Raw genomic sequence first — 288,358 nt, 5'->3', positions numbered from 1 at the left:
AAATGTGTGTTTCAAATGACATGCTAGAGTCAAATATAACACCTAAATTGTGTGCTGATTCAGTAACACTAATGGTGATTCCAAATGAGTTCAAGAGTGACAGAAGGTTGCTGTTGCAGTCAGCATCATTCCTTCGAATAACTAAAATTTCTACTTTTTCTGTATTCAGAGACAAGTAGTTATCATCCATCCTCTCCGTTAACTCACTGACACGATTAATTAGAGACACCATCTGAGAAACTCCATTTCGTCTAAAAGAATGGTATAATTGGGTGTCATTTGTGTATGAGTGAAAATTAATGTTATGTTTTAATGATTAGTTCCCAATGGACACATGTAAAGTGAAAACAGTAAAGGTCCCAGCGCCCTACGGGACACCATATTTAACTTCTGAGTATAATGATGGAGTACAGCTAAAACATTTCTGTACATGCTAGTAATGATTTGATAAATATGAACCAAACTAGGTAAGCAAAGTGCCTGTGAGCCCAATGTAATTTTCCAGCCTGCGTAGTAAAATAGAATGGTCAATGGTGTCAAAAGCTGTGCTTAAATCTAACAAGTCTTCAGACTGATGTAATTAGTGCAGAATTTCCTTCATCAGTGGATATCAGAATCATTTTCCAAGGTGAGCAGGGCAGCCATGTTATGTAAATTACAGCTCACCATGGTGAACAGGTAATTTTTTTTACTCTTCTCAAGCACTGCTGCATCCATCAAACCATTTGTTCAGGTAACAATGATGTAAAACAAGAGAATCCTGCAGAGTGGCCATGTAGACACTTGTCGTTCAGGTCTTTTGTTAAATTTGCCTCACTCAGGGATGAGGTTTTCTCTCTATTGTGATTCCATTTGCTTCTCCACAGGGAAGCTGAAAATTGAGGCGAAAGAGTTGGGGTAATTCAGTGTATCTAAACAGAATGGCCTCATGAGATAATATGTAAAAATGACAATAAATTCTGTCTAATTGGTGCCTGTGCTTGCTCAGGTGTTCAAGCTTATTGCCTACATCGTCACGTTTACTATGCCATGACTCTTCTTTATTTAATCACAGCTCAGGTCCTTCAATGAACTTGATTTTTTTTATCCTATCTATATAAAAACAAGTTAAATGTTGTATATTTCAGAGATGAAAAAGTGTCTATTTACCACAGTTTTTTTAATATACAAGTGGTTTGATTCAAACCATTTTTTTGTCATTGTGCTGTTAATATAGGAAATTTCTTTCACTTTATGAAATGCATCTCAGATTTTGTTAATGATATGTTTTTATATATTTATGACTTCAGAATTTATTAAGAAAGCAATTAGAGGGTACATTTTATATATGCTAATTAGCCAAACAGCCGTTTTGTATTCAAATTAGCACATCTTGCTCTGACAGGCTCATAAATTGCACTTTCTGAGTCTTTGCTCTGTATTTATTTCATTTGCATTACAAATAATTTCCTCCTAGTATCGAGCACAATACATCTTACATATGGAAGTGCAGGAAAATGCTTTACTGCATTTCTAGTGGTGGTACAAAAGCTCTGCGTCCATTGAATAGGGTAAGTGAAACTAATCACGATGGACACTTATAGAAAGTTACTATTATTATAGTTATAAAGAGAAAAGATTAAGCTGATAATTACTGGGCTTAATTGTATGGAGTTAATGAGGCATGCTCGTTACAATTCATCATTGACCGTGTATATGCAATTTACATGACATATAAAAATACAAATGCCAGCACTAACATTCGCTAACCTTTTTTTCTCTTTAATTATGAGTTAATTAACATTAGTCAGTGTATTAAAAGAAATGGTTATAAGCAAACTTCATTATTCCCTGCTATTGTGTGCACTTAGGAATTTTTGTATTTATCAAACAGGAGGAATAAAAAAAACTCTATTTGAAATACTTTTTAAAGAAATATGTTAAATTTAAAATATTGTATCAAGAATAGAAGTGAAATTGAAGTGTCAGCGCAGTGGTGCAGGATTGATAACTGCCTTTGCCAAAGCATTTGGGCGTTATGAGCTGCATTATCCATGTTAAACTGCGAACAATAACTCTCCCTCTGTATGTAAAGTGCCATTTTTTAAAAATCCCGAGCATAATAAATAAATAAAAAAAAAAAGCTAAGGGGGTGTTTTAAAAGCAAGCGCTGGCAAAGAAGCAAAAAATGATGAATGTATTGAAGAAGCCAAGAAGAAACCGCAGCAGAATTAACGTTAACAACACAGATACATGCTCTCTATTCAAAGATACAGTTTTTCTAAGATGTATCAGTTAAAGCCGTATTAAGAACATTAAAAATAAAATGAGAGTGGGGATTAAATTGGGACTAGTGATGTTTAATCTTTGACTATTCTATTTTCTAACATTAGAGCAAAAAAAAAAAAGTCTAAACCGAAATTCTCCATTAAGTGACAGGAGGAGACAGATAATGTCAGCGCTGTCATATTTCTTAAGTTCAGGGGCTCCAGGATGTTACAGGTAATGCTTAAGATGCAAGGGAGCCAAGAAATCCATTAATAGCACATGATGAAGGATAATTTGCAGTGTCAATCCAGGTGGCTTTGTGCTAGCTATTTTTTAGCCCTCTAATTAAGTATATTTTCCCCTTTGATGTCATTAGCTTAACTAATGGAATATGGGATTACATCTTCATTGTGGCCAGTGACAGTTTAAATTAAGTATATTAGATTCCCGGTATGCAAATCTTACGATGACTATAATTGATTTAGGTGTGATTGCAGAGAGTTTCTAATTTCACTGATTACACTGGAAAGAATATTTAAATACTCACAAATCCAGCTCTGTCTGGGCTCATAGGCCAGTCAGGCTTGCTGCAAATTTTATGAAGTATTTTTAAGAATCACTGTTATCTATCTATCTATCTATTATCAGATGTACATAGCTCATAAAGATTTGGGGAGATCTGAGGCAGATGAAATTTAACTTAAGTAAAAGTAAAGTACTACATGTAGGAAGTAATAATGTTACATTTGAATGCACAATAGGAGATCCCATACTTGAAAGTACACCTTAAGAGAAGGAGCTGGGAGTCATAGGGACTTGTCAATATCTACAACCAGTGAGTGTACAGAAGCCATTAAGAAAGTCTAACAGAACGTTAGGTTATATAGCCCAATGTATAGTACAAGTCGATGGAGGTTATGTTTAAGTTATGTAAAAATAAGACATTGCATCACTAGAGAAAGCTAAGATTTGGGTGTGACAAGGATGGATAGGATTATAAATGAGTACATTAGAGGGTCAGCTCAAGCTGGACAGTTGGGAGACAAAGCCAGAGAGGTGAGATTGTGTTGGTTTGGACATGTGCAGAGGAGAGATGCTGAGTATATTGGGAGATGGGTGCTAAGGATAGAGCTGCCAGTTAAGAGGAGAAGAGGAAGGACTAAGAGAAGGTTTATGGATGTGGTGAGAAAGGACATGCAGGTGATGGGTGTAACAGAACAAGATGCAGAGGACAGAAAGATATGGAAGAAGATGATCTGCTGTGGTGACCCATAACGGGAGCAGCCAAAAGAAGTAGAAGAATCACTAGAGAAAGCCCAGAGAAGAGTGACTAGGCTGATTCTGGGACTTTTTGCTCTTTCACATTTGACTGTTGGAAATCTTCAGCTATTTGTTTGACATTTTTCAAGCTTTTAAATGGTGTTTTGTCAGTGTTTTAAAAGCATTCTTCAGATGTTTTTTTTTTTTTCAAACATTTCTCAAGAACTTTCAAAGAAGCATTCTCAGGGAAAATATGATTGACAAACTGAAATCTTAGTGATTGGCAATAATGGATACAATGAGGCTATTAGAAATAAACTGGATATATTAGGATTAAAAGTCAAGGTGGAGGTAAAAAGCTTAGGGGTAATTGTTGACTGTAATCTGAATTTTAAATCACATATTAATCAGATCAGTAGGACAGCATTTTTTAAAGTTAGACCTCTTATATCACTGAAAGATGCTGAGAAATTAGTTCACGCGTTTGTTTTCAGTCGACTACAGTAACGCACTCCTCTCAGGACTACCCAAAAAAGACATAAATCGTTTGCAACTAGTGCAGAATGCAGCTGCTAGAATCCTAACTAGGAAAAGAAAATCAGAACACATTTCTCCAGTTTTAATGTCACTACACTGGTTACCTGTGTCATTCAGGATTGACTTTAAAATTCTGCTTATGGTTTATAAAGCCTTAAATAATCTCGCCCCATCTTATATATCGGAATGTCTGACACGTTATATTCCAAATCGTAACCTCAGATCCTCAAATGAGTGTCTCCTTAGAATTCCAAGAACAAAACTCAAAAGAAGTGGTGAGGCGGCCTTCTGCTGCTATGCACCGAAAATCTGGAATAGCCTGCCAATAGAAATTCACCAGGCTGATACGGTGGAGCACTTTAAAAAACTGCTGAAAACACATTACTTTAACATTGCTTTCTCATAATTTCACTGTAATCAAAATCCTGATACTCTATATCTCCAACTCATTATAATAACTATTCATGGTGGCTCTAAAATCTGCACTAACCCCTACTCTCTCTTCTGTTTCCTTTTCCGATATCCTTTTGGTGGTGGCTTGCGCCACCACCATCTACTCAAAGCACCGTGATGTTCCAACAATGATGGATGGATTAAAAGCCAGAAGTCTGTATGACCATCAACATCAAGTGACTCCGTGAGAACCCTAACTACAAAGAGGACTATTTCATTTATGTTAGGTAGAATGCCCAGAGGGGACTGGGCTGCCTCGTGGCCTTGAACTCCTGCAGATTTCATTTTTTTTCTTCAGCTGTCTGGAGTTTTTTTTCTGTTTTTTCTGTCCAACCTGGTCATCGGACCTTACTCCTTTTCTATGTTAACTAATGTTGTCTTATTTTTATTTCTTATTTTGTCTTTTATTTTCTTTTCTTCATTATGTAAAACACTTTGTGATTTTTTGTATGAAAATATGCCTTATAAATAAATGTTGTTGTTGTTGTTGTTGTTGACATCATTTCCAGTCCCCATTTTGTGGTGTTGGGAGGTGCTCCAGTATTGTGAAGTGATTGTTGTGTTTCCAGAATGTCTTCTGTGACTAAAGTGCTTTAATTCCTGGCCATCACAGTCCTGAATGTTAGGTGTCCTCAGCGACGTAAGCGGAGATGTCAGGTTCACCCTGTTCTCCAGCAAAGGGAGTCCAAAGGACAACTTTGGACTCTCTATGAAGAACTCGTGGAGCATCCTGAATTACAAGCAGATATATGGAAACAGAGCTACACAAATATTCACAAACTGGATAATTAGAATACTGTATGTTATACTGACTGGATATTTTTATATATCAAATCACACATTAGATAATAAAGTATGCCCAGAAATTAGAGATTATGACATAATTAAGGAATTATTTTTAATTAAGTGCTAATTTTACCATATTATTATGCTCCTTTTATTTTTTTTAAAAAGTACATTGTAATCTAATCACCAATACAGTTTAAGCACTTTTAAGCACTCAATTGCATTGTGTTTTATGTAATCAAAACACAGGAATGCCCTGAGATGCATGTAACATGTAATCCGCCAATTAAAAAAGACACCCTGCAAACCAACACCAAAGATGGGCAGGGAAAAAAGGGCAATACCAAATGGAAAACTGACATGATTGAAAGGTGAAGTAGGCTTGACTTAAAAGGTTAAGAGACAATAGTGGTGAAGTGCTAATGTGCATGCTGACAAACTACATGTGCAATGCCACTCATTATTCATGAAAAGATCCCAGTCTAAGACTAAGATCCCAGACTAAGGTCATAAAGCTTATGAAACCGTATCAACAGTTGCATAAAGTGTGACAGGAGCTTCCACCTGCAGCTAAAGTCATTTGCGTACTGAAGCAGAATTGCACATGTAGTTTGTCAACATGCCCATGTCGATCAAACACAGGAAACTCTGCAGTTTACCTGTGACTTTACGCAGTAGGGAGATAAATAAATAAATCAAGGTAAATAGGTAAATAACATTCAATGTGGCTTTTATATAAGTAACATATAAAAGTTTTTCATATAAAGACCATCAGAAAACATAATCACAAACAGGACTTTGCACGATACCTTGGCAAGCTCAGAATGCCGTTCTGTTTCGTTGAAGGACATGTGTGGGACCAATGATATCCACTGGCAGGACAACACCCGACCTGTTGCTGCATCCAAACGGTGCCATCTTTCACTTTTACGCCTGGTGCTGCTGTGTTGTTCTTATGTGTAAGTGGACGTTTCTTGTGGGGAGGGCTTCTGTTCTCTTTCTCAGATGTAGAATCCTCATCCTCATATGAGTTCACCTCTGTTATAGTGCGTCTTTATTTGAAAACAGCAGTGTCATATCGGGGGCAACATAAATGTGACTGAGAGAATAAAACTGAATAAAAAAAACTGCTATCCTTTACAAGTACCATACATTTACACCAGCTGTTACAGACTCAAGTCAAATGTATGCTTTTATTGTGCAATGTTAACAATAAGAGTAGCTCACTACCTAATTTTGGGAAGCGTCCAGACTCAAACCCATGACCTCTTGATTATGAGTCAATAAACAGTTCTTACCGCTGCACCACCCAAGTGTCAGCATCATACCCTAACCCGATTTCTTTTTTTGTTTGGTTATATTCTTGAAGAAAAGTACACTTGTTCTGTTATATTTGTACCTTTTGTGAAATTGTTTGTTTGATATTTGGACTTCAGTCTTCATACATTATACAATTCATCAAAACATTTTGTCATTAATAATATAACATGAAAAAAGGTTTCTATTTTAGATATGTGTTCAACATTTCTTGCATTTCTCACATTTCCTGTCATCCCACATTTACATAAATCATTGTAGATATGGAACACACATGAAATGCAAATCCAAATGATGATATATTATTTGCCCTTTAGAACTCCAGGCACCTCACACGCAGATAAACAAAACTTGAGCTGGCAGAACGTTTTCCTCGAGTTGAGCTGGGGGATGGGATAGCAGGCTGCTTGCTGTTTGTGCTGATCGACAAATTTACAAAACAAAAGACTGATTGAGAGCAATGTTCCCTCTAAGCTGAGCGCGTGAGCAATCACTCAGACAAATTCAGAGTGTCTCTCATACTTCCTGCACAATCGCTCATTCCGACAACGTCGCTCGTACTTATCGTGAAAATTGGTGCTCATATATTTTTGGCTTAAACAATGTTATTTGCTCACTATATGCTACTCCTTAGAGGGAACATTGATTGAGAGGTGCGAAGGAATTTAATGTGGCCCAGGATTACACGTTTTTTTCATAGGCTTCATGGATTCTGGTGTTAAATTAACTGAAACAAAATGGCAGGATTGTCTAGGCAGACTGACATGGAAGTGATGTCAGAGATGGAATGGCTGCCAATCTTCCATTCTGCAGGAGGAGGAGAAGGCATTGTACACAGTGCCAACCCCTGGTCTGGAGGGTATTTACCATTACCAAAGCCCTTAGGCTGTTTCCTGTGTGCACATGCATGACACCTCATATATCAAAATGCCCTTTCTTAGTAGATACTTACTGCCCTAGATGTTCCATTCTGCCAAATTTCAGCGTTTTAACTAAATTGAAAATATTGTGAGTGAGTCAGCCAGTTTTTTAAGCAGTCAACTTTTCAGTATATATATTTATAAATTCATCTTTCTCTTTCTTCAAAGGCTTCAATGAACATATATTTTTACCGACATGAATGAAGGGAGTTTTCTGTATGTTTTGATGAGTTTTGACTACTTTTAAAGGAACCTGTCAGGAAAGAGATATTAGAGCTGCCATTACTGATTAAGATGGAAGTTCTAGGGCTGTCATCCTTCCTTGCTTCACTCTTTAGTGAGCCATTGGCTTGGAACAGGCATGCAGTAAGTGCAAAGGTTATGCTTACTCCAGGTCAATGTCTCTCCTCCCTGTTAAAATCCTTAAATATGAATAGTGCCATTGAAAATAATGACACTAATGGGCACTAAGATGTGTGCTCTATGAGGGAAAGATTAAAGCAGTTCAATGTCTTCAGTCTAAACAAGCAGTGTATTAGGAAGTGACATGATTGAAAAAGTTTAAAATTATATAAGGAATTAGTCCAGTGGATCGAGACTCTTACTTTAAAAAGAGTTCAACAAGAACACAGATGGAAATGTAAATACTGTACAAAGATTATGAAGTTTTTATTCATACAGAGAATCTTAGACATGTGGAATAAATTGCCAAGTTGTGTGGTAGACAGAAGGATTTTAGGGAAATTTAAAACTTGACTTGATGTTACTTTGGAGAAATTGAGTGTTTAGGATTGGCAAACGTGTTGGACTCAATAACCTGTTCTTGTCAAAATCTTTCTAATGTTCAAATAAGGATAAAAAGAGTCAATGAAAATCATGGTTTAATTGAAAATCTTTGAAGAATTTAGTAGACCACTGCAAGAGTTTTTGATGAACCTTGTATTATCTATGAGGTGAAATGTAGTAGCTAAGTATATTAAATGTTATGCAACCGTTTAATGTGAATCATGGAGCTTACAGCTGGATTTGTGTGATGCAATAGATGTTACACAATTTGTAAGTGAGAGTCACAAACTCACAATTTTGGTTAGGCCTGCTATCAGTAATGTTTAAATACAATAAATGATGCATACATTTTCTTTTAAGTGCTTGACCTGCCATATTTAGTGTGGTTATTCAAAGTCATAGTGTCACTGGCTAGTTTTGTCCTTAGCATTTAATGGTTAAATACAAAAGATAATAGCTGACTTTTTACTGAGCGTCTTCCTTAGCTTGCATTAACTTTAATACAACTGATACAGCATGACAACTCATTGGATGTCATTATATTACTTCTGGGTTTTGGCTTGCTGCAAATAATGCTCTGGTCAAATACTACAGAAAAGGTTTGACCACTTAAGTTCCTTTTCCCAGAGAGTCATCCTTCTTGGTGATTTCAACATCCATATTGACATCCCCACATCTAAACTGAGAAATGAATTCCTATCCTTACTGGACTGTTTTGACTTGACACAACATGTTGATTTTCCCACCCACTCTGGTGGTCATATATTGGATCTGATCTGCACTTCTGGACTATCTGTTGCCAACATTTACAGCACTGATTTGGGACTCTCTGACCATAAAGCAGTATTTTCACTGTCTCATTTCTCTCCTCCTCTTACCTGTAAATGACAAATTTCTTACAGAAACCTTAAAAATATCTGTCCCTCTATCCTTTCTGGATCCATTTCTGATCTTTTACTGTCTGCACCTATTCCATCAACACTAGATAGTCTTGTTGACCACTATAACTCAGCCCTTCATTCAGCATTAGATAAAACAGCTCCTTTAAAACATAAGGAGGTTTCCTTTAAACGTTCAGCTCCTTGGTATAACTCAGAATTGCAATCTATGAAAGCAGCTGGCCAACGCCTTGAGAGAATGTCACGTAAGACTGGCCTCACCGTGCACATCCAGGCTTTCTCTGACCACCAAAGAGCTTACAGAGAAGCACTAACTGCTGCTAAGAACACCCATTATGGCAGAATAATAGAAAGTGGCCATGACAACCCAAGGGTTTTGTTCTCTGTAGTTAATAAACTGCTTGAACCCGCATCTGGCACCTCTTCTACTTAAGTCTGTGAGGAATTCCTCCACTTTTTCCGTAACAAAATTAAAGATCTAAATAATTCAACTAACATGAATACATCGTCTGTTTACATCTTTCCCTGTTTTCCCCCATCCAGCTCCTTCTCTAAGTTCTCACTAGTCACATCTGCCTCTGTTAATGACGTGCCTTGTAAGATGAGGCCGACTACTTGTGTACTGGACCCCATCCCCAGCACACTACTTAAATCCTGCCTTCATGCCATAATCCCGACTGTTACAACAATAATAAACTCATCCCTTGACACTGGCTCTGTGCTGCTCACTTTTAAAATCGCTTCTGTAACCCCAATGTTAAAAAAGTCTGGTCTTGATGCTGACAATCTTAACAATTTCCGGCCTATTTCCCACTTACCTTTTCAGTCAAAAGTTCTTGAGCATGTTTTAGCTTCCCAACTCACCAACTACTTAACCTCTAATAACTTGATGGAACTCTTTCAGTCTGGTTTCAGGGCGGCACAGCTGTGAAACTGCTCTGCTATGGGTAACCAATGATTTGCTTATGGCAGCAGACTCTGGACAAACCAGCATATTAATTCTATTAGACCTCAGTGCAGCATTTGACACTGTCAGACATGACATTCTACTGTCCAGAATGGAGAACATGCTGGGTATCTCTGGCACTGCCCTCCAGTGGTTCAAGTCCTATCTGACTGATAGGCAAGAGTTTGTTAGTCTTGGCAACAGCAGATCCAGCTCGGCGCCAGTCACACAAGGAGTTCCTCAGGGCTCTGTCCTCGGCCCTCTGCTTTTCTGTATTTATATGCTTCCCCTTGGCTATATTATTCGTAGCTTTGGACTTTATGCAGATGATACTCAACTCTATTTCAATGTTAAAAGTAGAACTTCATCAGAGCTTTCTCAGCTCACAACCTGCCTTAGTGAAATTAAAACCTGGATGGAGCAGAACTCTTTAAAATTAAATTGCAACAAAACTGAACTCCTGCAAATTGGGACTAAAATGCAACTTAATAAAATGAGCTCCTTCCCAGTCCATCTTGGTGATCTCATCAGACCTGCCTCTACTGCAAAGAATCTTGGTGTCATTTTTGATTCCTCCCTTTCTTATTCCACCCACATAAATCACATTAAGAAACTTTCTTACTTTCACCTCCGTAACATATCCCGTGTTCACTCCTTCCTCTCCTTTTCTAATGCTGAGAAACTTGTCCCTGCTTTTATCACATCCTGTATTGATTATTGTAATTCCCTACTGGCGGGGTCCCCTTCTAATCTCATATCACAGCTCCAGCTTATTCAAAACTCAGCTGCAAGAGTCCTTACTCGAACCAGCAGCAGCGAGCACATCACACCCATCCTACTCTGCCTTCACTGGCTCCCCGTGTCTTACAGAATCAATATAAAATTCTACTAATAACCTAAAAAGCCTTAAATGACTTTGCGCCAAACTACATCAGTGACCTTCTCCATCACTATGTGCCTGTCTGCCCACTGAGGTCCTCTGAATTTGGTAATCTTGTTGTGCCTAACACTAATCTACACTCCATGGGTGACAGGGCCTTCAGCTGTATAGATAGATAGATAGATAGATAGAGCGCCCAGACTCTGGAATGACCTACCGAAAATAATCAGATCAGCTGACTCCATGAATTCTTTAAAAAAACAACTCAAAACTCATCTGTTCAGGAAGGCTTTTAGCTCTGCTTGACTAAATTACCCTTCTCTCAGTTTACCTCTATGTCAAGATGCTCATGTAACCTGTAAGTGTGTGTGTTATAAAATCAATTATGTTGTCTTTTAGGCTTTTCTCTGAATTTACTATTTATCTGGTTTAGTACAATGCTATACACTGTATACCCTGCTGTTCTTTCTTAAACTCTGTGAAGTGCCTTGAGCATGGGAAAGGTGCTATATAAATAAAATGTATTATTATTATTATTTGGACTTCAGATCATGTGGTTGTGGGTTCAGCCTCTGACACTGTGAACCTGAGCAAGTCAGCCTGTGCTTCAATTGGAAGAACAAAAAATAACTTTATCGAATTGTATCTTAAATGTTGTTGGATAAAAGCATTGGCCAAATAAATGTACAGGGATCCCTCGCTATATTGCTCTTCGACTTTCGCGGCTTCACTCCATCGTGGATTTTAAATGTATGCATATCTAAATATATGGATTTCTGCGGACAATGGGTCTTTTAATTTATGGTACAGGCTTCTTCAGTTGGTTTGCCCAGTTGATTTCATACAAGGGACGCTATTGGCGGATGGCTGAGAAGCTACCCAATCAGAGCACGTATTACGTATTAAATAAAACTCCTCAATGATATACAATATGCTTCCCACGCGGTGCTTCGTATACTTAAAAGCTCTAACAGCACCTATTGATTTTTGATTGTTTGCTTTTCTCTGCCTCTCTCACTCTCTCTGACATTCTCTGCTCCTGACGGAGGGGAAGTGAGCAGAGGGGCTGTTTGCACAGTGCCTGTTTGCCAAGAGGATATGGACACTCCTCTCAAAAATACTGAAAGACTACCTTCACATTGCTCCCTTTCTTGCGACCGCTTTAACGCAGTGCTTCGCATACTTAAAAGCCCAACAGCACGTATTGATTTTTGATTGTTTGCTTTTCTCTCTCTCTCTGACATTCTCTGCTCCTGACACGCACTCCTTTGAAGAGGAAGATATGTTTGCATTCTTTTAATTGTGAGAAAGAACTGTCATCTCTGTCTTGCCATGGAGCACAGTTTAAACTTTTGACTAAAGGGTGTTATTTCATGTCTAGAGGGCTCTAATAATGTTAAAAAATGTATTTAGAAGGTCGTAAACTGTTTTCTATGCTCTAACTGCGAAAATATGAGATTTATAAATAAAGAATCCTACTTCGCGGAAATTTATTTATCGCGGTAGAGTCTGGAACAGATTAACCGCGATAAATGAGGGTTTACTGTAAATGTACAATATTTAGTCAAAGTCAAACCAACAGTATCCATGTTTAGCCGGCTGCATTTAATAGTTTAATATAACAGAGGCTGAGTGTGTTATGTGTCAGCCTGGGTTGATGTGTATTTTCTCTTTTACTGTTATTTGTGAATTATTTTTCATATTTGTGTGAGATTTCTGTTATATCTGTTCAACTTTTATGCCCTGTCCCTTCAAATGTTCTGATGCTTCCTTGTATTTTGTGGGTGGAACCCTGACATCACTGCTGCTGGGATCTCCACGTAGCTGTACATTGAGCCAGAGAAAGAACCTCCATTATGGATCATTGAGTGTTGTAAAGAGTTTTAAGCAGTTTAGTTTCAATTTACTGGTTTTATGATTTATATTGCTTCTATTCTTGGATTAGGCTCTTCTGATTGTACATTGGGACTTTTTCACCATGACTGCCGCTTTATGGTTTCTCTCACTTGTGAGGCATTTTTGTAAGGTTTTGGATATTCTTTATATTTCTGAAATTTTTAGGCAAAGCCTATTGCTTGTTTTTCTATTTTGTTTTTGTTAATAAATCCTTCTTCATACATATTCTGTGTTGGGGATTGTTTCTACACACCAGAGTTTCTCCCCCCTTTATTAAAGTTTAGGAAGTTTCATTATTTTGTGAATGTTAGGTGAATATAGGTGCCTGGTACCAGTTTGAGGACTTACAGCCTTGAGGTGAGCCTCTTTTGGGAAAGCCAACAAAGGTTCTGTCCAGCTTAGTGGGTCTTTTGGAGGCTTTACACTGCTTTGTGCTTCATCTAAGACTCTGTGTCACAGTAGAATGACTGTTCAATGAAAGTCATTGCATTACTGAAAGATTCTGGAGTGCTTCAAATACTGCAGGTGCTATATACTACTGACTCCACCTGACAGTTTAAGAGATTGATAGTTTCATTATCCACATTTTGTATCCTGCATTTAGTTGCTTAATGTAAAAGATGTCACATTATTGTTTAATTATAGTCATGAGGCCACCGACTGGTTTCGACCTGCTAAATATACACTTCAAGTAAATACTTTTAACATTTTTTGACTAGTGAGATACCATTAGTATGAGGTTCTGGACTTAGCATTTACTTGTAAAATGTTATATATTTTTATGACACTTTAATAAGTGTCATAATGTCACTAACCGGTTTGGATCTGTTGTATATGCACTACTGCTTAACCTACAGACATCACTTGACACCAGTTTACTTTAAAGGGTCATAAAGCTATTGTTCACATTTGGCTTAACTATAATAGATGCAGTCTAACTGTTTAATGAAAGCCATAAACACACATAATGCCAAAGATGTCACTTTACTATTAAGTGAGGGTTATATGTCACTATCTGTGTTTATGCTGCTGCATTTATTTATAAGTTAAATACAACAGATGTTTTAGATCTCTTTAATGAGAGTTTCAGTGCCTCTGCTGAATTTAGCATTTAAATACAGCAGACGTTACTTGATTGTTGTTATGGACTAGAAATCCCAAAGCCCATAAGTTCTAATAAGCACCAAAAGACCTTTCAAAAAATGCTTATTAGAGGGGGACATCACTGTCAAACCCTGGCTAATAAAGGCAAGCACCAAATCCTTTTAAAACAAAAGGTTTATTCTCAAATTTCTCTTCAATAACAATTAAGCTCTTTGGAGCAAAATAAGCAAAGAAATTGCTCAAAAACACTAAAGCAATCCAATGCAAACAAGTCCCAATACAGTACTTCAGACATGTAGTCAAACACAGAGGATGATGGTCAGAATTCCAAAAGAATTAATACAGCACAAAACACAATTTAACTCACCACTCAAAGGGGCATTTAAAATGAACCATCAAGCACAGTGGAAGATCCTACAGATTTATAGGGCAGAGGGCAGTTCCTGGCAGTTATGAGCCGGTGGCCCCACCTCTTAGGGCACCACCAATAAAACACACGGAGCACAGCAGAGGCAAATGATACATAGACAAATCAAAAATAAAGAATAGGTAGATAGATAGATACTTTATTAACCCTCAAGGGGAAATTCACATACTCCAGCAGCAGCATACTGATATAAACAATATTAATTAAATAGTGATAAAAATGAAGTGCAAGTTAAAATTGCAGGTAAAAACAGACAATATCATTGTATAAAGTTAATGTTTACCTCCCCGGGTGGAATTGAAGAGTCGCATAGTGTGGGGAGGAACAATCTCCTCAGTCTGTCAGTGGAGCAGGACGGTGACAGCAGTCTGTCACTGAAGCTGCTCCTCTGTCTGGAGATGATCCTGTTCAGTGGATACAGTGGATTCTCCATGACTGACAGGAGCCTGCTCAGCGCCCGTCACTATGCCACGGATGTCAAACTGTCCACCTCCGTGCCTACAATAGAGCCTGCCTTCCTCATAAGTTTGTCCAGGTGTGAGGCATCCCTCTTCTTTATGCTGCCTCCCCAGCACACCGCCGCATAGAAGAGGGTGCTTGCCACAACCGTCTGATAGAACATCTGCAGCATCTTATTGCAGATGTTGAAGGATGCCAGCCTTCTAAGGAAGTATAGTCAGCTCTGTCCTCTCTTACACAGAGCATCAGTATTGGCAGTCCAGTACAATTTATCATCCAGCTGCACTCCCAGGTATTTATAGGTCTGAACCCTCTGCACACAGACACCTCTGATGACCATGCGGTCCATGAGGGGCCTGGGACTCCTAAAATTTACCACCAGCTCTTTGGTTTTGCTGGTGTTCAGTTGTAGGTGGTTTGAGTTATACTCCTCCTCCTGCCCACTCCTGATGCAGCCCACGATAGCAGTGTCATCAGCGAACTTTTGCACGTGGCAGGACTCCGAGTTGTATTGGAGGTCTGATATATATATAGGCTGAACAGGACCAGAGAAAGTACAGTCCCCTGCGGCGCTCCTGTGCTGCTGACCACAATGTCAGACCTGCAGTTCCTGAGACGCACATACTGAGGTCTGCCTGTAAGATAGTCCACGATCCATGCCACAAGGTATGAAAATCTACTCCCATCTCTGTCAGCTTGTCACTAAGGAGCAGAGGTTGGATGGTGTTGAAGGCGCTAGAGAAGTCTAGAAACATAATTCTTACTGCACCATAATGTACATAATCAGCATAAAAAGGATCAGGAATGAACAAAAGAGACATAAAACATAAATTTGAACCACAGGTGAAGGAGGAACCCTGGCTGTTTATTCAATGTTACAATGCCACTATCTGTATTTCCCCTCTAACTAACTAATGCCATATCACTGTTCAGTAACAGTCATTTTGCCACTAATGTGTTGTAACCTCCACAGAAACAGTTCTAGTTAAATGTTGCAGACACTATATCAACCATTAATGAAGCTCACATTTCATCACATCTATTCGGGATGCCCTGCATTGGCCTCAAATCGTTATTTTCACAGCACAGCCCAAGTGGACTACAATTCCTCTGGGCCCGTGCAGCAGTCTGATATGGTGTTGTATCATGCTGCTACTACCATCTGTCATCCTGGAGAACTGCCTGTTACAATCCAAGACCAGCATTCTTTCAAATCCATTGTCCTCCTCTCCATGAAGTATTCGTGATAGCTTCCTACTTAGGATACCAAAAACCTACCAGTTTTTATCTACTGTCCATTTGTCCTTTACAGTGCCCAAGACACTTGGGATAGAGTGATTGGTATCTCTAAAAAAGGACCATAATAGTTAGTGTGGCTTGGATGGCATGGAACCTTATATTGGGTTGATTCCTCTCTTACTGCCAGCTCTTTTGACCTGAATCTTGATTAAGCTGTCTTTATGATGAATGGATGGATGGGTTTCACGTTAAACTTAACATGCCACTATGGTATGTTAACAGACTAGCAAACCAAAATAATAATAAAAAGGATTCAATGACAACACCTGTAATATCTGCAGCAGTGAAATAAGAAGTCCTGAAATGAAGAGAGGAGCAAACACATGTAGCTATTCACTGGGATCGTTTCCATTAATTCAAAAACAAATTACTAACAACAAATGTAAGCGTTTAACTCAGCATGAATTTAGGTAAATGTTATGTTAACCCATCCAATTTCACTACACCCTCATGTCTCCTACCCAACAAGATATGAGCGTGGACTTCTAATTTGACTCTAAATTAATGCTTTTAGTCTAAAAGACTAATTTTGCCTTTATAAGATGATTTAGTTATAAATTACTGTAATATCTAAGTTTGCATGACTGACTATCAATTATCATAAGGTTTTAGACTCCTAAAAATCAATCCATATGTGGTTTGTAGTTGGTTTTTAATATGTTACCTCACATGTTAAGGGCTGTTTAACTAGCGTGTGCTTTATAATAAACCCTCAGAGGTTAATTCGTTTTTGATTTTCAAATCCAGCCTCAGAGACTAAGCATCTTTTCCTAGTGTGTGTTTCAGAATCAAACCTCAGAGGCTAGGCAGCTTAACTTAATGTATTTAATGTAATTTGTATTGAATTCAAAGCCAAGCTATGAAAGAATACTTACAAAATATGAATACTCAGACTGAGTTCCAGGGCTATAACTTTTCAGCATTATTTACATTGCATTTAAATTTAAAATGTCTCCCGTCATTAAATTTACTTTATATTCCCATCCACAACTGGGATATCTCAGGATTACTTTGTGGCAATCTTTGAAACTACATGGGTGAACTGACCTTCTGCTTGTTGAAGCATCTCAGATATGCACAAGTTCAAGGAATACATTTTTTCCTGGTATAAAGTTTTAATTTGCTTTTCTTTAACTTTAATCTTTAAATACAAGTTATTTAGGGGCAACTAACATCAATATAATGTGAAGCACAATGTTAGCCAAAGAATAAGCTGTTACTGGGTTAGACTTGTGATTGATGAATCGGGGGTTCTTTGATTCAGCTGCTCAGGAACATTTGAACATCTTCTGTTTTAGTTCACAAAAAGTTTTTTTTCAGAAGTGATTTATATAACAATATTTTAGTAAAAATACATGTGTTTGGGATGTTGTGAGCATACGACTGGATGACATGATGTGAAATTATATGACACAAGTAATTTGAGATCTTTCCATGGACAATTTTATATTGTGTGTTGTTTTCCAACATTGATCACCATAGACTTATATTGTATCAGAAGTCTTTATTAGTCTTTTGTGCATGAAAACCATACCATACTATTTTCTAAGCCTGCTTACCCCTGAGCAGAGTTGTAGGGGAGTGGAGCCTTTATTGGTCAACATGTCCATCACCATTGCAAATAAGGAAGGGCTCAGAGCCGATCCCTGATGTAATCCCACCTCCACCTTAATCTCATCTGTCACTCCTACCACAGTCCTCACCACTGTCACACTCCCCTCGTACATATCCTGTACAACTCTTACGTACTTCTTTGCCACTCCCGACTTCTTCATACAATACCACAACTCTTCTCAAGGCACCCTGTCAAATGCTTTCTCCAGGTCCACAATGATGCAATGCAACTCCTCCTGGCCTTCTCTGTACTTCTCCATCAACATCCTCAAAGCAAACATTGCATCTGTGATGCTCTTTCTTGGCATGAAACCACACTGCTGCTCACTAATCATCACCTCACTTATTAACTGAGCTTCCACTAGTCTTTCCCATAACTTCATGCTGTGGCTCATCAGTTTTATCCCCCTGTAGTTACTACAGTCCTGCACATCCCCTTTATTTTTACGCCAGGAAGCGCATCTGGTGTAAAATTTTGCTAGATCAATATGCAGACAACTGGATATTTATGATAATGATACAGATATACATAATAGTGTTTGAATATAGCGTTACACTTCTCCATTATGGTTATGGCTTGCTTTTGAATAAGTGTATATATTTTGATTTTCTTGACAGCATAGTTTAAGGTATGAAGATATTACACATCATAAAAATTCTTAAATTGATTTCAATAACCTATGAAGATATAAAGATGTGTAACTGTCAATTTAGCTGAATAGTTAAGATTTTCAATATTTGTTAAAAGATCCCATCTTTGCTGGAGTCTTTTCAGCTGGGGTTGCTATCTCACTTTGAATTGTGTTCTTTATAGAAATGCAGGACTATACCTGAACTAGTTTATATATCTCTTCAGTAACCATGGCATAAATTCTCAAACAAGAGAAATTTGGTACAAAAAAGAAATATATATATATATATTGTGGACTTGAACCCGGACACAGACAGACGGACATCTTAATTTCACCACACACTGTTTATTTACACTAACATTTACAATACTGATGTTAGTCACGTGCACTCCCCAGTGCCTCTTGCACCGTTTCCCCACACATCCGGGCCTCACAGTCTCAATGCCTCTCTCTCCTGGCCACCTCCAGTCCTCTCTCCAGCTCCGTCTCTCTTCCACCCGACTTCCGCTATCGACTGAAGGGAGGCGGCCCCTTAAATAAGAACCCAGATGGGCTCCAGCTGTTTCCCGGCACTCCTCCATAGCCACGCCCCAGTGTGGCGGAAGTGCCGGCTGCACACCCGGAAGCCGTCCGGGTGTCCCCTGTCGTCTTCCCCACAGCACTTCCTGGTGTGGCGGAAGTGCTGGGCTCCAGGGATATTCAGGCACCGGGGCGCCACCTGGCGGTGGCCACGGGTCCCTACAGGGCTGGGCTTCCAAGCCCTTTACCCGAGGCCCCCAACATAACCAGGCCGGATGCCCCCTCGCAGTCTGGAGGAGGCACAAGCCCTCCTCCGGTCCTCCTGGGTGTCCACAATATATATATATATATATATATATATATATATATATATATATATATATATATATATATATATATATATATATATATATACTTGCCTTAAAATGCAGCTTTCACTTCCAATTTACATTGTAGCATAATCATTTATGCATATCAGGGCCGAAGTGAAGCCATTGGAGCAGTACAATCATCGTCCAGTTCTTCAGAAGGGAATGCTGATGATTGTATGTGTGGTTCTGCACAGAGCAGGAGGCATAATTGTTGCAGACAGCTTCTGGCTTCTTGAAGGTTCCACACTATTATACATACTCACGCATTTTGCATATTTTTATTAAATTTGCCAGCTATAGGTAAATACCTGCTCTTCTAAGACCCAAATATCATTTTTTTCCTATCTATGCACAGTACTGCTCAAATCACTCATGGTATCTGTCTAAAAGTGATAGGTCAGGCTTGAGGTGTTGGGGTCAGGCCTGCTTTAATCTTCCAAATTCCCTGATTGACCCCACATCAGCTGCATTAGGATTCCAAATCATAATTATCAAATAGTTATATTTCAATTCTGGTTAAACAGAGTAAAACAGTTCTCTTAAGATAAAAAGAATTCTTTCTTTGCTGGTCTAAAACAGGATTTTATTGCTGAAGCAAATGCAATATCCTTATGCCATATACTCCAGTTCCCTATAATAAATGAAAATAACCTAACATTTATATATTCCCACCACTTTACCACCACTCCTCCTCAAGCTTCATCTCCTTCAGTAGCGTAGCTTGAGTTCATGCCGCTCGGGGCGGGGAGGGGCTTCAATTTGCCGCCCTCCAACATATCTGAATATGTTAAACTATTTAAATAGAAAATTAAAATGACGTATAGAGAAAAATTAAGATACATTTTGCATAGATTTATTCATATATAAAGAAACAGCAATAATTTTTTATATACATTTATAAGCATCAACTAGACAAGAATATAGTATAGACGCACTGATAAGCCGTGTTCTAATTATTAGTTTAATATAATTACGCTACGAAAACCTGAACCAAAGTGATAGGTGGTGATGTTTTCTGCACAGAGCAAGAATGCATTCGAATTAATAAAGAAAGGAAATTGTAAATTGTAAATTGTAAATTAATTGTTTATCTTCCTAGAAATTATTATCGGTGTAACGTTTATGTTTATTTTTGTCATTGCCTCATACATTTCAGCTGCTGTGTCTGATGCAGAAGGACAGTCTGAACATTATTTTTCAAGCATTTGTGGTTAAAAATCAGAGAATTTGACTTTTTTCATACATGAGTGATATTTTTCCGAACCCTGCTGCTTACACACGAATTGTACTGAGCCTTGTGGCCAATAATGCCGCCCCCAAAAATGTGCTGCCCAGAGCGGACTGCCCCCTTCTGCCCCCCCTTAGCTACGCCACTGATCTCCTTCCTCCCAACTCTGGCTCCTCAAGTGGTGGTGGCTGGGCCCTTTTATAGCCCACCCGGAAGTGTTCCAGGTGATTGACCACCTGGTCCTAATTGCACTTCCGGGTGGTGCTGAAGACTCGTCCAGCCAGGCTGTTGGAAGCAGACAGCCCCCTCTAGCGGCCACCCCGGGCCCCAACCAAGCTGTGGAGGACTCCATCTCCCATGGAGCCCTGCGGGTGGTTGGGGAATCACCGTCAGCCAGGGAGGCTGCCAGCAAGCGTCCCGGGGGAGATATTGGACTGCCCATGGTGGCTCCCCCAGAACATAAGCAGCAGGGGCGTCCCTGCCGGGCATGGGACCCGGCTGTCCTTCACAATATATATATATATACAGTATCAAGTCAAGTCAAGTTTGGGAGCATGTACTGGTACAGAGCTTTGCCGCACCCACCACTCGACAAAACAACTTGGGATCCCAGTTGGTAATCCCCCAAGAAGATACACGGTCCAGTCCCACCCTCCGGAAATGACCCTCTATCTGCCGCAGCCAGGTGTTATGTGGGCGACCCCTTGGCCTGGTCCAGCCACTTGGGTCTCCAACAATGAGGATCTTACGAGCCGGATCACCCTCGGGAAACGCGCCACATGGCCGTAGTGCCGTAACTGATGCTCCCTCAAAATGCAGGTCATGTGCCCCATTTGGGACTCCATGAGCAACACAAAGTCAAACCAGCAGTACCCAAGGATTTTCCAGAGAGACACAGTACTACAACGTTTATTTATATAGTACATTTTCATACAAAAAGTAGCTCAAAGTACTTTACATACTGAAGAAAAGAAAAATAAAAGACAAAATAAGAAATTAAAATAAGCCAATATTAGTTAACATAGAAAAGGTGTAAGGTCCGATGGCCAGAAAAAACAGAAAAAAACTCCAGACGGCTGGAGAAAAAAAATAAAATCTGCAGGGTTTCCAGGCCACCGGGCCACCCAATTCCCTCTGGGCATTCTACCTAACATAAATGAAATAGTCCTCTTTGTAGTTAGGAGTTAGTTGTACTAAAGGAGTCCAGTCTTCGTCTCAGGCCACTGGATAGCATCCTTGTCTCACAACCATATAGCAAGACAGGAAGCACCAGGACTCTAAAGACTTGGACCTTCGTCCTTTTGCATAGATATCAGGAGCGCCTCACACACCTTTCCAGCGACGTCATGACCTCCCATGCTCTCCCAATCCGTCTACTGACTTCATAGGAAGAGTCACCAGGGACATGAATGTCACTGCCAAGGTAAGTAAACCTCTCGACAAGGGTGACATTCTCTCCGCAGAAAGACACACTGCTGATGGCTGTGCCCAAGAGGTCATTAAAGGCCTGGATCTTTGTTTTTTATCAGGACACTTGCAAGCCCAGACACTCAGACTACTCACTCAGTCTCTCGAGCGCCCCGATCAGAGCCTTAATTGACTCCGTAAAGATCACAGCTTTGTCAGCATAGTCAAGATCTGTGAACCTTTTTTACCAACTGATGCCCCACAGCCGCTGGACTCCACATCTTTACCCAACACCCACTTCATACAAACATTGAACAGAGTAGGAGCAAAAACACAGCCCTGACAAACCCCAGAATCAAGTGGAAAAAACACAGAGGTCTCTCTCCACTCTGAACGGCACCCGCAGTACCAATGTACAGGCCAGTATAAACGTATTACTAATTTAAATCTAAATCCTCTATATATTGTAACTATGCTGTTTTTTAAAGGACTTTGAACCACAGAGGCTACCCCTGCTTTTCTCACTACTGGCAACAATTAAATGTCTTGTGAATGGCAGTAAATTATGAAAAACTCCTTCTCCTCTGTTTTTACTGACATATTCCTAACATGAATCTCCAGGCACATCCAGAGTTCACTGCTAGTTCTTGAGCTTAGTGCAATCTAACATAGATGCAATTTCAAAGTTGTCTCAGCCAGGTTACTGAAATATTAATTTGCAGAAACATCTTTTTTAAATTACTGTATAGCTTCATCTTTGTCTTCAACGACAATGAAACCTTCCAGAAATGGAACAAAGTAAGACGAAAGAAAACCGGGAATTATTGGCCTAGTAGGGTATTTGTAGCAAACCCAGATGTGATTTTTTTCAGTAAATAAAGAATTACACCATATCCATTTAAAAGTGAGTTCTCCCTTTTTAATATCTTATTTAAAATGAATGAACGCTTATCCACCCATTTACTGAATCCACTTAATTCAGTTTTGGTGTCTGCATGGGTTTTCTCCAGGTGCTTCAGTTTTCTCTCACAGTCCGATGATGTGCACATTAGAAGAATTGCTGTTCCTTAATTGGCTGCTGATATGCTTGTGTGTGTGTGTGTGTGTGTCTGTGTTCACGCTGTGACACTTGGCACCCTATCCAGGTATTGTTTCTACATTGTGCCCAGTGCTTGCTGGAATAGGCTCCGGCTGCCCTGCAACCCTGCTCTGGACAAGCAGGTTTAGAAATGGATGGATGGCCAAAGTAGGATTGCCTTTTTTTAAAAAAGTAGAAAAATGTTGTTACATTCCATATAGAATAAGGTATATATCACTTCAAGACAGATAGATGATTAAATAATTGATAGTAATAAGGAAAGAATATATGTAATTTGTTAAGACCTCTGTCTAAGAAAGTTTAAGTTGAAGTACAAGCTGGTACTCCATATTATCTGATTGATTCCAGTCATCAGCTGTTATGCTACAGGTTGGACTTGTGTATATTTTATTTTATTGCTGTTTTTGTGTATTTTTGAATTATGTTTGTATGTTTTTGTATACATTTGTTAGGTTGGTTTATTATTTAGTATAGTTGTTTCCATCATTCTGTGTGTTCTGTGGGTGGAACATTAAGACGCAGAGCCACACATGGTAGTTAGTTAGTTAGTTAGTTTTTTTCTATAGCGCCCCTCACAGACAAAAGGTCACAGAGCACTGATCAGCAAATACAGTACAAATACAACAGTATAAACAAAACCAATAAAAATAATAAATAAACAAACAGGAACTATTCAGACTGATTAAAAGCCTGTTTAAAAATAAATATTTTCAGTTGTTTTTTAAAAGAATCAACAAACTCAGCTCCACTCTCTCAACTCTAGTCTTGGTGCCACAGACTGAAAGGAACGATCCCCACGGGTTTTTAGCCGAGTCCATGGGACAACAAGAAGGCCCTGTTGCCCATATCTTAGAATCCGACAAGCTGTATAGTGTTGGAGCAGACTGGTTAGGTACTTAGAAGCTTGTCCATGCAAAGCTCTGAAAGTAAGTACCAAAACTTTAAAATGAATTCTATAAAACACTGGGAGCCAGTGCAGTGTGTGCAGAATGGGAGTGATATGATCACTCCAGCTGGCGTGAGTTAGGAGCCTGGCAACTGCATTTTGGACTAAGTGAAGACGTGAGAGAGAGGACTTGCTCAAACCCGTATTGAGAGCATGACAGTAATCAAGTTGTGGGGAAATAAAAGAATGAACAGGCATCTCCAATTCTGACTTTGAAAAAGCATTCCTTAGTTTAGAAAGATTTCTTAAATCCACAAAACACGAACGGCTGACTGATCTTACATATTCATCAAGCGTCAGGGACTGGTCAAAAATAACCCCAAGGTTATGTAAACTCGACTTAATAACAGGGGAGACAGAAGATAATTTTAAGAAAATGAAGAACAGGAGGAGCAACAATTAGTACCTGAGTCTTTCCTGAATTCAACTGCAGGTAATTACTACTGAGCCAGTCGTTAACCTGAGACAGACAATCAACCAATGTGACCAAAGTATTGACATGGAGCAGAGTCACACCTGAAGCCCTGGCATCCACCTTTATATCCTGGTGGATGAGGCACCTTCACTCAGCTTAGCACTGAATGTTTTTTGGAATGTATTGTAAGTATTACTTTTGCTCTGTTTTCTCTGGTTACTGGATATTTTAGTTCGTGTATTGGGTCTTGTTTTAGGCAAATCCTTTTTTGACTCTTTTGAGCAGTTTCCTATATTTTTCTATATTTTTTAAAATAAAATTTCATTTTTATTAAGATTCACTCTTGCCAATAAGCTTAAGGTTTCAGGTTGCTTTCATCTTTGCAGAACACTTTTGTATATTTTGGGACTTTCTTGGAATTGTTAAAGTCAGCTTCCCATTTTAGCCTGCAGGTTGCAGTTGGATGGCTGACTGGCATTACGTGAGTTTCTTCTGGGTAGGCTGGAGTATTAGGTTTCTTGGAATTTGTATTTACTACATATATAGAGAGTGTATAATGGTGTGGTGCTAGGGATAGAACGGTCAAGAGACCGAGGTAGGTAGTATACAGATCCTTTATGGGGGGCCATACCTTGTCAATTAAGTCTGCAATTAAAATGAGGTGCATAATCAGCCACTAGTGGGCTGCATACCTGTCAAGTATGTAATGCGGCAAACCACACTAAGGCTATATCCACCCTATATTCTCATTTAAAAAACAATCTCCATCCACATTGGAGTCTTTGGCATCATTTACAAAAGTTTCTCTGTCTATCCTAAAATGCATAAAAACACATATGATGTAGACCTTCACCAGCGCTGGGCATGCGTGCATCCAGTGGAAAATCCTAGAAGAGATTGTGTAGTGAAAAATTCAAAGCCATGTGAAAACCTGATTCCTATGGAAGCCGAGAGAGGACGTGCAATATCGTTATTTTTTAAAATTGTTTCCTCAAGATAAACGGACTAATTTCATCGAGATCTCGAGAAAACGAACTTTGTCTTCTCGAGATAACAGAAACATTTTATCGAGATCTCAATAAAACAAAAGATCTTGTTTTCTGGAAATTATGAATTAATTGTATCTGACATTTAAAGTTGAGCTTATTAAATCCACGTCGTGTTTGAAATGGCAGAAGAGCAGAACTATATTGATCAGCGTGTCACATTTTTATTCAATCAAGTGCTGACGCAGGCTGAAATATGTTTATGCCTTAGTTTAGAAAATAATAACGTTAGTGTCCGTCATTTAAGAAGACGGTTAGCAAGGATTCAGCTGTATAGGCATAACAATCTAAGTGAGCCTGATGCCAGGAGCAAAGGTTAAGTTTCGTTCGATAAAATAATTCCGTTATCTCAAGAAAACAAATTTTTGTTTTCTCAACATCTCAATAAAGTTAGTCTGTTATCTCGAGTAGACAATTTAAAAAAGTAACGATATTGCATGTCCTCTCTCGGCTTCCATAGATTTCCTTATGTTTTATGCTCTTGCAATGTTATCAGCACGCACAGGACTCTGGTAGCGTGTTCACAGCATATAGAAAGTCAGAAATTATTAAGGGCGCCATTGTGAACTGCTGCCGTGTCATATTAATGTGCTGATTACAATTAAAAGTAACAGTATTCAGAAATGACAATGTTCGTCTTGTTGTTAAACACTTCAAGTGTTTAGCTCAATGTTCATTCGCGAGAGGAATGATTACAAGTAGACCAAAGCAATCTGAGCATATCTTGTACCAAACAACATTTGTAAAAATAAGAAAATGAATAAACGTATGTATACCTGCACATGTCTGTATCTTTGCTTTACTGCATTGTGCTTTTGTGCCTCTCTCTGTCTTGCAAATATTGATAGCTCCGCTGCATTCTACACCCATCCACTTTGTTAAGCGCCTTGTTATTAATAGTGCTGCGGAATGTGCTCCTGCTTACTGAAGTTTAAATAATAAATATTAATAAGAGGCTGTCAACTGAGTTATTTGCAATATTATTTTTTTACGAGGGTCTGAATTTTTCTCTACAACAGGAATCCTGCAGGCCACAGGATTTATCACAAAACTTTAATGACCGGTAAATTGTTTGTCTTTCGTGCATGTATGCAGCATTAAACTGTACAAAAAATATACATGCATAGAGATAAGCAGCACAACAAGTGCCATGGAAAGCAAGTCTTCAATTCCAACCATATTGGAATAATTGTTTCTTTTGTAAAGGGTGATAAATCAGTGAGTGAGACATTATAATAAGCAGAATGCAATGAGGGAAGGGCCACAAAATAAGCACAAACCAATCAGAGTACAATTTGAATTATGTCTTCAGAAAACTCAATTTTCGTTCATCCACATTACAATTCTGACACTGTTTACAACAATATCTGGCTCTGGAGAGCATTTTTAAAAAGTCTTCATTTTCCAGGGGTTAAAAACACTGGGTTAGTGTGGACAAAAGGCAAAATCAGAGACAAATCTCTGCATTTTTAAACAGAAACATTTGAGCATGTGTGGACAGAGCATAAGAATAATATGGTCTAGTGGTAGCCAAATTGCTGTGCTCTGTATGTTTTTCAGAGTTACCTAGAAGTAATTAGGCCTTGGGTAAAATATTGACTGAAGGGTCTGCAGGGAGGTTAAAAAGCCTAGAATTTCACCCAAAACACTGAATGTCACCCGGAGACCCACACATTAGGTCTGAATGAATTTAGGGAAACAATTTTAGCCAATATTGCAGTAGGAATTTAAATTATTATTACTTTCTGTGTCTTTCTTTACTTGTTCCTACATGAAAAAAATCAAATTACAGGATGCAGTTGCTGCATCCTAGTTACCTAAACAGTACTTTTATGGAATTTTTCTAGCTATTGTCACAATAGAAGAATAAAACTCTGAGAATAATAAAAATCTTACATTGAAGGAGCAGTTACCAGGACACAAACCCATAAGATGTCTTACTTTCCATTTGGATCAGAAAGATTTTTCAAAAGAAAAAAAAAGTATATATATACAGGGTGTCCCAAAAGTCACTATACACTTCCTTTTTTCTATTATGAGCACCGTTACAGGGGGAAATTACCTGGAGATGCTGCAGGAGTTTGCTGTGCCACAACTTCAGGCGAGCAGTGACCTTGCTAATGTCTTTTTTCAACAAGATGGAGCCCCTCCCCACTTTAGTCAGGTTAGTCAGAGATTTGCTGAACATCAAGCTTCCTGACTGATGGATCGGTCGAAGGGTCCCCTCGAATGGGCTCTGCAAGCCTAGCAAGTAAAATTGCAATGACTCCATTGTTGATACTAGAAATATTAATAAACTCAGTTTCTTGTGTCATTTTTAGGATTGTATTAAAAGTGCATAGCGACTTTTGGGACACCCTGTATATAGTAGGTGCCATTGTGGGTGGAGTGCCCAGGTTGGTTCCTGGTGACATGACACATGCACTACAACGACTTGTTGAGTTACACTGAATTGATCCATATGACTCACTGAACAGTTGAGTTGTTCTGGCTATCAGCAGAAACCATCAAAGTATGTGTTAAACAAAGGGTAGCCAACGCAGACAGAAACAGAGACACAGCTAGAAAGCTAAATGCAGTACAGTGGAACCTCAGTTTATGAGTAACTTGGTTTACGAGTGTTTTGCAAGACGAGCAAAAATTTTTAATAAATTTTGACTTGATAAACGAGCGATGTCTTGCAATACGAGTAGTATGGATACACTTTGTTTGCTGAGCGTCATGTGATCACAACTGAGCTGATGGTTCTTCTATCTCTTTCCTTATCTCGCTTGCTCGCCCAGCACATCTCTCTCTCTCTCCTTATCTCGCTCGCTCGCCCAGCGCGTCTCTCCCTCTCTCCCCCTCTCTCTGGCAGTCGTCTCCTATTCTCCGTCTGAGTCTGTGTGCCTCACTCATATAGTCAACATCCATACGAGCGTATACTGTTTACTACAGCATTGTGACTGTGTGTGTGTGCGCTGTGAAGTGCGAGTCCCCATCTTGCTCCCCAAAACACGAAGCTGAGTCTCTAACACCAGCTTTATTCAGCTTGAAACAGCAACAGCGCTGTTATTTATTGTAGCGGGATCTTTATAATGTTCCTTGTATGACCCATTGACGACAGGCACTTATAGCATGTCTGCGATCTTTTTGGATTCGTTTATACAGCGAACTGCTACAGCGCTGGGAGACTGCGATTGCTTTGAGACGCTCTTCCGAGAGTTGTCCCGTTGGGTGGAATCCCACATGAGTTTAGAAACTCACACCAGCCATGATTCTTTTTAAAGGTAAAGACCAGGTTAATTTGTATTATGTATTTTACTTTATATTTTGTATTAATCATTTTTATATGAATAGTTTTGGGTTGTGGAACGAATCATCTGAGTTTCCATTATTTCTTATGGGGAAATTCGCTTTGATATACGAGTGCTTTGGATTGCGAGCACGTTTCGCAAACCGAGGTTCCACTGTATTTCAAAGGGCAGCACAAAAAGACAAAGAAGCATATTGGAATGCATGGTGCAAAGGTCTAGAAGAAAACACCAATAAGGGACATACAAGAGATTTCTTTGCCCAAGTAAGGAAGGTTTGAACTCCCTTTTCTGCACTCAAAGGAACCATGGAAAATACGAACAGCAAAAAAAGTCTGCATAGGACTTACAGATAGAAATTTGCCAGAACTTTATTTTTACGCCAAGCTCTTGTTTTATATTTCCTGACATTTGAAAAAGAAATGGCTTATGTGTGTTTTTGAGCATAAGTACATTTTTACATGTTTGGAAACAGGCTTTTAAAATTCAAAATGGCCTTAATGTTCCAAATTCTCTGGTTTGTAAGACAATCTGTGCCACAATTCTTTAAAATAAAAATATTTATTAAAAAAAAAATGAATATTACAAATGTTTCCTAAATGGCAATTTAAAGGTGAACAAGTTGTAGGCCAAAGTTTCCATTACCTGTTCTGCTAGGCTATAGTGGCACTCCAGGCTTCTTAAGAAAGCAGATTAAATATGGATGCAGGCATTCCCTCAACACTTGCATTCCAAACTAAGTGACTGAACTCCAGATTGCAACAGGATCTGCTTGGACTTCATCTGATAAGAAAGGTATAATTCAGAGATGAATTGACATCTCTTCAGAGGCACCGCTGCAGACATCTTGAGCCAGAAGGTTTGAAATGGACTCATGGAAGCAGAGACGAAGACCTGTAATTCAAAGGATAACAACTCTGATGGACAGAATAACTCACCTATTAGAACACCCTGATTCTGTAACTGGAAGTGACTTTAAGCCTATCAGGAGAAGATTCAAACTTTCTTTGAAACCACATTCACCCCATTCATAAAATGGAGACGCAAAGTGTGGCAGAGAATGGCAAGTTAAGAGAAGTTTAGGAATTCTATTGGGGCAACATCACTAAGATTCTCTCAGAGCTCTCCAAAATGACTGAAAACCTCTGAAACATGCTCTCTGAACCTAAAAGCTAAGGCACACTCTTCCTTAGAGAGCAAAAGCAATAAACTCTTCTCTTTGTGAACCTGAGAGCTGAGCTCCAGCCTGCCATGCCAAGGCTGTAGGCCAGTAGTCTGGAAAGGCCTGAGGAGATGTTTTGCGGATGACAAAGCAGAGGGCCTATCTATGGAAAGCACTGCAAACTACAGACAAGGGATCATGAAGCAAAAACAAAGAGTGCACTCCAACGAATCCACCACTTGAGCCTGGATCAGTAACTAAGCAATGACTCCACACAACATTGGACATCATCCATTAAGACTTGGCATCATAAAACTAATCATCTGTGCCGAGATAAATTAGATAGATAGATAGATAGATAGATAGATAGATAGATAGATAGATAGATAGATAGATAGATAGATAGATAGATAGATACTTTATTAATCCCAAGGGGAAATTCACAAATTAGAACTCTAAATAGCAAGCAAACAGTCAGCCTATACTTCAATATAAACTGCTCAGAGGCGTTCTATTGGATCTAGGTCAGGAGAGCATGGGGGCCTCAAAGGTACCAATTCCTTCATCCTCCAGGAACTGCCTGCATACTCTCGCCACATGAGGCCGGGCATTGTTGTACACCAGAAGAAATCCAGGACCCACTGCACCAGCAAAGGGTCTAACAATGGGTCCAAGGATTTCATCCCAATACCTAATGGCAGTCAAGGTGCCATTGTCTAGCCTTTAGAGGTCTGTGCGTCCCTCCATGGATATGTCTTCCCAGACCATCACTGAACCACCACCAAACCGGTCACACTGAACAATGTTACAGGCAGCATAACATTCTCCACGACTTATCCAGACCCTTTCACATCTGTCACATGTGCTCATGGTGAACCTGATCTCATCTATGAAAAGCACAGGGCGCCAGTGGTGGACTTGCCAATTCTGATATTCTATGGCAAATGCCAATCAAGCTCCACAGTGCTGGGCGAGCAGTGAGCACAGGGCCCACTGGAGGACGTTGGGCCCTCAGGCCACCCTCATGAAGTCTGTTTCTGATTGTTTGGTCGGAGACATTCACACCAGTGGCCTGCCGGCTGGAGGTTATTTTGTAAGGCTCTGGCAGTGTTCATCCTGTTTCTCCTTGCCCAAAGGAGCAGATAGTGGTCCTGCTGATGGGTTAAGGACCTTCTACGGCCCTGTCCAGCTCTCCTAGAGTAACTGCCTGTCTCCTGAAATCTCCTCCATGCCCTTGTGACTGTGCTGAGAGACACAGCAAACCTTCTGGAAATGGCACGTATTAATGTGCCATCCTGGAAAAGTTGGATTACCAGTGCAACCTCTGTAGAGTCCAGGAATCGCCTCATGCTACCAGTAGTGACACTGACCGCAGCCAAATGCAAACCTAGTGAAAAAACAGAATGAAGAGGGAAAAATGTCAGTGGACTCTACCTGTTAAACCATTCCTGTTTTGGGGGTCATCTCATTGTTACCCCTCTAGTGCACCAAAGCAGCTGAACCAGATTAACAACCCCCTCTGCTACAACTGACCACATCAAGCCCAGAAGTTTCACTAACTTAATGCTATACTCTGATTAAAAAGTATTCCTTTATTTGTTTTGGCAGTTTATATACAGTCATATCAAAAAGTTTAGGAACCCCTCTCAGCCTGCATAATAATTAACTCTACTTTCAACAAAAAAGATAACAGTGATATGTCTTTCATTTCCTTGGAACATCTGAGTACTGGAATGTTTTCCGAAAAAGATTTTTATTGAAGCCGTATTTAGTTGTAAGAAATGAAATCAAATGTGAAAAACTTGCTGAGAAAAAATATGGGTCCCCTTGTAATGTTGCTGATTTGAATACGTGTAACTGCTCAATACGGATTACTTGCAACACCAAATTGGTTAGATTAGCTCGTCAAGCCTTGAACTTCATAGACAGGTGTGTCCAATCATGAGAAAAGGTATTTAAGGTGGTCAATTGCAAGTTGTGCTTCCCTTTGACTCTCCTCTGAAGAGTGACAGCATGGGATCCTCAAAGCAACTCTCAAAAGATCTGAAAACAAAGATTGTTGAGTCTCATGGTTTAGGGGAAGGCTACAAAAAGCCATCTCAGAGGTTTAAACTGTCAGTTTCAACTGTAAGGAATGTAATCAGGAAATGGAAGGCCACAGGCACAGTTGCTGTTAAACCCAGCAGGTCTGGCAGGCCAAGAAAAATACAGAAGCGGTATATGCGCAGGATTGTGAGAATGGTTACAGACAACCCACAGATCACCTCCAAAGACCTGCAAGAACATCTCACTGCAGATGATGTATCTGTACATCGTTCTACAATTCAGCGCAATTTACACAAAGAACATCTGTATGGCAGGGTGATGAGAAAGAAGTCCTTTCTGCACTCACGCAACAAACATGTTGCTAGTTGTATGCAAATGCTCATTTAGACAAGCCAGATTCATTTTAGAACAAAGCACTTTGGGCTGATGAGACAAATTGAGTTATTTGGTCATAACAAAAAGCACTTTGCATGGCAGAAGAAGAACACCGCATTCCAAGAAAAACACCTGCTACCTACTTTTAAATTTGGTGGAGGTCCCATCATGCTGTGGGGCTGTGTGGCTAGTTCAGGGACTGGGGCCCTTATTAAAGTCGAGGGTTGGATGATTTCAACCCAATATTAACAAATTCCTCAGGATAATGCTCAAGCATCAGTCACAAAGTTGAAGTTATGCAGGGGTTGGATATTCCAACAAGACAATGACCCAAAACACAGTTCAAAATCTACAAAGGCATTCATGCAGAGGGAGAAGTACAATTTTCTGGGATGGCCGTCACAGTACCCTGTCTTGAATATCATTGAAAATCTATGGGATGATTTGAAGCAGGCTCTCCATGCTCGGCAGCCATCACATTTAACTGAACTGGAGAGATTTTATATGGAAGAATGGTCAAAAATATCTCCATCCAAAATCCAGACATTCATCAAAGGCTCTGTTGGGGTGCCCAAATTTATGCACCTGTCTAATTTTGTCATGATGCATATTGCATATTTTCTGTTAATCCAATAAACTTAATGTGACTGCTGAAATACTACTGTTTCCATAAGGCAGGTCATATATTAAAAGGAAGTTGCTACTTTGAAAGCTCAGCCAATGATAATAATCCAAAGAATTAAGAAGGGTGCCCAAACTTTTTCATATGACTGAATATATGCATTTATCATACTTCAGTGATCCTTGTGTTTATTAAGTATTTTAGGGCTAATTATTTTGCTTTCTTTTGTCCCTGAATATTTTTCCAAAAATTTTTCTATAAAAAAAGCACACAAAGCAGTGATTTCACACAAAAATCAACATAAAATGCTAATAAATAACATATGTCACTGTGTTTTATGGTCCATGAGCCTCTACAGTATATAAATTCACAAACGTTTACATACTTACTACATATCTCTTTGTCTCATCATGTATAAACTGAAAGGCACTTTCTGGAAAGAAACAGATTGAAGTAGTCGAGTGGCTGGTAATCCGCAGTGTTGACTAGCCAGCGGACCAGCTTGCCTCCCATAGATCTATGTCTGTGTAGTCCTCCCAGGGCGAAGGTTGCCGTAGGCCCATCAGCTACACAAGTGTGTTCAGCACTGTGATCAGCTGGGGACTGATCAGCTGATGCAGGTACCTGATTTTCATTTTTGATCTCCAGATCACTTGCATCAAAATCGGAGTTTGACAAGTCAGAGTCTGATTCAGGAATAATATGCAAAAAAAAAAGAATAAATACATAATGTAGTATTTTGCTTTGCACATCCACTTTGCTCTCTCGCCCAATGTCGTTGCCATTCTAGATTTTGTTTATTCTATACTACTCACTCACACGCAGGGATTTGACATCAGGTCAAGAAGTCTAACAGTCCTCCTAGCAAAGAGGGTCTACCTATAACATAACAGTGACTTTTATCAACGTTTACAGCTTTTATCACCCTCTGCCCCTGGATGTCAGCTTTAGTCAACATCTGCCCTCAACTCTTTGTGTCATCTTCCCTAAAACTGTTAATAAATTGTATGACTCTGTTGTTTTAAATGAGTGTGCTTCAGTTACCTTGATATACAACAACAGATAAAGGTAAGGTAAATATAGCAGGTGCCTTTCTGAAGTATTTGGTTAATTACTGGTATTTCCGAAGGTAAGACTGAAGATTAATTAACCAACTTCAAATTCACTCAGCTCCTCCATTTAAATTGACTGTCCTTGAGTGGGCAAGTTAAAATTTCCTTTTCAAATCCTACATATTCCCAAAGTACAAACTGTAAGAGAAACCCAAGAACTGGAGCATTAATAAACAATAAACCAGAAAATCAAATTAGAAAACAATACTCACAAATCCACTACAATGCGCCACAACATAAGACTCTCTAGTATGGTCCTTAAATACCAGAGGTCGGTCTCAGGAGTGTGGATGTCATTGTGGACCTGCCACTTGGGGTTCCATTCATACAGCACACATTAAAGGGACATGCTACAAATATTTTTTATTTGTCTGATGCCTTTATTCAACATATAACATTTTCAATACAATTGGTTACATGTTTTTGTTTTTATCAATTGGAGCATAGGCAGGTGAATTGACTTGGTCATAATCACACAGTGTCAGTAAGCGAGATTTGAACCCACAGCCTTAGGGTTTGAAGTTCAAAGTCCAAATCCTGCCTGCTACGCCACACTTCTTCTCCTTTTGTCTGCTCCCTTTAGGAGTTGCCACAGCAGATCATCTTCTTCCATATCTTCCAGTCCTCTCCATCTTGTTCTGTTACACCCATCACCTGCATGTCCTCTCTCACCACATCCATAAACCTTCTCTTAGGCCTTCCTCTTCTCCTCTTACTTGGCAGCTCTAGCCTTAACATCCTCTTACCAATATGCCCCGCATCTCTCCTCTGCACATGTCCAAACCAACGCAATCTCACTTCTCTGACTTTGTCTCCAAACGGTCCAACCTGAGCTGACCCTCTATTGTCCTAATTTCTAATCCTGTCCATCCTTGTCACAACCAGTGCAAATCTTAACATCTTTTACTCTGCCACCTCCTCCTCTTTCTCCTGCTTTCTGGTCAGTGCCACTGTCTCCAGCCCATATACCATAGCTGGCCTCACTACCGTCCTGTAGACCTTCACTTTCACTCTTGCTGACAAATAATAAATTGTAAATAAGTCTGATGGAAATGACATTCAAATATAAATAATAACTCAAAAATTATTATAAAACAGAAAATAAACATAAGCCAATGGATAAACCTTGGCTGTAGCATGACATTATTTCAGCTTGCAAACAGACAGGCCACTGCTGCTGTCTCCCATCTCCTATCTCTGGAAGACAAAGGAGCCCTTTCTGTCAGACGCATTCTCAGGGTTTTTGTCCTGCAGCTTTGTAACTCATGAAGACAAAAATAAACTTGGCAAGAGAAAGGCTTTCTGACATGTTCACCTTTTCCAAAGGCACCTGGCAGGAGCACTTTGACAGTATTTAGGTTAGCTCTATGACATTGACTAATATTTAGCTTACGAGTTTAAAGCTTATAGGCATTTCATATGAGTGTGAGTATTTTATGATATAACACAGTAAAAGCCTTACTTAATTTCTTTTTAATATTCATGTATCCCCATTAATTATTCTTTTGCATTACTCTTTACCCCAATATATACTTTTAATATTAAATTACTGCAATGCCACTTTGGCTTTTTATTTATGAGTTCCACCATGTTATTTACAGTTGATATAGCCATTCTTTGGGTCGTGACACATAGTTTTTTTTTTATATAACACTATACCACAAGACCACTTTAAAAAAATAAACAACAAATAAGTACAGAGAGAACAAAAAGATGCAATATTTGAAGTGGTATAATACAAATAAAATACAGTAAAAAATTACTTTAAATGTACAGGTAAAATATAAAGCTGAAAGACTGCAAAACAGCAAAATAACAGTGTGCAGATTATAAAACATTTAGGTCTTTCTAAATGTATTGTAACATTGGGAAAACAGATATTTGTTGAGATTGGACATAAAATAGGAAAGGCTTGTGCAATTGTGGAGTGTCTTGCAGTTTTTGGATCAGCCATACTAAATGAGCAGGGTCCTACGTAGACAGTTTTATTAGGGGAACAGAAAGAAGACTCGAGACATTAGATGTGATAGAACAATCTGGTATGGAAAGTTGGAGAAGAACAGAAAGATAAGAAATTAAAGGTCATGAAGTGCTTTGCACATATGTAAGAGGGGTTTAAATTGAATATGAATGATTACAGTAAGCCAGTGTTACTGAAAAAATACTAGGGTGATATGTGGACTGGTGCTGTCTATGGGAGGGGAAACTGCATCCCCAATCTAAAAGATAACTTAGATTATAATGTCATTATAGATTACAGTGATGGTGACAACATCATAATCGTAATCCTACCACGCAGCACCATGAACATACACATTGCAGTGTGGAAGGTAACATCCTCTAGGAATACACCAAATCAACCAGCCTGCTAGATAGTGAAGTTGTTTTTCATCATTCCAGAGAACTTGTTTCCAATGGTGGTATACTTTACACCATTCCAGACAACGTTTAGCACTGCACATAGTGATCTGAGGCTTGTATGCAGTTGTTTAGCTATGTAAGTTCATTTCATGAAGCTCCCAATGCACAGTTTTTGTGCTGATGTTGCTTCCAGGGGCAGTTTGGATCTATGTTGTTGTGAGTGATGTAACAGAGGACAGTTGACTTTTATGCTCTATGTTCCTTAGCACTTGGTGGCCCCAGTCTATGTGTTTTCTTGGTCTACCACTTCATAGTTGAGCTATTGCTGCTCCTCAGTGCTTCCACTTCATAATAACAGCACTTACTCTTGACTGGAGCAGACCAAGCAGAGCAGAAATGTCACATACTAACTTGTGGAAAAGGTGGCATCCATCCTATTACATTGCCACGTTTAAAGTCACTGAGCTCTTCAATATGGCCCATTCTACTGCCAATGTTGATCGATGGAGATTACATGGCCATGTGCTCAACTTTATGCACCTGTAAACAAGGAAATATCTGAAATCAATCTAGAGGGATGTCCATATACTTTTTGCCTTACTGTGAAAAGAAAACTTAGCTCCCTGAAATGACTACCCGAATATAATCACAACATTCAATGAAAGCTAAGTATAATGATTATATGGTAACACTTTAGTTTAGGCACTGCAAAAATGCATCTATTAATGATGGACTGAGTGGTCTCCGCTCATTTGTAAAATTTCTTAAGCTCTTTCTTATGTTCACTGAAAATACTGCTAAACAACAGTTTTGGAGCTTTCTGCTTTAGCATAGAAATGTTTGTAAAATGTTTTAGTGTGAATGGGACTTTACAGATTAAAGTAAAAGAGATCTTCATGAGAGTGTTTTTTGATTCTGAAGCAGCAGGAAATTTGTATAATATAGATTTGCTCAAACAACTTAATGCTTCTATAAACAGAAATGGGACTATACCGTATATACTCACGTATAAGTTGGGTCTTAAAACCTGAAAAATAGATCATAAAATCAGACCCCGACTTATATGCCTGTTCAAAAATGCGACACTTCATTTTATTTTTTTTACATCTTCTTGCTTCTTTCAATCTTGCATCAGTTTCTCAGACACTTCGAATTTTGTTGTAGTAGCGCAGTTACCAATTTCTTTCGTCACTTCAAAGAAACCAGCTTCATATTTTCTTCTGATCGAATGCTCTATTGTAGATAAGGGATACTCTTACAATAAAGGTGTATGAGGGTGTGAGACACAAAAAACACAAATCAGTGCAAATGTCGCTTCAGAATGGTTCGGGTATTACTGTGTGGTCACATAGGCACAATAGAGAGAGAGAGAGAGAGCACACCCACATGCTCATTGGTTACTCTCTCAGGTAGGCGTTAGCATATCATAATCTCTTGGGCCAATAGCGTGAGTTTTCCGCATTTGACTTATACAACCAACATTATAAAATACTAGAAATTATACTGTAAAATCAAGTCCCAACTTATCCGCAAGAGAAGTTATCCGTGAGTATATACGGTATTAGGAATTGGTGGTACTCTAATAGATTATGGGATGTAGAAGTGGAACAGTAAACCATCCATCCATCCATCTTTTTATAATGTTATTTATTCTGGATTTATTTAATTCATGCTTAAGAGTTCAGTGCAGCAAAAAAATTCAGAATATCCATTTCTGATTAAATGTAATCCTCAAATTGGACACTTGTTAAAAAAAATTCTAATTGGCTTTTTACTTTAACTGTGAAGTGTTACCTCAGTTTCTAGATTGATGTGTATTTATGAGGATGTCCTCAGGAAAACCCCAGCACTTCCCTCTGTATGCTTTTTATATTAAACCTTTACCAGAACACCTTTATCTAATGGTGGATTAAATACTTTTTTTAACACATGAATTAGGAGCTATTGATGACAATATTAGGCCAGTCAATTTCATATGTCAAAAATGGGTTCTTTTTATCTTTAGAATGATGGGGGTCTTTACATTAATTTATTGATTAAATGAAATAGAATAACCCCATTTTAAAAAGCCAAGAACCTATTACTTCTCATTTTCATCTATTAAATCAGGCAATCAAGTATATTAACTAAGAGAGAAATTAATGGAGAAAGGCTTTTAATACAAGCACTCTTCCTTATGAATACTTATTTGTGCTATTAGTACTTGCAAACACTCTAATTTTTGGAAATTACATTTTAGATATATACAGTGGTGTGAAAAACTATTTGCCCCCTTCCTGATTTCTTATTCTTTTGCATGTTTGTCACACAAAATGTTTCTGATCATCAAACACATTTAACCATTAGTCAAATATAACACAAATAAACACAAAATGCAGTTTTTAAATGATGGTTTTTATTATTTAGGGAGAAAAAAAATCCAAACCTACATGGCCCTGTGTGAAAAGTAATTGCCCCTTGTTAAAAATCACCTAACTGTGGTGTATCACACCTGAGTTCAATTTCCGTAGCCACCCCAGGCCTGATTACTGCCACACCTGTTTCAATCAAGAAATCACTTCAATAGGAGCTGCCTGACACAGAGAAGTAGACCAAAAGCACCTCAGAAGCTAGACATCATGCCAAGATCCAAAGAAATTCAGGAACAAATGAGAACAGAAGTAACTGAGATCTATCAGTCTGGTAAAGGTTATAAAGCCATTTCTAAAGCTTTGGGACTCCAGCGAACCACAGTGAGAGCCATTATCCACAAATGGCAAAAACATGGAACAGTGGTGAACCTTCCCGGGAGTGGCCGGCCGACCAAAATGACCCCAAGAGCGCAGAGACGACTCATCCGAGAGATCACAAAAGACCCCAGGACAACGTCTAAAGAACTGCAGGCCTCACTTGCCTCAATTAAGGTCAGTGTTCACGACTCCACCATAAGAAAGAGACTGGGCAAAAACGGCCTGCATGGCAGATTTCCAAGACGCAAACAACTGTTAAGCAAAAAGAACATTAGGGCTCGTCTCAATTTTGCTAAGAAACATCTCAATGATTGCCAAGACCTTTGGGAAAATACCTTGTGTACTGATGAGACAAAAGTTGAACTTTTTGGAAGGCAAATGTCTCGTTACATCTGGCGTAAAAGGAACACAGCATTTCAGAAAAAGAACATCATACCAACAGTAAAATATGGTGGTGGTAGTGTGATGGTCTGGGGTTGTTTTGCTGCTTCAGGACCTGGAAGGCTTGCTGTGATAGATGGAACCATGAATTCTACTGTCTACCAAAAATCCTGAAGGAGAATGTCCGGCCATCTGTTCGTCAACTCAAGCTGAAGCGATCTTGGGTGCTGCAACAGGACAATGACCCAAAACACACCAGCAAATCCACCTCAGAATGGCTGAAGAAAAACAAAATGAAGACTTTGGAGTCACCTAGTCAAAGTCCTGACCTGAATCCAATTGAGATGCTATGGCATGACCTTAAAAAGGCGCTTCATGCTAGAAAACCCTCAAATAAAGCTGAATTACAACAATTCTGCAAAGATAAGTGGGCCAAAATTCCTCCAGAGCGCTGTAAAAGACTCATTGCAAGTTATCGCAAACGCTTGATTGCAGTTATTGCTGCTAAGGGTGGCCCAACCAGTTATTAGGTTCAGGGGCAATTACTTTTTCACACAGGGCCATGTAGGTTTGGATTTTTTTTCTCCCTAAATAATAAAAACCATCATTTAAAAAATGCATTTTGTGTTTACTTCTGTTATATTTGACTAATGGTTAAATGTGTTTGATGATCAGAAACATTTTGTGTGACAAACATGCAAAAGAATAAGAAATCAGGAAGGGGGCAAATAGTTTTTCACACCACTGTACATATTAACATTACTCAATATTTTTTATGTGAATGTGCACATAAAATGAATGGCACTTTTTATCTTGTCTTGAAACATGCACGGTCCATATGTCATCATTTACTAAAACGATAGTGAAGCGAGTCCCTAATTGGCCGTGTGTGAAGTTTACTGGATCATTAGAAGTGTTTCAGGCCCTTCTCTGGTAACTTCTTTTACACAGTAATTGAATTAAAAGCATGAGTGGATTACAGAGGCACAAAAATGGTATTTATCTGGAAGATTATTTCACAAAAGCCTACTTTTTTAGAACATTCTGCTCAATCTTCTTCAATTCAACAAGAAGAGAATCCTTCAGACATTGAAAGAAATCTTATAACTGCGATCCCCAAGAATGATAAATCCATCCATCCAAAGTTGTTTCCAAAAATATTGATCCCTGAAATTTAATGTGAATAACTGAGAATTCCTTTCTTAAAAATCCCATCTTAAAACAATGGAGACACTGATGGACGGGATTCCGTCATCCTTTTGTGAACCTTTCCTACCTCAAAACAACAAAAGTTCAAACCTAATGTGAGATTGAGCCTTATTCTTTAGTAGATTTAGTGCCTTCATTTCCCATAGACCTGGTAAAATGCATGCCAAAGCTGGTTCACCTTTTAAAAAAATAGCATGATAAAAAATACAATAATGATACAGTGTCTTTATTATCGGAAGATTTTTACCTCTAGTAATTTAGTCTATACCGGAGATCGTTGAGCAGGTATCAACTAATGAGCCCAATCCTTCTGGGTTTCATGAAGGAATTACTTTTGTCTATATGTTTAATTGGGGTCATAATCCTCTAATATCTAGGCATTCAAAAGCAGCAAAAAACTCTGCAACTAATTAATCATCATTTTTATTGATCAGATATTGCAAAAAAATACGTTGAAATGCATGTGAAATCTGTCCCCAACATAACCACTTCAAAATAATTAATCTCCGTCTGGTAGTTCTTATATGCTCTTTATCTTTACCACAATTTCCATCTGATTTGGGTATGAATGCTTTATCTGATTTACACTCAATAATTGTCCGTATTATTACAGTATTTTACCAGTGGTAAACAAATACAATACTGTGCCTTTTGCATAAGGAGAAGGGAGATACCTAGGTGTTAGGGAAATTATAGGTGTATAAAGTGGATACAATGAAAATATGGGAAAGAATAATTGATAAAAGGCAGACAAGAGAGATAAAGATTATGGAAGGCCAGTTTGAATTTATTTAGAGGAAAAGGTACAACAGATGCAATTTTTGCCTTGAGATAGTTAATGGAAAATATAGAGAACAGAAAGGATCATACATGCCGCTGATAGATTTGTGGTAGGCAAATGATAGAGTTCCCTGGTAACGTGGAGCGTTAAGAGAGACAAGCAAGTACCGAAGAAGTATGTAAGAATATTTAAGAACATGAATGAGGTGGCCTACACACAAGTGAAAAGTTCTGTAGGAATAACAGATGGATTTGCAAAAAAGACTTGTTGTGGGCATCTCTCCTTGTCGGGTCCTTGGGGAGTTGTGTAGGCAACCACTCATTCCTTTCTTCCAGAGGCGCTTACTTGTTGTTGCGGGTTTGAGGCAGCAAGATTGGTGAGTGCGGTGAGAATTCGGAAACTGAATTTTGTTTTTGCAGCTTCTGTTGCCGGCTGAAAAGGTGCATTTGATAGGGCATGGGGGTTGGGAGGTGTGTGTGAGCAAGATCCAGCGCCATCTGGTGGTGTAGTTAACACACTTGTTGATTTGGGTATGAATGTTTTTAATTTATTTACACTCACTAATTGTTCATACTATTATTTTACAGTGGTGGACAAAATCTATTACTTTGCCTTTGGCATAAGATGGGGGATACCTAGGAAAGTGGAAATTATAGGAGTATAAAGTGGATACAATGAAAATATGGAAAGGCGCTTACTTTCTGCCGTGGGTTGGAAGCAGCAAGATGAGGAGGTGTGGTGGGGTTTTGGAAACCCCACCTTGCTGCTGTAAAGGGGCACGGGATATGTGACAGGGGAATGGGTGACCAGGTCCCTTATCAGCTGATAACTTATAAAAGTCTGTTGCGAGAGGGGAAGAAAAAGATATGTTGAGCATAAGACATGCAGGATTATATATGGCTGGTTTTGGGTGTGGCATATGAGCTGGAATTCTGTTATGACAGATATTTCTACTAATCTCTGAGTTTAAGTTAGAGGGATAGCAAAACGCAACCAAGAGCAAAATTAAAAGAGAGTGAGTTTGTTAGAGACCGAATGTTCTAGGAGTGAAGTGCCCAGATGGAATGAAAATTGGGTGAGTGCAGTTTTCAAGATAATCTGTTTTTGGTTTTTTTAGATATTTATTGTGCATTTTAGTACATTTTTTTTTTATTTCACCTAAGGGTGTGCGGTATGACCAAAATTCTATATCACAGCATTTTTCTAAATTATCCCGGTTTCACGGTATTCGACGGTATTTTTTTCCCCATGCATGAGTGGATGTTAACCACATTTTCCACTACAATTACTGGCTAAGAATAACCTATTCCACTGTCAAGAGTATTGTACATTGTACAAAAAAAAAAATTGAATGCGCACATATGTATTAATACAGTTTTGCATTGCCCCATAAAGTGATAGTTTTCAAGGGGGTGGCACTAATGGAGAAGGAATCACATTGCATGACAGATGCAGTAAAAATATAGAGCCTTTTTACTGAACAATATTTGCAAAACAAACTATTATTTTCACAGCATATTTTCAACCATCCAAAGAGGCATTTAGACTTCGTAAAATATCCAGAAGTGCTTGTCAAAAATTGTATTGCACCGAATATGTCTTAGAAAATGAATAAATAGTAAATATTTTTTTTAAACCAACTACATTTTCTGTTAATGTTAACAATCTCTGTCCACTGACACGTTAAAGTGACTTTTTAAACAACTTTATCATCATTAAACTGCATAATATTTAAACTAATAAATAATAACAACAAAATAAATAATAGTATTATTACTGATAGTTGCACTATTACTTCAAGACTTCAAGTCCAGGTGCATTACACAGTATTCACCAAATCAAAATAAAATAAAACAAGTGCAACTTGGTGATGACATCTTTACCAACTGAACCATCATTTAGGCAAACTGCATTAATATGGACCTTGCTTCAAGCTAAGCTATACTGGGAAGAAAAAAACAAACTATATGTCGAGAACAAAGTCAACATTTCTACTTTATTCTCACCGTTTATGTTGAGATTAAAGTCGACATTTATTCTCATAGTTTACTTCATAATTAAAGTAGAATGTTGTAAACTTCTTCCTAAAATCAATGTTTAATCAATTACTTTACCCCGTCATAAATTAATGCAGCACGTTAAATGCTTTGTGTTACGTTCCCCGACCCAGTGGTTAATCACTATGCTTCTTAAACTGACTTCCTCCGCACTAAGAGAAGATAGCAATCACCATACAGAATCCATTCACTTCATGATATTCCTGCTGTCTGAAAATTTAGAATGCTAAGATAAATACTTGATATCATTTTCATGATGAAATGCATTAAAGCAGGTATTACACATGCACGGTAGTGAGGCGGTAGTGCTGCTCCCTCGCAGTAAGGGGTCCCCAGGTGTATGTTCAGTGTAGAGAACTTTATGGCAGGTGTGACGAGGCTCCAAAAAACTAGATGTATGAATAGATCTCGCACAGGTTTAACTTAAATATTGTGCAAATGTTGGGTTTCTGAACTGCTGGTCGGAGACCAAACACAGAATTCAATGCATGTTCTTCTGAGCGGGCTATCTTTATTGCATGCATGCTGTCTCTATCTGACGTACCAAAACCCCAGTTCCTTTTTCCTTCCTTCCTTTTTCTTTCAACACATAACCAATCACCACACGATAAACGTCTTTGTGAAATTAAAACTAGTTATAAACTTAGCCCACGGAGTGTTCAGAACTTTAAAAATATCTTCGTTATACATGTTTAATTATGCCATCCATTCAGAGTTGCGCCCATCTCTGAACGAGTCGCCAGCACATCGCAGGATGAATACAAGCAAAACATACACTAGCAGGGTCAATATAGCACAACAAAACCCTACATCCTACATGACTTTGAAAGGAAACTGAAGCATTAAACCCACCAGAAAAACATGCAAATGCAAGGCAGGCACGCCGCTGTGCCCCCATATAATTAATGCATGCTTTAATGCATTTCACCATGAAAATTATATTAAGTATTTATCTTAGCATTCGAAATGTTCAGAGAGCAGGAAGATCATGAAGTGAATGTATTCTGTGCGGCGATCGCTGCCGGCACCTCCTCTTAGTGCAAGAAGAAGTCAGTTTAAGAATCACTTAACACAAAGCATTTAATGTGCTATATAACTTATGACGGGATTTGAGAAAATCTAGTAAATTAAATAATCATTTTACGATGAAGTTTAGTTTACGATGGTCTACTTTAATGACAAATTACGAGAATAAAGTCAACATGTCGTCACATTATTACACAGTACCCAGGTACATTACACTGTATTGAAAACAAATAAAACAAGTACAACTTGGCTTGCAGCATTATCCAGTAGTATAGAAATAGTATTTACACATCTGACCTTTTAAAACTAAAGTTATCTCCAGGCGATGGACGTGACTCCTTTTTTTCGGCAAAAGTTCTTCTGTTCATCAACTTTACTTTTAGTTCAGTTTCGGAATGCTCTCTGTCCATTTTCACCGCGCGGCATACCTATGCTACCGCCCACTATTTGGTGGTGTAGCAGTGAAAAAGAGCCCTAGTGCAACAAATCTGTGTTTAGCGGTGTAGCAGTGAAAAAGGTCCCCACTTGAACAGTTTCCCGCTGTGCCACGTTCCGAACTTCGTTTAGGCAATTTAAACCGGTGTTACGGTATAAGAAAAATCCATTTCATAAAAAAAATAAAAAACGGTTTTCGGTATGAACCGGTATATCACCCAGCACTAATTTCACCTCTTTGGAACATGCACTTCTTGAAAGTATTTTAGCTGTTTATTGAACAATAAATTGCACCTCTGTGTCCACCTCTCTTACTGTTCCACTAGCGTCGTCACCTCAATCAAGAACCTGGGGTCTGCTAGATTTATCTGTTTAGGACCCAAGGGCCTGACAAAAGGGTAAGGTCTATAAAACTGGTCAGACCAGCACTGCTGTATGGATCAGAAAAGAGGCATGAAAAGAAACTGAATGCTACAGAAATAAGGATGCAGAGATGGAGGTGTGAACTATCAAAGCTTGATTAGATCAGGAATGAAGGATGGTTGAAGTTGGGGAAACCTCTAAGATAATACATGAAAGAAGGTTACATGGGCATGTGATGAGAAAAGAGGTAAACAATGTGACGAGCAGAATCACAGATATGGAAATGTGGGGACAGAGGAGAAGAGGACCACCATCAGAAAGTTGATAGACTGAGTGTAGGGAGATCTAAGGGAAAAGGGCAGCCATTAAGATTTATCTTATCACCCATATAGATGTTTTTAGGAATAATTTAGCTGTGTGGCTCAACTGTTTTACTTAGTTTATTGAATCATTAAATGAAAACTGGGCGGTGCCAAAGATTTATTAATTTTTTAGAATAACATATTGTTAATGGTGGACCTCATTTGAAAAACATTATTTTTGAAAAATGTTTAAGACAAATAAATGAAATGCATTGATTAACTATTTTTACTACTTATTTCTTATCTGGAGCCATGAGTCAAGTGGCTTAAGTGACCATTTATACTATACTTTAAAAAAATGATCATATCCTCATGTCACTGGTATAAAGGGTTAGGTTTAGGGTAGGGGATGCTCGCCCGAAGGCACACCTGGGCACACTCATTTCATAAATAAGTCTTATTTAAAAATATATACCCCTCTACCATCAAATGTATAAAATACCTTAAAAGCGTATAAAAAACCTTTTAAAACACCATCAAATACTGTATGTCCTGAGATTGTCTAAAGCATATCCCCTATTGATGCTTAAAAATTCCAATCATTTTTTCACTAAAAAGGAACCTAAACAATATTCTGGGGAAGGAACCCTGGCCAAAACATAAAACCGCCTTCACGCAGAAGTCTTATTTGATAAACTGGCTTAAATGCAAAATTTAAGTATAAAGATCATTTTACAAATAAGGACAATCTACAAAATATGTATCATGCTAGATATTAACATTTTTTTTCTCTCCATATCTCTTATGCCGAGTATGGTACCAATTTTCTTATTTGGGTTCTCTAGTTTAAAAGTTTAAGAACCACTGCTGTAATATAGGTCACACCATTTTAAACTTCATTTTAACAATTTGCAATATACCTGTTATATGTGGAGTAGGCAAGAATTTTTGGAAGTGATGGTGAAAACACAAGACAGGCAAAGAGTACTTGTGGCACTAAATAAGATGTCAGACATGCAGTACCACGGCTTTACAAGATTTCAGTATTTTTGTCTGATGTATATTAATTTATTTTTTGAACATTTTATTGAATTTACTAAAAGCAAATAAGATTCCATACAAGTAAGACAAATTTTACAAAACTAAATATAAATATGAACTTGAATATTTTTTTTTCTATGTGAGCACATGAATATGGATAAAATAGCTGAACAGTATTGGATTACATTTTTAATTTTATACTATTTGTTACAAAACCATTGCTGAACAAACTGCCCAACTATAGACATCAACCATAGTTATGTGAATATGAAAAAGGAGTAAACAGAAACGACTTAGTAAAGCATGGGTGGTAAAAAATAATTCTTAAAAAAAAAAATAACTTCATACATGAGTTGACTAGAAAGCTGAGCATCAAACACCGGCCGGGGTCAGCAAAGCGAGAGCCTACGGTGAACTGGAACGGTTTATGACAGCAGAAGTCCATGAGCCAGCAGGAAGCAGTTTTCAGTTTAATCAGAGCTTAAACAAATGAACTCTGCTAACAGCTGTGATCAAAGAGATACAGACTGGCAGATTTTCATGTACAAGGTAGGAAAAATATTTGATTTCTCCCATGTTAATCTTGAGGTTTCAGTTACATGTTAACAAGTTTTAATTCTCGATGCAAGGCACACTTTTTTTTTTTCAAATCCAATGTTAGTGGTATATTTGGTGAAATATATTTTCTTTTATCTTTTCACCTTCATTATTGATTATGGAACACACCTGTTTGCCTTTGAGTGCACAAAATAGATGGTATGCCAGCTAGTCACTTCACCAATTCAGATGTAAAATGTGCACCTGAATGTTGCCTCACAATGCTATGACCCAGTGAATGTGATTTGTTTAGTTATCCACTTCATTATCATTTATTTAGCCAGTTTTTCTACCTTTATACATAATACACTACCATGGGTGTTCGTTTGTCTGTCCGGGATTTTAAATTACCTGTAGCTCTCAAACCGTTTGAACTATTGACCTGAAATTTGGCACACATATACTACGTGACATCTACTGTTCGCTTTTGGGGGTGATGATTTGTATTACTGTTTTTATTTTTATTTCATTTTATTGTAGAATCAACTTTCAGCAGCGGGCAGCCGTACGGACGCCGTTCTCATCCCTACCACCTTCGCCTTACTTCCCCTACCTCTTATCTTACCTTACCTTACCTTACCTTACATTACGTCCCCTACCTCTTCATATCCTAAATCATTCTTGAGGCAGATTGAACAATTAAGCGCCAGCTTAAGTAAAAAATTAAAGAAAACATACTAAGTAATTGCAACACAAACACTGACTTAATAAGTTTTAACATGAAAAGGTGCCAAAGAAAGAAGAGAAGAAGCGGGCCGGTAGGGTGGAGAAAACCAGAGCTGCTCAGGACGCAGCAAGCACCTCAACCGCTGAGCAAACAAATGATAAACATACAGAGAAAGCTAGGAATGCTCAAGTCAAGTGTATTCACTGCATGTTACCGTGCAATGCGGCGTTACTAGTAAAGAATGATGGGAGTACGACTTTTTGGTCCAAATTACATTTGGCCATTTGGCTACAGGAAGCAAAATTGGATCTGAATTGGAACCTCAGAAAGTTGGATTCAACTCAATAACATTCCTTCTGCTTTTTCCTTACCATATAAATTACCGGTCAAAAGTTTTAGAACACCTTAATGTCTTAATGTTTCATGAAATCAATGCATAAAACTGAAGTAAGCCCATTGACACCAGACCACACCCAGAGGGAATTCAGTTACTGACAGCCTCTACTCTTTCACCCACAAACAGGAGGAAAAGCTTCTTCATGACTGTTGATGTCAGTCCTGGTTTGGCCCCAGAGGTCCCACCTCTTTAATTTTTTTTTTAGAACGATATTTGAAAAGTTAACATTCATTTCTCGAACCAGTTTAAAAGAGTATGGGGCTCAGCTGTTGAAAGCATTTTTGAACTCATTATCCTGAGAAAGATTCTGAAGGATGAAAATGTTTGCAATCATTTTCACCTGAATTTCTTCCTTACTATTGTTTATTTGCCCAACGTTAAACGGGGTCCTGGCTGTTTGACACCCTTTTATTATATCCCTATTGTCCTTTTTATATATATAGTAGCTGTGTAAGCCCATGCTGTAAAAAGCCCGGGGTCCTAGAAACTATTGAAATCGTCAGAAGAAAAATTGAAATGTAGAGATACCAGGTAATTGAAAGGAACTACTCTGGGCATCTGTCTCCTAGGAGGTATCGTTTTGCCGATGTGTTCGCATTGCTTGTGCATTAGCGGCGGAACGCAAAGTAAAAGGGATACTGTTTTGCTGATGTTAGCGGCTAAGTGACTTTGTCCTTCTTCAGAGGTTTCGTTTTCTTGACATTCCAGCCTCGCTTGTATTATTAGCAGCTAAGCAAATTTTCTGTTTCCTTGGAGGTGAAGCCCTTACCTTAACTCCAACTCTTACTTCTGGGCCAGACAGACAGACAGACACACACTTCCACACGTAGACATTTATATACTAATAAAAGGCAAAGCCGTCATTGACTGACTGACTGACTGACTGACTGCCTCACTCACTCACTCACTCACTCACTCATCACTAATTCTCCAACTTCCTGTGTAGGTAGAAGGCTGAAATTTGGCAGGCTCATTCCTTACAGCTTACTTACAAAAGTTAGGCAGGTTTCATTTCGAAATTCTATGTGTAACGGTCATAACTGGAACCTACTTACATACATATATACGGCTATAGCCTGCAGCTCGGTGGCCGTGTGAGGCGGAGTTGCGTCCCTCATCGCCATGCCTCCCACGTAATTGACTGCCTGCCCATATAAGGCCGTCCATCAGCAGCAATCCAATAGACACGCTGCCGCTAAATATTCGTGGGTGAAGGACTGTGCTTATGCAAATGAAGATGAGATGGTCAGGAATAGAACAGTGTTTGGCACAAACTCAGCGAAAGTGCGAGAGAAACTTTTAAGTTCTGGGTCTTAGCTAACATTAAATAAAGCTGTGGACATTGCAAGATCGCACGAGATAGCACAAGCAAAGCTGAGAACCTTCGATGCATGTACTCCGAGCGGCTCACATGAACTGACTTTGCAGGACTGGGAACGGTAAACCCGTGCATGCAGTGTGTGATGTCTCAGATAACGAGGAAGATGAGCTGCTTATTGATGCAATAGGAAACGAACAACCCTCTGACGCTGAACAAGCCTTTGTACACATATCAATAAGAAAGCAAGGTGTAAAGCTTAAGTTTAAATTACGTTCATGTAACAGAGTTAAAATTGCTGTAACGGAGTTAAAATTGCTGGTGAAGGACTGTACTTATGCAAACAAATAGGAAAGCAAGGTGTAAAGCTTAACTTTAAATTAGGTTCATAGACACGCTACCCGCTGGCATTTGTCACGCCTAAGACGAATACGATATTCGTGAGATACAAGTTTAATGAGAGGATGCAGGATATAAACGAGGCTTTTCATCACTTTGTAATGGAGTTAAAATTGCTGCTGAAGGGCTGTGCTTATGCAAACGAAAATGAGATGGTCAGGGATAGAATAGTGTTTGGCACAAACTCAGCGAAAGTGCGAGAGAAACCTTTAAGCACCGGGTCTTAGCTAACATTAAATAAAGCTGTGGACATCGCATGAGATAGCACAAACATAGCTCAGAACCTTTGAATGCATGTAGTCCGAGCGGCTCACGTGAACCGACTGTGAATGCAGTACGCAGAAAAAAAGCAAGAGCTCCAAAGAGCGCTGAACTAAAAAGCATTACACAATTGAGAAGGCAGCAAAAGAATATGAAGCGAGTGACGCATACAAGCATATTCATAAGTGTAGCTACTGCGGAAATAAAGCACACGGTGGAAAAAGTCAATGTCAGGCTAAAGTAAGACAGTGTAAAAGAACCCTGTGCATGCTGTGTGTGATGTCTCAAATAAAGAGGAAGACAAGCTGTTTATTGATGCAGTAAGAAAGGAATCGATGAATGAAACCTAATATCTTTACAACGGTTGACAAAGACGGAATGTAACTTGAACACAACACATCCTCCAAATACAAACCTGATTGAAAGAAATAATGATAATCAAATCCTTGATGACACCAACACTCATAACAGTGACAAAACTATTACATTGGTATATATATATATATATATATATATGTAGATATGTATATATATATAGTATATATATATATATATGTGTTGTGAACTGGGACCCGGACACAGGCAGACGGACAACATAGTTCCACCACACACCGTTTATTATACAAAATATTTACAAATTTGTGCTCACGTGCACCCCCAGTGCCTCCAGCACCGTTCCCCCAAATGTCCAGGCCACACAAGTCTAATGCCTCTCTCCTGGCCGCCTCCCATCCTCTCTCCAGTTCTGTCCTCTTCCACCCGACATCCACTGCTGACTGGAGGGAGACGGCCCCTTATATGGGAACCCGGATGGGCTCCAGCAGCTTCCCGGCAATCAGTCGTAGCCACACCCCAGTGTGGCGGAAGTGCCGGCTGCGCACCCGAAAGCCGTCCGGTGTCCTTGTCGTTTCCCAGCACTTCCTGGTGTGGCGGAAGTGCTGGGCTCCAGGGATATGCAGGCATTGGGGCGGCCACGGGTCCCTACAGGGCTGGGCTTCCAAGCTCTTTACCTAAGGCCCCCTACGTAACCAGGACGGACTCCCCCTCATGGTCTGGAGCCCGGCCGGGGACCACAGTGTATATATATATATGTAGATATGTATATATATATATTTAGATATGTATATGTATATATATATGTGTGTGTGTGTGTACTTTGATGATTATTCTTCTCCAAAAGAATGTTACACAACACAAAACAAAGTTTTGGGGACCGTCCCAATATATTGTCGTCCAGACAATTAAAGAAAGAATGATTCAAAGTCTCAAAAACAAATGAACAGTTTTCTCCAGTCAAAATGGCGACTTTATACAGGAAAGGATTATGGGACAGGAAATGGTTGGCAAGAAGTGACGTTGAAAACAGGAACCGGAAACAACGTCATCATGATGGGACGGAAGTGAGGTGGATTGATGGAGCCGGAAGTGACGTCATCATGGTGGGACGGAAGTGAGGTGGGTTGATGGGGCCGGAAGTGACGTCATCATGGTGGGCCGGAAGTGACGTTGTCACGGCCATTTTGGAATCCGGAAGTGGAGGAATTATTTTTCTTCAAGTTTTCTGTTGACCAAAAGAGATTCAGGTAAGTACCACGTGACAACCCTCTATCTCGCGATGTTTCACTCACCTTTAGGCTCTTTGACTGCCTCCTAATCGCACATGTGTGACAGTACATATATATATATATATATATATGTGTATGTATGTGTGTTTATATTTATGTATGTATGTGTGTGTATATACAGTATATGTATGTATGTGTGTATGTATGTATATATATATGAATGTATGTGTATATATATGTGTGTATATGTATATATGTAGATATATATGTGTATATGTATATACTGTATATGTATGTGTGTGTGTGTATATATATATATATATGACAGCAACACTCATAACAGTGACAAAACAATTACATTGTCAATCATGTTACATTATTTTTAAAATGTTTCCTTTTCTTTTTCATTACTTCTTTAACACACTACTTCTCTGCTGCGAACTGCGGGTATTTTGCTAGTATACTAATAAAAGGCAAAGCCCTCACTGAGTCACTCATCACTAATTCTCCAAATTCCCGTGTAGGTAGAAGGCTGAAATAATTTGGCAGACTCATTCCTTACAGCTTACTTACAAAAGTTAGGCAGGTTTCATTTAGAAATTCTACGCATAACGGTCATAACGGTCGACAACGTCCGCCATGTTAAACTTTCTCATTTATGGCCCCATCTTCACGGAATTTGGTAGGCGGCTTCCCTTCTCTAACCGAAACCGATGTACGTACTTATTTCAGTGGTATGATGCCACTGTCGGCCTCCATATTGAACTTTCCAACGGTCTTTGTTACCTATGGGCCCATCTTCAAGAAATTTGGTACGCGGGTTCCCAACGCTAACTGAATCCAACTTACGTACATATATACATCCATTGCCTGCAGCTTGGTCGCCGTGTGAGGCAGCGTTGGGTCACCATCTCCATGCCTCCCACGCTGTTGGCTGCCTGCCTATATAAGGCCATTCGTCGCACCAGTCTCTTCATTCCCTTCCTTGCTTTGCCACGGGATTCACGTCTCCCTGCTGATAACTGCAGCCTTTTAATTTAATGCACGGCTTCTCCGCTGTTTTATTGTTCGTTAATTACGATTATAGTTATTGTATAGGTATTTTAGACTTAGTTTAGATTGTTCAGGTACCCATTTCCTTTATTGTTCCAACCGTACCCCCATTAACATGTCTATCGAGGTGATTACCATCGATCAAAGAACTGTCACTTACTGAGTGGTTTCCATGCCCGGAGATGGCACCTGCCTTTTCCATTTTCTGTGTTACATATTGCACGGCCATATCAGGCTCACTCTTGATATCCAGAGGAACATTGTGTCTTATGTATTGAATGACTGGGACAGGTTCAAGGTGTGGACTGATGACGGTACAGGAGATAATTATACTACACAGGAGCACTAGAAGAGTGAAATGCTTAAGCTCTTTACCTATGTTTCTGCATGTGAGTTGATAGCTGCCGCTGAATTGTTCGGTTGTTGCTTTCAAGTGTACCGAAATGGCCAAATATTTTACACCTTTGGAGAACCGCCAATGCCTCTTAAACATCTTAGATTCACAGGTGATGATTTCAATAGTGGACACTTTGATGTTTATGAATGTTTAAACTCTCAAAAGCTGAATGCGAAGTTATTGATGAAACCGGTTGTATGCTTACAACGCTTGACAGATGCCGAATGTCACTTCAACACAACAAGTCCTGCAAATACCTACGTAATTGAGACAAACCATGAAACTCAAACCGATTATGACAGCAGCAATCCAAGCTGTGAGATTTAAGGCAAGATTGCTTTTCACATGGCCAACTGTACGTTGCATGCTGAAGAGTAAGCTCAGCGCACAGTTTGGTCATATTACAACCAGAGGGCCGAACTGACAACGTGGCATACACAGAGATCCTTAACAAATAATTGTTGGTATATTTTCCCTCAGTTTAAAGAGGTTTACTTTTCTTCTTAATAAAAATTTTAAGGCAGTACTTCGCCACTGCGAAGCGCGGGCATTTTTCTAGTATATATATATATATATATAATATATATATATATATTGTCAGGGATGCCAGGGGCCATGACCCGGCCGGGACGACATGAAGGACCGGATGTGGGTCTGCACCCACCCTGGATCACGTGGGGTTGCCTTCCGGGTTGCTCTGGGGGCCACGGGTACAGGGCATGGAAGCCCTACCCTGTAGGGGCCCGTGGTCACCGCCAGGAGGCGCCCCAATGCCTTGGGGACCTGTTAAGAATTAGGATGGCGCCCGGAGAGCTGCCGGGAGGACAGCCGGCACTTCCGCCACGCTGGGGCGTGGCTAGAGGTGGAATGCCAGGAACAGCTGGGGCTCATTCGGGTCCTGTATAAAAGGGGCCATCTTCCTTCATTCGAGGCTAGAGTCGGGTGGAAGAAGGACGAGGCAGAAGAAAGTGGAGGCGGCCCGAAGACAAGGCATTGTAGCCAGGACTGTGGTTGGGGTTTGTGTGCACTGTTTGGACTGGGTCTTAGTGACCATTATTTGAGTCTGTGTGACCAAATAATCTGTAAATATCGTAAATAAACGTGTTTGTGGGTGACATGAACATGTCTGCCTGTCTGTGTCCGGTCAACTACACAATATATATATATATATATATATATATATATATATATATATATATATATATATATATATATATATATATATATATATATATATATATATATATATATATATATATATATATAGAGGCGGCACAGTGGTGCAGTGGTAGCGCTACTGCCTCTCAATTAGAAGACCCGGGTTCGCTTCCCAGGTCCTCCCTGCTTGAAGTTAGCATGTTCTCCCCGTGTCTGCGTGGGTTTCCTCCGGGTACTCCGGTTTCCTCCCACAGTCCAAAGACATGCAGGTTAGGTGCATTGGCGATTCTAAATTGTCCCTAATTTGTGCTTGGTGTGGGTGTGTGTGTCCTGCGGTGGGTTGGCGCCCTGCCTGGCATTGGTTCCTGCCTTGCACCCTGTGTTGGCTGGGATTGGCTCCAGCAGACCCCCGTGACCCTGTGTTCAGATTCAACAGGTTGGAAAATGGATGGATGGATATATATATATATATATATATATATATACATATATATATATATATATATATATATACACACAGTCCATGTAAGTCTATATACAGTACATTCAGACACACACACACACATATGTTTCTTAGACAGTGAAGGCAGTTTTTTATCCTTCTTAAAAGAGTGAGAAATGTTTTGTGCTTATAGCCTTCAGAATAATGGACACACACTGCATGCCAGAGTTTTGATATTTATTATAACATAATCCTTTATTTGCAGCTGTAATTTTCTTGGAGATCATTCTTGTCATCAAAGTCATCTTTGAGCACTTCACATCGGAATTCATAGGAAATGAATGTGAATGGAATGCTTGTAAATCAACTCTCCTTCCATTGTTATCAGTACACGCAGAGACATTTTTGTAGCAATTGGAAAAAATATTATTAGTTGCCATCTGCACAAATAATACAAAATGTCCAGTGCTGCAACTGATCTGATTAAAGATGTGCCTTGCTTTTCATACTTTTTATATGATTCAGACCTTTACAGTTGCTTTTGCAATATTTTTAGACAAACACCCCAATAAAACTGCATGGAATTCAGTATACTGTTGATTGGCATTAAACAGTATATGCAGGCATAACTGTTGTATTATAGTAAATTATTTTAATGTGTTTAATTGTGATTTTGCTTGCTTTTAATTAATACAAAAAATTCATAATGCCAAAAATTAAAGAAAAATTCTATAGAGTGTACTAAAATAAATATAAAAATAACAAACCGCTAACAAATAGATCTTTAATTCAGGCTGCTTATAGGTATTTATTAATTTTTCAATCCTTCTTATTGTGCTAGAGCAACATGAGGCACAGAGCCATTTTGAAATGTGATGTCCATCCATCAAGGGCACAGTCACTCACAATCCTCCAAGACAGGGCAGCTTACATTCACGAGTCTAACCTACATATTGGTAGAAACAGGAGTACTTGGGATGGAGCATGAGAACATGGGGAGAAGGTGCAAAATGTACACAGACAGTAAACAGGTCCAGAGCTAACCAAAGAGCCCACAAAAAATATACATTTCAATGGGATATCCTAACAGATATGAAAAGAATGATTTTAGGATTCCAACTTTAAAATTAGTTCATCAACAGTAACACAGTGGCACAGATGGAAGCGGATTAAGGGTAAATTTGACACAAATGTTAGGAGGTTAGTATTTCGTCACACTGGGAGATTATATAAACAAGTAGGGTTGCAGACTGGATGATAACTTACAAAAATTAGATAAAAAGAGATTGACAAGCAGTGCTGGGCTGAATGGCCCATTCTTGTGAAAATATTTTTTACATCTGTGTTCTTTTAAATGTTGGCGAAAAAGTAAACTGTATACTGTGCTACCGTGTTGCTTATCATTTATTCATTATACTGTACTTTCTCTGAACAAATTACTAGAAACACAAATACTGGGTGGGGCCTCCTTTTGGTGTCAAAACAGCCTCAGTTCTTTATGCCATGGATTCCACAAGACGTTGGAAACATCCCTTTGAGATTCTGCTTCACGTTGGGATCATTGAATTGCACAGTTTCCATTTGTCAGCTTTTGTCAGCTCCAGTTCTACCACATCCCAAAGTTGTTTGATTGGATTCAGATACAGTGATTGGGAAGGCAACTGAAGAACATTGAACTCATTTTTGTGTTTATGAAACCAGATTGAGACGACTTTTGTTTTGTGATTATGAATTGTGTATTTTCATCCTAGAATAAGCCATTGGAATAGGAGTAAATTGTGGCTCTGAAGGGATGCACACAGTCAACAACAATACTCACATGGGCCATGGCATTCAAGCGACGATTGATCGATATTAATGGACCCAAAGTGTTCAGAGAAAACATTCCCCACATCATTACACCACTACCATGCGCCTGGACTCTAGACACACCAAGTCAACCAGGTTAGACGAGTCTGGTTGATGTTGGTGTCAAATTCTGATTCTGCCATCTCTGTGCTCTCACCAGAATTTGAGATTCATCACAAGAAGAAGTCTTCAAGTGTCCAGTTTCAGGGAGCCTGTGCCGACTGCAGCCTCAGATTTCTGTTCTTGGCTGACATGAGTAGAACGTGATGTGGTCTTCTGCTTTAGCCTGTCTGCCTCAAAGTTCAAAGTGTTGTACATACTGAGATTTTTGGCTCACCACAGTGGTATAGAGTGGTTATATGAGTTACTGTAGCCTTTCTGTCAGCTCAGACAAGTCTGTCCATCCTCCTCTGACCTGTCTCATCAACAAGGCCTTTCTATCTGCAGTACACCATTCAGAATAAACTCTTGAGACCGCTGAGTGTAAAAATCCCAAGAGATTAGCAATTACAGAAATTCTCAAAATATAATTTTAGACATTGCACTGCTGCCACATGATTAGCTGAACAGATAATTGCATGGGTAAGCAGGTGTACAGGTGTTCCTAATATTTTGGCAAGTAAGTGCATATAAAAATGAACAATAAAAAAGTTAGTTACAAGCAACAAGATACATGCAGTCTCAGAAAAACATGAATAGTTGATTACCATCTTAATAAAAATTTGTTAAAATACATGATGTGCATGATGTACAATTCATATTACTTTCTAGGCAGGTAGACAGACAGACTTTATTATCCCAAGGAGAAATTTGTTTGCAGCAGGACACTCAAGATTAGTAGAAAGATAATCAATTACCTTTAACAGTATTTAAAATAATAATTCAGAATTTAGCAGCAGGCAGCACGGTGGCAAAGTGGGTAGCGCTGTTGCCTCACAGTTTACATGTTCTCCCCGTGTCTGCGTGGGTTTCCTCCCACAGTCCAAAGACGTGCAGGTTAGGTGCATTGGCGGTTCTAAATTGGCCAAGTGTGGGCTGTGTACGTGTGCGCCCTGCAGTGGGTTGGCACCCTGCCTGGGGTTTGTTTCCTACCTTGCGCCCTGTGTTGGCTGGGATTGGCTCCAGCAGGCCCCCGTGACCCTGTAGTTAGGATATAGCGGGTTGGATAATGGATGAATGGATGGAATTTAGCAGCATCCCTACAAGTAACAGAATTCAAAATGCACATACAGTACCTCTAGAAATAAAGGATTTCTTAAATATGTTGCTCTTTATCCTTGGAAGCCTAAATCTTCAGCCTAACGGCAACAGCTGAAATTCAGGAAAAAGATGATGGCATCTGTCAGAATTGAGTCGGCCTTTTTTCTAACTTGTTTGTAATACAGTTCAGTGACAGAGGGCTACTGCAAACCAATAATTTTACTGCTAGTTTTTACGATGTTGCTAAGATAGTCTAAATTCTTAACGCGGATATTGCAAACCAACAACTAAAAGCAAATGCGCCAACAGATTCAAGGAAGGACTTATAAATTAGTGTCATTAAGGTTTTGTCCATTTTGAAACCATTGTGTCTAAGAAAGAAAAGCCATGTCTTCCTCTTCTTACAAATTAGTTCTGTATTAAGGTCAAACTTCACCCTTTTATCAGTGATTGTCCTCACATATTTGTTGAGCTCTACCATCTCCACTGTCTCCCTTGTACCCTCTTTTGCATTATGTTTACACCAGAAAAAACAAGCCAAAAGCATTACAATTTTTTCAAACAGGAAGAAATGTTGTTACGTGTAACAAAAACACGTAAATACCAAAATGTCAACATAAACACAGCAGAAAAGGCATGTCTAATAATAATAATAATAATACATTTTATTTATATAGCACCTTTCCCATGTCTAGTGTCTACTTCTGTACTGATGCAGATTTAGTACATGTCCTTTTTGAAACAGTCACTGATGCACAGACCGACGTCAAAATCAGTAGAGAAGTGTGTTTCCTTGTGTTCTTTTATTTTATTCATTCTGTTGCTTGCAAACAAAAGGGTAGGGAGTCAGTGCCTGATCTGTACAATCAACACGCACCTTATGTTATTTCAGGCTACCACAGCACAAGGCTTTGTTACGTCCACATTTACCCTGGCACGAACATTGACAGTTGCTGCATTGAGAGTACTTCTTAGGGGGCTTATATCTTGCTTGTCCTTACACTTAATGGCAATTATTTTGGCCTTTTTGCCATGTAGTTATTGTCAAACCATGGCAAAACTTCACGCAACGAAATTCACCAGGCAAATCAAGGCAGTTTGGTTGTACAGTGCCATAACATTCAGCAGTTTCACTTTTCATGCCAACATTGGATGACCAATACACATCATCATCGCTATCGCTCGATTCAAGCAATTGTTTAGTTATCATTCTTTCAAAAATTGCAATTTTTTATTTACCATTGTACCATTCTATTTTACTACTGAAAAATGACATTGGACTCACAGGTACTGTCCTTGTCAGGTTTAGTTCTTATTTATCAAATGGAATCTAGTACAAACAGAAATGTGTTGATAGTACCCTACTGTTATACACAAAACCTGAATATGGTGTCCTGCAGCGCTCAGTACAGGGACCTTTACTGTTTTCACTTTACATGCTTCCATTTGGGAACTATCATTAGAAAACATAATGTTAGTTTTCACTCATACACAGATGACATCTAGTTATACCTTTCTTTTAGATGTTTCTCCAATATTGTCCTTAATTATATTTGTTAATTATTGGAGGGAATGATGCAGATTGCAACTTTGTCGTGATTTTACTCAGCTAGAATCACCTTTAGGTGTACTGAATCAGCCCACAATCTTAGCATTTTCTTTGACACTAGCATGTCATTTAAAACACACATTACAAAACTTTCCAATCAATATTTTTACATCTTGAAAATTAAGGCACTTGCTAAATATTCAGGACACTGAGTAATTTTTTCAAGTTTTTCTTGTCTTCTTATAGAGTCAAGGCACATGAGCATTCAAAAAACAGGTACTCTTTAAGCCCATTGAGGAATTCCTTGTGTGATTTTGGGCTATACAAGAAATAAATAGTTGTTATCGTTGCTTAACTGTAAAAAGTAATTATCAAATAATTTAACAAAGTCGTTAGCGGCATTTCCAACGCTGTCCTCCTTATTTTTTAGAAGACTCACAGTGACTGCCAATTTCAGGATATGTCTTCCTTTTCTGAACATCTGGTGATTCATAGTTTAAGAGTCTTGGATTATAGAGACAGACTTCTCCATCAAGTTTGTATATTCTCCTAATGAATGCTTAAGTTTACTCCAGCTTCCTTTCACATTTTGAACAAGTGCCGGTAAGGTTGATTAATAATTCTAAATTAGCCCTGTTTGAGTGAGCATAGGTGAATGCACTCTGCAATCGACTTATTTCCCTTACAAGTGTGATTTGTGATTCTGCTGCCCATTGTTCATAAGATGGATGGAAATTGTTTTAAAAAGCAACAGCTACTCCATATTAATGGGTTATGGCACACTTGTTTGGTGTATTGTAGCCAGGTTATACAATATTCCATGCAACAATTGAAGGAGATTTCTCTATCCATCAGTGTTGTAACCATGGCCAGGAACAGGGAATTTCATTTCAAATCTACACCGTCATCATCTGGGGAAATGGACTGTGTCGACGAACCACATTAACCCCTAACCTTAACAACCCTTACCAATAACCTTAAGTTACCCTTAATCTTAATCATGTACACTACACTCTAACAACACTAACACCTAAACTTAACAATAAAACTAATCCCTAACCTTAACTTATCCTAATTTTAATAATGTAGACTACATGTAAACCACATTACCTTAACTTCCAAGCTGAAAAAAATGTTCTTTATGTTTCTACCCTAGACCTGCAGCAACATCTGCTATATTTTCTACCCTAGACCTGTGATCGAAAACTGCAGTGGTGTATGCACTTCTAGCCCTGTGGCTCTGCAGTTGGATATTTCTGGTCCCTGGAGGCAAAAGATGAGACAGCGTTACAGACAGCGCCCTCTCTTGCTTTGTGGTGGTATAACCACTTTTGTTGTAGCCTTGTAGTTGCCCCCTACTCACATGTGCTTGACACCTTATACTGTCATTCAGGTTTTATTAAAAGAAAAATCTGAATAGATATTTGATTTTTTTTTTTTTTTTGGAGAATAGATAGGACACCTCGGTGAAATCAACATATGTTGATTATATTTATTTTGAACCATTAACACCCAGTAATAATGTGGAATTAGTGTGAGAAAAAGCACCTGTAGCTATGTGCCAGATATTCTGCTCTTCAACATGACTTCTTCTGGTACGTGGCTGAGCACCTTATCATTGACAGCTATAGCAGAGATGAGCCATTATAACTCTTCAGGAAAAATGTCAAGGCATTAAATTAAAATATTGAGAAAATGGTGACATCTTAGACATAGGTACTGTATATATACTGTACATTTATAAAAAACGAGCACAGTATTTCTGCAACAAATTAGAAAATCCTCTTGTGAGATTATTAAGCACTGAACATATTTTCTGTCTATGTAGTATAAGGGCAGTAGCAACTGCTAGTGTGAGTTAAATGAGGGAATATTAGGAAGGCAGCTTTATAAAACAGAAAGCCTAAATAATCTTTTAAAAGAACTAGGGCCGTGACACTGTTTTCAGTGCAATGTCTGTGCATATCATAGTTTACACTTGTGATAAAAATAGGCTGTCTAGCGATCCTGTCGCATGTGTGCACAGATGGATACACACATACACATGCGTATACAGACAGATGGAGACACACATGCTGCTTTCTTATTTGCACTTATCTTTATCCAAATTGTATTCTGAAAGCATTGTTTAATTCAAATATTTTTTTAATAATTTTCTTTGTTTCTTTGTAAAATACAGAAGAGTGTGCCTGGTATGAAAGACAACATAAAATAAACAAACATTGAATCACAGTGGAGTTAATTTGGCTTTTGTGACATGGATCAACAGAAAAAGACTCTAATGCCAAAATGAAAACAGATCTAAAAAATTCAAAATTACAAAACATAATATAAATTATAAATAAAAAATAATTGTAAATGAATCACAAATATGTCGTGTTGTGTTATTACTCACCCACTTAATCCAGACCAGGGTTGTGTGGAGTACTAGAGCCTAGCATTGGGCACAAGGCAGGAACAAACCCTGGATATGGTGCCAGTCCATCACAGTAATTACAAATATCCAATAGTAGTAGGGTGTTGTACTGTGTTAGCCATTATGAGTGTATTGAGAAGTCAAGCAAAATGACACCTTTTATTGGCTAACTAGAAAGATTACAATATGCAAGCATTCGAGGCAACTCAGGCCCCTTCTTCAGGCAAGATGTAATACAGAAACTGGAGTTCTCTGTGTTTATATAGACACTAGGACAAATAACAACATTGGAAAACCTTTAAGTGAGACATCTTAAATGTAAAAAATTAATAGACCTCTTCAGGCTAAGATTCATTTAGAATGAGAGGAGAACAATGTATAGCCAAGATCTTCTGATAAGATAACTGTCCAACAAAGTCTTTTGAAGTTTCTGATGGGTTTTTCAAAACAGCAGCCGGGAAAAACAATATATGGGTGGCTGCCCCAAATCTTTATGATGTCTTTGACTCTTTCTTATGACAGTGGTCTGGCATATAATTACTATTTTGGAGGCCTTTTAGCTGTTTCCCATGCACACGTTCATATTCACACGCTCATTTTTTTTTTTAATTTACTAGGGGGCTTTGCCCCCTGCTTGCTTCACTCGCCAACACCCCTGCCTGCGCTATGCACCAGCAACTTCTCGTCTCTGCCGCTTGCAAACAACAAAATGTTTAATTCTCGTGGATAGGCTTCTTCATTGGGAAGAAACAGTACTTTTCCCTGATGGCAAGATGAATTAGACGATCTACATGTCTCTGGCTTTAAGTTTAAAGCCAAACAATATCTACATACATGTCATACCTATGTCCATATATTCAATCTCTTTTAGCTTTTACATCTTCGTCAATATCGCATTGAATTTTGATTCAGTGTTTGGGATCACATCATGACAATGCAACGTATAACTGCCCATGAGTGAATATCGTTTCTTTCACTCTACACGAACTGTTTCTGACAATAGTATTCACACAAATGAGAAATCATTGAACCGTATGCATGGCTGTAAATGTTTTAGATGTGGGCATGACTTCTGCATAAAGTCTCGTAGCGCGGGACTTGAAATTTTCTCTCTCGGGATTTCACTTTCACCAAACAACCAATCTTTTATTTCTCCCGGATACTCCTCTTCTTTGAAAAGAAACACTGCTTTTCCCTGATTAAACGATCTACAAGTCTCCGACTTAAAGTTGAAATTCGAACAATATATTCAATCTCTTTTCGCTATTCCGTTATTTCACAGAGTAATAATTTCCATTTGTTTGCACTAATGCGATCTTTACTATCATTTTTTTGAGACTTTCGAATTTTCGTACTTCCATTATCTCTGACCTCCTCTGCATGTGTATCGCACTGACATTTTGAATTCTTTACAACATTCTACTTTTGTCATTTACTCTTTGCCTTTTATTTCCAGCCCCGGGCGTGGTTAAATCTCTTGAGGGACGTGAAACTGTCTCCTTCAAAAGATCACATCTCGTCATTGAATAAAAAATTTCATCTCCCAAGATTTTTTTTATTATAATAAAAATATATGTAATATAATATATTATTTACTCAAAAAGAGTTCTCTCAGTTTAGTCGCAACTTGTTGCATAAATTGACCTCAATTTAGTTGCCATTTTTCAGACACTTTTGTAAAAAAAAAAACTCAGATCAGTTGGAAAAATGGACACTTGCAAGAAGTCTTTCTCTCTGACATAGTTATGGAGCTTTATATCTGCTTAGCTTTTGGACACTTTCCAAGGCATTCTGTCTCCAGCACAAAATATCATTCTTTTCTTTTTTCAATTCAAGATATATAATCTGTAATCTGACTCAGCCTAGTTGAGTAATTGAGTAATTGTTGACCTGAAGTTGGGAAATTGTTGAGGTTAAATTGAATTGAGTGAATTGTTGAGGTTGAGTAATTGTTTGTTTTGCCTATATTTGATGCTCTCGGCATTGATGCACATAAATATTTTTAAGCGAAAACTTAAACTCAGTGTTACTGTCTGAATTGTGACTAGTGTGCCCGAGAATTCGATTGATCACTCCATGCCCAACTGTGGCCTCTTAGGGTCTTTGAGAAGTCTTCTCTTAGTGGTTGAAGTAAAGGAATGAAAATAAAGACAGTCCCTGTCAGTAAGCAGCCTGCCATTTGAGGTTCCAAGGGTTGAATATGCCGGGAACAGCATAAACAGTCAGACAAGTAAGAGGTTACAGATACCAGTATTATTTCTGATTTTAAAACTTCTTCCCATCCCTCATTAAGAAAAAAACCTTAAGAGGTTATAAAAGTATTTTTTGTGTTAGTTGCATGTCGTAGGTGATCTGGCAACACGATAAAATACCCTGGGATTTAAATTATTTTTATAACCTTCACATGTAAAGGGAGCAGATAATGAGGTGGTGACAATAATAATGTTTGATCACTAATATGTTCCAAATCTAGAACTCGGAAAAAGTCAATTTAGAAAGTATTCTGAACCCTTGACTTACTGAACATTTTATTGTGTTGTAGATTTAATTTTAAATGAAGTTATTTGCCAGTTTTGCCTATCAATCTACACTCAATAACCCATAATGACAAAGTAGAAATACTGTATGTTTTCAAAAAGGTTTGCAAATTATTAAAAAATTGAAATGTCCCATTGACAGAAGTATTCGAACCCTTTGTGGTCACATTCCAGATTGTTATTAGGTGCATACAGTTTGCTTTATTTTACTTTGAGATGTGTCTAAAACTTGACTGGAAACATTATGTGGCAAATTGAACTGAATAGAAATCACTTAATATGGCACACATCTGTGTATTGAAGGCCCCGCAGTTCATATGGCATGTCAGGACTAAAACAAAGCCATAAAGTCCAAGGAACTCTCTGTAGACCTCCATGACCAAACTGTGGTGAGGTGTACATCAGAGCAAGGGTATAAAAACATTTCTAAAGCTTTGAGTGTTCCCAAGAGTGCAGTGGCCTTAATAACTGTGAAATGGAAGAAGTTTGGAACAATTCAGTACAACACAATTTATTTTTTGTATAGAACTGTAAACAATTTAAAATACAAGTATAGATTATACTAGTTACTGAATGCAGAACTGGTCCACATATAAATAAAGATTTGTTAAAACACACAAAGAACAAGGTAGGAACCACCTGGAACCACTCATCCTATTGCTTGTCGTCCAGCCAAACTGAGTAATCAGGCCAAAATGGACTTGGGCAGGGAAGGCAACCAGAACCCACTGCTCATTCTAACTGAACTTCACAAGTCCACATGCTGAGATCGGACAACTTCTTTGAAGGACGACTTTCTCAGCAGCACTCCATCCGTTTAGAGTTTATGATACACTGTACATGAGAGTCCACCTCTGATCTGATGAGAGATAAATGGAAATATTTGTGTAGAAGTCCAAGCACTGTGTCTGGTCAATACCAGGTACTGTTCATCACCTTCTTACTACCATCCTTTTGGATGGTATTTTGACAGAGGGGATCTAATAATAATAATAATAATAATACATTGTATTTATATGGAACCATTTCTATGTTCAAGTCTTCCAAGAAGAATAGGATAAACTACCTATATCCAGGTGTGCAAAGGTAGAAACTTACCCAAGAAGACTCAATGCTGTAATTGCTGCTAAAGGGTCTGAATACTTATAAAAATGAAAAGTTTCAGCTTTTGATTTTTTAAATAAATTTCACTTTGTTATTCAGGGTTTTTGACTGTAGACTGATGGGTAAAAATGATACATGTATCCATTTGAAATTAAATCTACAACACAACAAAGTGTGCAGAAAGTGAATGGGTGTGAATGCTTTTTGAATCAACTGTATTGTATGTGTTGTCTTTTTTAAAGTTTTATTAAAAAATAAAAATAGGGAAAGTTAATTGCACTTCATGCTCAGTCAGTTAAGCCTACATGATGTGTGCCTGAAATGGTATTAGTATTTAAATTATACGGTTTGCTCTTAAGATTTGTTTTTCTATCATAAAACAATGTCACATTAAAGGGCTCTCTCTTTGGAAGGCAATTTCAGTTTAGGATTTGTTATTCAGTAAAATGACAGAATTGGCCCCGGGTGTGGATACTTTTGCAAAACACTGCAGGTGCATTTCACCCACATCTGAATGATGAGCACCATAATATTTAATTTTGTTGACTAACACAGAACAAATTTCCATTGATTGACAATAAAGGTGAGCCAATCTAATCTAGAAAATTCAGGTTAATCAATTAAAGAATCATTTTTGTAGTTTCTATGTAACACTTCCTACAGCTCAGACAACTAATCAACTAACATATCCACTTTTAAAATTTCTGCTGGCATTATCCTGATGAGGTTTTAATCTTCATTAAATGTAGGTGTCACTAGCACTGCTTAAATGTTTGATTTTGATTAAAAAGTTCAGTACACGGCCAGAGGAAATGTGCTTCAACATGGATTCAAGCCAAAGAAAGGTCTGAAGGGCACCTTTCATAGCTGGGCAGAAATCATTACCACACTGCTTAATTAGCTCATCTATGTTCCAGAGCTGCTGGCGCAAGAATACGTTCATCTTAGTTTTGTACAGTATGTGGTCTTTTATTTTACCAAAGCTACAAAAAAGAAAAAAAAAATACAAAATGACATTGTATTAAAGGACACCGCTTTCTCTAGTACTTAATATCAAAGAAATATACGATACAGTTTCTGCAACCACTGCTGGAATAAATATCTTTCTGATTTGTTACAGTTTGGAAAAGCTCTGCTGAAGGCTGTTCTTCACTTGTCATTTTCAACATTTTAATTAATTGTTAATTACATTTATATAGCGCTTTTCTGGCTATTCAAAGTGCTTTACAAAGGGGAAGCCACTTCAACCATCACAAATGTGCAGCATCGATCTGCATGATGTGACGGCAGCCATTTTTATGCCAGTAAGCTCACTACACATGAGCTATTAGTTAGCCAATAAGGGACAGGAGATAATTAGTGGGCAAGAATGGCCAGGCTGAGGTGGGCAATTTAACCAGGGCACTCTTTTCCACCCCTTTTACTCTTTTATGACCACAGGGAGTAGGACCTCAGTTTTATATTCTTTTTAACAGCATAGTGTTGCACTGGGGCATTGGGATCCACATAAAGACCACAGAAGACCATAGGATATTTGGGATATTTTGAATGTCGTTTAACACTAGAATTACTAAAGCTTACGAAAAACTCATAAACTCGGGAGACCTTAAACACCTCTCCATTCAGTATCTTTTGTCTTGTTAATGTGTCGATAAGCCCAATCAGCGAGCACCCTACTATCCCATCCTCCGACCGCCGCAGAAAGTGCAACAACCTCTCCCAGCTCAAGCCTTGTTTATCAGGGAGTCAGGTACCTAGAACTGTATAGGCTAAAAAAATATAGCGTTATTTAGAACACATGCATTTCATGTGTGTTCCAAGTCTAGAAAGGTCTACTGTCTATGTAAATGTAGGATGACAGGAAATGCAAGAAACGTTGAACACATACCTAAAAGACAAACTTTTTCCATGTTTTAGTAGTAACGACAAAATTTTGACATGAAGTGTATAATGTGTGAAGACTGAAGTTCAAATATCAAATAAGCACTTTCACAAAAGGTACAATTATAACAGAACAAGTGCGCTTTTATTCAAGAATGTAACCGAAGAAAAAGAAATTGGGTTAGTGAGGCTTGTTGTCGTGTTTTCTTTGACGGAGAGGTGTGAGCGGATTTAAGGTGGGCCAGATTTACGAGTTTTTTCGTAAGCTTTGGTAATTCTAGTGTTAAGGTTGCATGTGTTTTCTGTCATTTTGGACACACACATAGTTGTCATGGGCATTTCCTTGAAGGTCCTGACCCGGATTACTTCTTGATGGAATAAAATGTCTTCTGGTGTAACCCTTACCTGTTCAAGTTGTGGATAATACCCTTTTTGAATCGTATCTCAGAATATCTTTGTTCATCTAATCTTTTGTGTATCGACCTTTGAGTTAGTCTTTTGTTTTGGCCTGTCACACAACTTTCTTTGATTATTTTTGGTTTTTATATGTTCTTTACCTGATCTCTCTTAAATACTGTCTACTTTGCAGTCATTACAGAGAGACACAGACACAAATGATCTGTAAAAATGTTAAAACTTTTTAATCCAATACATGTCCCGTATATTAGTTAGTATAGGGTGGTCCAGATCTAATTATGCAATTTTCATTATGCTATAACTTATTAAATTTATTACATAGAGAATTCACAAAAAATTATTTTTGTTGCCGATAGATTGCAGCACCTGCCCTGCATTCCAAAATGGCGGTGAGACGGTTGTCAATCGAACAGCGGGTGCGATGTGTTCACCTTTTCTCAATAATGGCCAATGTTTCCGATGTGCATTGCATTAAAAGTTGCATAATTAGATCTGGACGACCCTGTAGTATGATCGTAATGAAGACCTGGTGGCCAGGGTCTATTCTTGTAGCACCAGGTGCATGGCTGGAAACCACAGTGAGCAGCAAGCCATATGCACGTTTCTATGTAATGTACACTTTAAAAATCACAATCATCTTATAAATGTGCGTTCATGATTCATGAAGTGAGCATTGTCTAAAACCGCTGAGTTATATACACTCTAAAAACCGTTAACTGGACTTATGTACGTGCAAGCTAGCAGAAGTGTATTTCCTAAAACTGTGAAAATGCTGACAACTCTTTATCTGTAAAAAACATGTACAAATTTAGGACGTGAACAGGGGCTCTAGCAATCCATGTAATGACCTCAAGATGAACTGCTACATTTCCTCTTTTTCTTTCTTGTCAACGAAGTTGAGTATTAAAGGAAGTCTCCGCAGGCTGCTGGCTAGGCTGACTGTCTGTAGTGAACGTGACAGTTCCTGTGACCTCTCTGCTCACCAAGAATAAAGAAATTGTTTTTTTACTTTTTTATTGGTGTCTGCCTGCTGTTATTCTCGACTTACATCGACAGGTATCAACAACAAGCATAATTACGATGAATGGCAGCATGTTACTGCTCATATAAATAGTGTGAGCTTTAGCCAGCACCATGCCTGAAATAAAATAAAAAAAAAAAAGTCTGATCACTGGTGACAAAGTGGCTCACTAGTCACTGGCAGAATGTGTGCATAACGAGAGGAGGAGAAAACACATCTGTGCTCTCTGATATCAATCTGCAAATGCCATTTGTAATTAGAGATGCCTTTTTATGTGGCATTTTGCCAGAGTAGTCCAGGGGTCTCATGTATAACGCATGTGTAGAACTCACACTATAACATGGCATAAGCACAAAAGCGGGAATGTGCATGCGTACAGAAAAATCCAGGGGCCTCATGCATAACGGCGTGTGTAGAATTCGCAGTATAACATGACGTAAGCACAAAAGCCAAAATGTGCTTACGCACAGAAATATCCAGATGCAGGAATCTGTGCGCACTCCAACGTCCGGAATTCTTCTGCTCCATAAATCCTGGTCAGCGTGAAAAGTAACGCACGTGCACTCGCCTTCTGTCCCGCCCCGTCTCCTCCCAGAATTACACCTCTTTGAATATGCAAATCAATATAAATATCCCTTAAGCTCAGCGTTCTGTGAAAAGGCAACGGCAAAAGCATGGGGGAAAATATAAGAATTTCAGCAAATACCAAATGGAGGCAAGGAAAAACGTACTATTTGTTGATTTAAACAGTGGTATAATCAACAAATGGAAGTTGATTGAGTGACATAGTGTGTTGGAGAAACTTGAAAGCTCAAGTTCACAAAGTCACACTGTGCCCAACATAAAAAAGAAGTCACATATCAAAGTCGCTGTGAAAAAGCGAGTTGTAGCCCACCGTCTGAGCTTATTAGGGTACAGACAAAAAAAATAGGCACATAGTGGGAAGAAAGCACAAAATGTCAACTTTAATCTTGAAATTTCCACTTTAATCACGTAGTTTATTTTGTCATTAAAGTAAAACATCATAAATTTCATCTTAAATTCATTTAATTTACTAGTTTCTCTAATCCCATCATAACTAAAGTAGCATGTTAAACGCTTTGTTTTGTATTTGATCTTCTACGTGCTCTATGTGTGTGAATCACTACATGCTTCCGTTCTTTCTCTTTTTCCGACAGGACACAGAATCCATTGCATTCGTGATATTACAGATCTCTGAATAATTAAAATACTGAGATGTATACATGATATCATTTTCATGATGATTGGAATGAAAGCATGTTATTAAACATGGGAACATGATGGTGCAGTGATTGGTCATGTCTTACACAAGATGCTGCTGCGACCTTTGATGAAATAATTATTGTAGCAGTACTTTCTCTTTCCAACGTACTAGCCTGCAATTCCTGTCCTTACTTTTCTTTCCCCAAATACCCAATCGCCACACAATCAGCTCTGTAATAGACGTTAACCCATCTGTAAGCTTACAACGACAATTCTTCAAAACTTTTAAGGAACATTGAAATATCTTCATAGTACGTATTTAATTATTCTATCCATCTATCCTTCCAGTGTCGCGCAAGCCTCAGCAAATATAGAGCATGCAAGGCAGGAACAATACCTGAACTTGCTAGCGCTGTGGCACCGTGTCCTCACATGTTTAATTATTAACAACACAGATTTATTTAAATGAAGTTAAAGTTTTATCTGTATAATATAATCAAAATATTTTGCTGCATTTCATCTTAAAAATGATATCGTCATCATATGTAAATATGCGCTTTATAAAGTGTCGCAGGTTGTGCAATATTATAACTGTAGTGCAAATTTACAGTGGGGTAATTGTAAGTACAAACATTTCTACAAGGAGCACTTGATTTAGTGCGTTTATAGTTCTTGGGATGAAACTCTTTCTGAAACGCAAAGTCCGTACAGGAAAGGCTTTGAAATGTTTTGCTGTGGCTTTGGCAGCGTGTGCCTGATGCTGTATACTGATAATTCTCTTTCCAATCACCTGCTGCTGTGATTCCCCACTCAGATACATTGATATAAATACTCAGAGTGCTGCATTGAGAGTAATTATGGAAAAAGATGATCCGCTGTGGCAACCCTTAAAGGGAGCAGCTGAAAGAAGAAAAAGAAGAAGAAGATGGTGCAGTGAGAGTAACAACGCTAAAGCAGTTATGGTATTTGGAATACTATGGCTATTCCCTGGGCCATTATATTGTTACAGGTAATCTACAATCAGATGCATTACACTAATAAATAATATGTGGTTAGTTTCAGTGTATTTATAAAGCCGCATCAGAAATGTGGTTCTAAGAAATAAAGGGTAACCACACAGGAACAGTAGCACTGCTTTGATGCTGGGTGCCACCAGTCTGCAAAACCGAGCGGATAACTTTTGTACGACAGGGTATGAAGTACCGTGGAAAAGTGCGTGGCTTTACGCCAAGTGTAGATTTTATACATCACGATTTGAACGTGGCAACGTTCTTACACAACATTTCTGCGTGTACGTACCGTTTATGCATGAGGCCCCAGGTGCATATATTTGTGCGTATGCAAACTTCCACGTTCTTCCTCTACATAAATCCCGGTCAGTGTGAAAAGTAACACACGTGCAAGCACCGTCTCCCAGAATTACGCCTCTTTGAATATGCAAATCAATATAAATAGCCCTTAAGCTCAGCCTTCTGTGAAAAGACAATGGGAAAAGAAAGAGGGAAAATAGAAGAATTTCAGCGAATACCAAGTGGAGGCAAAGAAAAACATACTATTTTTTGGTTTAAACAGTAATATAATCAACAAAAGAAAGTTGATCAAGTGACAGAGTGTTGGAGAAACTCGAAAGCTCAAGTTCACAAAGTCACACAGTGCCCGAAATAAAAAAGAAGTTGTCAGATATCAAAGTAGCCGTGAAAAGACGAGTCATAGCCCACCGTGTGAGTGTCATATGAACGCTTATTAAGGTACAGAGAAAAAAAAAAGGAACACAGTAGGGAAAAAAGCACGAAATGTCAACTTTAATCTCGAAATTTCCACTTTAATCACATAGTTTATTTTGTCATTAAAGTAGAACATCATAAACTTCATCTTAAAATCGTTTAATTTACTATTTTCTCAAATCCCATCGTAACTAAAGTAGCACTTTAAATGCTTTGTTTTGTATTTGATCTTCTATGTGCTCCAAATTATTTGTGTAAATCACTATGTGCTTCTTAAACTGGCTTTCTCTTCCTCTGACAGGACACAGAATCCATTACATTTGTGATATTACAGCTCTCTGAATAATTAAAATACTGAGATGTATACTTGATATCATTTTCATGATGATAAATCATGATATTAAACATGGGAACACGGTGGTGCAGTGATTGTTCATGTCTCACGCAAGATGCTTGCTGCGCCATGCGCGACCTTCGATGAAATACTTTATTGTAGCAGTATTTTCTCTTTCAAATGTACTAACTTCCAATTCCTGTCCTTACTTTTCTTTCTCCAAATATCCAATCGCCACACAATCAGCTCTGTAATAGACGTTAAACCATCTGTAAGCTTAGAACGCAGATTCTTCAAAACTTTTAAGGAACATTGAAATATCTTCATAGTAGTTTAATTACTCTATCCATCTATACTTCCAGTGTTGCATCAGCACAAGCAAGAATACAGCGCAAGGCAGGAACAATCCGTGAACGGAGCGCAAGCTCCTAGCTAACACTGCGGCACCGTGTCCACGCATGTTTATTTATTAACAATATAGATTATTTAAATGAAGTAAAAGTTTTATCTTTATAATATAATAAACATATTTTGCTGCATTTCATCTTAAAATGATATCGTCTTCATATGTAAATACGTGCTTGATAAGGTGGCTCAGGTTGTGCAATATTATTACTGTATCACAAGTTTACAGTGAGGTAATTGGACTTATAAGTACAAATAGTTCTACAAGGAGCAATTGATGACTGATTGAGTGTGTTTAGAGTTCTTGGGATGAAACTGTTTCTGATCCACGAGGTCCGTACAGGAAAGGCTTTAAAACGTTTGCCGTATGAGTGCAGTTCAATAGACAGCATGGCTAAGGCAGCATGTGCTTGATGCTGTATACCTATAATTCTCTTTCTCAGCTGTTGTAAATCTTTGATTCCCCACTCAGATACAGTGATATAAACACTCTAAGTGGTGCAGTGAGAGTAATATGGAAAAAGATGATCAGGGTCTGTGGCAACCCCTAACGGGAGCAGCTGAAAGAGGAAGAAAAAGAAGAAAGTGCAATGAGAGTAACAATGCTGAAGCAGCTATTGTATTTAAAATAGTTGGACCATTCTGTGGACCATTATATGCATTAAACTAATAAACAATATGCGGTTAATTTCAGTGTATTTATAAAGCCGCGTCAGGGATGTGGATCTGATAAAGAAAGGGTAACCAAACAGGAACAGTAGCACTGCTTTGACGCTGGGTGCCGCCAGTCTGCAAAACCGAGCGGAGAACTTGCGTACGTCAGGGTATGAGGTACTGTGGAAATGTGTGTAGCTTTACACCAAGTTTAGGTTTTATACATCACGATTTGAATGCGGAAACATTCTTACGCAACATTTTTGTGCATACGCACCGTTTATACATGAGTCCCCCGATGATTGTCATCCTCATCTTGGCATCACAGAAGACTTGCATGATAATAGAATGTCATTGCTTAAAGTTAACAAAACAAGCTGTATTCTCACTCTGTGCCCTTATTGCAGTATGAATTTGTTAAAGTTGGGAGAACTGGACACTGCTTTAAATTGCCTTTTTATGTTATGTAACAAAATGTTTTGTTTTAGGTATGTGCGACCAAACCATACAAAAACTGGATGCGGCACCTCCTTAGTCAGCTAATTGATTCTGGGCTTGACGGAGTGAAGCTTACCTTAGATATTCCTGACCTGTTCCTGACCTAAACTAAGGAAAACAAAACAAAAAAAGTTCTTCAGTGCAAGTATGCAGCATTGGTCCTCTTAAAAGGGAACTAAAATTCATATTCATCACATTTGAACTTTAAAATGTTTGTCACATCAGTGCACATTATAATAACAGCTCGGCGTTATGAGATTTTATGCATGCGAGACCTCATTTAGCTTGTTTGGCCGCATTTCCCTATTTTATGAAAGCTGTTATCATTTCCCAGTTTCTCCAAAATGTTGCATATGCAATAGGTCAGAGATGCTGGAAATATATACCTGTTCTCCCATTTAGTTTTCTTTTATATATCCTGACGTCTGCGTGGGAAGTTGTTTATGCACATTTCAACCTTTTTTTTTGTGTAAGCTAGCTTAATAAATGAGGCTTCTGGTCATCACCAGGCCCCACTCAAGCACAGGGGGTCCAACGTGGAATCACTAATTAATCTAACCTGCTTGTCTATGTGGGTAGAGACGGAAATGGGAATATCCAGACACAGGCAGAATATGCAGATTTTGAATGCAAGTCATTGGATCTGCGAGACAAAAGCACTATCTATACAATTAAACTAATTGCATTATTACTGATAGTTTTAAATTATATTCATTATACTATAGTAACAAAGAGAAAAATTAAAAAAGACAATAAACACAAAGAATTACACATATTGTCATCTAATACATATTTTTTTTTGACTGTTCAACATAAAAACTAATTAACTTAATTGTTCACACCAAATAATACCATTGCTACTTGTAAATTAGCAACCTGCAATAAATGTACTAAAAGTAAATGAAGAAGAATGCAACACAAAAAAGAAGTAAAATGCCACTTAAAATGACCCAAGAAGCTTATGAGAAGAACTCAAAATTTAAACAAGAGGACAAATCCCCAGAAACTAAAGATGTACACAGTAAATACAATGAAGCTTTACTAAGCTAGATCAGAACAACAGCAAAGGCTTGAAGGTTATTCTGTCTGGGTACCATCTCTGCTAAACTCATTTTAGCATCTAGAAATCCACTTTCTTTATTCTAACACTACTTCAACAACAACAACAACAACATTTATTTATATAGCAAATTTTCATACAAACAGTAGCTCAAAGTGCTTTACATATTAAAGAATAGAAAAATGAAAGACACAATTATAAAACAAAATAAATCAACATTAATTAACATCGAATAAGAGTAAGGTTCAATGGCCAGGGGGGACAGAAAAAAAAAACTCCAGACGGCTGGAGAAAAAATAAAATCTGTAGGGATGCCAGACCATGAGACCGCCCAGTCCCCTCTGGGGACTTGAACCTTGAACCTTCAGCAGCATTGATCAATGGATCATCTGGCTCCAATATAAAATGTGGCAAACTGTTGTGCACTTGGCTGGTGAAGGGTCCGCATCATGTCACTAATGTTATTCCCCGATTTTCCCCTTTTCTTATTCTATTCCTCTGCTAGGGCTCGTTGTGTCTGTCTGTCTGGCCTCTTTCGCCGGTCTGTGTTGCCATGTGTAGTTTTTAATCTGATATGGAGCCCTTTTTTGTAGGGCAATTTGGAAAGGATGGGTTCGGGTTTGGACTTTGTGTTTGGTGGGGGCTTGTTGCTGACAACCAGAAAGAAGAAAATCCAGAATTTTCATTCAATCTATGCAGTCTTAGTACAAACATTACTTTAAAACCAAACTTCCCAGCTACAGAAATAAACTCATAGAAAGGCATCTGCACACAGACTGAAACTTTAAACCAAACAAAGTCAGAGCCAAAACATCGAGAAATCAGGCGCCAAAACCAAAAAAAAAAGGCAAAGTTATAGTCAAATTGCTTGCTATAATTCTTAAACTTTGAAACACAAGAGAAGAGTTAAATGCTCTGAAAATGAGACCCGAGCAATCGCAGATGTTAATGAGCACTTCCATGGGGTATGGCATGGCAACCAGGACCTGGATCCTAGAAATGGCTACTCAAAACCCCAGAGCCCCTGCATAAAGAAAAAGCCATGGCAGTAAAATGCATAACTCTAAAAATTATTGACAAATACCTAGACATGATTAAGTACTCTGCAACTTGAAGCAAACCTTATGCAGAGCACAAAAAAAATATATATATATATTTAAAATATTGTCACTCAAGCGCACATGGGAGGCAGCAGGCCTTTTCTCCCATTCTTACAGGAGCAGTAAAACATAGTTGTCATCCTCTTCCGGCTTCAAACCACACCTCCTGACGACCTCACTTCTTCTTTCCCTCCAGTTGACCCGCTTCTTCATTTCCCTCAGTTATAAAAAGCCACCAGCTTTGCTCTGAAAGTAGTCCTTGTTGATGACTCAGTCTCGGAGTATCATGCAGCTCTTTTTTGTTGACCTGAAACCTACAATATACAGGGTGGAACCCCCAAACCTTTTTTTTGTGTTTGTCTCTCATTACTATATATATATATATATATATATATATATATATATATATATATATATATATATATATATATATATACAGTAATCCCTCCTCGATCGCGTTCCAGAACCCCCCGCGATAGGTGAAAATCCGTGAAGTAGAAACCATATATTTTAATATATTTTAAGCCCTTATAAACTCTCCCACACTGTTAACATTATTAGAGCCCTCTAGACATGAAATAACTCCCTTTAGTCAAAAGTTTAAACTGTGCTCCATGACAAGACAGAGATGACAGTTCTTTCTCACAATTAAAAGAATGCAAACATATCATCCTCTTCAAAGGACTGCGTGTCAGGAGCAGAGAATGTCAGCGAGAGAGCGAGAGAAAAGCAAACAATCAAAAAATCAATACGTGCTGTTGGACTTTTAAGTATGCCAAAGCTCCGTGATAAAGCAGCCGCAAAGAAGGGATCAATGTAAAGGTAGCCATTCAGCATTTTTGAGAGGAGCGTCCGTATCCCTTTAGGCAAACAGCTTCTGTGCAAACAGCCCCTCTGCTCACACCCCCTCCGTCAGGCGCAGAGAATGTCAGAAAGAGTGAGAGAAACAGAGAAAAGCACCGCATGGGAAGCATATTGTATATCATTGAGGAGTTTTAGTTAATATATAATACATGCTCTGATTGGGTAGCTTCTCAGCCATCTGCCAATAGTGTCCCTTGTATGAAATCAGCTGGGCAAACAAACTGAGGAAGCGTGTACTTTAAATTAAAAGACCCATTGTCCGCAGAAATCATTGAACCAGCGAAAAATCTGTGATATATATTTAGATATGCTTACATTTAAAATCCGTGATAGAGTGAAGCCGCGAAAGTCGAAGCGCGATATAGCAAGGGATCACTGTATATATATATATATATATATATATATGATTGCTTAAATTCTAACATCAACTAGGGGGAAATGCTTGAACCAAGTCTTGGCCATTGCTCCTCCTTATATTTAGAAGACTTTACCCCTTACATAATTGCCCCCCGTCATAATTGCTATTGGTGCCAAGGTGAAAGCTGGATGAAAATTCTGGACCAGGAGAAAAGGCGTTTGAAGCACAGTATATTGTTGTTTTCCTTTTTATACTGTTTATTACGTAGCCCTGACCAAAATGCCCCCAAATCCCTGCCATAGAACACATATGTTACACTATTTTTCTATCTATGAACTCAAGAAACAAGATAGAATACCAAAACAGGCAGGAGAAAAAGTTACACAATTATTCATGTATTATACGAGGGAGGACCCAAAAATTCCTGGAATCAGTCAATAGCCATGGAGCAGGGTGTAGTTATTGAATATGCTGCTAGGTATTGTGTGCCAACAAGTGTGGTTAATCAGTATGCTGAGTGGCATTGTGGCAAGTTGATCAAGTATATGTTTCTGGTATTTATTCTACAATTGAGCAACCCAGCAGGGCAGATTTTCAAGAGACAATGATAATTGCATTTTTCAACAGTGTGGAATTTGTTGATAATGACTTTGTTCCTTGTGAAAAGACTGTTAGTCAGTTACTATACTCTGAAATACTGGGGTATCTACAGGAAATAATCAGGAATGATCAAAAAGGAATGCAAAAAGGCAATTCAAGACAAACGGGTCCAATCCAACAATCTGCAAAGAGCAACCAAAAATGAGTGTCCACTGGGGATCTATTGTGAACCTCGCCCTGGACACAGACAGGCAGACACGTTCATGTCACCCACAATCACTGGTTTATTCTCCATTCTTTTTTACAACTCTGCTCACCAACCCCCAATATCCCTCAGTCCAGGCCACTCCAATGCCTTCTCTTTTCTTCTCTCTCTCTCTCTCTCTTTCTCTTTCTCTCTCTTTTCTTCTTACCGCCTCCTTCCTCCTCCAGACGTTGCCACACTTCCACCCGACTCTTGTCAATGACTGGAGGGAGGTGGCCCCTTTTATAGGAACCCGGATGGGCTCCAGCTGCCCGTCAATCTCCCGCGGAAACACCCCCATGTGGCGGAAGTGCCGGCTGCGCACCCGGAAGCCGTCCGGGTGTCCCCGGTCGTCTTCCTCCCGGCACTTCCTGGTGTGGCGGAAGTGCCAGGCCCCCGGGATAATGAGGCACTGGCCACGGGTCCCTACAGGGCTGGGCTTCCAAGCCCTGTACCCGAGGCCTCCAGTATAACCAGGACGGACGCCCCCTCGCGGTCTGGAGGAGGCACAAGCCCTCCTCACGTCCTCCTGGGCGTCTCGCCCGGCCGGGGACCACAATATCTATCTATCTATCTATCTATCTATCTATCTATCTATCTATCTATCTATCTATCTATCTATCTATCTATCTATCTATCGTATATACTCGTGGATAAGTTGTCCCACGGATAAAACTGGACTTGATTTTACGACATAATTTCTGGTATTTTATAATGTCGGTTGTATAAGTCGAATGCTGAAAACTCAGGCTATTGGTACAAGAGATTATGATATGCTAACGCCCACGCGTAATCATGGAGCACGCAGCATTTTTTTTCTATGTATTGTGCCTACGTGACCACACGGTAATACCAGAACTATTCCAAAGAAACGTTTGCACAGATTTGTGTTTTTTGTATCTCACACCCTCATGCACCTTTATTGTAAGAACATTCCTTATCTACCATGGAGTGTTCAGTCAGAAGAAAATAAGAAGCTGGTTTTAAATTAAAAGCCGTTGAAGTGGCGAAAGAAATTGGTAACTGCACTGCTGCAGCAAAATTTGATTCGTCTGAGAAACTGATGCGAGAGTGGAGGAGGCAAGAAGATGTAAAAAAAGAAAAAAATTAACTGGCCAATTTTTGAACGGGTGTATAAGTCGGTGTCTGATTTTATGATAGATTTTTCGTGTTTCAAGACCTGACATACACAAATATATACGGTATCTATCTATCCATTGTATTTTAATGTTGTTTTGTTAATTCTGAATGATTGTTTCTCACATCTTTATGTCATTTCTGTTGGTTTTCCATGTGATGTTATAATTATGTTCTTTCTATGTAAATGTACTAATGTTCCATGTTCTTAGTTGGTGGATCCCCAGGAGGCAGGACAATCATTACTCCTCCCTCAGGCTGTTTAAACTAAGTGCAGAAACCTGAGAGTGGGAGCCATTCTCATATGAAAGGAGTTTATAGTGAGTATTGTACTGTATTTTGTATTTGAGATTTTCTTTTTTTTTTTTTTTTTTTTTAGTAAATCATATCTCTACTGTATATTATATAGGATGTGACCTTCTCGGAGACACTTTAATGTCCCTCAAGACAAGGCAGCGAAGCTAGCAGGGGGCAATGCCCCCTAGTTTTTATCAAGATTCTTTGCTTGCTCTATTTATACAAACCTAATGTTGACAGTCTCCCTTCTTCTCTGTGGGGCCTTCATTACAGATTTTAAGATTTTTGCATTAGTTGTTTTAGCTCAAGGCAGCAGGTTGCCCTAAGGGGGTGGCTTAGATCAAGGTTACCTTTACTGGGTACACCAGGCAGAATTCTAGCCTGCTTCTTAGGTTCTTTTTAGAGGTCTTATATTATTTTATTCTGGAGGAAACTGCTTATCATAGCAATGAAAAGTAAAAGAACTAATAGCCATAAAAGCAGTCAGAAATAGTACTCACTATGAAACACTCTCCACCATAATCAAAGGACCTTTAAAGGATTAATCTCTTTAACCTCAATATAAAGGCCAAGGGCAGCCCATGTGACCGGCAGTGTCATGGGTCTTAGATGTAGCCTAGGAAAAAAACTATTTTTATCTTTATCTTTTTTTTGTAAATAGTTTTAGGTACTTACCTCAATGAAATGGGGTGGTACCGTGCAAAGTGCCTGTAAGAAACAATTGTAGGATGTGGCATTGGTGACATGTGCGTGGACAGCCGTGTGGGCCTGAGAGGACTGTCAAGCTCTGGTCATGTCTGAGGGTGAAACACTGACATCCTGGAATTACTTAATCACTTCATCAAAGAGTGTCAGGTTAGGTGCCAGTAAGGCCAGGGAAAGAGCCATGAGACAGAGTGACTGAAGAGAGAAGATGCAGTATAACATTCTGCTTCTTTTATGTAAGTGTGTCACTGTCAATGCACTCAACACATCTCTTGGACTTATTCACTTCATCTACTTCTTTCAGGTCTCTCTGGTGTGACGATGTGGGTTGGTTCCATGCTCCCATCTGCTGTCCGGGAGCCCTTCAACCCGTCACCGTCGGTAATGTCACCGATGAGCTTAGCAGTGAGGCAACAACAAAGCAAGGGGATGGTGCAAAAGTGTCAAGTGCTTTTATTTAAAAACAAAGTGTTCAAAATAAACAGTGCAGTGTCCAAAGTTCCAATAAATAAATAATCAATAAAATCAATTATAACACGAGGAGATTAAAATCCATTAGAAAAAAACATCCTTTAAAACAACGAGGTTAAAACACAATGCAGGAAAACAGTCTTTTAAAAACAACACAAGCCCGGTGTCTTTTTACTTGCGGCTCCCCTGCTTCTACCGTGTGGGCTTCTCAACAGGGGAGTCGCCCTACATGCAGCAGTCCTTCACCCTGCCTACTTCGGCTGTTCAGTTCGTCTCTCCGATCCCTGGTTCCAGTAGGTTCCTCCTGACAGCAACTTGGGATCCACAGTGACAAGGGCGCCGTCGCTGAGCAATACCCGTCCCAAGTCCTGACTCCCGCTGCCTCCCGCGGCCTTATGCGGAGAGTCATCCGCCTTCTGGTCAATCCCGCTCCAAGCTCACTCAGTGGAAGTGACCACTACTACTATTCCCTGGATGTCGGCCCAACACACAGGCTTCCAGCACAGCTGCATGCGAGCCTTCACTCGCTCGCTCTCCCGCACCGACTTTCTCTCTCTCCCCACTGCTTCCTGCTTTCTCCTGCAACCTCTGTTCGTTCCTCCTTTTTCCGTCCTTCTTTCTTCTCTTTCTGTAGCTGAGATTTCCCAAAATTACCAAAGTTCAGCAGCTTCAACTCAAAAAAATGGGATTCAACAAAAGCCTGATGCGCAGAAATGATTCCACAGACAAAATATCTTCATTTTTAAAAGTTTAGTTAAATTTCAAAGTAAATCAATTCACACAAAAAAGAAAATTAAAATAGCAAACGAAAGAAAAATTAATATTAAGAAAAGTTCAGTTCAAAGATTAATCTTGTTACATCTCAAATCGTTACTATTTACTTAACATTTCTGAACCATTTCAAAACGTTTCTGAACCATTTCAAAATGGTCAGAAAACTGTATGCTTATCCCATCTCTGAGTAGAAAATGGGTCTTTCAAGTCCCTCTTTACTGTTCTCACCACAACTAAGTTTATTATCACACTGTTTCTCAGTTATAGTAAGAAGGTTCTATCTCTTACTAACTTATAGGGGGAAAACACTATACCATAAGTTATGACTATGAAAGAAATTTATATTGTATTTAAATTAAGCAAACATTAATATGAGAACTCAAAACTTTAACTTTCTAAGATTGGCTCTTACACTTTCCTTTCTTTTCTCTTCCCCCTTTAGCCGACTCGCGCTTCTATATATCAAGAGGGCATGGCAGCTGTGGCAAATCAGCGGCCCCAGGAACAATCACGGATGTGGACAGTCTCTCTCACCTGTGCACTTAGGTGAGAAACGCCCACATCACGAATCGTCCTGAGAACCGCTTCAGCCACACAACCACCACGCCGCAAGCGCGGTGATTATTTATTTAAAAGTGGCCCTTTGACGGGAGCTGTGGACCCGCTATACCACATCTGGCTTCTGGAAAGTATTTTAATCATCCCATGGTCAAACCTCTCCACCATTAGTGATTAAGCCTTTTCTTTCCCATTTTTCCATGACTAAGGAACAAACTTGCACAGTTTGTCTAGGCTTCTTTATTACCAGCATCACTTGGTGATCGATTCGTTTCACTTTAGTAACTCATGATAATTAGATTGTTACATTGTAGAATGAAATTCTTAGCTGCATGTTTTCCACAGAGTAGTAACAGTACAATCAACAGACCTTAAGTACAACACCTAGCATTAAATACAATATCAGATGAAACAGGCAGTAAGATGGTAGAGTGCTTAGTTCTGATGCTTCTCAGACCAAGTGTTTTGGGCTTTAATTCCATGCCTGTCCATTTGTATGATCTCCCCATGTCCATCTGGGTTTCCTCCTATATTCCCAAACGTATGCAGGACAGACCCTGATGTGAGTGTGTGCTAGAATGAGCCTTTAAATGATTTGCACTATGGCCTGAGTATACTCTAGAGGTGCATGTGATAATGGACCTGAACGGAGGAGACAGAAATGTGACAGTACAGGATGGGTGAGCTCTTTAATATTACTGTTTTCTTTTGTAAGTCAATTTTTAATATTTGTAGAGAAGAGAAAGTAGCTGTGCACCAGTAATATATTTTCCCACCATCTGTAGCTCTTTCAAGCCCTGTACTGAGCTGGCATACCAGGATGACATTCAGCCAGTCAGGTGGGCATACATATTCAGCAGGAGCAGTTTAGAAGTCAACAATTATGGAACACATCCCAGTTAACATGGGCCAGCATCCCAGTTCCTCACATTTACCTTTGTGCGGCCCAGACTTCATTGTGTTAGTAAGAGCTACCAAAGAAGGCTTTGAAATCACTTCTGACTCAGCAGTACAAGAAAATCCCCACGTATGATGTAACCTTGGACTCATCTTAATGGCTATTGTTGGCCCTGTTGACCCAAAAAATACAAATTTTATGCCATTTTGGACCACATTGTAGGTAGGAAATGACACCTTTATGATCAAGTGCAAACCAATAGGTATCTCAACAAAACTGATTAGAAGGACTTGGCATAGTACAGTATGTGCCACATCACCCAACCCCAGGGGTTCATCCACTAATAAGGTACAAGGGGTCAAATTTAATCCATTTCACAAAACTTTGAAAAAATGGGGATCAGTAATACTGACATGTGTAGTGTCATTTTATGCTATTTCAAGGTTGTTGATTGCAAATCTCTCTATTATAAAAGAAAATCTTGAGAGGAGACGAGACTATTACGAGAGGTTTGTTCAAGTTCCGCCCTCCTCTCAACCATTTACGGTTAACAGCCCACGCCCACGGTGCTCTCACCTCTCATTCATGTGAATGCTTTTGTCAGACACAGTTCATGTGATCTCAGCTCTTATAAATTTTTACGTTTTCCTCACTTTCAGTACCCAATAAAAGAAGACTTATTATTTCCAAATTTTATTGAAGAATTTCATCCCGAAGGGTTATCAACAAAAGAAATGAGGACATGGGCAATCCTAGCACGGAGAAATGATGAAGTCAAATGAATTAACGTGAAAATTGTCGATTGGTTACATGGCAAATTGGTTAAATGCGTATCAATAAACTATGCTGAAACAGTTGGTGGCACTGGTGCGCAAGATGAAAACATCAACTTACAATATCTACAACTGGTTAACACCATCCGGTCTTCCACCAGCCGAATAACTGTTGAAAAAAGGATGTAATGTTATTGCGATGAAAAGTTAATTCTAAATACTGTTTTTACTGAAGTTTTACAGTAAAAGTGTAAGTTTAAAAAGTATTTGTGTGTTAATTTTAATTTCCATGAAAATAACAATCTGCTTAAATTGTACATCCGCTTCCCCATACGCGAGACGCAGAGCCGTGAAGTGGCTAGTGTGTAGTGCCCACCCAAGGGTTGGCAAGCAAAGCAAGCAGGGGGCAGAGCCCCCTAGTATAGTAATATTTTTGATAATTGATTCCTTACTGGTGGTCCTAGCCCTCTAAGAGCCGCTCCCAGAAAGGTAAAAATGTTCAAGCATAAGCATGTGAGGTATTGTTTTACTGTAGAGATTACAAATATGATGTGAAAAACTGTCACAACACTCTGAAGAGCAGTAGGTGAAGGGCTCAATTGAAAAATAGTCTGACGTCTTTAATCCTTTACATGTTTTATAACTTTTTGATAGCCAGTGCATATTTCTACACTGTGGTGTGCTGGGCTCATGTCAGAACTAGACCCACATACACTAAATAATTATAGACCCTTTCTCTCTAGTGAGGCACATTACCTGCATTGTGAGGGAGCGCCCATTACGGCACTATGGCTATGTGGCGCGATTCCCCAAGAGTGATCTGGCTTACAGGATCCTCATTGTTGAGGACCCGAGTGGCTGGACCAGGCCAAGGGGACGCCTACGTAACACCTGGCTGTGGCAGATAGAGGGTCACTTCCAGAGGGTGGGACTGGACCACGCATCTGCATGGGGGGTTGCTACATGGGATCCTGAGGTGTTTCGTCATGTGGTGGAATGCGGCAACGTGCTGTACCAGTGCTTGCTACCCAACCTGACATGACCATTCTCTAAAATGCTTGAAAAAGTAGTTGTTAATCAGATTCAATCTCACCTTACACACCACAATTTCTTTGGGAAATTCCAGTCTGGTTTCCTCACTAATTATACTCCAAAAATGGCACTAAAACATGTTGTTAACAACATTCTGATATCCTCCAATGAAGGAAATTTCACCGTAAGTATGCTGTTGGATTTAAGCATGGTGTTTGACACCATAATATTTATAAACTATTTCTAACACTCGCCTGTTTTGTTTCTTTTCTTGGTATCCTCATGTGGCACTTGATGCTGCTGCTCTACTGACAAGTTGTTTACTTGCCTATGGAAAAGTTATCACAGAGCACTGAAATCATTAGGAAGAAAGGTCTTTTCATCTGATTAGCTGGCCCAGCAATGACTCAGCTACAGAATGGCCAGTAGGGGGCAGACGACTTATTTGCCGGGATCTCCAGGACTCTGTCTGTGTCTGCCTTATCTCTGACTCCTTTGCCACAGATGTTTCTGTTGTCCATTTATGTTCATTAGTTTCCACTTTGTTTTTGATGCATTTGAACATATCTGTATGCTCATATGTGATAGTTCTGTATTTAGCAAGTGGTATCATCTATTCCTGCATTTTGCCTTTAGAGTTATTATGTCGCTGTATGCCTCCACTTGGTGAGGAGTGCTGTGCAAGAACAAAGTAGTTCCTACTGTTGTATTGTATATCTGAGGAAGCCATTATAGATTGGCCATCTAGCTCTGTGAAGAAGATTACTTGTATTCTGTTTTGTGTGTGTTCTATTTACACACATCCACTGAATGCCTAACCTTCCTGGAGTGTGAATTGCCTTTCCCAAGATTTCTTCCATTTATTTTCTTATATTCTTATACAAAAAACAGACCCTGTTAAAGCCCATTCAGGAATTCCTTGTGTAATTTTGGGGCTGCACAAGAAATGCATTGCTGTTGTGGTAACATCACTTTGAAGAGAGGCCCATTGAATCAACAAGCTGATCGAGAAGGCAGGCTCAGTTATGTTCAGTTATTTGACGTAATCTGGACTCCCTGGAAGTATTAGTGGAGGAGAAGATGAAAACAACACTGAGTGCCATTATGTGCAATGTTGCACATCCTCTCTGTGACACTCTGAAACTGAAGACATTCAGCCAATGAATCGTTCAGGAGAAGTGTGTCAAGAAAAGCTTACTGGGGCTCCTTCATACTTAAAGAAACATGCCTTCAGAATAGCTAAGCCTGAAGTGTTGGTGCTTTTTACTAATTGTTGGTATGTATAGTTTGTTATATTGTTCATTTATGTTTTATTCAGTTTATCTGCGTTTTTCCGGATTTAAACCGGAAGATGCCGATTCAAATCCTGTAAAACGCCAGAAGTGACTCTACTCTTCTGGGCCCTTGAACAAGGCCCTTAACCTGGAATTGCTTAATCTGCATCCAGCCCTGCAAGCTGGTCCTCCAACTTGCAGGGAAAACCTGGGGGTTGGTGGCAGGATTGGCACTCCAAATACTGTGAAAAACCTCACACTATTCAACTATGGTGCTGAGGTGTCACCCGTTGCATGGCTGCACTCAGATCTCAATCCGGGTGGTTTGTCGTGTGGTGGCTATGGCAACGCACTGTAATCAGTATATGCTCCCAACCTCTCTGTCTCTCTTCTGTCTCTCTCTCTCTAAGATTATCTATCTATCTATCTATCTATCTATCTATCTATCTATCTATCTATCTATCTATCAGTGCCTTTCACATCTATTTGTTATACAGATTTATTACTCACATCTACTACACCTTAGTTCTATCCTACAGATGTTGTTTATTTCTAAAATAACGACTGATGTTATTCAATAAAAGAAACTGGATAAAAAAAAACCCTAAATGCCTTTTGTCATAAATATAAACAGAAGTAATGACTTTTCCACAATGTCTTCTTAAATGCCAGCAGATCTGTTTTGCGTTTTTTCTGATCAAAAAACAACTTATGGATGATCTACAAGTGCAAGCACATTCAAAACAGAAATAAAATAAAATAGAAAATCTATTTAATAACCGTAGATCTCAGAATTAACTTTTGCAGTGCACTATTGGAATGTATTTTGTAATACATGTAGTAATAAAATGCATTGTATTGGTCATTCCAACAGATAGCACATCACAAATATTTGTAGTAATAAAATTCCATTTGATATGGTATTTGTAAAAGCAGTGGTGATGTTTGTGATGCGCCATCCATAGGAATGATAATTGCTATGCATATTTCTCCGTTATATGCTGGTTGATATGGGATTCGTAAAAGAAATGTTAATGTTAATAAAGTGCCATCAGCAGGAATGACAAATGTAACACATTTTATTACTGCAGATGTTTGTAAGGTGCCATCTGTTGGAATGACATAGACATAGCAAGTGGATGGACACTGAGATATACTGTACAGATACACGGACATACAGATGTTTATCTTTTACTAAGGTGGCTAGATCTAATAAAATCAGCATAAGTCCAGGAGAACTGAGCCTCTCGGTTCCCTTTTGCCAAATATGGTACACTATTAACAAAGTAATTTTGTGAAAAATTCATTTGCAAAAAATAACACATTTGCATGATCCTTACTCATATCTTTCTTTAAATTAGTAGTTCTCATAGGTGTTAGGGCTAAATTATGCCTAATTTTGACTCTTTTGTTCAGCTAAGTGAAAATAGAAGCTGAAGTCTAATTAAATGCAGAATGCCTGTGCCTGATGTTGAGAGGTGAGTGTGGCTTACAACTGATGATTTTTAAATTAAATAATAGGACAAGTGTAAACATGTATGCGCCTTGTAAGAAGGAGCGTGACTTAGTGCCCCAATGAACGCAGCCGGCAATCATTAATCTTTCATTCAGCCTATAGGCACTGCACGAAAAAAACAATGTTTTTTTAAGTAGTTAAAAAGCACAATAATTTACATTTCTATTACTTTCAGACTTCATGAACTTTCTGTCTTGTCATTGTGACAAAGTATTGGCAATGACTATAACTCAGTATTCACAGCAAAAAAAAGAGAAACAAAATTGAAAAAACAGAACATCCAGATTTGCATTTGCATAATAACAACCAAATTATCTGCCAATAGGGAAAGAAAATGATCTTAATAAGATTTTAAAAAGATAAAATATATATTGTACATTTTCTTCTTGTGCCTTAGGATTCAGTTATTTAAAATTTTAAAAACAATCTTGCTATTTTTTTTTTAATAGACAATAGGCAAAATATATTATTTACTTTTAATTGTGTGGTGTATTGGGGGGGTAGCAGTGCATCAAGTTGGTGCAGGGAGAGAATTATTAACCCACACTTACAGAAAGAGTGGGCCCCTCTTAGACCCCGTGATCATCAAAGGGATCAGACCTATAAATACCTGGGAGTGCAGCTGGATGATAAATTGGACTGGACTGCCAATACTGATGCTCTGTGCAAGACAGGACAGAGCCGACTAGACTTCCTTAGAAGGCTGGCGTCCTTCAGCATCTGCAATAAGATGCTGCAGATGTTCTGTCAGACGGTTGTGGCGAGCGCCCTCTTCTATGCAGTGGTGTGCTGGGGAGGCAGCATAAAGAAGAGGGACACCTCACGCCTGGACAAACTGGTGAGGAAGGCAGGCTCTATTGTAGGCACAGAGCTGGACAGTTTGACATTTGTGACAGAGCAATGGGCACTGAATCTATCTATTCCAGAATGTGCCCCTAATTTCCCTGAGAACATCCCACAGAGAATAAATAAATACATACATACATATGTACATACATATACACCAACATACATACATACATAAAACAGAAAATATGCACCTCTAGAAGGAAACTAGCAATCTATTATATAGTGCCTTTCATGTATATCTATCTATCTGTCTGTCTATCTATCTACTACACCTTAGTTCTTTCCTATAGATGTTGTTTATTTCTAAAATAATCCATCCATTATCTAACCCGCTATATCCTAACTACAGGGTCATGGGGGTCTGCTGGAGCCAGTCCCAGTATTTCTAAAATAATGATTGATGTTATTCAATAAAAGAAACTGGATAAAAAAAAAACTAAATGTCTTTTGTCATAAATATAACAGAAATAATGAATTTCCCACAATGTCTTCCTAAATGTCAACAGACCTGTTTGTGTTTTGTCTGATCAAAAAATAATTCCATCAATTTATGGATGATCTATGAATGCAAGCACATTCAAAACAGAAATAGAATAGAAAATACAATTCCATTAACCCTTAATCATTTTTGTACAGATTAGCTAACACATGCAGCTCTTTGTCTTCAGTAACAATTATTATTATTTTTTTTTTTACAATTGAAGCAAAAACCAATTAGGGTCACATGGTGATTTGGAGGAGAACTTTAGGCAACAATCTTCTGACCGTCCAACTTTAGCCTTCTGTCCATCACATTGTGTGCCTTGTTTCCTTGAGTTTGTGCCAGTCTGCTTTTTTTTTTAAGAAATACTTTGTTAATCTTATCCAACATGCATTCTGATGACTTGTATTTGATTATGGAGATATTGCTTGTCTCCGCTGTTTGCTGTGATGTCCTCTTCTCCCCTTGTTTTCCTCTCTTTCTAGATTTTAGATTTCATTAACTTTCATGGCCATCAACCAAACTTTTCTCTGAGACTCTGTTATGATAACAGATGGAATTCTGTACTGAAGGGTAAATATCTGAGGTTTTATAACCTGAACATTAACAGCTAAATATATTGTGAGTGCAAAGAATTGTTAATACCAGGTTTAGGCCAAACTACAGAGAGAATACGCAATTGGCAATGTACAAAAACACAGCTAAAATAACAAGCATGAATTGCTATACCTGTCTTTTGTTCTTTCCTTAACTAAATCTTACACATAATGCAAAGATGTGATAGCCCTCTGTAACAATTCATCTGATTCTACTTTATCTGCCAGTCCCTCTGGCCTGGTATCATCTGCAAACATATTAAGTTATTTGAATGGCACAGTCATTATTATAGCCATTACCTCACCCCTAAAGGCACCTGAGTTTGAATGCCAGTCTGGTGTAGATTTTCTCTGTGTCTGTCAGTTTGCTGCCACCTCCCATTTATTTTTCATGTTAGTCAGCCTAAATGAGTTCAAGATGAGTGACTGTGGATAAATGCTTGAATCTATATTCTGACATATCGATTTGTGATCATTTATTACATATTGCAGCTGTAAACTTGGGTAAGCATTCATAGAAAAGTGCTGCACAAACATGAATTGAATTGAATTAATGGGTTGGCATGCCATCCAAGTTGGCTTCCTGTGACAGGTTATCACAGCATTTGATTTTGTTAAATATGAGCACACAACAGACACCACTATTATACAGAGGACTTTCACTTGGTGAGGGGATTGCAACATCTTCTCAGAATGTTTATGCCGGGTAGTCATCTAACGAGAATAGCCAGGTAACCGCGTCTGACAAATAAAACTGAAGTGAGACCAACAGGGGTCTTGACCATTTGGCATTTGGTGGAGTAGTACTGTAGAATGAGTGCACTGCAGTATATGCTATAGTAAGCACATTTGTAAAAAAAAGTATCAGTGTTTCTTATATCTGTTGAGTTTGTGTTACTTGAATTACTTTTCTTTTTGTCCTCGTTAACAGCCTGTTTTTAGGAGGAGGAAGAAGAGTCTTTTGGTTCTTCATTTTTCATCATCATGAAAAAGTGCATCATGAGCACTTATTTTTGTTTATATAGACGAGGAGACGATATGTGATCTTCCTGGAAGAAAATTTGACATCCTGCAAGATTTAACATCCTGTGAGACAAGGCAGTGAGACAAAAGGGCAGCTGCTGTACAGGCTTTTAAACGATCGACGTGCAGTGCAACAAGCAGAGCACTTAGCTTGGCAGCAGCAGCAGAAAGACAGCAGCTGATCAGACCACATCTCCTTAGCGTGTGTTCAGCCCCCCCACTTCACAACAAGAGCAGCAGGGATGCGAAGTGGCTGGAGCATAGCGACCCCTTTGGGGTCAGTCGGTCAGGTCACTTTTTTTCCCCAAATAAAGAGTGGAAATGTCTGTGCGCCTTATGAAGCGAATATTGTGTCACAGACCGTGATGTGTATTACCTGACAAAAGTCGACATCCAGGGGTAGAGGGCAACAATCAGCTGTTAATGGCGAGAAACCTCACCTTTACATTACAGTCATTCCCTCTTAGAGAAATGTTAGACTCATTGACTCTGCATCTAATCCTTGCTTGTGCGTGAGTTATGAAATGTAAACAAACGTAAACAAAGGCAAGATGGCATCGACATCTCATGAGGGAGCAAAGCGAGTGCAGAAAACAAAATACTCAGCAGACAATATTTTGCACATTATCGCTGAGTCAGACTCTGATTTTTCAGAATCTGATTTTGTTGAGAGTGATCAGGAGATCGAGCAAGAGAGTGAGGAACTGGCATCAGCTGATCGGACACCAGCCATTGCCGCCCCAGCAGTCTTTTTATATGACCTTTGGGAGGGGTCAGAGTGCAGGGTCAGCCATTGTGCAGCGCCCCTTGAAAAAATGTTTAGGTTAAGAGCCTTGCTCAGTATCTGTGTCATTACAGAGCAAACATTGAAATATTCATTAGGCACTTGTAAAGTAACAAAGGTCCGTTTTTTTACAAACATTTGGTCTGTATCTCAGTTTCCTCCACCAGTGATCCACCCAGGTAAAATTCAAGATGCCCAGAGTCTGAATGTTTGTAAGGGTGCCAGTACAGAGGGTATCACAGTTCCTGCCTTCCAGCCAACACTGCTGAGACTGGCACTGTTTCTTGAGTCACTAGAAATGGTAAAAGGAAATGTGTAGAATGGAGTGATCAATAATTGAATTTTAATATAGTCCCATATTTATTCTCCCTTACATCTTAATCATCTATTATATTTTTTTCAGAATAATGCATTGAGCATTAATTATTAAGCAGCTAAATTCAGGATTGCTTCTTTAGTGATATTCCAGTCCACTGCACAACACGCACAGTCATTTGTGCTTATGATAACAATTTAGCGTCCATCATTAGCCAATCTGTTTTTTTATCAGTGAAAAAAGACAACTTCACCATCTTCAAATGACACATGCAATGGCAAATAAAGAAGAGACAGAGAAAGCCGTTGTTGGAATACAAATGAGCAGCTCTTGGATCATTTTGGGCACACCTGCTCTGGATACACATTTGCAGCTGGGTTTTTGTTTGACCATTTGTCTTGAGACTTGTACGATTTTGGCTGGTCCCAATATTTGTCTATCCAAAGTTAAAACCAGCGTTATTTTAATCCCTGCAGTATGCTTTTCCAGCTGTTTAAAAAGTATTCACCCTGTTGGAAGTTTTCACATTTTATGTTATAAAACAGTAAATCATGGAGAATTTAATTTGGCTTTTTTGACAGTGATCAATAGAAGAAGACTCTTTGATGTCAAAGGTGAAAAACGATCTCTGCAAAGAGGTCTATATTAATTACAGATATAAAACATGAAATAATTGATCACTTAACTATTCAGTCTCTTCAAGTCAGTATTTAGTAGACGCAGCCATGACAGACTTGAGTCTGTGTATGCAGATCCCTCTCTCTCTATCAATTAGATTTGTACTTCTGGACGTCTTCTTTGCAAAACTCCCCGAGCTCTGTCAGGCTAAATGGGGATTGTGAGTGAACAGCGTTTGTCCGGATCAGCCAGTTCTCAATTGGATTCAACCACTCCATATTGGTCGATATTAACATTGTTGTTGTTTTTAAGCCATACCTGTGTAGCTTTGGCTTTATACTTGGGGCATGTGCCTTCCTGGGAAACAAATCTTCTCACAATGTGCAGGTTTCTTGCAGACTATATCAGGTTTACCTTCAGGATTTCCTGACACTTTGCTGCAATTACTTGACCTTCGAACCTCACAAGCCTTCCAGGGCCTGCTGCAGAGATGCATCCCCATAGCCTGATGCTGCCCCCAGCATGTATCATGGTGAGGATAGTGTAATTTGATAACATGCAGTGTTAGGCTTTCACCAAATACGGTTTTGAACCTGATGGGCACAAAGCTCAATTTTGGCCTGATTAGACCACAGAAACTTCTACTAGTTGACTTCAGTGTCTCCCATGCCCCATCTGTAATTCTCTAGCTGAGATGCCCTGTGCATTTTGTTTCATCTATTATGCTCCCCCATGTTGTCTGCATAGTCTCTCCAATCTAAGACGTTATACTTTGTAACTCCAATTTTCTCATCGTTTCTTAGTGGACTTCCTCGCTGGTCTAGTACATCCACTGAGTTTGTGTGGATAACCTGCTCTAGCAGATTTACAGCTTTGCCATACTCTCTCCATTTCTTAATTATTGATTTAACCGCACTCCAAGGGGCATTCAGTGACTTGACTATTTTATTGTCTCAATCCTTTGACTTGTGCCTTTTAATCACTTTTATATGGATTTGCTTGGAGTGTTCTCTTCTTTTATCCTGTTATATAAAAAGGGTGATCAGGAAGATCTAAGCAACTGTAGGACAGTAAGCTTAATGTGCATAATTAAGGGAAAGAATTATTAAGGAAAAGATTGAGCAACACATGGCAAGAACAGGAGTTTAACAGAACAGTCAGCACGGGTTCAGACAAGGAAAGTCATGTTTTACAAACATGCTGGAGTTCTATGAGGAAGCCAAAACAACAATTATGACTAGATTAGTGCATAAGATACTATTTATCTGGACTTTCAGAAATCATTTGATAAGGTCCACGTGAGAGGGTGGGCATCAAATTGAAGTAGGAGTTCAGGGTGATTTTTTTAGATGGGCACAAAATTGGCTCAGACCAAGGAAGCAGAGGGTGATGGTGCGAGAAAACTAATCAGAATTGGCTGATGTTAAGAGTGGTGTCCAACAGAGGTCTCTGCTGGGGCTGTTGCTATTTTTGATATATATTGTGGCGGGTGGATGGAATCCTTATCCAGCCAGGACACCCAAGTTGTGGAAGAAACTATCCTGATAATAAACTCTCCCCCGGGCCGATAGAGAGTAGCACCCTTGGTTTCCAGTAGGACCACGGGTTATGAGCATGAGAGCTCTACCCTGTTGGAACACATGGCCACCGCCAGGGGATGCAGGGCCTTATTTGGTCACGCTTATTTGGTCACGCTTCCACCACACCCAGAAGTGTGGCCGGAAGAAGCTCCTTATAAAAAGGAGCCGCCTCACTCCATAAGTTGGCCAGAGCTGGGAGGAGAGGACAATGCCTGAGGAGGAGTGGAGGGAGAAGGACTGACTGCAAGAAGGGACCATTGTGTTGGTGACTGGAGCACCACCTGTTTGCTGTAAATAAACCGGGTGTTCTGTTGAATCTGTGTCCTGCCTGTGTGTGTCTGGGTTAGGGTTGCGGTATGCTCCTTGGTAGCTTACATTATAAATGATTTTCATAGGAATAAAAATAACAAGCGAGTGAAGTTTGCGGATTATACTAAAATATGTGGATTTGCAGATAATTTAGAATCAGTTAAATCATTACAGAGGAACTTGGACAGCACACCGGCTTGAGGAGATTTGTGACAGATGAAGCTTAATATCAGTAAATGTAAAGTACTGCATGGTGGAAGTAAAAATGTTAGGTTTGAGTACACAATGGGTGGTCTGAAAATTGAGATTACACCTTATGAGAAGGATTTAGGAATCAAGGCGCCTGTTAGTGTTAAGAAACCATTAAGAAGGCTAACAGAATGTCAGGTTATATAGCACCTTGATGTGTGGAGTAAAAGTCCAGGGAGATTCTGCTGAAGTTTTATAACACCCTGGTGAGGCCTCATCTTGAGTTACTGTGTGCAGTTTTGGTCTTCAAGCTACAAAAAGGATATAACAACGTTAGGAAAGGTCCAGAGAAGAGCAACTAGGCTGATTCCAGGGCTACAGGGGTTAAATTATGAGGAAAGATTAAAGCAGCTGAGCCTTTACAGTTTAATCAAAAGGAAATTAAGAGGTGACATGAGTGAAGTGTTTAAAATTATGAAGGGAATTAGTCCAGTGGATCAAGGCTGTCACTTCAAAATGAGTTCATCAAGAACACGGGGACACAGTTGGAAACTTGTTAAGGGTAAATTTCGCACAAACAATAGGAGGTTTTTCTTTACACAGAGAACCACAAACACTTGGAATAAGTGACCAAGTGCTGCAGTAAGCAGTAGGAGTTTAGGGACTTTCAAAACGTTTGGAAGAATTAGGTGGATTGGACTGGCGAGCTTTATTGGGCTGAATGACCAATTCTCATCTAGATTGTTCTAATGTTCTAGTTTTAAAACATACATAAAATAATAGATTAATGATATTGTGCAAAACTAGATAAAGACAACACACATTTGTGTAAAAAGACAGCATAAATCACAACTGGAATCATACTGTGATAGACTGGGATGGGGTAAGAACTGGTTTGGTTTGGTGCTGCTTTACATTGTTGATCCCATTGCAAATCAAGTTGTTCTGACTTTATTGGTTGTCAGAAAGATGTTCTTCATCATTTAACTATACTCATCACTAAGGATACCTCTGTCCTCTATAATCTATTCAGCTTTCCTTCATCTCCCAGCTATTGCAGCTGAAAAACAACCTCACAACATGAAGCTGCCACCACCAAACTTCACTGTTGGAATGGCATTGCACAGGTGATGGGTGCTGCTTGGTTTCCTCCAGATATGATGCATAGTACTGATGACAGACAGACAATCTTGGCTTCATCAAATCAGAGAATGTTGTTTCCCTCAGTTTGGGAGTTTTTAGATGCCTTTTTGCAAACTTGAGGCAGGCTTTCACATGCTGTCTGCAGTAAAGTCCAGATTAGTGGAGTGTTGCAGTGGTGGTTGTCCTTTTGGAAGATTCTACCTTCATACAGATTCTGTGTAGCTTAGCCTTCCGTTTCTTGGTTACCTCTTTCCCAAGGCCCTTTTCCACTGATTACTCAGTTTGGCCAGGGTGCCAGTGCTAGTAAGAGTCAAGGTTGTTTCAAACATATTCCATTTCAGAATCGTAAAGACCACTGTGCCCTTAAGAACCTTAAATGCTAAAGAAAATGTTTGTCGCATTCCCCAGATCTGTGCTTTGACACAATCCTCTGTCTAATCTCTGCAGGCAGTTCTCTGAACCTCATGGCTTGGTTTTTGCTCTTATAAATATTGTCAACTGTGAGCCCTAATAGTGCCAGTGTGTGCTTGTCCTAATCATATGCAATCAAGAAGTGAATCTGATCACAGGTGCACTCACAAGGAGTAGAAACATCACAATGATAATCAAGAGAATGGGATGCACTTGTGACAAACTTCAAGTGTAATAGCCAATGGTCTTAATCAGGGGTCTCCAACCTTTTTTCCCCTGAGAGCTACTTTTACAAAATGAAAATGGCCGAGAGCTACTCCTGTTTTCTAATGTTTATTCTCACAGCTTATTTCAACCCAAACAAACTGAATTAGCTTGTTTTGCCTGAACATTTACAAAATATTGGTATTTAGTTCTCCTGCAAGTGCATTTTGTATGTCTGTATGCACTTTCTAGTGTATCTCGCACTATTGAATTAAAACATGAATGCTGTCAAAACAAAGCAATGCAATTCCAAATCCACAGATATTCCTTATTCATTTGTCATTTTGTTCCATGTCACTGTTTCACTTTATTCACAGGTTCAGTTGCATGTGTGATGTGTTTTTGAGTTAGTCAGATTACTGGCACTGCATGTAGTCAACAAGAGAGGCAGGTTTATGGTGGAGTGAAGTCACTTAGGGTCACTCTTATGGAGTCATGTAAATGTTCGTATGTCAGTCTTGTTCTAACCTTTGATTTCATGACATTTATGTCAGACTCACAGAGGTATGGTGACCCAAACAAAGCAGACATTTTAAGAGCTGCTTGGTGAAGATTCTTATAGATATCTGGCTCTACTAAGCTCCAGAAATGCTGAGAATGCTGTTGAGACTTTAACTGCACATTATTTTGAAGGTTTACTAATATATAATATATAAAATCCAATATCTGTTTGTCTGTATGTCTGTCTGCTTTTCATGAGAGAACTACTTAACAGATTTAGTTCGGGTTTTTTTCTATAATTTGCTTGAACATTCCGGTAGATTTTTCGACTTTTCTCATTTCGCTATGTATCGTATTTCGCTGATTTATTTGTGCAAATCCGAGATGTATGCAACAGGCCCTTGGGTGCCTTCCTCACTCACTCGTCAGCTTCTGGACTTAACCTTATCTCTGCTTAGCTAGCGAATGAGAGAACAATTGAATTCAACTTTGTTTGATATTTAAAATAAAGTGTTATTTAGGTCTTGATGAGTTTGAGTCCGGATATTCTATTAAGTGTATGCCACATTGAAAAAATAGATTGCAATTCAGATTGTGGATCGCAATATGATGTTTTGGAAGTTTTCAAATTTACGTAGGATCCATTAACCCTTTGGTGAGCTACTTGGAAAGGGGTTGCAAGCTACCGGTAGTTCGCAGGCGATGTGTTAGAGACCCCTTGTCTAAATACTCGTATCAATATGATATTTTGGGGGTTTGTGAATAAATTTGTAAAAATTTCTAAAATCCTGTTTTCTCGTTGTCATTCTGGGGTAACAAGTGTTGTTTGATCAGGGAAAAAACAAATTAAAATGACTAGCCGACTCGCAGCGTAGCATACGCTGCATAATTATTCATTGATGCGTGAACACTTCCTGAAAGACACAGTTGTCCAAATGGGGTGGGTTTGAGGATACAACTGTGAGTGAATGAAAAGATGGAACTCTGGAGAGAGCAACATACAATTGTCCGTGACTGAAAATTGGTTTTGGCTGATACAGGCATATCTTTTTGAAAGTTTGGCCCTGTGCCTTATTAATTGTCATTGCATAGGCTAATCTAACAGGAAATTGTCTTCGTGTAAAAGTAAAAGGCAAATTTGAATCTGATGGGGTCAGGGAAATCCAGGGAATAAGGACAGTTTGTGAGGTAGGAGCTGTGATAGTTTTACACTCCAGTACATTACGGTGAATGCTGGTAACAGTCAGTCTAGTGCCATTACAGAGACCTCTTGCTGGCATGAGGTTTCTGAGAAGCACGACGACTGAACCAATTTTAATTTTGAGTTTATGTGGAGGCATGCCAGTGGGAGTAAGACTGTTAAGAAATTCTTAGAGGAATGAAAGTTAATCTGCGTGATCGTCTGTGGGGATAAGTTTCAGTACTTGTTCATTAAGGTGTAGCGAGTCTTCGTTGGTGACGCTTAATATAGCTTGCATACTGAGTTGTTCTGGAGTGACAGTTGAGAAGTCGATGTCGCCATATAGTTATTGAACGGGATCAGAATTTAAAGGAAAACAATGTGAAGGTAATGTTACAGCTGTTCTGTTTTTCCCGTCTCCAACATCGAGGAGCCATTTTGCAAAATGTTGTTCTTGAGGAAGAGATCTCATATTTGTCGTCAGTGTAAGTACATGCATGTGACGCCATAAAGGTTGCTTGTTAATGCAACTGGTGACAGTAAGTGCTCGGGAGCCACACATAATGACGGGGATTATTTGTCAGAAATCTCCACCCAATAGTATTGTTTTCCCTCCAAATAGCTGTGTGTCACAAGTGAGGTCACATAAAAACCTGTCAATTGCCTGGACTGCGTATGCATGTGTCATTGGAGCCTCGTCCCATATTATCAATTTGGATTGCAGAAGATGTTGAGCATGTGGTGAGGTAGGTTTGATGTTGCATGAGGAAGTAGTAGTCAGCTTCAACGATATTTTAAAAACGGAATGTGCAGTACATCCACCCGGTAACAATGTTGCAGCTATTCTTGTAGATGCTACGGTTGTAGGAATGTCTCCCTTAGCTCTGATGGTATGAATCAGGGTTTTGTAGACAAAGGTTTTCCCTGTTCCTGCAGGACCATCTAAGAAGAATGTTTGTCGCGAATGGGAATCGCTGTATGCAGCGTGTAAATATATGTTTGGTGAGGTGTTGGGGGCCGGCACATGAGCAGGCAGTGCGCGAGCAAGGGTGAGCGCGGGAGGAGGGTTAGAGTTGGAGGACGGGGCTCTGTCATGTGTACCCCATGGTCGTGCTTCCCATGGTTGGACGACTTGGTCGATTATATATATATAGATTCTAGCATAAGACTGCAAAATAACAAGAGGTGGAAAAAGTGAAGTGGTCTGAAAACTATCTGAAGGGACTGAAGGTGTAGCTGGCTGCAGGTCACTGGAGTTCATTCCATTGCTGACAGGGAAGCAGACAGACAACAACAACAATAGGTGTGGCAGAAAAGTAATGAGACTGATTTTTTATTTACCAAAGTTTTTATTTTTTCAAACATCAATGTTATCCCCTTCAAAGTAGTTCCCTTGGGCAGCTACACACCGATGGAGACGTTGTTCTCACTGTTGGTAGCAGCGCTGGAAGTCTTTAACCGGTTTGGTCTTCAGCATGTCCATTACACTCTTTTGGATGTTTTCTAAAGTCCCGAAATGACGTCCTTTGAGGACATTTTTCAGTTTAGGAAAAAGGAAAAAGTCACACGGACTGAGGTCAGGTGAATAAGGGGGCTGGGGAACCACAGGAATGCCCTTTGAGGTCAAAAATTCTGTTATGGAGAGGGCAGTTTTTCGGCACCATTTTGTCACAGACCTTTCGCATGTGCAAATGTTCAGTCAAAATTTGATGAACGGTAAATCTGTTCAAATTTAATTGTTCACTCAACATTCTTAATGTTAAACGACGGTCTGATCTCACAAGAGTGTTCACACGTTCGATGTTTTCATTGGTTTTCGAAGTTGAAGGCCTCCCTGAACGGTGTTCATCTTCAACGTGTTTTCTGCCTTCCAAAAATAATTTGTGCCAGCGAAAAACTTGAGCTCGGGATAAAGAATGTTCCCCATAGGCCTGTTTTAACTTTTCAAATGTCACACTTGCCGTTTAATGGCACAACGTTGCTCCAAATTCCGCTGTTCCATTTTGTGTGACACACAACCAAAAACACAACTTCGCTAATAGCAGTCACAAAAATCACGTAGCTTAACGGAAGGAGTTGAAACTCGCACTGAGCAATGGGGAGGGTACTGATACACGTGCTCTATCAAGGACAACAGCGCAGCATTGCCAGATCGCTTGCAGTGTTGCCAGTCTCATTACTTTTCTGCCACACTCATACAAATTATGTAGCTCAAAGTGCTTTACAAGTTGAAGAAAGAAAAATATAAAAAATAAAATTAGGCAATAATATTTAACAAAGAATAAAGTAAGGTCCGATGACCAGGAGGTCACAAAAAACAAAAAAAACTACAGAGGGCTGGAGAAAAAAAAAACTCTGCCGGAGTTCTGGGGCTACGAGATCACCCAGCCCCCACTGGGAATTCTTCTTCTTCTTATTCTTTCGGCTGCTCCCATTAGGAGTTGCCACATTGGATCATCTTCTTCCATATCTTTCTGTCCTCTGCATCTTGTTCTGTTACACCCACCACCTGCATGTCCTCTCTTACCACATCCATAAACCTCCTCTTAGGCCTTCCTCTTCTCCTCTTGCCTGGCAGCTCTATCATTAGCATCCTTCTCCCAATACCTAACATAATTGATCTCAATCAGTCCTTATGGTTTTGTGGCTATTAGATGATGATAATGATGGTCATATGGATCTCTGGTCTTCAATCCATCAATGTAGGGACAGCATGGTGCCTTGATGAGGTGGTGGTGGAGATCACCCCCACAGAAAAATGGACAAAGAACAGCAGAGAAAGTAGGGGTTAGTATGGATCGCACAGCCATGAAAATAATGATAATTCAATGCATATACAGAAGATCAGAGTTACACTTTAAGGAAGCTATGAGAAAATCATGTTAAAACAATGGGTTTTTAGCAGTTTTTTAAAAACATTTTAAAGACATTGTGACCTCTCTGATGACTTATGCACCCATTATCTTTGGTCCTATTTGGTGGTCAGACCCATTGGACCCAGTTGGATTGTCACACTCAGTACACTCCATTATAAGGAGTGCTCAGTCACACATACAAAGTGAGCCACTTTAGAGTTGACAGTTCATTTTTGGTCTGCAGGAGGAACACCAAAGATTCATTACGAAAATCTACAAAGACTGGGAGCAGGCTTTACACAAGCTGCCACCAGGCTACGGTTTGAACAAATCACTCTAGAGCTGTGAGGCAGCAGTACACTATATAAAAATAAATTACATTGGACTGCTTTAAAAATTGAAGAAAATGTTATCTGATTAAGAAACAAACAAACTGTTGTGGGAGATCATTATAAAAGTGGAGGAAGTAGATGCTTTAAGAATTGCCTTGACTTGGCAGGAAATGTAAAAAGAGGATTTGTTTAAAGTAAACACCGGCTGACTGCTGTGGAAATAAGTCCAGGACTACAAACACAATTGTTGGCTCTACATAAATTGTGAGCCCAGCCAGTTAAATCTGGAGTTATTCAATCATGGGCTATAAAATCCTTAGTTTTAGATATGTGCTTTGAATCACAGCCAGACAATTCTGCCATGGTACATCATTCCTATACTTTTATTAAGGCATAAAATGACAAAAATGAAGTCGTATACACAACTTTAATCTTCTTATCTCCCTGTTAAAATAACTAGACTTTTATGACTGAATCCAAAAAATTATGGACATTTCTGTGAAGTTATACACTGTATTAATGTTCCTACAAACGAAACACTGTGTATGCACATCATGATGGGCCTGCAAGATGAGAGTTATGAGGCAGATTTGAAACATTTTAAGCAAATTGAGTTGAAGAGGTGACATGGCTGAATTTTTCAAAATTATGATGGGAATCAGTACAGTAGATCTCAGCTGTTATTTTACATTTACATTTATTGGTTTAGCCAATGCTTTTCCCAAGGTGATTTACACATGAGGTCTGCATAATCAAGTAATTCTGGAGGATTATTTTGGAACAAGTGTTACAGGATATTGTTAGAACATTGATCAACACAAGCCAAGAGCACAGAACAAAATACAAGATAGTTAAAATTCCTTGGATGCAAAAACATACCAAACACTTCATCAATCAGACAGAAATACTCAGAGTGCATCTTAAATACTTTGAGGGAGTCAGAAGTTCTAATGGAGGTTGGCAGCTTGTTCCACCATGAAAGCTCCATGCAAGTTGTCTGGATTATAACTTGATGTTATACAGAGGTGGCAGCACCAGAGACTGTTCATAATTAGACCTGGATGGGTGAAAAGAAGCATAGGACCTCACAAGTGTCTCCATGTACATACTGTATACTGGGATCTATCATTAGGAAACATCATGTTAATTTTCACTCGTATGCAGATGACACCCAGTTATACTGTACCTTTCATTTAGATCAAATGAAGTTTCTCCGATGTTGTCTTTAGTAAGTTGTGTTAATGAATTAAAGGAGTGGATGGAGGAGAACTACTTGTCTTTAAACACAGATAAAACAGAGATCTTAATAGTTGGAGGGAATGATGCTGATCACAACAATATTCTGTCATAATTTAACTCGGTTTGAATCACCATTAATTTTACTGAATCAACCCAAAATCTCTGAGATATCTTTGACTCTAGCATGTAATTTAAAGCGCATATTACAAAGTTGTCCAAATCATGTTTCTTCCATCTTAAAAATGTTGGGAAATTAAGGTGCTTTCTAAATAAACAAGATTCTGAGAAATTAATTCATGAATTTATTTCTAGTAGGATTGACTACTGCAATGTGGTGTTCACTGGATGTTCAAACTGTTCTTTATACAGCCTCCAGTTAATCCAAAATTACTAAATGCTCTCAACTGCTGGCTGCTAGAATGTGATCCATCAATTTATTTAATCTCAGACCAGTTTAAATAATTAACTAATTGTCAGCGACATTAGGAACCGGCCCAGGATAAGAGAACAACAACAACAACAACATTTATTTATATAGCACATATTCATACAAAAAGTAGCTCAAAGTGCTTTACATACTGAAGAAAAGAAAAATAAAAGACAAAATAAGAAATTAAAATAAGACAACATTTGTTAACATACAAAAGGAGTAAGGTCCGATGGCCAGGGTGGACAGAAAAAACAAAAAAAAAAACTCCAGATGGCTGGAGAAAAAAATTAAATCTGCAGGGGTTCCAGTCCACGGGACCGCCCAGTCCCCTCTGGGCATTCTACCTAACATAAATGAAATAGTCCTCTTTGTAGTTAGGGTTCTCATGGAGTCACTTGATGTTGATGGTCATACAGACTTCTGGCTTTTAATCCATCCATCATTTTTGGAACATCACGGTGCTTTGAGTAGATGGTGGTGGCGCAAGCCACCATCAAAAGGACACCGGAAAAGGAAACAGAAGAGAGAGTAGGGGTTAGTACAGTTTTTAGAGCCACCATGAATAGTTATTATAATGAGTTGGAGATATAGAGTATCAGGATTTTGATTACAGTGAAGTTATGAGAAGGTCATGTTAAAGTAATATGTTTTCAGCAGTGTTTTAAAGTGCTCTACTGTATTAGCCTGGCGAATTCCTATTGGCAGGCTATTCTAGATTTTAGGTGCATAACAGCAGAAGGCCGCCTCACCGCTTCTTTTAAGTTTTGTTCTTGGAATTCTAAGGAGACACTCATTTGAGGTTTTGAGGTTACGATTTGGAATATAAGGTGTCAGACATTCTGATATATAAAATGGGGGCGAGATTATTTAAGACTTTATAAACCATAAGCAGTATTTTAAAGTAAATCCTGAGTGACACAGGTAACCAGTGTAGTGAAATCAAAACTGGAGAAATGTGCTCAGATTTTCTTTTCCTAGTTAGGATTCAAGCAGCTGCAATCTGCACTCGTTGCAAACGATTTATGTCTTTTTTGGGTAGTCCTGAGAGGATTGCGTTACAGTAATCTAGTCGACTGAAAAAAAACGTGTGAACTAATTTCTCAGCATCTTTCAATGATATAAGAGGTCTAACTTTTTAACTAAAATTCTGCTGCAAAAATTATTACAAGAACAAGAAAATACAAACACATAACTCCATTTCTTAAATCCTTACACTGGCTCCTGGTTACGTTTAGGGCAGATTTCAAAATCCTCCTTTTAACACATAAAGCATTAAATGACCAAGGTCTGGCTTACTTGTCTGAACTTATCATGACTTACAAACCTGAGTGCACATTAAGATCTCAAGATGCCGGTCTGCTTATGATTCCAAGGATTAATAAAATAACAGTGGGAGGTCAAGCTTTTAGTTACAGGGCCCCTAAACTGTGGAATGGTCTGCCTGCTTCTATAAGAGATGCCCCTTCGGTTTCAGCTTTTAAATCCTGGCTGAAGACTCACTACTTCAGTTTAGCATATCCTGACTAGAGCTGCTGATTAACTGTACAGACTGCATCTCTGTTGTTAGTCATTAGTACTAAAACAAAAAAATATATATTTTTATACTGTATTGAGGATTTGTTCTGTTCTGTATATTGTATTGTATTGACCCCCCTTCTTTTTGACACCCACTGCACACCCAACCTACCTGGAAAGGGGTCTCTCTTTGAATTGCCTTTCCTGAGGTTTCTTATATTTTTTTCCCTACAAGGGTTTTTTGGGAGGTTTTTCTTGTCTTGTTAGAGAGTCAAGGCTGGGGTGCTGTCAAGAGGCAGGGCCTGTTAAAGCACTTCTTGTGTGATTTTGGGCTATACAAAAATAAATTGTATTGTATTGTATTGTATTGTACTGTAGGGATGCTGAAACATTGACTAATCTGTAGTTGAGCATTAGAGATTTGAACTTAAATTGTGCTGCTACTTTTAGAAAATGTAGTAATTCGAAAAGAGGAATAGCATGTGCCCATCTTGGATGTTTGAACACCTGGTGTGCAATGGCATTTTGAATCAATTGCAGCAGCTTGGTGACACATTCTGGGTGCCCTGCCAGTAGAGAGTTGCAGTCATGCAGATGTGACAAGATCAAAGCCTCAACCAGTTGACTACGTACTCACTTAGATATGGTTGATCTTGTTGATATCATACAGAGTGCATCTGCATGAACAAGAAGCAAATGCTTCACAGTCAGCGAAGGATAGCTGGTCATCGGTCACCACCCAAAGGATGTGTACTGACTTGGCAATAGTGAGCAGAGCCGAAAAGAGATGGAGTGCTGAATAGACAGATAAGTTGGGAAACAAGAAGGTCTTTCTTTGTTAAGATGAGCTGGAGATGCAGAGCTCCTAGCTGATACCATATAGTCCAGTGGTGGCTGGCGAAAAAAATTTGGGCCAGGACACGGTCTTTTGTGTGACCAACTGAAGCAGCACTTAACTTTTATATAGTGCCTTTCACATCTATCTATCTATCTATCTATCTATCTATCTATCTATCTATTTATGATATAGTGCCTTTCGATGGCCAAGAAGAGAGAAAAAAAAAAAACAAAAAAAACTCCAGGGGCTGGAGAAAAAAAAAACAAAATCTGCAGGGGTTCCAATGCCATGAGACCACCCAGCCACCACTAGGCCTTCTACCTAACATAAATGATCTCAATCAGTCCTCATGGTTTTTAGGCTTCATGTGGAAGAATTAGACGATGATTGTCATGTGGACCTCTGGCCTTCGATACATCAATGTAAGGAGTGCATGGTGCTTTGGTCAGGTGGTGGTGGCATAGATCACCACCACAAAAAATGGAAAAAGAACAGCTATCTTATATATCCTATCTACTTATATACTGTATATATATCTATCTATCTATCTATGTGGTCATTACACATGCTCACGTGGTCTTCATTGTAGTATCAATGTACATCTTGGCCTGTCCAGTACCGGATCCATAGCACAAATCCAGGCTAAAATGTATTACACCATTTCCTCCATACTGCCTTATCTGATGATAGCTTTCTAAAACATCTGTCTGTGACATCCACAGTCCCCTTATTCTTCTCATAACTTGTCCTACACATGTGGAAAGGAAAATGTGTGCCTGCCACATATATTTTATCCTAAACCTGTCTCTAAATTGTCAAATCCTCTACCAACTTGTCCAGCTCGTTGTTCTGCCAAAACACACAACATAATGTCCGCACCCTTACCTCCGTAATCTTCCAATAACATAGACTTCTGTCTGTCCTATAACTTATCCATAGCATAAGCCCATTCCAAATCTTATTCTGCCCCTGCTAACAGAGTGCCCAATCCTTGGTCAATTCCACTGTATTCCATTAATCCACAACATACAATCACTAGTCCTCTGATTTTTCTCAAGTTTTGCATCCTAGTTTATCATTTACCACAGCCTCAGAGTCATTCTCACCCTAATTTTATTCTAAACTTACTGCCAGTCTGCCCAGTCCTATACAAGTTTGCCAACATTACCTCATCTGGGCACAAATTCACATTGTAAGATTCACAGACCCCGATCTTTAAACATAGTTCGCCCCCCAACCTATCTTATACTACACCCACAGGACAAGTCCAACCAAAATCTTATTCTGATCTTATGATTAGGATGCCTATATTTCCTTGAACATAAATTTTGCCCTTATTTCCTTCAGGCCTGAAAATTTCTCTGTTACTTTCTAATTAAATTGAGTCATTTTACTAAGTGTGCCAAAAAAATAATTAGCTGCATACTATTGTCTAGACACTGTGTCCAGACCTTTTTTTTCTGTAGTGGCATACTTTTTGTAAACAAAATCATTCCAAGGCATACAACTATTCTACTAACCACAAACACATATATATCTCATCTATTATTCTGGACAGGACGTGACAATTTTTGGTCACCTCTTCGTTGTGTGTTCTAATGCCAGTCCTGTAGAAATTCATCTAGCTGTTCAGCAATACTAATCCTGCCAAAACAATCTAGCCTTATGTTATTGTCTAGATGACTGCAGCTACTTTCATGCTGCTTGAATTTTTCAGAAAGATGTTTTAGATCTCATACACTTATCTTGTCCACAATGCTTTGGTACCAATACTTTGAAACAGTAAACAGGGAAAGCAATATAAAGGGCATTACTTACACCACGTTCAGTTAGCCAACTCTGTTTGTCATAAAAAGAGCTGGAAAAAGTCAGTGTGTAAGCTCATCCTCAAATTATTAAGTCAGGTTGGTCCAGTCCAAGCTACAAAGTACTTTATGTTCTTTTTTCCTCTAGTGAATGATTTATGAAGAGGTGTTTTGCTAAAGAAATAACCAAATTTTCTTTAATTTCTGACGTTTTGATTAAAGCTGCCATTAAAGTCGCCCTCGCTCATCTGTAGTTATATAACATTAACAGCAGGTGTGAAACATCAACATTACATAGTGCTTTGACGATTGTCCAATCATATTAGATTAAAAAACCTAAAACAATGCTAATTCACTGGGGGAGTGCCTGGGACTCAGAAAGCTGCATTCCCGGAAAAATCAGAAAGCAACCAATTAAAGGGCAGCCTCAGGTCACCTGCTTGCCAAAAGATCAACTTACATAGATTCTCATTTGACTGATGCCTTCACTCAGGAAATATTGGTATTCACACAGAACTTTTTTTTTATTCACACAGAAATTAAACGAATGCAAGTCAAAAAAAAATGTAATGAATGTTAACATGTGCTGACACCAGGAATATTTTGTAAATAAACAAATTTATTTCAGGATTATTTCACAGTACCTAATTAATTTAAGCAGAATTTTTTAAATAATTAGGTGGGGTCAGTGCTCCAGCACCTGCATTACAAACTGGCAGGTACAGCTGTATATCATTGGCATAACACCGATAAGAGAAACCGTGGGGCAGGATGATAGGTCCTAGTGAGGAGGTATATACCAAAAAGAGGAGAGGACCCAACACCAGTCCTTGGGTCACCCTCTTGTGTTTGAGTTGTGCACTTATAATATCTCTCCTCACCAGGATACAGAGTAGGATCTGCCCAAGAGGTAGGACTGAAACCACCTGAGCAGTGATGGAAAGGTCAGAGTAGCAAGGATGCCCTGATGGTTGCCTGTGTCAAAGGCAGTGGAGAGATCTAGAAGGATGGGGACAGATTACATGTTGGTAGCTGAAGCTAGCCATAATGTGCCAATAACAGTGAGCAGAGCTTTCTTTGTGAAGTGCCCCCTTATGAAGCCTGACTGATTAGGATCAAGCAGTCTGTTCTGTTGAAGGAAGGATGATTAGAGATAGCACAAGTGTGAATATATATATATATATATATATATATATATATATATATATATATATATATATATATATATATATATATATATATATATATATATACACACACAAATATATACACATACCTGTATATACACACACACACACATATATATATAAATTATATACACACTCACACACACATATATATATATCATATATATATATATATATATATATATATATATATATATATATATATACATACACACACACTAGCTGTTCCGCACGGCTTGGCTCCACCCACATAACAGCGAAACAGGACAGTGAGAAGTGGCTCCCAACTCCTGACGTCATGCTTCCCTCTCCTCTCGCCCTGTAGTCTCTGTCTCGGATTAGCATGAATATATTGTTCCTGCAAATGAACTATGATTCTTACCGGGGTGAGAGAAGTCGCAAAATTAACTGGAATGTTCTAGCAAATTATAGAAAAAAACACGATCTAAATCCGTTAAGTAGTTCTCTCGTGAAAAGCGAGCAGACAGACAGACACTCGATTTTATATATATATATACTGCATATATAAATATTGTGGAATATGGCCGGCCATTCATCCTGGCCAATACCCCCAGGCCACCAGATGGAGCTCTCCCTGCAGCATGGAGGTGCCCCGAAGACCAGCAGGGAATTCTGGACAATGGAGTTTTTATCCACAGCCCTGCTCAATACCTGTGGGAGCCACTAGATGACGCTGCAGGGTGGAACAATGTTTATTTGCCTTACGGCCCGGAAGTACGTCCGAGTCACATGGACAAGGGGAATGACATGCTTCCAGGATGAAGAAAAGGACTTTTGATCTGACTCGGAAGTGATAGGAGATCACATGGACTGGGGATTGGAACACTTCCAGGTCAGGAAGTATAAAAGGATTGTGGGAGCTCCCAAACAGTGAGCTGAGCTGGGTGGAAGTGTGGCAATGCGTCTGGGAGTGGAGGAATTATTGTTAGTGATTTGTTATTATATTTATGAGTATTGTGGAGAGTATGGTGCTTGGTACAGTGTGCAGTTTAAATAAAGTCATCTATTGGACTTTTATATCGTGTGTGATGTCTTGGACAAGGGTTCAAGGTAGCAATAGCGCCCCCTATCTGTCACAATATATATATATATTTAGTCAAACAATGTGTGCATGGGAGGCAGTCAATGGGCTTAACTAAATGTGTTATGCTGGACAAGGGGTTAATAGAGTGCACTAACACCATTTCTCGTTCCTCTCCAGATCCTCAGAAGGGAAGCCGTCTTAATTGTAATCCCAGTCTTCAAACAGAATCCACTTCCAGTTCCAGTTCCAGTTTCCACCCTGCCCCTGACCTCACTTCCACCTATAGCTCAGTAGACACACCTGTTCCTCCTCTCTGACTATAAAGCCAGCCACTTTGTTTGTTAAGGCAGTCCCGATTTGGACTCAATCTCAGGTGACTCCTCAGCCATATATATTAATTTTCTTTTTTGCGATTGTTGAGAATATATGCTCTTTTCTTACTATATATTTTGGCTAGCAAAACTCAATTTTGGAAATCTGTGAGTGTGATGTTTTCTGTTTGCAATGCTGGTCACCACCCAAGAAGAAAGACACAACATCCCTTGAAGCCATACAGAGGAGAACAACCAGGAGCATCTCAGGACTGACAGATTCAGGGAATTCAAGTTGTGTAGCCTCAAGCAGAGAGACTGCATGGGGACATAAACCAGGCCTTTAAAATTCTCAAAGGCATTGATAAAGTAGATCCAGCTGAATTCTTTCAAGTAAATGGTAAGTTACATAACCAAGGAAATCAATGGAAATTGAGGAGAAGGACATTTAGGTCAGGCGGCACCGTGGTGCAGTGGTAGTGTTGCTGCCTCGCCGTAAGGAGACCTGGATTCACTTCCCAGGTCCTCCCTGCGGGGAGTTTGCATGTTCTCCCCTTGTCTGCATGGGTTTCCTCTGGGTGCTCCGGTTTCTTCCCACAGTCCAAAGATATGCAGGTTAGGTGCATTGGTGATCCTAAATTGTCCCTAGTGGGTGTGGGCTGCCCTGCTTGGGATTTGTTCCTGCCTTGCAACTGTGACCCTGTGTTAGGATATAGTGGGTTGGAGAATGACTGACTGATATTTAGGTCTGAACCCAGGAGACTTCTTTTTTACACAAATAGTTGTGGGAATCTGAAACAAACTATTGAGATAAATACTTGAAGCAGAAACCTTGTCAAGCTTTAAGAAATATCTGAATGAGACACTGAGACAGCATAGCTATTAGCTAAATGAATAAGCTTGATGGACCGAATGGTTTTCTCTCATTTGTCAAATTACTTATATTCTTATTTTTTTTGTTAGTATCCTTTATTAGAGTTACAGACCCATTTTGTGGCTTTAAATTAGATTTTTGGGTAAATGATTTGGTTAACATGGAAAATGGAACAGATTCTCAATATTGACTCTTTTTTTCATTTTCTGATGGGTCTCCTCCAGATCACCTCCATTATTTCTAGTTGGACCTTCTTTCTTTTGGCAGATTTAACGCAGGGACCTTCAAAACTCAACTTGATGTTAGTTTAAAGAAATCGGGTGAATAGGATTCATAAGCTTTATTACGTGTTTGCGTCAAAATTGTTCTAACTCTGTAAATTCCGGCCAGGTTGTACTATTCACACTGACCCAGTGACTTTGTAGATTTGTTCCAAAGATGTGTAATCACTGTACAAAATACTCTGTGATAAATGGGGGTCTTGTCAGTGCTGTAGAGTTGACTGAACGCTGACATCTTCCTTTGGTACTATGGAATATACAATAAGATAGCTATTAGTTAGAATGTATATATCTGAGGAGACAAATTACAAACTCAATGGATAAGCAATGTGTAAACAAAGGTCATGCTGCCTTATACCTCTGAAAGCATCATGCAGAACACCAACTCTTCATGAGACAAATGCACTAACACATTGTGTATGCAACTCTAAAATTCCTGTTTCATCATGCTATGAACCAATTTGCCATCATGCCAAAGACCAGCGTTGCAGCTTTGGTTAGTTAAGAGCACAGCAGGCAGAAGAACACAAATTTAAGTGTAAAGCAGCATTCCCCTGCAATGTGAAAAATTCTGGTATCATAAAAACAGTAATCTTTGTCACTTTCTTCTATTCATCATTATATACTTCAGCAAACACTAATGGCTGCAGGGGCTTTTTATTTATACATTTCCTCTAGATGTCTCTGCTCTCTTTTATGGACCTTATTAAGGCTTGCAAAAGGATGTCCTTCTCTGCTGGATAAGCTGCAACAACCCAAACATCTGGTCCTGCCTTGACTGTGACACACAGCTACGTCCCACAGCATTCATGACAGGCTACCTGCCAGCTGCTACAATACTTTCTTGCAAAGCCAGTAATGAGCACTGAGTGATCTAAAACACCATAGCAGTTTTTTCAGGGACCAATCTCCCCCTTTCATTCCTAGGTTTTCCAGGGAGTCCAAAGGCTTAATTAGGAGAAGTGGATGGGGTTTATATTTCACTCCTTTAGGTTAACTACAAATTAAGTCAGTATGGATGTGTAATGCACAGGGTTGAGTTCTGTGTTGAATGGGTTTAGACTCCCAGGAACCCACTAATAAACAAGTAAGAAAATGCAGCATTCTGGTGTGTTTAGAGATGGTTAGCTGGTTTGAAGGTTTGAGCATTTGTAGATTTTCTTCAAAGACTATCAAAGAGTTTGTCATGACAATTATCCTAATTACATCTTTACCAACATGTAAAGCTAAAGAAATGTAAGGCTAAAGAAAAGGCATATGAGAGGTTGGACACTAACGAGGGAGAAAAGGACCTGTAATGATTTGCTAGGCAGAGGGACTGAACTGGGAAAGATGTGTAACAGGTTAGGGTGATATAGGATAAAGATGGAAAGAAATATAATCACAAGCGAGGAGAGTGTTTTGAGCAGATGGAAAGAGTACTTTGAGAGGCTGATGAATGAAGAGAACGAGAGAGAGAGATGGTTGGATGATGTGGAGATAGTGAATCAGGAAGTGCAATGGATTAGCAAGGAGGAAGTAAGGACAGCTATGAAGATAAAGAATGGAAAAGCTGTTGATCCTGAAGACATACCTGTGGAAGCATGGAGGTATTTAGGAGAGATGGCAGTGGAGTCTGTAACCAGATTGTTTAATGGAATCTTGGAAAGTGAGAGGATGCCTGAGGAGTGGAGAAGAAGTGTACTGGTACTGATTTTTAAGAATATGTTGGATGTACAAAACTGTAGTAACTACAGAGGGATAAAAATGAGACACAGCATAAAGTTATGGGAAAGGGTAGTGGGACTTAGAAAGGAGGTGATGATTAGTGTGCAACAGTATGGTTTCATGCTGGGAAATAAAAATACAGTATAGACAAGGCCAAAAGGAGTTGCATTGTGTCTTTGTGGACTTAGAGAAAGCATACGACAGTGGGCCTAGAGGGAAGAAATAGTACAGTATGAGGAAGTCAGGTATAAAAAGAAGTATGCAAGAGTGGTACAGGATATGTACGAGGGAAGTGAGACAGTACTGAAGTCTGTGATAGGAGTGACAGATGTGTTTAAGGTAAAGGTGGGATTACATCAGGGATCAGCTCTGAGCTCTTTATTATTTTCAATGGTGATGGACAAGTTAACAGACGAGATTAGACAGGAGTCTCTGTGGACTATGATATTTGCTGATGACATTGTGATCTTTAGTAAGAGTGGGGAGCAGGTTGAGGAGACCCTGGAGAGGTGGAGATATGCTCTAGAGAGGAGCAGTAGAAACAAGACAGAATACATGTGTGTGAATGAGAGGGAGGTCAGTGGAGTGATGAGGATGCAGGCAGAAGAGCTTGTGAAGGTGGATGAGTTTAAATACTTGGAATCAACTGTACAGAGTAGCAGGGGGTGTGGAAGAGAGGTGAAGAAGAGAGTGCAGGCAGAGTGGAAAGGGTGCAGAAGAGTGTCAGGAGTAATTTGTGACAGACGGTTATCAGCAAGAGTGAAAGGGACGGTAGTGAGACAAGCTATGTTATATGGGTTGAAGGTGGTGGCACTGATCAGAATGCAGGAGACAGAGCTGGAGATGGCAGAGTTAAATATGTGAAGATTAGCATTGGGTGTGACCAGGATGAACAGGATTAGAAACGAGTACATTAGAGGGTCAGCTCAGGTTGGAAGGCTGGAACACAAAGTAAGAGAAGCGAGATTGTGTTGATTTGGACATGTGCAGAGGACAGATGCTGGGTATATTGGGAAAAGGATATTAACGATAGAGCTGCCAGGCAAGAAGAAGGTCTAAGAGAAGCTTTATGGATGTGGTGAGAGAAGATCTGCAGGTGATGGGTGTGACAGAGTAAGATGAGAGTACAGGAAGATATGTATCAAGATGATCCACTGTGGCAATCCCTAACGTGAGCAGCCGAAACAAGAAGAAGAAGATATATTTACATACATGCTATAAATAACAGTGAGTCACATTCAAAAATAACAGTGATGACAGAATGTAATTACATGTACTAGTATTGCACATAAAATGTTTTTTTAATAACTTTTACAGTGCCATATGGTTGAAATTACTTTCATGTACAGCTACTTCCAACTCAAGTGATGTAAAGATTCCTATGCTATTGTTACTTGTTGGATGTGGAGAGTCTGTGGCTAATTGCAGTTCAATTTTCTTATACATAACATTTTTCAAGGAAGTACCCAATGGAGATTTAAAGCCTCGACCAAAAATTGTTGGCAGTATCGTAAAATGATAGATAGAGGATCATTATGGTGCTTTGCTGATACATTAAAGTGTTTATGAAGTACTGAATCATCTTAATCTTTAGATAATGTGTCCATTATGTTGTTTATACTATAATTCAAATATTGAGCACTTATTTTGTCACTGTCACTAAACCATCTTTCTTTTTTTTTCTAAAAAAGTTAAATTGCTTGCATTTATTGTATACTATTTATTCCTTTTATGGGCTTGAAAATCATGTCATTTATTCACTTTGATTTCAAGAAATTGAGAAGTAAAATGGAGTGTGTAGGTAATTTTTATAATAGTCTTTTACAAGTACTCATATGCTTCTATATAAAAGCGGTCGGGATTGTCCTTCCGTCCCATGAGTGCTACGCAGGCGTGGAGTTTCACACACACCCCATCCATTTTGCAATGCACGATGGGATTTGTAGTTTCGTTTTTCCAGGTAAAAGATGATTTTCTACTCCAGACTGTGTGATATCTTCTTCTTTCTTACTATATAAAAGCGGTCGGGATTGTCCTTCCGTCCCGTGAGTAGAAAGCGTATCGGTATTCCGCTTATCACAGACTTACTACTTGCAGCTTGCGGTACGAAGTGACATGATGTGAGAAGAGTTCTGGTGCTCCCATCATTCCCTTGCTTTTGTGCGCCATGCGCTGGAAAAATAGACAAAATTATGTCTCTGGAAATAATTAATGTTGATGGAGTACAAATGCCTCACCGCGTAGTAAATATCAGGGGGGTTCAAAAGGGCGACCTCAATATAGAAAAAAAGTTTAAATTTCATCACAAAAATAACAGAAACTATGAGTATTAAAGTAATACCGCTCAAATGCAATATAACCAAATTAATGAGTTTGTATAAAATATCAAATTGATCTACATATTGAATTGCCTTAAGAAGTGGTCAACTTAAAAGTCAGTCGCCTTAAAAGGCGGGTCAGCCTAGTGTATATATATGTATATATTGCATAGTTTATTGTCAAATTATGCAAAGATTATGGGACACGTGTTTCGCCATCGTTTGGGCTCATCAGGCGTACACACTCTACTGCTCCCCTCTCGGGGATCAAACCTCAGACATCAGCGTCAGAGACGAAGCCCCTTTACACTGCGCCACAGCGTGTGGATCATTTATTTGACAGCCTGTAGGTCCGTAGCAGTAGAGTGTGTACGCCTGATGAGCTCAAACGAGGGCGAAACACGTGTCGTGTACTCTTTGCATTATTTGACAGTAAATTATGCAACATTCCCTGATCTGCTTCTCACAACTGAAGATGGCACCGTGGCGGAAGTTTGCCGAATGGCAAACCAACCACAAGCGTCACCTGGTAGGTAACCACCTACACAATTCAGGTCAGAACTATATATATTATATATATATATAATATATATATTACACGGCACGGTGGCGCAGTGGTAGTGCTGCTGCCTCGCAGTTAGGAGACCTGGGTTCGCTTCCTGGGTTCTCCCTGCGTGGAGTTTGCATGTTCTCCCCGTGTCTGCGTGGGTTTCCTCCCACAGTCCAAAGACATGCTGGTTAGGTGGATTGGCGATTCTAAATTGTGTGACGATGTGGGTTCTGACTCCACACTCCCATTGCCATTTGGAAGCCTTAAACCCAACACCGTCGATAACGTAACCGAGTGAGCTAGTCAGTGAAGGCAATAAACATCTGAGCAAGGGGATGGTTAAAAGTGAAACAGTGCTTTTATTTAAAAGAAACAATCAAAAACAAAAGTTTTCCAAATAGTGCAGTTCTCAAAGTTCTTCATTAAATAAATAATCCATAAAAACCAATGTGGAAGTTAAAACAATAGAAAAACACAATCCTTAAAAACCAGAGGTTAAAATCTTCTTTAGGAAGCAGTTCTTAAAACAACAAGTTCGGTGCTTTTCTGGTAGCGTCTCACCTGCTTATCCTGTTAGGGCTTGGCAGCAGGCAACACATTCTCTGCAGCTGCCCTCCTCTTACACACACGCGAGACTGGAGACCTCCCGATCCCTGGCTTCGGTCTGGCACTCATCCCAGTCCCCGAGACTTAGTTTCCACTAATGGCCAGGACGCACACATTTGGGACTCCACCACCAAGCCTCCCGACTTCCGCTGCCTTTCCGTGGCTCGTCGCTTTCCTCTGGGCACTCCCGCTACATGGTCGCTCAGCGGGAGCAACATCAACTCAAACACCTGGGTGTCGGCCTAACACCCAGCTTCCTCGCAGCTGCCCACGAGCGCTCGATCGCGCGCTCACCACACGTTCCGCGTGTCTGTTTCTCCTGCACCACCTGCTTCCTCACTCGCTCCCTACAACCTCCGTCTTTTTTCTCTTCCTTTCTTTTTTCCTCATCTCGTTCTTTTTTCCCCCCCTCTGCTCCTGATCTCAGCCGCCTCGCGCTTTTTAAAATGACGCGGGCCACAGCAGCTGCAGCTGCAGCATTAGGCATGGGACAATCACGAATGTGGGCAGTTCCTCACCTGTGCACTCGGTGAGAAACGCCCACACCCTACGGATCGCCCCACGGCTCGCTATGGCCCAACGTCCCCTCACTAAGCCGCGAGCGCGGTGATCATTTATTTAAAATGAATGGCCTTTGCACAGTGAGCTGTGGACCCGCTATACCACACCTTGGTGTGTGGGTGTGTTTGTGTGTGTCCTGCGGTGGGTTGGCACCCTGCCCAGGATTGGTTCCTGCCTTGTGCCCTGTGTTGGCTGGGATTGGCTCCAGCAGACCCCCGTGACTCTGTATTCGGATTCAGCGGGTTAGAAAATGGATGGATGGATGGAGATATAGATATATATATATATATATATATATATATATATATATATATATGCATGCTATATATGAAGCTATAACAGAGTTCATTATTACAGTCAAGGAATAGGATTGAGTGTAACTCAAGGGTTAATTAAATGTAACTTAAAGCTGAAAGTGCAAGAGATCTCTGCCTCATCTTAGAGAAACTAACAATGTAATTTTCCAAAGTTAAAATCAGGTAAATGAGTAACAAACAGCTCTCCTGAAAAAGGGGATAAAATGATGGGAAAGCCCAAACATCCCTCCTCTGAATCAGTGCTAAGATCAATAGGACAATCCACACAACACCCCTCTTAATGAAGCAGTGTTCAGAATAATGGAATAATCAACATGAGTCAGAAATTACTGCTGGAGTTAGTTGATTGTAGGAGATTATAAAGTTCTGCATATTAAGAGTCAGATGACATGATGTAATTAGAAAAGAGTATAAAAGCAGATAATTTGTTTTACTGATTGCTCACTCCATGTACTTAGATACTGTATTTGTGCATAACTCTGTGCAAATAAAGACATGTTCTGGATTCTCATCTGGACTCTGTGACTACCATCATTGAAGATGTAAGAAAGTTTTTTCCATAACATGAACTACTGTGATTGAGGCTTGTGCAAGACATCAGTGAGCACAAAGACATGGGTGGGATGGGGAAGGCAAAAGCCAGACTGTTAGCATATAACGAGACCTACTGCAGTATTCTGGTACAGAAAAGATGGATAAATAAACAATATTATTACTATCATATTGAATAAATAAAGAATGTCATTATTAGGGAATCAAACAAATACACATTTAAAGTTATACCCTTCTTATATGCTAATACTCAGTCATCCAACCGCACCTACAATACTTGGTCATCTGACCCCACCTACAATCTTACATCATTCCCCAAACCACCCAGTGTCTAGTTTTGAGGAGTACTAACATATATGACTGAAAGTGTTTTGGTGTTTTGGCATCAGGCTCAGCTGTTGATTGATTAAAAGAAAAACATGTTAAACATATACAATTTAAAATAACTACTCTTAAAAGTCAAACTAATTCAAACTAATGTGTTGTTGAAGTCATGACGAAAATGTCTCTGTTCAAGATAGACTAGTTTAAAAATTGGTTTTCAATGGGAGATTTTGAAATTTCCAAAATAAGGTACAGTACACTGTATTTGAGATATCTCAACAAATACTTAACTCTCTACACAAATTTATTTAAAGAATTAAGTGTGACAAATTTCAACTATCAGTTCCCCGGGGAGTGAGTTGTTTCATTCAGACAGACAGACAGACACAACTGTAACAGTAGGTGTTTTTTGCATGCAAATCAGTCAGAGGATCACTTTCAGGCCTTGTCTGATTTACAATATTTACTACCCCTCAGGGATGAGAAAGCGCGCTGGTGCTAATGATGTCCTCTCCTTTTCCCTCCACATCTCGGAGAAGACGCCGATTGAAAGCAACTGACTCTGCCCTTTTCTGGTCCCCGGGCCACAAATTCTGAGATGCCCGGAAGGAGGCGTCATTAGGTGACTGAGCATCCCATGGGATGGAGAACCCTAACCAAACCCAGAGAGGCAGAGAGAGAGAGAGAGAGACAAGCCTTATCACTACCAGCCCCAGAGAGGCTACTTTGTCATTTCTTTTTATGGTTACTCGTGCCATCAAGAGACGTTAAAGAGAAGTAAAAGGGGACAGCCCGGTTGGCTTCCTAACATTTATTCGGTAGAGTTGTCATTCCTCATACAATCACATTGTGAATACTCCTAAAAAAGGACAGTTCAGAAATTGGTCGAGGAACTGATGAACTGATGAAAAACTCAAATGGCATATACAGTAAACATTTTACATTTTTTTTATTACAATGGCATTGTGGTGCAGGGCTAGTGCTGCTGCCTCACATCAAGAAGAAGACCATGAAGAGTTTTCTCTAGGTGCTCCAGTTTCCTCCTACAGTCCAAAGACAGGCAGGTTAGGTGAGTTAACATTGTTTGTGTCAACCCAGTGATAAACTGGTGTGCTGTCCGGAGATTGTTCCTGTCCCAAAACTGGAATAGGATACAGTTCCCCCTAACTGTGCTCAGTATAAGTGGGTTTGAAAGTGAATGGAAGGATGGATGTCAACAACGGCAATACTACCTTTAATTGGCCCTCTGTGTGTGTGTGTGTGTGTGTGTGTTTGAGAGAGCCTTAAGAGTGACTGGTTCCCTGTTTATGATCGTTTCCTGCCTTGAGCCCAGTTCAGCCAGGATACACCCTGGAACTGGATTAAGCAGGTGTGAGAACATTATCCAAATACTTAAACAGTTATTGCTTACCTGGAGCAGAAACAGGAGATGCTGTTTAAATTGCATTTCTTGGCCACATTTAATTTAAGCTATTCTAGTGACCAATCATACTTACTGTATTATTGGAAATGATATATTTTTCCATTAGTATCCTTAAATGTCATGTTCATTTCTCTTTTACCATTTTTTTTCTTCTTTTCTAAGTTGCCAACATGTGTGACTGAAGTATGAAAAGAAAACGCTTTCCTCATTTTGTTCAAACTTCATTTAAATTAGCATGACAGTGAAAGTTTTTACTTTCATTTTAAAATGCAGAAATGACTGATGCCTTCCTGCGTTCCCATTTCTGAGCCTGTCAAAGTATTGTACTGAAGCTTATCCCACAAGCATTCTGTGTAATTAATGAATTTGGACAAAATGAGAATGCTTTCTTTTGACTTTGATTTCTCAGACTAACAGAGGAGAACAAATGATTCAGCCCTTCATTTTCTAAACTGTTTCCCCCAGTCAGTGTTGTGGCAGTACAAAGCAGGCTCTCTGCATGAATGGAACAGGAGCCATGTCACACTTAGGATGGGGGGGAGTTTGTGTTGAATGCGGGTTACTAACCATCTTACATGTTCTAGCAATGGCTCAGAGTGTGCAGCTTTCATGCACTGATCCTGACTACTGAAGATAAAGAAAAAGATTAGAGGCATCTGTTGTTTTGGACTGCAGAAGAGAAACATCCCCTTTGGGTCGAAGTCCATACTGTGCTCTTCATGTACATAGTGTCAGACATGAGCACTTAGGGAACACCTTCAAGGCTCTAATAAGGTAATTGGTACCACTCCACACCAAAAGGGGGCAGAGTTGCTAATTTCTTCTCCTTTGTCCTCTGTAGTTCTGAACAAAGCTTAGAAGTTGACTGAGGTCACTTCTCTTCTTTCCTTGGAAGGGTGGATCAGACGTGCACAGGTGTGCCCCTAAGGATCAGTGCTGGGTCCTCATCATCCAATCCCATGGTTTCTCATATCAGTGATATGCTGATTATACACGGTTGTACATACATGTTTTACTGATAGTTCTACCTGGATGAAGGACAACCATCTGTAGCTCAACCTGGTAAAGATGGAGCTTCTTGTTATGGCCATCCAGTCTGTTAAACTCCTAATCTTTGTACAGCTTGGCTCATTGTCACAAACACCTGCCAAGTCAACACACCTTGTGGAGGTAGCTGATGAACAGCTGTCTTCCTCTGACCACATTTCACCCGTCTCCCATTCACATAGATTCGGACCTTCTCTGACTGTGTATGCAGCACAACTTCTGGTCCAGGCTTTGGTCTTGTCATGTCCAGATTACTGCAACTCACTACTAGAAGGAATAACCTGCATGTGCCATCAAGCCACTGCAGGTGGTCCATAGTGATCAAACCTGTCTTGTGTTCAATCAGCCAAGACATGCATGTGTCACTCTTCTTTTCAAATTACTGAACTGGGACCTGGTAACGGTATGTATCAAGATCAAATCCTTGATGTTTGCCTACAGAGTAGTCTGTGGGTCAATGACAGTATATGGTGACACTGGTGAGGTCCTGGGCTCCTTCTCACCCACCCAGGTCTACCACTAAACAAAAACAGGGAATAACACCTGTGTGGGGTATCAAATCCCAATACAGACTCTTCTCATATGTAGAAGTAGAAGAAGCTGCCCACCTCCATCTGAACTGCTGACTCCCTCAAAGCGACTGAAAACTGTACTATTCTCTGAGTATCTGTCAAGTTTTTAAATTGTTAAATAATTTTTCTTGCTCTGTTAATATCTGTCATATTGTTAATTGATATTTCTTTTTCCATCATGCCAGCTGTCACACACGTGCGAATGGGAGGCCACTGAAAGGCCTTAACAATAGTAATATCAAGCCAGACAAGGGGGTGGTGAGCTGCACTAACACTCTTTCTAAATCTTCTGCATACCATCTACAGGAAATCTCATTAGGTCCTGGCGCCAATGATGACATCACTTCCGGTGCTGTTCTCAGCGATGACATCACTTCAGGTACTGGCGACACGGATGAAGTCACTTCCAGTCTCAAAGACATCACTTCTGGTTCCGGTGCCAGTAATGACACAACTTCCGGTCAAGAAGACATCACTTCTGGATTCGGTACCGATGACATCACTTCTTGTCTCAGGCTTGAAAGTGCCCATATTTTCATTTTACAATCAGTTCTGTTTTGAACTCAATCCTGTGAACATCGTAAGAAAATCAACCTATTTGCAGTCAGGATACAATATATGGGTGGCTGCTCCAAACCTCCTTGATGTCTGTGGTCTGCTTTTGTTACACAGCTTATTAGCTCTTTACTTGTAGAGATCAACTTTTATAACCTGTTCTGCTACACCTGTTCAAAACAGTCCCTAAACTAATGTTAATTGATAATGTTGAACTCCTTTATGAGTCGCTTTGGAAAAAAAGCATCTGTTAAGCAAATTAAAGTAAATGTAAACGTAATTCCTGCCTCTTCTGTAACCGGCAATATATAAACTGGCCAACCACCAGAAGAGGTTGTTCATTCTTGGACCAGACAGGACAGCAGATGGCACATCTACCTTGTGCACTACATGATTCTGATACCTTGTGTCTACCAGCTAAAGGCATTCAACCCTTTGAGATTTTGTCTGTAACCAGGGTAGATTTTGAGAGAGAAGAAAAAAATAAAACACAAGGCAGAATGTATTTTTGTCGTTAAAGTTAATCCTATAACTCAAAATAAGTGTGGTTGCTGAGTAGTAACCCTAAACATTGCAGGGGCATAAAGTCTAGCTTAAGTTAAGCTAACTTGAGAGATCCCCTTCATTGGTCCATCCTCAGGCTGTGTCGGGTAGATACAGGGACGGGATTGGAAGAAAAAGGGAGGACAGGATATGCATGGAAGTGAAAAGAGGAAAGGGAGGACACGTGGAGTTGAGCTGAGTGCCGTAAAAGCAGAAAATATAACTTTAGCATAATGCTGAAGTGAGACAGACAAATACAAGAAGAAAGGTTTAGCAAAACGTTAAACTGATAGGAAAGAAAAAGCAGCATAATGCTGGCAAGGACGAGAAAGCTATAATATATTGAAATGTCAAGAAAAAAATAAAAGTGAAAAAAATGTACAGCAAAATGCTGGCGTGCAGAGAGAGAGAGAGGGGTAGAAGCCGAAGTTGATAAACTATTTAGAAGGGGATGAAAGTAAACGCCAACAGAAAGGAACTAGTGAATAGAAGGTGTGCAGTAGGAAAAGATAGTCAGGAGAGGAGGAGAACCGGAATGGGGTGGATGGAGCATGCAGGGAACAGAAGAAGAGAAAGACGGTAAGATGTGAGTGCAGCCCACTGGTGTTTTTTTTTTGGTTCAAGACAGGGGGCAAGATGAAAGGCATAGGAGTAATACCAGGAGGAAGAGGAGTTCATTCACCCAAGGTCTGTGTGTTTTGTTTTGTTTGGTTTTGTTTGGTTTATTTGTTACTAGCTGTCTCCCATGGCTCCACCCACATAGTAGTGAAACAGGACAATCATTATAAATCAATAAAAAAAAAATGTAATTCTGGCCAAGCGGAAGGTACATACGCTGCAACGTCAAACATTGGCACTGTATCTGATCATGTTCAGCTCTGACGGCAGAGCGTCCCCCACATGGGAAGAAAACCACGTGGCCGTGATATCTCTGTTAATCAGCAGTGTCACACACGTGCGAGTAGTAGGCAGCTAAAGGGCTTGAGTAATTGTAATAAAACATCCGACCAGGGGGTGGCAGAGTGTGCTGACTGTCTTTCTCAGTTCCCAACAGACCTTTCCCGGGAAATCCCGCAAGGTTCCGGCCCCTTTGATGACGTCACTTCCAAAGCCGGCCCCTTTGATGACGTCACTTCCGAAGCCGGCCCCTTTGATGACATCAGTTCCTCTCAAGACCTTTAAAACCTCCATCTTAGACTACTATGGCAGTTCTGTTTGGGACTCTGTGATATGCACATTGTTTGTTTGATAAAGAAAACCCTTTTGCAGCTGGGAAAAACAATATACGGGTGGCTGCCCCAAACCTTTATAATGTCTTGGACTCGTTTTAATGACAGCAGCTACCCTCTAAATCACATACGTAGCTCTAATCTCTCTCTCAAAAACGTCAAATGTTACTCCTTAACAATCTGCAGACGATAATGTCTGTTGAACAAACAGGTATCGCTAGCTAAACGGGGGCAAAGTGTGCTTCAACACATGGCGAGAGGTGGACCAATTTGAACGGAAGCTGGCATGTTTGTGAGGAGTGCCCCACGCCCCCACCCCCCCTTGGCTTGCAGACTCTCTCTCAGATTCGCGCAAATAAATCGGTACCGCAAGCAAACTATTATACTTAGCACAATGAGAGAAGTAGCAAAATCAACCGGAAATGTTCAAGCAAATTATAGAAAAAATCCCGATCTAAATCTGTTCTCAGTTCTCTCATGAATTACTCTGAAAGGTATAGATACAAAGGGTGAGCTAACCAGTAGTGTTGGGAGAATGATATTTGGTTTTTTAAATAGCTTACTATGTTGTGTTTTTTATTTTTATTTCGTGCTGTACATAGTTATAACATGTTTGGTTGTCTGTTGTTGATTTCAAGTAAAGAGAAAGTTCCTTTTCTTTAAACTCTGTGTAAGTTGTGATTTTTTATGAGCTAAATGGTTGGAGCTGACTGATATTGAAAATTCAACTATTGGGATGGTGACACCATACTAAGGAACTCTGGCCTTGCACACTGCTTAAGAAGGAAGGGTGGTGCAAGGGGGTTACACATTCTAACTATTTATTTTTGCTTTTCCTTCAGTTAAATGGGATTCACCATGGAGATGCTCTAGCTTTTGTCATGTTTCATGGCAGTACAACATATACAAAACTAGCATTTCAGCAACATGACAGAATGTCTTTAAGACATTGATGGAAATCTTGGTCCCAGCATGAAAAATGGTTCATGAAAATCATTCATTAAATAAAAAGTGAACCCTGATATGATATATCTTAACTTGGGATATAAGTATGATGGAGGTAAATTCATGTGGACGTTTGTTCAGTAGCTTTACACAACCTCAAAAGGCATGTTCAGTGTTGCATAAAAAAGGGTGGCATTATGCATGCAGTGTTTGACTAGGCCATCAACACTGGCAATACTTGCTGCAATCTTGTGACGACAGCTCAGAATGACAAGTGGAGCATAATGTTGTGGGCTAGTTGACCAGCAAGAGCTGTAAGTGATAGAATTAAGAAAAGGAAAATAAAAGATGAAAACTTTGGAGGTCTGCAATCTGAAAAGAGTCATGAAAAGGTAATTCATAACTAAGTGTTCTGCCAAGAGATTAACAATGGCACGCTACCAGGGAATGACAGGTCAGAAGATGAAAGCACAGAAGTAGGCTTTCTGGTCCTATCTTTTATGAGGACCAAAAAAAATCTCAAGGTCAAATAGACTGGAGCGTTAGTTTACTGGCCAGAAATCAATTGACTTTCGATAAACTACACTACACAAATTAATGTTACCGTTAAAACTACGGGCTTGTAATTCAGACATTGAAATTCTGGCTGTTGCAAGCTGTCCACTTTATTTTCTTATATTTTGATATCATCCTTATTAATACTTGTATTCCTCCCTCCACAAAGGGGGAACTAGTAATGGAAATGATTCATTCTGTCACCAACACTTTAATGATGACTCATTCTGACCCTGTAGTTATAATATGTGATGACTTCTACCATGTGACATTTGGGAGGAACAATGACAAATTTCAATCCGTTTGTATCTTGTTCTATTCAAGGAAATAACAACCCGGACTTGCTGTTTTCAAATGTTAAAGATTAAGTTTAAATTCTGGCACCTTTAGGCAGATTTCACCACAGTCTGATTCATCTCTTTTCCAGCTAGAAGTCTGTTAGTAGATGGCAATGTGTTATCACCAGGATAGTGAAGAAGTGGAGACTAGGGGCTGAAATGGTTCTTAATGACTGCTTCCAAATGGCAGAATGGTGTATGATGTGCAAGTCACATGGAGATGATATTGAGGGACTCTGTCACTGCATCACAAACTATATTAACTTTTGTGTCGACACGGTGGTACCTTCAGAGACTGTTTGTTGCTTCTTAACAACAAGACCTGGATTACTAAGGAGCTAAAAAATCACCTTAATGAGAAAAAATGACATTCAAATCTGGTGACAAAGAAACCCTGAAGGTCACAAAGCAAGTGCTGAAAAAAAGCTGAGTGAAGGAAAAGCAGCATACAAAGCTGAAACTGAAAACAAACTCACTCAGAATAACATGAAAGATGTCTGTAAAGAACAGGGCACAATCTCCAGGCTCAAGCAATACAGAGCTTAGGTGCTAGAAGGGAATGTGGATAAACCTAATCAATTTAAATAGATTTTTTCCCTTCCATTGCGACCTTCTTCAAATGACCATTTCTCTGATAACCATCCCTACTACATTTACAACTCCTTTGAAATTTTTTCCTTTTTAGTCATTCTGGTGTGTGTTCAGACGAAAGTATCTATCTATCTATTGTAGAACAGTCTCCGGACACAGACAGGTAGACATCGTTTAAGCACCACCACACGTTTATTTTACAGTCGCTATTTACAAATGTGCACCACAAACCCCAAACTCCCCCAAAGTTTAGGCCAACACCACACTGCCTCTTTCTTCAGGCCACCTCCTTGCCTCTCCTCTCTATCTCTGTCCTTCACCTCTCCCGACTCCAGCCAATGAACGGAGGGAGGCGGCCCCTTTTATAGTCACCCGGATGTGCTCCAGGTGCCTCCTGACAATCTTCCGCCAGCACTCCCCAGTGTGGCAGAAGTGCCGGCTCTGAAACCGGAAGCACTCCGGGTGTCCCCAATTTCTGTTTCCCCCAGCACTTCCAAGTGTGGCGGAAGTGCTGAGGTCCAGGGCTCCCAAGTGACCACGGGCCCCTACAGGGTTGAGCTTCAAAGCTCTGTACCTGTGGCCCCCAAAAGTACCAGGACGGTCGCCCCCACGTGGTCTGAGGAAGGCTTAAGCCTTCCTGCTGTCCTCCTGGGTGTCCCGGCTGGGCCACCCAGGCCACTCGCCACACTATCTATCTATCTTCTGTAAAAAGCCAAATTTCTCACTGGGGACAAAATTAAATAAAGTTCTATCTATTTAAACCTGGATGAAAAGCTATTTGGCCACCTTAAATATTTTCACACTGATGACATCATTTAATGTCACTTCCAGGGATACATCCTCTAGCTGTACTGACAGCACAAGGCTGTAGTCATTTTGAATAGAGATGGAATTAGAAGGTGGTTGGTAAAAAATAACTAGTGTGAAGCCCATGGCATGTACAGTTGCCCTATTCCCAACACAGACAGACAGGACACGATTTTAGTCCCACAGTCCATGGTTTACTTACAGTCCAACACACAATGCTCACAGGGCAAAGCACAACACAGTCCCTTTGCCGTTAGTCCTCCTACCTCCACTACTCCTCAAGAGCTTTCTCTTCCTCCTCCCGACTCAAGCCGTTGAGTGGTAGTGATTGGCTGCTTTTACTGTATAGGACACCCAGAAGGAGTCCAGGTGCCCAACGAGCTTCTTCCAGCAGCACTTCTGGGTGTGGCAAAAGTACGGCCAAAAAGCAGGGTTGAGCTTCTGTGCTCATAATCAGTGGCCCCACTGTAAGCCAAGGGGCCTACCCCTCTGTCGAACTAACACTGCCATTGCCCCTGCCTCAACAAACACCATACCTACGGTGAAATAAGGTGGGGGTATCATCCTGCTATGGGGGTGCTTTTCATGTGCTGGGACATGGAATCTTATCAGAGTTGCAGGGACCGTGGATGGACACACATACCGCACAATATTGCAGGAGAACTTATTCCAGTCTGCTATGAACTTATGGCTCAGGAGAAGATTTTCACACGACAAAGACCCCAAGCATTAGGACAAAGTGACTCTAAAATGGTGTGATATTGCAGGTCCGAGGCTCAGAATAAAAGGCCAGTTATAAATAAATAATCACGGCTTATAGAAGGGACGTGGTAGCATGGCTGGAACGGGTCTCGGACGCATCATGCTGCAGGCGTTTCCTCGCTTATGTGCACAGGTCATGAATCGTCCACATCCATAATTGATGCCGGGAGCTGCTAATAGCCACACCTGTGCCCTGTCCCCATTATAAATAGTAGGAGAGCGAGTGCAGAGGGGAGAAAAAAAAAGATCTCAAAAAGAGGATGGAGGTTAAGAGTAAGGAGAAAGGCAGTAAGCTGAAAGCCGGTGCATGCACCTGTGTGTGAGCAAGAGCAGGCTCACTGTAAGGACAGGCAGCTGGGAGAAGTGAGCCCTAGCGGGGTGTTTGGCCGGCACTCAGGGCAGTGTGATATGGTCGTTCCTACTGAGCGCTTGAGAGGAGCAGGTGTGACCAGATGGTGGATGGCTAGCCGCATAAGGCAAAGGAAGGCAGCAGGAGTCAGATTTGGGATCGGAACCCCAGCATGAGCACCCTGGCTGTTGGGTGAACTCAAGTCTCAGTCTGGGTAGTGGTGCTGTATGCAGCCAGAGGATGGAAGGCAACCAGACGTGGCGATGGTCAGCTGCAGGTAGGGTGACTCCCCTTGTGCATAGCCTGGATTGGAGAGGCAGGGGAGCCATCAGTTGAAGGCACCAGGTTTTGTTTTTAAAAGGACAGCTTCAGCCAGTATTTTAACCTCATTTTCAATGGAACTATTTATTGGATTTTAACCTCCACTTTTTCACTGTTTTAATGGGTTATTTATTTATGAACATTTGGATTACACTGCACTATTTATTTTGACACTGGTTTTGTTTTAATAAAAGCACAGTTTTGCACCTTTCCTCTTGCTTCATTGTTGTCCTCATTGTCCAGCTCATCCGGTTACACTGCCAACACTGATGGGTTCAAAAGGGAGATGGGAGCTTAGAGCAGAACCTCCATTGTCACAAATGCCTCAAAAACAGAAAGCTAAATGTTTTAGAATAGCCAAGTCAAAGCCTTGATCTTAACCCTATTTGAAATCTTCTGTCCATAGGCACCATCCCACCAACCTAGAGGATCTCTGTAAATTCTGCCAAGAAGAATGGTGAAGAATCACTCGTGAACAATGCACAGAATTGGACATATTTACACCAAAAGAATGACAGCTATTATTGAAGCAAAAAGGGTTCTCGACAAGTATGAATATGTAGGGCTTGAATACTTATTCAAACACTAACTCTTGAGTATGTCTTCTTCAGTTAAATATCTACAGAAAATGGTTTATTTTGACTTTGGAAGTGTATTGGTACAGCATGAGTTAACATTAAAAACACTGAATGGATAAATATGTGCAGAAATCTTTTGTCATGCAGAAAATTATGATGACTTTCAAGGGTATCGAAAATTTTTGTAAGCCACTGTATTTGTTCCTCCTCGTACATCTTGTTTATTTTTATTGAGTTCTAAGGACATTTTTAATAAAAGCTACTTTATAACACTGTAAGAGTGACTAAGTGGGATACTGTAGTTATTCTTTCTGACATGAATATATCACAGCAGATTGACTCCTGTAAACATGTTTTCAAAGTTTTTTTTTCTTCAAAATTTAAATTTGGTCAATGCATTCACCATCGCACACAACAGAGCCCGTTAGCTGCTTAGCCTACCTCACCTCTAAAACAAAACCCTGAATAGTGAAGGTGTCAGAAGTGACGAGCTAGACAATCTTGTAGAAACAAGCAGAAATGTTCCAGTTTTTTTTTTCCACAAATAGCCACTGGGCATTCGTCTCTTGAGATGAAGCTAGTGGCACATGGCCATGGTTTAATCAGGAAATGCACGCCTTATTTTAAAGGAAATGTTCAGTTAATGCATCCATCCATCAATCCACTCTCATTCATCCATAATTCAGTTCAGCATTGCACGGCACAAAGAAATGGGCACAAGGTAAGAGCACGCCCTTGAAAGACCATCAGTTCATTATATTAGTAAAAAATAAAAAATGCTTATTTTGTTTTTAGTATTTCAAAAACAATTTACAACTATACAATTATACTTCACAACAGCAAAGATTAAATCAGTAAACTCGGAAATGCAAATTAAATGATTATACACTTATACAACAAATGAAGGTAATATTTTCCATCTACTCAATGTGACCACATGGGGGCACCATATCTAAAGACTGAGGTGTACTGTACAGGGAAAACAGAAAGGGAGCCAATATAGTTTTCCTGTGGAACCCCTGTGATTGTGTGGCCGGGTCATAGGGGCAGTTTCGAAATTTAAAATTGAAAACTTTAAAAGGAGAGATTTCTAAAACAACTTGCATCTAGCAAGAATTATTTTAACGATACAGTTTTAGCTTAAATCATGGCTTTGTTCTCGCTTTTATTTTTTTTTTTCAAAAATAACTTATCAGTCAGGTCAGGTTGGGGAGCATGCACTGGTAAAGCACGTTGCCGCACCCACCACACAACGAAACAGCTTGGGATCCCGGTTGGCAACCCCCTCCCAGGCAGACATGCAGTCCAATCCCACCCTCCGGAAAAGACCCTCTATCTGCCACAGCCAGGTGTTACGTGGGCGTCCCCATGGCTTGGTCCAGCCACTTGGGTCCTCAACAATGAGGATCCTGTGAGCTGGATCACCCTCGAGGAATTGCACCACATGGCTGACGTTCCCTCACAATTCAGGTAATGTGCCTCATTCTGGACTCCGTGAGCAACTGCTCATTCAACACAAAGTCAAACCAGCGGTATACAAGGATCCTCCTAAATGCACAGTAAAACAGAGTCCAGTCTCAGTCTCAGGTCACTGGATAGCGTCCATTTCACACCAGGACTCTAAAGACTTGGACCTTTGTCCTTTTGCATAGATATCGGGAGCGCCACACACCCCTTTCCAGCGACCTCATGACCCCCATGCTCTCCCAATCTGTCTACTGACTTCATAGGAAGAGTCACCAGAGACATAGTGTCACTGCCAAGGTAAGCAAACCTCTCAATAAGGTTGACACTCTCTCCATAATAATTACAAAGAACAGCACATCAATTACAGATATTGTAAAATGCCAGGCGTTTCCCCCAATCCTTCATTACATAGCTACTTGATGTTTCACCAGAAGTTCCTCATATTAGCAACAGAATTCATCTATGAAGTGTTCAGGGCTGGGCTTGCAATGATGAAAGCACTGGATGGAATAACATGCTAAATTTGATCACTGTGTCTGACCTGTGCATGGTGTGACCTTCCGGGGTGTTGCAGTACCCCCAAACACTGAATACAACGGCACAGACTCAAGTTCTAGCTTTTTTCAAACGTTTTAACTCTTTTTCCCACTGTGTACAAAGGCTTCAAAACACACTATTCCACCATGCAGTAATCCTTTCGTCTCTCCTTCAGGCAACCTTTGTCTTCCTCTTCCCGACTCTGGCTCCATGTACTTAAGCAGGCTGCTCCTTTTATGCAAAACCTGGGAGTACTTCCAGTGTAACAAAAAAAGTGGCTCGGAAGTACTTCTGGGTATGTCTGAAGCCTGGCAAAGTAGGGTTTGCAAATCCCCTCAGTGCCGCTTGGTGGCCCTCATGGACCCCAAAAGGGCTGACCGAAAGACCTACAATTCCCAATGTGGGTCTCAGTGTGACATCTCTCACAACAGATAATCCTTATCAAGTTGTACTGAACAAATACCAATGGAGCTTCATACGGGGCAAATTTTTACTCTGCTCTCTTTCTGTGTTTTGCTGTGGCTGTGCTTGAGTCCTGCAGCCGCCACATTGTCTGTTTTCTCTTTTTACATACATTCTCTCTAGCTTGGAGATGCACCATTCTTCCATCGAATGTGTTATTAGTATGGCCTGTAACATTTGTTCATTGTTCAAAAGCCTGAAATGCATTTATTGCCCGGTTTTATGATTATTTTGTTGATTTCGGCTTAATGCTGTTCTTTAGTTAACTCTGTTGTGTGGGGTCAGAGCGAGATGTAGGGTCAGAAATTGATGTGAGCGTGTCTTCTAGTCAAAGTGGCACTGAGCTCTCATTACAAATTGTCTCTTTGATTGATAAGTGCAGCAGCATCTCTGTCGTTCATTTATTTTAAAGTAAGTGTTTTGTTAAAATAGAGTCTTATTTAAAATTGTTCATTCATATTGACTACTGCCCACAGAAATGCAAAATCTGTCTTAAGGTTTGGTCTGGATGAGGGATCTGCGGGGCAGTATTGTATGAAGCATGTTTAGGAAGTAATCCTTAAATCAACAACTCAGGCTTATTTCAGTCTGTTTGATTCTATTCCAAAGGAGCAGAGCAAATTGACAAAGTGGTAACAGAGGTAATTAAGTACCATGTCAGACGTAAGATGAAACTTGAGAGTTCATGAAACTCATGGTCGACGAGAAACAAACCATGGAGAAAGGTCCCAAGGATTTTTTTTCTTCAGCAGCGAATGTTGTTACATTCTTAGTTATGGTATTGTTTAAATGCATCTGGATGTTGAATACAAAATGGTAAAATATTATAAGATAAACGATCCATCGAAAATGGCAAAAATGATTAATTTATGACATTTAAATTATTTGTCACTGTTCCATATTTTGACAATGACAGAGTTTTTTTTTAGCATTTCTAGTGTTGCCACATTCTTAATTATACTGTCATCTAAATTAATCTGATATTATCAGACACATCATTAGAACAATCTAGATGAGAGCAGGCCATTCAGCCCAACAAAGCTTTCCAGTCCTCTCTACTCAATTCCTCCAAAATAACATTAAGTCGAGTTTTGAAAGTTTCTAAAGTCCTCCTGTCCAACACACTACTTGGTCATTTATTCCAAGTGTCTATCATTCTCTATGTAAAGAAAAACTTCCTAATGATTGTGCAAAATTTACCTTCACAAGTTTCCAACGGTGTCCCAGTGTTCTTGACGAACTAATTTTAAAATAACAGTCTTCTTATATAATACGCAACTGTGGCTGTTCGTTTGTCTGTCCAGGATTTGAAATCACCTGTAGACTGCAAACTGTTTGACCTATTGATTGGGTACATACGTATATACTATGTGACCTCTACTGTCCGCTTCGGGGTGATGATTTTTATTAATCTCTTTATTTTTATTTTATTGTAGAATCAACTCTTGGCAGTGGACAGTGGGTACAGTATGGGCACCGTTCTCATCCCTACCACCTTCACTGTCACTTTCTCTACCTCTTTATATCTTAAATCATTCTTTCAACACTTTAGTGCCAATTTAAGTGAAAAATTAAGAAAAATGTAATTGCAACACAAAAACTGACTTAATTAAATGCCGATGGTAGAAGAGAAGAAGCGATTAAGTGGTGAAAACAAGAGCTGTTCACGAAGCAGCAAGTGCATCAACCTCTGAGCAAACAAATGCTAAACATACAGAGAAAGAGTATGATACTATGAATGCTCAAGTCAAGTGTATTCCACCGCTACTGGTTCCCTTTATAATTGTAAACACTTCAGTCATGTCTCTTCTTAATCTTCTTTTGCTTAAACTATAAAGGCTCAGCTCTTTTAATCTTTTTTCATAACTCATCCCCTATAGCCTTTGAATCTGCCTAGCTGCTCTTCTTTGGACCTTTTCTAGTGCTGCTATGTCCATTTTGTAGTCTGGAGGCCAAAACTGCACCAATCTGTACTCCAGATGAGGCCTCACCAGTGCATTATAAAGCTTGAGCAGAATCTCCTTGGACTTGTGCTCCTACATTGCGCTATATAACCTGACATTCTGTTAGTCTTCTTAATGGCTTCTGAACTCTGTCTGGCAGTTCATAGTGCCAGGTCCACTTCTTCTTCTTGTTCTTCTTTCGGCTACTCCCATTAGGGGTTGCCACAGCGGATCATCTTCTTCCATATCTTTCTGTTCTTTGCATCTTGCTCTGTCACACTCATCACCTGCATGTCCTCTCTCACCACATCCATAAACCTTCTCTTAGGCCTTCCTCTTTTCCTCTTCCCTGGCAGCTCTATCCTTAGCATCCTTCTCCCAATATACTCAGCATCTCTCGTCTGCTCATGTCCAACCCAACGCAATCTTGCCTCTCTGATTTGCGGTCTCTCAACTGTCCCCCCTGAGCTGAACCTCTAATGTACTCATTTCTAATCCTATCCATCCTTGTCACACCCAATGCAAATCTTAGCATCTTCAACTCTGCCACCTCCAGGTCTGTCTCCTGCTTTCTAGTCAGTAACACTGTCTCCAACCCATATAACATAGCTGCTCTCACTACAACTTCTAAATCCTTCTTATAAGGCGTACTTTCAATTTTCAAACCATGCATTGTGCACTCAAACCTAACAGTTTTACTTCTTATGTGTAATTCTTTGCAATTACTTACATTCAATTTCATCTGACACAAATCTTCCTGAGAATGTGTGCTGTTCAAGTCCCTCTGTAATGAATGGGAGTTTTGTAATGTCATTTCAAAATGGTAAAACATTAAAAGCTGTTTGTCCATTGAAAGCACCAAGAATTATTAAAATATCAGATTTAAATTATTACACATTTTGTCCCCATTGGTCTTTTTTTTGTCAAGGAGAGTCAAAAGGAAAATAAATAGTAATAAAAAATGTATTTTAAAGGTGTGTTCCATGAAGGTAAAATAATTAATTAGAGAAAGTATCAATTCTGAGTCAGTAAACCTCTTACCACTAAGTAGCACGAAGAGGTTCATAAAAATGTAATGTTCAAAAAAAAAAAAAAATCTGACACTCCAGGATTAAGTATGGTGTGCTGCATTCCTGGAAAATCTTATTGAAGTGGGAGATCACGCACTGAAAAGAGCTTTTAAACCACTAGCACAAATAACAATTAGAAAGAAAGGCCATTGTCAGTTTTGATATATGTCATGACAATATGTGTATGCATATTGTATAATAAAAACGAGGAACATAATAAAGAGATTCATTTGCATACCTTAATAATTAGTCACATTGGACTTCTTTTGTATTTTTATAATAGTCTACATTGTTCTCTTGTAATTGAGAATCAGCCAGTAAAATAGAAAACACTCATTATAAATATTGGCAATCTGTACACTGATGTTTGCGGTTACACTCAGCACAGAAAAAGTGAGACTGCTTTCAACAGCTATAGTCTGTGGGTTTCCAATAGTGTGTCCATCCCTTGAAAATCTTATGGATGCTTATGGTGTGTCAGATCAGGGGGGGAGCATGAACGTGACTGAGAGAATAAAACTGAATAAAAAAAAAAAGTACCACAAATATACACCAGCTGTTACAGACTCAAATCAAATGTATGTTTTTATTCTATAATAGTAACAATAAGCGCAGCTCACTACTCAAAATGGTAATTCTGCGAAGCAGCTGGACTTGAACTCACAACCTCTTGATTATGAGTCAGCAGTTCTTACCGCTGCACCACCCAGGTGGTCATATCAGCATCATACCCATCACCCGATTTCTTTTTCTTTGGTTATATTTTTGTATAAAAGAACACTTGTTTTATTATACGTGTACATTTTGTGGAAAGTTGTATTTGATATTTGGATTTCAGTCTTCACACATTGTATACTTCATGTGAAAATTTTGTCATTAATACTATAATATGAAAAAAGTTTGTTTTAGGTATGTGTTCAACATTTCTTGCATTTCTCACATTTCCTGTCATCCTACATTCAAACAGATCATTGTAGACACGGAACATGAAATGCATGTGTTCCAAATAATGAAACATTATCTATACAACTCCAGGCACCTCACACCCAGATAAACTTGAGCTGGGAGAACGTTTTGCACGAGTTGAGCTCTATTGGTAGTGGGGATGGGACAGCAGGCTGCTTGCTGCTTGTGCTAACACATTTACAAAACAAAAGATGCTGATGAAAAGGTGCAAATGGATTTAAGGTGGCCTGAGATTACACGTTTTTTCATGGCTTCAGGGATTCTAGTGTTAGTAGTATTTTGAAGTCAATTCTGAACAACACAGGTAACATGTAACAATGCTAAAACTGGTGAGATGTACTCACATGTTCTATTTCTAGTTAATATTCTGGCTGCTGTATTCTGCACTAATTGCAAACAGGTAGTCCTGTTAGGAGTGCATTACAGTAATCTAGTTGACTAAAAACAGAAGTGTGAAGCAATTTTTCAGAAATTTCGAGGGATTCAGAGTGCGTCCCATAATTGAGTCTATCTTTTTAATTGTATAGGTGATATTGTGTTGAGGCATAGATCAGGGCAAGGGTATAAACAATTTCTAAAATTTGGAGTGTTCCCAGGAAAACAGTAACCTGTGAAAATGGAAGAAGTCTGGAAACCCTAGAACTCTTCCTACAGCTGGCCATCTGGCAAAACACATTGAGTGAAAAGTGCAAAATCCAAAATTTACTCTAGCAGAGTTTAAGGAGTCCTCTGATAAGATGGCAGAACCTGAACCCAGAAGGATGATCATCTCAGCAGCACTTCATCAATCAGTCATTTATGGCAGAGTGGTTAACTGCCATTGGAAGTTTGCTAAATGGCATTTAAAGAACTCTGAGATTATGAGGAAAAAGATTCTCTATTCTGATGAGATGAAAATTTAACTTTTTACATAGAACTCCAAAGTCAATGTCTGGCAAAGACCACGCAGTGCTCATCATCTGCTTTATACCATCCCTACAGTGAAGTGCAATGCTACATCATGCGAAGGGCGTGCTTCTCAACAGGAGGGACAAGGCCACTGATCAGAAATGAGGGAAGGATGCACGCAGCAAAATACAAAGATGTCATTGAGCAAAACCTGTTCCAGAGAGCAGACAACATCAAGATGTGGTGACAGTTTATCTTTCAGCACAAGGTTGACCTGAAGAAAACAGCCAAGATAAAGAAGTGTCTCTGAGACAAGTCTCTGAATGTCCTTGAGTGGCCTAGGCAAAGTCCAGACTTAAACCCCAAAGAACGTCAGTGGAGAGACCGAAAGATGGCAGTTTACAGATGCTTCCACTCTAATCTAACAGAACCTGAAAGGATTTACCAGGAAGAATCGGATAACCTGAAAAAAAAATCAAGGTGTCTAGTATTTGTAGAGATTTAACAAAGAAGACTCGAAGATGTAATTGCTGACAAAAGGGCTTCTTCAAAGTACTGAATTAAGGGTCTATTGAGAAGTCAAGAAAAATGACATTTTTTATTGGCTAACTAAAAAGATTACAGTATGCCAGCTTTCGAGGAAACACAGGCCCCTTCTTCAGGCAAGATGTAATACAGAACCTGGAGTTCCGTGTGTTTAGATGGGCACCGGGACATGGAAAACTTTTAAGTTAGACATCTTAGATGTTAAAAAATTATTAGACTTCTTCAAGCTAAGATTCATTTAGCAAGAGAGGAGAACAACATATAGTCAATATCTTTTGATAAGATAACTGTCAAAAGCCTTTTGAAGTTTCAGATGAGTTTTTCAATACAATGTGGATCTGTAGTCAGGTTGTCTGTGTCAGTCCGAATGATGCAAACAGTTCTCATATCTGGCCGTAAAACACGTCTCTGTTTAAACCATGTTGTAATGTGTTAAATTTTGGCATGAGTTTAACTTCCTATGAATTAAGGGTCTGAACACTTAGATGAATGAGAAATTTCAGGTTTTGATTTTTCATGAATTTGTCAACTTTTTTTGAAAACACATTTTCACTTTTGTAATTATGGGTTATGGTGTATAGATTGGTAGGTAAAAATGGCAAATTGATGCACTTAAATTTACCACCAAAAAGTATACAGAAAATAAAGTGGTACTTTCTGAACCCACCGTATATTCTAGTAGCACTAAAGTATGTAAATTTCAATTGCTGCGAACTGTGCTTCACACTACACATGTTGCTACTGAATGCACAATTGATTTAAGTGTTTGAAATGTGACATTCAACAATACGAATGTTTACAATCAAACTGGGCATTTCAATGGAAACTATTTAAAATGTGAATAATGCCTTTAACATTTAATTATACAATTCAGAAATTCAGAACCATAACGTACATCTGGTCTATTATATATATATATATATATATATATATATATATATATATATATATATATATATATATATATATATATATATATATATATATATATATATGCACACCATCATTTCTAATAACAGACACATTTTTTTTGTTAATATACTGTAGGTCAAATATAGTTCTTGTTCACCTGCCTTAGTGAACACCACTGTCTCTGTTATATGCTCTTCTGCGTTACAACAAATAAATAATACTGTAAACCCTTCCAAGCTATATCCCATAATAAACTGAGCATCCCATTAATTTCAAACCTTTTTGAGCCAGGAGAGATGTTCATGTTTCTCGTGGTTGCTTGAGTATCACAAGTATATGCATAACTGTGGATTAATAGAAACACTTTGATTAATTTTGATTGTAAGATGAGTCTTTCAAGTCATCCCTATTTTACAAAGCCTTGGTTTCATAAATGTATTTCAGAGAATATCCCAATGTAAAAACAAATAAGTTTACCAGTTTAAAAAAGGGGAAAAAAAAGAGACAATGCTTGTTGTGGAACCTTCCTCAGATTTGTTGCCTGCTTAATGATCAAGAACTTTGATCACTGTTTTATCTCAGATCTTTGAAATAACTGTTCCCATATTGAAGAAAGGGGATCAGAAGTTGTGCTCCAACTACTGAGGAATCTCACTCCTTGGACTCTCAGGTAAGACATATGCAAGGGTGCTGGAGGGAAGAATCGGTCTGATGGAAGAGTCAAAAATACAAGAGGAGCAATGTGGACATCATTCTGACCATGAAACGGTAGACCAACTGTTCTCCTTGGTGCAGTTGCTAGTGGGATCGTGAAAGTACGATTACCCAGCCTTAATGTGTTTTGTAGATTTGGAAAAAGAACATGACCATGTCCCTTTGCATGTGTTGTAGGAATTGCTCTTGTGTACTATTTGTTCTCTATATGAATGCAGTGAGAGCTGTTTCTGAATACTTTCAGTTAGGTCAAATTCATTCACTATGGGTATTAAACTCCCATCAATGTTGTGTCATGTCATCACTCCTGTTTTTGGTTTTCACGTGCAGTTGACTGGGCTAGGCTTAGCATCATTGCTTTATGCAAATGATGTTGTCTTTTTTTCTGTATCTGACTGTGGCCTTCAGCATGCATTTGAGTGAATCACTGCTGAGTGTGAAGCGGGTGGTATGAGGATCAGCACCTCCAAATCTGAGGTCATGGTTCTCTCTTGGAAAATATTGGATTGCTCTTTGCAGGTGGGTTGACAACTGCCTTTAGTGGAGGACTTCCAGTATCGTGGAATCATAATCATGAGTGCTGGAATAAGGGATCGTAAAAAAAAAAAAAACTTTTTGTCATCCTGGGATTTTATGCTTTTGGCTCATTTTCTTTAACAATAGAATCCCTGAAGCTTACGTAAAAAAATCCTGGGCCACCTTAAATTCCTCTCCATCAGTGACTTTTGTTTTGCAAAAAATAGTCGATCAGCACAAGCAGCAAGCAGCCTGCTATTCCAAAAATGGATGGAGCTGAAGTCCTCTCAGCTTAAGTGTGTCTATCGTGGTGTGAGTTGTATAGGGTAAATAATATATCGTTATTTGGAATACATGCATTTCATGTTTATTCTGTGTCTATGTGGCCGTGATATTTTTGCCAATCAACAGCTACTCCCAAAAACACACGTAGCTCTAATCTGTCTCAAAAACGCCAAACATTACTCCTTAACAATCTCTAGATGGTAATGTCTGCTGAACAAACAGGTATCGCTAGCTAAGCGGAGGCAAGGTATGCTCCAACGTGTGGTGAGAGATAGAGCGACTCGAACGGCACATGAGTGAGGAGGGCCCCGCTTCCTCATTCGCTCAGCCTGTAACCTCTCTCTGAGATTCACATGAATAAATCTCTACCACAAGAGAACTATGATACTTAGTGCGATAACAGAAGTCGAAAATCAACCAGAATGTTCAAGCAAATTAAAGAAAAAAAAAATGATTTAAGTCTCTCGTGAAAAAAGGACAGACATACAAACAGACAGACATTGGATTTTTATATGTGAGTGAGCCTGAACACACACATATATATATATATATTAGTGTGAGGAATAGAGAGAGATGCTAGTATATTTTTAGAACTAACTAGCATTTTCATTATTCTAGGTTGCTAACAGTCACTGCAAGAAGAAACGCTGTGATGTTTGTGGACCTAAGGAGACAAAGTCTCGGTTTACATGCTTCAATTGCCAAAAAATACATTTGCATTGAGCACACTTTGAAAGTCTGCCTTTCATGTGGTGTATAGATGCTATAAATTTGTGTTTAACCAGGCTAATTGTATCATTTCAATATAACCCTGTTTGTGCTTTCAATTTGTTCAGTTCAAAACAATAAACATCAATAGCCCAGGAAACCCTATCTAATTTAAATGTGTTCAATATTAATTATATATTCCACTTATATCTTGATTATTATTGATTTCTACACAAAAATCTAATTTTATCACAAGAATCAAACAGCACTTTCACTAGAAATATGATCTAGCAGAGCTTAATAGTAAAAATGAAACATATTTACAGACTATATTGCTTGTAAGTGAGAAAAAGTCAAAATCTATTAATCAGTTTGACATAAAACATTGTTTTAATTATTTTATAAACCCCAAAACAATGCAGATATATCAGACCCTTGAATACCAGCAGAGTGAGGGTTAATCAGACTAATCCAGTTTTAGAAGTGGGCTGATGAGACGAGAGATGCTAAGATGACTCTTTGGGTTTCTTTAAGAAAAAGAAAAACAAATAAGACATGGGGTTAGGTCTATTATGAAGAAGAGGTGGTTTGGTCACCTTGTATACAGGAGTGAGAACAACCTGATTGGAAATGCATGTTGGATATCAGCAGAATGAAGAGGTATGATGTTAGGTATCACTTGGCACTTGCTGTTATTGGCTTCAATGCAAATACATTTAATTTGTGAATGACAGCTTAAAGCTAGTATCTCTGTGTGAATGCTACTAGCAGGCCAGGAAGTTGGATTGTTCATTCCTTGCCTACCTGTAATTCCTTAAGGTCACAACAGGATGCTTTTTGAAGTCCTCTACTGGTGGTAAACTGGGTTGGAGTGAAGATTTTAAGGTAAAGGCAGTCTAGTCAGAATAGCAGCCCGCCATAGAGGTCCCTACCGTGAAACATGTTGGCTGCAGCACAGATTTTCAGAAATTACTGGTACCCACTGTTTTTGACATTTCTTCCTATCACACCATTTTAAAAAAATCCTAAAAGGTCAGTAGGATCCTTTTGTGTTAGGAACACATCATGGGAGGTCTGATAAAGACGCCCTGAAAGTTGCTTGTGTCGCATGTGGCTGGGGGTGGAGCTCAGCCGGGACGCTCAGGAGGACCGGAGGAGGGCTTGTGCCTCCTCCAGACCATGAGGGGGCGACCGCCCTGGTTTTGTTGGTGGCCTCGGGTAGGGGGCTTGGATGTCCAACCCTGTAGGGGCCTGTGGCCACCGCCAGGCGGCGCCCCGGCGCCTGAAGAACCCTGGTGCCCAGCACTTCTGCCACACCCGGAAGTGCTGGGAGGAAGAAGAATGGGGACACCCGGAGGGCTTCCGGGTGCGCAGCCGGCACTTTCGCCACACGGGGGCATGTCTTTGGAGGAGTGCCGGGAAGCAGCTGGAGCTCATCCGGGGTGCTATAAAAGGGGCCGCCTCCCAACAGTCGACAGCGGAAGTCAGGTGGAAGAGGATAGAGCTGGAGAGGGGACTGGAGGCGGCCAGAAGAAAGGCACTAGGGACTGTGTGAGAGGCCCAGACTTTTGGGGAATCGGTGCTGGAGGCACTGGGTTTGTCCACTGGACTTTGTAAATATTGTATATAGTTGTGGTGAATAAACGTGTGTTGGGTGGGACAAACGATGTCCGTCTGTCTGTGTCCGGGTCCAGTTCCACACTTGTTACCTTGTGTTTAATGACGCTACCATAGGCATTACCAGTTAATTACCCCATTATTTAAAAAATATAGTAAATGATCAGATGCATGGATAAAAGCTGCCATGTGCATTCTAACATTACATAGGGCCTGCTGCTTCTTTTCATAAAACTCTTTCCTGATACTTATTTTAAAATGTTCAACTTTAATCTTTAAAAATATTACATACGGTACATTGACAGATGAAAGATTACCGAATAAATCAATTTGTAAAGTGATGCATTTTAATAATCCCTTTGTCGACTGCTATTGGATCTTAAAGTTTCTCCTTGTTCATCTTTGAATCAGATATGCTTGAATTCTGTCTGCCAAGACTTTTTCATGGTGATGACATTTTAACAATTCATTATCATTCTTTCCTCAGGTGTTTTGTAGCTATAAGTTCAGATTTTTTCCCTGAGCTTACATCCTTTTGTGAACCATTGATATCTCTCTGAAATGTCAAGATCTTTTACATGCAACTTTGTGTTACATCTACAGCATAAAGTGGCTTATGATTATTCTAAAGTATGTCGACTATACAGCTATCTACATCACATAAACCAAATTCCCTCGGCTGTATTTTTGGGCGAGCTCAGACATTGAATTTTCATTTTACCAAATATTAAATATTCATCGAGCTTCCACTAGTTCTTCAAGTGCCTACTACTTACGCTTTAATTTGAAAGAGCTTTCCAAATTAAAGATATACTATATATGGTGAACAAAATAGGCCATTGATTAACTGACAATATGTCTTTTCTTAAACTAAAAGAAACATTTTAAATAAAATAAATATATAATGTAACATTTATCAAACTATTACCTTAATGTCAATAAAATTCTCTTGCTGTTTCTACCAGATAATATCAAAGCACCAAATGCCTGCCACATTTCAGTTTGGACATAATGTGAATAATATAACAACTTAAACCTAAAATTGTGCAACATTCTTAAACCTGTATAATCTAAATCACGGATACGGTAGCCAGAAATTATCCCAGCAACACTGGGTGAAAGGTGGGATCAGCCTTGAATAGGGCGCAAGAGCCCACTCATGCTCACAAGGGCTTCTTTACAATCAGCAATCAAATTAACTCATAATTCTTTTAGGATGTAATAATAATAATAATAATAATAATATTAAATTGTATTTATATAGCAGCTTTCCTATGCTGAAAGCGCTTCATAGGATCTCATAAAGAAATGGCAGGGATATGTAACATTGGATACAGTTGTATCCTGAACAGAACATTTAAGCAGATAGATACAGGATATACAAAGGCATTAAACAGAATAAAATACAATAAACCAGAGTAAAATACTAAATTCAATACTAAAAGAATTTGTGATTCTACTGGTTACCTTTATTTGTAAATGAAACCCATGCGCCTATCCTTTTGCACGAAAATCTCTGTCACTTTCTTCTATAGGTCCTCCTTATTTTTCTTTAGTTTTAAAAGTCTTAATCTTCCATTTTGGCAGTCAGTCTGAACAAAAAATTAAAATAAACGGACAGCTGCAGTGCACTTGACTTTTTGATATCGCTAACTTACAGAGCCTGCGTAAAAGAACAGCAGCAACAAGCACCTGGTGGGCTCACAAGCGCCCCCATTGGTGTGGCACAGAACTATCTGCCTCACCTTGTGCCTTCTCACTGTGTTTTTATGTCCGATCAGTAAGACTAAATATGTCACATACATTCATTAAAGATATTAGCCAGACTGTGGAAGGTCATGGGGTATAATAAATGTCCCTGCAAGTCTTATACTGGTGACATGCAGAGAGACAGCAACAGGGATGCACCAGTTGCATGTATCAACCCCATGTGTGAGGAAGAGCGCAGTCCGAGGTGAGGCGAGGCTCAAAGCTGCTGCACCTCGAGTTTCTCCCAAGTATTTGAGTAAGAAATGTGCAAATTCAACGATTTTGACTATAAAAATGATCACAATTATTCGAATTATACAGAAAACAAATTTATAGCACAGACCAGTGGACAAATTTATTTTATGTTATCATTATTAGCTTTTTTATTTTTCATGATGACAGGTGAGGCAGAGCTGGATTTTGAATGCAGTGGTGGGGTCTTGACACATCAAGAGGAAGGCTGTTTTAGCTGCCGTTGAACACCTTCAGCATCGTGATTCCATAAGTATGAGGTTGATTAGCATTGAGGCATGTTCACAAATGCACATTTTAAGGTGATTATGATTTATAAAGGGTAAGTTGCATGGATGTGCACGTATGGCAGGTTTAATAAATCTGATTTTGTGGCGTATGCATTTTCTGTTTTTTTTAAACAATTTTATTTAACTTGACTCCTGTTTGTCTGTCTGGGTCAAATCTTGCAACTGATTTTAAACCCACTTTTGGCAAAGCAATTTTTTCAAATTTTGCCAACCTGTTCAGTATCAATGACAATAAAATAATCTGTCAATACCGATTCAATTACATAAACAATTTTCACCCTAATTAATGCTTATGCGATTCCAATTAATGCACACATAACAATGAAGGAGACAGAATATAGTAAGATATAGGAGCATACTTGCCTCTTCCAGTGAGTGGAGTCGGTAAATATGCATACTGACTTTACTTATTTACTCTTACGAAGGAGTAGCCTTGATGATTACAGTGAGGAAGTATTGACGTAAGCTTGTCATTCTGTTGTTGATATATTTTTTTTCGCAGCGACTGAGCACTAATCCCATAAGAGCCTAAACAGAAAAATACAGACTAAAGTATAATAATTTTTAGTATTCAAATAATTGTACAAAGGAGATATGTAATACTTTTAAAGAAGCTTCCTGTTCATGAAAAATTATTAAAGAAAAATCATTTACAAAATACTCAAGTACTAAAAAGTAAAAAATAAAATATATAAAAAAATTTTTTCAAGTAAAACGATTTATTTACTTTAGTCATATATGCACTAAAAAACAAAAAATAAATTTTTCTTAAACCACAATTTTTGTGGTTATATGTGACTAAATAAAATCGTGAGGCACACAAATTAATTAGTTCAATCAATTAATAGAATACCTACTTTCATTATAAAATATAAAAAAAAATTGTAATTTCACACCATGCTAAAAAAGCTTTTTAGTGCATTTATAACTAAAGTAAATAAAGTAGTTTAACTTAAAACATTTTTTTTATATTTTTTATTTTTGGAATGTGCATGTTTTCATACTCAAATTTTTGCAAAGTTTTATAAATGAGGCCCCTGGTTACCATTATTTTTCTTTCCTCTATAGTGGTAAAGTTTGTTAGTAGACACGACTCCTTCAATGACTTTGATTATCTGAGACAATGTTCTCACTTGCCTCTTCCAAGCAAAGAGTGGGGCCAGCAAGCATATAAAAATCTCTTATCTTGTGTTTCATTACTTATAGAGTCCCAAACTGCTTTTGGAAGCAACATCAGTACAAGAACTGTGCGTCAGGAGCTGCATGAAATGGGTTTCAGTGGCCGCGCAGCTGTCCACTAGCTTAATGTCACTATACTCAATGCCATGTGTTGGCTGACGTGTTATAAAGCAGACCTCCATTGGGCTCTGGAGCAGAGGAAACATTCTCTTTGGAGTGATGAGTCATGCTTCATTATTTGGCAATCCAATGGATGATTCTGGATTTGTTAGATGCCAGGTGAATACTACCTTCTGGACTGCATAGTGCCTGTTATAAAGTTTAGTGGAGAAGGGATAATGGTTTGGGGATGTTTCTCATGGTTTGATCTAAGCCCCTTAGTTCCAATGAAGGGTACTTTTAATGCTACAGCATACAAAGATATTGTGGGAAATCGTGTGCTTCCACCTTTGTAGCAACAGTACTGCTGTGTGCAAAGTCAGGTCCATAAAGACAACTTGAATGACCTGCACATGGCCTTGACCTCAACCCTACTGAACATTTTAGGGATAAATTGGAATGCCAATTATGAGCCAGGTCTTCTCATCCAGCATCAGCACCTGACCTCACAAATGTTCTTCTGGCTGAATGGGCGCACATTCTTATAGACATACTCCAAAATCTTGTGGAGAGTCTTACCAGAAGAGTGGAGGCTTTTATAGCGGCCAATGGCAGAGAGTTCGGGGGGAGGGGGGTGCTATTAACTCCATATTAATGCTTGTGATGTAATGTCCAACGGGCTTTTAAGTCTAAAAGAGAGACGCTGACAGCTGGTAAGTGCAACACCTTTATTGTTCCTTTTTCTTTTTACACCTCTCAGACCAAAGCAATCAAGCTCATCTCACAAAAAGCAGATCTACCGCACATGGCTGTATAATCAAACCCTGCAATTAATATCACAGAGCACATATAAAACACAAGATCATACAGGTGTGACAGTCACCACATGTCAAAAATCGAATCCTCATAAATCAAAACTCCAAATGAGACAAAAATGACAAAATAAAAGCAGTGTTGGAAACATTGTCCAATTCAATTCAGAACTGCCCATTACACATACTATACTTTTATTAAAATAGACAATCCAAAATTTATGTATTTATGAGTGTAGATCAGGGGTCCTGGGGGGCCACAGTGACTGCAGGTTTTCTTTACAAACAGTTTACTTATATGAATCCAGTCCTTACTTAATGAATTTAATTATATGGCTTGTTAATGCTATGATTCTGTTAAAACATATCTTTATCAAAGTGCAGATTTCCTGAAATAGTCTCCATGTATTTGTACCTCTTGATCTTTCACTTTTGTCTCTCATTTATTTTTAAATTGCTGTGTGTGGTCCTCGGGACAAAAAAACAACCCTAAGACTCCCTAGAAGTTTTCCTATATTCAGGAACTGGGAGAGGCATCAGCTAACACTTAAGATTTACCCAGAGCGGAGGACGTGGACCCACCTGTGCTTGCTCTCCTGCTGGCTTTCATAAGAAGACACTGGTGATACCATCTCTTAGCCATATTGCTAGCATATGAGTCCTATTAATCTTGGCCTCGAGAAAATACCTCCAGATAGACAATGTTTTTAGTGAAAACTTCAAGCCTTACCCTCCGTTGCTGAGGTGTTTCACCTGCACGTTGATGAGCCACAGTGTTTATTTCGTTTTGACGTTGTGTCTCTTGATCTGTGTCATTAGCATGACGTCATTGTTGCGCAGCGGTGTTTGCTTCACACAGGTCTTTCATACTGAATAGTGAGGTGCATACAAGCGCTGAAAAAAATTCAAAAGTGCATACATGCGCCATCTAGTGGGTGTGGTAGAGCGAGAGCAGAGCAGACTACTCCATACACGCACAGGTCTTTCATTTATATATGTCTAATAATTTATGAACTGTGACCACTATGGTGCATTGCAGCATACCAAAACCCAGACATAACCCTACAGACACAAACAACTCTTGGGTTGAAACCTCATATTTTTTTATTTTACAAAATCCGTTTAACAGGCTTCCATTCCACACTCTCAGCACAGCAATACAATTCCCACTCTTTCCTCATCCACTCCTCCCTGGGGAGTGTTGTCGACTCTGAATCTCCAGATGAAGCACAGTAGCTTCCTTTATTCAGGATCCGGTAGTACTTTTGGTGCTATCACATTGCATCCAGGAAACACTACGGGGTCAGGCAGAACCTTCATTCAGATCCCCCTAGCAGAACCCAAGGATCCACCAAAACAACAACTCTCATGCAGCGCTGTCTGAATGGGGGGCACACCAGAGGGATGTCACCACCCAGTGTACCTGGGAAACATATGGCCCTGTGAAGCCCCCTGTAAATCCATTGTAATGGCCTTCCAACTGGGAAAGACACCAAAAACCATCCCAGTCAGGATGCTCATCTTCCCCACATCTTTCCATTAAAAAGGCCACCTGGCCAAGCAAGGAATCCTCTATTCCGGCTGGGATACCTGCCAACCCCTGTCATCTATTACAGAACATTGATACTTTAAAATGCATACGCAAAGCTTTACATTAAAGTACACAGCAAATTCCAGTGTCATCTGCAAAAGTGAAAAGAAAAGGTTAAAATGGGCCAAAGAACAAAGACATTGGATAGTGACTTTCTGACTGACTTAACCTTTTCTTTATATTTGGCAGTTTCATGTATGGCTTTTTCTTTGGAACTTTACCTCTAAGGCCAGCATTCCAGAGACACCTTTTCACTGATGCAGATGACACCGATATTTGGCATGTTCTATTTACAGGAGCAGCCGACTGACAACATGTAAAATGTTTATTTCTTAGGATATAGACTCTGATGGGTGGGTAGCACTGCTGCCTCGCATTTAGGAGACCCGGGTTCACTTCCCGGGTCCTCCCTGCGTGGAATTTGCATGTTCTCCCCGTGTCTGCGTGGGTTTCCTCCGGGTACTCCGGTTTCCTCCCACAGTCCAAAGACATGCAGGTTAGGTGCATTGGCGATTCTAAATTGTCCCTAGTGTGTGCTTGGTGTGTGTGCACAGTCTGCCCAGGGTTTGTTTCCAGCCTTGCACCCTGTGTTGGCTGGGACTGGCTTCAGCAGACCCCCATGACCCTGTAGTTAGGATATAGCGGGTTGGATAATGGATGGATGGATAGACTCTAATGTTCTTCTCCTTGAATTCATTTGTGTATCTGAACCTTCTGCTTCTATTCTGTCTTGCTTACATAAAGTTTACTCTTTTTCTCTCAAGACAGTAGTGGGAACCTTTGTATGAAGTCTTCAGTTTTTAGCAATCTGTTACATGGAACAACCTGTTCCCATCTAACCTTCTAAGGGTGCATAGTGTTGTCCATCACTCAATAGCTGGAACTTCCAAATTTTGTCATTTTCTAACTTAATCCAGACCAGGGTCACGTTTGGGGCTGGAGCCAATCCCAGCTAGCATAGGGTGCAAGGCAAGAACAAACCCTGGTCAGGGTGTCAGTCCATCGTATGGCTAACACGCACACGCAAGGAACAATTTAGCATTGCCGAATTGCCTAACCTACATTTCTTGTGGTGGACCTCCTAAACCCACTGCAGTTTGCCTGTCAGACAAAGATGAATTTATCGATCTGCTACACAAGGCTTATTCTCACTTGGAAAACGCTGGCAGCACTGTGAGGATTAAGATTTTTGATTGTGGCTTCAGTACCATCCAGCCATCCCTGCTAAGGGGTAAACTCAGAGACAAGCAGGTGGATGAACCTGTGGTGTCCTGGATAATGGACTATCAGATGGGGTGACCACAGTTTGTGAGAGTCAAGGACTGCATCAGCAACACTGGAGTACCATAAGGAACAGGCCTGTCTCATTTTCTATTTACTATGTACACCCTCAACTGTAAATATAAGAACAAGTCAGGTCACTTTCAGAATTTCTCAGATTGTTCTACACTTACGGGGTGTATGGATAAGGGGGATGAGACAAAGGAGGGAAAGCTTTGTTTCTTAGTGCAAAGAGAACTGTCTGCATCTTGACATCAGCAAAATCAAGGAACTGGTTATTGACCTTCACCACTCCAAGGAGCCTCTATATTTGGTCAATGTTCAGAGAGTGGACATAGAGGTGGTCCACTCCTACAAATACTTAGGGGTCCACATCAATGACCGGTTCAACTGGATGTTGAACACAGAGGAACTACTGTATATAAGAAATGGCAGAGCAGGCTCTTTTTCCTTAGGAGACTGTGTTCAATTATTGTGGGAAGTGATGTCCTTCACATCTTCTCTAACTCTGGCCAGTGTGATTCTCTACACTGTGGTGTGCTGGGCTGGTCACATCACTTTAAGAGAGGCCCACCGAATCACTACTTTAAAGAACAAGCTCAGTTATGGGACACACTCTGGACCCCCTGGTGGTCATAGCAAAGGAGACAATTAAATCAAAATTAAGTGCCATTATGAACAATGCTGCTCATCCTCTTGATGACACACTAACACTGAGGACTTTCAGCCAACAAATTATTCAGCAGAAGTGTGTCAGGAAATGCTGCTGGAGTCCTTTATAACAGCAGCAGTACTCCTGCATAATGCCTCACTGGGACTTGGACAGCTAAGTCAGAAGTTTTCTTTCTTTTTAGCCAGTTTGGTGGGTGTTCAAACCATATATAGTCTGTCTATCTATCTATCTATCTATCTGTGTTGTCAAAGATGAGACAAAGAGCCACAAAAAGGCTTATAATTGTTCCCGGCTGCAAAATTATTGAAATTAGTGCACAGTTGTGTACAGGTTCGAGTCCAAAACAGAACTGTCTTGACAAATCAAAGATGGTTGGCTTTAAGGAAGAGTAGAAGAAGTGACATCAAAGGGGATGGAACTGGAAGTGACATCAGTGGGACCAGGTGGGATTTCCTGTAAGCGGTCTGCAGTGGAAAGAGAGAAAAGATCACCACACTCCACCACTCCCTGGTCTGGTGTGGATTTACCTTAAAAAATACTTTTTATTTCAGACTTACTTTAGTAACACAGTGCACTGGTTGGAAGGACCATGCACCTTTGGTAAACCCTTAAACTCTGCCTATAATTCAATGGCAGTTTTTCCCTTCAAATTATAGCAATACTCAGTAACAACACTCTGACAACTGCATGAGTGTTTCTGACATGGGTTCTTACATATATTATATTGTTTGATTGGCGGCACGGTGGTAGCGCTGCTGCCTCGCGGTTAGGAGACCTGGGTTCGCTTCCTGGATCCTCCCTGCGTGGAGTTTGTATGTTCTCCCTGTGTCTGCGTAGGTTTCCTCCAGGTACTCCGGTTTCCTCCCACAGTCCAAAGACATGCAGGTTTGGTGAATTGGCGATTCCAAATTGTCCTTGGTGTGTGTGTGCGCCCTGCGGTGGGCTGGTGCCCTGCCCAGGGTTTGTTTCCTGCCTTGTGCCCTGGGATTGGCTCCAGCAGACCCCTGTGACCCAGTATGTTAGAATATAGTGGGTTGGATAATAGATTTTGTTTGATATTAGATTTAATGTGTGGTGTTTTTATTCATTGTCTATGATTGTTATTAAACTGCTATCACCAGTCTTTGGGGAATGTATAAACAAGAATTATCCAATTCATTATCTGATAAATAAGCAAGAAGGTTTGTGTGTCCCGATGTTTGTCACAATGCAATCACCAAGTAAGAGGAACAGTAAATTTCCAAAAGCTATAGTTTTTTTGAACATGATTTGAAAAATTAAGGAAAACCCTAAAATAGTAAATTCTAATTTAATTTGGAAAAAATTATATACATCAAGGTTGTGTGAAATGTAGCAATACTGTCATGCCGCCCACATGTGATCGAGGCTACTATTTTAATCACAATCAGAAAGGGAGAGGACTTTTTCATTCCATTGTCAAAAAAGGCTGGGGGACAGACCCAGCCGGGACGCCTGGAAAGACCGGGAGGTGGCGTATACGTCCCCTGGGCCATGAGGGGGCAACTGCCCTGGACCTTCAGGGGACCACAGGAAAGGAGCAAGGAGACTCAAGACCACTGGGGCCCATGGCCACTGCCTGGGGGTGCCCTGAGCCTCATGGAGCCCGGGAAACATTCACCTCCGCCACACCTGGGAAGATGGAGGAAGATCCTTCCAGTAAGTGCTGCCGGAAGAGTGTCATCAGGCACCTGGAGCACATCCGGGTGGGAATAAAAGGGGCCGCCTTCCTACAATCAGGGAGCTAGAGTGGGGAGTGGGACTAGTTCGAAGCTCCCATGGAGAGAGGAAAAGGCGGCCCAAGGACAGTGAGAGAAAGGCCCGTATTTGAGGTGATTGGTGCTGGGAGCACTGCATGCTGTGTGGGACTGTGCGTTTCAGCAATAAACCTGTGTGCTTTTCTAAAGACGTGGTCTCTGTCTGGTGGCGTTTGGGCGTATCTCACACTATGTATACCTAGGATTTCCAATTAACTCCTGTTCAAAATCAAACAACTTCAAATTCCAGTATGTTTTGCGCATTTTCAAAAATAAAGCACAAGGACAATCACTTAATGTTAATTGAGTTTACCTCAAAGAACGGTGCTGTTTACACTGCCATCTAAACGTCGCCTGTTCCAAAGTAGGACCAGTAAAGAATTTATATGTTTTTGATCCTAATGGTGAAACGAAGAAACGTTGTGTATCATAAGGCACTCTTAATCCATTATTCATTAATAATGGCAGTTTGACTTTTGAACAATATTCAAATAAAAAATGAATTAGCAAGTAATAAATGAAAACTGGTTCACTTTTTTCCAACCCGAGTGATGGCTGGGGTTCCCCGCTAGTCTTTATATAAAACTTGGACTGATACAAATTTTCTGGAAGAGATGAACAGTGAAGAAGATGAGAAGTATTTGTGACAGATGCTTCTGCAAACAACTCACGCCATTATTAAAGAAGGCATTTTGTTGGTCCACAAATTAGAGACGGGATAAATTTCAAGCGATTTGAAGATTCGCTAGTGAGGAAGAAGGAAATCACGTGAAAGGCATACAGAGATGTTGAGAATTTCCTTGGAAACTACAGAGGATTGAACTACATCCAGCTGGTCGACAACATGCTTCAAGCCAAAACCATGATGTGCAACGTGTCACTAAGGATTCATTTTCTGCTCTCACACTCTGACTTCTTCTCTGATAGTCTTGGTGTAGTCAGTGAAAAACAAGGGCATTGAAACAATGGAAAAGCAGCATCAGTGCAAGTGGAATCCATCAATGCTGGCCGAATATTTGTTGGATACTGAAATGAGAAGCATCTAATGCAAAGTACAGACAAAAATCAGCAACAAAACATTTCTAGCTCAATGGAATGCAATGTGTCAGCATGATTAAGTGATTAAACACACTAAATTCAATAAAAGTTGAAAAGCCAAAGGTTTGAAGTGTGCCACTGTGATCTGTGAGGTTTATTCCATAGTACATTATTTTACTCAAAACAGGTAACTAAGGCCATGAATTGAAAACAGCTGAAAACATCTAAACCAGGGGTGTCCAGCTCCGGTCCTGGAGAGCCGCAGTGGCTGCAGGTTTTCATTCTAACCCTTTTCCTAATCAGTGACTAGTTTTCACTTCTAATTAACTACTTTTCCTTCATTTTAATAGCCCTGTTTTAAGGATTCAGTCCACTGAATTGATTTTTTTCTTCGTTAAATAACAGCCAAACAGAAACAAGATGTGAAAGGAGCCAACAGATGACCAACTAAAATTGGAACATCACACTCCAGCCAATTTCACTCCGACCAGTTTCTTAAGGAGAAATCAATTCTTGCTGTTAGTTAAAAGCCGTTATTGAATATCATGACTTGTTGCTGCTCTCATTCTGCCACATAGAAAAAACAGAAAATCAGTCCTAAGACCACCGTCAAGATGTTTTGGAGACCTGAGCAGACCAACATGACTGACCTTCACCTTTCTTTATTCTCAGGTTAGCTGGTCATGTGGCGTCTTGTTTTGTGTTTCATTATCGTTTGGCTGCTCATTAAGGAAAAAGAAACAACTAAGGGGTGTGAGTCACGTCAATTAAGACTAAGGCAAAACAAGTTAAATCAGCAGCAAAAACTGCTCACTAATTAAGAAAATGGTTAGATTAAAAACCTGCAGCCACTGTGGCCAACCAGGACCAGAGTTGGACACCCCTGATCTAAACTATGCAAGCCAGATGGCAGGGAGAAGACATTACTTGACAAGGCCATGGGATGAGACAAGTGGAGACAACTCAGGCAGGTTATTAAAAGTGAGTAGGTGTAGAGTAAGTGTACCATGTGGTCTGATGGTTAATTTATGGTTAACAGTTACTGTGTGCTATTTCCAGTTAACTTATGCCAGCAAATGATTTCAGACCATGTTAGGCAAATACATGTTCTTAATTTAGAACCAAAGACCATGTGAAAAACATAAAGCTCTGTCAACTACACTGAACATTAGACCTCCCCTAAGGATGGATGTCAGATATCACTCCAGCCTGTTCCTAGGAAAAATGCTAACCACACTCTCGAAGTGGCCAGAGTTGATAGCAGAAACTGCATGCTTTGTATTAGCTTTATTTTGAAAGTTGTATTATTGTGTGTGTCCAGTCGATAAAGAAGCTAAATGTACCCTTTCCTTAGTAGTATTTTTCCTTTCTTCATTTTAAAATTGGTGCCATACCACTTTGGAAAGGTCTAATCTAATTTAATGAAAAAGACAAAAGAGAGTTGAGGCACCCACTGGCAAACACCATTTAATCGAAAACAAATGCAAAATATATAAACGCATTAAGAAGGGGGAAAAAAATGTCTTCACAGATGCAAGTCTCAAGAGTGACTGCTCCAAGATCACTTTCACAGGATGGAAGAGGCGGATCCATGAGAATGGACACCAGAAGTGACATCAGAGGTGGTAAAGCTGTCAATAATCCAGTCTATAGCGGAAGGAAGAAAAGAGGCACTAAAACACAGTGCCATCCTGTGGATCGGTGAGTAATTACCACCACCAAAGCCTTAAGCTCTTTGCAAGGTGTACATATTTGACAATAAATCTGGTAGCCCACCCCACTTGCGGCCTGGTATAGAGAGAGTATAGTGAAAAGTCAAGCAAAATAACACCTTTTATTGGCTAACTACAAATTGCAAGCTTTCAAAGCAATTCTGGCCCCTTCTTCAGGCAAGATGTAAAGGTGTCATTTTGCTTGACTTTTCACTACATTCATAATGGCTAACACGGTAGATACCCTGTATATATATTTATATGTACACACCTTTAGTTTAGTAAAAGCTGTAATCTCTTATGAACATATCCCCTATATGTCCCCTGCTGGATGCACGTTTCCTTAAATTACTACATGATACATTCAGTCTGAAATTATTAGCTCGAAACTATCATCACCATGTAAAATCTTCCAGAAAGCAAAACTTTTGAAAAAAATGTGTTATCCAATGTTATACATTGATTTAAAAACAGCATCTACTGTATGATCACCCTTCAAAAACTTAGAAGGGATTGAAGCCAGGTGAACGCACACCAAAAGATTGGAGCTCTACCAAAATTAAAATGTGCATCTAGGAGATTCCTTTAATATTAATTTATTTCATTACATGTCCAGTCTACTTTAATCCATGTTAGGGCATGCAGAGTTTAGAATTTTGATGGCACTGCTGACTTTTGGATGCTGAGTTGAAATCCTTGCATGGGCACACTCTGTGTGGAGACTGCGCATTCTCCTCATGGCTACAGAGGTTTTGCTCTCAGCATGTCTGTTTTCTCATTCATATCCTAATGAAATTTCAGGTTTTTTTTGAAAGTGTATACATGTTCTATATATCCATCCATTATCCAACCTGCTATATCGTAACTACAGGGTCACGGGAGTCTGCTGGAACCAATCCCAGCCAACACAGGGCACAAGGCAGGAAACAAACCCTGGGCAGGATGCCAGCCCACTGCAGGGCACACATACCAAGCACACACTCTAGGGACAATTTAGAATCGCCAATGCACCTAACCTGCATGTCTTTGGACTGTGGGAGGAAACCAGAGCACCCAGAAGAAATCCACACAGACAGAGGGAGAACATGCAAACTCCACGCAGGGAGGACCCGAGAAGTGAATCCGGGTCTACTATCTGTGAGGCAACAGCGCTACCCACTGCGCCACCCTGTTCTATATTTATTAAATGATATTTAGATCTTTGAATATATACTCAGCAAAAAAAGAAACGTCCCTTTATCAGGACTGTGTGTTTCAACAATAATGTTTTAAAAATCCAAATAACTTTACAGATCTTCATTGTAAAGGGTTTAAACAATGTTTTCCATGCATGTTCAAATAACCATAATCAATTAATTATCATGCACCTGTGGAATGGTCGTTAAGACCTTAACAGCTTACAGAAAGTAGGCATTTAAGGTCACAGTTCTAAAAATGCAGGACACTAAAGAGACTTGTCTACCGACTGTGAAAAACACCCAAAGAAAGATTGCCCAGGGTCCCTGCTCATCTGCGTGAACGTGCATTAGGCATGCTGCAGGGAGGCATGAGGACTGCTGATGTGGTTAGGGCAATAAATTGCCATGTCCGCACTGTGAGACGCCTAAGACAGCGCTACAGGGAGACAGGAAGGACAGCTGATCATCCTCGCAGTGGAAGACCACGTGTAACAACACCTGCACAGGATCGGTACATCCGAATATCACACCTGCGTGACAGGTACAGGATGGCCACAACAACTGTCCGAGTCACACCAGGAACACACAATCCCTCCATCAGTGCTCAGACTGTCCGCAATAGCCTGAGAAAGGCTGGACTGAGGGCTTGTAGGCCTGTTGTAAGGCAGGTCCTTACCAGACATCACCAGCAACAACGCCACCTATGGAAACAAACCCACCTTCGCTGGACCAGACAGGAGTGGCAAAAAGTGCTCTTCACTGATGAGTCACGGTTTTGTCTCACCAGGGGTGATGAATGGATTTGTGTTTATCGTCGAAGGAATTGAGCACGTCTGGGACCTGTTGGATCGCAGGGTGAAGGCTAGGGCCATTCCACCCAGAAATGTCCAGGAACTTGCAGGTGCTTTGGTGGAAGAGTGGGGTAACATCTCACAGCAAGAACTGACAAATCTGGTCCAGTCCATGAGGAGGAGATGCACTGCAGTACTTCAAGCAGCTGGTGGCCACACCAGATACTGACTGGTACTTTTGAATTTGAGCCTCCCTTCATTCAGGGACACATTGTGAAACATTTTTAGTTTATGTCTTATGGTGTTGACTCTTTTAGTGTTCATACAAATATTTACACATTAAGTTTACTGAAAGTAAAAACAGTTGAAAGTCAGAGGACGTTTCTTTTTTTGCTGAGTATATATATTATCTGTTAAGACTGGCATAGTTATACACTGATTGGCTGGAATCAGTATCTGATTGGGTGGAGCCAGTTGACACAGTCACACACTGATTGGCTGAACACCTCATTATTTTTCTTTTTTGACTATTTTTAGTTTTACCGACTAAGTTTCAAACCATTTTTCCTTTGAACACTTAGCATTTTACATATTTTAGCACGGCTGTGTAAAGTGGCTCTTCCTTGATAAAATGAAACGCTTTGAAAATAATGGACTGCTACTTTGAAAAGTAAATATACCTTGCGAAGCAAAGAGCTTAATATGTTTTATTTGCTATCCTTCACAGTTGTCACAGAGATACAATTATCTCAAAGACAAAATGTTTAGTATAGAGATTTTCTTGAATACCTCTAAAATGATACAATACATTGAGCCAGTCCTTTGAAATTCATATGCTTGAATATTGCAGGACCTCCTGGTGAGGGCTATATTCTAAGTCTCTAACCCCCCTGTTGAGTTGTTTAAAATGCAAGGATTAAAATTCAGCATCGACCATCCTGTTTTTACTATGCTATCTTTTTTTTTTTTTTTTTTTTCCCTGACACCTGCTATATGTGACATCTTTTGCCAGTGGTCTCCAACAGTTATCTTGAATTTAACCTATTTTGTTTTGTTGACAGTTGGATTCTTCTTAACTTAGTAATGGACCGTTTGATTGTCTTTGTGATTACCTTGGGTATGTGATAATTCAAACACCAAATGAAAACCATGAGTGAGTGAGTCACACACACACAGACACTTGTCCTTTCCTACAAAATAAATTGCAGAAACAATAAAAAAATTGTCATACAAGTTGAATGCTAAGTCAAGTAATGACACATAAACACGAAAATGACAGATGCAAAAAATAGAAATAAAGAAACAGAAAAAGGAATATTTACAGATATATACAGGGTTTTGCATGTTTGAATTCTGCAGTAAAATAGTCTTAAAAACAAAAAAGGTTTTCTCCTCTAAAGTTTCAAAGTTCCTTCCAAAATAAAAGACACTGTCCATCACATATATTTCCACTTGGCACAGTTGAGAGCGTCCTTGGGGTCTATGTCGGCAGGCTTCATATTGTCCTTAATTCGATCCATCCACCAGTGCTTCGGTTCGCCTCGTAGTCACCAACCACAAGTAGCTGAAATGGAGTGCAGTTTGTGCTACTGAGCCATTGGTGCTATGGGTAACATGGCCATACAAAAGAAACAAAAAATGACAAGCAAATACATCCATCCATCCATTATTCAACCTTCTATACCCTAACACAGGGTCACTCTGGAGCCAATCCCAGCCAACACAGGGCGTAAGGCAGGAACAAATCCCGGGCAGGGTGCCAGCCCACTGCACACAGACCCACACACCAAGCACACAATAGGGACAATTTAGAATCACCAATGCACCTAACCTGCATGTCTTTGGACTGTGGGAGGAAACCCACGTAGACATGGGAAGAACATGAAAACTCCATGCAGGGAGGATCCGGGAGGCGAACCCAGGTCTCCTAACTGCGAGGCAGCAGCGCTACCACTGTGCCATCGTTCCACCCAATCAAATACATACTGCAAAAGTTATAAACATCAGGCTCCTTGCACTCACCTCCTTTTCTCACCCAATGATTACCTCCACTCTGTAAATAAACCAGAGGTTCTCCCCAACACTCCTTCTCACCCTACTGTGACGTGAATGCTCTACAGTTTGGATCATCCTGAAGATGACCACTAGCGTCCACATGGCTGTTTTATATCTGCACAGGGTTTCGTCTGTCCAATCCCAATGGATGCTTCAAGGGCTTCTCCAGTCTTTGCACATACAGTGATGCTAGACACATTGTGTCCCGTTGACCCAGCGGAAACTTACTATATTAGTTTCAAACTTTACACATGTGCATACTTGCGATGTCTACTACTGAACTACCGTCATGGCTCTCTCTCTCTCTCTCTCTCTCTCTCTTTCCCATGGTCCTTCTCAACCTGCACATGTATTCCTGCAAAATTCACACAACCCCACTCTACAACAGTGTTTCCGCCAGCATGCCATGGCATAGGCCTCCTCCAAGAGCACACTCTGAGCTGGACCACCATCAACACACTTTTGTATGCAATTATGGAGGCGTGACACTGCTTTCAGCATGTTCCATACTTTAACCCTGTGCTGCAAGAAAACAAATGGTAAGTGCACCATTTAACTATTTATAATTGTGTACAGGCTATAAATAGCTGACCATTGCTAAACTATGCAGCATTGCTACCCTTGGAAGCACTCCACTTCCCAGCAGCCCCAAAGGGGATTGCTCTCACTGAATGCCTGATATGGGCACAGGGGCTTCTGGGGACAAGAAGGGCCAGCGGGAAACATGAAAAGGGGCTGCCAAAGCATTAAGGAGAGCTGTGTTCAGAGTATCCTGTCCTACGTAACTACTGTAAAGTCATTTGTACCCTGGATCATTTCTCGCAAGGATGAATGGACTGTCCCGTGCCTGCCTGTTGTGTGAATAGTGGTGGATTAATCGTTGTGCGTTTTCAATAGGAGCACTCCTACAAATCTCACCCCTCACCGCTCAGGACTACCGGTAGGACTGTTTAATTCATTTATTACAGAAGCTGTTCCCAGGACCGTCATCGTCATCTTTACTCCATACCATTTCATCCGTTTCTGCCACATTGGAACTGTGGTAAGGACATTGTCCTGAGTATTTATTTTTGTGGTCGATTGTTGTTGGGAGGGTTGTCTGATTTTTGTTGTTTGCACTTGATTTGCCATTTAATATATTATTTATTCATTTGTTTGTTTTGTGTGTCTGTGAGTGTGTGGGGGTCAGGCCAAGGCTGGGTGTGTTCCAGGTATCCCCACTGGGAAAAAAAAAATACCCAACCCATCGACGAGCAGCACCGGACCACTACAACTGTATGTAAAACCTGTTGTTCTGTGAAGCGTTGGGATGCCTCACCAAAGTTTTGTATAAAATGAAGATATTAATTGATCAACTAAGCCCAAACGTAAAGTGGCATTGGTAATTCAGGGAGCAGGATGGTAAATGTCATTCAGCAAAATGGTGAGCCACTTTATTTTGAGATGCAATTCTTCAAGTACATTCCACATCATTTTTCTTGTGCATGTCACCGCATCCAAATTCCTGAATCCTGTTTATCCAGAGAAGTCCCTCCTGAGCTGAGGCCATAAACCACAGAATGGCAATAGGAAGCAGTTCAAAGGAACCCTCACTGATTACCTTATTGGCTTTAGCAACAGAAGAAGAACCCCGATTTTTCAAAGTTGGTCCTTATTAGAACCTGCTGCCCATATTTTATCAAGATCTGTTTCTGAAGAGTTCCTTAACTATTGTGACAGATAGGGGGCGCTGTCGTCCCCTTGAACACTCAGATCAGACGCCAGACACCAGATGAAAGTCCAAACATGAATATTTATTATAATAATAAAGTGCACAAAGCACCACTACTCCACAATACTCTAATACACAATCAATAAATCACTACAATTAATCAATCCTCCACTCTCAGCAGCTCAGTCACCCTTCCTCCCAACTTGCCCCCCTGCTGGGGTCTCTCACAGTCCTTTTATACTTCTTGACACGGAAGTGTTTCTGTCCCTCAGTCCATGTGACATTATAACATTTCCGGGTCGGGTTAAAACTCCTTTTCTTCATCCCAGAAGATGTCCTGTGACCAGGACATACTTCCGGGTAATAAGGCAAATAAAAGTCTCTGAGCCTCCCTGCAGCGTCCCCTGGCGGCCCCCATGGTATCCAGCAGGGCTGTGAAGAAAAACTCTAATGTCCTTGATGCCCTGCTGGAATTCGGGGCACCTCCATGCTGCCGGGAGGGCTCCATCTGGCGCCATGAGGGTATTGGCCGGGATGAACGGCCGGCCATATCCCACACTATCTAAAGCCACACAAATAATCTTGACAGGTATCATTCTGATTTTAAGTGTCATGATCTGGTGTTTTCATTTTTTTCTTCAAATAATCCTTGGTAATTAAAACATTATTCCGTGGGTTTTTTTGGAGAACAAGGAATTTAGTGTTTAGATTTGTTTCTTGATTAGATGCATTTTAACAACATTAAATTTAAACCATGTTCTCCTGCTTTGCCGTCTTATTTGTTTCATAGACATTTTCATATCGAGAAAGTTGTTTTGACAGTAGCTATGCTATGACGTGTGGCATCACAACTCCCCCAAGTGAAGTCATTCAAGATACTGGGAGCCTTCAAATCATTGAATGGAAAGATTCTGTCATCAACATGGACGGCCCCACACAGATTCTACTGTAGAATGCCCAGATGCCATTTTATATTACTGACTTAGGGTGAACTGCTGATTGTGGCAAGTCCCTCAGGTAACAAGAACATAAGAACAAAAGAAATGTGACAGATGACAGGAGAACATTCAGTCCTTCAAGTCTGTTTCTTTAGCTAATAGCTAAACTGTTCCAATATCTCATCTAGATTCCTCTTAAAGGTTGTTAAGGTTTCGGCTTCAACACCATGTCTTGGTTGTTTGTTCCAGAGTCCAACAACTCTTTGCATAAAGATGTGCTTCCTGACTTCAATTTTACCCCTTGATTTCCACCGATGTCCTCAAGTACGTGATTCACTCTTAAGCTGAAATATTATTTGTGGATCTACTTTTTCAAGGCCTTTGAGAATTTAGAAGACCTGGATTAGGTCCCTACGTAGTCTCCTCTGCTCGAGACTAAACAGGTTTCATTCTCCAAGCTTGTCACAGTAGGACATGTCCAGAAGTCCTGGGATGCACTTGGTTGCTCTCATCTACACAGCTTCAACTGCTGCTATGACTTAAATTCAACAGTTTTTATAATATAACCTAACATGTAATTTGCTTCTGGGCATTGTAATAAAAAGGTAATGCAATAAAAGGACTCATCGTCCTTTCCTCACTGAGTTATTGAGTGTTTGTGCTTATCTGCTTTGTGCCCCCTGCCACCCTCAATAAAGCTCATACCTATACAAGTCTTTTTAACTTCCTTAGCGTTAGACCTGAGCGTCACTCGAGCTGTAAAAACAGTGCCAAAAGTGTGAGTCCTAAGTATCAATAGGGCAACTGTATAGACGTGTCTCATGTATCACCCGAGGATTATTCGAGCAGTAAATGTACCAAAAGCGTTAGTCCCGAGCATTACTCAGGCAGTGGAACAGACGTTTCTTGAGTAAGTGTCAGGCCCAAGTAACGGTGTAGATGTCTGTTCTCCTAGCCTTATAATGGCATCACATAAACGCCTCTCATCAGGAATGAAGTGAATCTTTCTTCAGGCAGTGAAGCTGAAATGGTAAGTGAAACCAAATGCGATGCTTGCATCATTCACATGTGTGCAATGTGCTGTTCACATTATTATTATTTTTATTAGCAGTAGTAGTAATAATAGGAGTATCATTATTATACTTTTTACACTTCAGTGTTTTGCATGTTTTACAGTAGAAAGATTTAATAAAAATGTTACTTTTCAAGACAAAAAAAATGCAACGTTTACATTTTTTTGCGAAAAATGTAATGCTCACGAGGTTAATTTAGTAAATTATAATAACGTGCTTACTTGTGGAGATGGATGTGTTCTTGTCTTTCAGATTTGCCCTGCACTATTACTGTACTTTTTGGAGTATGATTTTATCATATAGGCTTTGTTTTATTTTTATTTAACAGTTGCTTTTGGAAATTGTATTTTCACAATGTTAAAAACTGAAATTTATTCTTCCACAGTGCCATTTTGTTTGTGTTGTGTGCATCCTCATTTTGTGCCTTTTTGTTTGGCCTAGTTATCAAGCCATTGCTAGGTAGGGTTAACAGGAAGTGGGTGACACATGACTTCACTAGGTCAAAGGTATAAAGGTCAGCATCATACATTTCCTGCTTGTCCATGTTTGTGGATATTTAAAGAAAAAACCTCTAATGTTCTGTCATGAAATAGGAGTCCCAAAAGCTTCTAAAAAGTGCCCACCAAAGAAGGAAATTACATCAAAAGTCTCTTGGAATCTTTATAAAATTCTTCACAAAAAATAAAGGTCTGCGGAGCAAATACAACAACAACATTTTTTTATATAGCACATTTTCATACAAAAGTAGCTCAAAGTGCTTTACATAATGAAGAAAAGAAAAATAAAAGACAAAATAAGAGATTAAAATAAGACAACATTAGTTAACATAGAAAAGGAGTAAGGTCCGAGGGCCAGGGTGGACAGAAAAAACAAAAGAAAACTCCAGACGGCTGGAGAAAAAAAATCAAATCTGCAGGTGTTCCAGGCCACGAGACCGCCCAGTCCCCTCTGGGCATTCTACCTAACAAATGAAATAGTCCTCTTTGTAGTTAGGGTTCTCACTTGATGTTGATGGTCATACAGACTTCTGGCTTTTAATCCATCCATCATTGTTGGAACATCACGGTGCTTTGAGTAGATGTGCCACCACCAAAAGTACACCGGAAAAGGAAACAGAAGAGAGAGTAGGGGTTAGTACAGATTTTAGAGCCACCATGAATAATTATTATAATGAGTTGGATATATAGAGTATCAGGATTTTAATTACAGTGAAGTTATGAGAAGGCCATGTTAAAGTAATGTGTTTTCAGCAGTGTTTTAAATTGCTCCACCGTATCAGCCTGGCGAATTCCTATTGGCAGGCTATTCCAGATTTCAGGTGCGTAACAGCAGAAGGCCGCCTCACCACTTCTTTTAAGTTTTGTTCTTGGAAATCTAAGGAGACACTCATTTGAGGATCTGAGGTTACGATTTGCAATATAAGGTGTCAGACATTCCGATATATAAGATGGGGAAAGATTATTTAAGGCTTTATAAACCATAAGCAGAATTTTAAAGTCAATTCTGAATGACACAGGTAACCAGTGTATTGATATCAAAACTGGAGAGATGTGCTCAGAATACAAAACAATAAGGTAATCAAATACAACCAAAAGTCTCAAAACAACATCCCAAGAATAGGTAAATTACAGAGTGAATTGTCAAACATGCAGTAACCACAAAGCACATTGAATATAAAATGAATTCCAAATTGTATTATGTGATATCACCTACTGCTGAATTCTGCTCTGTACTTGTAATATTTCTATTGCACTGTTATATTGTATTGAGGATTGCGTGGGTTCTGTTCTGTGTATTGTATCAACCCCCTTTTTTTGACACCCACTGCACACCCAACCTACCCAGAAAGGGGTCTCACTTTGAACTGCCTTTCTTAGGTTTCTTCCATTTTTTCCCTACAAGGGTTTTTTTGGGAGTTTTTCCTGGTCTTCTTATAGAGTCAAGGCTAGGGGGCTGTTAAAGCCCATTGGGACAGTCCTTGTGTGGTTTTGGCCAATACAAAAATAAATTGTATTGTATTGTAATATACTGTACAAAAGCACAAGAACTCACCACTCACACATTCAAAATGGACTGCCAGGAACTGTGGAAGACCCTCTGGATTTATAGGGTGGAGAGCAGTTCCTGGTGGTGATTGACAAGTGTCTCTGCCTCTTCAGGGGACAATTCACAAAACACATGGAACATAACAAAGGCAGTTTATATACATCACAAATGAAGGATGATGCACATATTCAACATAAATAAAAGAATCAAGAATGAACGAAAGAGAGATAAAACATGAATTTGAACCCTGACTGAGATTTAACATGCATGATATTCTTAAGAATTCTCTTCAGTTTACTCATGGTGGCATAGTATACTGACACAGAGAGAGAGACAGTAACATTTTTAAAGCAGAGGACTGGGACACATGCATAGTCAAAAGGTAAGCCAAGGTCAAAACCAAAAATCAATTCTGCCTTTCAAACAGACTGGAAAAGTAATAAAATCCGTAGTCAACATTAAGAGATCAGAAAAGTAGAAAGTCAAAAGGAATGAAAGGTTTCGAAAGATTCTCGATACAGGTCTATCCAAGAAATGCAGATACTATGGAGATATTTAAAGTGACTTTTAGACTGTCACTCCAATGGTGGCACACATCCTGTGAAATTGTGGGAGGATTGCTGTGCCAAAACCCCAAAACAGCAGAGACAAAAGAAACAATGATGATGTTGCTGCATAACTGGAAGAATTCTGAACTCTCCATTTATACTAAACAGAAAAGCAAATGAGAAAATCTTAATCCTTAAATTCTAAAGCCTCTAAATCAGTGGTTTCCTAACGCAGTCCTGGGGTCCCACTGCAGCTGCAGGTTCAGGTTACAACCAGTTTGACAATTAGTAGTCATTTTAACTCTAATGGAACTCATTCATTATCTCTTCTCTTATTCTGCTTTCAGAAAAGCACAGCAGTGGCAGTGAGAGGTTTACCTTGATAAGACATTTACAAATATTTGTACTTTTGCTATAGCTTTAAATACTTAACTCTCTTTTGTCATTTCCTTATTAATTTGCCATTTTTTTTGTGCAGTTTCTGCCCTTAATATTATCCTAATAATGACAACCACAAGCAGAGTGAACACGCAGGCAAACACTGAATGCTGAAAGGCCACTAATATGCTCAGTATTTAAAAAAATGAGTTCAATGAGCAAAACATCTAGGAAAGCAGAATGAAAATCATGATTACAATAAAATTTCTCACAAATTAAGTTAAAAAAATAATTTCCTTGTAACATACAGTACATAAAACCTTTGTACAAACTAATAAGGGTGTGGCGTGGTGGCACAGCTGCCTCACAGTAATGAGAGCAGGGTTCACATCCCACGTCCTCCTTGAGTGGAGTTTGCAAGATTTCCCTGTGATGGTGTGGGTTTCCACCAGGTGCTCCGATTTGCCCCCACATTTCAGAGACATGCAGGTTTGGTGTCCTGGCGATGCTAAATTGGCCCTAGTGTGTGTTTGGTGTGTGGGTGGGCTGATGCCCTCTCCATGGTTTGTTCCTTTCTTGCATCCTATACTGGCTGGGATATGCACTCCCCTCCCCTTTAATTAATTTAAGCAGTAATAAAATATGCAAAAGGTCAGCACATCATTTATTTATACAGTACATTTATTTAAAAAAAACATAACTATAGACAGGCAGCTAAACTCTCATTTTCTTGATGTCCTCAGTTATATTCTAAACAGAGTATTAACAGGGCAGTTTATGAAATAACCCAATTTACTTATTTGGCTGACGCCATTATCCAAGATGACTTACAATCTACATTTATGATACAATTAGTTGCATTTCTTTTGATTTTCCATCTGGAACACGGCCAGGTCAAGTGACTTGCTGATGGTCACACAGTATCAGTTGTGTGATTTGTCTGAAGTCCAGAGACTTAACCAGTATGCCGCACTGCCCTACAATTTACAAAAATAAAGCAAATAGTATAAACAAGATACTATAGTAAGTGGGAGATACACAGAGTGGGTTCAGAGAGTATTCAGACCACTTCACTTCTGCACACTTCATTGTGTTTTAGATACCATTCTAAATGGATAAATCTGCCATTTTTGGCCATCAGGTAATACCCAATAACCCATAATGACAAAGTGGAAACTGTTAAAAATCAAAAATGGTAATCTTGCATTCCTGTAAGTATTCAGACCCTTTGATGTGGATCCCCAAACTGTGGTCAGGTGCATCCTGTTTTATTTAATACTCCTTGAGAAGTGTTGAGAAGGTGACTGGAGTCCATGTGTGTCAAACTGAATTGATTGGACATCATTTAGGGAGGCGCACATATACAGTATATGGTCCTGTAATTCACACTGCATGTCAGGATAAAAACCAAACCATGAAGTTCAAGGAGCACTCTGTGATCAAACAGTAGTGATGCAAAGATCAGGTCAAGGCTATAAAACCATTTCTCTGGCATTGACTGTATCCAGCAGTGCAATGGTCTCAGTAAATGTGAAATGGAAGAAGTTTGGAACCACCAGGACTCATTTTAGAGTTGGCCATCTGGTTGAACGGAGTAACCAGAGAAGAAGGTAACCAAGGACCCAAAGGTCTCTCTGACAGAACTTTAGAAGTTCTCTAATGAGATGGGAGGATGACCATCTCAGCAGCACTCCATCAATCAGGCATTTATGACAGAGTGAGTAAAAGGCATTTAAAGGACACAGGGAGCATGTGGAAAAAAATTATTAGGTCTGATGAAACAAAAATGGAGCTCTTAGGGCAGAACTCCAAGCATTATATGTGATGAAGATCAGGTGCTGCTCATCACTTGCCCATTATCATCTCTACAAGTGGCGACAGCATCATGGTATGTGATTGATTCCCAATGTCAGTGGCAGATAAACTGGTCAGAATTGAGGAAAGGATGAATGCAGCCAAATACAGAGAGATCCTTGAAGAAAACCTGTTCCAGAGTGTATGCCACATCAGACTGGGGCGACAGTTCACCTTTTAGTACAACAATGGCCCAAAGCATAGAGCTGGTCTGGATATAGCAGGTTAGAATATGGCATGACATTCTAATAAAAATTTAATAAACGTAGTTTTGACATTTCTACACTGAACCCAAAACATAGGAACTGGGAAATAACTTTCCTAATTAAACTAGGACTTCAATTAAAATCAGAGATTCGCTGTCACAAAAACTTGCAACCACAGTGGGTCCCCAGGACTGAATTTGGGAACCACTGCCCTGGAATAGTGTGTAGAGTGTGTAAATCCATTCAATCTACTCTCTATATCAGGGGTAGTCAATTATGATTTAAGGAGGTCCGGATTGAGAAAATTTCCTCATGTACAGGTCCGCAGCATCATCATGTTCAAGTTGCATTATAATTTTTACATTACAATTAATTTATAGCGATTTGGTATTTGGAGAAAGAAAAGTGACGAAGCGGAAGCGGAAGTAGAAGCAGACAATGGCCGACAGTGAGATGAATCAGCGTTACCGTCGTTGTCGAGGAACTCCAGGCACTCGACAAACAGATTCAGAAACTCCTGTCTAGACGAAGGTACCTCAGAGACTTGAAGACTCGGCTGCTGGACAAACCACACCAAACAACTGAAGTCGGCGTAACATCAACCCCACCTCGTGCCGCTCAAGTCCAAGGGCAAGTAAGCTTCACCCCCGCGCCTCGTAGGAACAACGACAACGCTGATGAAGACCTCGACGGGTTTCAGCTTTGCAGGCGGGGGTTCAAGGCTAGAACACCTCCAGTGGCACAGGCGAGCATTCAAATCCAGAATCGATTCGACCCTCTCCGCGTCCCCCGTCTGCCTTCAACCCCGGGTGATGTAATCGTGGTAGGTGATTCCATTGTACGAAACCTGAATATCACGTGCCCTAATCAAAAATCCTTTGTTTCTTGTTTTCCCGGTGCTCGAGTTCGAGATGTGATGAGGTGGGCGCCGACCTTCTACCAGAAGCACAAGAGGGCAATTGGATCCATCATTCTACATGCCGGCGTAAACGACATAAGGCACCGAGAGTCAGAGGTTCTCAAGGCTGACTTCGCAGCACTAGTTGAAGACACGAAGGAGAGGACCCCATCCGCAAAAATCTTCATCTCGGGTCCACTACCTCTCGTCAGACGATCGCATGAATACTACAGTCGTCTGCTGGGTTTAAACAACTGGCTGAGAGGCTTCTGCGAGAATCAAGACATCGGGTTTATAGACAACTGGGATCTTTTTTGGGAAAGGCCGCGCTTCTTCAAGCGGGATGGACTGCATCCGAATAGATTTGGCGCCCGGGTCCTCTCCGAAAACATCGCTAAGGTAATTCGTCTATCTTGACTGTCTACTTCTACTGCTAACCCCTTACGTAATGCTACTGGTTTGATAGGACATAATGGCTTAACAGAGTCTTCCGTTAAAGTGCACATCATTAATAATCTAATAACAAATCTTAACACACGTAAAAAATCTAGGCAGTGCGGCATAAACACCAATAATTTAATTGAAATTACTACTTCAGATCAACACTGCATTAAGACTATAAAAACGGATTGTAGATTACATAAAAAGTACACACAGAGCGGCGTTAACAAAAATAACTTAATTTTGTTCCGATTACGATAACACGCATAAAATTCAGCTCTGCCCTTCAGAAACATTAAATATGGCACTATTAAATGTTAGAGCTTTAACTAACAAGACATTTTTTATAAACGATCTTATTAGTGATAGAAACATTGATTTTATTGCGCTAAATGAAACATGGCTTAATTCCAATGGGGCGGCAGTTTTAATCGAATCTGCCTCGGATTACAGTTTTACTCGTGCGACCGCCAGGGAAAAGGGGCGGTTTGGCAAACATTTACTCGAGCGATTAAAATGTAAAGATGTTAGTTTTGGTAAATTTAAGTCCTTTGAGTATCTCGCCGTTGTTATTCATGGAGATTCTCACGTTCTCGTATTATCCGTGTATAGACCTCCTAAATATAACGCGTCTTTCCTTGAGGAATTCTCTGACTTAATGTCAATTTTAGTTACAAACTATGACACACTCTTAATAGTCGACTTTAACTTTCATGTCGACAATCAGTGTGACCAAAAGGTAAAGGAATTCATGAACCTCCTGGACTCTTTTGATTTGAGGCAGCTCGTAAATCAGCCTACACATAAAGCAGGTCATACGTTAGACTTAGTGATTACTAAAGGACTTAAAGTTGATATAAAGCAGGTCACTGATATCGGTCTATCAGACCATTTCCTTCTACTATTTAATATAGAAATAAAGATAGAAAACGCTCATGAGAAGCATTTTGTTAAAAACGCTTCTTTGACTCATCAGCAGCTTTAAAGCTTACAACTATTCTAAGCAATCAGTCCGTTTATAATGCCAGCTATAATAGCGAGGATAATGTAAATAGTAAAGTGGAAAACTTTAATTCTAAAGTAAGAACTGCTGTTGACATAGTTGCACCTGAAAAGACAGTTAAAAATCCTCTAGTACTGTTATTCCATGGAAGACCCAAAGAGTGTCTGATTTAAAAGAACATGTCATAGAGCTGAGCGTAAATGGAGGAAAACTAAACTAACTATCCACTATGAAATATTAAAAGTTAAAATAACAGAATACAATAACACTGTCCGTCTTGAGAGGCTGCTATTTCTCTAATATTATAAATAACAATGCTAGTAATCCCAGAGTCTTATTTTCAACAATTGACCGTCTGTTAAACCCAGGTAACACAAAGGAATGCCCCCAGAATACTTCCAGTGAAACCTGTGAGAACATTGCTGTATTTTTCACTCAAAAAATTAATGATATTAGAGATAACACAGTATATCTCCCCAACACTGCAGAACCTCCAAAGCCCCGGTACTCCGTTATAAACAAATTAAATGCTTTCACCAGGATAGATTTACCTGAATTACATAGTATAATCTCTCAACTGAAACCCTCCACCTGCGTCCTTGACCAATACCAACCAGGTTTTTCAAAGAAATATCAGGCGTTCTAATTGACAATATTCTGGACATAGTTAATTGTCATTAGATACGGGGTCTTTCCAGACTGTCTTAAGACTGCTGTAGTTAAACCCCTTCTTAAGAAACATAATCTTGACCCCTCTGCCTTTGAAAATTTTAGACCCATTTCTAACCTGCCCTTCTTAAGTAAAATTCTAGAGAAGGCAGTCATTATGCAGTTAAATGACCACCTAAATAAACATGCTATTCTTGATACTTTTCAGTCAGGCTTCAGAACAAATCACAGCACAGAAACTGCACTCGTTAAAGTAGTAAATGACTTGCGGGTAAATGCAGACAGAGGCCATTTATCTGTTCTCATCCTCTTAGATCTGAGTGCTGCATTTGACACCATTGATCATAATATTCTTAGAAATCGCCTTAGTCAATGGGTGGGCCTTTCTGGCAGTGTCTTAAATTGGTTTGAATCCTACCTGGCAGGGAGAAAATTCTTTGTGAGTTGTGGTAATCAAATCTCAAAGACACATGATATCCGATATGGCAGGGCTACTCAAATATAAATTTGAAAGGTCCACTTACTAAATTTCCATTCAGTCTGAGGTCCGGAAAAGTGACGGTCAAATTCCAAATAGAGAACTCCAAAAAAAGGCAATCCCCAAACTTTAGAACTATACACAAAAATGACATGGTAGGCCTTTTAGTGTGAAAGGTGACACCTTCTTTGTGCCACCAGTTGTTTGAACTTGGGCATAAAAGGTGTGAGTGCAAGGCGGAGGCACTGATGTAAATGTTCATTGGTGAGGGTGTGGCGGTATGTGTTTTTCACCATGTTCATAGTGGAAAAGGCAGATTCACAGCAGTACGTGGAGGGAAACATTGTAAGAATTTGAAGGGCCATCTTCTGCAGGAGAGGAACACCTGCCGCAGTAACCATCTTTGTCCAGAAGGTGACAAGGTCACAGTGAGATTCCTGCAGTGCTAGATTTTCTTGTAGCTCAATTAACTCTGTTTGCAGAGAAGCAGCACTGGCCCATTGGAAGACTTTTGTGGCTTCATTTGAGAATTCTGCAATATTTTTGACAAGAAATGGATTTTCGATGCACAGCAAGACTTGTTTTCCCAAAGGGAAATCTTCAAAGCGAGTTTGGAAATTTTTAATCAGCTTGTCCAGGAATTCAGCATAATTGTGATGGTGATGTTTTCCTGCAGTCTGATCCAAAAGTCTTGGGAAGTGAAGCAGGTCCTGCTGTAAGTCACATTTGAACACCTCCAGCTTCCTCTGGAAAGCACGGACAGCTAACATGAGGTCACACACTGTGCTGTTTTTGCCTTGGAGCTTCATATTAAGGTCATTAAGATGGGAAGTAATGTCAGTTAGAAAAGCAACAATTTCCATTTTCTCGTCATTCTTCATGAAATCCGCAAACGGTTTGGCTTTTGCACTCTTCTGATCCAACAGAAATGTCTCCAGCTCTTTCCGCAGTGCCCAAAAACGCTCCAGTACCTTGCCTTTACTAAGCCACCGGACATTGTTGTGAAGGAGCAAATCATCAAATGTTGCATTCACCTCTATTAGAAATAAGCGCAATAAACGATGCTGCAAAGCAGAGGATGCTCTCAGATAAATGACTAGATTCATGACTGTTGTCATGACTTCTGAGTACCTTTCTCCAAGGCTGGCACACAAAACCATCTGGTGAATTATGCAGTGGTATGCCATGAGGTCAGGGTGGTGAGTTCTCAAGCGTGACACTAATCCCCTCTCTTTCCCAATCATACATGGTGCCATCAGTAGCAATGGAAACAACATGCTTCAGGTCTATCGCTCTGTCTCTAAGCATCTGTGTCACTGCTTCATAGATATCATCCCCCTTTGTGTGTCCATGGAGGTTTGTGAGACCCAAAACATCTTCATGAAATTCTCCCTTTTCTTCATCAAAAAATCTGACAAAGACCATGAGTTGTGCATTGTCCGTGATGTCTGTGGATTCATCCACAGCCAATGAAATGAATTTGGCTTTTTTTATAGCAGAACTAAGTTGTTCAAGCAAATCATCAGCGAGTATTTCAGTTCGTCTTGCAGCAGTGGAATCAGAACAGGGTATTTGGTTTATTTTCTGGATTATTTCATCCTTTTGAGTCCCTTCAAACAGAGCAGTCACCACTTCACTCATACACTCTTTGACTACTTCAGCATCAGAGAAGGGTTTCTTGTTTTTTCCCAGGACCCATGCTACTCTTAGTGAGGCTTCTGTTGCCCGCTCCTGTTGTGTGGCTGATCTAATTATTACACTGCTTGTAGCTTCATATGATGATTTCAGCTGCTTTATTTTTATGGTCCTTACCTCTGAGTTCTGAGGGTAATTTTGTTCGAAATGTGCATGCTTGGTTTCATAATGGCGTTTCACATTACCACTTTTGATTATTGCTAACGTATCGTTGCAGATTAAACACATTGGTTTTCTGCTTCCCACGGGGAGCACGAACGCATATTTTTCTGTCCACTCACTCTTAAATTCACGGTTTTCAAAATCAACTTTTCTTTTCTTATCAATGTACTGTCTCGAGCCAGCCATCTTCACTTTCAGTTAGCAAAAAAAAAATTCAGTTATCGAAATTTGCACTGCCCGCGAGTGATGAGACTGCCTGTTCACCGGCCTGACCCAGAGCACGTGACCGGTACATAAATCTGGCTGCCGTGAATGAGCGAGCGAGCGAGCGAGTATTGGGGGGGAGGCGGGGAGTAGTGGGAACATTGCTATAATGATACTATTACAGCTGCTGTGATTGGACATAGATGAAGCAGCCAAACCGGTAGAAACCTCAAAGATATATCGCGGAATCACAATTGCGCACTTTATTGAAAACTCATTTGGATTATGATTAAATTTGCATGTTTGTTTTGGCGTCGGTCCAGATTTAACCGTATTTGGGTCCGGATGCGGACCGGAGTCCGCCTATTGAGTACCCCGGCGATATGGTGTTCCACAAGGCTCTATCCTGGGTCCGCTGTTATTCTCAATCTACATGCTTCCGTTAGGTCAGATTATCTCCGGTTACAACGTGAGCTACCACAGCTATGCTGATGACACACAGCTGTACTTATCTATAGCACCCGATGACTCCGACTCTTTCGATACACTAACACAATGTCTTACTGGTATTTCTGAATTGATGAATAGTAATTTTCTCAAACTAAATAAAGAGAAAACTGAAATTTTGGTAATTGGCAATAATGGATTCAGCGAGGTTATCAGAAATAAACTTAATGCACTAGGATTAAAAGTTAAGACGGAAGTAAAAAATTTAGGGGTAACCGTTGACTGTAATCTGAATTTTAAATCGCATATTCATCAGACCACTAGGACAGCATTTTTTCACTTAAGAAACATAGCAAAAGTTAGACCTCTTATATCATTGAAAGATGCTGAGAAATTAATTCACGCTTTTGTTTTCAGTAGACTAGATTACTGTAACGCACTCCTCTCAGGACTACCCAAAAAAGACATAAATCATTTTTCAACGAGTGCAGAATGCAGCTGCTAGAATCCTAACTGGGAAAAGAAAATCCGAACACATTTCTCCAGTTTTGATGTCACTACACTGGTTGCCTGTGTCATTCAGGATTGACTTTAAAATACTGCTTATGGTTTATAAAGCCTTAAATAATCTCGCTCCATCTTATATATCGGAATGCCTGACACGTTATATTCAAAATCGTAACCTTAGATCTTCAAATGAGTGTCTCCTTATAATTCCAAAAGCTAAACTTAAAAGAAGTGGTGAGGCGGCCTTCTGCTGTTATGCACCCAAAATCTGAAATAGCCTGCCAATAGGAATTCGCCAGGCAAATACAGTAGAGCACTTTAAAACACTGCTGAAAACACATTACTTTAACATGGCCTTTTTATAACTTCACTTTAACTTATTACTGATACTCTGTATGTTCAATTCTTCATAATAACTATTCATGGTGGCTCTAAAATCCGTACTGACCCTACTCTCTCTTCTGTTTCTTTTTCCGGTTTCTTTGTGGTGGCGGCCTACGTCACCACCACCTACTCAAAGCATCATGATGCACCAACATCGATGGACTGAAAGCCAGAAGTCTACGTGACCATCATCATCAGGTCCTTCCATGAAAACCCTAAATACAAAGAGGACTGTTTGACTTATGTTAGGTAGATTGCCCAGAGGGGACTGGGCGGTCTCTTGGTCTGGAACCCCTACAGATTTTATTTTTTTCTCCAGCCTTTGGAGTTTTTTTTTTTCTGTCCACCGGGCCATCGGACCTTACTCTTATTCTATGTTAATTAATGTTGACTTATGTTTATCTTTTATTGTGTCTTCTATTTCTCTATTCATTTTGTAAAGCACTTTGAGCTACATTTTTTTTGTATGAATATGTGCTATATAAATAAATGTTGATTGATTGATATATTTTAAGTAGCATTGCCATTTTATCAACATCTGCACTGTGTGAAGTCAATGACTCAAATCAAATGAAGGAAGTTCAATGCCATTTCAACAATATTTATTTTCAGTGCAACTCTGGACTATGGGGGGCTACATACAATAAAATAAGAAAAAATAAATAGTCAAAAGTAAGTAAAAGCAAGGTAACTTTGACATTCAACTGAGAATTAGAAATAATAAGTACTTTCATAATAATAATAAGTTTTAACGTTTCAACAAAAAAAAAAAAGACTTGGCCTCATATAAAAATATATGAGTTTTTAATATGTGCACAACTGAACAGGCATAACCAGTTTCACAGTAAATCTGAACATCTTTAAATAACTGAACGTATCTTCTTCATTGATTCTGTTCATAACTTTTATGGACAGAATTTCTAGGCACAGCCAGGGCGTTGAGGAGGTCTGGTTTGGTGGACTCAGGATTGGGTCCCTGCTTTTTGCAGATGATGTTGTCCTGTTTGATTCATCAGGCTGTGATCTTCAGCTCTCTTTGGATTGGTTCGCAGCCGAGTGTGAAGCGGCTGGGACAGAAATCAGCACCTCCAAATCCGAGACCATGGTCCTCAGCCGGAAAAGGGTGGAGTGCCTTCTCAGGGTTGGAGGAAAGATCCTGCCCCAAGTAGAGGAGTTCAAGTATCTCGGGGTCTTGTTCACGAGTGAGGGAAGAATGGAGTGTGAGATTGACAGGTGGATCAGTGCAGCAACCGCAGTGATGTGGGTTCTGCATCGGTCTGTCGTGGTGAAAAAAGAGCTGAGCCGTAAGACAAAGCTCTCAATTTACCAGTCGATCTACATTCCTACCCCCACCTATGGTCATGAGCTATGGGTAGTGACCGAAAGAACGAGATCATGAATACATTATTTTAAAACCTACATATATATGTTTGGTATCATTCTTTTCAGAATTTATCGAAATTTAATGTGATTTTCAGATTCTTATTCCGTTTTTAAATTATAAACTAAAATATCAAGAAAGTCGTGGTTTTTATTTTTGATCGAGTAAACTTTTTCACAGGAACAAACAATTAAAAAAAAAATTATCTATTCATAACACCAGTGTTTGTATTTAGGTGATTTAGTTAGCTGAAGGTCAAGTTAAAAAGACCCACTGCATACCTCTTTAGTTTTCATATGTTGTGGGGCATCCAGTAAATTTAGTCTTGATATAAACCATAAATTAATTGATAACCAAAAAATAAGGTGTATAATTAGACCAAGGGATAAAACCAGACACTCCACCAGGGGCATCTGTAATAGAAATTTAATTCAAATTAAAACAAAAAATATATCAGCAGTTCAGAAAGAACCATGCAGTTTTAAATGCTGTTTATTGAACATTCGCTCTCTTGGCACTAAAGCTGTTTTAGTAAATGATATTATATTAAGTACAAAATCTGATCTGTGTCTTCTTACTGAAACCTGGCTTAGTAAATGTGACACTGTTCCCCTAGCTGAGGCGTCACCAGATGGATACTCGTTCCTTCATAAGTCTAGAGATTCTGGTCGAGGAGGAGGCCTTGGAATAATTCATTGTAACAAAATGCAAATCACTCCTAAAAATTTAGGCAACTTTACATCCTTTGAGGCATTCATTTTAAATATTAAAACAGATTCCAACACAATTATAGTGCTAGTCTACAGACCACCAGGGCCATATTCATTGTTCATGACTGAATTTAGCAACCTTCTGTCTGATTTGGCTATAAATTATGATCACGTAGTTCTGATGGGGATTTTAATGTACACATTGATGTGGAAACTGACACTTTTAGCAAATGTTTTACTTATTTGTTAAATTCAGTAGGATTTTGTCAGATTGTCAAAGGTCCAACTCATAATCATAACCACACATTAGATTTAATTATAACTTACAAAGTTGAAATTCAAAATTTAAATATTACTCCATTAAATGTAGTTATTTCCGATCACTTCTTAATTACATTTGATTTAGTTCTGCCCATGCCAGCACTCGCAGATTAAAACAAAGACAGTGCGACATCTAGATTGTAATTCTGCTTCAAAATTTATAGATACCTTGAGTAAGTCGAGTGTAATTGTGGAAAACCATTTAGATCAGTTAACATCAAATGTAAACATGGAAAACAATTTAGATCAGCTAATATCACATTATAATGTGACCTTGAGAGATGCTCTGGACACAGTGGCTCCCCTAAAAACAAAAGTGATCAAAGCACATAGAAACTCTCCCTGGTTTAATGAAAATACTCGAGCTCTTAAATTAGAGTGTCGAAAACTGGAGCGCAGATGGAGAACAACAAAGCTACATGTCTTTCAAATTGCATGGACAGAGAGTGTTAATAAATATAAAAAAGCCCTCTTTAAAGCTCGCTCAGAATACTATTCTACATTAATAGATAGCAATAATAAAAATCCTAGGGTACTTTTAGAGCAGTGGCTAAATTAACAAATGGAATTCAGATCAACAGTGCAAAATACCAACAGATATTAGCAGTACAGACTTTATGAACTTCTTCAATGAGAAAATTAAAAATATAAGATCCCAGATCTCAGCATCACAGTACAAACCAAATACTAGCTTAGCATACCCTGCCGCACATTGCATTCAGCACTTAATCCTGTAACTCACCAGGAAGTCTTAACTTTAATTACTAAAATGAAGCCCACTACTTGTTCCCTAGATCCAGTGCCAACAAAACTAGTAAAAGTGCAATGGATGTTCTTGCAGCACCTATTCTAACATTATCAATAGTTCATTACTGCATGGCACAGTACCTGATGCACTAAAAGTGTCAGTCATTAAACCTTTACTTAAAAAGTCAGACCTAGACCCACACATACTAAATAACTATAGGCCTATTTCAAATTTACCATTTCTCTCTAAAATACTAGAAAAGTAGTCGCCAGTCAGCTTCAGTCACACCTTACGCATTACAATTTATTTGAGAAATTCCAGTCTGGCTTTCGCACTGGTCATAGTACAGAAACGGCACTAACACGGGTTGTAAATGACATTCTGATATCCTCTGATGAAGGAAATTCCACTGTAATTATGTTGTTGGACTTAAGTGCAGCATTTGACACCATTGACCATTCTATTTTACTGCACAGGCTAGAAAAGATGTTGGGCTTACAGGCTCCATGCTCGCTTGGTTCAGTTCTTATTTATCAAATCGATTCCAGTATGTACAGAAATGTGCAGACAGTACTCCATCATTATACACAGAAGTTCAATATGGTGTCCGCAGGGCTCAGTACTGGGACCTTTACTGTTTTCACTTTACATGCTTCCACTGGGATCTCTCATTAGGAAACATAATGTTAATTTTCACTCGTATGCAGATGACACCCAGTTATACCTTTCATTTAAATCAAATGAAGTTTCTCCGATGTTGTCTTTAATTAGTTGTGTTAGTGAATTAAAGGAATGGATGAATGAGAACTACTTGTCTTTAAATACAGATAAAACAGAGATGTTAATTGTTGGAGGGAATGACGCTGATCACAGCAATATTTTGTCGTCATTTAACTCAGTTGGAATCCCAATTAATTTTACTGAATCAGCCCGCAATCTAGGAGTTATCTTTGACTCTAGCATGTCATTTAAAGCGCATATTACAAAGTCGTCCAAAACATGTTTTTTCCATCTTAAAAAATGTTAGGAAATTAAGGCTTTCTAAATAAACAGGATTGTGAGAAATTAATTCATGCATTTATCTCTAGTAGGATTGACTACTGCAATGCGGTGTTCACTGGCTGTTCAAACTGTTCTCTATACAGCCTCCAGTTAATCCAAAATGCGGCTGCAAGAATCCTAACTAGGAAAAGAAAATCAGAACACATCACACCAGTCCTAGCGTCACTACACTGGTTACCTGTGTCATTCAGAATTGACTTTAAAATTCTGCTTATGGTTTATAAAGCCTTAAATAATCTCGCCCCATCTTATATATCGGAATGTCTGACACCTTATATTCCAAATCGTAACCTCAGATCCTCAAATGAGTGTCTCCTTAGAATTCCATGAACAAAACTTAAAAGAAGTGGTGAGGTGGCCTTCTGCTGTTATGCACCTAAAACCTGGAATAGCCTGCCAATAGGAATTCGCCAGGCTGATACAGTAGAGCACTTTAAAACCCTGCTGAAAACACATTACTTTAACATGGCCTTTTTATAACTTCATTTTAATCGTAATTTAACTTAATCCTGATACTCTGTATGTTCAATTCATCATAACAACTATTCATGGTGGCTCTAAAATCGGTACTGACCCCTACTCTCTTTTCTGTTTCTTTTTCCGGTTTCTTTGTGGTGGTGGCCTGCGCCACCTCCACCTACTCAAAGCTTCATGATGCTCCAACAATGATGGACGGATTAAAAGGCAGAAGTCTACGTGACCATCATCATCATCAAGCCCTTCCGTGAGAATCCTAAATCCAAAGAGGACTGTTTCATTTATGTTAGGTAGAATGCCCAGAGGGGACTGGGCGGTATCATGGTCTGGAATCCCTACAGATTTTATTTTTTCTCCAGCCGTCTGGAGTTTTTTTGTTTTTCTGTCCCCTGGCCATTGAACCTTACTCTTATTCGATGTTAATATTGATTTATTTTTATAATTATGTCTTTCATTTTTCTATTCTTTAATATGTAAAGCACTTTGAGCTACTGTTTGTATGAAAATGTGCTATATAAATAAATGTTGTTGTTGTTATTACAAGAACAAGAAAATATGAACACATAACCCTAGTTCTTAAATCTTTACACTGGCTCCCAGTTAAGTTCAGGGCAGATTTCAAAATCCTCCTTTTAACATATATATTGGTGCCACGGCCCACCTGCCAAGTTGTTTGCCTGCCTATGGTAAAGTCATCCCTGATGGAGGATCACAGGAATCATGGGAAAGAGGGGTCCTTTCATCGGTGCAACGTTTCAGCCGTGGCATGGCCAAATGGGGATGCAGCTTGATGGATGAGGTCTCCAGGACTCTAAAAATATCCAAACCTAATTATGTCATAGCATCTACTGTTAAACCGTACTTCTAAAATTTTTATTATTATGCTGTATTAAGGATTTGTTCAGTTCTGTGTATTGTATTGTATTGACCCCCTTCTTTTGACACCCACTGCACGCCCAACCTACCTGGAAAGGGGTCTCTCTTTGAACTGCCTTTCCCGAGGTTTCTTCCATTTTTCCCTACAAGGTTTTTATTGAGAGTTTTTCCTTGTCTTCTCAGAGAGTCAAGGCTGGGGGGCTGTCAAAGACAGGGCCTGTTAAAGCCCATTGCGGCACTTCCTGTGTGATTTTGGGCTATACAAAAATAAACTGTATTGTATTGTATTGTATATGATTTTTAAATTAAAAAAAAAAAGTGTTTTTTATCCATAAGAAAGTTAGTTAAAATGAATGGATTGTTTATTTAGTGTCTTATAAATACTCGTCGAGCATAGTGGACCTCAGTTTAACGGGACTACTCCAATCGGTAAGAGAGTAAATATTTTATTCTCATTTCATGATTTTTACTCCATTAAATAATAATTATTTTACATATTTATAGGATTTGGCTGCAACTGTGGATTGGGTGACAGGGGGGCTTGCCCCCCTAGTAAAACATATAGAGGTACAGATAAACACAACTTTTAGATTTTACTGGCTTCTCACTTTTCTCGCTTTGCTTTTTCACTCGATTTTAGTTTCCTATTTTGATTAGTTTGAAATATTTTTTGACTTCCTTCTATCAACCCTGGTACGTTTCTAACTTGACTTCCATCTCCTAATTTGATTATTAGATTTTTAATGCTATCACCTTATGCAGTAAGCGCATAAGTTTTACTTATTCATTTCTGTTTTCTTTTAGCTTTCTACTCTAGCTTTGTTAATTTAATTCAGTTCAACAAGATTTCTGTTTTGTTCCTAGTCTGTTGTCTTGTATTGGCCTTTTTCGAATTATTTTTACTGATAAATACATACTGTATCATGTAGCAGTAGTAGAAGTAATGTCACATGTGCAGCATACAATAAAATTCTTGCTTAGGTACTAGACAACGCAAGCATATAAATCTAAAGGTTCTTTTTGAGAAGCATTTCACATGAGAACGGGGGTCCTCACAAGAGGCTAAATCCAAGTAGATATGGTTTTCTGTTAGGATTTGTCACTCACATCTTGACTCTTGTTATATGCTTACCATTAGTATATATTTTATTTGAAAACATATTCACTTTTATTTGTTTACTGATGACACGGTGTTGAGCTGAAAGAGTTGTCTTCTTTCCCTTCACATTTGAGGGGTGGATGTGCTTGATCAACCATCTTGCCAGTCTAACCTTTTTCCTACATATCTTTTACTTTATCCATCATTGTCTCTCCTCATCGCATGTCTATACAATACAATTTATTTTTGTATAGCCCAAAATCACACAAGAAGTGGTGCAATGGGCTTTAGCAGGCCCTGCCTCTTGACAGTCCCCCAGCCTTGACTCTCTAAGAAGACAATGAAAAACTCCCAAAAAAACCCTGGTAGGGAAAAAATGGAAGAAACCTGTTAAAGGCAGTTCAAAGAGAGACCTCTTTCCAGGTAGTTTGGACATGCAGTGGAAGTCAAAAAGAAGGGGATCAATACAATACAATACACAGAACAGAACAAAACAAATTCTCAATACAGTATAATAATAAAACTTACGTACCAAGTAGAATTTAACAGTAGATGATATCACATAATATGATTTGGATTTGTTTAGAGTCTTCGAGAACTCAGCCATCAAGCCCCCATTTGGCAGTTCCACAGCTGAAATAGTGTTAATCTGATGAAAGGACCCCTCTTTCCCAAAATTCCTGCGATCCTCCATCAGGGATGACTTTACCTTAGGCAAGCAAAAAAACTTGGCAGGTGGGCTGTGGCACTAAGTGCCACATTTGAGTACCGAGAAGAGAAACAGAATAGGTGAGGGTTAGTATCCAATTCTAACTATCATTTTACTTATGTTTTAGTGCTAATGACTAACAACAACCTACTTTCCTGCAGTTTCTTAGATATCTCTCCCACTTTTTTGTACCTCTGATTTTCTCATTTTTTATTCTCTCTTTCTTTGTAACTCCACACATCCATCTCAACATTTTAATTTCTTCCACATCCCATTTCTTCTCATGTGATTCCTTTACTGCTCATGTTTAAGCTCGATACATCATGGATGGTCCTACCACTCTCTTAAAAACCTGACCTTTAACCTTTGCCTTAATTCTTCAATTACACAATACTCCTGATACCTTCTTTCAATTGTTCCATCCATGCTGCACCCTATGGGTTATCTCTGTATCTAATTTTCCATCTTGAGCTAATGTTACCAGCCTCAGGTCTAGAGGAACCTGGGCCGGGTACAAGACACTGTTGCCACAGCGATTTGGTGAAAAAGCATAAAAGAAGCAGGCAGCAGTCATTAGTCTCAGACCATACTTCTCTGATCAACTTTATTCTCATTTACCCAGAAATATATAAATGCTTCAATTTCTGCATAGATCAACATGACGATCAGTTATACAATGGTGCATGCCAATTTCTCTACAGAACAACAATGTAAACACATTTACTTTGGTTAGTATTGTTGTCAGCTACCAAGAAGTACCTGATTAGAAGCCAATGTCCCCATTGGAAGCAGGCAGTTCTGTATCACCACATTGTGCGTAGATGAGATATATAATCAAAGCAGTCTGATTATTCAAAGCAGATGACTCTTTTACAAGACAGGTAGATATTTATGTCCTGTAGATAACCATCAATAATAACCTGTAGCAGGATTTTCCAGGAGTTTTGCACTTTTCTTTAAAACACTGTATCTTAGCCCAATGCACTGCCACTGATTCTAGATATTTACATGTATCCACTCTATTAAATAACTTTCCTTGCAAGCTAATTTCTGAATCCTGATCATTATTAAACCTCAGATATTCTTTCTTCTCCCTATTTATCTTTCAAAGCCCTTCTCCATTCTCTTAGCTTCCTCTCTACTTCCTCTTCTCTGGTGCTCCATAACACAATGTCATCACCAAAAAACCTGCACCAGGGGCATTGGTCTTTTACCCCATGACTTAACACATCCATAACCAGATCAATGAGGCCAGGACATCAAGAAGATCCCTGGTAAATACCATATCTGTTTGGGATCTTGTCTGTTACCCTAGTACTGCTTTTAACCCGAGTCCTCACTCCCTTATACATATCCTGGACAATCCTCACATACAGTACTTCTCTGGTCGTCCTTTCTTTCTCATGCCCCTCGAGACCTCTACCATAAGCCTTCTCCAAATCAATAAGCACCATATGCAAACCTTTGTTTTTCCCAGTGCTTTTTTATCAGCTCTCTCAATGCAAAGACTGCATCAGTTGTTACTCTCCCTGACATAAAACCAAACTGCTCTTCCACATGGTGGTCTCTTCCTTAAGCCTTCTCTTTATATCCCTTTCCTAATTTTTTGTGTGTGTGACATCAGCTTTAATCCGCTATAGTTTCCACAATACTAGATATTGCCCTTCTACTTCTAAATTAGTACAATCACACAGTTCCTCCACTCTTCTGGTATTCTGTGCTGTTCAAAGATCTTCACACACATCTACTTCCTATTCTCCTAAACTCTTCTACACTTCTGCTGGTATTTTATCCCCTTCTGCTGCTCTTCCATTCATTTTTTTTTCAGTGCCTCGTTGTGGTGTTATGGGTCCACAGCTCGTTGAGCAAAGGCCATTCATTTTAAATAAATAATCACCGCACCCGAGGCGGCTTCGGGGCGCAATGTTGTAGCGAGCCGCGGGGCAGTCGTCGTTGTGGGCGTTTCTCACCGTGTGCACAGGTGAGGAACTGCCCACATTCGTGATTGCTCCCGTGGCTAATGCTACAGCTGTAATGGCCCCTCACGTTTTAAAAAGAAGCGCGAGTTGGTTGTGGAGGGGTGAAAATAAGAATGAGATGAGAAAAGGAAAAGAGAGGACGGAGGTTACAGGTAGCGAGTGTGGAAGCAGGCGGTGCCGGAGAGAGACAGTGCATGTGGTGAGCGCGCGATCGAGCGCTCGTGGGCAGCTGCGAGGAAGCTGGGTGTTAGGCCGACACCCAGGCATTTGAGTTGAGGTTGCTCCCGCTGAGTGACCAGGTAGCGGGAGTGCCTAGAGGAAAGCGACGAGCCGCAGAAGGCCATGGAAAGGCAGCGGAAGTCGGGAGGCTTGGTGGTGGAGTCCCCAATGTGTGTGTCCTGGCTATTGGGGTAATCAAGTCTCGGGGACTGAGATGAGTGCCATACCGGAGCCAGGGATCGGGAGGTCTCCAGTCTCGCGTGTGTTGTAGGAGGGCAGCTGCAGAGAGCGTCTTGCCTGCTGCTAAGCCCAAACGGGATAAGCAGGTAAGACGCTAACAGAAACACTAATAAACGATGCACCGGATTTGTTGTTGTTTTTAAAGACAGCTTCCATGAGAAGATTTTAACCTCTCGTTTTAAAGGATTGTTTTTCTATTGTTTTAACCTCCACGGTTTTATCATTTTATGGATTATTTATTGAAACTGCACTATTTATAGGACACTGTTTTTGTTGACTGTTTTTAATAAAAGCACTTTTGCACTTTTTACCTTCCCCTTGCTGGAATTATTTGCCTCCACTGACTAGCTCACTCGGTAACATTATCGACGGTGTTGGGTTCAAGGGTTCCCAAACATCAAAGGTAGTGTGGAGCCAGAACCCACATCGTCACACTCGTTTGCTTCCTCCCTCCTTATTCTTGGTGCAAGGCCTTTAATTGATGGTTTATTTTTAAATTCATAAAAATTGGCTTGGGTGAGGTGTTTTCTGTGCTAGCATGGAGTCATATCCAAATGAGAGAAAGCCATAGAATATTTAAAAAGTTCATTTCACTGCTAAAATTTGAAGGAGGATGAATGACTCCCAGGACCAAATTTGCTTTTATAATTTAAGCAGTAATAAAACATGCAAAAGGTCAGCATATATTTTATTTATTCATTTATTTAAGAAAACATAAATATAAAACGGGCAGCTAAACTTGCAGCCTTCAGTTGCATTCTATACAGAGTGCATTAACAGAGCAGTTTATGAAATAAACCAACTTATAATAACAAAGCAAACAGTAATAAACAGGATACAGTAATAAGTGCGAGATACATACAATGGGTTCAGACCCCTTCACCTTCTGCATACTTTATCGCGTTGTAGATTTCATTTTAAATGGGTACATTAGCTATTTTTGCTCTATCTACATTTAATAACCCATAATGGCAAAGTGAAAACATGGTTTCAGAAAGGTTTACAAATTTATTAAAAAAAAAATATATATATGAAATCTCTCATTGCTATAAATATTCAGACCAATTGCTGTGGCATTTACAAATTGTAGTCAGTGGTATCCTGTTTGTTTTAATCCTCCTTGAGATGTGTCTAAAACATGAAATTGATTCATTTGGAAAGACACACACCAGAGTATAGAAGGCCCTACAATTCACACTGCATGTCCGGACAAAAGGCAAGCAATTCTGTGTAGATCTACACAATCAAATTATGGTGAGGCGTAGAACTGGGCAATGGCGTAAAACCAATTGTAAAATGTTGAGTGTTCCCAGGAGCATAGTGAACTCAATAATTGTGAAATGGAAGATCTTTGGAACCACCAGGACTCTTCCTAAAGTTGGTCATCTAGTTAAACAGCGCAACCAGGGAAAAAGGGCCTTGGTCAAGAAGGTGACTAAGAAACCAATGATCACAGTGACAGAACTTTAGATGTCCTCTGAGGAGATGGGAGAACATGTTGAAAGGATGACCATCTCAGCAGCACTCCATCAATCAAGCAAAGCATTTAAGTTAGATTGAGTAAAACATGAATGAGTAGACAGGAGTCCCCGCAGACTATGACGTTTCCTGTAGCGATAGTAGGGAGCAGTTTGAGGAGACCCTGGAGAGGTGGAGATATGCTCTAGAGAGGAGAGGAATGAAGGTCAGTAGGAACAAGACAGAATACATGTGTGTAAATGAGAGGGAGGTCAGTGGAATGGTGAGGATGCAGGGAGTAGAGTTGGGATCAACAGTACAGAGAAATGTGGATTGTGGAAGAGAGGTGAAAGAGAGTGCTGGCAGGGTGAAATGGGTGGAGAAGAGTGACAGGGGTAATTTGTGACAGATGGGTATCAGCAAGAGTGAAAGGGAAGGTCTACAGGACGGTAGTGAGACCAGCTGTGTTATATGGGTTGGAGACGGTGGCACTGACCAGAAAGCAGGAGACAGAGATGGAGGTGGCAGAGTTAAAGATTATAAGATTTGCACTGAGTGTGACGAGGATGGATAGGATTAGAAATGAGTAGAAATGATTGCGTTGGTTTGGACATGTGCAGAGGAGAGATGCTGAGTATATTGGGAGAAGGGTGCTAAGGATAGAGCTGTCAGGCAAGAGGAAAAGAGGAAGGCCTAACAGAAGGTTTATGGATGTGATGAGAGAGGACATGCAGGTGATGGGTGCAACAGAACAAGATGGAGAGGACAGAAAGATGTGGAAGAAGATGATCTGCTGTGGCACCCAATAATGGGAGCAGCCAAAAGAAGAAGAAGAAAGAAGAATAAAAGGAATTTAAAGGACTCAGAAAGCATGTAGAAAAAGACTCCCTAATGTTATGAGACCAAAATCAAAAACTTTGGGCAGAATTCTGAACACTATATCTGGTGAAGATTAGACACTGCCTAATACCATCTCTAAATGTAGCAAGGTGGTGGCAGCATCATGCTATGCGTTTGCTTCTCAGTGGTAGGGGCAAAGAAACTGGTCAGATTTGAGGAAAGGATGAATGCAACTAAACCACTGGATTAGAGAATTTTTTCAAATTTAAACTTTTCTTTAATTAGTATCATACATGTCTCCAGTCATGCAATCGGGCAGTTAGCTGATTTAAATGGAGAAAAGTAGTCACTCTGCTGTTTGGTATCATCATGTGTCTAACACTGAATATGGACCAGAGAAAGCAAAGAAGAGACTTGTCTGAGGAGATCAAAAAGTAAATTTATAGACAAGCATATTAAAAGTGAACCTATAAGACAATCTCCAAGAAGCTTGATTCTCCTGCAACAACAGTTGTAAATATTAAGAAGTTTAAGATCCATGGGACTTTAGCCAACCTCCCTGGATTCGGCTTCAAGAGGAAAATTGACCCCAGACTGCGCCGAAGATTAGTCAGAATGGTAGACAAAAAGCCAAGGACAACTTCCAAAGAGGTACAAGCTGAACTTCCAGGTCAAGGTCCATCAGTGTCTGGTTGTACCATCCGTCACTTTTTGAATTACAGTGGGCTCAATGGAAGAAGACCCAGGAGAACACCACTGTTGAAATACAAACATAAAAAAGGCCAAACTGGAATTTGCTAAAATGTATATTGACTGGCCACAATGCTTCTGGGAGAATTTCCTCTAGATAGAGGAGACAAATCTGGAGTGTTTTTTTGTTTTGTTTTGTCAAATCACATCAGCTCAATGCCCACAGAAGAAAAAATTAAGCTTTCAATGACCATGACAAAATACCTATTGCAAAATATTGAGGAGGCTCAGTTAAGTTTTGAGCTGCTTTGCCGTGTTTGGCATGGGGTGCTTTGAGCCTGTGCATTCTGGAGCGAAACGTACTGCCAAGTGTCAGAAAGCTCTGTCCCAGTCGCAGGTCATGGATCTTCTAACAAGGACAATGAGCCAAAACACACAACTAAAAACACCCAAAAATGGCTAAGAACAAAACTTTGGACTATTCTGAAGTGGCCTTCTATGAGCCCAGATTTAAATCAGGGCTGAATATTTTTTCCAAAAAACTTCAGTTTTCTGAAAAGCACACAAAACAATGGTTTCACACATAAATCAACCTAAAACGTCTGTTGCTATGTGCTCTTGCTGCTGTTGCCGCATGTTTGGCATCTCTGTGGGTACGCGGGGACACCTCAATAGCCAGCAGGAATACACAGTGGGATGGCTGCCTTGGCTGTTTTTGCACAGCAGGTGGGCAGCAGTGGCAGTCACAGTGTGACGCAATATGGTTTGTACCTCTCATCATCATAAGTGGTGGTCCTCCCAGGCAAACACTGCCGTAGGCGAATCAGCTAACCAAATGTGTTCAGCACCAAGAGATCAGCAGGGGACTGATGCCGGTACCTCACTTTTGTTTTTGATCTCCATCTCCTGATCACTTGCATCAAATTTCAAGTTCGACAAATCAGACTCCGATTCAGCAATAATACGTAAAATGTCCATAGAGTATTTTAATATGCATATCCGCTTTAGTCTCTCGCCAGATGTTGATGCCATTTTAGAAATTGTTTGCTCTTCACTACTCATGCAGGGAATCTCGGTCAAATCAACAAAGCTACTTAACTTACCTTCTAGCAAAGAGAGTCAAACTAAAATGGAAGGGTGAGTTTTGTCGCAGTTTACAGTCGATTACCGTCCTCCACTCCAGAATTTTGTTAAAAGTCGACATCAGCCCTGAAAGAGTTAAACAATGATGGAAAGAACTGAACCATGCAGTCTGAAGAAGGCCCCCTTCAAACTTGACATAGCTGGAGCAGTTTGCAGGATGAGTGGGCCAAATGACCTAGAGACAGGAGCAGAAGTCTCACTGAGAGCTCCAGGAATCGGTTATTTGCAGCGTTTGCCTTTAAAGGTTGTGCAACACAATGTTAAGTTAAGGGTCCCGTCATTTTTGTCCATGCCATTTGTGTTATTATTTGAAATATACTGTTGAGTCAAAACTCTAAACCATAGTCTGATTTTTGTTAAATACAGAATAAACAATGATGGGTGCCAATTACTTTGGTCAGCTTCAACAAACGTTAGTTCTTTTTTCATGAAGGGTACAAACAAATTTGTCCACGTCTGTTCTCTCTGTGATGTGCTGAGATGGTTGCAGCTACTCTAACACCCTTTGAATCCTAATCATCGATCGTCATGTCTGAGGATAACCTGGCCAATGAGGATGCAAACAAGCAAGGGTATGTGTAAAATTATTGAGTACCTTTTTTTTTTTTTATTGTCCACACAGAGAGCTTAAACAATAAATAAAGTGCAGTGCAGTTTCTTTAAATAGTCCACATGAAAAATGTCCATCAAAACCTCTTCTAGAGGGATATCAAATTCACAATAAATAATTAATTTCCATAAATAGGTTAAAAACCAAAAAGTAAAAATCAGGACCTCTCTTCCAAGTCCTGGTTCCTCTCTTCCCTTCTCAGCTCCAGCACACCAAACCAGTATACTCAGCTGGAAACTCAGACACTGGCATGTTGCGGTCAACCCTTTAAACAAGGCTTGCGCCACAGCTGCCTCATTCAGGTAAAGCTGTCACATCCCAAGCCTGACTTGAGATGCTCTCACTCCCAAAGTAATTTTGTAAATTTTTGTTCACTCTGTACTATATTGAAAACACCGCAACACAACATTATTTGAGGTTATACCTTGAAAATATACACTCATGTCAAATGAGGTGACTGCAACACTCTTCAATAAAATTGTAACAAGTCAAGTGTTCCGCACTGTGTAACATCACAATTTCTTTTAATAATACTTATCAAGCATTTGGGCAGTGAAGACACAAGTTGGTTAACTTTGGCAAATGGAATTTTTCCCCCCATTCATCCATTATGCAGGTCTTCATCTCACAATTTTATGGGATCTTTAGTGCTGTATTTTGAAATTCTACATGAACTACACATTCTCAGACGGACACAAGTCAGGCCATTCTCATACCCGCACTTTCTCCTTACACAGCTATGCTCTTGTAATCTGGGCAGAATGTGCTTTGACCTCATCCTGCTGAAAAATGTAGGGACAACCCTGGAAAAGATGGCATCTGGATGGCAGCATGTTACTCCAAAATGTGTACATATGCGTTAATGGTATCCTCATAGCAGTGCAAGATACCCCTGCCATGGACACTGATACAGCCCCATACAATGACAGAATACTGGCTTTTGGACCCGACTCTGACAACAGCTTGGATGATTCTTTCCCTCATTGGCTCGAAGAACATAACTGTTTTTTTCCAAAAGTGGACTCATCAGACCACAAAACACGATTCCACTGTACTACTTTCCACCTCAGAAGAGACTGAGCCCTGTGAAGTTGGCGGTGCTTTTAGATAGTGCTGATGTTTAGCTTGTGTTGCATAACTGAGCCCACAGAGGCTCACCTGAACTCAGTCAGACCCTTAATACTAATTAATTAATTAACTAATTAATTGCCCGACACCTTTATCCAAGGTGACTTAAAATATTTGAGATACAATTAGTTTAATTTCTTTTTGTTTTTCCAATTGGAGCACAGTCAAGCGGAATGGTCATACTGTGCCAGTAGGGGATTTGAACCCACAACCTCAGGGTTTGAAGTCCAAAGTCTTAACCACTATGTCAACACTGCCTACTGCCTGTTAAGCTGTAGCTAGGGTCTTAGCTAGAAAATGTCACTTTTCTCACTTTTTTTCTCATTATTGTGTATGTATTTTTTCCTTATGCCATATATTTTGTGAGTGGTCCCCCAAGAGGTGTGGCCACCTGACCATCACCATGAAGGGACTGCCCACATCTCTGTAAAGCCTGAAGAAAACCCACCATCCCTTGCTGTTCATTGAATGTGCAGGCCCTGTGAGTTTCACTGTAATTGTTTTTTTGTGTGTGTTTTTGTCAATGAATTACTGGATTTTTTAACCTCTGTGTTCTGTTTTTGTTTAACCATCGTTTGGATTTGTATATTGGGACTTGTTTGCCTCTGGATTTGCCTTTGCCTTTTAAGGCAACTTCTTGGAGCCAACTTTGTGACACAAAGCATTTGGTAAAATATTGATCTTTTTACTTAAAGATTCTACATTTACCCTACCATTACTAGCCAGGTTTTGACATTTTCCCTACCATTACTAGCCAGGTTTTGACATTTTCCCCCCATCTAATTGGCATTTTGAGTAATTTGTCCGACTTGTTTAGACCAGTTCATGAATCCTGCTTCAGATGGAGCAGGCCCAAAATTGAGGAGCCCCTCAGGAAAAGGGATAACTGAAACCCATGGCATGTACTTATGTAACAAAAAAAGATGGAAATATAAAGAAAGGCGCACAATAGAGTTGCCTGAAAGGCAATCCTAAATAAAAATGTCCAGATCAGAATCTGAATAATTAAAATAGAAGGAAGAAGTCACAAAAAATGGAAAATCCAGCAAGAAATAGTGGTGCTCACAGAAAACTCCAACAGAGTTTTCTCCCATGAAGTGGTGATGACAGGGTGGTCCCACCTCTTAGAGCTGAACCCACAAAGCACATTACATAAAAAGGACAGGTCATAATTACAAAATTACTGATGAAATCAATAAAAATATGATAAAGAGGTGAAAAATAACTTAAAAATTAAAAGAAACATCAATCTAAACATATAGAATTGAACGTCTGTTCCTTATACAATCCTACACCCTTTGACTGATCTGGACAAAAATTTTGCACAGTTGATCTATAGGACCATACAGACAAGACAGAGAACGTTGGAACCCAAAATTTTGACCCTGGGGTCACCTGCTGACTCAAAGCAAGTATTACAATCCAACACCTTTTGACCATTTTGGACCACATTTTGCATAGTTGCTCTTGAGAACCATAGAGATGAGACACTACTAAGGAACCCACATTTCTGACCTTGCGGGTCCCAGTTTAACGCTACTTTCTCAGGCAATGCTGTGTATCTTGCACTTTTACAGAGGAGTTTTTGTCGAGGCCTGATTGAGAGTGGAAGTGCAGCACAACACAAAGGAGAATCAAAGGGTTGCTGTTTGACTCCTGCTTTTCTACATAATTTAAACACTATGAACTGTCCACCTTGAACTAAGAGGACAAGTCAGAAATGACAGGGATCAATGTTTCAACACAGCAAAGAATTCCCATAATTCTAGAATCCAATCAGACCTGAAAAGAAAAAATTCTTGAAATGCCCCATGCTGCTTCTATCTTCAGTAACATAAAAAGTGTTTCTTGTGCTGTTGCAGGGCGTTGTTGAGTGAGGAGAGTTATTCTTTAACTCCCGCTTTGTCAGTTTTTCTTCACAATTTAAGCACTATGAACTCTCCACCTTGAACCAAGATTATGAGTCGAACGTGACAGTGTTTATGGTTACAACCCAGCAAGGAGTTACAGCAGTTATAGAATACAATCAGAGCCAAAAAAGAACAAATTGTCAACTCACAAAGAGTACAGAGGCATTGATAGAAATGCAATGTGTGGATGACAGATGGAACATCTAGCAATAACAACAAGGGTACCATTTAAACAACACATAAAACTTTGCTTTCTTTTCTTTACCCATTCTACAAATATACCTGGGCAACGCTAGGTACTTCAGCTAGTAAAGCATAAAATATACTATGATATAAACACAGACCAGACATCATGAAAAGGATTGGGGCAGCCACCCATATAATATCCCTGGCTGCAAAGGTTTTTGAAAATAACTGAATTGTTCACAAGACTGAGTCCAAAATGATTCCTTGGTGGTAAGATGGTATCTTTATATGCCCATATAGGAAGTGACATCATCAAAGGGGCTGGAACCAGAAGTGATGTCTTCTTGTCTGGAAGTGAAGCCATCTCAGGGGCTTGAACCAGAAGTGACATCGTCTGGACTGGAAGTGTCGTCAACGAAAGGCCCGGAGCCGGAAGTGAGGTCTTCGGAGGCGCCGTAACCTCGCAGGATTTCTCGGGAAGGGTCTGCAGGGAACTGAGAAAGACAGTCAGTGCACCCGTCCCTGATTGGATGTGGTATTACCATTACTTAAGCCCTTTAGCTGCCACCTACTCGCACATGTGTGACAATACATAACTTGAAACTGATACAAAACGCACACAAAATGATACAGGAGAAAAATGCAAATAAATAAATATACTAAAACAATCCTAAATCAAAAAAAAATTTATGTAAGAAATGACTACAATAACCTCAAAAATTAATACAGCTAAATAGATCCTGTGAACATCAATGAAAATAAACATTCATGCCAACATCCATTCATTGTCTAAACCGAAACTGGAGCCTATCTGTGCTGCACTGGATGGAAGACATTACTGAACCTTAAATGTTTCAAAAAAAATTTATTTGCACTGTATAATGAGCTTTGGCAGTGTGTACAGCATGAAAAATGAGGTGTAAAATACAGATTTGATGTACTAGTCAAAATATGTTACTATCAATTTACACATAACAAGGATTAAATTTAATTATAGATCACATAAATTAATAATTTTAATGCAATAAATAAAACATTTTTTCATTATATGAGATGTTCATATTAAGGTTCCATCCATCCATCCATTTTCTAACCCGCTGAATCCGAATAGGGCCACGGGGGGTCTGCTGGAGCCAATCCCAGCCAACACAGGGCACAAGGCAGGAACCAATCCTGGGCAGGGTACAAACCCACTGCAGGACACACACAAACTAGGGCCAATTTAGAATCGCCAATCCACCTAACCTGCATGTCTTTGGATTGTGGGAGGAAACAGGAGCGCCCGGAGGAAACCCACGCAGACACGGGGAGAACATGCAAACTCCACGCAGGGAGGACCCGGGAAGCGAACTCGGGTCTCCTAACTGCGAGGCAGCAGCGCTACCACTGCGCCACCGTGCCGTTCTACCCATGTAAATATTTTGACACCCTTGTTGCTCTTAATCATTATTATTTTTTTATTTAGGAAACCAAGTATATTATCCTTTTCTTGGGTAATTCTAAGTGTTATGAAGACCCAAAGAAGTGTTTGTTAAGGTCTTGTCACATAAGATTAAGTGAGTAAGAGATTACTGGTACCGAATTTTAATATACATTTTTAGTATACATTTTTTTTTAAAAAAAAGGCAATTATAGTGACTGACTAACAGTAAAAATAAACTGCTCAAGCAAAGACAAAAAATGACTTTTTCATCTCACCAATAAACAATTAAATACCAAATTACAAAAAAACTGGGAAAATGAAACAATACTATGAGGTTATACTCACATAAAAACGCGAGGTGAAAAAAGGCTTGAATTCAGTTGAGCTTACTTCTGTATAGCGCTCTTCACTGAGTGCAGACACAGAGCACTGTGACAAGTTCTCAGGTAAAAGGCAATCCAAAGCTATATGTGTACTCATTTAGTAACCTGTAATTTATAATGACACGGATGTGTTTCAAATAGACAGGAAAACACAGTAGTTTGAAACTGAATGCTACAGAGTGAGAGAGAGAGTGAGAAGTTGAGAGCATGCACTGATTACAGCACATTACTCCACCCATCACATGGCGATCCACCCAGATTGAGACCCGAGTGCAGCAATGCAATGGGTGACACCTCAGCACCACACTTGTTTGAAGTTTTGTTTTTTTTTTAATTTTTTTTTACATTGGCTGTAGTGCCAATTCTGCAACCAATCCCCAGGTTTTTCCCGGCAGTTTGGAGGGCCTACATGCAGGGCTGAATGCAGATTAACATCATACGCAGGACAGAGCAATTGCAGGCTAAGGGTCTTGCTCAAGGGCCCAACGAAGTGGAGTCACTTCTGGTGTTTACGGGATTCAAACCAGCAACCTTCCAATTGTTGGCGCAGATCCCTAGCCTCAATACTATAGAGGGATCCCAAAAATATCTGGCCATTACTTAGTTGTTGAAATATAGGAATGGGTATTGGAAATGAGCGATGAGAAACGACTCAACAGGACCCCAAATTTCAGAAAAGGTATTGTCTTTAAAGAAAGCCACCTAGGTCATAAAGTTCAAATAACCCCTTGATGTAACCATACCCAATATAAAAATCCAGCCCACCTTTCTCCTTTGTAAGAAGTTATAATCTCTGCCTCTGAAGTGTCGCGTGACAGATCCAACAACAGAGTTCCATGTAATTTTCATTTTGACACATTTTTACTTTAAAACTGGAGGTTTTGGAAAATGTGCATGCATATTACCTTTACGGTGGATTCAGAACGTATTCAGATTCCTTCACTTTTTGTATACGTTATTTTGTTGTATACAGTTAGGTTCATAAATATTTGGACAGGGACAACTTTTTTTCTAATTTTGGTTCTGTACATTACCACAATGAATTTTAAATGAAACAACTCAGATGCAGTTGAAGTGCAGACTTTAAGCTTTAATTCAGTGGGTTGAACAAAACGATTGCATAAAAATGTGAGGCAACTAAAGCATTTTTTTTTTTTACACAATCCCTTTATTTCAGGGGCTCAAAAGTAATTGGACAAATTAAATAACTGGAAATAAAATGTTAATTTCTAATACTTGGTTGAAAACCCTTTGCTGGCAATGACAGCCTGAAGTCTTAAACTCATGGACATCAATATAAATGAACATCAAATATTTATGGACCTAACTGTATTTCATTTTAAATAGATACATTTTCCATTTGCTCATAATGACAAAATTAGATTAGATTAGATAAATTTTATTAATCCCAAGGGGAAGATTTAGATGCATAGAGCAGCAGAAACACAAAAATAAGGATCCAGACTCACAGGCCAAATAATACAGCCAACCGATCAATCAATAAATGTTTTTTGTGCAGATATTTCAAAATGAACTTAGTGAATGCCCCAGGAGGAAGCACTGAATTGCCTGATAACAGTTGTCAGAAAAGGCCCCAGAGGTGGTCCTTAGCACATTGTGGTGGAAAGAGCCTGTGGATAAAAGTGCTACAAGAGAACTCCACCTGGAGGGGATGGAGAGTATTTCTCATGATGGCATCCAATTCTGCCACTATCCTCTTTTCCAGAGCAGCTTCCAGTGTGTCCAGGGTTTGCCCTGTGATGGAGCAGACCTTCCTGCTAGGTTTGTTCAGGCATTGTGATTTTTTTTGAGCTCACGTTGCTTCCCCAGGAGACTGTGGTGGAGACCATCACACTGGCTACTGTGGACTGGTAGAACATTTCCAGTAGCTCACTGACATGTTGCCAGACTAGTCCAGTTTGTTGTTTATGTGAACCCCCAGGTCCTTGTGGCTCTGCACCACTTCCATGTCCTCACCCTGGATGGTAACTGGTCTCAGGGGCTCCTTGGTACGCCGGAAGTCCACCACCAGCTCTTTTGTCTTGCTGATATTGAGTTGCAAGTTGTTGCTCCTGTACCACAAGATGAAGCCCTCCTCGACTTTCCTGTACTCTGACTCATCTCCAATATTAATGCAGCCTATGATGGACGAGTCATCTGAAAATTTCTGTAGAATGCAAGCACAGGTTTTATGATAAAAGTGAAAACAATTTTATCAGAAATAAAGTATTCAGACACTTTATTTAGTACTTTGATGCTGCCTGTTTGTCTGCAATTCTAGCCCCTTCCTTTCTTTTTCTTCACCTCCACTCTCTCCTCTACATCTGACTCCAATGCTCCTTGAGTAAAGTGGAGTTCACTCTTAACTCTGAACCGGGGATTATCTCCGGTGCTTACTCTATTGCCACTGGGAAGCAGGTTAGGCAGGGCCACCACGGTCCTTAACTGGTGATTCCCACAGAACCCGACAGGGCAGGCCCATGGGACCGTAACTATCATGCTGCTCATACTGGAGCTCGCCAGACGGGATGCTGCCACCCAGTATATATGGAGACACTCTGCCCATTGAATGCAGTTGGCTGCTGTGCTCATTTTTCAGGTTCCCGAAATCCATCCCAGATGCTGCTCATGAAATTATAAGGACGCCACTCCCAATGCTGTAACAGTCCATCTATTCAATAGAGAGCGGATCAGCGAGCGGAAGCAGAGAGCGGATCAGCGAGCGGAAGCAGAGAGCGGATCAGCGAGCGGAAGCAGAGAGCGGATCAGCGGCGGAAGCAGAGAGCGGATCAGCGAGCGGAAGCAGAGAGCAGCGGCGTCTCCCACAGGCACATAGCCCTTCACAACAACAACATTTATTTATATAGCACATTTTCATACAAAAAAATGTAGCTCAAAGTGCTTTACAAAATGAAGAATAGAAAAAAAGAAGACACAATAAAAAATAAAAATAAGTCAACATCAATTAACATAGAATAAGTAAGGTCCGATGGCCAGGGTGGACAGAAAAAACAAAAAAAAACTCCAGACGGCTGGAGAAAAAAAATAAAATCTGCAGGGATTCCAGACCAAGAGACCACCCAGTCCCGCAGGCCGCCACCACAAAGAAACCAGAAAAAGAAACAAACACAAGCACCCGAGCAAGTTCACCTGAGGTAAAGCCGGCAGCTGACCAGTAGAAATAACCGGCAGTGAGAAATTAGTCAATCGCTCAGTGGGTGGTGGAAACATAAAGCCAACGGTCTCGTAGCGATTCAGCTGAACATGGAAAGCGCCGAAGCACCTATAAAAACGGCAAAGATGACTTCAACACTTAATGTAAGTTCTATCTGCTCTCTGCCCATCGAGGGTACGTTTATATGTTGTGTGTCCTGCAGTATGTACAGTTCAGGTTTTCCGGCCGACAGTGTAGATAGTTTCACCTGCCAAAAGTGTTTAGTTAATTTAGAGTTGGTCGGGAAAATACACGAATTGGAGGACCGCGTTAGGAATCTGATAGCGATTAGGCAAACCAAAAATTGGATCGACTCGGTTTGTTTAGATAATTTGGCTACTTCCGATTCGGCTTCAGTCTCTCCAGGTCCCACTGTAGTCAGTGTGAGGCCGAAATCAGCAGCACCAATTCAGCCACAGGGCGAGTGGGTAACATTAAGACGGGGGTCTAAGAATCCAAAATGTAGTCCCCCGGCACCCAGGTCACCAATTCGGACCCAGAACAGATTCTCAGCTCTCCGCAGCGCGCCTGTGGAAACTGAGAATAATAAAGTGCTCATAACTGGCGATTCCATAGTGCGGAATGTTAGAATTCCAAACTATGTTAAACCAGCAGTTAATGTTATGTGCCTCACAGGGGCCAAGATTTCTGGCATAGAGGCCGCATTGGACCGTGTTACCAACGAAGTATCTACCTTATTGCTGCATGTTGGCACTAATGATATTTATTTACAGCAATCTGAGGTATTAAAGCGGAACTTCATCTCTCTATGCACCAAAGCTAAAAGAAAATGTTGGAATTTAATTGTATCTGGTCCCTTACCAAGATTATATAGAGGGGATTTGATTTATAGCAGATTGCATTCCTTACACTGCTGGCTAGAAACCTGGTGTGCAAATAAAAGCATAGCATTTGTGAACAATTGGAATGATTTTTGGGAAAGGCCTGGATTTTTCAGAAGAGATGGTCTTCATCCTAACTTTAGGGGATCTTATGTATTATCCCAAAATATGGCAGCAGAACTGCCTGGTTGACTGATTAGAGCACCATCCAGGCCGCAGTCATGTGATCTTAAATCACAGGCTGTTTATCCCACATGCTATTTTCCTGAAGCTGTTACCCATAATCCCTGTTTTGGGGCATCCAGTAAATTTAGTCTTGATACAAACCTTAAATTAATTGATAACCAAAAAATAAGGTGTATAATTAGACCAAGGGATAAAACCAGACCCTCCACCAGGGGCATCTGTAATAGAAATTTACTTCAAATTAAAACAAAAAATATATCAGTTAAGAAAAAGCCATGCAGTTTTAAAAGCTGTTTATTGAACATTCGCTCTCTTGGCACTAAAGCTGTTTTAGTAAATGACATTATATTAAGTACAAAATCTGATCTGTGTCTTCTTACTGAAACCTGGCTTAGTAAATGTGACACTGTTCCCCTAGCAGAGGCGTCACCAGATGGATACTCGTTCCTTCATACAGTGGGATGCAAAAGTTTGGGCAACCTTGTTAATAGTCATTATTTTTCTGTATAAATCGTTGGTTGTTACGATACAAAATGTCAGTTAAATATATCATATAGGAGACACACACAGTGATATTTGAGAAGTGAAATGAAGTTTATTGGATTTACAAAAAGTGTGCAATAATTGTTCAAACAAAATCAGGCAGGTGCATAAATTTGGGCACCGTTATCATTTTATTGATTCCAAAACTTTTAGAACTAATTATTGGAACTCAAATTGTCTTGGTAAGCTCAGTGACCCCTGACCTACATACACAGGTGAATCCTATAATGACAAAGAGTATTTAAGGGGGTCAATTGTAAGTTTCCCTCCTCCTTTAATTTTTTTTGAAGAGTAGCAACATGGGGGTCACAAAACAACTCTCAAATGACCTGAAGACAAAGATTGTTCACCATCATGGTTTAGGGGAAGGATACAGAAAGCTGTCCCAGAGATTTAAGCTGTCTGTTTCCACAGTTAGGAACATATTGAGGAAATGGAAGACCACAGGCTCAGTTTAAGTTAAGGCTCGAAGTGGCAGACCAAGAAAGATTTCAGATAGACAGAAGCGACGAATGGTGAGAACAGTCAGAGTCAACCCACAGACCAGCACCAAAGACCTACAACATCATCTTGCAGCAGATGGAGTCACTGTGCATCGTTCAACCATTCGCACTTTACACAAGGAGATGCTGTATGCGAGAGTGATGCAGAGGAAGCACAAACAGAGCCGCTTGAGGTATGCTCAAGCACATTTGGACAAGCCAGCTTCATTTTGGAATAAGGTGCTGTGGACTGATGAAACTAAAATTGAGTTATTTGGGCATAACAAGGGCGTTATGCATGGAGGGAAAAGAACACAGCATTCCAAGAAAAACACCTGCTACCTACAGTAAAATATGGTGGTGGTTCCATCATGCTGTGGGGCTGTGTGGCCAGTACAGGGACTGGGAATCTTGTCAAAGTTGAGGGACGCATGGATTCCACTCAGTATCAGCAGACCAATGTCCAGGAATCAGTGACAAAGCTAAAGCTGCGCTGGGGCTGGATCTTTCAACAAGACAACGACCGAAACACTGCTCAAAATCCACTAAGGCATTCATGCAGAGGAACAAGTACAACGTTCTGGAATGGCCATCTCAGTCCCCAGACCTGAATAGAATTGAAAATCTGTGGTGTGAGTTAAAGAGAGCTGTCCATGCTCGGAAGCCATCAAACCTGAATGAACTAGAGATGTTTTGTAAAGAGGAATGGTCCAAAATACCTTCAACCACAATCCAGACTCTCATTGGAACCTACAGGAAGTGTTTAGAGGCTGGAATTTCTGCAAAAGGCGGATCTACTAAATATTGATTTCATTTCTTTTTTGTGGTGCCCAAATGTATGCACCTGCCTGATTTTGTTTGAACAATTATTGCACACTTTCTGTAAATCCAATAAACTTCATTTCACTTCTCAAATATCACTGTGTGTGTCTCCTATATGATATATTTAACTGACATTTTTTATCGTAACAACCAACGATTTATACAGGAAAATAATGACTATTAACAAGGTTGCCCAAACTTTTGCATCCCACTGTAAGTCTAGAGATTTTGGTCGAGGAGGAGGCCTTGGAATAATTCATTGTAACAAAATGCAAATCACTTCTAAAAATTTAGGCAACTTTACATCCTTTGAGGTATTCATTTTAAACATTAAAACAGATTCCAACACAATTATAGTGCTAGTCTACGGACCATCAGGGCCATATTCATTGGTCATGACTGAATTTAGAAACCTTCTATCTGATTTGGCTATAAATTATGATCACGTAGTTCTGATGGGGGATTTTAATGTACACATTGATGTGGAAACTGACACTTTTAGCAAATGTTTTACTTATTTGTTAAATTCAGTAGGATTTTGTCAGATTGCCAAAGGTTCAACTCATAATCATAACCACACATTAGATTTAATTATAACTTACAAAGTTGAAATTCAAAATTTAAATATTACTCCATTAAATGAAGTTATTTCCGATCACTTCTTAATTACATTTGATTTAGTTCTGCCCATGCCAAGCACTCACAGATTAAAACAAAGACAGTGCGACATCTAGATTGTAATTCTGCTTCAAAATTTATAGATACCTTGAGTAAGTCGAGTGTAATTGTGGAAAACCATTTAGATCAGTTAACATCAAATGTAAACATGGAAAACAATTTAGATCAGCTAACATCACATTATAAATGTGACCTTGAGAGATGCTCTGGACACAGTGGCTCCCTTTAAAACAAAAGTGATCAAAGCACATAGAAACTCTCCCTGGTTTAATGAAAATACTCAGCTCTTAAATTAGAGTGTCGAAAACTGGAGCGCAGATGGAGAACAACAAAGCTACATGTCTTTCAAATTGCATGGACAGAGAGTGTTAATAAATATAAAAAAGCCCTCTTTAAAGCTCGCTCAGAATACTATTCTACATTAATAGATAGCAATAATAAAAATCCTCGGGTACTGTTTAGAACAGTGGCTAAATTAACAAATGGGAATTCAGATCAACAGTGCAAAATACCAACAGATATTAGCAGTACAGACTTTATGAACTTCTTCAATGAGAAAATTAAAAATATAGGATCCCAGATCTCAGCATCACAGTACAAACCAAATACTAGCCTAGCAGACCCCGACGCATATAGCACTTTAGTAATTTTAATCCTGTAACTGAGCAGGAAGTCTTAACTTTAATTACTAAAATGAAGCCCACTACTTGTTCCGTAGATCCAGTGCCAACAAAACTAGTAAAAGTGCAATGGATGTTCTTGCAGCACCTATTCTAACATTATCAATAGTTCATTACTGCATGGCACAGTACCTGATGCACTAAAAGTGTCAGTCATTAAACCTTTACTTAAAAAGTCAGACCTAGACCCACACATACTAAATAACTATAGGCCTATTTCAAATTTACCATTTCTCTCTAAAATACTAGAAAAAGTAGTCGCCAGTCAGCTTCAGTCACACCTTACGCATTACAATTTATTTGAGAAATTCCAGTCTGGTTTTCGCACTGGTCATAGTACAGAAACGCACTAACACGGGTTGTAAATGACATTCTGATATCCTCTGATGAAGGAAACTCCACTGTAATTATGTTGTTGGACTTAAGTGCAGCATTTGACACCATTGACCATTCTATTTTACTGCACAGGCTAGAAAACGATGTTGGGCTTACAGGCCCGTGCTCGCTTGGTTAGTTCTTATTTATCAAATCGATTCCAATATGTACAGAAATGTGCTGACAGTACTCCATCATTATACACAGAAGTTCAATATGGTGTCCGCAGGGCTCAGTACTGGGACCTTTACTGTTTTCACTTTACATGCTTCCACTGGGATCTCTCATTAGGAAACATAATGTTAATTTTCACGTATGCAGATGACACCCAGTTATACCTTTCATTTAAATCAAATGAAGTTTCTCCGATGTTGTCTTTAATTAGTTGTGTTAGTGAATTAAAGGAATGGATGAATGAGAACTACTTGTCTTTAAATACAGATAAAACAGAGATGTTAATTGTTGGAGGGAATGACGCTGATCACAGCAATATTTTGTCATCATTTAACTCAGTTGGAATCCCAATTAATTTTACTGAATCAGCCCACAATCTAGGAGTTATCTTTGACTCTAGCATGTCATTTAAAGCACATATTACAAAGTTGTCCAAAACATGTTTTTTTCCATCTTAAAAATGTTAGGAAATTAAGGCGCTTTCTAAATAAACAGGATTGTGAGAAATTAATTCATGCATTTATCTCTAGTAGGATTGACTACTGCAATTTGGTGTTCACTGGCTGTTCAAGCTGTTCTTATACAGCCTCCAGTTAATCCAAAATGCGCTGCAAGAATTATTACAAGAACAAGAAAATATGAACACATAACTCCAGTTCTTAAATCTTACACTGGCTCCCAGTTAAGTTTAGGGCAGATTTCAAAATCCTCCTTTTAACATATAAAGCATTAAATGGCCAAGGTCCGCTTACTTGTCTGAACTTATCATGACTTACAAACCTGAGCGCACATTAAGATCTCAAGATGCCGGTCTGCTTAGGATTCCAAGGATTAATAAAATAACAGTGGGAGGTCGAGCTTTTAGTTACAGGGCCCCTAAACTGTGGAATGGTCTTCCTGCTTCTATAAGAGATGCCCCTTCGTCTCCAGCCTTTAAATCTCGGCTGAAGACTCACTACTTCAGTTTAGCATATCCTGACTAGAGCTGCTGATTAACTGTACATACTGCATCTCTGTTGTTAGTCATTAGCACTAAAACATAAGTAACATGATGTTATAATTTGAATACTAACCCTCACCTATTCTGTTTCTTTCTCGGTACTCAAATGTGGCAATTGGTGCCACGGCCCACCTGCCAAGTTGTTTGCCTGCCTGTGGTAAAGTCATCCCTGATGGAGGATCACAGGAATCATGGGAAAGAGGGTCCTTTCATCGGAGCAACGTTTTAACGTGGCATGGCCAAATGGGGAGGCAGCTTGATGGATGAGGTCTGCAGGACTCTAAAAATATCCAAATCTTATTATGTGATATCATCTACTGTTAAATTCTGCTCCGTACTTCTAAAATTTTATTATTATGCTGTATTAAAGGATTTGTTCTGTTCTGTGTATTGTATTGTATTGACCCCCTTCTTTTGACACCCACTGCACACCCAACCTACCTGGAAAGGGGTCTCTCTTTGAACTGCCTTTCCCAGGTTTCTTCCATTTTTCCCTACAAGGTTTTTTGGGAATTTTTCCTTGTCTTCTCAGAGAGTCAAGGCTGGGGGACTGTCAAGAGGCAGGGCCTGTTAAAGCCCATTGCGGCACTTCCTGTGTGATTTTGGGCTATATAAAAATAAACTATTGTATAAACTGTATCCTTCCACCTCTGTGTCCTGGCATGGGAAGGAGATATTGCTTCCTCCCCAGCTTTCCATTATCAAGGCCTTCAAGCCAGGTAAGGGAGTAAATCCATTCCAGTTGGGACAGCAGTTCATCTGTCACAATATAATTAATTAATAATTTAATTCATTTATTACTTCTTTTACATTTATATAGCGCTTTTCTAACTACTCAAAGCGCTCTCCACACAGGGAGGACCCAGGAAGCAAACCCACAATCTCCTTACTGCAAAGCAGCAGCACTACCACTGTGTCACCTTTGTGGATATGCAGTCAGGTTACTATTTATTTGCTTCTGTGTTGTATTTTTGCCAACTGTTCTGAGGAGATATGCAAGCAAGAATTTCATTTTACTGAGCACATGACAATAACTTTGGCTTTTTGTTATACAGTTTTTCCCTAGACATTTGTGGGGTCTTCTGTTTTAAAACCAGTTTACTGAAGCACCATAGAGGTTGAAAAAAGTAGGGCAGTACTTTTGAGGGTTTAAATTTTAAAACATTAAAACAATCTAGAAGAGAACAAGCCATTGGGCCCAACAAAGCTTGCTGGTCCTATCCACTTAATTCTGCCAAAAAAAAACTTCAAGTCGAACATATTCCATGTTCTCTATGTAAAGAAAATCTTCATAATGTTTGAGCAAAATTTATCCTTAACAATTTCCAACTATGTCCACATGTTCTCACCAAGAACATTATGCAATAAGATATTTCTGAGAAAAGATAAGTGTTAAGTGAGGTTGCTGGTTAAAGTGCCTGCTTCTGTTCCTGGCATGCAAATTCAAATCCTGGTCACTGTGTGCCGCTCTTAGAATTGGCATGATTATAATATGCACTACCCTCCTAGAGCGAGAGCAAAGAAAAAAGATAAAAAAGAAAAAAAGTAATCGGGGGCGCGAGTGACCAACACTACTTTCCTACTACACCACCCCCAAGTACAGAGACACACCAGTGAAAGCAGGGTTAAGTAAAAAACAATTATTATAAGAAGATACACAAACTTACCCTAACAAAAAATCCCTATATACATATCGCACTGCAGCACTTCCCACCCAACAAAAATCACAGCACAAAACACTTAAACACATACATTACTAATACAGAAATTTGACCAAGAAAAAAAAAAAAATGATGTATTCATAGACCTTATAATATTTGTACGGAATGTCTGGCTCAGTCTGCGGTGGGGAATGAGGTGCCGAACCATACCTCCCTGTTCTGAGAAACGTACAGATCAACAGTTCCTGTGATAGCCCGTCAGATCCTCTCCCCAATATCTTTCACCAGAAAGTAAAAATAATTCATCCTGAAATGAACCCGGGTTCACCTGACGTTTTTCATGCGGTGTCAACCCTTTCCTTCTTGCTTTTTCCTACAATGGCGTCCACTTCTCTCTTGGCTCTGCGCTTCGATTCTCCTCTCCTTATTCCCACCACCGATTTACAAACTGTTGGCCGTCCAAGCCAGGTGCTCCCCTCCTCTTGTACAATGGGCTGGTCTTACAATTTAAGCCATTCCATTAATAACAGGAATGGGGAAGGTACAAACTCACAGTGCCGCACACATTGACCTCATTGGTTCCACATTATCATCATCATTATCCAAAGCCAATAACCTTTCTCTTATTATTGATAACTCCGTTGTTTCCCCATCGCCTCAGGTCAAGAGTCTGGGTGTCATTCTCGACAGTATTCTATCTTTCCAATCTCACATTAATAACATTACCTGGTCTGCTTATTTCCACCTATGCAATATTAATCGCATCCGCCCCTCCCTCACTCCCCATACCACTGCCATTCTTGTTCATAGTCTTGTTACTTCTCGGCTGAACTATTGCAATTCACTCCTCTTTGGTCTCTATAATAAATCTCTTCATAAGGTTCAGTTAGTCCAGAATTCTGCAGCACGCATCATTACTCGAACCTTATCTATTTACCATATTACTCTGGTTTTGCAGCAGCTTCATTGGCTCCCGATTAAGTTTCGAATTATTTTAAGATTCTGCTATTAACATTTAAGGCCATTCATAACCTTGCCCCCCCCCATATCTGTCTACCCTTTATGTTGCCATTACCTCCTGTGACCTTAGATCCTCTTCCTCTATCCATTTGACCGTCCCTCTCGCCACCATGGGGAGCAGAGCATTCAGCCGTTCTGCTCCCAAGCTCTGGAATTCATTGGCTACCGAGCTTAGAAATATTCATCCTTCAAATGAAAACTTAAAATGCATCTGTTTAAAATGGCTTTTTATATATGATTACAGTGATTATGTTTGGTTTTAATTTTTATAGTTTCTGATGTTTTTAGTTGTTTATAATTGTGTCTGTTATTTATTTATTGTTTGTTTGGTGTCCGAGTTCTCAAAGGTGCCTTATATAAATAAAATGTATTATTATTATTATATTCCAGACGACCGTCACAACTGTGTATGATTGTTTGCCTTCGGGTATTTCAATTTCCCTTCACATCCCAAAGACATACAGGTTAAGCAGACTAGCACCTCTAAATGGCTACTTCATGAGGGGAAAAATTAAATGATTTTAGCACAAGGTTACAACATAACAAAATGTGTAAAAAGTGAGGAACTCTGAATACTTTTTGAATCGCACAGTATATATACACATGGGCAGCCTGTAAAATATGTCTTTAATAGAAGCAGGTAAGTCTGTACAAATGTGTACTGCACATTTTTTTTAACCTTGATTTTAATAATGGCCCTATCTTGTGACTTTTGAAGTCTTTCCAGTCACCCACATCACTCAAGGTGTGCTGTGACGATTCTAAATGAGACATCCACATGACCACACAGTGCAAAAAAACAAAATCACTCTTCCATACATCAGTTTGATTGCACATTCACAGTGCTACTGGCAGCTTTGTTCCCTTGGTGCCCTGACGACCTTATCCTTTCTGAAGTCACAAATATTGCAGCATTTGTAGCTGTGATCAAGCAGAAGACGTATTGTGAAAAATGGGGGACCGTTTCTGTGACCTGACAACAGTGGTAACATCCGTCACTTGACTCTACAAGTGTAGGACTTCATCTTAAACTGTTGTGACTAGCGAGGTCCTCTTCTGTAGACACTTTTTATTGTGTATCTTGGCCATCTGGTTACGGGATAAAAAGATTTTCCATTTCCTTTTGACAAATTTTGGCTGTCCAGTCTTCTGTGCGCAAAATGTATTGAATTTAATTATTACGTGCAATCAATTATGTGCAATCACCTCTCTGAGCAGTGAAAAGTGTACATTTTTTTAGAGAGCCTTGAGTTTAATATAAATAAAGCAATCAGAAACATATTTTTGCTGTGTGTGCATTTTAAAGCCCCCCTGCAAACATGACTTTCTTGTGAATGTAATTTGTGTGGCTCTTAGACCTGTCACAAATAAAAACACCAGACATCATGAAGGTTTGGGGCAGCCACCTGTATAATGTATCTTTTCTGCAAACGTAGAAATTTTTAAAGACTTGTTGACAAGATTGAGTCCAAAACAGAACTGATCATACATAGTAAAAATGGCAGATATAAAGGTCATTTCAGGAAGTGACGTCATCTTTAGAGCCGGAACCCAGAAGTGATGTTCTCAGGACCGGAAGTGACATCTTTGGGGCCGGATCCGGAAATGTCATCGAGGGTGCCAAAACCTGGTGGGATTTCCTGGGAATGGTCTGCAAGACTGTCAGTACACTCTGCCATCTCCTGGTCGGTGGTGGTATTACAACTACTCAAATCCTTTTGCTGCCTCCTACTCGCACAATGTGTGACAGGCCTTACTCTGATAAAATTTTTGAAAAGCAAGGCTGCAGACTTTCATCCTACACTTCGGTCAATTGCTATTAATTTTTATCAATAAAGTAAATTTAAGAGGTCACATCAAAAGCAAACTTGACTTGACATGTGTTTATTTCTGATCCTGCTCTCTCCAATTAAGGTCATCAGTTTCCAGTGCAGAGAACATTTACGCATTCCTTCATCCATTTATAATGAATCAGTTATAACTCATCTATTAACCTAACCTATCCATAGGAGCATTTGAATGATATATAAGAAGTGTATAAATTGTTAAACAGTAAAGCATTAGCATTTAAGAAGTAAAGATACATTGAGTATTACTGCAGTGTTTTCGGGTAAACTACCTGCTTGACAACCTTGTACTACGTGCCTGCGATTTAAGAGAAAAATTATCCTGAGAAATGTGGACGCTGCCCTTCCGTGCTTAATGGGCAGAAGGTCCAAACAATTCCCAAGTCCAATACTTCACATGAAGAGGTCGGTACATCTTCTTAGATGTAAACCCTCCATCTTCTTAAAAGAATTCATCACAAAAGCAACCTTGAATTTTGCGGGGTTTTAGTGACCCAATCTCACCTTAAGGGACAGTAAGTAGCCGTGCAACGTAATTTATCAAGAGAGTCACGCTTCGATGGTGTCGATTACACTCATTCGCAAAGATTTCCACTGTTCAAGGAGCTGACGGGGCACTTGAAGTGTCACAAACAGTGTGAGAAGAGAGAACGCTGCCCGAAACTGCAAAGCTGTCTAACTGGTGAAGCAGCCGGACATTCCGCGCCTCCCATCGTCCACTTTGTTGTCACGACCCCTTGCCGCTGAAGGCAGTCTCGTCTTCACATTGTTTACAGTTAAAAAGTAGAAAGATGCAAAGCTGTTTTCCTCATCTCTTCTACTATCAAGGACTGTCAATTAAAAAAAAAAGTTAGAATTTGGCAGTTTCCGTGACAGTCACTTGGACGAATAAATAAAACATCTGTCAGGATGTGCCTGGCGGCGGACGGCTCAGCGCTGTAGTCCAGAGAGGAGGGCTGGGAGAAGGCGACGCAGGGCGCACTTTAATGGGATAGATTGGCGTGTTTGTGTTTACTTCTTTTCAAAATCAGTAAAATAACTCTCACACAAATAATAATTCGTAATGACAATATAAAAATGGCGTCCACAAATGAAGTGATTAGTTCCTGTATTATAATATGTTCTGTGGTCATACAAAATTTCCATTTCGCGTGGTCATACGTAATTCCCCTTTCAAACGCAAAAAGAATTTTATATATATATATAGATCTACCCATGTTTACATGTATTTATTTAAAGAGCTTGTGTAAAAAGCCAAATTTCCCACTGGAGACAAATAAAGTTCTGTCTATACTTTAACCTGCTTAGCTAACAGATTTCATGTGAGAGGCCTTAGACTGTCTATGTGTGTGTGTATGTCCAGTCTATCCAAGCAATCTGACTGGTAAGCTTGGCTTTCTTCTGATTGATAAGTTTAGCTATGGCTGCTCAGTGGTAGTGATGATGACACAATAGGTTAGCGGTGTGAAGTGATATTTCTAATTGTGACATTTTTTTCAAATATATATATTGTCACCACTGTAGCCGCTTATTTGCCATCTCTGATGGCAGTGGCAACTGCACAGACAGCTTTGTAGTTGGTCTGCTACATATTTCTAATGCATAATGTGGGCAGCTGCACTCTGACACTCTGTTAAACAGTAAACTGATGGCAAAGAAACACAGCTGCCCTTCGAAAAACTCCCTGTTAGACAGTATTTCAATAGGAAACAAGCACACACTTAACTTGCCCTCTGCGGGATCGGTTGCAGACTTACTGCGCAATGTGCTTGTCACACAATGATTACAACATTTAAAATTGAGCCCTGACTTGCCCAGTTGTTCAGCCTTGTCTTCTCTTCTCCAGACTGAATCTGCCCCAGTCGCTGCTTCCGAACCTGCTTGACGAAGAAGACTTTTGTGTTCTTTTAATCCAAAGAAGGGACCTAAAGCAGGACAGTTGCCTGCGTCAATGCTTGTAACCTGAATAAAGCCTCGAGACTGTTCCTGCCTGCTCAGCAATAAATTTATTTTTCCTTGTAAACCAGGTCTCAACTTCCTGTCTTTCATGCATCTCTGAAACCCAAGCTTGACAATATATTTACAAAAAAAGACTTGAAATGGAGCATTTTAATGACAGCAAAGCAAGAAACTTTCCAAGCAATATTGGGTTGCTAAACACTAATGAGGTGCAACCCGAGTTGCCTTCGAAGATGGGAAATATTAACAAGAAAACAAATTATGTTTTCATAGTGGGTAATGGGAGCACCATTGATGGTAGTCAAGAAGCGAACAGAAGACAGGCAAGGCACCTCAAAATGAAATTGTGTACGAGTTGCAGGGCTCAGTGGCACCTCCTTGTAGTTACAATATATATTTAATAAATGGAAATTTTTTCACTTCCCCATGCTGTGATAGATCAGTGTGCCACCCTGGGTTATTTCCTGCTTTATGCCCAATACTGTCACTTTAAGCACTGCTCCCTGGTAACTGTAAATTAGATTAAGTAGTTTGAGAATGCCATGCTGCAGTATTTACTATATCTATTAATTTGTAAAATAAATTAAAAACACAAATATTTCACACTCAACAAATAAACCAATTTAGCACACAAGATGTGTAAAGTTTAAGGTTTTCTTTTAAAGTTCATGTACTCAATAAAATCTATAAAATAATAAACCCTATTATATTTGTCTTACAAGCAAATCATGGTGTAGAGGGCTGTAATACCTTTTCCAATACAGTATGATGACTAATGTGTCATTGGTAAATTGCTCCACACTGAAGGTGCTTTATTGATTTTTGCTGTTATCAAGCAGTGCGCCTGGTGATACTGAAGTGAAAGTTCTTTTTACCTCCAGGGTATTTCATCTTAGTTTCTTTTCAAAATGCCAGCTGGTAGAAATGTAATGACAGCATGTCCTTGCTTTTTATTTTCATTTGTCAAAAAAGAACTGTTCACCTAAATGTTTAAAGAATTATATATATATATACATATGTATATATATATATATATGTATATATATATGTATATATATATATATATGTATATATATATATATATATATACATATATATATACATATATATATACATATATATATACATATATATATACATATATATATATATACATATATATATATACATACATACATATATATATATACACACACACACACATACATACATACATACAAGTGTGGGTATGGTGGGTTCGAGGAGTGTTCTGAGGGGTGTACACACGGAGGAGGCTTTAGGACTGTTATTTCCGCTATTTTTCAATAAATTTCTTGCCATTTAAACTTGGTTACCCTTGGTAACTGAACCCTCTCATGTTGCTTTCTCTGTGTTTAAAACTACAATATATACAGTGCCTTCAGAAACTGTTCAAACTCCTTCTCTTTTTACACATTTTGTTATGTTTCAGCCTTGTGCCAAAATCATTGAGTATTTTTTCCCCCTCATCAAGCAACACTTAGTTCCCCAGTCAAACCAAAAACAGGATTTTATAAATTTTTGCAAACTGACTAAAAATAAGCAACTGAAATATCACACTGACAACAAGTACTCAGACACTTTACTTAGTACTTCACTGAAGCACCTTTGGTAGTGATTACGGTTTGAAGTCTTCTTAGGTGTGATGTGACTAGCTTTACATATCTGGATTTGGGTATTTTCTGCCATTGTTCTATGTAGATCTTGTCAAGCTCTGTCGGTGGACAGCTATTTTTCAGGTCTCTCCAGAGATTTTTGATTGAGTTGAATTCTGGTCTCTGGCTGGGTCATTCAAGAACATTCACACAATTGACCTAAAGCCACTACTGGATTGTCTTTTGCTTTGTGCTTAGGGTTGCTGTTCTGTTTGGAGCATGAACCTTCAGCCAAGTCTGAGCACTGGAGCTGGTTTTCATTAAGGATATCTCTTTATTTTGCTTCATTTGATTTTTCTTCATCCCTGACTAGTTCCCCAGTCACCAAAGCACGATGCCTCCACAACGTTTCAACAATGGAATGGTACTACGTATGTGATAAGTGTTGCCTGGTTTCCTTAAGACAAGATACTAATTTTGGTTTTATCAGACCAGATAATCTCATTTCTCATAATCTGATAGCCCTTAACACAAGCATTACCAAAGCCTATGAAAACACTTGTAAATCTTGTAAGCATCTTTTGTCTTGTAATTGCGTCAATAAGCACAAGCAGCCTGCTATACCTCCCCTCCCCGCCACAGAAAGGGCAAGATGTTCTCCCAGTTCAAGACATGATTATCATTCTTTAAACAATTAGATTCAACAATAACCTCATTTATTTGGAATTCAAAACATCCACGCATCAAAAGAGCGACCCTACAAAGACAAAAGGCAGAAGGCGACATGGCTCTACCTAACTTCCAGTTTTATTACTGGGCAGCAAATATACAGACAAGATAAGAACATGGACACAAATAGAAGAACATACACAGGCTTGGTCCGCAATAGAAGTAAAATCCTGCAGTACTTCTTTATATTCCCTGCTCTGTGCTCCAATAAACACACGTTATCGGCAATATACAAATAACCCAATTGTGCTCCACTCACTTAGAATCTGGAACCAATGTAGAAAGCATTTTAAGACGGAGAAGTTTTTATCTGTGGCACCTCTGCAAAAGAACCACCTCTTTCAATCTTCACAAACATATGCAGTTTTTAATATCTGGAAAAAATTAGGAATTAACTTGCTTAGAGATCTTTATATAGACAACGTCTTTGCATCCTATGAACAATTACATTCCAAATTTAACATTCCAGCTACACATTTCTTTCACTATCTTCAAGTCAGGAACTTTGTTAAATAGAACCTTCCAGATTTTCCTCATCTTGCACCTTCATCCATGCTGGAAAAAATATTGCTCAATCTCAAGGACATAGACTCCATCTCTACAATATATAAAATCATTTTACAATCCCTCCCTTCCAAAGATCCAAGAGGACACTGGGAAAAAGATCTCTCAATCAATATATCCGAAAAGGAGTGGAAAGTAGCAATGCAGAGAATTCACTCGAGCTCCATATGCGCAAAGCATATAATTATACAAATTAAAATTATATACCGAGCACATCTGTCTCGACAAACTCTCCAAAATGTTTCCAGGGCATGATCCAACCTGCGAACGTTGCAACCAAGTCTCAGCCTCACTGGGGCACATGTTCTGGGCCTGCACCAAATTCACATCATTCTGGACCAAAATTTTCAATTACCTTTCAGACAGCCTCCTAACCCATTAACAGCTGTGTTTGGGGTTCTTCCAGAGGGGCTTAAAGTGGAGAAGGACAAACAAATTGTGATCGCATTCACTACACTTTTGACACGCAGACTTATTCTGCTAAACTGGAAGAACCCAAACTCTCCTCTTCTAAGTCAGTGGGAAACTAATGTGTTATACTATTTGAAATTGGAAAAAATCAAATACAGTAATCCCTCGTTATATCGCGCTTCGACTTTCGCGGCTTTACTCTATCGCGGATTTTAAATGTAAGCACATCTAAATATATATCACAGATTTTTCGCTGGTTCGCCGCTTTCTGCGGACAATGGGTCTTTTAATTTAGGTTACATGCTTCCTCAGTTTGATTGCCCAGTTGATTTCATACAAGGGACGCTATTGGCGGATGGCTTAGAAGCTACCCAATCAGAGCATGTATTACATATTAACTAAAATTCCTCAATGCTATAAGATATGCTTCCCGCGCGGTGCTTGTTTGCTTCTCTCTATCTTTCTCACTCTCTCTGCCTGACGGAGGGGGTGTGAGCAGAGGGGCTGTTTGCACAGAGGACACGGAGGCTCCTCTACAAAATGCTGCTTTATCGCGGTGCTTCTGTATACTTAAAAGCACGTATTGATTTTTTGATTGTTTGCTTTTCTTAGCGAGCGCTCTCTGACATTCTCTGCTCCTGACGGCGCTTTTTTGAAGATAAGATATGTTTGCATTCTTTTAATTGTGAGAAAGAACTGTCATCTCTGTCTTGTCATGGAGCACAGTTTAAACGTTTGACTAAAGGGTGTTATTTCATGTCTAGAGGGCTCTAATAATGTTAACAGGGTGGGAGAGTTTATAAGGGCTTAAAATATATAAAAATAACTACACAAACATATGGTTTCTACTTCGCAGATTTTCACCTATCGCGGGGGGGTCTGGAACGCAACCCCCACGATCGAGGAGGGATTACTGTACTCAGAGGATCCGTACAGACTTTTTTCAAAACATGGCAGGATCTAATCAGTAAAATTCTAAAATAAGCTCATAAAGCACAGAATTTATTAATTTAGGTATGTTTACAAGCCTTAAATTTCACACCATTTGGCTTGCGCTCTCTCTCAGGGGTGGGGATCGATCTGTTTTTAACTTAATTTTTCTTTTTGTAAAAACTTGTTTGCTCTGTATGGATTGCAATAAAATTAATAAAGTATTAAAAAAAAAAAAGACATGATTATCTTTGAGTGAAGTGCTGGAGTTTTAGAGGGGAACAAATCGGAATACATAAATTTCATTGTGTGCTCTCTGTCTACAACAATCTATGTAAACACATTGTTAAAACAGAAATGTTTTACTAATAAATGACAAAATGTCGACATGAACTGTATAATGTGTGAAGGGTAAAGTCCAAATATCAAATAAACACTTTCACAAAAGGTGCAAATGCAATTTGACAGCTTTCACAGTGCAATGGTAAAAACGGCTGACTTATAATCCAGAGGTCGGGAGTTTGAAACCAGCTCCCTCACAAATTTACAGTTTTAGTAGTGATCTGCTGTTATTGTTAATATTATACAATAAAAATATACATTTGATTTGCGTCTGTAACAGCCACAACTCAACTTGATGTTTTCTGGAAAAAATAAGTAGATAGGACTGGCGAGCTTTGTTGGGCTGAATGGCCTGTTCTCATCTAGATTGTTCTAATGCCTGAAATCATGAACAAGCTGTGTGAAGCACAAATGAGATGATTTGATTGTGTGCAGTACAAAGAGGAAAAATAATGTCAAAATGATTATGAAAGCAAAAGCAAACAAGCATTGGATTTGTGGCAGACAAAAGAAAAGATAGATGAATACAGTAAACCGAGATCTGAAGTCACTCCATCTCACAACACAGAATCTAATAGAATCGTTCACCGGTTTCCTGTATTTTCCATCAATAGAATGATGCTGGGATGACTTCTTCTCATAGGATGAATGAGCACTGTAGCACTCCATGAACCACACATGCCTTTATTGCACATACCTGTACAGCTACATAATCATTTTCTTAAAAGAGCGTCTACTGATCCATCTCACAATACCCAAGGAAAGTGCTACACAACCATGTACAAATGGAAAATAAGCCTATAAATAGTTACTCATAAATCAAAGAAAACTAAATGCATGGCATTGCCTGTCACAGAACTGAGAAGGAGAGTGGCTGCATTTTATTAGACATTTTTTTTTTTTTTTTTTAAATAAAAGTTCTTTCAGTTCCAGTGCTGCTTTCCTGGCACTTCTGTAAAGGGCTCGGCTGCAAAAATGGATACTTGTTAGAAGCCTTTGACTGCATCTCTGCTGCTTTGCAAAACTAAAACAGAAAGACAGTCATGGTGCTTTGTCTCATAGCTGCTAGACACTTGGTAAAGATGACCTCACTCTTTTTCTTTGTATCTAAGGATATATATTTTGTAGCTCAAGAAAATAAGCCACCTGGAAATTGTCATCAGAGATTGACCAGTTTGTTTGATTATTTGTATTGCCTTATAATTTCTGTTATTTGTTTTGATTCAAATAAACAGTTTATGATTGAAAAGTCAGTGTCTTTGTAGGATTGCTACTAGCAAAGCCAAGAAATTACCAAGATCTGAAGGCACTCCATCTCATAACAGAACTTTCTCAGACAGACAGAAGTGAATGGAGAAGGAGAACCTGTGTTGCTGACCTCTCTACACCAAGGAATTTAACAGCCTGAAGGAGCAACAGAGTGAATGACAGTGAGTTATCCCTAATTCGGATTACTAGTAATAGCATTTTAAAGCACCTGTTTGAGAACTTCACTAAGCATTTGAGTGCATTTTATTTAAAGACCATCCATAAACAAGACTAATTTAGACAGGAAACACATTGCTCATCATTCAATGAGAACAGGCATCCAAGGAGCCAGTATTAGGAGCAACACTGAGCTTCTTAAAACCTGCAGACTGAATGAATGAACCACAATGGATCAGGGTGGAAACACTTACCTAATTAATATGCTTGCCTAAAGAAAAGTGTGGCAGCTTCACACTTGAATTTGATAAATGTGAGTATAGTGTGTGGAATGTGTGTTTGTTTTTGTATTTAATGGTTACTACTGCTGTACTGCGGTGGGCTGGCGCCCTGCCCGGGGTTTGTTTCTTACCATTCTACCTTAAATCCTGCAGGATGGTGGAATGGAGTGTTACTGTAATTGTAACTGTGAAATGTTTTGTGTCAAGTCTGGGGTTGGTGGTGGAAGATTGGAAAACTGGCAATCAATAACTATTTTGGCATTGTTTAGGATGAGCTGAAGTTCCAAGGAGCAGATATATGAATAATTTGTGAGCAGTTTAGATAGCAGAATGTGAAAAAAATAGCAGAATTTAATACATAGAAGTCACTTTGTATTTCAGTACACTAATAGATCAAAATCAAGTTCAAAGTTAAAAAACAGAAAAAACAATACAAAGCAAGAATTTCTCATTTTTTGTTTTCTTGAGTGTCATAATGATGGTATAATATAGTTATAAAAATTAAGTACTTGGAAAGAAATGATGACTTTAGAAACCAATTGCTGTACTTTTTACAGGTTAGACCTAGTGTAAAAGTGTGGCAAATGCACCTAAGTGTTGGCTAAATCTGAATAGAAGGTAAACTTCACATTGCTACATAGATAATGAAAGCTTCTGTTTCACACCCTATAATCTAACATATTAATGGAATATTCTTAATGTTCTTCTTTATTTCTCAAGTCACAATAAAATGATCTCCGATTGTTTTATAGACAGCTAGGCAGAAACACGAACCGCTAGATAAATATATATAGTTTTCTGATCATATGTATATATGTCAAAACGTAGGTCATGGTGTATGGAAACTTAAAAATATATAAAAGACACACCTATGGCGTAAATGAAATATCATAGAGAAGTTTTTTTTTTGTTTTGTTTTATCAACTTTCTTCCTTATTTTTGTGTGAGTTGTTTACTTTGAATTTCACATAAATGTTTTAAACAAATACACCCGGGCTGTGGCATATTTTTGAAGTCAAGTTATACCAATTGCTCAAGCCTTTGTAGTAGCTGCATTATGAACTATTTTGGAAACCTTCAAAAAATGCAGCTACAACTAGTATAGATAAAAATCACAAAGACAGGCCAGCTAGCCTGGGGGAACACATGTGGCTTGGACATTAACAGGGTGGCAGATGGACTTGGGAGTACAAAAGCTTTGCCTCAAACTACCTGTAACCTGTTTCACAAGGCTAGCTTGTGTCAGTTTGAAATATCAAATAACAGGAACACTTTATATTCTATGAGCTCTTCCTTTCAGGAAGAAAGGCTGGGATAGAAGTAATAGGTAAGAGTTTATGGCACTCCTTTCCCATCCAGTAGGAAAGCATGGGTTGGAGTCACTGTCAAATACATTCTCCCACTTATGCAAGAGGCACATCAAGGACGGTTAGAATTGGATTAACACTAGAATTACCAAAGCCTATGAAAAAACTCATAAATACGCCCCACCTTAAATCCCTTCGCACCCCTCTGTTAGCGTCTTTTGTCCTGTAAATCTCTCGACAAGCAGCAAGCAGCCTGCTATCACATCCCCCCACCGCTGCACAAAGTTTTCTCAGCTCAAGTCTGTTTACCTGCGTGTCAGTTACTTAGAGTTGTATAGAGTAAATAATATATTGTTAGTTGGAACACATGCATTTCATGTGTGTTCCGTGTCTACAAAAATCTATGTAAACACATTGCTAAAACAGAAATGTTTTTCATGTTTTAGTAATAATTGACAAAATGTAGACATGGAAGCGTATAATGTGTGAAGCTTGAAGTCCAACTATCAAATAAACACTTTCACAAAAAATACAAGTATAACAAATTAAGTGCACTTTCTTTCAAGAAAATAACTGCGGAAAAAGAACCTGTGTTAGGGTGTGATATTGACACGTCTTTGGTGGTGCAGTGGTAAGAATTGCTGACTGGTAACTAAAAGGTCACGAGTTCAATCCTGGACAATTCCGTTTTGAGAAGTGAACTGCTCTTATTCTTACTATATTAGAATAAAAACATACATATGATTTGAGTCTAACTGCTGGTGTAAATTTATGGTACTTGTAAAGGTTAGTTTTTTGTTTTTTTTTTATTCTCTGTCACATTCACGTTCCCCCTGATGTGACACTGCTTTCTTTACATAAAGCCGCGCTATAGCAGAGGTAAATTCAAATGATGACGAGGGTTCTACACCGGAGAAAGAATGCACGTCGCACTTTTGCTGTCGTTGAAGCCTGCAAAGGCATGTTGGTCTCTTCCTCCCTCTCTGAAATTTTCCCTCCTGAGGACAGGCTATCTCCCAGTCAATGCTGATGGCATGCTAGATCAAGGGCCATGCTGGACCATATCAGACCAGAGACCAATCAACATAATCAAACACAGCCACCTGGTAGCCTATCATCACGTTATTTGATTTTACCAAAACTCATTGTACCCTTTTATTTTGGGAATATCATCTACAATGTATGAATAAATAAACTTTTTCTCCTGCCTGCTCTAGTATTCTAATTTCCTGGGGTTATAGATGTAAAAGAAAAGGAGAAAGGTATTGAACTACTTGTAAAATAGCAGTCACACTTGACAGCTTGATAGACGTGTAGGACTTGGGGCTTTCTGTTATGGTTTATGTAATGTAATAGAGTATAAAAGGCAAAATAGGATCACCATAGGACCCTAAAATGACAAAACACTTCAGTGACAAAATTTTTTTATATAACTGAAAAAAATTGGTTGCACCAATCTCTTTGCAATCAAAACTGGTCATTACTTATCAAGTTAATCCTTCTGCAAAAATACCATTTTAGACAATCTTTAGGCCTATGAGACGGAAATTTTTTTTTTTCTCTTTAGATCATGATTAAGGCCTTTGACAGTACAGCTTGCAAAGTTCAATGTTTAGTCAGGCTTCTGAATGTTTTGGGGCATTTTGTAATCTTAGGTAAAAGTAGAGTGTTATTTCAAAATGTAACTTTAACACTGATTTAATATTATTACCAAGTATTATGGCTAAGGAGCTTCAAGGACTATTAGGATCGATTTTAAAATAGTTTTAAATTGTATGCAAGTCTTTAAATTAATCTTGTACCCTTTTATATTTTGGATTGATTGCACCCATACATTTCTAATTGTAATTTTAGATCCTGTAACACCAACTTTCTCAGCATTCCAAATGTAAAGCATTAAAGACCTCATGATGTAGCTTTCTGGCTACCTTTAGAGATATGCAGGGTCAGTACAGTTAAATACTTTAAAAACTTTTTTTTTTTATCTGGCATCCACATCACTATCAATCAATCAATCAACATTTATTTATATAGCACATATTCATACAGAAAATGTAGATCAAAGTGCTTTACAAAATGAATAGAAAAATAGAAGACACAATAAAAAATAAACATAAGTCAATATTAATTAACATAGAATAAGTAAGGTCCGATGGCCAGGGTGGACAGAAAAAAAAAAAAACTCCAAAGGCTGGAGAAAAAAAATAAAATCTGTAGGGGTTCCAGATCACGAGACCGCCCAGTCCCCTCTGGGCAATCTACCTAACATAAGTCAAACAGTCCTCTTTGTTTTTAGGGTTTTCATGGAAGGACCTGATGATGATGGTCACGTAGACTTCTGGCTTTCAGTCCATCAATGTTGGTGCATCATGATGCTTTGAGTAAGTGGTGGCAGCGCAGGCCGTCACCACAAAGAAACCGGAAAAAGAAACAGAAGAGAGAGTAGGGGTCAGTACGGATTTTAGAGCCACTATGAATAGTTATTATGATGAATTGAACATACAGAGTATCAGGATTAAGTTAAAGTGAAGTTAGGAGAAAGCCATTTTAAAGTAATGTGTTTTCAGCAGTGTTTTAAAGTGCTCCACTGTATTTGCCTGGCGAATTCCTATTGGCAGGCTATTCCAGATTTTAGGTGCATAACAGCAGAAGGCCGCCTCACCACTTCTTTTAAGTTTAGCTTTTGGAATTCTAAGGAGACACTCATTTGAAGATCTAAGGTTACAATTTGGAATATAACGTGTCAGGCATTCCGATATATAGGATGGAGCGAGATTATTTAAGGCTTTATAAACCATAAGCAGTATTTTAAAGTCAATCCTGAATGACACAGGCAACCAGTGTAGTGACATCAAAACTGGAGAAATGTGTTCGGATTTTCTTTTCCCAGTTAGGATTCTAGCAGCTGCATTTTGCACTCGTTGCAAGTGATTTATGTCTTTTTTGGGTAGTCCTGAGAGGAGTGCGTTACAGTAATCTAGTCTACTAAAAACAAAAGCGTGAAATAATTTCTCAGCATCTTTCAATGATATAAGAGGTCTAACTTTTGCTATGTTTCTTAAGTGAAAAAATGTTGTCCTAGTGGTCTGATGAATATGCGATTTAAAATTCAGATTACAGTCAACGGTTACCCCTAAATGTTTTACTTCCGTCATAACTTTTAATCCTAGTGCATCAAGTTTATTTCTGATAACCTCATTGAATCCATTATTGCCAATTACTAAAATTTCAGTTCTCTTTATTTAGTTTGAGAAAATTACTATTCATTCATTCAGAAATACCAGTAAGACATTGTGTTAGTGTATCGAAAGAGTCGGAGTCATCAGGTGCTATAGATAAGTACAGCTGTGTGTCATCAGCATAGCTGTGGTAGCTCACGTTGTAACCTGAGATAATCTGACCTAACGGAAGCATGTAGATTGAGAAGAGCAGCGGACCCAGGATAGAGCCTTGTGGAATTAGAATTAGAATTAGAACAATCTAGACGAGAACAGGCCATTCAGCCCAACAAAGCTCGCCAGTCCTATCCACTTGCTTCCTCCAAGAAAACATCAAGTCGAGTTTTGAAAGTCCCTAACGTCTTACTGTCTACCACACTACTTGGTAACTTATTCCAAGTGTCTATCGTTCTTTGTGTAAAGAAAAACTTCCTAATGTTTGTGCGAAATTTACCCTTAACAAGTTTCCAACTGTGTCCCCGTGTTCTTGATGAGCTCATTTTAAAATACAAGTCTCAATCCACTGTACTAATTCCCTTCATAATTTTAAACACTTCAATCACGTCACCTCTTAATCTTCTTTTGCTTAAACTGTAAAGGCCCAGCTCTTTTAATCTTTCCTCATAATTCAACCCCTGTAGACCTGGAATCAGCCTAGTCGCTCTTCTCTGGACCTTTTCTAGTGCTGCTATGTCCTTTTTGTAGCCTGGAGACCAAAACTGCACACAGTACTCAAGATGAGGCCTCACCAGTGCATTATAAAGGTTGAGCATAACCTCCTTGGACTTGTACTCCACAGATCGTGCTATATAACCTAACATTCTGTTAGCCTTCTTAATGGCTTCTGAACACTGTTTGGAAGTTGATAGCTTGGAGTCCACTATGACTCCTAAATCCTTCTCATAAGGTGTACTCTCGATTTTTCGACCGCCCATTGTGTATTCAAACCTAATATTTTTACTTCCTATGTGTAATACTTTACATTTACTGGCATTAAATTTCATCTGCCACAAATCTGCCCAAGCCTGTATGCTATCCAAGTCCTTCTGTAATGATATAACGGATTCCAAATTATCTGCTAATCCACCTATCTTGGTATCATCTGCAAACTTAACCAGCTTGTTACTTATATTCCTATCTAAATCATTTATATATATTAAAAATAGCAGCGGCCCTAGCACTGACCCCTGTGGAACACCACTCATAACATCGGCCAGTTCTGATGAGGTTCCTCGCACCATCACCCTCTGCTTCCTGTGTCTGAGCCAATTCTGCACCCATCTAAAAACATCACCCTGAATTCCCACTTCTTTTAACTTGATGCCCAACCTCTCATGTGGCACCTTATCAAATGCTTTCTGAAAGTCCAGATAAATAATATCATAAGCTCCACTTTGATCGTATCCTTTTGTTGCCTCCTCATAGAATTCCAACATGTTAGTAAAACACAACCTCCCCCTTCTGAACCCATGCTGACTGTTCAGAATAACTCCTGTCCTTGTCCATGTGTTGCTCAATCTTATCCTTAATAATTCCTTCCATTAATTTTCCTGTGATGCTTGTTAAGCTTACTGGCCTATAGTTGCTTGGATCTGCCCTGTCACCCTTTTTATATAATGGGATGATATTTGCCATTTTCCAGTCCTTTGGAATCTCTCCAGTGCACAGTGACTTCCTAAAAATGTGTGTCAAGGGTTTATATATGTACTCACTAGCCTCCTTAAGAACACGAGGATAAATATTATCTGGGCCTGGTGATTTGTTTGATTTTATCTTATTTAATCTGAGCAGCACTTCTCCCTCTACAATTTCCAAATCCCTCAGTACCTCCTTAGTAGTTGCGTTTACCTCTGGCAGGTTATCCACTTGCTCACTTGTAAACACCTCAGAAAAATGTAAGTTTAGGGCATCTGCTATTTCATTGTCTGTATCTTTTAATTCCCCTTTACTATTCCTGATGAACTTGACCTCCTCCTTAACTGTTCGAATATCATGTGTCTTTGAGATGTGATTACCACAACTCACAAAGAATTTTCTACCTGCCAGGTAGGATTCAAACCAATTTAAGACCCTGCCAGAGAGGCCCACTCATTGACTAAGGCGATTTCTAAGAATGTTGTGATCAATGGTGTCAAATGCAGCACTCAGATCTAAGAGGATGAGAACAGATAAATGGCTTCTGTCTGCATTTACCCGCAAGTCATTTACTAGTTTAACAAGTGCAGTTTCTGTGCTGTGATTTGTTCTGAAACCTGACTGAAATTTATTAAGAATAGCATGTTTATTGAGGTGGTCATTTAATTGCAAAATGACTGCCTTCTCTAGAATTTTACTTAAGAAGGGCAGGTTAGAGATGGGTCTAAAATTTTCAAAGGCAGAGGGGTCAAGATTATTTTTCTTGAGCAGGGGTTTAACTAGAATTTCTTCATATTGTGCACCACTGTCTTCCAGCCCACCTGAGATGCTGGAAAGATGAAGATAACTTCATAAAAGTATCCTGTGAATGCTGGCACACTCGTGCACTACAGAAAACACGCAGTTAAAGCTCACCATTCTTTTGGTTTTAGAACCCTCAGGTTTCTTTTCTCCAAAATCTACTTGAATGGAGTTTTTTTTTTTTCTGTTCCTTGGCCATTTCACCATGGGTTTTATTATTAAGGTGGACATTAGGATCATCTACTTGTTAAAAACTACTAAAAAAACATTTTTTTTAATTTGGCATTTTCGGAACTACCTTTCAGTTGTACACTTAGACTATATAGGCATAGAACTATCATACTGTTCAGGGATTTACTAATCTCTACTTTTCTGGTTCTTCTGTAGTGGCATTTTGCCACATCACCACCTGACCAAGGCACCGTGCCACCAAATGGGACGTTGAATTTTAGGTGGGTGCTCCAACTGTCTACAAGAACAACTTCTTTGAATCCTCGCATATGAAACCTGGAAACAGAGGAATGATTAAAGAACATTTATGTTTGGTGGAATGCCCAGTGGCCTTGGAGACCCTGCAGATTTTTGGTTTTTCTTTTTTCTGTCCACCTGGCCATCTGACCTTATAACTGTACTCATCTGTAGCGACTTATGGTATGATATTGTATACAAGGATGCTGCCCTTCTAATGGTTGTTTATCTATGTTTAATAAGATTGCATATTTATTTATTTTCCTTTACTTGTTCATTAATGTTCTCACCTAGTAATCTTGTTTTTTCTTTCTTGTAACTTTCTCTTTGACATATTGTAAAACACTTTGAGCTACATTGTATGAAACTGTCCTATATAAGCATTGTATCCACTTGTGAACACTTTCTGCATAAGAGACAGTCCGTAAGCAAATAATAGTCAGTTAAAAAACAACAATGTACAAAAATAGTAAAGGAATGTGGTATTAACTTAGTTTTACAAATATTGGGCTGTCGGTCTGCTCCAAAAAAAAAAAAAAAGGCAGTAATTACTGTGGTTGTGGGAATGAAGAAAGTCTTTAAAAAAGTACAACTCATCTCAGTTAACTTGCTCAGGCCTGAATCCAAGCAGGTATTTAAATTCAAGATCCAAAAAGCTTCCCAATGTAACAACTTATTTAATATAATTATTCATATGCAGTTTCGCAACCTCTAACTTGATATACAGAAGTGAAAATTTCATAAACTGTCTGATTTTCCACAAAATTATGAGACAGGAGGCATTGTTGAAGTTAAGTATATTATCCTTGTTTTCAGATAATAGGAATCTAACAGAGTGTAGTGCTTTTTCCCCCCATAATAAAGAACACATGGACAAAAGATAAATTACATCTTTAGTGCCACAATCAGAGCACTGCTGAATCTTGATCCTGCTATTTATAGTGTCTACAATGTCACCATCATGTACTGTACTTAAATAAATCAGCTACATTTTAAACATGTAAAATAACCACTTTAAATTAAAGATAAAGCTGATCACAATTCGGATGTTTTGGTAAAAAAACTCATCCATCACTGGGGCCTTGTTCATAAAACTGATTGAGCATAAAAATATACATATGCCAAAAAACATGAAAATGCGTACAGATTCGGAATCAGATTTATAAAACGTGACATATGCATATATATCAGATCCATAATGTAAAGGTGCATTTGTTCGATCATAAAACAGCCATATATGAACTATCCTAATCAGCCTCATAAACATGCAATCACGATGTTGCAGACCTTCACTAGCTGATCAAGCAGCCACATGATGCTGACAGTAGTGTGAGACAATAGTTCACGTCACTAAATTAGAGATATGCAAACAACCTTTATTTGGTGGCCTAAACACAAGTGTCAGCAACAAGTTGCAAATGTGATGAATGGCAACATGTTATTCCCCCCATCCATCCATCATATAACATAAGTAACATGATAGTTAGAATTGAATACTAACCCATACCTATTCTGTTTCTGCTCTCGGTACTCAAATGTGGCAATTGTTGCCTCGGCCCACCTGCCAAGTTGTTTGCCTGTCTATGGTAAAGTCATCCCTGATGGAGGATCACAAGAATCATGGGAAAGAGGGGTCCTTTCATCGGATTGGCTGGCCGAGCAACGTTTCAGCCGTGGAATGCCCAAATGGGGGAGGCAGCTTGATGGATGAGGTCTCCAGGACTCTAAAAATATCCAAATCGCATTATGTGATATCATCTACTGTTAAATTCTGCTCCGTACTTCTAAAATTTAAATTTTTTTTGCTGTATTAAGGATTTGTTCTGTTCTATGTATTGTACTGTATTGTATTGTATTGACCCCCTTTTGACACCCACTGCACTCCAACCTACCTGGAAAGGGGTCTCTCTGAACTGCCTTTCCCAAGGTTTCTTCCATTTTTGCCTACAAGGTTTTTTTGGGAGTTTTTCCTTGTCTTCTCAGAGAGCCAAGGCTGGGGGGCTGTCAAGAGACAGGGCCTGTTAAAGCCCATTGCGGCACTCCTGTGTGAATTTTGGCTATACAAAAATAAACTGTATTGTATCATCCAACCCACTATTCTAACTACAAAGTCACGGGGGTCTGCTGGAGCCAATCCCAGCCAACACAGGGCGCAAGGCAGGAATCAAACCCTGGGCAGGGCACCAGGCCACCGCCAGCAACATGTTATTTCTACTGTAAATGTCATGAGCTCCAGCCGTACAATGCCTGATTAAAAAAAAAAAAAGGTCTGATCTTTGGTGACGAGGCGTACTGCTAGTCACCAGCACAGTGTGCATGTAATGTGTAACACATCTACACTCACCGATTTCAATCTGAGAATGACATCTGTAATTGAAGATACCTTTTTTTGCAGCATTATGCCAGAGCAGTCCTGATTGTTAGTCTTATCTTGGCATCACAGGTGACTCGTATATTAACAGAATGTAAATGCCTACATTTAACAAAAGCAACTTTATTCTCACTAGAGGCCCTAATTGCAATATAAGAGGGAATTAAAGTGCTCCGATTGATTTAGGAAAACCAAACACTGCTGCAAATTGCCTTTTTATGTTACACAGCAACATGTTACTTTATATGTACTGTATGTGCACCCACATCATACAAAAAAAAATGGATGTAGCACTTTGGTCGGATAAAGGCTTTCAGCACAGTAGGCATGATGGAGCGAAACTCCTAATCTGTCGGCCAGTTACCTGAAAAGTGATAACATGAAGTGTAAAAAAAAAAAAAAAGCAAGAAAGTTCTTCAGTGCAAATATGCAGCATTATCACTCTTAATAGGGGACTATAATACAGTTTATGCATCATATGAATCACATTTGAGCTTTAATATGTTTGTCACATCAATGCGCATTATAATGACAGCTCGGCGATATGAGATATTATGCATGCAAGAAATCATTTGGCTGGTCTGTTTGCGTTATTTTGCTTGATTATGGGTGTCATTATTTCCCAGTTTCGCCAAAATGTTGCATACACATGGTTCTGAGTCATCATAAATATATGCACGTTGCCCATTAAAGTTTTCTTCTATAAATCCCAGTGTTTGCGTGAGAAGTTGTGTACTCATAATTCAAGCCTCTTTTTGTGCGTTCACAAGCTTTATAAATGAGGTCCTTGATCCTGTTAAATTTTGACTTCTTATCTCGGGGATAATAGGTAGGAGACAACATCTTATAGCACATCCTAATATTAACTTCAGTGCTAATCCTAAAGTCACAGTCCTGTAACTAACTCCATACAGTGGCTTTTGGTTCTGCTGTATTCCTGGCACCATCTCAAAACATTGGGACTCTTCTTCTATTACAGTTATCTTTAACCTGTTTAAAATCTCTGATCTAATGTTCCATATTTGTGACCGAAACATTAAAAAATAACAGAATACTGAAAGAGGCAATAGCTTGCAGGACTGTTGGCATGACACCCACTAGGACTGATCTAGGTTCTGGTTCACAGCAGTGATATTTTCAAAACGAGAACTACAGCTAAAAATATTGTTTTTCATTTTAACAGAATGAGAACTGAAATTAAAGCAAACAGAGAACCTAAAACTAAATAAGAGGCGCCAATAAGTTAGCGATATCAGAAAGTCAAGTGCACTGCAGTGGTCCGTTTTTATTTTTTCTTCCAAATGTTGCCAAAATGGAAGATTAAGACTTTTAAAACTGAAGGAAAACAAGGACTTTTACAAGAAAGTGACGGAGATTTTCATGGAGAAGGATAGGTGCATGGGCTTCATTTACAAATAAAGGTAAGACCATAAACGGTTTTCAGTTTTATAAAAAATGGGATCAGACTAAGAAAAGAAATACAATATTTAAAGACTAAATTTTGACCTTAAATAAAATATTAGTTTGTTTTTCTTGTTATCCTTTTGTTGAACAGTCTGTATTAAAATTGATTAAAGCATCTGAATAAAAAACTTTTAAAAACTAAATATTTCAATTAAGGTCAAAACTGAAATCTGTTTTTTTTTGTACACCACTCTACTTTCATTTGTATTGAATGAGTATGAATTGTGAAATTGCAATGGCAAATTTAGAACACAGAGAGTGCATAGCAAATGTGCTCTCTCTCGCCGCTATAAATGTAATGTTCTTTCTTAGGTATAAGGTACATATTTGATGTGTGTAAGGAATGCTGATGAGATATGAAACATAACCAGAAGTCAATGTGCGTGCTGCCAATCTAATAGTAAAGAAGATATAGGTTCATATATTTGTAAATCTGATTCTGAAGGAGTCAGTGCCTCCCCAGCCATGAACCTCACCGCACGTAACTGCTTCAGCACTGGCAGCAGAAATCGTTAACATATAGTCTTGCTGGTGCGCCTCATAGTGCCGAGGACCTTGTCTGTGCACCTGTATTAGTGGCGTTCGTCAAGCGAATATTTTCACTGTGTGGCTGTGCAATGGACGTTGTTGCAACACGAACAAATCTCTTGAAATGCGTGCTTGTTTAAAGCTAAACAGCAACGTGCTTGCACAGACTGGTATCTTGGGTTAAAACATTTGATCTTGCTGGCTGTACTCATTAGGCCACTTGATCTGTTTGATCATCAATAGTCAAGCTGTGTTTAACGGTATTATGAACTGAGTGTATTTTGTTGACTGAAACAACTTGCATTGAAATGTGTAGGCCGGCATTTGTGGTCTTGCAACTGAAAAAAAACCAAAAAACTAAAACTGTACTATTATATAAAAAGGCCAGAACTAAATGAAATAAAATCTAAAATTTTAAACACAGAAGTAAATAAATTGTTGACTCCACTGAAAACTAGAACAAAATAAAAATACATTTTATAAAATAAAATAAAAACTAAACCTACAATTAATATCAGAACTGAAATATCACTGGTTAACAGCATGAATACAGGAAAAATTCTTGATTCCCAAGTACCACTAAATAGGGCTGTCATAAGGCTACACATCATGATGGTTGCAAGACTTTTAGAGGGACGTATTATGTAATTCATCAATTTATGCTATTAATTAAAATCATGTATAAATAAGCGATTCATTAAACACAAATATTGTAAATGTAAATTTTCTATTCAAATTAGGAGCTAACTGTAGTACCATTTTAAACAATACCTTAAATCTAATTGTCCGGCATCACAGGTCACAATGTGAAGCTCAGACGGTCATTATAAAGCACCTGAGCAGAGGAGTGTCTTTGAAGAAAACAAGCGAAGAATCCGTTTGGCATTGTGTACGACCTTGGAGGTGAGTGTAAGCAGACTGCATGCTTAATGATGCTGCTAATTAGTCAAAATGCCAGCTGATGGTTTAATTGTGTCTTTAAACAGATAGACACGATAAGAAGTGCATATAAATACCAGTGGATTTGCCTCAGCAGAATTCTAAGATTAAAAAGATAGGCACATTTGCTGCAGTTCTTATCCAGGAATAAGCTAAACGCCACGCTGCCTCAATATCAAGTTATAATAGCACAATCAACATGTCCACTGCAGGAAATGGAAAAAGCTCCATGGCTATCCTTGAACTGTCATTGATTTTATATTAAGGCACTATTTTTAGTACTATAACTCTGTTACAGAGCTATTAAACATTCTGATTTAATTACAACCCACTTGTTAAATTGGTTTAATGAAAGTTTTAACTTTTTTACAGAAAGATGAAATTTGATTGATTAAAAAGCTTACATTTATATAGACTCATTAGGACAGCGGTCTTCCTGAAATTAGTTTGAGGTAAAAATGACCCCATTGTCTCAAACTATGTTTTATGAAGATTCCTCTAGTTTTCAGTATATTGTGTTGGTGTGCATCATGTAGATCTACAGGTAATATGAAAAATAAAAATAAAAAAAAGACAACAACATTTCATACAAAATACATTACAGTTTTCATGAAATGAATCGTACATGTATTTAAAAAGAAATGTACCAATAAAATAAGCTCCATTCTGTGATTTGTTTTGGAGCTATGTTATGATTTTTCCACATTGTAGAATTTATTTATTTATTCTAAATTTTGTTTTACATTTAATTTTATCAATCTTTAGCCTTACTTTGGTGACATATTTATACCACCATTTTGTATTTTACTTTTTTTATCTTTTATGGTTGCCACCATTTTGTGCTTTCCTATGATGGCTGTTGTATGGGGGATGCTATAACCTTTTCAACTGATAGCTGAGGCCAGAAAGACTTTTCAAGGAGTGAAGTGTACTCTGGGAAACCTGGAAGGCAAAACACGGTCTTCGAATGTTTTGTATAGTCAGTTTGCTTGCAGCTTTGATTAACATGGGACTCCCATATGTGAGGACTGACTTGTGTTTTTAGAAGCTGCCTGCTATTCTAGCAGAAGAAAACCAGGTAAGCACTTTAGGAGAGAAGAATGAGTGGCTTCCTTTTACTTCATTAAAAAGGTCATAGCTCAGTTTTTTAGTTTAAATGTAATTCATTTGATGATTTGTTGCAGAATTGAGTGTTTATTTGCTGTCTTTCTGATGCTTTGAGAGAAGCCCTGGACATTTAAATGAAGTTTGCTATCTGCTTAACTGCTGGATACTTTCCAAGGAACTCTGTCTTCAGCAAGAAATCTTTCTTTTCACTTTTTGATTAAGGATATATAATCTGTAACTAATGAACTTCCATATGGAAATGTCTTCTGGGACTTAATGAAGACTGCATTATCCCACCCGAATTGTATAACTCTTTGTATTGCTTATATTTGCTTCTATTGGTTATTATGCAAATATAAACACCTTTGAAGTTATAGCTTAATCTTAATATCTCTGTCCAATTATTGATTACTAGCATTGCTGAGGGATGACTAATCATTCCTTGTCACATTGCTATCCCTTAACACTAGACTTTCTGAAGCCTATGAAACAACTCGTGATCCTGGCCCACCTTAAATCCCTTTGCATCTCTCCGTCAGGGTCTTTTGTTTTGTAAATGCGTCAATCAGCACAAGCAGCAAGTAGCCTGCTGTTCCATTACCTGTCTTGACGAAGCTCAGCTCATGGGCAAAAAGTTCTCCCAGCTCAAGCCAAGAATCCTTATTTGCAGGTGAGGTGAGGTGCCTGGAGTTGTATAGGGTAAATAATACAGTGTAGTGTTACTTGGAATACATGCATTTCATGTGGGTTCTGTGTCTACAAAGACCTGAGTAAGTGTAGGATGAAAGGAAATGTAAAAATTGCAAAAAAAATGCTGAAAACATACCAAAAGCAGAAACTTTATACACGTCTTGTCATTATTATTAAAACATGGGAAATGTGTGAAGACTTTAGTCCAAATATCAAAAACACATGCACTTTTATTCAAGAATATAACCAAAGAAAAAAAAAAAGCATTTGATTTACATATGGCTGTCAACGAGACAGGCAATTTACACATTTTTGAATGGTGCAGAGGTGACAACTGCTGCCTTATAACCCGAAGGTTCCGTGTTCAAAACAGTTTGAGTTGTGAGCTGCTATTATTTCTACAAAATAAAAACATGCATTTGATTTGATGTCTGTAACACCCAGTGTAAATTTTGGCTACTTGTAAAAGATAGTGCTTGTTTTTTTATTATTCAGTTTAATTCTCTCAGTGACGAACTTGCCTCTCCCACTCTGAGTTGATGGCATTTATCTCCATTCTTTCCACAAGAGCAATGCTGTGGCTGATTCCTGCTCATAACTATTTGTTGTGTTGTCATGTTCCATGACCGCTATCAGACTGGACAAAGGCAGGACCGTAGCAACAGACACATTCTTCACAGTGCTACTGCCAGCTAACAGACTGCTGTAACGCAACACAACTCTGCTCGTCACCATAAGTAAAATGGGACCTCCACCTGCAGGTAAAGTCACTTCGGTACTCGAACAATTCGCAATGCTAATGTTTAGATCTGACAGCGTATGCGTTGTGCTGATCGATGCATTTATGAAACAATAGACGCTGATGGAGAGGTGCGAAAGGATTTAAGGTGGGCATGGATTACAAGTTTTTCATAGGCTTCAGGATTTCTAGTATTTAAGGACATGAAGCACACATTGTGAAGTCATCTATTGGTGCTAAACTGGGTTGAAGTAAAGGATTGACAATTTGACAGTCCTAATGAGAGAGCAGCCTGCCATTGTAGATCCTAGGATTGAATACATGGGGTACAATGGGAAAAGTGAAACAAACAAGAAGTTACAGTTATCAGTTACATCGCTTGTTTTGACATTTCTTCTCATTCTCCTTTAAGAAAATAACCTAGAAGGTTAGTTGGTACCTTTGTTGTTTGGTGTATGTCACAAGTGATATAACAGTATAATAAAACAGGTGTGGCGATACTGTTGTTGGTAACATAATCCCAGTGTTAGCACATTATTGGTTCAACTCGATGCAATGTCCTCACAGAGCTGCTAAATAAGATATCAGTGCGCCTTCTCTGATATTTTGGATTTAAAACAAAACAGTGTTGACATGTCAGTGTATTGAGGGCTTACTTGGTATTTGGACTTCCTCTGCAAGTTTTATTTATTTTTTTAACTTTTGATATTAATTTTTGGCCTCATTTTGTTCTCTCATATTTTAACACTGTGTTTTTGGTTTGTATATTTTACAATAATTCTTTGTGCGACTGTAAATGTTAATGCCTAAGATTTTTTGTTTTGTTAAAAACCATTCATTTATTAAAGACATATCCTGTTTAAAAGAATTTTAATAGTAACAAAATAACTCATAACACACAAAGTACAATGTTGATACATTTGCATGTTGTGTTCAGTTTTTGCATTATGTATCAGTGTGGCATGGCCCCACTAGATGTTGCATCACATAATCTCTTTAACTAATCACAGATAACAGCAGAATATATAAATGTAATATATAAATCATAAGACAGCTGAAAGAGTTAAATAAGGTGGAAGCTGTTATAAATAATACAGCACACAAAATAATTGAAGTGGCTTGACACATCCAAAATTGAGTTGAAAACACAGGCCAGAAAACCGATTGACCAGCCAAAAATAAGTCTCACCCCAGAGGAGCCAAATTCGGGGTTGGGGGGGGAAATGGCCTACTAGGTCTCAAATAATGAGAGCTTGCAAAGTCTTTAGAAATGACCCAAAATACAGAAGTAAATTTACAATGGAGAGAAAACAGCAAAACGGCTCTGGATATAAGAGAGTTCTAAAATAAGTTTCTTTTTAAAAGAAAGCAAACACGTCAAACCCCTTAAACAGATTCAAACAGAGTCTACAAAATCACTAAATCCAAAGAAACAAAGCACTACTCAAAGAAAAGATGCGACACTCCTCCAAAAGTGCATTCAATAAACCAGAAGGAACCCACTCCTTCAGCTTGCCTTTAAAGGCCGAGGGTGGTTCTTTGTAGCAATGTATAGGAGACCCCACCTCTGAGTCCACCAATAAAATGCAAGGAATATAGAAGAACTAGATTAAACAAACAGAAGCTAAATATTAAATGAACAAGGAGTACTTATTTGGGGAAAAAATAAACAGTAACAATATTAACATACAATGGAAATCACAGAATCAAAAATGAATAAAAAAGACATAAAAAAAGGAATTTAAAAAAACGCCAAGGAAGGAACCCTGTCTTAAACACAGCAGCCCCTGGATAATCCTACAAGGCTTAGTTTCCTTGTGTAAGTCTATAATGTCAGATGTGAGTGCAGGTCTACATAACATAGTTCCTAAAGAGCTAGAAAAAACTTCACATACCAAAGCCTTGAAAGTTATCAGTAAAGCCGACATTCATGCCATCTCTACGGACATCCATTTCTAGATAGAAATGGCGGCTGTGGTGTCCCACATGACTATATATGTCCATCCAACAATGATGGATGGATTAAAAGGAAGAAGTCTACGTGACCATCATCATCATCAAGCCCTTCCGTGAGAATTCTAAATCCAAAGAGGACTGTTTCATTTATATTAGGTAGAATACCCAGAGGGGACTGGGCGGTCTCATGGTCTGGAATCCCTACAGATTTTATTTTTTCTCCAGCTGTCTGGAGTTTTTTTGGTTTTTCTGTCCCCCCTGGCCATTGAACCTTACTCTTATTCGATGTTAATGTTGATTTATTTTGTTTTATAATTGTGTCTTTCATTTTTCTATTCTTTAATATGTAAAGCACTTTGAGCTACTGTTTGTATGAAAATGTGCTATATAAATAAATGTTGTTGTTGTTGTTGTAACCATCTTGGATGCAGAAAGAATATGCAAAATTGCCAACAAGACAAAACAACAACCTCATAAATAAAAATGAGCAAAACGGTGCCAAAAATTGGTCAATGATATACTAAAAGATGAATCAATCAGGACGTACTGCTCCTTTTATTAGTTTACATTTTACAATCGCCAGACACCTTCATCCAAGGAGACCTACAAGTCCAAGATATATTCCAATGGTTTACTAATTTTTTTTACCACCATTTGAGGCACAGACAGGTTAAATGACATGTTCAGGATCACAAATTGAGACACTGGTTGAAACTGAATCTGCAACTGGGAAGCAAAATACTTGTAGTTTAATTGTAGTTCTAATATTGTTGGCGATATTGATGTATTAATGTTCATGTGCTTGTCAGACCTTTCTACTAGTGCAGTTTATGGAACGTGCTACTGCATTATTACCTAACACATTACACTCCTGGGGACTACACAGATTTTACATTTTATTTCTGCATTTTCGGTTTCACACATGCTCTTTATTAATTTAGTTGCAGATTTATTCAACCAGTTATACAGTTGCATTGAAATTGCAGTTGAACCCTCCGAAAATATATTATATTATGTTTCAGTAAAGTGGAAGATTTGAGCACCATGTAAAAGTGGCTGCCCAGTTGCTTTACTGTTTTTTTCAACTGAAGACAAAATGTCTCCAAGTGCTATAAGAATATTCCATTAACAAAGACTGAATCAGCACCATTCTAACAGTCCTTCTTAAGTTAACAAATTCTGCTTACTTAGGTTAAAGATATTTTAAAAGGATAAATCACTGCATTGTATTCATCTTTACTTTATAATTTACATTGTAAGACTTAGGATGAGGTGCCATAAAGATAAAAATTGAATGAAGTTTACTTTTATTTGATGTACTGCACTATGGCAATCTCTATCTACCACACATCCCATTATTTTATGAATGGTCCCGATTCTATAATATCTTTTTAACTCAGATTAGAATTTTGTGATTACTTAACATTTATGAATTATACTTCAAATACTTCACCCTTTTTTCCATGAGAAAAATAAAAAAATGAGATCCCTTATTTACTCCTTGCCATTTCTTTTCCATAAAAAGTCACATTATTGTATTTTGACTTCAGGGATGGCTTAGGATTATAACTTATCTTCCACTATATTAATACTTCCTGTTAATTAAAACTACTATTTCACTTCACTTAATATCCTAAAATGGGTTCCTGTTAATCATAATCAAAACGTTCAGAATGCCTTTGTGCTGAGAAAGTGTAAATATTGTAATGAGACACCGAAGTGAGGTAAAATAAGATGATCAAAGTGTTAAAGGTTTAATAAAACCAAGTCAATGGTCCATTTAGTGTAACCCCCAAAAAAACACTATAAAATTGGAACAAACTGAGCACTTTCAAGCTATTTACAATAGGTTACTACCCTCCATACAGAAGGGGAATGTTACACCCCAGGAAGTTCTGTTGGTCCCAGAGCACACCACATAGATTTCACCCAACTGCTTTGGTGTTTCTGACACTGACACTCCTTTCAGGTGTTTTGGCCTTTGCACCCTGTTAAGTGTTTCAGTCCTGAAGCACATCAACTCTACTCTTTTAAACCATTCCCGTGTCTCAGTCCACACAGACTGCTGTTCCTTCTGGCACTCGCATAAAGGCCTTGGTCCACTTACCACAGCTTCTTTCTTCCCCGGTGCAGACGGCATCTGGAATATTTTGCACAGTTCTGGCCAAAATATTACAAAAAAGACAAATCAGCTCTTAAAGCTGTACAGAGGAGGGCGACCAGGTGCATTCCAGACATGTCACACTTTGACAGACCCAGATAATTGCCACGGTGGAGTGGTGGCTCTGAGGCTAAGGATCTGCGCTGGTATCCAGAAGGTTCCCAGTTCGACTACCAAAAGAGATCCTACTCAGCTGGGCCCTTGAGCAAGACCCTTAATTGCTCCAGGGGCGCTGTACAATGGCTGACCCTGCACTCTGACCCCACGGGGGATGCAAAAACTAACAAATTCCTAATACAAGAAATTGTATAAGGTGAAATAAACAACAAAAAAAAACTTTAGTTTTGAGATTGTGGTGGGGAACTAATCGAAGTCTTCAAAATTCTCAATGGTATTGATAAAGTAGATCAGGCTGAATTCTTTCAACTTAAGGTTGACTCACTTACTTGAGGACAACACTGGAAATTAATAGAAAAGTGGATTTAGCATTGAAGTCAGGAAGCATTTCTTTACGCAAAGAATTGTGGGAAGCAGGAACCAACTACCAAGACATGTAATTGAACCAGAAAATTTGATAACCTTTAAGATGAATCTTAATGAAATATTGGGACAGCTTAGCTATTGGCTAAACAAACTGAATGATCTCTTCTCATTTGTCAAAATTTATGTTCTTATGTATAATTAGCTAAAACTAGCGAAATCTAAGTAATTGATGTAGCTCACAACAGTTACATTTGCAATGAACCATTGGTATTGGATTCATCAAAGCAGTGTCAGTATTTGTGATATTTAGAATGACCAAGACATAATAACTGGGTGGGCACAAAGACAGACACACAAACACTTATCCCTTTATTAAGGTGGATGCCATGCCTACCAGCAAACCCTTCCAATGGTCTCTCCATCTGAAATCAACAGTGCAGATTTGCTGATACATTACAAAATATTGCGCTTCACTGTTCTAGGATTGGCTGCAATGTCTCTAATTTTTCGGAAAGTTGTTTCATTTTCTGACTATACAATAACGTAATAACAGCTAAAACTTTACACATAACCAGGCTGCTAAGACTCAGACCCATCAGATTTAAGATATATTCAATTACCCCATATCAGCAGTGTCTGTTAAGTCTCCTCCTGAAGAACTGATCGCTGGCACTGTAAGTACATAACATTTCTCATTAAAATTCACATGTTTTCTGCATGTTTTTAACATCTTACTGTGTACAATTTAATTGAAACAGAATGCAGAACCCTTCATTTTTTTCTCCACCATCCCTCCATCCCATTTGCAGTAATCTACTGACTTTGCTTTTGTAAGTGTGCTTATAAATTCCATGACTAACATGGCTGCCCCTTAAATTGGTTGACAACTTATACTTTAATGTAATGTATATTTATACCCACAATAATTTAGTTTATAATTAAAAATCAATTACAGGTTTCACTTACACAACTCTGATTTAACAGATGTTGTTTTTCAATTGTCTTGTCACAGATTCTTCTTTTTGCTTCCAAGGTTTTTATTTAATTTTAACAACGTTTTATCATGTAAATGAGTTCTCTCTTTCTCCTGATGTGTGCACATTCCCAGTCTTCAGAAATAATCCACAAGCTGTCAGTGACAAATATGGATGGTGAACATTTAATTGTCTGGTCATTTTCTTCTTTTTAGTAATTTATGTATATTTATTGCAGATTGTCCAAGCAATTGCTTTTACAAATTCCTTTTTTTTTTTTTTCATTTTTTCTAAATATATTGGGTGCCTTTTTGCTTATTTTGCTATATTACATCTCTGATTCAAATTGTACTACTTACTTACTACTCTGGTGTATAAAGAGACTAAATATATTTGACTTCAAAATCATACCTACAGATAATGAAAACTGGATATTTCATATCTATGATTTTGTTTTATTATATTTCAATTTATTTTATACAGCACACTTGACTATATTTTTGATCAAAGGACTGATAAGCTGTTTATACAGGGATGAATACTAACATTTGAAATAGTAAATTCTGGACGAACATCATGCAACAAGACAAAAGAAAGCAAACAGGAGAAAAGTCAATAATACAGTGTGATTCAAATAAATTCATAAGAAAGAAAGAATTTAAGGAGGTAGTTTTCACACATTTTATTTTTGCTATTTTTGGTTTGTTATTTAGAGCTGTGGGTAGGATTGGCGAGCTCAGGTAGGCTTAATGATGTTCTAATGTTTGTTCATATCTGAGCTCATTTCTTTGAGCTTAATGGCCTGTTTACAGCAAAACATTTTGTAATGCTTCTAATGTGTTTGTTCGTGACTGAGACCATTTTCAGGAGTTGGTTTATATAACCTCCTTAGCTTTAGACCCAAGCAACACTATAGATACGTCTCACGTAAGAGTCGAGGTTTACTTGGGCTGTAAAAGTGCTAACAGCATTAGTGCCAAGCATTACTCGGGCAATGGTATAGGCAAGTCTTGCTTAAGCGTCAGGCCCGAGTGTTTCTCTGGCAATAGTGTAGACGCGTCTACTCCTAACCTCACAATGGCGTCTCGTAAGAAATGCTCCTTATCAACAGTGATGACGAAGTGAATCTGCCTTCAGGCAGTGAAACTGAAACGGTCAGCAAAACCGAAAGGGATTCTGATGAATCCGAAAGAGACACTCGTGTCACTTGCACATGTGCAGTTAATATTATTTATAACCAATGAACTTTCTGCACTTCTGACTTATTGTATTTATATGTTTTACAGTAGAAAGATGTGATTTAATAACTAATTTTTCAGGCGAAAAAATGCAATGCTTTACTTTTTTTTTTTTTAGCCAAAATTAATGTGTGTAGAATATTGTTAGCATATCACTAGATAATCTGACCAGTGAATTTATACAACACAACTAAAATTAGATTTTTATTAATAGATTTTTTTTCATGGATATTGTTTGCCGTTTCCAGCATTGGACACCATAGATGCCTTTTAGCTCCTTTTTGCTATATTACATATTTGATTCAATTTCTACTACTTTTACCCATCATCTCTTGTTACAATCTGATAAATAAAGAGACTAAATATATTTGGCTTCAAATTTGTACTTCTAGACAATAAAAACGACACATATCATATGTACGGTTCTGTTTTTTTATGTTTCATCAATTTATTTTATACAGCACACTTCGCCATAGTGTGGAACAAAGGACTTTCAACTATTCATAATAACATTAATACTAATTATTGGAAATACTAAAATCAAGACATAAAAGTTTAAGTAACAAGACAAGACAAACAAGAGAAAAGCAAATACCACAGTCTGATGCAAAAAAATTCAAAAGTAAGAAGGAATTTCAGGTGGTAGTTTTCAAACTTTTGGTATTTTTGCTGTTTATTTTTGTCTTTTTTGGTTTGGTATTTAGAGCTGTGGGTAGGATTGTCAAACTTTGCTAGGCTTAATGGCCTGTTTACATCAAAATGTTTTGGTAATGTTTCTAATGTGTTTGTTTGTGACCGAGTTTGTGTTGTGTGTGTGTTTGGTTCTTATCTTCTAGTGAAACAAGGCTGGGAGGCTGTCAAAAACAGGGCCTGTTAACGCCCATTGAGGCATTCCTTGGGTGATTTTGGGCTATATAAGCAATAAATGGTTGTTGTTGTGATTCAAGCATCTAAGGGTATGTCTACATTTCACATGCATTATTTGATGACATACTGTATCAAAGATAGCATATTTAAAAGCTGGGATTACAACACACATTATCCAAAATATAAAAATACAGGACAGACTCTTCAAAAGAATTAGATTTTGTTTTAGAAAAAAAACTAAACTACAGGATCTTGACTAAATATTCATGGTTCCTATTCCATCTAGTGAAACTTTCCTTGATTGATTCACCCCAGCTCGTCTTGACTGATTTTGATTCAACATTTTCAAATCTCTAGCACCCAACATATCTATTTTCTCTTTTCTAGTTGGAAAGACACCCTGCCTGGCTACCCTACTGGTTTGGTTCTACTTTCAATCTGACACCTTGGAAAAGATTTACTCCTTCCACTTTGAGAAGAAAATTCTAAGTAATCCATGTCATGGCCATTTATATCAGGGGCCTATCACAGTAATATCAGGCGCGTGGTAAGAAAGGTCCTGGAGAACAGTGGCAGTCCATCAGGTTACACAGGGCCAATTTATAGGAGTCGGCATTAACTAAATTTGTGTGGAAAGATATCTGGAGAAAGAATCATGTCGATTCTGGAATTTAAAACTTGGGCTTAGGAGCTATAAGACAGGCTTGCTAACTACTATGGCACCATGTCACCCAAAAAAGTAGTCAATTTAGCATTTTTAGAGAACGGAGAACTAAACAGCAGAGAAGAAAAAAAATCTAGAGACCAACTTTTAATTGTGTTTTGAATGTGTCTGTGAGCCTGCAGCGTGACTGTTCCCGGTGCAGCCTTTTTATACTAAGGATAAAGAAAATGTGTTTGTGTGATGGTAAAGTCATACTCAGTAGCAAAAGCCTCAAATTCCTTTGATGGATACTGCTATCTGATATGACAGTCACTGGTAAAGCATGTCTGGTGAAGGTTGTTTTCAATTTGTGCATTTCATCTGTGGATTCAGAACTGTCAGGTTTGCTGTACTTCAAAATATCAATGTCCTTTTTCATTTTTATTAACAGATCTGTTTCTGCATCTTGCTATAGTCTGCTTGATAAATTCTTGTTAGATATAGGCAGTTTAGTGTTTTGAGATTTTAAAAGATAAATACATTATTTGAAAGTTTTCAGTGTTATCTGGGGCATGGTTACCACTGCTATCTCACAGCTCCAGAGCTCTTAGTATCACAGTGTGTTATCATTCTTCCGGCTCTTCCTGCATCCCGATCATTTTTTTTTTCAGGACAGTCCTGAGTTTCATCTCATATCCCCACGACAACTTTATATTTAACACATGAGGCTGTGTTGCAAAGAAATAGCACTGTGTGTTGTTTGCTACCTCATTCCCACTGCTGGACCTGAAGCCCTCAATTACAGTGAGCAGGCTCAGCAATAGATATACTGTAGGTCTGCTGTCCTCCAAGGAGGTAAAGTTCTGGAAGGCCAGCACCGGGCAGCTGCAGACCTGACCATCTCTGGATAATGAGATGGCTGCTGCGATGCCCTGGGTGCCCGCAACCATAGGCAATGATAGTCATAACCGAAGACGGATTAGGGCAAGTGACGGCACAACAACAGTTCATGGTGGGAAAGGAGCATTTTATTTAAAATATCAAGCGCTGCCTGTGAGCAATGCAAAATAAATGTGGCACATTCCAATACTGAATAAATAATAGTTCATAAACAGTGCCCTGTGATATCCTAAGTAGTGGGAAAGTGGCCCCAGACTGCACTCTGGACATCTGAGAGATAATGAGCTGAACAGAATCAGAGAAAAGAAGAGACAAAAGACCGAAATCAAAGGGAGAAAGGTGCAACTTTATTACAAAAGTGCTATACAACAAAAGCAAAGCAGTGGGAAGCGGGCTTTGAGTCATAGTCATTCAACGCACACACTCCAACCAAAAGTAAATAAATAAAGCAACAAAACCAAAAAAAAGCAACAAAAATAAAAAAGAATTAGTGTGTATATACACACTTCCACCAGAAACAACTCGGAGATATCCAAGTACAACAAATATTTTCAAAGCCGTCAGGGAAAAAAAAAAACAACTGCACCCTCTAAAGCTCAGCAGCACATATCATATTCATGTCCACTGACAACCCCTGTTGGCCTGCATCTCCTTAAATATAAGTCGCAAGATTATCCAGCCAATCATGTCTACTCCACTAGTCTAACAAGTTAGATGCTGGCACGCTCACGCTGTGATGCACCCCGGGCAACTTTCTGTTTACAATCGAACATGCACCTGTTGTGTACGCATAAGCCCCATATACAACAAATGCAAGCTTTTTCTTCTGGGCGTGCCACCCCTCAAACTGCTCGCGATGGACAGGCTGTATGGACACTGGCGCATGAAGCTAAATAAGAATATTCAATACATAGACAAACCCAGAATAAGGCAAAGTAGAAACCAGCTTTCTTTCTTTCATTCCATTCTTAGTACTCTATTCTCTCTTTCACATTTTCCCTGCTCACCCTAAGGTCTGCCCAGCAGATCCAGACCACTTCCTTTGATAACCACTGGCAACGTCCCATCCCGGATCCCTCTTCCTGCCACCTTCAATCGGTCCAGCAGGACCCTTGATGCCTCGATCATCCCTGCTCAATGACTCAGCAGAGCAGATCTGCATCCCCAGGAATGGCCCTGGCTACGCTCCACCTCAGGGGCATGCCAAATAGCTTGCCCACCTGATTCTGTCTTTGTCCTTTTTCACTCATGCTACATTTTCTCTTTCTCACACTCTCTTCTATTAACTTTTTTTTGTCCTATTCAGGCTCTTTTATAACCACTCTTTGTATTTTTACAAAATCACAAGCTAATTTGTGTGATATATTGGCATAGGAGTTAGACATGGGCTGTAGAGAAACAGGAGAAATGAAAACAAGAAAGATTAAACATTAAAACTTTGTTCACCATATCATACAAGAATGACACAATTTTGTCTTGTTTAGTAGCTCACATAGCTGGTCAGCTGTTAACTGTGAAGAAAGAATCTGGGCCAAGATCATTTTGAATAATGAAACCAGCAAAGTCAAGAATAGGTAGAGATCAGAACCTATAAAGCTAACAAAACCAACAAACTAAATACTCTTTTTTTTTTTTAAATAAAATAATCGGTGAAAAATCTGAACAGAATTCATCAAACAATCTAATCCAGGAATAACACCTCCACCAAAGAAAAGTGAAACATACAAACACCTACATACACTTGGAAATATTTAAACTAGAAAAAGCAGAGTCTGCGTCGCCATCTTTATATATGCTGGCAGTGATGATGTCATACATCACAAGGTTGGAGTCACATGACCAAAATGGCTGATGAAGCCACAACAAAGATGGCCACCAAACTGACAAATGACCTCATCAAAATGGCAGCACCATGAGTCTCCTTCACAGTAATAAAAATAAGAAAACATGACAAACCCAAACATTCATTGAAAAATAACACATGAAAACTATAGAAAATATAAAAATAATGAGACAGCATTAACATTTTAGATAGGTGTGATACTTACCACTTTGCCTAGCTTCCTAAGCTTATTAAAAATCATTATTTCTGTTATCATGCATATCAAAACCTCAAATATGTCATGATCTGGACTTTGTTTTATAATTTTCAGCCATTTCTTTGGTTAGTGAAAATAATGTAAATGTCATTCTGGGGGATTTAGAGATCAAGGTTATGGAAGATTTTAATTTTGAAATACGTCTTCCCCTGCCACAATTTTGGTTTTGTTATGGGTGATAACATTGTTTCCTGTTAGTGATAATGAATTGGCAGGCAGATCAACTGAGAGCGTGTGATGTATCACATCTTTACCATGACAGCATAAAGGTCAGCGGCATACACTTCTTAACTGTTGATAAATTAAAAAAAAAGTATTATTTGTAATTAAGATATCTCTGGTTTCATGTTCTTCCATTTCCTTGGACTTCAGGCTTAGACCCAGTGGAATATTCTAGTTATTAACTCTCTCATTGCGCTTCTTGATCCATAATTTTGTCTCGCATCCTGGCCTTTGTTTATTTAATTCCTGCCCATCCAGTTACAACGCTGGCTTGTAATTACAAATCTTCTGCTTCCATCTCTCTTTAAACTGCTGTCACCATGTGCTGTTAGTAGAAAGTGCAGATAAAAAAATATCAACAACTCCAAAAATAAAACTTTACATTCCCAAAGCCCCAGAATTTTGAAAAAAAAATCTTTGCAGTTACTATGGAAGGGGATTTTTTTTTCTTTGTTTTGCAAATATTTTAAAGTTTGTTTTTTTTTTTCTAATTTTTCATAGAGAGCAAAGCCTATTTTTAAAGTGTCTTGAATATTCAAAGACCTGGCATTGTTGAAGTTTGGAATATATTGTTGAGTCCAGAGTATATGTGATAATTTAAATAAGTGTTTCCCAAACCACTGGTCCAGAAGCTCCTACTGGTCTGTAGAATATTTATGCTAGTCTTTGAATATCAGTGAATTCCCATGTCATGTTTTGAACACTTTTCAGACAACATTTTGAAAGAAAAATTATACTTTGTTCTCCCTGCATGATCAAAACTCAAAGGAGGACCTACATCTTGGAATTAATCTTAGTAAATCTTGTCACTCGAAACTCCAAAGGGGACAACTCCCCAGCCTCAAAAATCTAATGCAAATAATTCTGGATACTCAAAACTCAGCAGAGAACCTACATCTGCTTGGTAATGTTAATCAAAGACTTTGTTAAATGGTGCGACTCAAACCACTTACACCTTAACACCAGCAAGACCAAGGAGCTGGTGGTGGATTTTAGGAGGCCCAGGCCCCTCATGGACCCTGTGATCGTCAGAGATGACTGTGTGCAGAGGGTGCAGACCTTTAAATATCTGGGAGTGCAGCTGGATGACAAATTGGACTGGACTGCCAATACTGATGCTCTATGTAAGAAAGGTCAAAGCAGACTATACTTTCTGAGAAGGTTGGCATCCTTCAACATCTGCAGTAAGATGCTGCAGATGTTCTACCAGACGGTTGTGGCGAGTGCCCTCTTCTACGCGGTGGTGTGCTGGGGTGGCAGCATAAAGATGAAAGACGCCTCACGCCTGGACAAACTTGTTAAGAAGGCAGGCTCTATTGCAGGAGTAAAGTTGGACAGTTTAACATCTGTGGCAGAGCGACAGGCATTAAGCAAACTCCTGTCAATTATGAATAATCCACTGCATCCACTGAACAGTGTCATCTCCAGACAGAGGAGTAGCTTCAGTGACAGACTTTTGTCACTGTCCTGCTCCACTGACAGACTGAGGAGATCGTTCCTCCCCCACACTATGCGACTCTTCAATTCCACCCGGGGGAGTAAATGCGAACATTAATTTTATTTTAATTCTTTTCATTTTTATTATTATTTAATTTAATATTGTTTCTTTGTATCAGCATACTGCTGCTGGATTATGTGAATTTCCCCTTGGGATTAATAAAGTATCTATCTATCTATCTATCTATCTATCTATCTATCTATCTATCTATCTATCTATCTAAATCTAGATACAGTACTCAAAACTCCAAGGGAACCCAGATCTCCAATTCTAGATGCTCAAAACTCCAAAGAGGGAACAGCACTCTACAACTTCATTTTAGTAAACTCTCTGCCAAAACTGACATATGGGTATTTCCACTTCAGGTTCTGGTTGGACAAAGTAAGATGCAGAGTAAATAAGTTTATTACATTTTTTACCTTCCCAGTCTACAAAGATATTCTCATTCTTTTGACAGTCCACATAGTGTTGCCACCTTTAATGTGGAGAAATAGAGTGGGCAAAATAAGTACAGTATTTGATCCCCTGCTGAATTTGTAAGTTTACTCACAAAGAAGTGAAGAGTCTCTAATTTTTATGGTAGCTTCATTTAAATTGAGAGAGACAGAATATCAACCAAAAATCCAGAAAAAAACACATACATAAAAATTATAAATTGATTTGTATGTCATTGAGTGAAATAAGTATTCGATCCCCTACAACCCAGCCAAAATTCTGGCTCCCACAGATTGGCTGTGCGCCCATGTGGCACATAGGTTACAATCAATGAATCAATTACAGATACTTCTGATCACAATTTGTTATGTGTATAAAGCACACCTGTCCACAGAATCAATTTCTTCCATTCCAACCTATCCACCTTTCAAAGAATGCAGTTGGGACCACCACAGTCACCAAGAACACCATTGGCAACACACTATGTCGTAATGGATTGAAGTCTTGCAACACCCACAAGGTCCCCCTACTCAAGAAGGCACAGGTACAGACCATGCAAATCAATTTGTAATTTTTATGTAATGTGTTTTTTCTGGATTTTTGGTTGATATTCTGTCTCTCTCCATTAAAATGAAGCTACCATAAAAATTAGAGACTGTTCATTTCTTTGTAAGTGAGCAAACTTGCAAATTCAGCAGGGGATCAAATACTTATTTTGCCCACTGTAAGGGATAAGAGACGACATGATGCTATAATGCATATGGCTTTACTGAAAGGCAGTACATGGGCATGGGGGTATCTCCCTTGGGTTATTAAAAGGTGATGTGTACAAAAATAAGGAGCAAATCATGTTATGTATAATTTCAGTACAGACCTTGACTTTTAATTACGGGAGGATTCTGTATTTTACGGGACGGCTGGCGACTGTAGTTCCACAAGTCAAAAAGTTTGAATACGGCTGATTTAAATTACCCCTGTCGGTACCAAGTATGTAAAATGGACAAAACATAATTCTTTTTGTATTCAAATACTGTATGTCATATATGTACTAAAAGGATTTACTATACACGGCTGTGCTTGTGCATGTATAAAAAATTGCTGGATAATATCATTTACATAATTTTAACATGTAGTTTTACAAATGTAATTTATGTCACTTATGCATTTATCATGTCAGCTCCATATAGGTCGTATAGTAAGCCACAAAAGTAGCATTTAATGCATTATAAGTAAAATATTGTTTAATTATAAGAGTACTAGGGAAAATAACCCAGCAAGAACAGTAAGCATTAAAATCCTAATCAAAATTAAGTGTTAAGAAAAACATGGTAAAAAAGGTAATTTTAAAGTACTGAGCCATAATGGATAAAACACATTCATGACTTAATGTGCAAATGATGTCCCTAATTTAAGTCAAAATTCCACTGGGAGTATAAACATATTTTTGGATAGATATCAGGGGATCCCAATTTCCCATATAAAGCACACTGAAGTGAATTATGGTCTCGCTGCTTGTCTTTCCATTAAACTAATTGGTACCAATCTATGCTGAAAAGTGTGATTAATTTTCTTATTGTTTAGCTCAGAGTTAATTTATTCACAGGTTGATGAATCCACTTCCTATGCCTCTCTTCTTTAAGAAAATGAATTGACAGTCTGATGAATGGCAGATAACCCCACCACTGCTAATGCAAAATGACCCAGAAAATCACAAAGACAGTAAATGGGAGCCGCTCCGATTAGCCTCATCATACAAACCTCACTTTTAAATTGATTTCATGCCATGGCGTCTTGCTTATTTCATTACTTTCTCCAAGTTGTGTAAAAGTAATGGGTAATATTGAAAAACAATAAGCTAGAGCTGCAGTTCCATTAGCTGGATAATCAAGCAATCACATGTGCACATTATCAATAACATGTTAATCACGGAGAAACAAACTACACCATTCAATATGACTTTTGTGTTCATTAACAATATGAGTTTGCACAGCTCAGATAGTCAGGTCCAGTATTCCTGTCAAAGATTTGCTTTAGGCAAGAACTGTAGGGCCACATATTTGTATCACCCTGAAGGTATTGAATTCCTCATCTGAGTTCTTTGCAAGCTAAGTGTAACTTAATGCATGTACTGTGTGAACTTTTTTTGTTTATCGCTATTTTACACTTATCAATAGTTTTGAACTTTTTTTTATTTATTCGGTGCAGGAATGGAATAGTTCACCTGTTTATATGTTATGTTTTTAGTGGTGGCCTAGAAAAAGAAATATCTCATGTTTACATTGCAGAAAGGACATAACAAATTTTCTGATAGAACTGAACCCAATAGTGAACAATGCTGGACAACGGCAAGCAATGTGAAAAACATCCATGTTAAGAAGAAAAAAATCTTGCATTACTCATGATAGTTAGCCATTCATATGAGTAAAATGTGCAAAATACATGCTTTTTTGCTAAAATATTGATAATGATAATAATAATGATATTTTAAAATATTTAAACATTGCAAATTATAAACAGAAAACTAGAAAATCCTGGAAAAGGACTATTTGAATTGAAGACCCACCACTTCTCTGCATTCATTGGTCAAGAGGCCTGTCTTCATTTTAAAAAGTGAATCCCATTAGACTTTAGTTTACTATTTAAGATGTGTGTGCTGTTTGTTCAGAAAGTAACTATATAATAACATTTTAGGGAAAAAAGCATGCTTTTTGCACATTTTCAGCATATTACTTGATTTCAGACATGGGGGTAATTCAAAACAAGTCACATGAGTATTTTTTTTTTCATTGATGCTTTTCACATTGTATGCTGTTGTCTAGCATTGGTCACTATCGACTGCCTTTCCTTTAGAAAATTTATTATGCTGTCTGTCCATGGAAAACATATTATTACAACTTTTTCTTAGCCACCACTACAAATTACATGGTAAGTAACATATTAATTTCTTTAAACTATGCTATAAAGTGAATGAGATCTGCTGACCATTAGGCCATGATTTTTCCTCTACTTATGAAGATTGTTTTTTTTATTTGGGTGTGTTTGTTATAAATTTTGAACTAAATCCAGTTTATTTTTATTATTATTTTGCATCTATGTGCTCATTTTTGATGTGTAATATTATTGTTTATCATTATATTTATCTATATTCATGCAACCTTTTTGTTTGTTAAGGGCACTACAGTTTTGTGTATTTTTTATTGACAGCAGCCATATTGCTATTGACAAAAGAGACAACACTTGGTTACGGTCAAGTCAGTACTGTAAATTGCATTGTAGGATGTCATCACCTGGGGCCTCATGCCATGCATAGAATTCACACTATAACATGGCGTGTGGACAAAAGCGGAAATGTGCTTACGCACAAAAAAATCCATATGCATAAATCTGTGTGTTTGCCAACTTCCACGGTCTTCTGCTCCATAAATCCCGGTCAGCATGAAAAGTAACGGACGTGCACACACCTCCTCTGCCGCCCCAATTCCTCCCATAATTACACCTCTTTGAATATGCAAATCAATATAAATAGCCCTTATAAGCTCAGCGTTCTGTGAAAAGACAACGGCAAAAGCACATGGGAAATAGAAGTTCAGCAAATACCAAGTGATGGACAAGGAAAAACTTACTATTTGTTGTTTTAAACAGTAGTATAAACAACAAAAGGAAGTTGATCGAGTGACATAGCGTGTCGGAGAAACTGGAAAGCTCAAGTTCACAAAGTCGCACAGTACCCGAAATAAAAAAGAAGTTGTCATATATCAAAGTCACTGTGAAAAGGTGAGTCGTAGCCTACCGTCTGAGTGTCATATGAAAGCTTATTAAGGTATAGAGAAAAAAAATAGGCACACAGTGGAGAAAAAAGCAGGAAATGTCAACTGTAATCTCGAAATTTCCACTTTAATCACGCATTTTTTTTGTCATTAAAGTAGAACATCATAAACCTCATCTTAAAATCGTTTAATTTACTAGTTTCTCAAATGCCATCATAAGCAAAGCAGCATGTTAAATGCTTTGTTTTGTATTTGATCTTCTATGTGCTCTATGTGTGTGAATCACTACGTGCTTCTAGGCTTTCTCTTCCTCCGACAGGACACAGAATCCATTACATTTATGATATTACAGCTCTCTGAATAATTAAAATATTGAGATGTATACGTGATATCATTTTCATGATGATAAGAGTTAAAGCATGTTATTAAACATGGAAACACGGTGGGGCAGTGATTGTTCATGTCTCACGCAAGATGCTTGCTGCGCTGTGCGCAACCTTTGATGAAATAATTTATTGCAGCAATACTGTCTCTTTCAAACGTACTAACCCCCAATTCCTGTCCTTACTTTTCTTTTTCCAAATACCCAATCGCCACACAATCAGCTCTGTAATAGACGTTAAGCCATCTGTTAAGCCAACGCCGATTCTTCAAAACTTTTAAGGAACATTGAAATATCTTTGTAGTACATGTTTAATTATTCTATCCTTCCAATGTCGCGTCAGCACCAGCAAGAATACAGCGCAAGGCAGGAACAATCCGTGAATGGAACACCAGCTCCACGCTAGCGCTGCGCCACTGTGTCCTCACATGTTTAATTATTAAAAGTATAGATTATTTAAATGAAGTTAAAGTTTTATCTCTATAATATAATAAACATATTTTGCTGCATTTCATCTTAAAAAATTTATCGTCATCATATGTAAATACGTGCTTTATAAAGTGCCGCAGGTTGTGCAATATTATAACTGTAGTGCAGGTTTACAGTGAGGTGATTGTACCTGTAAGTACAAACAGTTCTACAAGAAGCAATTGATTGAGTGCATTTATAGTTCTTGGGATGGAACTGTTTCTGAACCGTGAGGTCAGTGCAGGAAAGGCTCTGAAGCGTTTGCCGTATAAGTGCAGTTCAACAGGCAGCATGGCTAAGGCAGCATGTGCTTGATGCTGTATATCGATAATTCTCTTTCTGATCAACTGCTGTACAGCTGTGATTCCCCACTCAGATAAAGTTATATAAATAGTGCAATGAGAGTAATATGGAAAAAGATGATCCGCTGTGGCAACCCCTAATGGGAGCAGCTGAAAGAAGAAGAAGAGGAAGAAGAAGAAGGTGCAGTGAGAGTAACAACGCTAAAGCAGCTATTGAATTTAGAATAGTTGGACTATTCTGTGGACCATTATATTGTTACAGGTTAATTACAATCAGATGCATTAAACTAATAAACAATATGCAGAACTTGCATACGCCAGGGTATGAGCTAAAGCCGAAATGTGCATGGCTTTACGCCAAGTTTAGGTTTTATACATCGCGATTTGAGCGTGGAAAACGTCTTACGCAACATTTTTGTGCATACGCATCGTTTATACATGAGGCCCCTGGACACTATTTAAGTGTACTGTAGATGGTACATAAGCAAAGTCTAATAAAAGATAAAAGTCCTAGCCAAAAAGTTTAATAGCACTGTCAGCAAAGCCTAAAAACTAGACAAAAGGAAATTTTGACATGCTGACTTTTATACAGTCACTTTGTTGACATCACACTCAGCACATCCCATGGTCTTTCTGGGAAAAGTTTTCATGACAGCAAACAATGCAAAAATGCACAAAAAGATGGTACCCAAAACACAGAAATATAGCGATGCAAAATGATAATAAAAACAATTTAAAGTCATTATACAGTAGAACACAATAAATGTTACTATTAAATTCCTTGAGGAAATAAACCCTTAATTTGATGTATGCTTTTAATAATAGTTTCAGAATAATTATGAAAAATAAAAGAAATCAGTAGTTCATAACATTATGATCACAACGCCAATTCTAGTGTCCAACATTTTAGATTGTGAGGGAAAATTTTGTTGCAGCCTTTGCAACTTGGAGATCTCTCTAGACAGAACAACTTTGTGCACATTGTGATTGTGACTTTGGGTTGGTTTGTTGGTATTTTGGTTAAAATGACATTTTGGCTAAGGCTGCTACTCGGATTCTGACCAATAATTCATTCTTTCTCACATATTGATCCTTTTCATTTTTCTTTTTGCTATTTTGGCAGAATGCTTTTAGTTTGGCCCTTTATCATTTTTTCTTTATTGTGTTTTATTTTATTTTTTTGATATATGATGTTAATACTGGAGGAATTAAATGCTTGTGACATCATCAGACACAGAGCAGATTGTGCTTTGATATACCACGGATATCGTAACTATGCATATGGAGTCCAACATGTCACATGACTGGGTGTGGTTCTGCATGAAACAAGCCAAACTGAGCCGACTCTTTTGATACTTGCTTTTGTTGCTATGAATGTGGTGGTGATCAAAGAAAGCTGTTGTTTTTCATAAATCTATAAAGAAAGAAAGTCTTGTGAGCAATGTTGAAGTTTAAGAGTCAGACAATTCTGTGAATGCATTCCTAGTTTTCATCCTCTTTCTCTGTATGTTTATCATTTTGTTTTTTCAGAGGTTGATGCACTTGCTGCTCCTTGAGCGGCTCTTCCTTTCTCCACCCTAGCAGCCCACTTCTTCTCTTCTTTTGTCTGCAGCTTTTCGCATTAAAACTGATTAAGTTAGTGTTTGTGTTGCAATTACTTATTACGTTTTCTTTAATTTTTCAGTTAGGCTGGCACTTAAGTCTTCTATCTGCCTCAAGAATGATTTAAGATATGAAGAGGTAGGGGAAGTGATGGCAAAATTGATAGGGATGAGAACGGTGCCCGTACGCATGTGCCGCATGGCTGCCCTTCTGGCCTCTTCCAAGAGTTGATTCTACACTGTAGAATAAAATAAAATAAAAATAAAAAAAGGAATAACCTTGGAGGTCAATCATCACCCCGAAAGCAGATAGTAGACGTCACGTAGTATACGTGTACCAAATTTCAGGTCAATCGGTCAAGCGGTTTGCGAACTACAGGTGATTTAAAATCCAGGACAGACAAACGAACAGCCACCGTAGCGTATTATATATAAAGATGATTCAAACTCAATAAAAGAAGTGCAATTATTTAATGCTTTTTACATGGGATTATACAGGCCTATCCAGACACCTCTAACCCTCTATTCCAGCATGTGGGTGAATTCTGACTCCACATAGCCTGTTTTTCAGTTCTTTTTATAATGGCTATCCTGAAAGCTACCTAGCAGAACCTCTAACAGATTATGAACACCTGAACATAGCCTGTGTTGTTCTATACATCAAGACTCCTCTTAAAATGGGGAAACCACTGGTATGTCACAGATCTTTTAAAGTACCATCTCTTCATGGTCATTTACTGTATGGAGCCTGTTACAGATGCAAATTAATGAAATGTTCTTTCTGGACCTTTCATGTGGAGGGGTCTTTAATGAACCAAATATGTTTCCATTCTATATGGCATCACTCTAATGATCCAATCTGGCACCTTCATTTTTAAGAATGCAGAGTCCATCAGATGGTAGTGACCAGTGCAGATCATCATATGGACATTTTTTGTGTATTTTTAAGCAGATATAGTGCCAGCTTTAATATTTTATACAACAATTACCATTATACAGGGTGGTCCAGCTCTAATTGTGCAATTTTCATTACTCTATAACTTATTAAGTTTATTACATAGAGAAAATTGGAGGACAAGGACATTACATGAAAAATCAGTGAATTAATTAAACGTAAGTCCATTTTCATTTATTACAAGATATTTCAAGCAATTCTTTTGTCTTGTATTTTTTTTCTGCATTGCATTAAAAGTTGCATAATTAGATCTGGACCACCCTATAAAGTATGTACTTTTAAGTTTTTCACAATGAAACAAAGATCTAAAAAAGAAAAGATAAGAAACATGTAGGTTAGCTGAAATTGCTTTACTTTACTTTACTGTCCAGGGGCTGTTCCTGACTTGCGCCCCTTTGCTTGCTGGGATAGGCTCCTACTTCCCCTTGCCCCTGCTCTGGATCAGCAGGTTTAGAAAATTGAGTGAGAGATGCAGAAAAAAAATTTCAGTAGAAGAAACAATAGTGTGTTAACATGGAGTTGTTTAACAGAAAGTCAGGTTAGAAAGAAGTCAAAAGCTGTCTCAGGCTGTTTGAAAAAGAGGGACGCTCAGGAGTGTTGAGCAAAAAGAAAAGGTAGCTAATAAAAGAAGCTTTGATTTTAATTCTTAACATTCTGGTACACTGATTAGAACTTTGAGTTGGGAAGTGACAAAAGTTTGGTTTTAAATGTTGGTCATGATCTACTTTGGAATTATGATTACAGTTTTGTCTAGTGTCTTAACCTCTGCCATTCAACACAAAGTAAGCAATGAACAGTAACCCCAAAACAAAAAAATATATATTTTGGCCATCAAGATCCTGAGTAAATGTAAAAATAGATTTTTTTTCTACTTTTGGTGTCATACTTACATTTGTATTGTCAATGAAAAATGACCTCAGGCACACAGTACTGGAGACTCACTGTATCTGTCAGGTTACTGCACATTGAGACTCCATATGTCTGTAGTTTGGGGATTTCTTCACCTCTTCTTCAGTACTAATGACAAACACTGTAAGAGAGTGAATGACTCACTGAGCATGACAGGACACAGGCGCCTGGTAATATCACTAAGGGAAGGATTAATGTATGAGAAACCTGCAGAGAGTAAAGAGGCACAGCCAGCACAAGCAAAAGGTCAGTAGACATAGCAGGTGATAAGTAAGATTAAAGGAGCACAGGAGGCCACGGTATGAAAAATGAACATTGAGGACATAACTAAATTCAAAATGAGTACGCAACGAGTCCTCAATTAATGTATTAAGAGGTCAAAACAAAAGGATTAGTGATGTTGGATAAATGCAATGAAACAAAGAAACAAAAACAACTCTTCTTGACTAGTAAAGGTTAGGAGCCTCTTTAAATAATGAGGCAGAGAGATGAAATGACTGCAGCGTACTTATAGTTGCTATTTGGCTGGAGACATGCTCAAAAATATACTGTACTTGGGATAAATTAAAACTTGGCTTGTTCAAGGGTATGACATGCATTTCATTCACAACATCCCTGAGCTGACTGCATTGAATTTACTCCTATTAACATAGAATTAAAATATGAATTGACTTAATGTATGAATTTTTATTGCTTGCCCACTGAAATTTGTGTGACACCTCAATGTCTCTGATGCTTGCCTTTTCAAATAATATCATGAGCCAGGAGGGTTTTTGTGGTTTCATTAAGGCAGGAACAAGCCCTGGTCAGGGTACTCGTCCACATGGAGCCAGTTTAGAATTACCTTTAACCTAAAACCAACACAGACAAAAAGGTGAACACTCTGCTCCTAAAACAGAGATACATAAATGTGAAAAGCTGTAACATCAGAAGAAGCTCAGCCGGAGATCACATATTTTTAAACACCAGCTAACTTTTTAATCTCTCCCTTCATCTTCTCTAATATCAGCCTTTTTGAACCTACTCTCACCTTTTCTACTTTTGTCTGCACTGTCTTTGTTCCTCTTATATTTTTCTTTCTAGATGCATACCTAATGGACGCTGTTTATCGAAAACTTTGTGTCTTTTACCTTCTGTTTTTCAACCTGGAAATAACCTTTAACCCTTTTTTCCTGTACATTATTAATTGTCCCCCACGGCTCCGCCTGCGTAGTAGTGAAACAGGACAAACTTTAAAAATCAATAAACAAAAAGGTGTCTCTAGCTAAGTGGAGGCAAAGTACACTACAAAACATGGCTAGTGGTACAGCGACTTGAACGGAGGCCAGAGAGTGAGTGAGGAGGGCCCTGCCTGGCTCCCTACCCCTGACGTCACGCTTCCATTTCCCCTCGGCTTGCAGCTACTGTCTCGGATTCGAGCGAATAAATGAGAAGAAATGAGCGCAATAAGAGAAATCACAAAATCAACCGGAATGTTCAAGCAAATTCTAGAATAAAAAGATCTAAATCCGTTAAGTAGTTCTCTAGTGAAAAGCAGGCCGACATACAGACAGACAAGATGTTGGATTTTTATATATATACTGCTCAAAAGAATTAAAGGAACATTTTTTAATCAGAGTATAGCATAAAGTCAATGAAACTTATGGGATATCAATCTGGTCAGTTACGTAGCAGAGGGGGTTGTTAATCAGTTTCAGCTGCTGTGGTGTTAATGAAATTAACAACAGATGCACTAGAGGGGCAACAATGAGATGACCCCCAAAACAGGAATGGTTTAACAGGTGGAGGCCACTGACATTTTTCCCTCCTCATCTTTTCTGACTGTTTCTTCACTAGTTTTGCATTTGGCTACAGTCAGTGTCACTACTGGTAGCATGAGGCGATACCTGGACCCTACAGAGGTTGCACAGGTAGTCCAACTTCTCCAGGATGGCACATCAATACGTGTCATTGCCAGAAGGTTTGCTGTGTCTCCCTGCACAGTCTCAAGGGCATGGAGGAGATTCTAGGAGACAAGCAGTTACTCTAGGAGAGCTGGAGAGGGCCATAGAAGGTCCATAACCCATCAGCAGGACCAGTATCTGCTCCTTTGGGCAGGGAGGAACAGGATGAGCACTGCCAGAGCCCTACAAAATGACCTCCAGCAGGCCACTGGTGTGAATGTCTCTGACCAAACAACCAGAAAGACTTCATGAGGGTGACCCAAGGGCCCCATGTCCTCTAATGGGCCCTGAGCCTACTGCACAGCAGCATGCAGCTCGATTGGCATTCGCCATAAAATACCAGAATTGGCAGATGCACCACTGGTGCCCTGTGCTTTTTACAGATGAGAGCAGGTTCACCCTGAGCACGTGACAGAAGTGAAAGGGTCTGGAGAAGCCATGGAGAACATTATGCTGCCTGTAACATCATTCAGCATGAGCAGTTTGGTGGTGGGTTAATGATTGTCTGGGGAGGCATATCCATGGAGGGTCACACAGACCGCTACAGGCTTGACAAAGGCACCATGGCTGCCATTAGGTATCAGGATGAAATCCTTGGACCCATTGTCAGACCCTCTGCTGGTACAGTGGCTCCTGGTGCACGACAATTCCTGGCCTCATGTGGTGAGAGTATGCAGGCAGTTCCTGGAGGATGAAGGAATTGATACCATTGACTGGCCACCACACTTTCCTGACCTAAATCCAATAGAACACCTCTGGGACATTATGTTTTGGTCCATCCAATGCCACCAGGTTGCACCTCAGACTGTCCAGGAGCTCAGTGATGCCCTGGTCCAGATCTGGGAGGAGATCCCCCACAACACCATCTGTCATCTCATTAGAAGCATGCACCAATGTTGTCAGGCATGTATACAAGAACACAGGGGCCATACAAAGTGCTGCGTACAATTTGGAGTTGCTGCAATTAAATTTTGGCAAAATGAATAATTTTTTCACTCTGATTTTTGGGGCGTCTTTGAATTCAGGGCTCTGTAGGTTGATCATTTTCATTTCCATCAAACGATGTGGCATCCTTTCGTTCCAAACACATTACCCAGTCTATATCAGTATAGATATCCAGGAGGATTTCTTTTTCCCATTGAGATATGATGTGTTTTCAAAGTGTTCCTTTAGTTTTTTTGAGCAGTTTATGTAGAGATGTAATGTAGTACTAGTTGCACACTGATACTACTATTACTATAATACACCAGAATTCTTTCTAAACTAATAATGTGTATTACTGATGTTGAAATTCTTACATTCTTCATTAGACCTTGTGTGGTGTAATTTCCTGCCAAGTCCCAAAATTTCAGGAATCAGGAAGAGCAAAGTAATTGCTAGTGGAACACCAGGCTAGAGCTGTGCATAGTGACTCCTGACGTCCCTCAACCCCTGAGCTATTTGTTATCCTTAAAGAAGCCATCCTGTTAGAGGAAGAACAGGGTCCCCATAGTCCTGGAACTGGGTGCCCTATAGTGGGCACCTTTACTGTTACCTCTTTGGCTCTGAGTGAGAAAGGAGTGGACGCTTCCTCTTTATTCAGCAGTATGAACAGATAGTCGAAAATGCATAGCAGCGTAGAGCAACCTGACACAGAGAAGGCAATTTGAATCATACCTTTTGTTGGGTATTTTTATTACATTTGCATATCAACAGAGCCAATTGTAAATACTCTTGTTGAGGCATTTGACTTTCTCAATGCTGTACTTTATCATATTTCATTGTTTTAATCTGTTTTGTATCTTATAGAGGTTCATATACATATCTTTGGACAGTTAAGTCACTGGCTTAGAAATACACAATACACCTAAAAGAGGACTGAAGTAGGTAACTGAATGGCGTTGGGTCCAAATCTGTTCTTATTATTCCCTTTTCTATTTTTTTTTTAATCCATAGGAAAACATTTGCATAATTTCTTTCCACATCTAGCATTTTTTCTGAAAACTATGATTAAATATCAAAAAGTTTCTTTAATCTTACTCTTTGTCTTGTGAGTCTCTAGGACATATATTTGTTACTGGCTCAGTGAATCTGCAGATAATTTAACTGTCATTTTTATTTAAGCCTAATTCTTTGCATAATCAGCCTCTCAATTACTTTTTGTAAGCGTTTTGGGGATGGGTTTTTGATACATAAATATGCTCACACATATGCTGACAAAGTCTTTAATCTATTGAATAATTTATTTAAATTAGTATTCAGGATTTATTTGGTATTTTTCTTCTTTCATTTATTTGCTTAATTGTAGGCACAACAGATGTTCATCTCTTTATTGCCAGCTGTATTCCGCTTACACATATAGTGACTGACATGTGATGTGCGTGATACATTGTATATGGTCAAGATGTGCCTCTCAGACTTGCCATAATCTTTGATACACCACACACTCACATCTAACCATTTTGAGAGGGCTCTCACTACAAATTAATTTACCTAAAACCGACAACTTTCACTATCAAATATGTCTATACTTTATCTCTACTGAGGAGTCATTTTATATCTAAAGTGCTATTTACTGAAGTTTTATTTTCTGAAAGAAAGTTTCCTTGAGAAGACCTGTACACACCTTTGGCCCACAACCTACACTGGCACATACAGTGATTGATAATTCACTTCAAAATAAGGTTTTCGGAGGGAGAACACGATCAGTTTGTTTATTGGTTCTAATTGCTTGAGGTTGTAAAATTGAGAATCAAATAGATTGTCATTGATACAAAAATGAAACAGAAGAGCCAACAAGAGAAGAAGCTGGTTGAATGAATCCATTCCTCTGTCTACTTTCAAATTAATCTTGGAAGGATTACTGTATATACTCGCAGATAAGTTCTCCCACCGATAAGTCGGGACTTGATTTTATCATATAATTTCCAGTATTTTATGATGTTTAGTTGAATGTGGAAAACTAACGCTATTGCTACAAGGGATTATGATATGCTAGTGTCCACCTGAGAGAGTAACCACAGAGCACACTGCCTTTTTCTTCTATGTGGATGTGGCAATGCGCTGTATCAGCGTGTGCTCCTAACCTCTCTCTCTCTGTCTCTCTATTGTGCCTGCTTGACCACACGGTAATACCCAAACTATTCCAAAGCAACGTTTACACTAATTTGTGTTTTTTGTATCTCACATCCTCATACACCTTTATCGTAAGAGCATCCCTTATCTACAATGGAGCGTTCGATCAGAAGAAAATATGAAGCTGGTTTTAAATTGTGGAGTAATTTTGAATGCCTTCTGAAATATTTTAGGATGGTCTTTGGAGCTTGCTTGTGGTGTCCTTTTGATATCCAGAATGAGCAAATTTTGAATATCGGAATTAAATTTGGATTTAAGACATGTGTTAATTTGACTAATAGGGGGTATCAATTTTGAACCCGCTATTTGTAAATCGTAATTCTGATGTCAAATTTCAAAATTGATATGATAAAATTAAAATTGATGCTGTGGATAGGTGGAGGACAGTATAGAAGGTTTTTGAGACTATTTGATTGAGGTCTGATAGAATAAGAATATTCCCCTGTAAAATAAGGATTTTATGAATGGAATAAGTGTATCAAGTGCTTTGACATGCCGAAAGAAATTGGTAACTGTGCTGCTGCAACAAAATTCGATGCACCTGAGAAACTGATGTGAGATTGGAGGAGGCAAGAAGATGTAAAAAAATATATTTATTAAGGGTTGCATTTTTGAACGGGCATGTAAGGCGGGGTCGGATTTTATGATCGATTTTTCGCGTTTAAAGACCCGAGTTATATACAAGTATATACGGTAGTTATTTTTCTAATTTAGTTAATAAATTTTGTTATATTTTGGGGACATATTTGTATCGTGATTTGTGTAACTAATCGTGAAACAACTGGCAGCTTATTACTGGGGAGTAGGTATTACTTAAGGGATTCTAATTTATCCTCTAAAAACATGTATTTAAAAGTAAAGGGTTCTTCATAAATCAACTGAAGGAAATAGAGTTTACAAACTTAGGGGGCACTATTCTATGGCTAAACGGTAAAGAAAGTGTTACATCGGTTTTTCATTTTTAATACATTTACAAAAACTTGTAAAAATTTTTTTGCCATTCTGGAGTATTGAGTGTTGCTGAATGTGGGGAAAACATGAATGTAAATGATTTAAGCATTAAAAAAATTTGAAAAAAGAGTGTAGGGGTCTCAATTCTTTCTGAATCCAATATATCCAGTAATTCAAAGATAAACATTTTTTTGAATATAAAGTCATTTTATCTTTGTAGTAATTTTGTATTTTTAAGTTTTGATATTTTTCCTGCAATGCCCTTTTTTTTTATGGACTTCGACATTTCAAAGTCCTGTTGTTACAATGCAAAAGAGTGTTGCTAGGTGCAGGTCCCCAGAAGTCACCTTGGATGATGTCACCAGTATACAAGCTGATACCACAGACATTTCCTTGTCCAAGTTTGTGGATATGTTGGCCTAACTCTTTGCAAAAGTTCCTTACTTTTTCCGTGTTTTTCACTTTGATTTTTTTGAAAACCTCCTTTATCAAGACGGAAGACAGTCTTGTTTTATTTGGTTTTGACCTGTGCTTTTGGTTTTGACTACATTTCATTTACTGGTCCTTACTTTGTCTTCATACACACTTGTGCAGTGTCAGAACAAGGAAGGCATGATTGTTTTAAACTACTTTGTAATTCAGCTTGAAGGCAAAGGTTTAAGATGCACTCTTTTTGAGAAAATAGAGCAGTTAGACACACGGAGGAATGGCCCCCAGTAACAACCAAACTTATCTGATGAAGTATTGGCATTTTAGGCTTGTAATTTTCTTTTACATTGTTTTGCATGTGTGCTCAGGCACCACTCTAAAACAAGAGGGTGTGCACATACTAACTGTCTTATCTTTATCCAACTAGTGAGAGGAAACTGACCCTGCCCATGGTCCCCAGAGTTGACACTACCACTACTGGAAAGGGCTTTGTAAACCCGGATGGTCCCAGAAGATCGAGTTTCACTTTAGACCCAGAACCCAAACAGACAAGAGATACTGGAAGCTTTTTATTCTTTCCACGACTAGGAAACATTTCTTGTTGTTCTGTCTCAGGTTGTCTTTTTCATTGTACCATCCTGCACTGTTTTTATTTTTTTTGTTTATTAACACTAGAGTTAAGCCTGTGAAAATTTTCATTCTCCCTAAAAAGCCTACTTTCCGCAAACACACTTGCAGAAAATCATACATCCTTATCGGCGCAGCAACTGCCTGCTGATAACTGCCTCTGTTTTGCAAATGTGTCAGTTAGCAGGGCTGAACCTGCACTGACCCATTTACCTTCAGCCAGCCGTTTGCCCCTTCTGACACTTATACTCTGTGTTTAACACCACCAGTTCATCTGTGTTTAGCACTGCCATTTCAAGTCCTCTCACTTACAGCTCAAGTCTGCATTGAAGACTTGTGAGGAGATATATAAGTAATGATATAACATTATTTGAAACACATTTCACGTGTGTTCACGTATCTACAACGATTTGTGTAAATGTACGATGAAACAAGAAAAGTTACGTCTTATGGACACTAAGCAAATGTACTGTATATGTTTATGACATCAAATATGAAAGTGAGTTTTTACTTTCTTGACAGTTGCGCCTCTGTGACGTCAACCAGAACACAGACATAAATTGTCTGTCAGCATTAACTTTTGCAACAAACAAAACTACTCAGACTGTTACCCAAAAGACATGTATTTATTATATATCCAGTATGACTGCTTGAATGTGAAACACACATATGCATATAAACATCTTTATTTGGAAATGCTATTTGAACTTCACATTCACAGTAACGAGACAAGTGTGCTTTTATCCAAGAATAAAGCCAAATAAAAAGAAATCATTCAAATGACATGTTGCTGTGAAGTAGGGTTAGAGCGTGATTTAAGCTCGATATATACATTACAGTTGTGTGACAAAAGTAAAAACGAAATAATACTAACAGTATCAGATGGTGAGAGCGTGAATGTGTTTCGTAAACTTTGCAGAAGTCTATTATCCAGCGACAGCAATGTGAAGAAGTTGTCTACAAGACCTGACATTTCTTGTTTTGTCGTACATTTACACGGGTCGTTGTAGACATGGAATATACATGAAATGTACAGTATGTATTTCAAATAAGCATATATCATTACTTATCCTTACAAGAAATTTCAACATTAAATTTGAATGCTTTGATTGCTGGATCATTTATTACTAGGAATCTAGCGTATTGGTGTTTGCATATACAGTGTATGATAAATAATGAACTCAATCAAAACTCATAAAAAATGTAAAGAAATTTATTAGAAAGCAACAGTTTTATTTTCAACGTTAACTCTGCTGAAAATGTAAAGAAACCAGTAACCTAACTAAAAGTCTATATTTAAATGAGAGAACTTGAAGTACCACTCAGGCTTAGAAGAAGATGTGCCACAAATATGATGTTTTTCTTAGAACTGGCCATGCTTGCTGCACGCAGCACGTTTACGCTCAGTTGGGAGGAGAATGTCCATGTGGTTCTCTGCTGATAGTCATGACACATCACATACTTTATGATAATAAAACACCTTTGGGACAACTTTTCATGTCAGTACCATAGCCGACAGGATCCACATTATCAATCACTGTTACTAAACAGTAGCAGTTTATACCTTTTTTCCGATGACATAACTAGAATTTATAACACTATTTTCCAAACTGTTGCCACCTAAAAGAAAACTCAATGCTATCCGCTAGATGACAGCATTATAGTAGATAACGGAGAGGCAGCATCAAATCTGCCAGCAAGCTGGCGGTGTCTATAGTGGCTGCATACTGACATATGAGTTCTCTCGTATGTCGCATTTTGACAGACCTAATGAGATATGACTTAGCTCATACCTCACATTCAAAGTGTTAAAAATGTTAAGAAAAGTGGAATGAAATGCACCATCTTGTCTCCCATAAAAAGAAAGAGCCCATGTGTTACTTTAAAACAAGTTCTTTAAGAAAAATGTAGAGATACAGTAGTGTCAGTAGTGAACTTTTACAAATGTCAGAAAATACAGAAGCCAGGCACCTGGGGCTATACTTAAAAGTAGAACCTTGGGGATTTTCATATCTAAGGGATATTCCTTTTTGACAGGAATGAGCAGGAATTGATTGCCTATGTTGGGCTTTGTGGCCAGTTCTCATCCAACTTGTCTTATGCTTTTAGAGATGGTCATCAGTTACATAGGTTTTTATCCCAACATCCAGAAGCAATCCCATGAACGATCTGATTTAATTTTAAATCATTTTATAGAAAATCTACAAATCAGTATGCAGTTTTATTTTAGATCTTACTATAAAATGAGGTTGATCAAAGTATTAATTCTAACACATGTACTACTTATTCTGGGATTCACCAAATACTGCGCTCACCTTTTTAATGCAGCTGATTAGGTTTTTTCTTTTGTTCATTTCTCATGCATCTCTCATTATCATGCTGCAAGCACACTAATGTATATTTTCCATGTAATATAATTAGCTTTATATACCTAATATCGCATGTCAGGCCACTCTTATGATTTCAGCTATTCCCTGGCGGAAATTCCTTCTCTGTGTTGAGGTGCATTGTTATTATTTTGTTTTAATTTAAATGCCTGCCAGTGTTCACTTCACACACAACGGAGTAAATCAGCCTTGTAATCACTTATATTACAAATTGTGTTACAACTAATTATAGCTGGGTGGATTGATCCTCCTCGCTTTCCACCAGCTCTGATGTGACCAGCAAGCAGAAAACAGTTTTCTGTGACTTGGCATAATGTCTTCTGTGAGGCACCAAAATGACATTTACCACCACTGCCTATACGCTCCCTCAGTATAGTGACAATTAATACTTTTTTGTACAATTTTGTCCTGTATAGTAATTTATATATAAGAAGTTGCTCCTTCGATATAGATATTTGCCAAGACTTCTATTCTGTTTAACTATTTTGAGACCTTTATATAGTGCTAAAATATAGGTAATCTTTAAAATTATACCATTTATCTGTATGATGATTGGTGCAAATTAATATACTTTTTTAACTCTGACATACCAATGAATCTAACTTACTTAAGGTTGTTGCATTTTTATATTCTCCAGTCTTTTCCAGGTGAACTGAAGATTTAACATGGCAGTCTCAATAAAAGACATCCAGCAGGTGTAGCCATTTGTAATAGAGATCTTGATTTTTCATTTTTTAAAATAGTAATTTCCCTGATAACCTCTCATTATGCCCCCCGCCCAATGAAATTCTTCAAACTGGATTAAGCCTGCATGAAAAATAATATAAATACAAATTTTTATAAAAGTAAGCATAGAAGTTTTTAAGTGATGCATGATTTTTGTGTTTGCCCCCAACCAGCCCCCAAGTCTTTGAAACACTAATGTTGAATGTGGCCTTTACTGCAGTTAGAGTCAAACCTAAACATCATGCCAAATTCATTACCATCAGCTGAACTGTTTTGTCTTGATAAAGCAGTTTTGGTGTTGTACCTCCCTTGCACTCTCATTACAACTCTATTTCTCAAAAGGCCGTAAAGTCTACAGTACATTGTAATTGCATCAACACTAATATGAATGTAAAACTTCAACTAAGGCATTTTGGAGTGATGCATTTTTGAACCCTCTTACAACAAGCCTTCACAATGAAATTTTTGAAACATTATGTAACCCAAGAGCAACACCAGTATTGGTTCCGGGTGGACCAAGGCCCAACCACTTTCTTCAATGGCCCACCCTGACGTATATGTTTTTAAATGTTTTTTCTTCAAATTAAAATTAGCTTATATTTGACACATACATTTTAACAGACATCTTCTTTGTTTAAAACAGGGGTTGGCAACAACTACGGTACGATTGTCAATGGCATTCTGATTGAATTGAAATATAGTAAAAAATGATATTTTAATTACATCGCACATGTTTGCACCCTCTCCTACATTTTGCGTATGTGACTCACATGTAAATAGAAACCATGCATTCAGTGCAGGCCATGGTACGTTAAAACAAACCTTGTTATTATATTTTAATTACAACGCATGAATTTATGCTCGGGTGGTGCAGTGGTAGGGCTGCTGCCTCACAGTTAGGAGACCTGGGTTCGCTTCCTGGGTCCTCCCTGCGTGAAGTTTGCATCATCTCCCCGTGTCTGCGTGGGTTTTCTCCCAGTGCTCTGGTTTCCTCCCACAGTCCAAAGACACGCAGGTTGGTACATTGGCAATTCTAAATTGTCCCTAGTGTGTGCTTGGTGTATGTGTCTGTGTGTGTTTGTGTGCCCTGTGGTGACATGGCGGCCACAGGAGATCATGCACCTGTGCACTTCAGTATGGAAATGCCCCGTCTGTATCATACCTGGGAACTGCTCCGGCCACAATACCACTCCTTCAGCCGTGATTATTTATTTAAAAAACTGGCCATTGATTTAGAGCCACGGACCCGCTATACCACACCACTGTTTCTGGAATGGGCTCTGTCTCCTTGTAACCCTGAATTAGATTAAGCAGGTTTGATAGTGATCACCAAGAAATGTAGGAACAGGTCACTTACTGCTTACTTTGCAATCTATTGTTAAGCATATGTGCCAAGGTGTGTGGTACGACCCTGGTACAATAGGGGGCACTGCCACTAACAGTCTGGTCTCCTTTTTTCCCCTCAGTGCTTTGAGAAACCGCTTCTTGAGGGCACTAAAGCCAAGGAAGACCCATCCCTTCGAGTATGCTCAGTATAAAAGGGAGATAGTCACAGAAAGTGCCGTCTCATATCAGATCTGACTATTATAGTGGGCGAGAGTGAGAGCGTGAGAGAGCATCCTGTGTACAGACCACTATACCAAGGGAATTGTCCCAACGAGGGAGCACCATGTAGTGTGTGTTTTGCTTAATATTTTCTTTTTTTGCTAAAATTAATTAAGGTTTTGCCTCATCATCCACCCTGCTGTATATGTACAGCAGTCCATTATCCTGCAGACCATTATCCACACTGTCCTAACATAGAGCTTTCGATGCGATTATCGGACTTCTCATGACAGATGATATGTTTAAACCTCACTGTTGTGTTTTTTTTCCAGCTGCTGTGTTAAAAATGCTTATTAGCCCTGTTATTAAATCCATGAAACCATGCACACCATAAAGAGGATGCCTTAAACATTTTAATATGCCAGCCGAGTAGTATGTCATGATTGTCTATCAGGATTAAAGAATCCCATGACATGTCTTTTGAAAAAAAAAATGTGGAGATTCTTTTGTTTGCTTGTATTTTTCCATTGCTTGCTGTTGGATAACTGCTTTATTTATAGAATACTTAATATCCCTCTTGGGGGTTATTCGACTGTTGATGTGTTTGGTTTTATTCTGTGATGAATAAAATAGCTGCTAGTTCTCTAAATCTGGTAAATCCATGCTGGGTTTGTGGGGGCTGCAGGGCCATTTAGCTGCACCCACTGCAGTGTATTTAAAACAATCAGACACATGATCTGATTCAAGTGCAACCTTCTACACACATAAAATGCTCTGCCAGTATAAATGTAACTGGTATTTCACAATATTAGCTCGATCTTGGCTCATTGGTTAGTGCTGCTTCCTCACAGCTCCAAATCCTGGGTCTGAATCCCATTTAATCATTTTTGCACATTCTCCTGGGATTCAAACCTTCTGCTCCACAGTTTAAAATCACAAATTAAATATTTCAGATGTGATTACACATTACAGACTGCAATTTTGAGGGCATTTGCATACATTTTAGTCACACCATGTAGAAATGACAACGTTTTCTACACGCTCCTCCCCATTTCAGGGCACCATAATGTTCCGGACATTTGGTGTTGCAGTTGTTTGTGATTCCTCAAATGTGCTTCATTGCTCATTAGTACAGGCATAAGAAATCTTGGCTTGCTTCTACCCTTTAGAGTCAGTAGCTGCCATTGTTCAACATATGAGGACAAGAGCTGTGCCAATGAAAGACAAAGAAGCCATTGTGAGGCTGAAAAAGATATCATCCCCAGTCTCTGATTGGCTGTCTCTCTCAGTCCTTCACCACCTAACAGCTAATGTTTGGTGAGCATACAGGTGCAAAAATGGATGCTGCACATCAGTGGTGGATGAAGTGGCTCCCAACTCAGTATGAAAAGCACTTTGAGTAGTAAGAAAAGCGTTATTTAAATGTAAATAATTATTATTATCTCACAAAAATGCATGGACACTTGCACGTCTCTTTATAGGAGTAATCTTTATAACTAGTGATATTTCATTTAGGCTGCATGTACTCTGGAACAAAGAAAATGTAACAATGCACTCTGCTTGTAAATACTGTATTTGACTTGCTTCTAAAATAAAATCAAGAACAATGAAAATATTTGAAACAAACAAAAATTCTCTGCTGTTGAAACTATTAGCTGCTACGATGAGTAAGCTGGCAGCTTCCGCTCTCCAGCCCAGAATTGTGTATGTGTGATGAGTGATGACTTTTGTGTGTAATGCTGGTCAAAAGTACGAGGTGGTGCAGCTTTTGTTGGCAGATTTTGTATCCATGTAAGATATGATTTTTAAGATAAATACATGCTAAGTGATAGCATTCTATGTTGTGTCAAAAGAAAGACCAATAGACATCATAAAGGTTTGGGGCAACCACTCATATAATATGCCATGGCTGCAAAAGTTTCAAGTTTCAGGAGTTGCTCACATGGCTGAGTCTAAAACAGAACTGATCATTATGAGAAAAGTTGGCGGAGGAGGAAGTGACGCCATTGATGCCAGAGCCGGAAGTGACATCTTCTGAATCAGAACTGACGCCACCACTAGCGCCTGGACCTGAAGTGACATCTTCCGGGGCGCCAGAGGAGGAAGTGACGTCTTCAGAGGCGCCGGAACCCAGGTGGATTTTCCTGAGAATGGTCTGCAGGGAACTGAGAGAGACAGTAAGTGCACCTCAACATGCCCTGGACTGGTGTAGAATTACAATTACTCAAGTCCTTTACCTGCTTCCTACTCGCACGTGTGTGACAGTAGTTAATTTATCGTATATATTCCATAGCACCAGACTAATATTGCAGTGTTCAATCCACAGTAGAGTGCTAGAGGGAGGCGGTTACCATTGGGCATTCAGCACACTGCTGGCACCCTGTCCAGTGTTGGTTCCTGCATTGTGCCAAGTGTTCATAACAATGCTGAATAAGCAGGAAATGTCAACTATAATAATGATTGTAATTTAAAAATGACAATAATTTGAGCAAGGTCAATGATCCAATCAGTCCTAGTTTATCATTTGGCACTACTTAAACAGTCAAGATAAGAAATCCATGTATTTTGATAAGCATCTTGAATATTCAGAAAACCTCTTCTTCAGGGCAAACCAAACTTTCTTTTATAAAAAGAGCCAAATATACACTGAGACTGTGAGTTCAAATCTCGCTACTGAAACTGTTTAAACATGAGCTGGTCACTTCACCTGCCTGTGCTCCAATCGGAAAAACAAAAGAAATAACTAATTGAATCTCAAATGTTGTAAAGATTTCAGGCAAATAATAAGTCATAGTCATAATATAATAAATTAGTAAACAATTCTCAATTGGATATGTAGAAAGCCTATGTGAAAAACAAAACTGTATGTTATTAAGAACAATGCTGGACATCATCTCTCTGAGACTCCAACACTGAGGACTTTCAACCAGCAAATTATTCAGCAAAAGTGTGTAAAAAAAAACGTGACTGGGGGTCCTTTATACAAAAAGGTATAATAAAAGCCTCACTGTGAATGGGACTGCCAATCTATCTATCTATCTATCTACTGTATCTATCTATCTATCTATCGTTGAAGCAGGCTGATACGGCAGGGGAGCCCTCAGCCCAAAAAGGGAGGCACTCAGAGACTTCAGAACAGACAGCCGAATTCAGCTTTATTGTATGGAACTCATACAGATTCATCTAAGATGTAACAATGAACAACTAAAAGCAACTCTTACATTTATTACATTTCTTATCACAAAAGTCATTATTCATCCACATCTGATTCCTAGCATTCCATTGCTCTAATCCTGCCTCTAATTGATCCCACCAATAATTCTTAGTTAAGGGGGTGTCAAACCCCACTCTGTCTATCTTATCTGTTTGATAAGGACTTCTTGCTTGCTACTATAATTTACAGCCAAACAGTTCACATTCCCTCTCTAAGCGAGAGGCCCATCTTTCTCCAGCTCTCCTGAATGTCTAACCTTTGGCTTAATAAGCTATTGGTGGTTTCTAGATCATACAAATTAATAAAAAATATGTAGGCATATGTCTTTTTAACTCTTACATCTTAATGCTTCATAAAATATAGTGTTTACTTTTCTCATGTGTTTATGATACTTTTCTAATACATAGAGAGTACCAATTTTAAGAATACAATTTTCTATACTATCTATCTATTGTGAACGCTGGCCCGGACACACACAGACGGACAACATATTGTTCACCCACACACCATTTATTGTACAATATTTACAATTTGTGCTCATGTGCAACCCCAGTGCCTCTTGCACCGATTCCCCCAAAGTCCAGGGCTCACAGTCCTTGTGCCTTTCCTCTGGCCGCCTCCTGTCCTCTCTCCAGCTCTGCCAACTACCTCCCGACATGACTGGAGGGAGGCGGCCCCTCTTATAGGAACCCGGATGGGCTCCAGCTGCTTCCCGGCAATCTTGGCCGAAGTGTGTGGCAGAAGTGCCGGCTGCGCACCCGGAAGCCGTCCGGGTGTCCCCGGTCATCTTCCCCCCGGCACTTCCTGGTGTGGCAGAAGTGCCGGGCTCCCGGGATGATAAGGCACTGGGGCGCCGCCTGGCGGTGGCCACGGGTCCCTTCAGGGCTGGGCTTCCAAGCCCCCTACCCGAGGCCTCCTGCATAACCAGGACGGACGCCCCCTCTCGGTCTGGAGGAGGCACACGCCCTCCTCTGGTCCTCCAAGGCGCCTGGCCGAGGACCACACGGGATAAACCGGCATCAGGGCGCCGCCTGGCGGTGGCCACGGGTCCCTACAGGGCTAGGCTTCCAAGCCCTCTACCCGAGGCCCCCAACATAACCAGGACGGACGCCCCCTCGCGGTCTGGAGGAGACACAAGCCCTCCTCTCGTCCTCCTGGGCGTCCCGGCCGGGGACCACACTATCATCTATCTATCTATCTATCTATCTATCTATCTATCTATCTATCTATCTATCTATCTATCTATCTATCTATCTACAAACAGATGACAAGTTTCCTATTACATGGATTTAGATGCTCACTACAATTGATATCATCAATGTACTGTCACAACTTTTCACAAAGGAGCTGTGTAGACAAAGTTAAGAGAATTACAGAAAAAAACAAATATAGTCAGGATAGCAAAATAACTAGGATACAGTTAAGAAGGTTAGTCAGATGTGCATACAGTAAAAGATTTACATTTTTATTGACTGCAATATTGAAAACAGCCGTGAAGGGTGCTAAACAGAGGAACATGGAACTGGGTAAAAAGAAAAAAAAGATTACTTAAAAAGACAGTAACGACTGTGCCTAGTGTGGCCACAATAAACATTGGCTCCTCATAAGCCTGAAGTGGATAACCAAGTTAAAAATGAATGGACAAGTGTTAGAAACCACCGGTATGGGTATGTGAGACAAGCCTCTGTTCACTTTGCACTTCAGCATGCTGTGATGTTTGCCCATTACATGTTGCAAGCTGGATGGGGACTCATGGGGAATGCTAGTTCAGTTTTCAAGTTTCAGGTTTGCTGTAGACTGAAGTGTACTCAGAATTAATGTATAAATGCATGAATTAGATGGATGGATGGGCAATTGTGAATTTTATTACTACCCTCCTCTTCTTCTACGTGTTCTCTATGTGACCAAGTGACTTTTTTAATATGCTTATAAATTCCAAAGATGTGAGTGTAAGGTTAACAAGTGGTAACTAATTTGACCACATATGATTGGACACAACTGGTTCCTCTTTTGTGATCGATGAAATTGACCAGATAGAGTAGTAAGTGTGTGTTTGTGTCTGTCATGGACATGGCTGCTTCCCTCTTTTGTGACCAATGTTGCCAGTACAGGCTCTGGTTCAATTTTCCCCCATAATTGAACACCATAGTAGGGTTCAATACTGTGTTGAAAGTATGGTGTATACTCATGTTTAAGTTCTCGCACAGATAATCGGGACTTGATTTTACCGTATAATTTCCGGTATTTATAATGTCGGTTGTATAAGTCGAATGCAGAAAAGTTACGCTATTGGTCCAAGAGATTATGATATGCTAATGCCCACCTGTGCTTATGTGCCTACGAGACCATACGGTAATACCTGAAGTATTCTGATACAACGTTTGCACTGATTTGTGTTTTTTGTATCTCACACCTTCATACACCTTTATCGTAAGAGCGTCCCTTATCTATGATGGAGCGTTCAATCAGAAGAAAATTTGAAGCTGGTTTTATATTAAACGTTATTGAAGTAGCGCAAGAAATTGGTAACTGCGCTGCTGCAACAAAATATGATGTGTCTGAGAAACTGATGCGAGATTGGAGGAGGCAAGAAGATGTAAAAAAAAAATGTGTCGCATTTTTGAATGACCCTGCGGTTGATTAGCGCCCTGCCCGGGGTTTGTTTCCTGCCTTGCGCCCCGTGTTGGCTGGGATTGGCTCCAGCAGACCTCCGTGAACCTGTATAGTAGTTTGGATATAGAAGGTTGGATAATGCATGCATGCATGCATTTTTGAATGGGCATATAAGTCGGGTCTGATTTTATGATCGATTTTTTGGGTTTCAAGACCCGACTTATACATGAGTATATACGGTAATGATATGACAAATCGTTTGAAATTGATTTATTAAAAGTTCTGTTCTTTTCATTTTATTTAAAAAAATGAAAACTCACAAATTCAGAGACACAAGAGGCTGGAGTCAATCCCAGGGGCACTGAGCGCAAATTTGGACAAGGCTAAAACTGAAATGCCTATGCTGACACACACCCGACACATCTTAGATGTTTGCAATCAGAAACAAAAAAAGTAATTTAAAAATAATGGAAAATAAAAGTTCCCCTCATTATGGTGAATAGCAAAAAACCTGAACATATTGGTGAGTTTTCCTTCAGTCATTTGCTCATAGTTATTAGGAATTTTAGAAGAACGTAGACTCTCAGCTGTGCATGCAGCCTTATGCTACACCTTTCACAAATTCTTTTTAATTTCTTTGTAGAGGCCATTTAGAATGTTTTTTTCTTCTCAGTGGGACACTGGCCAAATTATGGTTCAGCTTTACCTCATTATGACACACGATTACCCTTAATAACGGAATAATGAAACCTGAGACACTAATGATAGCACATATATATATAAATAATATGCATAAGATAACACTTTGCATCAGTGTCCTTTAAAAGTAATTTCCATTAAGATAGGGATAATAGCCAGCCTGGTTTGTTACATTGCAGCTTTGGAGTTAAGTGTCTGTTAACTTTTTGAATTCTGTTCTATTAATCTTATTTCTTTATTTATTTAAAATCAATTATTGTGACAATGTAATGTTCAGAGGTCATCGTCACTAGCACAGGTAATCAGGCTAATTTCCGTTCTGAAATATTGCCTGGATTAGAAACTCACTTGCAGTTATAAAACATGTTTCCTATACACCAACAGTGCAGATAACTTTGGGTTGCTGTTCCATAACCTTCCAGATCAGAAAATTTGACCCATTCTGTGCTCGATCTATGCTAATTAAGTCTAAAATATGAGCAATCCTTAATTGCCTGACTTAGTGTGTAATGTTGCTGAACTCAGAAGATGCATTTTAAATCTAATGAGTGAAAGGTGGAGGCTTGTGCACAGACCCAAGTAAATCAAAACTGTATTATTTTAGCATGAGACATACAAAATGTTTAGCAGTCAGTGACTAAGATGTCGTGGCACGTACAGCCAGGCAGGTACTCAGGTTCTTTTTCTGCATAATTGCAGAGGCTGGCGCCTGAAAAAATTGGTGCATTGTTTTCTTGTTGAGAGGACCATTGATCACTACACAAACCACTCAATCTTTTATGTGTGCTGGACAATAAAACAACATGTGTGCCTCCCCTGGCACTTTTTGTCTGGCTGACATCAAAAATCATTCAATGTTACTTTATATTAGAGCCACTGCTTTCATCAATAGATCATTTTCACTTAATACAATGGAGTATTTTAGAATAATATTCTCTGTAAAGCAGTTGAACAATCGTGATTTCCTCTATCTGTTAGAAATCTTAATTAAGCAGTGGGGTCTAGTGAACCTCTCTTCAGCGGTTAGTAAAGATCTATCTACAGTGGATTCAGAAAGTGTTCATTACTGTTCCAGCCCTTAATTCAGTACTCTATAGAAGCACTTTCGGCAGAAAGTTTAGCTTTGAGTTTCCAAAAAATTGGGATTTCTACCATTTTGCCTGACAGAACCTTTCAAGCTCTGTTTTACTGGATAGGAAGTGTTTGTGAAGGATTCCCAGCAGATGTTGAATAGGGGTTAAAGTCTGGCCTTGAAAATACTCCAGTGTGGTATGGGCTGTATGCTTTCAGTCATTGTCGTGCTGAAAGGTGAACTGTTGCCCCAGTCTGAGGTCACATACACTCCTGAGCAGGTTTTATTTGTGGATGTAACCCCTGAGGAAGACAGGAATAGTTCAATCAATCAGTCTTTATTCATGCGTCGCAAGGGAGAAGAGCAAAGTTACCTTTTTCAGTTAGCTTTTTTATATTTTCTTTCTCCCTCCCCCTTCCCCTTACTTATCAATAAGCATAATATCATTTACCTAAGTATTTCATCTTATATTGCATAAATTGGCTAACCGTTTCTGTTTTGTGTACGTGTCAGATGGGGCCCTAAAGAAGGAAAGGTCTTATTTCCTGTGTCTAAGAGACGTGTTCCTAAAGAGGAAGTAGTCCTAGGTCAGCTTACTGCACCCTGTCTTATCACAGACGCCTGTATGAGTAACCTGCCATTACAGCAAAACAGCTTTGTCAGCTTTTAACCCCTCGCTGCATTTGGCTGCATTAATCCTTCCCTCAATTCTAGCCAGTCTCCCTGTCCCTGCTGCTCAGAAGACCCCACCATAGCATGATGCTGCCAGCACTATGCTTCTCTGTGGGGATGATGTTAGGCAGATGATGAGCAGTGCCTGGTCTTGGCCAGACATATTAAATAGAGTTCTTCCCAAAGAGATCAGTTTTGGTCTCATCAGACATCATCTCAGATTGCTTTAAAATGTCATATGCCTTTTCCTCAAAGTAGCTTCTATTTAGCCACATTTCAACAGGGGACTTCTGAAGCTCTGTTAGAATGACCATTGGGTTTTTAGTCACCTCCATGACCAAATGCCTTTCTTAGCCAGTTTCTCAATTTGTACTCTAGAAGAGAGCTCCTTGTACTTCATGGCTTTTTTTTCCCCCAACATGCAGGATGAATTCCATACACGGGTAGATGTGTGCCTTTCTAATTGATGCCCAATCAATTCAATCTACCACAGGTTGACTGCAATCAAGTCCTAGACATAACTCAAGGAGAATTAAAGCAAACAGGATGTACTCAAGTACAATCTGGAGTGCCACAGCAAAGGGCCTTAAAGAAATTGAGAGATGTAAGTTTTTGATTTTTAATAAACTTTATATAAACTTTTCTGAAAACATGATTTCACTTTGTCATTATGGGCTATTGAATGTAGACTGATGAGCAACAATTGCAGATTAGTTCAATTAAAATTAAACCTACAACAAAATTAAGTGTGCAGGAAGCAAAGGGTTCTAAATACTTTTTGAATCCACTTTGGATAGATCCACTGAGGAGACATTATCTATCTATCTATCTATCTATCTATCTATCTATCTATCTATCTATCTATCTATCTATCTATCTATCTATCTATCTATCTATCTATTGTAAGTAAATGGACACTAGGTGGCACTGTTGGCCACCTTTTTCTCCAACAGACAGTATGCAGGGCACAGAGTAAAATAACCAAGTAGTATTTAAATTTCTTTTGCCTCCTTGTAATGTGCCTTCAGAGCACCACAGCCTCAATAAACACAATTAAATCAAAACAAAAACACAATTCTTCTTTCCACTACACCTCCCAGCAAGCTCTGTCACACTCCTCTCAACTCCAGCTCCCTTGCTGGGTCTCCACCAGTCCTTTATATCAGGCATGTCAAACACGCGGCCCACGGGCCACATGTGGCCAGTAACAGAAATCTGTGCGGCCCGCATGACAGATCCTAGTTAGCACTAAACTTGTACAAAATGATTACTATCATTTGTGATTGAATCATTCTGCGTCTTCTGCGTTACGTATTAAATTTTCTTACTTCCGCCTTCTGACAAAAGAGCATTTTCCCATGGCATTAAGGTACTGGAAATGTCATCTGCTAGTATAGTTGCAGTTGCCGCGTCAGCTCCTTGATACTCTAGGCATGACACTGCACCCACGAGCCTTGTCCAAGGTTAATGAGCCGCGACTTCACAACTGAAGTGCTAGGCTGCAGCAGACTAGCAGGCTACACTACTGGCTGGGCTGCTGGGACTGGGCACTGGGAAGAACTGACCATCACAAGTAGTAATAGCTCACATATTTTCATGTAATGTAGTGTGAGATCAACAGGCGGAATCGGTGCAGTGTCCGCAGTGATGCAGGCTCTGCATCGGTCTGTTGTGGTGAAAAAGGAGCTGAGCCATAAGGCAAAGCTCTCAATTTACCGGTCGATCTACGTTCCTACCCTCACCTATGGTCATGAGCTGTGGGTGGTGACTGAAAGAACGATTATCGTGAATACAAGCGGCTGAAATGAGTTTCCTCCGCAGGGTGTCTGGGCTTTCCCTTATAGATAGGGTGAGAAGCTTAGTCATTTGGGAGGAACTCAGAGTAGAGCCGCTGCTCTTCCGCATCGTGAGGAGTCAGATGAGGAGGCTCGGGCATCTGATCAGAATGCCTCCTGGACGCCTCCCTGGTGAGGTGTTCCAGGCACGTCTAACTGGGAGGAGGACCCGGGGGAGACCCAGGACACGTTGGAGGGACTATGTCTCTCGGCTGGCCTGGGAACGCCTCGGGATTCCCCCAGAAAAGCTAGTAGAAGTGTCCGGAAGAGGGAAGTCTGGGCATCTCTGCTCAAGCTCAAGTATTGGAAAAAAAGCTGCAGTAACTTTGTATAATAGTATAATAGTATTTGTTACAGTGCGGCCCGCTGATGTATGGCAGTCGAAGCGGCCCACCAATGGTAGTGAGTTTGACATGCCTGGTTTATATAGTTCTTGACCCAGAACTCTTCCTCCCACGTGACTTTCCAGCACTTCCGGGTCAGATGAAGAATCTTTAATCGGCCCGCAAGTAGATTTCCATGCACTTCTGGGCTGCTAGGGAAGCATGACTGTCCAGGTCCTTTCATAGCTCCCCCTGGCAGCACCCATGATACCCAAAGGGGCTGAGAAACCGGACTCTAAGTCACAAGATGCCCTGCGAGAATCCGGGGCACCGCTGCACTCCAGGGGAGCTGCCATCTAGCGTTTTGGAGGAGGCAATGTCCTGAAAAAGCTGCCTTCCCCCATTCTTCCACTTCATGGGCGTCCAGGCCGAGTTGAGCTGCCAGCCGTCCATCACACTATCTATCTATCTATCTATCTTGCAAACTGTCAATTCATATCTCATATTGTTCATTAAATATAAGATTGCAAATATCAGTGCAATTTAGTTACATTATGTTTATAAAAGAAATGTGCTAATAAGGTAAAGATTTTTTTGAAGAGCCACCATGCAAATGTAATCACTTTGTCTGTTAAGATGTGCAAGTATCACTCTCAAACATTAAATATTGCTTAAAACATTTTATGTTGGTAATAATAATAATAATAATAATTAATAAAACAAATTATGGTGCTTGCATATGATATACATTCAAAAAAGACAGTTTTTAGAGAGATAGGGAAAGTGGTGTCTAACTACCAGTGTACCTCAATACTTCAAAACTTAATTATTACTTAATTGCTTATACTAAAGCTATCAATCATTAAGAACAAGGACATAATTAAAATATAAAAAATTCAGTAAAAAGTTTGAAATAGGCCACGTTCAGGCACACTTTAATTTAAGATGGTAAAAAGAAATAAATAAATAAAGACTATATCTGGAAATATGATCTGTTGCAGTATTTTTGGCTAATTTACATCCCACTACTTCCTTACAGTACTGTACATATTCTTGTAAAGGTTGTGTGTTTTTCACTCTCCTAGTCTTTCTCTTCCATAAGAACTTTTCTTGTGTACCAGTGAAATGTTGTTCTTCTCAGAGTTCAGTGAGATCTGGCAAATGACATCCAAATCCAGTATGACATTTTTGCAGTGATTACTTCAAGTAATCCCTTACCTTGGCAACATTTAAGAAGTATTTGGATGAGATATTGTGACAGCTTAGATATAAGCTAAACATATGAGCTTGACGGACTGAATGGTCTCCTCTCGTTTGTCAAATTTCTTATGTTCTAAGTGTTCAGGATATCCTAAAACAGAAGAGGAGGCTCTGTTTTTATCATGAAACCCCTATATTGAAGGTAAATTTTCAATTTCTTCCCTGCTGCCCACAGATTCTTGCAGAGTTAAGCCTGCAACGCTCTGAGCTCACTAGATGAGCTATCTTTGGGTATCGTTGATCTGACATTACATCTATGATATTTCTTGGGCAATGTTCTGCTTTTCCTCAATAAAGATATAAAATGTATGTTATTCATATCTATTTAGGAATGGTTTCCATCTTGTGACCATTGTTAGAAGGATGGGTATCTGCTCTCCACAACCCTGAACAGGATAAACATATATGAAAATGAATGGGTTATCTATCTATCTATCTATCTATCTATCTATCTATCTATCTATCTATCTATCTATCTATCTATCTATCTATCTATCTATCTATAAATAGTATTTACCTCTTGTAAGTTTTCACATTTTATTGTTATACAATATTGAATTAAATTGTTCCATATGGCTTATTTGACATTCTTCAACAGAAGAACACTTCAGTGTCAAAAGAAAAACTGATTTCTCCAAAGTTGTCCAAATTAATTACAAATAGAAAACACAAAATAATTGATTGCATAACTAAATATTGCAAGTCAGTATTTAATAAATGCACTTTTGGCAGCCATGACAGCCTTGCATCTGTGTGCACAGGTCCCCCTTCTTTCTATGAGCTTTGCATTTCCAGACTCTGACATTTTTCTACAGTTTTCCTGGAAAAACTGCTCAAGCTCTGCCAGACTGAATACTGATTGTGAGAGAACAGCCTTTATCAACTCCAGCCACAAATTCTCAGATGGTTTGAGGTCTGGACTGTGATCCAGCTACTCCGGAACTTTAACATTGTTGTTTTGAAGCCATTCATATGTAGCTTTGGCTTTATCAAGGATATCAAGGACTCTTCTCAATAATTAGAACAACTGCTGTAAAAGTTAGACATTGTTTGGTTGATAACTGGTATATAGCCAAAAGGGTTTAGCTCTGTAGGATTTTTGAGGATTAATAATCAATAAGATGCCCACCCAGGAGGACACCATATGTCGGATGTCGGATTTGAAAAAGAATTATTAACTTGGCCTTAGGCAATAATGGTAATTAATCAAATAATTCGGTAAGGCTCCTACTTTATTTACCTTGCCTTTATCTGAGGTATGAGGTGGTCTCCAGCCTTGCTTACAGTATATCAAGGTAACTGTGGCGCACTCTTTTTAAGAATCAGAATAATATAATTTATTGATAAACACAAGGATTATAAAAGTATGATAACTGCATATACATCCATCCATCCATCCATTTTCTAACCCGCTGAATCCAAACACAGGGTCACGGGGGTCTGCTGGAGCCAATCCCAGCCAACAAAGGGCACAAGGCAGGAACCAATCCTGGGCAGGGTGCCAACCCACCGCAGGACACACACACCCACACACCAAGCACACACTAGGGCCAATTTAGAATCACCAATCCACAATCCAATTGGTGTTGTTCCTTTGTTGTTGTTCCAGGTTCAAGGATGTTGGAGTGAACTCTTTCTCTTTACTGCATGATCCTTGTCAGTGCTGTGCTGCTGCTTTCTCAGCTTACCTTCTGCTGTCTTTTGCCACTTCATAGGGAAAATGCCTTAGTCATTCTGTCCCAAGAGTTTAGATACTGAAGTCCCTTCCAGAAGTAATGGCTTCTCAGTCTTGGCAGAGTAATGGCACACTGTTTTGGCTTGGCAGGCTGGGTGGGAGTTTCAGGTTCACAAAGAGAAGAGTTTGTCAGATTTGTCTCTCCAAGGAAGAGCAGCTCATAACTTTTTAGGTGTCTGGGACCAGGTTTCAAAAGGTCATTTTGCATATTTCCCTTTCCCTGAGAGAATCTATGAATTTCTCTTTACTTGCCATTCTCTCCTCTCTTTGCATCTTCCTTCTACTTCTCACTTACTTTGAGTGATGTGACACATTTGGTTTTAAACCTTCTTCTGATTAGATTAAAGTCACCTCCCATTACAAAATTACTGTTTTCTAATAGGCAGGGTCTTCTGTCCATCCAAATTGTCAACCCTTGAATTATAGGCCTTTGTCCTAACTTGAGTCCATTTTACACCTTCTGGCTCAAGTGGTCTGCAGAGGGGTCTGTGGAGAGATGTCAGTTCAACTCTGAGTTAAACCTTTGTTATCAGATGAAGTCCGGGCAGTTCTTGGTACAAGCTGGAGTTCAGTCACTTAGATTGGAATTCAAGTGGGGAAAGACGTGGCTGGGTGTCTGCATCCCTGCTAAATCTGCTTTCATAACAGGCCCGGTGGGCCACTAAAGCATAGCAGAATGGGTATAGCTCACTTTGTCCTACAGCTTTTATGTGTGTCATGAGCACCCCCGCACTGTTTGTTAGCGCAGGAGATTGTAAATCCCTATGTAGAGAGTCCTATGCAGAATATTGTGGAGTGACTTGCAATTGTCATCACTCGAGACTTAGGATCTGTAAGTGTCTGTGTGTGTGTCTGTGTGCTAATCTGAATACTGAGGTGGGGGAGTAGCCCAAAATGAAAAACGAACCTGGTAATTCTTACAAATCCTACAATAAGACACTGGAGCTTAGAATTTATACTTGCTTTTGGTAGATTTTACAAGTTCATTTCAGTTTCGAGACTGTAGGATACGGTGGATCTCAAAATATCTTAATTATTTTGTTTCATTAAGAGAAAATACCCTTTAACAAGTCTGAGGGTAACAGGTCAACTTTCCAGCTGTTGTGAAAATGCACGAGCATCCTGTTTGTAAAGTGGTCCAAGACTTCGAGCCACTAATGATTTCCGCCTGCTGATGTCTCGGCTTGATTAACAGTCATGCTGTCCGTGGGTGATGAATGTACCTTCTCACTGCTTTGTTCTGTTATTCCTCGGCAACTACAGAAAAAAAATCAGGTATCACTTTTGACCTGCCAAATGTTCTACAAAATATGCAAGTGAAATCGAGCATGCCTTCACATTTCCCCATCACTGTTATAAGGAGAACACCCCATTAATTTTGGCACGTTTATTCCCACTGTTTCCACATACTCCGGCATGAAGCCCCCCAGTATTTTTACATTTGAGGAACTGGTATGCCTATCTACTGTTTTTTTTCCCAGTTCTCCATGTTCACTGAGAATGACTGTAAGGAGACCAAAAGCTGGCTGCTTAGAAAACTAAATTAGTGTTTGTTAACAACTTTGGGGAAAAAACAAACCTACTTTTTAACAATTTTTTATTTTTATCATCAACGACAAAAACATGCTGAATAGTCAGAAATGACTTGAACTTAACATAACATAGAACATGTTGTTCTTTTTTTTAAACATGAAATTTAAAATCATTGCACAAATAAAAATGTACATCAACAATAACTGGAATGCTAGGGTTGACAGAAAATGTAAGGATACAAACTTTGAGAAGTTTACTTTGTGAAGTTAGTTTAATGACAAAAAAGAGCTGAATTCAGGAGCAGTGGCCCAGTTTATATCAAACAAGATCAGTATGGCTAGTGTGGAAGAAAGGTAAGCCCCCGTATTTATTAACAAATGGAGGTCTTTATCTTTGTGAGGTGTGATAAGGCATATTTAAGTCCATGGTGATGAGCAGTTTTAAATAAATAAATGGGGCGCTCAGATGAAGGGGCTTGAGTGTTAGCAGTAGCATGCTGGAGTGGCCCAGAGGTGTTAGTGAGTAATTCATTTGATAATCACATCATTAGCACTCTGGAGTTGGTGATCGCAGCACCTGCACCCAACAGACGAATAAAAAGAGCCTGGACAGAAAACAATGGTTTTTCAGGAAGAAAAGAGATGTTTGGAGGTTAAACAAATACCATGCAGGGGCAGTGGATGGGAAATGGAGCAGGACTCGTGAAGTAGGAAGAGAGAATGTGCTGAGGTAGACGAGTTGGCCTTGGGGGACCCCAGTGGTGACAGAACGAGGTGACTGGGGTGCAAGCCAATAACATGGTTGAATGCACCTGCTGGCAGACGTCTCCTCAAGTTGAAGAGACCTGAAAGGGTGAGCTAAGGAGATATCATGTGGAAAAAGCAACGAGGCAAGCTTTGGTTTTCAAAATAAAAACTAATCCTATGTATTTTAACCACTTTTTTATGGATCTGTTTTTTGAATTATTTATTGAATTTTAAACTCCTGTTTTTTATGGATTATTGTGTTTTTTATTGAATATGGAATAATAATAGCACTGGCACTTTTTAAACCTTACCTTGCACACCTCATCCCAGTCAAGTTATCAACGGTTCCGGGTTCAAGAATGTTGTGGCAGCTGGAGCCAACCCAGACCATCACACAAGTGTTTAGCCACACTGACTAACTTATGAAAATGTACAAGTTAGTTATTAGTTAAATGGCACACCTATTTGCTGTTTTTGACTAACCAGCACATTTGAGCAAAAACAAGACAGCTAAATGCTGAATCCATGTATCCAGTGTTCCAGTTCTTTTATCCTCTTATTAACATGTGAAGCCTAAAATTGCCAATGCCCTGCTTACATATCTGAACTTATTAGTTACAAACCCGAGCACAAATTAAGATCTCAAGATGCCTGCCTGCTTATGATCCCAAGGATTACCAAAATAACAACAGGAGTTTGAGCTTTTAGTTACAGGGCCCCTAAACTGTGGAATGGTCTGCCAGAATTATGAGGTGCCCCTTCGGTGAAATTCTGACTGAAGACATTCTACTTCAGTTTGGCATACCCTGCCTAGAGCTGCTGATTAGCTGTACAAACTGTATCTCTGTTGTTAGTCATTAGTACTAAAATATACAGTAAGTAATACAATATTTATAAGCTGTTACTAACCCACTTCTATTCTGTTTCTCTTCTCTGAATTCTCATCTGGCACTTGGTGCCACTGCTCTACTGCCAAGTTGTTTGCCTGCCTATGGAAAAGTCATCTGAGATAAAGGAGCACAGGAATCATTGGGTAGAAGGGTCCTTTCATCTGATTGGCTAGGCCAGCATTGACTCAGCTCTAGTAGGGCCAGCAGTGGAGTGGCAGCTTGTTGGCCGAGGTTTCCAGGACTCTGACTGTGTCTGGCTTTTTTCTATAAGTCCTTTTCAATAATCTGACCATGGTTCTAGAATTAGCTGAGCGAAAGATGTTGAGGTTTTGCATTTATGTTTATTAGTTTCTGCTTTGTTTTTGATATATTTGAAGAAGTCTGTATCCTTATATGTTATAGTTTTGTATTTAATGAGTTGTATCATCTGTTCTTTCATTTTGCCTTGAGAATTGTTGCGGCGGTGAGGGGTGCTGTGCAAGAACAAAGTAGTTTGTACTCTGGCATTGCATTTCTGAGTGGCCATTTGTCCCTGAAATACCTTGAAACTGACAAAAGTAATTGGCATCCATCATTGTTTATTCTATATTTAACAAATCTTAGAATTTGCCTTAGAGTTTTGATTAACAGAATATTTCAAATAATAACACAAATGAAAATGGTTGGACAAAAATGATGGGACCCTTAACCTAATATTGTGTTACAGAACCTTTAGGGGCAATCACTGCAAAAGTGATTCCTGGAGCTCTCAGTGAGACTTCTGCTCCTGTCCACAGGTAGTTTGGCCCACTCGTCCAGAGCAAACTGCTCCAGCTGTGTCAGGTTTGAGGGGGGCTTTCTCCAGACAGCATGTTTTAGTTCTTTCCATAGATGTTCGATAGAATTCAAATCAGGGTTTGCAGATGGTCACTTCAGAATAGTCCACACTTTTGTTCTTAGCCATTCCTGGGTGCTTTTAGGTGTGTGCTTTTGGCTCCTTATCCTGTTGGAGGATCCATGACCTGCAATGAGAACAGAGCTTTCTGACACTGGGCAGTGTGTTTCACTCCAGAATGTTTTCATAGTCTTGAGGTTTCATTGTTCCCTGCACAGACTCGCAGCACCCTGCACCTGACGCAGCAAAGAAGCCCCAAATCATAACTGAGTTTCCTCCATGTGTCGCAGAAGGTATGCTGTACTTTTCTTTGAAAGCTTCATTTTTATTTTGTTTGTGGACAAGAGTTGATGTAACTTGACAAAAAGTGTCAGTTTTATCTCAAGGACATTCTCCCAGAAGCATTCTTTCTTGTCAATATTCATTTCAGTCTGGCTTTTCCTTTATTTTCCTTCATCAGTAAAGTCCTTCTGGGTCTACTTCCATTGAGCCCACTGTCACTCAAAAAGTGACAGGTAGTGTGATCACACATTGATAGATCTTGGCCTTGGAGTTCAGCTTATACCTCTTTAAAAAGTGTCTTTGTCTTTTTGTCTATCATTCTCATTATCCTTTTGGCCAGTCTAGGGTCAGTTCTCCTCTTGTAGCCACGTCCAGGGAGGTTGGCTACAGTTCCATGGACCTTACACTACTTAATATTTGCAACTGTCCCAGGAATATCAAGCTGCTTGGAGATGATGGTCTTCTAGCCTTTGCCTTTAACATGCTTGTCTATCATTTTCTTTCTGATCTCCTCAGACAACTTTCTCCTGTGTTTTCTCTGGTCAATATTCATTGTGGGACACATGTTGATACCAAAAAGGAAAGTGATGACTATCTGCATTCAAAAAGGCTGAATGACTGATTGCATGATTGGAAACGTGTGTAATATGAATTCAAGAAAACCACTCATTTGAAAAATCACTTGAATCCAATTATTAAGGATGTTTTCTAGGGATACCAAGAAATATTCACAGGGCATTTTAGAATAACTTTGTAGAAAAAGCAACGCTTGATCTCTCTTCTCTCTTGCATTGCTTTACAAGATGATGTATCAAAGGCAGGCAGGTAGAGTATAAAGGGGACAATGGCATTTCATTTAATCCCTTTTCAGGAGGCAGTGAGCTGTAAGGGGGCCAACAAATCTGTCCATGTCTGGACACAATGGAATTGAATTCCTTCATGAAAAATCCATTCCAGGATGCTATCTCTTGGAGCACTTTTAGCCATGGGCTCATTCTACCACTGAGTGCTGAGAATCGCCTTTGGGGGTCTTGTTTGCCCTCTGCTATCAGGCAATTCAGTGCTTCCATCCAATGTAATTATTAAGTTTATTTATTTATTTATTTACTAAGGGGTTCGCCCCCTGCTCGCTTTGCTTGCCAAACCCCCGGCCTGTGCTACGCGACTTCATGTCTCTGCTGCTCGCATTATGAAGTGTGGGACTGAACGCATCCCAAGAAGATGCGGACACTCCTCCGAAAACCCCCTCTTAAACAGTGATACAATGGGAAACAAATACAGTTTTTTTATTTACCTCCTCTTTGCTCAGTCAGCTGCTAGCTTGCTGCTGCTGCCATGCCACTTGTTCTGCATCTCGTGCAGTGCTTCTAACATTTAAAAGCCTGTACAACAGCTGTTCTACTCTTTGTCTTTTATTTCCAGCCCCAGGCGTGGTTAAATCTCTTGCCACATGTCTCGCGGTACATGAGTTCTTGATATTTTTTAGTTTATAATTTAAAAACAGAATAAGAATCTGAAAATCTAACAACATCACATTAATGTTCATAAATTCTGAAAAGAATGATACCAAACATATATATGTAGGTTTTAAAATAAGCCTGATTTAAAGCGTGACATAAAAACGTTATATAAAATCGTTGCACTTTTAGGCTTAGGATTTTAGATATATTCTACCTGATTACCCAGTGGCTTTGCTCACTGAGTACAAGGGAAAAAAATAAAATGTAGTATATAAATTATTATACAGTAAAACATTAACATGTAAGAAGTAAAGATACATTGAGCAGTACTGGAGTGCTTCGGGTAAAGTACATTTTAAAGGCGCTATAACACAACAGGTAAGTAGCACTAACAGCAGCTTAAATGTATTTGGATCATGTCTCAGTAGCAGATCCTTTGTGAAAGGCGCTACATGACCGCTGTGGTATAGAAATTACATTTTCTATGCGATCCTGCAAATTTCTGCTTGACAATCTTGCACTACGTGCCTGTGATTTAAGAGAAAAATTATTCTGAGAAATGTGGAAGCTGCCCTTCTGTGCTTAACAGGCAGAAGGTCCAAACAATTCCCAAGTCCAAAACTTAAAGTGAAGAGGTCGGTACATCTTCTTAGATGTAAACCCTCCATCTTCTTAAATGAATTCATCACAAAAGCAACCTTGAATGTTGCGGGGTTTTAGTGACCTGAACTCACCTTATAGGACAGTAAGTAGTCGTGCAGCGCAAGAGAGTTTTGCTTCGATGGCGCCGATCAAACTCATTTGCAAAGATTTCCACTCTCCCATGAGCCGACGGGGCACTCAAAGTGTCACCAACAGTGCGCGAAGAGACGACGTTGCACGGAACTGCAAAACTCTCGACCCGGCTGAGCAGCCCGGCATTCCGTACCTCTGAGCGTCTACTTTGTTCTCACGATCCCTCACCGCTGAAGTCGGTGTCGTGTCCACATTGTTTACAGCTCGGTGCAGTTAAAAAGTAGAAAGACGCAAAGCTGTTTTCCTCATCTCTTCTACTATCAAGTACAGTGAGCCCTCTCTATATCACGCTTCGACTTTCGCGGCTTCACTCTATCATGATGTTTTCTCATACACGCTTACATCACTACGCATGCACTTTCTGAGAACTTTTATCTAAGCCCCACGATGGCTCCTAAACGTGCTGCTTTTTCTAAGCCTTCTGACAATAAAACTAAGCACCGGAGGAAGATGCTTACTATCCAGGAGAAGGTGAAACTCTTGGATATGATCAAAGATGGCAATACCCTACAAAAGCCTCCTCACGCATATGAAAAGACAGCAGCAGCAACTGCCTATCAAGATGTTCTTCAGCCGCGCACCCAGATACCCACTGCCTACTCTTAGTACTCCTTCAGCGGAAGAAGACAACAACGCACCTGCTGAAGATACTGCACCACCTGAAGACTCTCCTATTGAGGTTGTGCCTTCATAGGTTAGTGGTTGTGTGTAAGAACTGTGTGTGTGTGTGTAATTAAATGTACAGTACAATAATCTAGTATATAAAAGCGGTCGGGGTTGTCCTTCTGTCCCGTGAGTGCAAAGCATAGCGGTATTCCGCTTATCACAGACTTACTACTTGCGGCTTGCGGTGCTCCCATCGTTCCCTTGCTTTTGTGCACGATGCGCTGGAAAAATAGACAAAATTATGTCTCTGGAAATAATTAATGTTGATGGAGTACAAATGCCTCACCGCGTAGTAAATATCAGGGGAGATGGTGCTTGCTTATTCTCATCTAAAACTTATTTAGTGCTTGAAATTCCATCTTTAGCGGTACAGATTCGGGCTGACATTGTATGACTTTGGACAGGCACTCGAGGGGATAAAAAAACTTGGGTTTTCGGGAGATGTTATGAATGGGCACTTTAATGTTCTCATTCCCTACACTTACATGCCTGATGTACACATGGAGCGCACACAAATTGAGGATAAAAGTCGGTCGCCTTAAAAGGCAGGTGAGCCTAGTAATATGATATTTGTAACGTCTAATATGTCTTATTTTCTATTATTTTGACTAATATATTGGGTAATATGAGTGTAATGGTGACTAAAGTGTGTTTTTTCATGTCTAGAGGGCTCTAATAATGTTAAAAAACGTATTTAGAAGGTCGTAAACAGGTTTTCTATACTCTAACTTAAAAAATATTCGATTTATAAATAATGAATCCTACTTTGCGAAAATTCATTTATCACGGTAGAGTCTGGAACGGATTAACCGTTATAAACGAGGGTTCACTGTACTGGCAATTAAAAAAAAGTTATAATGTGGCAGTTTCCGCAACAGTCACGTGGACGAATAAATAAAACTTCTCTGTCAGAACGCGCCTGGTGGTGGACGGCTCAGCGCTGGAGTCCAGAGAGGAGGGCTGGGAGAGGGCGATGCAGGGCGCACTTCTATGGGATAGATTGGTATGTTTGTGTTTACTTCTTTTCAATATCAGTAAAATAACTCTCACACAAATAATAACAATTTGTAAAGACGATATGAAAAAATGCCGTCCACAAAACAAAGTGATTAGTTCCTGTATTATATGTTCTGTGATCATATGTAATTTCCGTTTCAAACGCAAAAAGAATTTTATATATATAGATAGAGTAGATTTATTAATTTATTAGTTGATTGTATTATCTGTCCTGTAAGTCTGAATTCTTGTTTTTTATGTTTCTGCTGCTGCATGTATTTACATATATGGTATTTATTTATGTATTTCCCTATGGGATTAATAGTTTATCTAATCAAATCAAATCTAATCTAATCTATAGTTATTCCCTTAATTTCAATACTTCTTTAGTCATTATTTTCTTAATTTTCTTTAAGCCATTTGCAACAATTACTGTGAAATGAAATCAGATGACACACATTTAAATGTTTAACTCTTAATCTTAGCCTCTGCATGATATTGAAAATAATGTTAGAAGGTTGTTCTATGAAAAAAGTTTTTTTTTTTCAGGCAAAATGTGAAAAGATACATTTCTTAGTTTTAATTTTAATTTAGTGTAACAGAGTTTTACAATTATTATTTTCAAAGGAAAGAAAAAAGCCCCAGTAGAAATGTGACTGAAGAATATGAACCTGTTTTAATAACTTTTTCTTTATTGAAAAGTTTGCTGCGGGAAGACAGATTTAGAAGCTGTGACCTTTATCTCCAAGAAAACTGAGAAACAACTGGTAAGGACCAACGTATCTTCATATACTTCTGTTTATCGAGTAAGTGAATATGAGGAAGGTTATAATGCCTGTTTAAATATAAGGAGACGACCAAGCAGAGTGGCTGTTTACCATGGGATTAGACATAGTTGTCTATCAAGAAATTGTTGGTGCACTGATCCACAGCAAAATAACAGTGCAGGATAAATCTTTTTTTTTTTTCGGAGAAATAATGCTGACACTGTAGGGATGCCATCACCTTTCCAGCAAAGAGACTTGAGGTCATCTTTTAATTCTGTTGAGCTACTGAGAATTCTTCATTTTAAATGGACAGCCCTGTTGGTATGGGATATTTTTCCGGCTATTTTATTTTACTGCATTCTGACAGAAGTCATTAAAGTGCAGATCAAACCCCCATTTTCTTTATAAGGTTAACTTAAGCGTTTTGCTAATTATATCTAAATGAATGTGATTGCTTCTTTCAGCCAATTTGCCATTTTTGAGTGCTTTCAATTATATTATCATTAGCATTCAAGGTTTTCCTTTCCTTTTTATATTCAAATTTTAAACAGAAATATGTTCAATCCCACAGTGAATATGAAGAAAAACATTCTAGTTTCAACCTCTTTGGGGGCAATACTTGTAACTGGTGTTACGTTAAGCTCAGTTAGGTGTGGTAAATTATTTCTGATGATGCTATTATTTATTGGACAAGCCAGCAGGTTCCTGTAGGGGGAGATGTGACCTGGTGTCCCATGTCAGGCAACTGGCTTGATCCTCAGCTGAAAATATTTCTGAGGAGACCCTGGAAGTACTTATAGCCTGAGACTTATAATAGGCTGCAGGTCAAAAGTATAGAAATAGTAAAAACAAAGAGTAATCAATGAATAAGTGGATCAGCCACCCCACAAGCTAGTAAGGAGATCTTGTTAGTGTTTAAATATGCCCAGTGAGGTATTGGGATTCATATTTCTTGTTGTTTTGTTTTAAAGGTCTGTTTCTGTCATTGTTTGACTCCAAATCTTTTAGTTTACATTTGTTCACATATCTGCAGTAGATACTCTTGGTTCAGTGACCACCTGAGTGCCCTACCTTCCATCCAAAATGGGTTTACTTTTCTCACACGGTGCTTCCTAATCCGTTGGTCTGCATTATACTTCTCAGATACAAATGTGTGTTCACATCCTGAGCAGTGTCGAAAGCAGTCATTTTATCTAGTCAAGCCAAAGAAGGAAAGGAGATCACAGGACATCTGGGTGCTCTATAATGGAGCTGCATCACTCCATTCGAAAAAGCCAGAGTCGGGATGAGGCCTGAGGGAGGAGTGGAGGCTAAAGAGAGAGTTGAAGAGATGGAGAGAAGGCAAAGAGCTTTATTGTGTTGAACTATGCATATTACTGTGTACTGTGCATTGGTGGTGAAGAATGAAAGGAAAGTGTGTCCCACCTGTAAATAAAGTCTTGTGTGTGTTACTGGACTTGTACCTGTGTCTGTCGTGTTGGGTGTTGGGAAGCTGGAGCCCCTATGGATATATATATATATATATATATATATATATATATATATATATATATATATATATATATATATATATAGTTGTCTATGGCCAGCTTGTCATCCCAGCCAATACCCCCAGGCCACTAGATGGAGCTCTCTCTGAGGCATGGAGGTGCCCCGGATACCAGCAGGGAATCATGGAATGTGGAGTTTTCCCCTACAGCCCTGCTGGATACCCCAGGAGCCAACAGAGGATGCTGCAGGGCCCAGAGAGTCACATGTGCTCTGTAACCTGGAAGTGCGTCATAAGCAAAGCAACAACAGAAGTGACGTACTTCCGTGGCCAAGAAAAGGACCTTTTATCTGACCCGGAAGTGATAAGGAATCAAGGACTGAAGGATGGGAAACACTTCTGGGTCAGGAACTATAAAAGGACTCTGGGAACTCCCAGACGGTGAGCTGAGCTGGGTGGAAGGGTGGCAACGTGTCTGGGAGTGGTGGATTGTTTAATGTATTGGAGAATTGTGATTATTTAATGAGTTCTGTGGAGAGAAGGGTGCTTTGTGCACTTTGTGTTAATAAAAAGTCAACTATTTGGACTTTTACCTGGTATCTGGTGTCTTGGACAAGGGTTCAAGGGAGTGATAGCGCCCCCTATCTGTCACAATATATTGTATATATATATTGTAGGTGGCACATGTGATGAACAGGCATGTGATATCCTGTGTTGTGGGAAAGTGGCCCGAGCCTACACTCTGGACATCTGATAGTTTATGAAAAGCTCAGGATCAGCGGAGAGATGAGACATAGACAAAAACTGAAGGGTGAAAGGTGCAAGTTTATTTACAAAAGTGCTGTACAACAAAAATTAAGTAGTGTCAGGCGGGCTTTGATTCACAGTCCTTCAGCACTGACACTTCTTCAGAAATAAATAAAAAAAAAGGAAAAATATGGTGTTTTTACAAAAACAGTGCACTCCTACAAAAATTGCACACAAGCATATTCTAATAATAAAAGTAGTTTTATTTCTTTATGCCAGGCTTAAGAAGCTCCTCTAACGGAAAAAAGTCAAATAAAGAAAAAAAAAAAGAAGTGTGTGTGTATATGAGCAAGGCCCTTAAGACTAGAATTACCAGAGCCTACGAAAAAACTCATAGATCTGTCCCATCTTAAATTGCTTTGCACCTCTCCATCAGTGTCTTTTGTCCTTTAAATGTGTTCATAAGCAGCAAACAGCTTACTATCACACCCCCTCACTGCCGTACAGTTTTCTCAGCTCAAGTCTGTTTACCTGCGTGTCAGTTGCTTGGAGTTGTATAGAGTGAGAAGTCAAGCAAAATCACACCTTTTATAAATACTATATCGTTATTTGGAAAACATGCATTTCATGTGTGTTCCGTGTCAACAACAATCTATGTACAGTAAACACATTTTTCATGTTTTAGTAATAATTGACAAAATGTAGACATGAAGTGTATAATGTGTGAAGCCTGAATTCCAAATATCAAAGAAACACTTTCAC

This window comes from Polypterus senegalus, chromosome 14 (assembly GCF_016835505.1).
Source record: "Polypterus senegalus isolate Bchr_013 chromosome 14, ASM1683550v1, whole genome shotgun sequence".
Taxonomy (NCBI): domain Eukaryota; kingdom Metazoa; phylum Chordata; class Cladistia; order Polypteriformes; family Polypteridae; genus Polypterus; species Polypterus senegalus.
Note: the sequence above shows the minus strand (reverse complement) of the source record.